This window comes from Schistocerca gregaria, chromosome 7 (assembly GCF_023897955.1).
Source record: "Schistocerca gregaria isolate iqSchGreg1 chromosome 7, iqSchGreg1.2, whole genome shotgun sequence".
Taxonomy (NCBI): domain Eukaryota; kingdom Metazoa; phylum Arthropoda; class Insecta; order Orthoptera; family Acrididae; genus Schistocerca; species Schistocerca gregaria.
The window spans coordinates 457,842,276-458,130,633 of record NC_064926.1 but is presented as its reverse complement, the minus strand read 5'-3'; positions in this window follow the sequence as shown (position 1 = coordinate 458,130,633).

Genomic DNA, 288,358 nt, shown 5'->3' with positions numbered 1-288,358 from the left:
ATGACATGCTGCGTTCTGTTATCTAAGAACTCTTCAATCCAGTCACAATCACATTTCCTCTTTTCGTAAATTCTGACTGGATATTTGTGCATCTTTTCCAGCAAGTACTTCCTCATAGATAACTACATTACTAATAGATAACTACATTAGACAATTTAATAATCTTAGAAAAGTCTAACGTTACTAATACGAGGGAACTGTGACAAGTAAGTTACACATTATTATGGCAGGCTAATCAACTTTATTTTTCATTTGGTTAAAGCTAGCACACAGGGAATAAAAATAACAGTATGTGTGACTGCAGTACGTCATTAAAGTACCAAGTTTCGCGCCATCGGGCGTAAGGAAGTACTGGTTCTCGCGGGACGGCCGCTGCTGGACCTTGGCGGTGCGGCAGGAGCCGGTCCGCCGACCCGCCTCCCTTCCCCGCTGCCCTCCCTATTCCCCCTTCCCTCACTACCCGGCAGAACACGTCCGGACAACATTTCTGTATAAACAGCTCATCTGCCGCGGCCGCTTTTTGTGGCGGTGCCGGGCTAAGTGTCCACGACCTCTGGTCACAACGCGTTACACGTATCGCGTGTTGGGCGCGCCTGGTGGCAGGCAGCCCCGCAATACACGCGCTCCGTGGGAGGTGGCGGGCAGTCGGCTGCACTCTGCTACACCTGCCGACTCGCGCAGGCATTGTTTCAGTCCACCACGTAACCACAGCCAGCGGCGTAAGGCGAGCAAGCGACATGCTGTTTACTTTCCGTTAGCCTCTTCGACGTTACAGGTATACCTGAATCTCATGAAGACGAGGATGGGAGACGGAAATGACCACGTCCTTCTTGAAGGACGTATGCTTCAGCAAATCATCATCCAGTCTGTTAGTTGAAAGACCGCAGCACGATATCTAGCATAGAGAGTCATCAACTGATATACTACACTACTCACTATTAAAATTGCTACACCAGGAAGATGAAGTGCTACAGACACGAAATCTAACCGACAGGAAGAAGATGTTGTGATATGCAAATGATGAGCTTTTCAGAGCATACACACAAGTTTGGCACGTGTGGCGACACCTAATACGTGCTGACATGAGGAAAGTATCCAACCGATTTCTCATACACAGACAGCAGTTGACCGGCGTTGCCTGGTGAAACGTTGTTGTGATGCCTCGTGTAAGGAGGAGAAATGCGTACCATCACGTTTACGACTTTGATAAAGGTCGTATTGTAGCGTATCGCGATTGCGGTTTATCGTATCGCGACATTGCTGCTCGCGTTGGTCGAGATCCAATGATCTTGTTAGCAGAATATGGAATCGGTGGGTTCAGGAGGGTAATACGGAACGCCGTGCTGGATCCCAACGATCTCGTATCACTAGCAGTCGAGATAACAGGCATCGTATCCGCATGGCTGTAACGGATCGTGCAGCCACGTCTCGATCCCTGAAGCAACAGATGGGGACGTTTGTAAAACAACCATCTGTACGAACAGTTCGACGACGTTTGCAGCAGCATGGACTATCAGCTCGGAGACCATGGTTGCGGTTGCCCTTAACGCAGCATGACAGACAGGAGCGCCTGCGATGGTGTACTCAACGTGAAACCTAGGTGCACGAATGGCAAAACGTCATTTTTTCGGATGAATCCAGGTTCTGTTTACAGCATCATGATGGTCGCATGCGTGTTTGGCTACATCGCGGTGAACGCACATTGGAAACGTATGTTCGTCATCGCCATACTGGCGTATCACCCGGCGTGATGTTATGGGGTGGCATTGGTTACACGTCTCGGTCACCTCTTGTTCGCATTGACGGTACTTTGAACAATGGACGTTACATTTCAGATGTGTTACGACCCGTGGCTTTACCCTTCATTCGATCCCTGCGAAGCCCTACATTTCACCATGATAATGCACGGCCGCATGTTGCAGGTGCTACACGGGCCTTTCTGGATACAGAAAATGTTCGACTGCTGTCCTGGCCAGCACATTCTCCAGATCTCTCACCAATTGAAAACAACTGGCCAATGGTGGCCGAACAACTGGCTCGTCACAATACGCCAGCCACTACTCTTGATGAACTGTGGTATCGTGTTGAAACTGCATGGGCAGCTGTACCTGTACACTCCATCCAAGCTCTCTTTTACTCAATGCCCAGGCGTATCAAAGCCGTTATTAAGGCCATAGATGGTTTTTCTGGGTCCTGATTTCTCAGGATCTATGCACCCAACTTGCGTGAAAAGTAATCACATGACAGATCTAGTATAATATATGCCGTTTATTATACCCGTTTATCATCCGGATTTCTTCATGGTGCAGCAATTTTAATGGCCAGTAGTGTACTAACTTCAGGTGTTCCCCAGAAAAGTGTATTGGGACTCTTGTAGTTCACGTTGTATATTAATTATCTGTCAATAATAGTGTAGGAATTGTGACGCTACATTCCGCGTCTGGTTTTTTGCGAGTGGGAGAAGTGCCCGCAGAATTGAGAGATCTTAGAAGAACATTTATGAACACACTAACACACTTAATGAAACGCAGGTAAAGGTATGAAGTTGAATAGCATAGTTAAAGGTTTGCCAGTGAAAGTAATGTAACTAAACTGTTCACGCTAGTTCATTTTAAAAGAAACATTTCACCGCTTATCAAAACATGTAACTAGTTTGCCAAGATTAATAACATTTCAAAATATCAAGACCTGAGATTCAAGAACTTCGGCAGGGAGGACAAGTAAACATTCACTACCATTAAGACCTGGGAATTAATAACAGTAATACTAAAGTAGTAAATCAGAATACCAAAAGTCTCCAGAGCGCAACTTCGCTAAGCTCGCCAACTGAATTTCACCAAATCATGTTTAAAATAAATGTTTGATCCACAGCACCTGTCGCCACTAGTGTGAACTCAGGACAGTTAACAAGTCGAACGGCTCCAAATTCCTGGCTCTTTCCTCCTAGAACACACATAAGAGACACATGCTACTATGCAGGTACGTAATACATCGACGCTAAAAAAATCACAACTGCAAAAAACAATTAATGTAGAGTAATAAAATTTCGGGGATGTATTTGTTTAAGTAACATATTTAACTGATTAACATTGAAAGATCACAAGTTAACGTAAGCGCGAGATAAGCCATTGGAAATGTGAAATTCCGTTACATTAATAACCGGTGTTACCGCTAAAATGTTGAATGCAAGCAGGCAAACGTGCATCTATTCAGTTGTACAGGTTCCCCGAGTCAGTTTTGGGGGCAGAATTCCTTGTCTGTATCACTTGGTCGATCAATACGGGGAGGGTTAATGATGTCCCATATGTGGCCGATTGGAGAGAGATCTAATGATCGAATAGGCCAAAGCAACATATCGACACTCTTCAGAACATGTTACGCTACAACAGAGGTACGTGGGCGAACGTTTATCCGGTTTAAAACTCCCCCTGGAATGCAGCTCATGAATGCCAGCATCATCAGATTGTCAGTCAGGGTGCGTGGGACAACCACGAGAGTGCTCCAACTGCCATACGAAGTCGCATTTCAGTGTGTCACAACTGGCCCCCTACCAACACAAGGCCATCACTGGTATCGAGGCAGAACCAGCTTTCATCAGACAACACAACCGACCTCCAACCTGCCCTCCAGCGAGCTGTCGCTTGGCAGCACTGAAGTCGCAAATGGTCGTAGTTTGGGATGAGTGGAATGCTCATTACAGGCCGTTTGGCTCGGAGCTGTCAAAGTAAGAAATTTGTAATAGTTCGTTGTCTCACTGTGGTGCCAACTCATGCTCCTGTAGACGCAGCAGGAGGCGCCAGAGCCGTAGGCCGAACACGATGGTCTTCCCTCTCGGCAGAGCCACGTGGCCGTCCGGAGCACGGTCTTGTCGCGGTCATGTTGCCAGCAATAATCACTTATAGGTGGCTACAATCCTGCCAAGTCTTTCTGCCGTGTCGCAGAAGGAACGTCCAATTTACCATTGCCCTATTACGCGACCTCGTTGAAACTCAGTGAGGTGTTGATAACGGCGACTTTGTCGCTTTGAAGGCATTCTTGACCAACGTAGTAAGTCGTCATTACGTCTAACCTCAAAGGTAATTAAAGCTCATGACGGTTACACAGTGTATGAAAAGCAAACCTGATTTGTACCCTTATAGCCACTGGCCCGAAATGTGAATAGAAATCGTCTTTCAGATGTAGGAACACGCCTACCAATTTTCGTTTATGTCGCACCTCTCTTTCCTGGTCTTGCGATTTTTTTCTTCCGTCGGTGTATAATAACAATTAGACCACTTGAAATCAGAGGATGGAGATAGAGGAGGCTGCGTCAGGCACCACTGCAAAGGCCAAGGCAATTACATCTGAAGACTGACACGAAAAATTGCAAAATTTGCGTACCAAGTACAGAACAAGACACTAAACAGACTGCAATGCACCCAGAGCAATTTCTAATAAGAAAACCTCTCAGACGGAGGTAACAAATTTAGCAGGTTGAGAAGGTCTCCGGTCACTAAGTCCCTGTAGATCGTAATAAGCTCAAACGCCAACCATTAATCAAACCGAAATATTACGCCCTTAGCGTGGAAGCGAAAGAAATCCACGTGTCAGCACGTGGGCCAGAATTCAGCTCGCGTCGTTCAATACTACCAAAGGATGGCTATACAGCTTCCTCTGGGCTGTGCAAGAAAGCTTTCAGAATGAAATTTTCACTCTGCATCGGAGTGTGTTTCTGATATGTAACTTCCTGGCAGATTAAAAGTGTCCTGGAACCGAACTCGAACTCGGGACCTATGTCTTTCGCGGGAGTGCTAGCTCTGCAAGTTTCGCAGGAGAGCTTCTGTGAAGTGCGGAAGTTAGGAGACGAAGTACTGGCGGAAGTACAGGTATCAAGACCTTTCGTGAGTTGTGCATGGGTAGAGCGGTCGACAGCGCATTTGCCCGTAAAAGTCAAACGTTCCGAGTACGAGTCTCGCACCGCTACAGTTTTAACTTCCCTCGAAGTTTCAGAAAGCTTTTATTGGCGAGCGATAGTAATTAATGGTTCACGAAAATTACTATAGAGTCCAGTGAGACTTAAATTTCAAGATAAATGTCAGCCCCCTCCGGAAATCAGCACAACAGTTCAATAGCAATAATACATGTAGTAGTAGTATGGTATTCTGCCTTACGGCAGGTCTTGTCATGGGTTAAGCCTCTTCCACTTTTATCTGACGAGAGCCAGTCTTTTCATTTCTGAATATCTGCCTCCCTTGATATTGTGCAGCATTTGATATCCCCTTTTTGCCTCCACCATTCTTTCTATTCCCTCCTTCAATAAACAGTCCCTCCTCAAACAATGTCCAATCCAGTTCCGTTTTCTCTTTCTTATGACTTTCGGCATGTTTCTTTCTTTTCCAACTCTTCTTAATACTTCTTCATTCCTTACTCGGTCTTCCCATTTCACTTTTTGCATTCTTCTCCATATCCACATCTCTAGAGCCTCCAATCTTCTTTCATCTTCCTTCCTCAATGTCCAGGTCTCCGCACCATATAGTGCAACGCTCCCGATGTAACATTTGGCAAGTCTTTTCCTCAGATCTTTGTTTAGTGGTCCACAAAGTAATTTCTGTTTCCTCTTGAATCCTTCTTTTGCCATTGCAATTACTTTCCTATTTTCTGTTGAGCAATACAGATCATCCATTACTACACTTCCCAAGTAACTGAAATTATTCACTTGCTCTATTTCATCTCCTTCTATTTTCAAACGGAATTTTCTCCCCTTTCCTCCAATTACCCTGCTTTTCGTTTTCTTCTTGTTAATCTTCATTCCATATTCTTCTAAGTTTGTGTTTAGATTATCTAACATTTGTTCCATCTCTGTTACACTCTCTGCCATCACAAGACATAAGACGTGAGTAAACAATAAAGAATAAAGTTTTAGAAACTTCACCACAGGAACATAACAAACTTAAAGACAAAAGTAGCACTAGTGTGACCCACCGGTAAGCGGTTATAAGCAGTACTTACGATAACGCAGACCTCTATATTCTAATCTGGAGACAGTACGTGGTCGATAGCCACAAAATCCTAAATAAGGAGGCTGAACTGAAGCACGAACTAGGAGGCAACGCACCCTATTAAGAGCCACAGAGTAATGACCAAAACAGAGGCTGGTATTGCAAAAGGGGGGGACACTAAGAACGTCAAATACTGAAGAGCGGCCACCGCTCAAAAGCAACCCTTGCTCTGTTAATGTTAGCTCCAAGAAATCTCAGAGTTCCCAGGTATGCTCGCCGGGAAGTTCTTGTGAGTTCCCCAGCCGAAGAACACCCCCCCCCCCCCCCCCCCCCCGTGTTGTCCGAACCTCTGGCGATGCGGCGAACGGCTTCCTCCCGATTGTTCCCCTCAGAGCTTGCCTACCTCTCGCCCTCCTCGGAAATACGCCCAGCGTGTTTGGTAGACAAATCGGCAACGAACCGCAAGAAACTCAAGACAGGGTCTCACTTCTAACACCCACGCCGAGCTCAAAGCTGATACTTCCCGCGCGCCTCACCGCGACCACAATCCTCGCCACAGGCCACGTAGGCAGCCCGGTACCAAGTTACCACCTCGTCACTTCTCAAGCCGTGCGGCCCGCGTTCCAAAGACAAGCCTGTACATATCTTCGCATGACATACCGGTGTTCTAAACGAACGTTATTATAAGTTCATCCGAAACAACTATGGTAGCAGAAAATTACACTTGCTTGACAAGGCGGTACTAGAACAGAAATGTGGTAACACGATAAGAAATAGCCAATAACATTTATCAACAGTTGCGATGCAAAATTTTACTTTTCTTTGGTAACAATTGGCTGCTTGGCACTTAAAACCTATTGCAATGAAATCCCAGTAACTTTGCTCTCTTTTGCTAATCTATAATATTGTCACTTCGACTCAAAATATTGTGCAGACACTTGTTGTTGGCTCTGCTTGTAGGTCCGTAAGTAAGGACAGCTAAGGTCGAGATATTGCCTTCTAAAACGGAATTCTAGAACTTCGCTCTATAGCGAAAGTGCAGGATACACTGGCACTATAGGAACAGCTGTACTGCAGGTATTCAATAAGCATCACTAGCGCTTCGACTCTTGCCTGTTGGCGGAAGAATCTGCATCGACGCCAATACTAGGTGGAAGCAAAGTACTCCACTATTCACAGCGCACTCTCTGGCGGGTAGTAACATTATTTGCTGACGGATACGACATGCTCATCGGCGTGGCACGGAGTCAGGCCGTGGTCCCAATTACCAAGCGCCATCTGGAGGTGGCTACTCGTAGCTGAGACGGCGCCAGGCGAATGGTTGTGCCTATGTGCTGGCCGCCTCTCAAGATATTGCTATACACCTGTTCCCATGTACAAAGCACTTTTTTTAACTGGCTTTCGTCCCTTGCCCATAAAGCCATCTAAACAGTGGAAGATACGACAGTGTGTTTCGACAATTCAGAACATTAACTGGGGTCAAGACGTACACTGGTATGAAGCTACTTAGGCTTATATTTGTCATATTATGCCATGAAGGCAATTCTAGTGTTAGTTACGACGATAAAGACATAAGAACAAAACACAAAATCCAGACCCTGAGAGGAGAAAATCTACGACCCTGCCGGGAATTGAACGCGAGCCGCTTCTGCTGTAAATTACTTAATCGTAATGCCATACTTTTCGCAGATGATGCAATGAACCGTAATGTCTGAAAAAAGCTGCAGAAATATTCAGTGATGTCTCCATAAGATTTAGAGTGCTCCAAAGATCGGAAACTTTCTTTAAATCCACAGAAATGTAATATTGTGTTTTGTGTTAGCAGAAGAGCCAACACCGTGTTACGAGTGGAGTTCAAAATGCACGCGTTTTGGCTCACGCAGGCTGGCGTGAGGAAGGAAGGACTATACTGACGTGACGTCTGGAACATGGCAAGGAATGAGAATTTAGAAAGTGGACGTAATTAGTTTGATACTTAACTTTAATTCATTAATGATGAACGTCGCTCTTGCCGGTACATGATTCACAATATTATCTGTTCAGAATACATTCTTGAAGATAGTAATTATGGTAACTAAATATGGCGCCTTGCTAGGTCGTAGTAAATGACGTAACTGAAAGCTATGATAAACTGTCGTCTCTGCAAATGAGAGCGTATGTAGGCAGTGAACCATCGCTAGAAAAGTCGGCTGTTCAACTGGGGCAAGTGCTACGGAGTCTCTCTAGACCTGCCGTGTGGCAGCTCCTGGTCTGCAATCACTGATAGTGGCGACACGCGGGTCCGACGTATACTAACGGACCGCGGCCGATTTAAAGACTACCGCCTAGCAAGTGTGGTGTCTGGCGGTGACACCACATTATGCATACCATGAAAAGAAAAAAAACGTCATTTCCTATGACTACGACTTAGGTACAACAATGGGACGAAATTGGAATCAACTGAATTGTACAAATACCTGGGTTTAACAATTTGCATATATATGAAGAGATGGATTGACCACATATTCTCAGTCATAGGTAAGGATGGATTGTCCACATACTCACACAGGTAAGGCGAGCGGCACACTTTGGTTCATTGACAGAATACTGAGAAAATGCCGACAGTCTACCACCGAAACCGCTACTAATTCATATTTCTGTGGCCAGGAAATTAAAAATGACAAACACTTTACAAAAGCAAAACATGCCCACGATGCCGACATATTCAGGGAGATACATTTGTTATGAATTTTACGGATACCAATGCAGAGGATGTTTAGAAATTACTCTTAAAATACTAACGACGTGTAATAAGCACTGGGGAGTGGGTAGTTTGAATAGGAGAGGCCCGTACGTCTTTGTAAACCAGTTGCAAACCACCTATTCTTTCCGCTCGTATTGTGTAAGAGGCCAGTCAGCTATACCATGTATTCAAACACAGAGGATACCAAATCTCACGCCTTTCTTAGGTCAATGACCTACTTCGCCCTTTCTACATCTACATCCATACTCCGCAAGCCACCTGACAGTGTGTGGCGGAGGGTACCCTGAGTACCTCTATCGGTTCTCCCTTCTATTCCAGTCTCGTATTGTTCATGGAAAGAAGGATTGTCGGTATGCTTTTGTGTGGGCTCTAATCTCTCTGATTTTATCCTCATGGTCTCTTCGCGAGATATACGTAGGATGGAGCAATATACTGCTTGACTCTTCGGTGAAGGTATGTTCTCGAAACTTTAACAAGAGCCCGTACCGAGCCACTGAGCGTCTCTCCTGCAGAGTCTTCCACTGGAGTTTATCTATCTTCTCGCGATTGCTATATGATCCTGTAAAGAAGCGCGCTGCTCTCCGTTGGATCTTCTCTATCTCTTCTATCAACCCTATCTGGTACGGATCCCACACTGTTGAGCAGTATTCAAGCAGTGGGTGAACAAGCATACTCTAACCTACTTCCTTTGTTTTCAGATTGCATTTCCTTAGGATTCTTCCAATGAATCTCAGTCTGGCATCTGCTTTACCGACTTTATATGATCAATCCATTTTAAATCACTCCTAATGCGTACTCCCAGATAATTTATGGAATTAACTGCTTCCGGTTGCTGACCTGCTATTTTGTAGCTAAATGATAAGGGAACTATCTTTATATGTATTCGCAGCACATTACACTTGAAATTCAATTGCCATTCCCTGTACCATGCGTCAATTTGCTGCAGATCCTCCTGGATTTCAGTACAATTTTCCATTGTTACAACTTCTCGATACACCACAGCATCATCTCCAAAAAGCCTCAGTGAACTTCCGATGTCATCCACCAGGTCATTTATGTATATTGTGAATAACAACGGTTCTATGACAGTCCCCTGCGGCACACCTGAAATCACTCTTACTTCGGAAGACTTCTCTCCATTGAGAATGACATGCTGCGTTCTGTTATCTAGGAACTCCTCAATCCAATCACACAATTGGTCTGATAGTCCGTATGCACTTACTTTGTTCATTAAACGACTGTGGGGAACTGTATCGAACGCCTTGAGAAAGTCAGTAAACACGACATCTACCTGGGAACCCATGTCTATGGCCCTCTGAGTCTCGTCGACGAATAGCGCGAGCTGGGTTTCACACGATCGTCTTTTTCGAAACCCATGCTGATTCCTACAGAGCAGGTTTCAAGTTTCCAGTAAAGTCATTATACTCGAATATAATACGTGTTCCAAAATTCTACAACTGATCGATGTTAGAGATATAGGTCTATAGTTCTGCACATCTGTTCGACGTCCCTTCTTGAAAACGGGGATGACCTGTGCCCTTTTCCAATCCTTTGGAACGCTTTGCTCTTCTAGAGACCTACTGTACACCGTTGCAAGAAGGGGGGTAAGTTCCTTCACGTACTCTGTATAAAATCGAACTGGTATCCCATCAGGGCCAGCTGCCTTTCCTCTTTTGAGCGAGTTTAATTGTTTCTCTGTCCCTCTGTCGTCTATTTCGATATCTACCATTTTGTCATCTGTACGACAATCTAGAGAAGGAACTACAGTGCAGTCTTCCTCTGTGAAACAGCTTTGGAAGAAGACATTTAGTATTTCGGCCTTTAGTCTGTCATCCTCTGTTTCAGTACCATTTTGGTCACAGAGTGTCTGGACATTTTGTTTTGACCCACCTACCGCTTTGACATAGGACCAAAATGTCTTAGGATTTTCTGCCAAGTGAGTACATAGAACTTTACTTTCGAATTCATTGAACGCCTCTCGCATAGCCCTCCTCACACTACATTTTGCTTCACGTAATTTTTGTTTGTCTGCAAGGCTTTGTCTATGTTTATGTCTGCTGTGAAGTTCCCTTCGCTTCCGCAGCAGTTTTCTAACTCGGTTGTTGTACCACGGTGGCTCTTTCCCATCTCTTACGATCTTGCTTGGCACATACTCATCTAACGCATATTGTACGATGGTTTTGAACTTTGTCCACTGATCCTCAACACTATCTGTACTTGAGACAAAACTTCTGTGTTGAGCCTTCAGGTATTCTGTAATCTGCTTTTTGTCACTTTTGCTAAACAGAAAAATCTTCCTACCTTTTTAATATTTCTGTTTACGGCTGAAATCATCGATGCAGTAACCGCTTTATGATCGCTGATTCCCTGTTCTGCATTAACTGTTTCAAATAGTTCGGGTCTGTTTGTCACCAGAAGGTCTAATATGTTATCGCCACGAGCCGGTTCTCTGTTTAACTGCTCAAGGTAGTTTTCAGATAAAGCATTTAAAAAATTTCACTGGGTTCTTTGTCCCTGCCACCCGTTATGAACGTTAGTCTCTCCCAGTCTACATCCGGCAAATTAAAATCTCCACCCATAACTTAACATGGTGGGGAAATGAACTAGAAATATTTTCCAAATTATCCTTCAGGTGCTCAGCCACAACAGCTACTGAGCCTGGGGGCCTTTAGAGACATCCAATTACCATGTCTGAACCTGCTTTAACCGTGACCTTCACCCAAATCATTTCACATTTCGGATCTCCGTCAATTTCCTTCGATACTATTGGACTTCTTATCGCTATAAACACGCTTCCCCCTTCACTATCCAGCCTGTCTCTGCGGTATACATTCCAATCTGAGTTTAGGATTTCATTACTGTTCACGTCTGGTTTGAGCCAACTTTCTCTCCCTAGTACTATATGGGCGTTGTGACCGTTTATTAACGAGAGCAGTTCTGGGACCTTTCTATAGACGCTTCTGCAGTTTACTATTAGCACATTAATATTGTTATTCCCTACTGCGTTTTGCCTACTCCTACCTTGCCGCGTCTCAGGAGGCGTCTTGTCGGGCCTAGGGAGGTAATTCTCTAACCTAAAAAACCCCCATGTGCACTCCACACGTACTCCGCTACCCTCGTAGCCGCTTCCGGCGTGTAGTGCACGCCTGACCTATTCAGGGGGACCCTACATTTCTCCACCCGATAGCGGAGGTCGAGAAATTTGCATCCCAGATCTCCGCAGAATCGTCTGAGCCTCTCGTTTAAGCCATCCACTCGGCTCCAAACCAGAGGACCGCGATCGGTTCTGGGAACGATACTACAAATAGTTAGCTCTGATTCCACCCCGCGAGCGAGGCTTTCCGCCTTCACCAATTCCGCTAAGCGCCTGTACGAACTGAGGATGACCTCTGAACCCAGACGGCAGGAGTCATTGGTGCCGACATGAGCAACAATTTGCAGTCGGGTGCACCCAGTGTTCTCTATCGCCGCCGGTAGGGCCTCCTCCACATCTCGGATGAGACCCCCCGGCAAGCAGACAGAGTGAACACTGGCCTTCTTCCCCGACCTTTCCGCTATTTCCCTAAGGGGCTCCATCACCCGCCTAACGTTGGAGCTCCCAATAACTAATAAACCCCTCCCCCCGTGTGCCTGCTCGGACCTTGCTGAAGGAGCAGCCACATGTCCACTCACAGGCAGAGCGGGCGACGCCACACGGCCAGCCTCCACATTGACCCTCCGCCTCGTGCGCCGCGAACGCCGCTGAACCCGCCACTCCCCTCGGGGAGAGGGTGGCCCAACCGCGCCCGGTTCCCGCGAAGATGTTTCGACAGCAGGAACAGTGGGTGAAACATGTAACACCTGGGGTGTACGTTGCGACGCACCAGACTCCCCACTGCCGCTACACTCCGAGGCAGCAGCCTGATGACGGCTGACCGCGGCCATCAAAACGCTCACCTGTTCGCGAAAAGTGACCAGCTCCTCCTGCGTCCGTACACAGCAGTACACATCCTATCCATCCTAAGGAATCAATTTACTGAAGAGACTTAATCAACTTTTAACTAGACTGTTAATTCACTAAAGGCGGCTGATTATTGACTAAACTGTGATTGCTAGCCACTTCTTGTAGAAAACAATGAAAAGTAGCACTACCTGTCTCTGGACTGTATTGAAAACAAACACTAGCACTACTGGCACTATGGCTGTCTAAAGGGACTCTCTCTGACTGTATTCAAAACAAACACGAAATCTATGGAACACTATTACTAGCACTCGACCATTAAAGCTTCCTAAAAGCAAAAACACACGGAAGAAGAAGTAAGAAAAATACAGTTAATACTGTAAATAAAGCACAGCAGACGTGAAGCAGACGGCGGTTAAGACTTCAGGGTAGCACCCCTGCAGTCCATTCGTTCCATACCCTAAGCAGTCAATGATAAAAAGAAAATCTGTATTGCGACGCATAAGTTTGAAATTTGTCTCAAAGGTGCCTGAAAGCTTCCCCTGCAATGATGCGAAAGCATGGCGCCCTGCGGCAATACCTTTCGAGTTACCAACGCTTCGAACAGCAAGATGTCGACGCGTATGGATAAAAGGCGTGAGCTCAGAAGATCATGTGAGATGTAAGGCGTGTTAACGATGTCACATTGGCGCCAAATTTGACATTCCTGCCCAACACCACTGTGGACGTGTTACACGATGAGAAGGTCGTCACAGCCCGCCTTACCCACATTTCACCTTTTTTTCCTTTTTTTTTATGGAGGTCAGAACCACGATACCCACAGTTGAAATTATGCGTTTTTGTTGTGTGTGGCCGAGGAAGAAATTTCAGACACATCAATGCTCGGCATGAATACGAAATGGCCTCGAGGGATTGCACAAATGGAGAAAATGGGAACACCCCTTCCCTTGTGATTCCCACACATTTCGCAGTCGAAAACGGCAGTCCGCAATGCGATGGTCAACGGGACGACACTCTACACAACATTTCGACCATATTTAAGTTTGTAAGTAGGTTGTTTAGGTTTTTTTATTGGTAACGCCGACGCCACGTAGCGCTCTGTATAAAAATCACTGGCTGTGCCATGTGCAGTCTGTGGCTCGTTTGCATTGTTGTCTGCAATTGTAGTGTTGGGCAGCGGCAGCTGGATGCTTACAGCGCGTAGCGTTGCACAGTTGGAGGTGAGCCGCCAGCAGTGGTGGACGTGGGGAGAGAGATGGCGGAGTTTTGAAATTTGTAAGAATTGGTGTCATGAACTGATATATATATTATGACTATAAAGGTAAATACATTGTTTGTTCTCTATCAAAATCTTTCTTTTGCTAACTGTGCCTATCAGTAGTTAGTGACTTCCGTAGTTTGAATCTTTTATTTAGCTGGCAGTAGTGGTGCTCGCTGTATTGCAGTAGTTCGAGTAACGAAGATTTTTGTGAGGTAAGTGATTTGTGAAAGGTATAGGTTAATGTTAGTCAGGGCCATTCTTTTGTAGGGATTTTTGAAAGTCAGATTGCGTTGCGCTAAAAAATATTGTGTGTCAGTTTAAGCACAGTCTTGTACAATTTTTCTAAGGTGACGTTTCATATGGCGACCCTGCCAGGATAACTCACTGGAATCTTCTGATTTTTTTCTTGTAGTTTGTGTAATTAGTGTAGGTTTTGTTTATTGCTAGCGCATAATTGTAGAGAGAATTTCCTTTGTAGTTGTAGTTTTTCATTGTTGTACAGTAAAATAGTTGTGGCATGCATGTAGTTTTGCACGAAGTATTTCGCAGCTGAGCTTGCAATTAACTAGATATTAATTTCAGTGCTATGTTCATGTGTTCTCTTATTTTTGTTCTTCAAATTGTGTTTTCTGTGTTGTCATGTGAAAAATTGTGACAATAATGGCCTGTGAAAAACGTAACACTAGGCTCCAAAGTAAACTGATAAATGACAGTGAAGACGAAAGCAGTGTGTTAGCGTCACCATGTAATGAATTCACTAACGTTCAAAGTAGTAATTTGGTAATAGCGCATAGGGAAATGGAGCGGGCTGCAAATAATGGTGTAGGCAGTGAAACAATTAGTGAACAGGGAAGCATTATCGATCGATAGGTCGGCAACAACTCGCCTCAGGATTCCGAAATGACAGGACACAATCTTGCAAATACTGTAGATTCAGATTTTGCGTCCTCACCGTTTTCTCAAATAAATCAAGACACATTTTCTGCTTTTCAAACTGCGAATATTGCCGGTTCAAATGCATTGCCGAATAGCACTAAGGAACATGTTTCAGACACCAGTGCACTGTTATTACAATTAATGCAACAAATGGGACAAAAGCTTCAAAAGTTAGACACAATGGAACAAAATCAGAGACAAACACAGCAACAGTTGGACACAATGGAACATAATCTTCAAAAGTTAGACACAATGGAACAAAATCAGAGACAAACACAGCAACAGTTGGACACAATGGAACATAATCTTCAAAAGTTAGACACAATGGAACAAAATCAGAGACAAACACAGCAACAGTTGGACACAATGGAAGATAATCTTCGGAAGTTAGACACCACACTTGAACAAACACGTGAAGATTTAATTACTGAGTTACATAACATTGAATCGAAATGTCAAAAAATCTATAATGACGTAAAAACACAAATTTGTGAGCATTTTCAACCTATTTTTTCGCAGCATGAAAACGCATTACAGAATCACGAAGCAACCATAAAAGAATTGCAAACTGTTGTTCGTGAAAATCATGACACCTTGCAAGCTAAAATGGACTCAGTTGCATCCACCGATTCGGTTACGCAACTTGCAAGAACTCAGGAAAACTTAAAGGACACAGTAAATTCGATTTCAACACAAATGGACACTCTGAAACTTGGTTCAGAAAAACACACTGAGGAAATGTGTTCACTATCGGAGAAAGTAGCCGAACTTTCGGATCAGTTCACTAATTTATCTACGAAGGTAGATGATAATCTGAATGACACGAAACCGGTAGTCTTTAATGACACAGAAGAGTGCGAACAAATTAGGAAATTCAAACAAAGTCTGAATCAAATTAGTACGCAACACCAAAGAGAAATCCGGGAAGTACAAGATCAGCTGACACAGGTAATACAACAAATACGTATTTCAGAGGACACTCGCGCTCCAATACGGGAAGAGGGCCATAGAAATACGGAACAGCCACAAAATAATAACACAGGGTACTTCAGAAATTATGAAAGAAATTGGCAAGGTACACCGAATTTTTAGATGGAACCGCCGAAACGACGTAACAATGACCGACATGCGACTCGCCGACACGACGATTTTGACTATAAGCTGTTCATTACTACACGTAAATTCAAAACATTTAAGAATTCTGGCAACGACATTCATCCACAAGCGTGGCTCCATCAATTCTCTCATTGTTTTCCTCCCAACTGGTCATTAGAGCACAGATTAGAATTTATGTGTGGATACTTGGAGAATGAACCAGCGATAAGAATGCGATCGGTCATTCACGATTGTCACAGTGAAGGAGAATTTTACCATGCCTTCCTCTCAGCATATTGGCCTCAAGCTACACAAGACCGAGTAAAACATAGCATCATAATGATGAAACATTTCGAACAATCTGAATTTTCCAGTCTTGTCAAATATTTTGAAGACATGTTGCATAAGAATCAATATCTTTCAAACCCATACAGCCCTTCAGAACTCATCCGCATTTGCTTAATGAAATTGCCGGAACATTTAAGGAATATTATTTTGGCAGGACGTTGCAAAGACGACATTGAAGCTTTTCAGGGACTGTTACAAGAACTGGAAATTGACGCAGACAGCCGCGGGATGCGAAAACAGGAAAACAATTACTACAGGTCACATCCGTCGCAATTCCGTGACGACAGAAACAATAACTGGGGACGACAAGTCTATTCTTACAACGTAAATCGTGACCAAAACAGACACCACCCGTATGACAACCGTTGGCAGAATAGTAATAGTTACAGAGAAAGATCGCATTTCCGTAGTAATGAATATCACAGAGACAATCAGAGAAACAGACAATACGGGAACCAAAATAATTATTATCAAGGGAGACGGAATAACTTCAGACGTAACGGTCCAGCCCGCAGTTACGTTTCAGGGAGAAATTCTCCACCACTTGACCGACAAGATATTAATTACAGAAATTACCGACATGACGACAGACGATATGATCGTAACGACAGACCTGAATTGCATCAGAACTGGCGGGATTCAAACAGAGCAGGGCCCTCTCGGCAAGGTGAATTTGTAGAAGTTAGGTCTCCTAATCCCAATAACGACGCGCGCCAACAAAGAGACAGACAATGACTCGCACCGCAGGCAGCCGAGTGCGCCGGCTGGCTCAGAGAAAAATAACATAAGCTAACCTTGAGCAAAATTCCAGTGTTCCTTACTGACGTAACCACACGATAATTGCGTTGAAACTGAAACTCTGCGTACTAGGAAGAGTAAAAGCTTGCACCACATTTCACATGTAAAACCATTTATTGAAAGATAATCTGCTTTTTAACTTTGTCTTTGCCATAAAGCTGTTCACTTCACATTACCAGTATGCTTTGTCAGACTTATAAACTGTTAATATGCAACAATGTTTGAAGTTTACTATCCAGTCTAGAACCTGCGGTACATATTTAGATAGTGTTTACGAGTGCATTGTTACAGTGAACAGACGTCACAGTGTTATTGTGTGTGTACATTCTTGCTTGTTAGTTGCACGATTACGTAACGACTATAAGGCTTACATACTTAGAACATTTACCAGTACTGCTAATGAGATTTTAATGCAACATTTTGGTTTACTTGAAAATACATTCTTTATTTGAAGTACATTCTGTGAGATTAAAGATGACTTAGCATTTGGTTTCTTTGATAGCTGCACGATTATATCACGACGCTACTAATGTGTGACACAATTTACAATGTGCTTTTGCGGTGTATCTGTTTTATATCTGCACCGTTTTTCTGAATTATTCGGGAAAGGAAAACATGTTTTAGTAGTAACTTTTGTGGTATAGCTACAGTGAGACAGCCTTTTCTGTAGCACAACAATACGTTACAGTACAGTACTTACTTCACCACAGCAATAAGCGAAGTAACTATGATATCTATACGCAAAGCATTTCACTTTTGTTTATCATGAGGTAAGTACATTGACTTCTGCAGAACTTAGCTTTCGGAGGACGATAACTACGACACTTCCACAGAGATTATCTTAAAACACGATGCACAGTTTAGCGCTACAGTACACGTAGTTGAGTGATTAATTTTGTACTTAAAACATTTATTTTTAAAGATATTTGAAGTACAATGATACAAAGGTTTCCCATGATACATTTCATTCCATTGCTGTAATATGTAACACCTGAGGATATAATTACATTAATCCTCAGGGGGGTACACACTTACTTTGTGTACTATGTGTCTGGCAAGCACAAGGAGCCCTAGCTAATATGGTATTTGCTTATACAACTTTACGCTTCGGTACCATATTTCTCTAACACATAAATTACACAACTATCTGATCATTTAACTGGGAGAGACAAACATTCATTTTGCTACGTCAGTGACAGATGTTTACGCAATTACACAGGTGGATAACTTCACACTTATGAAATTGGATTTTGTCTGTACTGTGTGAACCCTTCATATTTTTCGGAACCATTGTGATACTATGAGAGCTTTGAATGACATATTTGGTATGCGATCATGATTTTTAAAGTACGTTTGAGGCAGATGACACTTTTGACATGAGTAGAGAATTTTTTTTAGGTTTTGAAATTGTTGCAGAAAGCTACGACGTTTTTGAGATTTGACTGGGGTGTTATGATGTTATTATTACGACGACGATGTGAATTATGCTGCTGAGGTATGTTTAAGCTGATGCTGTCTGAGTTATTTGATTATGCTACATATCTGTTATGATGAAATATTGAAGAAATGTCGACGAATAAGGTAAGGAATAAAGAGTAGTGGTTAGGGACTCTGGTTTGTGAAAAAGGTTGTTGGAAACCAAGAATCGTACTTTAAGAGCTATGAAATGTATGTAATTGCGTGAATGTATTACAATGCCGACGAAAATTTTTTGGACACTGTCATATTTACAGGATTTTGTTTCTACATATTTGTAACGCAAATTCTTGACCTGTAAAATTTTTTATATGAGACAGTCACTGTAGCGGAAACTGGTGTCGTAAATATTTCGGTAAGAAAGTTAAGTGACCACCTGCACGTAATGCGTCGTGGGCACCCAGCTGCGCGACAGCCACCAGGAAACAAGCCATAAGTGTGTGCCTTTCAGAGGCACAAGAAAAAAAAGGGAGGCCATTATCCTCGCTATTGACATTCCTTTGTAGAAAGCGTCGCAAAACCGACACGCTCATTACTTGGAAAACATACTTATTTACTTCTGCACACCTGATAATAACAAGCGTCTTTCTACGAGAGTTGAGAGAATTTGTACTAACTAATGAAATGTCACATGACTATTGAATGATTTTTTTTATGATTTGCCTTTCATAGTTGCTTATTTCATTTGATATCTGGTTTCCAGCTGCGTTGCAGCATTGGTTTTATAAAATAAAATAAAATGCATTTGCTAATGTGAACACTTTCTATCAACAGATCTATTAAATAATTATTTTATGATCCACATTCTTCGAAAAAGGAGCTCTTGGAACGGAAAGAGCAATAAGAAGCGACTAATAACAGTAACTGTATATATAATTTTCTTTTCAAGTACTTGGGTAATTTGTTGTAGCATTAGTTTTTGTGGTGCACCACTTTAACTGCATAGACATTAAGATGTGAATAGACATTGTCCTTATCTGCATTGTTGTCTTTAGTGTAACATTTTTTCTGCTTGAGCTTTGTTATGTTTAGGTATAAGTTATAGCATTTGCTGCGGCTGTTTGCCATTCATAGTGCTACTGAATGTCACTTTGTATTACTAGGTTAAGCCAATTTTATTACTGATTTATTTTTCTTGTTTGCTGCGCATTGCCTTATATTAGTTGTAGTATTGCTGCCTTTTTTTGCCAATTTCCATTTTTTTATCATTGCTGTTTGTGTAAATTGTTTTGTGCTGCTGCATTGCCTCGTCCCTTAGTTAAGCATCTGAGTTCAGTAGATTTAAGTTAGCTTAAGAGGGGGTAACCTATATAAGGGAATGAGTTGCAATGAATTTGAAGAAATGCACTGAGAGGTTATATGAGAAAAGTACAGAAAGCAGGTATAGATAGGACTTTTTGGAAATAATGAAGAACGAAGGGAGATCTCCGAGAAGTAAAGAAAATTTGGTTGCAAAATACTGCAGTAAAACAAACCCTGCCCTTTCCTTGTCTTATCCCACTATTTGTTTGTGTACCCTTGTGTATTTATGTTCTTCATGTCTTTATATGTTCATCTGATAAGACTTATGTTGTAGAATTTTCTAATATTCAGCTACATTCACTATGATGAGGAATACTGTTATCCTCAAATATAATTTGCATTAATAATATGTCATTTTCTTTGTAAATATGTTTAGAAATTATTTATTCTGTTCTGTTTTAATGCTCATGTGTGAAGTTGATGTTTCGAAATTTATTCTGATTGTTTATGTATGTGCTCCTGTCACAATTCCTGTAACACTGATGTATATGTTATTTCGATTATTTTGTAAGGCCTGTATTACTGCAAATGTTATCTGTACTATTATGTTCTTCAATGATGTTTTTTGTACCTTTGTTATTGTATTCTCATGTTATAAAATTGTAATTGACACCTGTTCATCAAATTAAGTAACTTGTAAGTTGCATTTCACTGCACACATTTCTGTTGGTCATAGTATATGGAAAATATATGAGAAGTAGGGACTGATAGTGTTTGCACGTGTGTTAATAATTCAGTAAGGGACTGGATAACAGCATTACTGGTTGTAAGGACATTTCAAAAACAATTTTTGTGAGTGCACAAGTGGTGGTTATGGACTTGCTATATTATCCGCAAGACTCTTCAATGGTGATTGTGCGCCTGCACAGTCAAACAGATGGCTGCTGGCCATCTCTACAAGGACTACAGTGGGTCTACACCTTTGATGACCCACCAATACCATTATTTCTACAAGGACTGCAGTGGGTCTGCACCTCTGGTGGCCCAACAATACCGTAATCTCTACCAGGACTACAATGGGTCTACTCTGTGACGACCTATCTGCCAATATTCTTCAAAACTTCGACTGACTCTGCTGTGGGTTTGCTCTGTTGTGGCCCATTGCCTGTCTGCATGTCAAGAGTCAGCACTGTCTTTCCGTTAGAAGCGCTCTGTATAAAAATCACTGGCTGTGCCATGTGCAGTCTGTGACTCGTTTGCATTTTTGTCTGCCATTGTAGTGTTGGGCAGCGGCAGCTGGATGCCTACAGCGCGTAGCGTTGCGCAGTTGGAGGTGAGCCGCCAGCAGTGGTGGACGTGGGGAGAGAGATGGCGGAGTTTTGAAATTTGTAAGAATTGGTGTCATGAACTGATATATATATTATGACTATAAAGGTAAATACATTGTTTGTTCTCTATCAAAATCTTTCTTTTGCTAACTGTGCCTATCAGTAGTTAGTGACTTCCGTAGTTTGAATCTTTTATTTAGCTGGCAGTAGTGTCGCTCGCTGTATTGCAGTAGTTCGAGTAACGAAGATTTTTGTGAGGTAAGTGATTTGTGAAAGGTATAGGTTAATGTTAGTCAGGGCCATTCTTTGGTAGGGATTTTTGAAAGTCAGTTTGCGTTGCGCTAAAAAATATTGTGTGTCAGTTTAAGCACAGTCTTGTACAATTTTTCTAAGGGGACGTTTCAAGTTAACGATTACAATATTTGATACTGAACTCAGTAACAGCTCGTAACCATAGATTTGCAATACTCACAAACAGCTCTCGTTGGCGGACCAGTGTTTACTGGAAAGAGTTGACTTCTGTTATTGTATAAATTCATCTGTGTCAGTTTCTGCGACTAATTGTAATACACCATGTATGCAAATTTTGCGCTTGGGCCCTCTGGCGACCCACTCTGCTTGGTGCCCCAATCGGCCGGTTGATTCACTTGGACCATAAACCGGGCATGGTACGGACAGTACGTAATTTTTTCCTTACTGGGATGTTTAAGCTTGACGAGATCGGCCACAACGAATACACAGTAAGACACATGAAATAATAAGACATTACCTACTTGGAAATGATAACAACATGAACGAAAGGATGATACAACACCCAGTCCTCGAGTGGAGAAAATCTTTGACCTGGTAGGGAATCGAGCATGTGCCGCTCTGCTTGGCACTTGGCCGTACGGACGGTGCAGCTACGAGGCGGACGAATACACCTCATTTCAATATCTTGCTGATAGTTCCCTTGCGAATTCCAAAAGCATTAACACAGTATTTGCCACATAATGAAAGTTACGTTTCACACAGATCCTTAAAAAGTTAATCATTACTGGAGTCATATTTCTTTGTATGACTGTTCCAGCACCATGAAAACGGTACGACAGTGGCCCCTACTTAAACCTTGGACTATTCTCTGCCCTTAAGACACCTTAGCAATCTATAATGGATTTTTAGAACCACTCTATACCATTATGAACATTAAACTCAGGAAAGCAGGAGGAATTCCAACATTGGCAGACACTTTAACAACTTAGTTAGACATAACGATACAATTTAACTTAACACAGTTCTGTCGCTGCCGAAATCATTGACCTTGCACAACAGAAAGAAATTCTGATACGGGTGAACATTATAACGGTCTGAAAATATCTACATATGATGCAGTTGGTAAAACTGTCACTTTTCTGCACCACCTTGCCATAAACAGTCCTAAAGGCAGATGCGACATCAAGTAGCAAGTGCTCATGCTCTCAAAGCACTGTGCTCTCAAAAAATTATCTACAAGAATGTGGAGTGTAAAGGTTGCGATAGATCATACAGCGTGTAAGGTGGCGTGGTCTCCTGACCTTCATTTCTTACATATTCCGTCCTCACAATCGTATTCTGCACCTCAAGATGCTGCATTCGAAACCAAACTCGATAGAGCCAGTTTTGTAAGTAAATCGCAACTGGACACTGAGGTTGAAAAAGTTGAGACTGGCACATGAGAGCCACAGGAATTTTCGTTCTAAAGAGTCAACCAGCCCTCTGGGAGGCCCGTCCCTTCAGAGGGGTGAGTCAACACACCTACTTCGGCCAGAGCGCCCGCCCAGAGACAGGACAACTCTTGCCACAGAGAAGGGATAACGATCCCTGTGTTCGACTTAAAAGCAAATTCCGCTACATTGTATGGGAGCGCCCAGAAGACGCATTTTTTCTTGGGCTGACTGCGTAGTTGCGAAGTTCTCTCAGGAGGACAGTATATGCCTAACGGAGATTCTACATATTTCCGCATTGGCCGACTAAAATGAAACGTCATTCTCCTGTTTAAAAGAGCAACACTGATTGGCGTAATATTTCCGACACAAAGAGCCAGAGGAGTGAAGGATGACAGCGAATCATATACCCTTCCAATTTTTCCAGAAAAAGGGCCCGTTCTGTTGTCAGTCTTGGAGTGGGAATACGTAACGAGAGCGAGTGCACTCGTACGTGTACGCAAAGAGCGAGGAACAAAGTCTCTCCTCAGTACTTCACTGGGAAAGCTCCTCTGTCGGTAGTACATCGGAGTGATAATCTATACTGAGTCGTTCGCGATGAAGTGTTGTTCACTGTGTTGGCCGCCACACTTATTGTGCAGTGTGAACATGGACAGAGTACGAGTTAAACGCCTGCAAGCGAATATTGAGTGGCATTGCGGTGGACTGGTTATCTGACCGGTGTAGCACGCCAATAGTTAGACTAGGGGCGGATAGGAGTCCTTGACTTCATCAAGGCGTAGGGAGAGTTTGATAGGCGAAGGTCAATCCAGATAGAAAGAGATAGTGCTGTTATTTGTAAGCAGCAGGCGACACAGGCAGCAGTCATCACAGCTCACAGTATTGTGCGCTACAGCGTATGCGAGTCCCATCTGTCCTCCATTATATTTCTCACACGACAGCCTTAACCATACGTAGAAAAGTTAGTCAAGTTGTGTAGGTGCGGCTCTCAGCCATTCTGCAGAATAAATAACATTCTTAAAGAAAAGGGAGAAAAGAACCTTTCCATACTTTGTAAAATAATAGTATTCCTATCCATAAGAGGCAATTTACTGTTCTGAAAGGAACCCAGAAATTTATTAATTTATAATAAAAAGTTTCACTTGATTTTTCAGAATTTTTTGCAATAAATAATATTTTTCGTTCGTTTAATGTTTTCCTTACTCTAACTAGCAACACTCCAGTACCCAGCTATTCCTCTAGTTACGTAAGAATATAGAATATTTTTGTGTCTTTTCCTTACAGTTGACGACTCCAGAAGATATTTGTTGCCGAATTTTTTCAAGCAGTTCTTGATGGTACATTAGGAGCGTCTGTCTGACTTCTGTAGTAGTGTGAGGTGGAAATTGTTTCTTGAACGAGGCAAAGGATAGTTGTTGGATCAATCCATTGCGCAACTTGACAAAAATAAAACCCACACACTCTCAGAAGGGATGCCAGGATTTTTTACCGGCAGTTTTTGGAAGCTACCGTTGTTGCTGGGAACTTGTGAAGCCTACTGGGTCGACCCCAACACTATCGTTCCTCTAATATACCAAAGTCGTCTTCAGAGAGAGAGAGTTCAATTTTACTATTTTTTCTCAAGGTCCGATCGGTCGCAGAATGGAAACTACAGTGAAAATCAAAAATGTTTTATTTCCAAGAAGGACACAGTGCCTGATAACAGCATTCCTATTTACTTTTTTTGAACTGCCCTTGACAGACGGTTTTCTGGAATCACCTAATGCACTCGCTGCAGATCGACTGACCCAAACTGACTTCCCTAACAGCATGCATCTTGACTGTCTGTACATCCTGTTTTAAAGATCCTCCACCATTGCCACACCATTTCTGTCACTCATGATACTTATGTTATTTGGGGTGCATAGAAGTCAGGAGCATTCCATCAGCATAAAGAAATCGAACGACAGGACGCACGTGACAACTGGCGGAAAACTCTATTGATCTTGGCATCTTTACGTACTCACTGTACGCTCATAACTGGAAAGCATAACATGACGCGACCGAAGGGCATACTAGAGACAATGCGCAATGCTCTGAGCCAAACATTCATCGGATTTTCATTGTGAACGATCTAACTTTGAGAAAAAAGGAAAAAAGCAACTCGTATTATAAAAATGGTGCTTGGATTTTGCCAGCAATTTGAGGGTTGCCAGCTTCCCTGCTGCACGAATTCGGAATAACAAGTCAGCTTTATTGACGTCATGAGGCTCACCTGGATCATGTCGTCTGTGATACGAGTTTTCAGCTTGAGAGAGGAAGTTACGGTCATCTAAGAAAGAGAGTTTTTTACGGTTGTATTCTTCTTACAGTTATGATCCTAATATTCTAGACTCAAAATGATGGACATGCGAGTGTGCAGAGTTATTTTATTGCCATGTGAGGAAGTTCTTGGTAGCAGATTTCATCTAATATCGCTACGCATCTGTGCCATAGTGCATTACACGCGAGGTTTAGACCCTTATCTGTATGACCTACAGGCGATGTGCATGTGTTGGATCTGCATATCTCCAGACTAGTACTGCACACGTACCATCAGTGGTCAAATGACACACAAGTACATGGACCTCAGCACTCTCCTATTTACTGAACTTACGGTTTTAAGCATCTAGTAGAATTGCCTGAGCCTGGCGTGTGCTCGGTTGGCGAGATGTGCTCATTTCAAGTCAGTTTCCAGTTCAACCAGTCCGGGATATGTAATTTTTCCCACTAAAACGTATTGGGCGTGCGTGTAGTATTAGAATGATTTGTCAACAGCGCTAATGTTTTCGTTATTGCTTCGGTAGAGAGTGAGCAGAATATTCTCACACTAGTCAATGATTACTCTAACACTCCATTTCTCCAGCAAGATTCTGAATACAGTCTGTAGTTGTGAGATTCTACAATCCGTCATAAGTCATATTTCATCACGAGCAGAAGATCACCTGCATAAGCCACTGATCGTATCACATTTCCGCTATCATTTGCCTCCCTACCCAGTTGAAACCACAACGTTCTTTTTATACTTTCCTCGACTTTATGTTATACGTAAATAACTGTTTAATACTGTTTTTATAACTCATACATGCTGTGTTTCAAATTTGTGAAATATGTATAAACATTCACTGCTCTTCATATTAATGTGACCACTTGTCAGAATCCTCAATAACCACCTTTTGTAGCGCGGTCCTCTGCGAGACGTGCAGGAAGAGCGTCAGTGAATTTCTGGAAGGTACTGACAGGGATGTGGAGACACGCCGACTCCAGTTCCGCGGACAGCGGCGACAGGTTTCTCGGTTGAGGATTCATGACACGGACACCCCTATCGACATTGTTCCAAACATTCTCGACTGGGTTTTAAATCCGGGGAGTTTGGTGACCAGGGGAGTACAGCAAACTAATCCTGATGCTCTTCGAACGATGTGTGAGATGTGTGACATGTTGCCTTGTCCTGCTGGTAGGAGCCATCTTGCCGAGGAAAAGTATGTAGGAGTGGACATAGTCCACATGAATAGATGTCATTCTGGAAGGCACAAGTATTCGAGATCACCCACAGAATGCCATGAAAACATTCCCTAGACCGTAACACTCCCTCCTCCGGCAGGCGATGCAACGGGCATCTGTCAATTGGAGCATAAAACGAGATTCATCGCCACTCACTGGACGTCCAGTTGCGTTAATGGTAAAGCAGATAGCACCTGTGCGTGAACCAGCAGTCAGCTGTGGACACCTATTTGTTCTGTGAAACGTCGTTGAGAAAGCACTGTCAGTGGCCTCTTGGTTCCATCTGGGAAGTCATTTGCTCGATAGCTGCTCGTGTGTTTGCTAATACACGTCTCCGCAATCATCGTTCACACCTGTCATTTGTGGCTGATGGTGCACCACAGTTGACTCGGCGCTGATTTTGGATAACGCAATTTTGCCATGCACGGTGTATTTTAACCATGGCGGCACGCGAACAGTGTACAAATTTAGCCGTTTTATAAATGCTTCCACCATTGGCCCAAGAGCCAATGATCATGTCCTTTTGGACAGCAGATAAACCGCTCCATTTCCGCAGTACGACAACAGTTTCATTATTTTGCGCGTCACCCGACGCTTTGTATGTCCCCCACTGCCAATGTTGCCAACTGTGGCCTATAAGTGGTTATTGTACGGTGATGTCGAAAACAGGCAGCGATCACATTAATGTGAGTGGACCATATATAGTGTGGTATTTGTCAGGCCATAGAAATTTTAAATTGAAGCTCTTAAGGACAGATGATCTTCCAGAGTTCCTTGGTAAAAGGGTACCAGGCTCCGTGAGACTTGCTCCGGCTCTCATTGTTGTTGAGTTAGTCTATAAGAAGTAGCTTGGAGACCCGTAGCGCTTACCACTACGTGCGAAGAGCGCTTGAATAATTGCTCATCGGACAGTACTTCCTTTAAAAGTCATCTCAGTGTGCAGCAGTGATTCAATCTCTGTCTGTTTTCCAGGTGGAATTATCGTGCGCGCAGAGCCGGAGAGGTGTTACGGGGTCGCGGTTGACTAATGAAGACCCTAATCAACACATCGAAAATTTTTAATAAACGTATTTAAGAATTCATAGTAAGTAAAAGGCTGTCCCAGTGAATACATTGATAGTGTTAATATCAATACAATTGTGATTTTGTAGTTAGTATTATCTGATATAATACCCCAATTACAGCACAGTGTCAATGTGTTAATGGAATAATTCGCATAATACGAGAGAGTGCCGCTTGTCCCCCCTCACCCTGATAGCCAGGCACGTTAGCGCGCACCTTACGGTATTCGGGAAGCTGCGGCGGTCCCACATCGAATCCATCCGTCGGATTAACGACGAGGGTAGGCGTGCCGGCCGACCTGGATGTGGTTTTAGACGGTTTCCCTAATCCGAATAGGTGAATACCAGGTTGGACTCAGTTAAAGCACTTCGCAAACATTTCAACAACGTTCGCACAATTTCGCATGAGATGACACTAGATGCAGACGGATGGATCACACAAATTCCATCGTGGGCGGAGAGGAGTGGCGTTAGGCGGGGTGTGCGGGCGTTCTGTACCACTAACACTGCCTAATCCAATAACTAACGTGCCTACCTCATGAAGGTACGTGAAAAAAGCCAGGAAAAACAAGAAGAAAGAACGAATGTATGAGCGGCTAAGATTATCTGCAATGATAAATTAGCCGGCCGCGGTGGCCGATCGGTTCTAGGCGCTTCAGTCCAGGACCACGCGACCTCTACGGTCGCAGGTTCGAATCCTGCCTCGAGCATGGATGTGTGTGATGTCCTTAGGTTAGTTAGGTTAAAGTAGTTCTAAGTTGTAGGGGACTGATGACCTCAGCAGTTAAGTCCCATAGTGCTCAGAGCCATTTTTATGGACTTAACAGCTAAGGTCATCAGTCCCTAAGCTTACACACTACTTAACCTAAATCACCCTAAGGACAAATACACACCCCCTTGCCCGAGGGATGACTCGAACCTCCGCCGGCATTAGCCGCACAGTCCATGACTGCAGCGCCTCAGACCGCTCGCCTAATCCCGCGCGGCAGACCGCAAGTCTTAAATTTGGAAAGTAATCAGAGCAATGCAAGAAACTGTGGAACGTCCCCTTAGAAAAATTTATACAAGACTGTGCTTAAACTGACACACAATATTTTTAGCGCAACGCAGTCTGACTTTCAACATTCCCTACAAAAGAATGACCCTGACTAACATTAACCTATACGTTTCACAAATCACTTACCTCACAAAAATTTACTCAAGCTACTGCAATACAGCGAGCGCCACTAGTGCCAGCTAAATAAAAGATTCAAACTACGGAAGTCACTAACTACTGAGGCACAGTTAGCAAATGAAAGTTTTTAATAGAGAACAAACAATGTATTTACCTTAGTAGTCATAATATATATATATATCAGTTCATGACACCAATTCTTACAAATTTCAAAACTCCGCCATCTCTCTCCCCACGTCCACCACTGCTGGCGGCTCACCTCCAACTGCGCAACGCTACCCGCTGTTAACATCCAGCTGCCGCTGCCCAAAACTACAATGGCAGACAACAATGCAAACTAGCCACAGACTGCGCACAGCACAGCCAGTGATTTTTCATACAGAGCGCTATGTGGCGTTACCAATAAGAAAACCTAAACAGCCTACTTACAACTGATTTAATTTCTTTGCTAACAAGTAATATAGTACGCACATTTTTCGTATTTTCTAACTTATGAATTGCATTCGACTGAATTCACGCGTTTGTGCTTGGCATCCAGTATTTCGGCGTTGAATAATCATTTTGAGTGCAATATTATTTCACTCGTTATTCATAAGAGGTATATGAATAGTTTCGAACAGATTACAGCATGAAAAGTTGTGCTAGTAACCGTTGTTGTGTCGTAATGCGTTTTTCATCTCGTGTACGTTTCATTTGAGTCCCACTGTTGCCGAAAAAGCTTTATTTCTACCTTTCCTTGAAGAATTGGCAGGAAATTATTCTTTAAGTCAGATTAATTAAATTTTTAATCGCATAGGAAAATTTTCGCATTGTATTCGCAGGAAATTAACTTTACAGTAAACGCTCGTGTACATTCAAATTAGGAGAATCATTCTGGGCTAACAAATTATTTACGCATTGGATTACCATAGTGAATTGTTGACCGTATTTTTTTGTAATAACTAATTTTTCTGGTTAGTGAGTTATGCTACTGATTTGTAACTCATTTATCACAATTACCATATACTTCTATTAGATGTCGAATTGGAGACACGTCTGTAATTTTCGATAGAAGTTGTACATTTCCCCGACTCGTTTCGGTTGTGCTTCGGAGCCGGCTGTCGTACCTCCGAATTCTTAGACTTACGAGGACATAAATATTGTGATTTAATCGGTCGAAGTGTTACAAACACTTTGGCGAATTCCTACCAGCAATAATTAACATGACGATAATCCTATCGTGGTAAAACACTATTTATTCAAAAGAACAAATAATAGTTAATTACAATTCGTTATCGTAAACTGTAAAGAATATTCTTCGAAGTTTAGAGATAGCACAAAACAGTGTGTGCCTGGAAGTTTATTCGCTTTCACAGGTTGCGACAGTGGAAGGCTGAGTGCCTTCAGTGTCCTCGTAGAAAAACACGTAGATAGCGTCTTCTTGACAGCTGCTATCCCTGATCCTCAGCTGCAGTAACGGCTAGCTTAGGTATGACAGTGGATATCATGACGGAAAACTCATTTGTGTCAACAAAGAATATTCTTTCATGGCGTGCCACTATGGTCACTGTAGTGGCTTAAATGGCTCTGAGCACTATACGACTTAACTTCTGAGGTCATCAGTCGCCTAGAACTTAGAACTAATTAAACCTAACTAACCTAAGGACATCAAACACATCCATGCCCGAGGCAGGATTCGAACCTGCGACAGTAGCGGTCGTTCGGCTCCAGGCTGCAGCGCCTAAAACTGCACGGCCGGTCACTGTAGTGGTTGGAGCGATTTTAAAATGGCATTATGTCGTAGAAAAGCGTATTTAAAGAACTCTGAGTCATATAAAATAAAAGATCACTGCATAGAACGTTCTTTGGAAACAGCCGGACGGAGCTTGCTGCGTGCGCAGATGCTGTGCAGGCGTGAGGCTTCAGTGGTATTGTGTGAGGCGCCAGTAAAGAAATCTCCAGGCAGTCGAAGTGTTTATCCGCGCTCTTCTCTGAAAGCCGTTCAGACATCTAGTAGGACGGTATGGAGGCTACCAGTCCTATGCTCTGTAGTATGGCGTCTTCGTGAGGTCTTAAATCATCGGTGGCGCCGTTCCACGAGATAATTAGCGGTATGGTAGTAGGCACAGATTTGAGTTCGTTTCATGTCGAGCAGTGTCGAAAGTGCTTCAAAGACATATGATTCGAACTGTTGGTCTTGATCAGTAGTAATTCGATCGCTCCTGAGCATGGTTCGGAAACTCGACATCATTAAATTTCGTGTGAAAATGCAGTTTACTCAACACAGCCCATAATACAATGCGTTCGGTTCAAATGTCTCTGAGCACTGTGGGACTTAACATCTATGGTCATCAGTCCCCTAGAACTTAGAACTAATTAAACCTAACTAACCTAAGGACACCAAACACATCCATGCCCAAGGCAGGATTCGAACCTGCGACCGTAGCGATGCGTTCGGAAATTAGGAAAGTAGCTGTGCACTGGACTGCGGACTACAGATATAGATTATGTTAGACGTTCGAAATAAATTTGACAGAACAAAGTTGAGAGTATCTTTTTTTCATAGGTGCGCAATTGTTTTTTAATTCGTTTTGCTTAGTGTTTAGATATATGGTTTGCTTTAAATTGTGGTGCTTTCAACCAAGGAACGTATTTTTCTTGTTGAAAGTGTGTCCCGTGAGGGCGATAAATACACAGATTTAGTGCAGGAAGCATTTGCTGAAAAATTCGCACATTAATATTTTTCTGATTTTGGTGGAAAAATGATTTCTTTTAGAAAAATATTCTGAGCGGATATGCTGAGACCGAATGCCTCATTTTAAAATTATATTCAAAATAATGTTTAACCTTCACAAAATCTGATATTGAACATTTTATATGAACTTCAAAATCAGTGCACTTCTCAACTGGTCTACAATTCTCACTTACTGTCATAATTCAAAACACTTGGATTGTTACATGAGAAAAAGTATGACATCGTTTGACAAAATAGATTCCAAAATTTAACTTCTCTGTATCAGGATTACAAAACACACAAAAAATTACAAATCGAATATACCTAATAAATCTATACATTAAATCTGATGGAAAATACCTGGTTCCTACATTCTAATAGAGCGAAATCCACACATCGCATTGCTGCATACTTAAAATAAATATACAGATTTTCATTACCTTACAAATTTGTTCCAGTTGCTTTTCCTTTGAGTTACAGTATGAACTCATTACTCTTCTCTAATTGTCATGGACAATAGTCAATATTTGCTAACGATCAGTATCACTTCAATTCTTTATAATTTATAGCCTTACAAATTACGAAGGTTGAATGAAAAGTAATGTCTTCACCTTCGTAGCTCTTCGACAGTTGGCAACATTGGTATGCGGCAGGTACTGGCTTGTTCCATAGCCTCTTCTCTACAACTACAGTTGACGGGAAGCCTTAGCGTAGAACGGTTGTTACAGTGTAAAGTATGGAACCGTGCCCAGACGATCTACTTGACAGCAGAAGGTGTCACCCCAAAGAAGATTCATCAGAGAATGAAAGCAGTTTATGGTGATTGTGTTGATATGAGTACTGTATGACGTTGAGTAAGTTTAAAGATGTTGAGGTGGTAACATCTGACCTGCGTGACAAACAAAGAGTTTCACAAGCAAAATGTTGATACATTGATTCAGGAAGATCGTCGTATCACTCAGAGAGAAATTACAAGCACAATCGGCATTTTGCAGGAACGTGTAGGCCACATTACTGCTTGGCTATCGGGAGATCTGTGAACGAACTTCAGACACTGAATCTCACCACTGTACGTTATCCTCCATACAGTCCACATTTATCACCGTCTGACTTCCATCCATGTAAGACGATCTGTGGGGACGTCGTTATGTTTGTGATGAAGACGTAGAGAGAACTGAGGGACTGTGGTTGCGGTAACAGATGGTCGACTTCTTCCGTGACGGCTTCAGAAAACTTGTTAATCGTTGGCAGAAATGTATCCAATTGGCTGGTTATTATATGGAAAAGTAATATTGGTATTTAAAGATAACTTTCTAAATATTATTTCTGCGTTAAATTTATTAAAATATTCCCTCCAAATCCAATTAATGAAGGTGGAGACATTACTTTTCATGCAACCCTCGTAATAATACACACTTGACACTTTTATAGAAATAACTACGACCTAACATTTAGTGTCTCTGTGTGAGCACAGACAATAACATCCATCACTTCATTTTATAAAAACTGTATTATGCTGCAACCATAGACAAACAACTAAATTTTCACAATGTTACTTATAATCCGTCTTGAATGCAAATTGTTTATTTATATGACCGGTTTCGGTTCCTCTAGAACCATCTTCAGATCTGATATTTCGGTTACAGGACTAACCAAGAATAGCTCCAATGCTGATGATTTAGCTAAATACAAGGAATAGTGTAAAATATTAAAAAAAGTAATTCAAACATCTAAACAAATACACTACGAGAAGAAGATATCAATGTCAGGGAACAAAATAAAAACAATATGGGATATAGTGAAAGAGGAGACTGGTAGAACCAGAAAGGAACAGGAGCAAATAGCACTAAGGGTAGATGACACATTAGTAACCGATGGGCATAATGTGGCAAATCTATTTAACAAGTACTTTATATCCGTTACTGATAGAATGGGATTGTCAGGATCAGTAAATAATGCCCTTGAATATCTGAAACTAGCCTTTACAAATAGCTTCAGGTACATGAATATGTCACTCACATCACCAAAAGAAATAACTTCCATTTCTGAAGGGTTCTGATATCGAAAAGGCTATTTACACTTACAGTGAAAATGTACTTAATTCATTAAATAACAAGTTACAAGCTGCAGGTATTTTCTGTGATTTGTCAAAGGCAATCGATTGTGTAAACCACAACATCCTTTTAAATAAATTAGAATTCTATGGTGTCATGGGCAGTGCTGCAAAATGGTTCAAGTCATACCTCGCTAACAGGAAACAAAGGGTGTCAGTGCAAGGGACTAGTGAATTAAGTCATCAGTCATCATCAGAATGGAAAGAAATTACATGTGGTGTCCCACAAGGATCCATCTTAGGGCCATTGCTTTTTCTTATGTACATTAATGATCTGTCATCAGTTACACTGCCAGAAGCAGAGTTCGTTTTGTTTGCAGATGACACAAGTATTGCAATAAATAGTATGTCGAGTGTAGTTCTAGAAAGATCTGCTAATGATATTTTCATGGATATTAATAAATGGTTTAAAGCAACTCACTGACATTAAACTTCGAAAAGACTCACTATATGCAATTCAGAACCTGTAAGAGGTTTCCACCCAGCATATGCATAAAGTACGAAGAAGAGCAGATAGAATAGGTTGACAGTCTTAAATTCCTGTGATTACAACTTGATAATAAATTCAGTTGGGAGGAGCACACCACAGAACTGCAGAAACTCCTTAACAAATCTGTATTTGCAATTTGAGTGTTAGCAGACATAGGCGACTTAAAAGTGAAAAAGCTTGCATACTTTGCCTACTTTCATTCCATAAAGTCATATGGTATAATATTTTGGGGTAACTCTTCAAGTCAAACAAACGTTTTCAGAGTCCAAAAGCGTGTAATACGTATTATTTGTGGAGTAAACTCACGGACGTCTTGTAGAAACCTCTTCAATGAACTGGGTATACTAATTACTGCCTCTCAGTATATTTACTCCTTAATGAAATTTGTCCTAAATAATATATCTCTTTTTCCAACAAACAGCTCAGTTCATACATACAATACCAGGAACAAAAATTATCTGCACAAGGACTTAAAAGCACTTGCTTTAGTTCAAAAAGGGGTCCACTACTCAGGAACACTCATCTAAAATAATTTGCCAGCATACTTAAAAAATTTATTTACAAATAGAGATCAGTTTAAAAGGAGCCTGAAAGACTTACCTATGGCTAACTCCTTCTACTCCATTGACGAATTTTTTAATAGAAACAAATGATGTGTTGTATATATTTATAACCTTAGTATTGTTATTTCCGCTTAAAAAAATAATAAAATAAAAAGGTGACATGTTCAACATCCACGAGGATCTCCTCAACACCGATCTATGGAACGAAAAACTAATCTAATCTAACCCGTCCAAATACAGCAACTTTCACATGCTGCATCACATCAGTATGTGAAAGTTGCTGTATTTTGACGGGTTACTCCTGTAACCGAACTATCACATCTGAAGATGGTTCTAGAGGAACCGAAACCGGGTGTATGAATAAACAATTTGCAATCAAGACGGATTATAAGTAGTATTGAAAAATCACTGATTGCGGCTATCCTATCAGACATTATGTCTGTTTTTGCTAAATTCTCACAGGTAGTCACTAGCTTTAATTCTTACATCCGGCCTATAACAGAGTGCAACAACTGCCACTGCGCTCCTTCGCGCTCCTACTAAAATCGATTCTGCCAGTCAGGCAACATCTTTGGTTCAGTGGTGTCAAAGATACAATCTATTCTACGTATGACAACCGTTTTTGGTCATTTCTCATGAATTATATTACGAAGTCGGGCTCCATGTACAAGTGGAACCCTCACAACAGTTAGCAACTGAACTTCCATTTTCTGGAAAAATCGTGGACAGTAGACGTTATTGTTTAATTATCCTCTATTTCAGTGACCAGCTAAAGGAAGACGAAATCAAATATACATGATTTCGACAAGGTGGCGTTACTGCGCAGCAAAGCTACCGACACCGAGCCATTTCTGGAAGAGTTTGTTGGAACGCGTGTGACCTAGGCTGACGCACAGCGGCCTGAACAGTCCAGCTCACTCGGACGTTTGCGGGAAGACCCAGCAGCACACGTGCCGGGATGCCCCTGGCATTGGTATTCAGAGGTGAGTTCCGGGGACACCAAAATCCAGCAGCCGGATGGAGGCGGGTGCAGTAGAACAGGCGGCGGCGGCCAGCCCGGTCACATATATAATTCATGAGCGGTAATTAAGTTTTCAGGCGGCCGTGTTTCGCAGCGAGCTGTTGCCCACACGTACCGCCGCGGCGGCTCCTGAATTCACTTAACAAGTGGCGTGCGCCGCGCCCCCCCCCCCCTCCCCCCCCCCCCCCCCCCTCTCCCACGGCATTCGGCATTCGCTCCCGTTTTTCTTGCGCAGCCGTCACCACCGAAGCGTTCGCACCTCTGTCCACTTTGCTAATAGCCCAATCCGGAATTTTGCTCTTAATGAACAGCAACGGTGAACATTGTAACGACAATACTGATCTACTGCGATGCAACGTTCACGTCTATACTACCTGAGAGACAGCACGTAGTGACACTGTTGTAGGTTTTACAGATTGTTCCGCCAATTAACGTGGAAGATCCCCCCAGTGGTACGAAACCTCAATAAATGCTTCTCACTCCATCCCCAAGTCCGTAGAAAGTAGTAGGCCTGGATCGCAGCTGTTATCATAGCTCCATTTTGTTCACGATCCCAATTTAGTATCGTTGGGTGGTATATGAATGACTGTCTTCCATTTATATTGACATACTGTGCTTTTTGAACAGCAAAATTGACCTATTTCTGTTTATTTTATATGTCGCACTCCTTTTCCTTCCAACCATTTCCTTTCTGTGTGTTTGAATTCCTAAAAGTGAAAATGAAGTGAAAATAAGTAAGTTTATGTCTAACCGTAGATAGTGGGAGTGAAACGAGCTTGTACCAGCTTAACTCATGCGAAAAAATTCAGCAAAGAGAAGTTAACAACAAAGATAAATGGCGTTACCAGGTTAATAGATGTCAGGCTTATCACGCCCAAGGAGAAATCTACCCCTTCCATCAAATTTGAATAAGGAACCGTTGTCCTTTCGGTTCCGTCATGTCATTTGTTTAGCTGGCTGTACAGGTGTGCGAACCTTCCCGTCAGGGCTCCTAGCGCAAATATAAAAAAGAAGTTAGTGGCCGGCCGGGGTGGCAAAGCGGTTCTAGGCACTACAGTCTGGAACGGCGCGATCGCTACGGTCGCAGGTTCGAATCCTGCCTCGGGCATGGATGTGTGTGACGTCCTTAGGTTAGTTAGGTTTAAGTAGTTCTAAGTCCTAGAGGACTGATGACCTCAGAAGTTAAGTCTCATGGTGCTCAGCGCCATTTGAAGTTGGTGGAATACGCTGATTTGTTGTAGAAAACGCTAATAATATGACTTTAAGCAACGACGTAGGCAGAGAAACCTAGAGAGATGTATTAATTATAATTATTATTTTGGTGGCTTAAATGGTACAAAGGGAAGTCAGTCATGACCATCCATATCGAGTGTGAACCATCAGTTTACGTGCTAATTACATTTTTATCGCAATTTGCGAAGTGTTGGAACAGGCATAAAATCACGTGTTGTTGTTCGGATAGCGTCATTTTGTATGACTTTTGTCAAAATTAAGGGTATTTCTTTGTTTGGTCGACATGGCCACACGTTCTCGTCGTTACATTTTTTGGTGGTTTTTCTTACATTGCAAGTTTAATTAAGTGAATATAGTGCATATACACCAGTTTTATGATGAAATTTTGCTGAATTTATAGCGGTTTCTTTGTAAGTAGTGTTCAGCCACATGTTGCTGGCATTCGCTGTGTACAGTCTCAACTAAGGAACAGTTCTGTACCGCAGTTTTATTGAATTTGTTGCAGTTTCTCTGTAGGCATTCAACCGAATGTGCATGTCATTAATTGTGTATTAGATAAACCCTGTCCAAATTACATTTTCGTGTAATCTTTCTTACACTGTCAGGCTGGTTAAGTGAATATGAGGAAGGCTGTAACAAATTTTGAGAGAGAATTTCACCTATTTTTCTGTGTATTTCCACTCACTAGAACGCTCCATTTGCTATGTGGTAGGTTTGCATAGTCAAAATCAGTTGCTTAAGTGACGTTGAGAGAGGACAAGTTACTCTCTCACTTACTTTTCATAAAGATTTTGTTACAACGTTACGCAACTTGAATGAGACTCTAGAAAGTTTATGGCTTGAGCAGGCATTGATGGAGCCTAGTAGGGCGCTAAAAGCATGAGGTATTTTTATGGCTCTTAGTTCGTAGAAACGGCGTGTTGGAAGTTCAAAGCGAGATCATCCCTCAGTAAATCTTGCCAGACAGGCCTACAGCCACACAGAGCAGACAGAGCACCTGCTAGTCGAGACAGGCCTCCAGCAGGACAATGCCACTGTACCTACATTGGCACCAGCCGAAGGCTGTGCTGGGGGCGACGGGCTGAAGGGACATGTCTGCACATTAGAGTTATAAAGCGGGCATTGTGTGCAGCGCCGAGCCTAATAAAAATTCACAAGTTTTTGTGTTCGCCGATACTGCAAATAGGCTTGTGACCCACTTTAATCGGCCGCCTCGGTCGTATAAGAAACTCTGGCGTCTGAGAAACGTTTAGAGATACAATCTCTATGACACCTCATAGCTAGGACTAACATGCTCCAAGGCACAGGCGATTTAGATAAAGATATTTAAAATTGTATCTGTTCGCTTGTTGCCACGGGAAGCAACCTGACTTCAGTGAAAAACATCTTTTCCCTCCCCAAAAACTTAAAAAAGCCAGTAATTGGCGGGTTCTTTTTTTTTTTTTTTTACAGAGACAGAGATTTTTTAACTCTTGCGCTGGTTTGACATGAGTTTGTGCTGTCGTGTAGGACTGGAGATTTAATGCCTCTAAAGCACTGTGATTGGCTCAAGATTGGATGAAGGCGGTGTCGTTTGTGCACTTTGCGGGAAAAAGAATTTTTTTTAACTGGAGTATCGTGAAGCACTCGGGTTCTGGTCTTTGGTCTGGAAGCAACTTCTGGTCAAAGCTCTGCCATGTGTGGTTGGTACTTGGAACCTGTCCTAAGACTGACTTCACTTGCGAATAGTTAGGCTGGGAAGCTTGTGGTGAAGTTCTTACTGTACCGACAGTGTGACTTCAAACGTCTCGGACTACTCTTTTGCTGAGGGCACACTTATTCGTTTTTGGTTTACCAGTCTTGACGTTTGGTATCCTTGTGTGCTCTGTCATATAAATGAGCCGAGTTGGTCCTTGGTATGGCCAGTGAAACGGGTGTGTCATACACTGAAATCTACCGTGATTTCAGGGCTCTGGTAGAGAGTAAATTGCGATCCATCCACCTGATCGCTAGACCGTGAAATTTTGCATTTCTTTTATGGTCACGATAGATTCACAGCTACCGCCTGACGCCTCGCCTCCACCACACACTTCTCGCCACCTGCAAGTTACATCGCTGCTCAAAGCAAACAAGGTAACGGACTGCTGCTCTGGCCTTGTCAGGGCGTACAAATCACAATCACCACTTGTTCTCAGCTGCACCTTTATAGACGTCTGTAGATTATCGATCAAAGTCTGCTCAGCATCAGATCAATTAAGATTGCGCTATTCCACATTTTTAGGGCCAGAGTACTTGACTCACTTTTGCCACCCACGATCCTTGTCCATTGCGGTCTTAAACCACCTGTAAAATGTTCACGATATTCTATAATAACATGTTTTGCATTAATTATGTCAGTCTTTATTTTTTGAAAAATAAATGTTGTCAGTAAATTACATTTTGCATATATTCTCAATCAATCATTTTTTTATATTGCCCCAAACAAGTTAACTCTCACTGTGAATCATTTTTTTATATTGCCCCAAACAAGTTAACTCTCACTGTGGCATCCCACTCCATGATAACTTCGAGTGTCTAGTATCATGCCAGGATAACTTTCAACTTCTTTCGTGGTTAGAGTTCGAGTTCACTTCTATCAATACTATTGAAACTGCCCCTGTCTGATTAAAAATTTTATCAATTTTAGCGTCTTTCTTATATAAACGATCTGGGACCTTGTGTTCTCGCCATTTGTGTTCAATTGTCTATTTGATATTAATAGTGTCATTACTGTGGAACCTCTTGCATGAAATTCCTGTTTGTAAAGATTTGAAGTTTAATTAATACAATCTCAAATAAAAATTTCATACAGGTTTTTCATCATTCAATCCACCACCCCGGGTATGTAGTAACATATACTCGCCCATCTGACCAAGCAACAGCTGTTCACCTCCCTTGTATGGTGCTGCTAGTAATCGGAAGGCTATTCTGTATGATTTAATGTCCATAGGAACCTTAAATTCATTCGTTTCAATGTTGCCGCTGTGTATATTGTTTATCATGTCTGTGACCAGTGGAACAGTCAGTCCATGTCTGTTGTGTTACTTGCCTACGGCCGTTTAGAGGTCATAACTTTGCTAAACCTGCTCACTTCGTAGTTCTGAGTGCACGCTTAAGGTGGCGCTAATCGGATACGAGTGTCTGTGATATGACATGCTTGTGGTATTAATGTATGTAATAACCAGATCCCCTTGCTAAGCCATGTGTAACACTACACTTACAAAATGTAACTTCATAGAATCCATTATTACTAATTCTGTAGGTTTGAACGTTCAACCCATTTGTCAGTTAAATACAAATCTGTTTCACCTATTAATTTCAACATATATGTGAATTTTGTAACGGAAGTCTTCTTTCACTGGCCCTCTCTCAACAACCGTTAATTCTAAGAGAATGATTGAACCCCTTAATGATTACTGTTTTAACGATCAACTCATAAGGCGTAGGAAGGCAAAAGAATTAATTTACGATTGTAAAGGGAAGAGATACATGCTTCATTTGCTGCACGTGGTGTTCCCTATCGGCTTGTCTGTCTTGCGTTATCCATTGCGTTATTCATTAATTTCAATATCAGCTTGCATTAAATTTATATTGAATCATGTATCAGATAATTTGACGAGCCTTTGCATAAGAGTAAATTCAAGTTGAGATTAACCACGGAACGTAACGATCAGTATGGTATTGAGCATGTCTGTCATTGAACAACAGACAAGCATGTGCATACAAAGAATATACGGTACGCTTTCAGGTCTACAGGGGTAGTACAGTACAAGTGGTTGTTTCTTCTCACTCGAGACTACAAAACTTAAGTTACTCCTTTCACGGAAAAACTTAGTGAACTGACCCTTAGAGCTTCTCCCTGGCTGTTCTGTACCGTTCTCTCACTGATTTAATCGCTTTGAGTAGTTACCGTAGCGCTATTGGATTCTTTCGGAGACATAAATAGTCTATTCTCGTGGCAATAAGCAGAAATGTGGGTAGTCAATCTACTTTAAATAAATTCTGCCATTACGTTGCATATATGGTAAACATCGTAAGACAGTTAACAACAACACCTTTACACACAGATAACTTCAAAATTACTGAAAACTGAAAGCACAGAGATCATGTCTGGATTGCATCCTAAGAGATGAGCTTAGCACGCTACATAAATCTTTAGTACACTTAATAATTCTCCGGAACTATTCCGATCAATAAATTTCAAATTTTTCCTGATATAAATACACTTTCCAGTGACATTAATGTGACCACCTGTCAAAAGCCTGAATAATTACATTTCGCTGCGCGGACCGCTGCAAGACGTGCAAGAAGAGAGTTACCGATGTTCTGGAAGATGCCAACAGGGACGTGAAGCCATGCCGACTGCAGTGCCGTTGCCGGGTACGTTAGGTTTCTCAGTTGGGGATCGATGGTGCGTATAGCCTGATCGAGGCAGTACAACAGAGTCTCAAATGAATTTAAATCCTAGCAGTTTTATGGCCATGAGAGTACAATAAACTCGTCTTGCTGCCCTTCGAACCACGCGAGTTGTGTGACGCGTTGCATTGTCCTGCTGAAGATGCTATCGTGCCGAGGAAAAGCAGACTGCTTATAGGAATGGACATGGTCCCCAAGGATAGAGGTACACTTATGCCCGTTGTGCCTTACAGATAGTTGAGATGACACAGGGAATGCCGCGAAGATATTTCCCAGACCATAACACTACCTTCTCCAGCCTGGACCTTTCCGACGATTTTTACAGGATGTTTCATGCCGTACACGACAAAATCCTTCCGATGGGGCATAAAAGGCAATTCGTCTGGAAAGGCCACCCGTCGCCGCTCTTTGGAAGTCCAGTTGGCGGTGTTGGTAACCTCTTTGTACATCTGGGCGTGATTTACTCAACAGTTGCACGTCTATTCAGCCGCATACATCCCCATAGCCGTCCTTCACACGTGTCGTGAGTGGCCACACAGTGCACCAAGTTGCCTCGGCGCCGGTTTTACATCGTGCCATTTTGTTATTGTAGCGTGTATGGTTTGATTGCGTGTTGCACGATTTCAGCAAGATTACAATAAAACTAGTTACTTATTATTAATGTAACGTGAGGTTTTATTTAATCAATGTTTTTCCCTGCTAATAATCGCTATGTTTTAAAGAAATCCCCCCCTTGGAACATGTAGCAATGTTATATCTCAAGTAGTGTCAATGGCACTAAGTTCACGCACAAAAGTAACCATATATAACCAGCAAACAAGCTAAATGTATGATAAGTAATCTGAACTAAACAACAGTGATGATTTTTAGTAATTTTCAGTGCTGTTATGTAATAGTCTCATTACTAGGTGCAAATCGTGTAACGACTTTAACGCTACTGTTATTCTATGTGGCAACACTTTCCTTTAAGCAAAATGAACATTTTTGTCACACAATACAACACGTACACAACACTAATGTAATTTTTGCTGTCAAAAATTCGTAACAAGGATTCATGCTTCAGCGGATAAGAATTCATATCACGTAAGATGCTGTTTGCATTCGTAGAAGTTCACTGTGTTCGCAGTCTAACTGGAATTTATTACCTCAGTGTGAGTTCGGGGCCACCAATACACAATTGCAATTATGAGTAACAACATTTAGTCTGTATGGAAAATCAATTAAAAACAGCCGCTGCAATATCTTACTAAGATGGTGGCTAACATAAACCAATCACTTATCCATTCTGCTTCAGGCCCTGTTTTACAACTAACAGATAATATATATTAAATTATGTTGTACCTTCTCTATACGCATTAACATTTGAAAATATTTCTCAATGTTAATCGCTTATTATTCAGAATTTACCAATAAACTGCGGTGTAGATAAATAGCGCTAATGGCTGCGCTCTTCTGTAGCTGAGCAGAAAACTTAATATTTATTCAGGACGAGAATTACAATGAAATAAATACTCCAAACAAACAAGATTCATTTCACTGACACATAGACTCTATTTTTCAACTATTAAATTAGCAACATAATACACTTTTCTGCAGACTCTGTGTTACGAGACATCAGTCACATCCTATCAGTACAACAGTTCGAACAAGAAGAAGGATTTTTCTAGAATAATCATAGACAACAAAAGATTCAGATTTTTATTGTCTTTTCCCATGGGCACTAGCTGAAACAAAATTTTTTGCAAAATCATAAATTATGTTATTGACAATACTTTTTTTACTATATTATTAACGATGAAGTCCTTTTTATTAATGTCACGATAATACGATTAATGTTCATTCAGATTCCACACAATGCTGTCGTGAATATTATTCTGAATCAAATATAGGCGTGGATATTACACTATGCACAGTATACTTTAACTGCGGCGGCACGCGAAAAGTTTACAAACTTAGCCGTTGTGGAAGTGCTTCTACCCTTTAACCGAAAGCGAATGATCATTCCGTTTTGGACGTCAGGTAAATTACTCCGTTTCCGCATCAAGGCAACGACCGCATCGTTTTCGTTTCTCCCGAAAAACTTTATATACCCTCCACTGATAATGCTGCCATAGGCCATATGTGAGCGATTGGCGTCGAACATAGCTGGTGGTGATATTAACGTGACTGGACAGTACAGGTTACCGCATATTGGCACGTAAGTATCAACAACGCTGTAATGACATTTTTACGGGGCCCCTGTAATTTAATATCCTCAAGACAGTTTTGAGTAACTAATATTTAATGACGAAAATGTCTTAGCTTCGCGCCTGAAGGTTGATGATTCCTGGCATTCTGAACCTTCGAGGCTGATTCATTCTCCTGGCCTACGATCTCTCACACCGCTAACATACGTCAGTGCCACATAGCGTGTCCGTTATCGCTGTCTGTCTCCAGATGGTGGAAACCGGTCTTTAGTCGTCGCTATAGCATTCTGAACTGTTGCTCAGTACAGACAGTTATCTTTAAAACTGTTAAAATTACCGCATAAAATGTGTTCCAATGTAAGAGGAAAGTCAGAAAGAAATAGTTTCTTTTCTTTGGCGCGAGAGGGGCCGGGGGGGGGGGGGGGGGTGAATGGAGGGAAATCGTTGCCGCAGAAAAAAAAAAGCTGAAGTGACAGAATCAAACGTTACCTGGATACTATACTAAAGATGAATAATATCGCTCTTATGGATAACAGTGAAGATAATTAAAACAGCGTGCACTGATGAGCTAAAACGTTAACACCACCTGCTTAATAGCTTCTTCGTATGACGTCGGAACGAAATACATCACTGATTCTCGGTATCAGGGCTGTGACAGTCTGTTGGTAGGTTTATGGAGGTATGTGGCAATAGATGTCTATGCATAGGTCATGTAATACGCATAAACAAGGGGCCACTGATATGCGTACTCCATGATGGCACGCGATAACGACCCAGATTCCATAGAATTCACCTAAGCCGAATTTGGTGGTCGATACATCTAGATGAGTTCATTATAAAGCTCCTCAAACCACTGTAGCACGGTTCTGGCTCCGAGACACAGTTACAATGCTGAAAGATGACATCGCCGTCAGGGAAGACATGAAGCACGAAGGGATGCAGTTGTCAGTTGGTTCGCAGCTGTCAGTCTGTCTTCGACCACAGGGTCCAAGCAAGGAGGATGTCTCCCATAGCATAGTACTACCCCCAGCATCCATGGCGTTCTTCACGTTTCGAGCCGACGTTCACATCGATGACAATGTTTGTGTACACGACCATCGCCCTAGTGTAGCAAAAATGTGAAACACCCGAAAAATCGACATAGCTCTATCGATCGACGGTCGAATCCCGCTGGTCCCGTGCCACTGCAGTCGTAATTAATAATGTCGTTGGTTCAACATGTGAGCATATAGGGGTAGTCTGCCACGGAGCTCCATGTCCAATAACGTACGATGAGCGGTGTGCTCTGAAACACTTGTACGTGCATCAGTATTGTGCTCTTTCGACATAGACGCCACAGATCACCAACTATCTTACTTTACAGAGCCTAGAAGTCTCCGAACAGAACGTTCTGTGAAGAGTGGTGGTCGTTCAACCATTTAGCGGCTTTCTGTACATGCCCACGACAGTAGCACCGAACGTTCGACCCGCTTCACCGTTTTCGAGACACTCGTTGATAGGCTCTGGACAATAATTATCTACCTTTTGTCAGAGTCGCTTATCTCAATGGAACTTCGCTAGGGTGCTTCCCCTTCCCTGTCCGCTCCGCTTACACACTATTGTTACCGCATCAGGTACGCGCAACGGTACCAGGTGGCATCCAACCTCGTGGTGGGCAATGGTCATAATATCTTGGCTGATCAGTGTAAGTGCTACAAGAATTATAGTCAGAAAAAAGTATCCACTTGTTCCTTTATGATAACTTGAAATTATTTCCAGGTGTGGTATTGAGACCACATGTTTTGTTAATTGTGAGGAGTCGCCTTAACGAAATAGGCCATTCGAGATATAATTCGATGGAAATAACAGTGATACAGTGGATTTTAGTTGCATAAAGTCAGATATTTCTGTCGGTGACTGAGGAAAGTATACATATCAACGGAAAATCAGTATTTACTTCGATTGCGGACTTATCGCTATTAGGAGTAGTATTGTTGGACAGCAGAACAATTCAGTTTGGTAAGAGTGAAAATTTCTATGTTCCCTGGACAAGTACTTCGTCGGCAGAGGTTCCAGTATGTCAACAGCCGCGGATTAACAGTAAAGAGGATGTAATAGGGAAGTCGGTGGGCAGAAAGAGAAGTAATGAGCGTCGGACACGAAGTCGTCACGTATTAACATCATAACAAGTTACAGATTGGAAGAAAAAAAGGGATAATTGTGGCACAATACTATAACCCAGGTGAGAGAGTAATTTGTGCTGAATGAGTTCGTAGGCTTAAAGGAGTGAGACAAGGTAAGATGGAAACATTGGTCACCACTGATCTGCGATTATTCATCGCAGGGAACACGCAATTACAACATGAACTTCGTGTCATAGCAAGAGGTTCAGTTATTCCTCATGACAGTTTAATTGGACGAGACTTTATGAAGAGGCAAATTGCTGTTATCAGTTATGGCGACAAAGTGTTCTGAATGCTTCGCCGACCTCGTGATGACTGGGTGTTGTGTGATGTCCTTAGGTTAGTTAGGTTTAAGTAGTTCTACGTTCTAGGGGACTGATGACCATAGATGTTAAGTCCCATAGTGCTCAGAGCCATTTTTTGCATCGCCGAAATATACCGCTGCTAACACTGCTACTAAGAGTGACACAAGTAGCCAAAGTAAAACTTAAGTTTCCAAGAAACATATAGGCCAGGTGAAATAAGTATTAAACACAAACGAAGTGATATTAGACGGCCCTCAAGTCAGATAGAAACAAAAAGTGATGTGGTAGTCGGCAATTGAGAATACGTGTAGAAAAAAAAACCCTTCCCACTGGTGGAAAGGAGGTGATTATTCCCAAGCAGGAAGTAATGAAAAATACATATCCACTATTCGATCAAACGCATTTGGTCATCCCTAGGTAAATTAGAATTATTGACCACTGGATGTCACAACAGGTGGACCCAGCAGTGCAAAAACAGGTGCGCTGTACTGTATTGTCAGCAGAGAAGCATTATCAGCAGAATAAGAGGGTCAAGAGACTGAATTACTCCGATTGTAAAGTAGTCATTGAATGTCACTTGTATAACGACCCCATCAGGGACATTTCAACCCTTCTAAATTTGCTGAAGCCAACGGCCTTGTCGCAGTCGTAACACCAGTTCCCATCCGATCACCGAAGTTGAGCGGTGTCAGGCTGGGTTATTACGTGCATCGGTGACCATCCGCTCTGCAGAGGGCTGTTGGCAAGCAGGGTGCACTCAGCCTTTGTGAGGCAAACTGAGGAGCTACTTGATTGTGGAGTAGCGACTATGTACCCTTGGCGAGCAGGCCGACGGAACAGCAAGCGTCAGCGTGTGACCAAGAGAGACTCAGCAGGAAAAGAGCGACGGACTCTGCTAGGCGAGCTCGAAGTACCTTCCTGAAGTTATGCGAGACCTAATATGTGCGTCATATCTTGACTTGCTGTGAGTTGGCAAGAGGGTTAACGTATGAAAACAAGTGTTAAACAGCCGGCTTGTGTGGACGAGCGGTTCTAGGCGCTTCAGTCTGGAACCGCGCTACCGCTACGGTTGCAGATTCGAATCCTGCCTCGGGCGTGGATGTGTGTGATGTCCTTAGGTTAGTTACGTTTAAGTAGTTCTAAGTTCTACGGGACTGATGACCTCAGATGTTAAGTCCCACAGTGCTCAGAGTCAGCCAAGTGTTAAACAAATGTAGCAGTGGGTGAGGCTGCTGATGGCTATGAATAAAGGGGGATGGTACGGTCATTACGTATAATGCCTAAAGCGAAACCCGTTTCCCAGTCGTAATAAATATACCAATCGACGAGCCAGTGGGACTCAATCAGAAAGATCAATGGCGTTCACCTCGTTCACGCTCGATTCTCTGTTAGCTGTTAGGTAATAGCCTGTGCAAGATTACAGAAGTTCTCTGGCACATCTCCAGCGCATTGTTACGCGAGAATGGCTGCATCTTTGATAGCTGCCAAGAGCCATCTTTGGGACTTGAACGACAAATGCCGCTGATGAGCCACTCGGGAGACATTCACCACGACATCGAGCTGGGCGCGAGCTGTTACCATCGCAGCCTCCGATCTACCGAGGAGTTGCTGAAAGGTTGGTCAGCTTCCGCGAGCAATAGGGCGGGCATCACGGCATTCGACACAAACTGGTGTGGGGAGAGGGACGACGGGAGGGACCGAGCACTTCTCGCATCTACTCAGAGGCCCAGTCAGAGGACCACAGCAGCAGCGGACGTGACAGTCCGTCCCCAGAACCTAGCAGAGAAAGAAATACAATCGTTGGATTGTAAAATTACTAAATACCTTTGTCTTACAATTGATTGTTCTGTCACTGTGTCCGCTGACACGTCCAGGAACCTACCATAACCATACTGAACACAGTAGGGCCTTCATCCGGGCGTGCTGGTCTCTACAGTGTGTTTTCAGGTTGGCTAACACCTCCAAGTACACTCTAAGGCAGAAAAACACCGACCCACCACGAAGTAATTATCTAAATGAGAAGAACATTGGTAGATGTGAGGTACATGTACAGACAAACAAATGTTTACACTTTCTGAAAAACTGGATAATTTATTCGAGAGAAAGAGCTTATGAGCAAGTCAATAACGCGTCGGTCCACCTCTGGTGCTTAAGTGAGCAGTTATTCGACGTAGCATTAACTGACGAAGTTGTTGGATTTCCTCCTGAGATATATAATGCCAAATTCTATCCGAATGGCGCGCTACATCGTCAAAATACCGAACTGATTGGGGAGTCCTGACCATAACACTCCAAATGTTCTCAACTGGGGAGAGCTCCGACGACATTTCTGGCAAAGGCAGGGTTTGGCAAGCACGAACACAAGCAATGGAAACACTCGCCGAGTGCGAACGGGCATTATCTTGCTGATATGTAAGCTCAAGATATCTTGCCAAGAAGGGCAACAAAACGGGGCGTACGACAAGGTCGACGAGCCGCTTTGCTATAAGGTTACCGTGGATCACAACCAAATGGGTCCTGCTATTAAAAGGAGCGGCATCCCAGCCATCATTCCTGGTTGTCGGGCCGTATGGCGGGCAACAGTCAGGTTCTACGCCACGTTTTGTTGCGCTTCAGGGCAAGCCATCGTGTGTTCACATTTCAGCAATATAATGCCCGCTTGTACACGGCGAGAGCTTTCACTGCTTGTCTAACCCTACCTCGACAAGCAAGGTCGCCTGATCTCTCCACAATTGAGTACATTTGGAGCTTTGTGGGGAGGGCCTTCCACCATCTAGGGACGTTGAGGACGTAACTCGCCATTTGGATAGAATTTGCCACTATATGCCTTACGAGGAAGTCCTACAACTTTATCAATCAATGCCAAGCCGAATAACTGCTTGCATAAGGGCATGAGGTGGACCAATTTGCTGAATTTGTGAGGCTCTTTCTGTTGAATAAACCACCCAGTTTGAAATTGTAATAATTTGTTAGTCTGTATACGTGCATCACATCTACCGATTTCCATTCGCTTCGGATAATTCCTTGACGGTGCGTCGTTGTATTATTTTCCGTAGGTTGTACACGTGGTAAGAGGAAGCTGGAAATGCTTCAGCTGCTAACGGGCGTCGATATATATCAACGGGGCCTAGTGATAATGTGTGCCCCGACCGATATTCGAACAAGGTATCTCCTGCTTACATGGCAGACGATCCATCTGAGGCACCGAGGGCAAAGCTGATAGTGCGACTGCAGGGACTATCTTGCGCAAACCTCCCTCAAGACCACATTCTCACCTTGTACGTCCACACACTATATTCCCACCCCAACACACCCATTATTCGTGGAAGATATTCTTACAGAGCCCGAAAGAACAGACACCATCTACATATAAGAAATGATTATTTTCCCGTGGGCTGCAGATGAGGTGTTGAAGTGTGGACACATGGAGGACGCAAAACAGTTAGTCTATACTCACAAGCGTAGTCCACTTAGTGGTGCAGAGAGCATCAAGTAGTAAATTATGTGCCAAGATTGTGGGAAGACTGTTAGGGGCAGAGAAGAAACAATTAACACACTAAGTGGGTACACATTAAGGTAACGGTCACACACACACACACACACACACACACACACACACACACACACACACACATACAAACCTAACAAAGATAAAGGAAGCAACTATGTCATTTCCCAAGGTGAGACTGAATGATGCCTTGTGGCATTACTAACACATGAGGCAATAAGAAAAGTAGATAAGCAGAACACAGACGAATGGCGGCGACTATAGAGGAGTTCCCGAGACCAATGAAACCAAAGATGCAATTTCGCAGGAATTAGTGGAATGCCAAAACGAGACTATTGCTGAAAAAGAGCAACCGTTTCCACATGGAACGAAAAAAAAAAAACGCCGGCCTTAAAAACTGCACAACATAGGAGTTCCAGGAAAGGAGACAGAACATTGAGACACAAATTAAATTTGAAAATACGATGAAGAAGAAACAGAACAAACGACTCAAACCCATAATAAATTTTCAAATTGCAATATTACTCCACTAGTAGTAGTCTATGATGTACACTGGACACGCATTTGAGAGACTGAATATCCAAATGCGCGTCCGACCACCCTCATTTGGGTTTCCCCTTTATTTCCCAAATTACTCTAGGCAGATGCCGGGATCGTTCGTTTGAAAGGGTACGGCTGATTTTCTTCCCCATCCTTGGAACATTCCGAGCATGAACTCCGCCTCTAATGCTCTCGAAGTCGACGGCACGCTAAACTTTAACATTCCTTCGTTCCATTACAGATGACTAGGAAGCTGACAGTCTTGGGGCGATCTACTAAGGCGCCTACGTTAAATATCACCCTGTGCAAAAAGTTTAATGTGTTCACCTGCCAAAAGCCTGAATCACAACGTTTGCAGAACGAACCCTGCGAGCCGAGGAAAACAAACTGACACCCAAGGACTGATGCATGCTGGTGCTGATCCATTGCGCGTTCCAGAATGATGGATCCATCCAGAAAATGTCACGGAAACAATCCCCAGGCGCTATTACTCCCTGCTCTGTACTCAACACTTCCGAAAATTGTTGCAGGATGTTTGCTTTCAGATGTTTCACGCCAATGGAGCATAAAACGTGATTCATCCGTTGCTAATCTGTAGACGAACAGCTGCAGTATTGGTGTGCCGACGAACAGCAGTTAGCTGAACGTCGTTGAGGAAACACTGTTGCTGACAAAAGTTGCACGTTATAACTGCCCACCTCGTGTTGTGCCGACTCCACTGTAGCTTGAATGGATTTTTGTGTTTGTTTTATATGCCCGACTTCTAATTTCACCACACAAGTCTCCAGGGTTGAGCATTTGTTGCCCGATGGCGACACGCAATATAGTTTGTTAAAGCGGAGTTCGCCGTTATTAATTATGTTTTTAGATTTAATTCTATTACTCGTACAGAGACTCAACGTTCCTTTGTGCTGTGGTTGGCAGGAGAGCCAACCGTGTTCCTAAAGGAGGCCGAAATGCACGCGTTTTAGCTCACGCAGGCTGGCATGAGGTCTGGAACATGACAAGGGAATTAGAATTGAGAAAAACGGACGTAGCTGGTGGAATACTTAACTTTAATCCATTAGTGGAGAACGTCGCTCTTTCTGGTACATGATTCACAATATCAATAGTACGGATACTGGCGCCTTGCTAGGTCGTAGCAAATAACGTAGCTGAAGGCTATGCTAAACTATCGTCTCGGCAAATGAGAGCGTAGAAGTCAGTGAACCATCGCTAGCAAAGTCGGCTGTACAACTGGAGCGAGTGCTAGGAAGTCTGTTTAGACCTGCCGTGTGGCGGCGCTCGGTCTGCAATCACTGATAGTGGCGACAAGCGGGTCCGATGTATACTACCGGACCGCGGCCGATTTAAAGGCTACCACGTAGCAAGTGTGGTGTCTGGCGGTGACACCACACTTTGTTTAACAGCGCATCGTCAAAATAAGTATGAATTACTAATGTCTTTGCAATACATAACGTCGACTATTGAGTTCAAGTTCGTACCTATTTTGCCATTTTAGAGAAGAGAAACCTTAAGCGGTTCTGCTTCCATAGTCTCAGTATCAAATGTTCACTAATTTCAATTTGGTTTCTATCTCAGTTCAGTAGTTAACACAAACTATATATCGATGTCATTTCAGAGATACTACGTCCGTTCCACACTAACGGAATAACGCGGAATTGTCATTTAACATCACTTTTATTGATAATCCTTTTTCTTATGACGTAAATGTTAATGAATGATCACTATCTAGGAGGAAAGGGGGATTTATTCTAATCATGAGATAATAGCTTTTAATGAGCCCGCAATCGTTAATTAAATAAAAAGTCACGTTCAAGGATGATACGTTTTCACGTATGGTTCAAAACCAATCTTGTCACCAACAATTCAAATTAACACTGATGTTAACCCCTTTTGTCGGAACATCGAATCGTGAAAGTTTATTCTAATCCCCAAATTAATTCCTTTCCCATACGCGCACGACCGAACAGCAAAACGGAACACAAACGACTTGTTTTAACAACCGAACAACGCAATGACGTTACATTACGACAATGTACCCTCAATGAACATCTCTTTGACTTTATCTTTCCTGCTCTGCTTAATTAAATTATTCCTAATTACAATTTATTCAAATATTTAACGAAAACATATAACAAGAAATAAAATAATTTTTTCTCAACGTGAAACATCCGTTATAATGTCTATCGGCCCCTGCACGGCTGAGCAGCCGTCGTTCACCCCTGGCATCTAAGACACGTGCTGCACCACAGCTGTCGCAACGTCAATTTTGGCTAGCGCCATTTCGCTATGCACGGTGCACTTTAATCACAGCTTAGCCGTTTCGGAAAAGTTTGCACGTATGGCTCAAAAGCCGCCAATGATTAGGCCCTTTTCGACGTGTCGACGTGAGATAAATCGCTTCGATTCCGCATTACGACAACGACTGCACTGTTTCCGTATCCCTGTTTCACTCCCCCTCCCAAGAAACTTTTTATACACTCCATTCCTAATGCTGCCATCTGCCGTCTGTCAGTGGTTACTCTACTTGTAGTCTAGCATAGACAGTGCTGACATCAACTTGAGTGGACTGTGTGGATATACATGTCAACGTAGATACAGAAATCCTCCATAATTTCGTAAGTCTCTCTCTTTTTTTTATTTTTATTTTTTTTGTTGCTCAGTAATACAATTTTAATACTTTTCGTGGAGTTACAACGAAATAGTGTGTTCCAGTTCTTTTGTTGAAAAATTAAACCTCCATATTTAAATGATAGTTCAGAGAAGGAAACAAAGTAAAAGTTTAAATTTCTATCGACCATTAAAAATAGCAAAAATAGCAGCAAGCATGGTCTAGCGAAACTCCTGCCGTCAAAATGAAGAAAGCAAGTAATCCTTCGCTTTTAGTAAATTTGTTAAAACACAGCAAGCGTAAATGTGATACTCCTCCGATACTGCAACCAAGGATTGACTCATCTCGAGCTATTATTACAGACTATTATTACAGACGATCCCGGAACGAAATTTTCACTCTAAAGCGGAGTGTGCGCTCTTATGAAACTTCGTGGCATACTGAAATTGTGAGCCGGACCGAGACTCGAAGTCGGGACTTTGCCTATAGCGGGCAATTACTCTACCGACTGTGCTAGCCAATCACGACTCACGACCCGTCCTCACAACTCGCCTCCTACCTTCCAAACTTCATAGACGCTCTCCTGCGAAACTTTCAAGATTAACACTGCTGGAAGAAAGGATATTGCGGAGACATGGCCTAGCCACAGCCTGGTGAATGTTTTGACGATAATATTTTCACTCTGCGTACGTTGATATGAAACAATATGGCAGATTAAAAGGCCCCGAGTTCGATTCTCGATCCGGAAAACAGTTTTATTCACGAGTTGTGCTTCGCTAGCTCAGTTGGTAGAGCTTAAAGACAAAGGTCCCGAATTCTATTCTAGGTCTGACACACAGTTTTAATCTGCCAGGAAGTTTCATTACAGTAGATCTTTACTTCCTATAATACGGAATAACTCCTCCTGGTATTTACATTGTAATTATATTAAAACGGAATTCTTGACGAAATTAAAAAAAAAAAAAAAACACACACACACACACACACAGTAGATCTGTGTGTAGGCAAGACCTGTGGGGAGTTTTCACCTGACGTCTGCGAATTTCGTCATTTTCTCTAAGGATGATCATGTTGTTTTCGAGTTACGGCCTAATCTTCCTTCTCTTCCTTTGTACGGTGGAAGTGCATCTATTTCTTTCATACCTACTAAATAAGAACATGTTCAGAATTGAAATTCAGATCATTATTCTTCCCTTTTCTGGCCAACCTAATAGTAGAAACCCAGTCAACCCTCATGGATCGTCTGGAAGTTGTAAACACCGTTTATCATAATTAATAGAGAAAATGCCGAGATGTGCAAGTATACGATAAGAGAAAAAAGGGGTTGAGTAGACATGCTGGTCTTGCGCTTTAATTGCGAATGTGTGGCTCTGAGTCACGCCTGAGATCAGTGTGAAAGATTACCCGAGTTAATATAAATCTGTTTGACATGTAAACGTTTTGTTTAAGTCCTCAGCTGAGTTCAGATTTCACCCAAGTCTATGGATAGGGAATGCGGTACGTGAATGGCGGCGCACCGGCACATTTTCTTCTGATGAACGCGCCAGTATTGTCCGAGACGAACAATTGGGAATAATCTGTAGCTTGACTTCCGAGCCGTGTATCTATCTGCTCCTATCCATAGACGCTTTCCCTCTATAGTATCTTTGACTTCGTCGCCTAGCAACGGATGCTACGATTAGCGGGCGAAACTTGCCCGGGCGGCCTGCTTTCAGTCCGCTGTCCGGAAGAGCTCTCTCTCAGTCTATTTTGCAGTTTTCGTGTCGCAGGTGGCGAGTGTGGAGGAGGCACCCGGCGGGCCGCAGGGATCCGCCTGATGTTCACACTGGCGTGGCTGGAGGCGACATATTCGCTGGACTGCATTTGGAAGAGACGAGTTGTAGTCCGAAGCCCGGTCAACTAATGAACTAGCTGTTAGCGGCCTCATCCCAGGCACCGCCAGCTGATCATCGAAGGCAATTAATTTGGCCAGCAGACTCTCAGAATATCACATCCAGCGTTTGATGTTCCCCGCCAGTGACTGATGGCTTCAAATGGCTCTGAGCACTATGGGAATTAACTTCTGAGGTCATCAGTCCCTTAGAACTTAGAACTACTTAAACCTAACAAACCTAAGGACATCACACACACCCATGTCCACACCCATGTCCGAGGCAGGATTCGAACCTGCGACCGTAGCGGTCGCGCGGATCCAGACTGTAGCAGTGACTGATGTTTTTGAACATGGCGAGAGACAGCTAGTTTTGTTGCCAGAATTCGTCTGCTTCTGCACTTTTAGGGCAGGGAGGTCTAGTTCTACTGGTGTTTAATGTTGTTTGTAAAATTCAAGACCACTTCTACTAGATTTGTTTTGTGTTTTGCAAGGAATCTTGGTTTTCATTATGGTATACTTCATGCCTTTAAATGAATAAGGCTGAATAGTTCTTGTATTTATAAGTTTGTAGGAGTCGCAATAGTAAAAGGCTTTCTGTGTGCTACCTTTCGAGGTGTCCAGATCTGTGGTTACAGTGCAGCGTAAGTTTCGTACACGATTTAGGAAAGACGTACCACACAATAGTAGCACAGGTAGGTAGTACAGACAGTTCGTGGAAACCAGATACCTTTGTAAGGGAAGAGTCCTGGTCATCTCATGTGTCTGATGCAAACATCGAAAGATTTTGCAAGGCGCTTCGCCGAAGTCCTAGCCACCCCTCAGTAAAGAAGGGAGGAAGTTATACATGCCAAAGATTACGGTGTGGAAGGTATTGTGTATGCGGCTGTGTTTTAAACTGTGCAAAGTGAGATTAATGCAGGACCTTATACCAGCAAGCAAAGTGAAAAGGCTGACTTTTGTGAAAAGCTGCTGTTAAAAATGGGGGACGCTGGTTTTGTAGAAAGACTCATCTTCTGCTGCGAAGCCTCTTTGCACGTAAGAGGCACAATGTCCGTAAGTCAGGAAGCGAGAAACCGCACAAACTGATGGAGGATCAGCGTGACCCCACAAAAGTTAACGTTTTCTGTGCGGCGTCCCACGAGGAAGTGCACGGTCCATATTTTTACGAACAACAAATGTAACTCATTTCTAGACGTGCCGGCCGCGGTGGTCTCGCGGTTCTAGGCGCGCAGTCCGGAACCGTGCGATTGCTACGGTCGCAGGTTCGAATCCTGCCTCGGGCATGGATGTGTGTGATGTCCTTAGGTTAGTTAGGTTTAAGTAGTTCTAAGTTCTAGGGGACTAATAACCACAGCAGTTGAGTCCCATAGTGCTCAGAGCCATTTGAACCATCTAGACGTGTCGGAAACCAGGTTGTTAGTCCAGCTGAACACCAGTTATGATGATTATATATTGCAACACGATGGAGCTCCGACCCAGTTGCATAAGAATGTACGAGAACTTCTCAGTCGTCTTCTTTACCAACGCAAGAGTGGACGTTCCGCAGTACAGACTAGAACCTTCTCCACTGGCCATTCCGTTCGCTGGATTTAACACCTTGCGATTTCTTTCTGTGAAAGACCAAGTTTATATTCTGCCAATGCCTGTGCACTTTGAGGAAATGTGTGATTGGATAAATCATGCACTGCATGCCATTGCAGAGGACATGCTAGACAGATGACGGGAAGAACTTGATAATCATGTATGGTGTATCGTGTGGCAAAGGGTGCACATACCGAAGGATTTTGATTAATGCATCAAAAACTAGAGCAGCTGCTGTTGCTTACACCTTAATGTTTACCCACATATATTTCTAAAACAATTTATTCATAATTTTTAAATCTGCAGGGCATTCATTTATAACACCTTGTATATACGTATGAGCTCTGAAATATTACAGGCTTAAAGGTTTATGAAGTTGTTAGATACCTTTCTACTGAGGCATTTTGTTTATTTCAGTGCTTTAATAAGACTGTTTTTGAATGTTGTTACAGCCATTTTACTGTGCCGTGTTCTTGAGTTTTTCATACACATACTGCGTGCAGTTTTACTCGTGGTGGCCGAATCCTGACAGTGCTTTGCTTGAGGCAACTCACGATGTATAAATTTTCTGGTGTCATTTTGACACGTGTGTCATTGATAGTGTTATTGTTAAATATCGCAGCCATAAAAATGTATAAATTGTTCTTCTTTTGCTTGATTTTTAAAAGGAGTTCTTTTGCTACAAAGATTTCATGAGAAAGCCCTTTCACTCTCAGCTCCCAGCTTTCCCCACCTTTCGATTTTCAAGATCACCGATCTCAATCCACTGAATTTTTCTGTCTGAAGTCATCTCAAAAGTGAAGTGTAGAGCACTCCCGCTCAAAGGATGAAGAACAGTCATCTCAAGATTTACCAGAGATTATTCAGGGTTCTTTCGAAGAACCCGTAATTCATTGTAGAGACGAATGCATTTTAGCGTGTGTCGTCCTTTACGATTCAAAGTATTGGCCATCGTTGGCCACTGCTTTCTCCTAGCTTTAGGGCATCATAGGAATCCCGTAGTGTATAAACTGGGCATCTTTTGAGGGCAACCATGAATCGATCCAATTTATGTGACGGCAAATGCTAGTCAGCCAGGTCGTGTGTCATAGATCGAGAAAGGTGGCAGTCAGAGGGAGGAATATCTGGAGTACTGAAAGGTGGCTGCACTGAGTCACAGCGCCAGAGATTGCGCCAAAGAGTATTATTCAGCCGCCTCCACTGGCAGTTGCCGCTGAGAAGTTGGAGACAGTAGTGGTAGTTCTGAGGTAGGCGTGATCTGTGCTTGTTGAGACGTCGATAGAGTACTGGTTGTTCTGTTGTGCAAGACACCATACGTTATTCGATTGGGGATGTTGTAATGATTAAAGTGTATTTTTCGTCAATATATATGAAGGTAAAGAAAATTTTTTATTTTGAATGTTCTATATAACAATACCTCTTGGTCACAGGTTCACTCAACAAAGCATCTGGCTCGTGTTCTTGTGTTAGACTGTAATCCTGGTTTCTATATGCAATTATAGTTTTTTTTTTTAATTACTTCAGTGTAAATGGTGCTTAAAATATCTTGTCTTATCGTGGAAGAACCGTGCCAGATGTGTACGTTGAGTCACACTTCCACACACAGAACAGTTAGATTTGTACTTTGTTGTTTCGTAGCTTTTATAGTTACTGCGGACTTAATTGTGTTAACGCAAATTACCTTTCATTCTTTGTTGTAATTCTATGCAATCAGATTGCGTACTAATATTATTCAGGGCCAACCGGTTACGAGACTGCGTAATCGGACAAACAGCGACAAAAATTAAAATTATTTGCATTACATTTATTAAGCCCCCATGCACGTGGCAACCACTGCTTCGGATCGTCCCTTGGAATTCTTTTGATAGTAAAAATAGTAAACAGTAGTATTGTTGTGGTAATTTGTAGTCTAGTAATTGTAGTCTATATTGCATGTGTAGATGTGGTAATGAACATTTGTAGTTGTCTGTCTTTCTTCTAATGGTATTTTTGCATAATTTAATATTTGATGTCTTGTATACGGGTTTGACAATTTTGTGTAATTATGAACATTTCAATTGTTCCTTAATCGTGTTTGTCGGGAAGCATTTCGTGTGAATGGTATTGTTGGAGTGTCATTGTGTGTAATTTTCGTATAGTGACGAGTTTTGTAAGTTTTGTAAATGATTACGCGATCGATGAAAAAGGCAAAAATGATGGATAGTCAGAATGACGAAATTGTTGACATGGCGAACTCGCCAACACAGGAGAACAGTATGATGAATAATGAAGAAGAAAACAATTTAATAAGCCGAGAAAATAGTCCGGAACCAGTACAAAATTTTTCACAATCAAAAAATTTTCAGAATACGAGATTAATGACAGAAGATTCTGGAATAGTATCGAACACAGATAGCTTTACTGCCATGACGAAGGAAGTAAGTTTTACGGGAAATGTTAGGGGCGAAAAGAATTTCGAACCAGTTAATATGGAGTAGCTGATGAGTGCAATATTAAATTTGGGATCACATCTAGGATCTGAATTAAAAACAGAGATGGGAACATTGGCAACACGGCTAGAAACTGATATGGGAACAATGGAAACACGGTTAGACTCACGAATAGGGATATGTTTTAAAAACATGAAAGATGAATTAAAGAAAGAAATTAGAGAAGAAGTACAACCGATTTTGAATGCTCAGAATAATAGATTCATTTCAATAGAAATCAGACAAAAGGAACGGGATAGAGAACAGGAAGAAAGAGATCGCGTGATAGTACAAAAATTTTCAGAGTTAAATTTACAACGCGCACACGATAAAGAAGAAATAATCGAAAGAATTGAGGAATCTGTACCAAATAAAAGAATAAATAACCTAACACAACAATGTGAACAGTTAACTACTAAAAGTGTCAATACTGAAACCCGAGTCGTGATACTTACGGAAGACGTAAATAAACAGAAAGAACAAATAGGTGACTTACCGGAAAGAGTTGAGGAGATTTCAGATAAATTGACAAGTCTTAGTTTAAATGGGGACAGAGATTCTGACGAAACAGCTCCATTGCCATTTGCAGAAACTGAAGAGTACCAGATCATAAATAAACATGTTGAAAATCAGGGAAAATTTAAAAGGGAATTTGAGGCGTTGCGCAAGCAAGTCAAACAAATTGAAAGCGAAATCGTAGGGAAAGATAGCAGAAGAAATTTAGAATCAGAGATAGGACAAGGCTTTGAAGAAAATAATTTATTTCATTTACGAGAAGCAACAAGAGAGCGCCAGGCGCGCGAACTTGACAATATTCGACGTTGGGAATGGGACAGACGCGGTAGGTCTTTGTCGCCACGAGGCGAAAACTTTGACTACAAACACTTCTTAACTGTTCGGAAATTTAAGATCTTTCGCAATTTTAAGAATGACACACATCCATGTTAATGGTTAGATCAATTTATGTACGCACTTCCACCAAATTGGTCACAAACTGGAATTTATGTGCGGCTATTTATGTCCTCAGGGGATTCGCTATACTAAGTGAATATGTGTCGTAGCGTGCACAGGACCCCGAGCTGTAGTGGTGCTATTTCCCTTTTAGTTTTCTGCACCGCTGCCTACTCTTTTACTATTCTTTGTATCTATTAAAACAACTCTTCAATTGTTAATCTATATAGAGAGTCGGTAAAGAATAACCGGATATGACTATTTTACCCAAAAGTGATTTCGTAAATTACCATTTGGACTTACTGTATCTTCAGCAGCATTCGTTCGTAGTTTAAACGAAATTTTACCTGTTTATATTCGTGACAATATTACTTTATACGTTGAAGATATTCTTATTGCTAAACGTTCTTGGAGTGAGCATAACAAAATTTTGGATTCATTATTACGTATTTTTGCAAGAATTGGCACTACAGTGAACTTGGAAAAATCTGAATTTGGTCGCTCTCAGGTGAAATGTTTTGGTCATATTATTTCAACAGAAGGTATTCTTCCTGATCCAGAGAAACTAGACGCTATTCGTAATTATATTGTTCCCACTACAAAACCTGATGTTCGTAGTTTCCTTGGTGTCTGTAATTTTCTTAGACGTTTTGTTTGATTGGACAATTTGGCCACACCTCGTTTATGTGAACTATCTGGAAAGAATTCTAATTGGTGTTGGGATGAGGAAGCTCAATCAGAATTTTAACATCTTCCTGATGCTTTAGTTGCTACTCCACTTCTTTCACATCCGGATTTATCTAAAGATTTTTGTTTGGCGACGGACTCATCATACAAAGACCTAGGTGCACTCTTATTTCAAGAGATAGAAGAAAACGGTGTTGTAGTACAGAAAACTATTGCATTTGGAAGTCGTGTTCTCTCTAAATCAGAAAAGAATTATTCGATTACGGAACTTGAAGCTTTGGCTGTTGTTTGGGCCTTCACAAAATTTCGCATCTTTTTGTATGGCAGACATACTAAGGTTTACACCGATCATCGAGCTCGGGAATTTCTTATGTCAACAAAATTAACACATGGAAGATTGTCACGATGGGCGCTGTATCTACAGGAATTTGATTTTAGTAGTATTTACATACAGGGTTCTTCAAATATTATTGCTGATGCTTTATCACGTGCACATATGGGTTTGAAACAAAGTGCTGAGGAGGAATGCAAAGAAAACAAATATTGTTTGATGTATATTCAAGATGTTGCGTTTGAAAATTTTATTTCATCTTCGCTCCAGGACATCGCTAAGGAGCAAAACAAGGATCAAATCTGGAAGGACATTAAGGAGAAGTGGAGGAGAAAGGAAAGCGTAGCGATTAAGGTCGCAATGATATTCTTGTTAAACGAAAATCGGTCGACGACTCTGTTTGGTTAGTTTGCATTCCTGATGAGTGGGTTAATAAATTGATTTGGTATACACATTTCAGTTATGCACACTTTGGTCCCAGAAAATGCTTTCATAAATTACAAGAAAATTGCTACTTCAGTAATATGGAAAAACGTGTTCGATCTGTTCTTGCCAAATGCAAATTATGTCAAAAGGCTAAGCCGCGAACTATTTCTCACAGAGCACCGTTGTTTCCTATCATTCCAGCGAAATTAAAGGAGATGGCTGCAGTCGATTTGTTCGGTCCAGTGGTTCGTTCTACTAATGGTTTTGCGTATATTTTGGTAGCAGTGGAATTGACATCAAAATATGTGTTTTACACCTTTAAGCAAAGCAACAGCTCGTTCAGTATCTAATGCTTTCATCAAACATTTTCTTAAAGAAGTGGGTCATGTTGATAAGGTTATATCAGATAACGGATCACAGTTTCGCTCCAAAATTTGGCTTCGTACTCTACGGCGTCGTAAGATTAAACCAATTTTCATTTCACTTTTTCACCCTCAATTCAACGCTTCAGAGAGATGGATGAAGGAAATCAATAAATTGTGTCGACTTTATTGTCATCAGAATCATAGAACGTGGGATCAAAAAAATGGCTCTGAGCACTATGCGACTTAACATCTGTGGTCATCAGTCGCCTAGAACTTAGAACTAATTAAACCTAACTAACCTAAGGACATCACACACACATCCATGCCCGAGGCAGGATTCGAACCTGCGACCGCAGCAGTCGCGCGGTTCCGGACTGAGCGCCTAGAACCGCGAGACCACCGCGGCCGGCGAACGTGGGATCAGTATCTTCATATTTTTCAAAACATTCTGAATGAACTCCCTAATGATTCAACTTCTTTACCACCTATATTGATATTAAAAAATAAAGCACCGACAAATCGCATTTCTGAACTCGTTCCTTTTCCGTCTTCACGGAAACTGGGGCATTCTGAAGTTGTCAATCTGGTTCTACAAAATATTGCATCTGCGGCTGCTAGAAGAGAGAAATCAGCTAAACGTCCTGGTCGTTTAAAAACCTTGCCTGTTGGTCGAAAGGTGTTAATTAAGTCTCATCGTTTGTCTCACAAAGGAAAAGGCTTGTGCCGCAAATTTTTTCTGCTTTATAACGGTCCATATAGGGTTCTCAAAATTATTCATGATAACACTGTCGAAATAGAAACTCTTAAATCTCGGCGCTCTAAGGGAATACATCATATATCGAACGTTAAAATTTTTGTGAAATGACATACTTTTGAGAAACTAACAGTTATACGTAAACACACGGAGAGTACAAGGATACTGCGCCGTGTTCTGGCGGCGGCACATACTCAAAGCAACAGTAAAGTCTGCGCGCCGCACAAGGCAGTCGTTGACCGCAAACAATTACTTCTTACGTCACGCATACCTACAGCTGATCGAGCGCTCAGTGCGAATGCACTGATAGCCGTAAACAAATACACAGTCTAATTTCTCCGAATAAATTCAGTATAAAGCTATATTGACTTGATGAATTATGTTATTAACGTTCAGTATTTTTCAGGATACGGTTGTATAAAATATTTAAGAACTTCAGGTAAATTCTGTGTGTGTCCGACGTTAAGAGGACTTGCTATCGAGAAAATTTCAGGAAGAATGTAATTTCGAAGAAGAAAGTAATAAACTAAAAAGGTAACTAACTATCAATTGAGTTTATTTTTCAGGAAATATATTTCCACTTAGGTACTTACTTTAGACGTAATTTGCTGCTCGCGATTACGTGATTTATACTTTGTGTTAACTGATTTTGACAATGATTGATTAATGAACGGGGTTGTTAATTATGTATATTATGCATCGCTTGGCTGCACTGCTTTTTCACTGATGTCAATTTTTTTTATTATGTGCCTGCTGTACTTACTAATTTAAATTATAATTGTCACCTGATTAATAGTGCGGATATGGTTATGTATGTAGGTTATACTTTGTGATTTATCTGCTTGCGCCTTCATGTTTACTTATTAAGATTACATATGAACATTTATTTGCTTATGCTGATATGATGCTAATGACCTGTCTATTATGTAAGATATATGTTTGCTGCATTGCGTATGGATTGCATATTTACACATTTCTGGTTTGTTGTCATAACTATTCTTTATTTTGGTATATAGAAATGCTGATGTACGGTGTACGAACATGGAGTTTAGGTCGCACGATGGTATTAATTATAGATTGTTCGCTTGGCAGAGCCTCATTATAGGGATTGTGCTACATCCACTTGTTAACATTCTGTTCTCTACTGGTACATTTACTCGCTATTGCATCTTTTGCTTATGCTCAGTGCCTTATTTTAAGATAAGGAAATGAACTGCTATAATTCTACCAACGACATTGGTACAAGAAACTTCACTGAAGTCACATGAGCTGGAGGTTTTATGGAAGATGTATAAATTTATGCTAATAGGAAGGAAGCTAACGATTGACATACCAACACTAGGTTTAGACCATTGACAGTTATTACAATGCATTCTTCGTGAGCAATTGAAGTAGCATGTGACACTTCACACAATAAATACTCCACATGTTTGCTTCTGTTGTGCCACAATTCTTGAAGTGGTGTACACACTGTAAAATATTACGATCATTCACACTCCGTACTCGTACATACTTACTGAAAGTTATTCAAACTAAAAGCTGTTAGAGGTCATGTATGCATTTCTTTTATTTAATGATGGGCAAGGTAACCAAAATGTATTTTATAATTCATAATGAGTAGAAGATTCGGGTCTGATGGATTACACAGAGGTGGTGTGTGGACATTATGTCTTCGGATTGTATGTGATGATGAATTGAAGTTAGCGCTAGGATTTTATCTGTACTTGTTCGAGGAGACTGACTAGAGGAAAGAGTTGTTATGGAAGTGAAATGATATTGACGATAAGGTTTATATGTATCGACGTATTGAAGAGGTAATATTGAGGTATTGAGATTGTGTGAAGTTATTGATTATTGGAGTTTTGGTGGGCAAGTGGTAAGATACATGATACTGATAATAAGGTTTATATGTATTGACGTATTGAAGAGGTATTATTGAAGTATTAAGATTATGTGATGCTAATGATTATTGGAGTTTTGGTGGATAAGAGGTAAAGTAAGTGAGGATCATTTTTTTTTGTTGGTTTATATGGAACAAGGAGGATGAAGATGGCAGACTAGAACATGCAAGTGGAAGGAAGATTGTCTACACATACACTTTGTTAAATCAATAAGCAGTATATACTTTTTTTGGAGAGATGAAGTAATTGCATATCTTGGTACACTGACAGATGTTCAGCAACCATACATTTTGATTTGGCTTAGCAAACATTGGTCTTCACATGATGACTATGACGTTGACTAAATATTATTGACTGTTATACACTGTACCATTACTACTTGATACAAATATTAAGCATCAAATTTTGACAGAATTGCATTTACACAGTTAACACCACTCAATTACACAGTAGTACTTAAATGTGGATGAAATATGAGTGAGTGTGTTTTGAGTGTTTTCCTTTCCTAATCCCAAATAATTGGTACCGACCTATCTTCTAAATATTATTTTACTTGTTTGTTGTAGCTCGCACTGACATCCATAAATATTATAGGTTTACTGACATTTGTGTTTTTGTAATAGTTAATATGATAATTATCTGATATCATTTGTGTGTTTTCTATAATTTGTATGTTTAGTGTAAGAGCATTGATAATGATTTTGTAAAAGCAATTGTGTGTGCATTCAAACTGTTGTTCGTGCTTACACGTATTAACATTGGTTGGTGCGACCTGGAAATGTTTAATTTCTGCTGATAAACTCTGATGAACTGTTTAATTAGTGATAGTGAATATTATGAACTGTTACCTGCACCTGCTCAAGATTAATGGATGTCACTGTTGGGACTACTTTTACTGAGATGATGTCAGTTGCTGGTGTCTGGACCTGCTCAACATTCCTGGGTGCCACTGATGGACTGCTTTTACTGGAATGATGTCACTTGTTAGTGTCTGCACCTGTTCAACATTGTTGGGTGCCACTGCTGGACTGTTTCTACTGGAAGTCACTTGTTAGTGTCTGCACCTATCAGCATTGCTGGGTGCCACTGATGAAACTGCTTCTACTGGAATGATGTCACTTGTTGCTGTCTGCACCTGTTCAACATGGCTGGGTGCCACTGATGGAACTGCTTCTACTGAGATAATGTCACTTGTTGGTGTCTGCGCCTGCTCGCCATTTCTGGGTGCCACTGTTGGAGCTGTTTAAATACTGTCGATGAAATGTTATGAGACTGCTATTTGCACCTGTTGACAATTGCTGGGTGCTACAGCTGGAACTGTTAAGTACTCTGAGGGGTCCTACTTGTTTATTGAACTATAAAAAGGATTTTATGTGAATATTTGTATAAACTGATTTTTTGTGTAGTTACTGTGTATGAAATGTTATGAAACTCTTACCTACACCTATTCGTCATTGCTGGTGCCATTGATTGAATTATACTTGTGTAAACTATCGTGTAAAATCATATGTATGAAAGCATTTGTATTCCTTACTGAGTTTTATATATTAGGTTCTTGAAGGGTCAGTGCAAAGCCAAAATTTATTTAGTTATATGGTATTTACTTATTTAATATTATCTTTTATTTTTGTCTGTATTTTTTTGGACGAATTTGGTGGTATTTTCACCACCAATGCTGGCAAAAACACCATCAAATTCTAGCCCGTGGAGGAGGGGCATATGAAAGGTGGCTGCACTGAGTCACAGCGCCAGAGATTGCGCCAAAGAGTATTATTCAGCCGCCTCCACTGGCAGTTGCCGCTGAGAAGTTGGAGACAGTAGTGGTAGTTCTGAGGTAGGCGTGATCTGTGCTTGTTGAGACGTCGATAGAGTACTGGTTGTTCTGTTGTGCAAGACACCATACGTTATTCGATTGGGGATGTTGTAATGATTAAAGTGTATTTTTCGTCAATATATATGAAGGTAAAGAAAATTTTTTATTTTGAATGTTCTATATAACAATACCTCTTGGTCACAGGTTCACTCAACAAAGCATCTGGCTCGTGTTCTTGTGTTAGACTGTAATCCTGGTTTCTATATGCAATTATAGTTTTTTTTAATTACTTCAGTGTAAATGGTGCTTAAAATATCTTGTCTTATCGTGGAAGAACCGTGCCAGATGTGTACGTTGAGTCACACTTCCACACACAGAACAGTTAGATTTGTACTTTGTTGTTTCGTAGCTTTTATAGTTACTGCGGACTTAATTGTGTTAACGCAAATTACCTTTCATTCTTTGTTGTAATTCTATGCAATCAGATTGCGTACTAATATTATTCAGGGCCAACCGGTTACGAGACTGCGTAATCGGACAAACAGCGACAAAAATTAAAATTATTTGCATTACATTTATTAAGCCCCCATGCACGTGGCAACCACTGCTTCGGATCGTCCCTTGGAATTCTTTTGATAGTAAAAATAGTAAACAGTAGTATTGTTGTGGTAATTTGTAGTTTAGTAATTGTAGTCTATATTGCATGTGTAGATGTGGTAACGAACATTTGTAGTTGTCTGTCTTTCTTCTAATGGTATTTTTGCATAATTTAATATTTGATGTCTTGTATACGGGTTTGACAATTTTGTGTAATTATGAACATTTCAATTGTTCCTTAATCGTGTTTGTCGGGAAGCATTTCGTGTGAATGGTATTGTTGGAGTGTCATTGTGTGTAATTTTCGTATAGTGACGAGTTTTGTAAGTTTTGTAAATGATTACGCGATCGATGAAAAAGGCAAAAATGATGGATAGTCAGAATGACGAAATTGTTGACATGGCGAACTCGCCAACACAGGAGAACAGTATGATGAATAATGAAGAAGAAAACAATTTAATAAGCCGAGAAAATAGTCCGGAACCAGTACAAAATTTTTCACAATCAAAAAATTTTCAGAATACGAGATTAATGACAGAAGATTCTGGAATAGTATCGAACACAGATAGCTTTACTGCCATGACGAAGGAAGTAAGTTTTACGGGAAATGTTAGGGGCGAAAAGAATTTCGAACCAGTTAATATGGAATAGCTGATGAGTGCAACATTAAATTTGGGATCACAGTTAGGATCTGAATTAAAAACAGAGATGGGAACATTGGCAACACGGCTAGAAACTGATATGGGAACAATGGAAACACGGTTAGACTCACGAATAGGGATATGTTTTAAAAACATGAAAGATGAATTAAAGAAAGAAATTAGAGAAGAAGTACAACCGATTTTGAATGCTCAGAATAATAGATTCATTTCAATAGAAATCAGACAAAAGGAACGGGATAGAGAACAGGAAGAAAGAGATCGCGTGATAGTACAAAAATTTTCAGAGTTAAATTTACAACGCGCACACGATAAAGAAGAAATAATCGAAAGAATTGAGGAATCTGTACCAAATAAAAGAATAAATAACCTAACACAACAATGTGAACAGTTAACTACTAAAAGTGTCAATACTGAAACCCGAGTCGCGACACTTACGGAAGACGTAAATAAACAGAAAGAACAAATAGGTGACTTACCGGAAAGAGTTGAGGAGATTTCAGATAAATTGACAAGTCTTAGTTTAAATGGGGACAGAGACTCAGACGATACAGCTCTATTGCCATTTGCAGAAACTGAAGAGTACCAGATCATAAATAAACATGTTGAAAATCAGGGAAAATTTAATGAACGCGTTAAAAGGGAATTTGAGGCGTTACGAAAGCAAGTCAAACAAATTGAAAGCGAAATCGTAGGGAAAGATAGCAGAAGAAATTTAGAATCACAGATAGCACAAATGGCTCTGAGCACTACCGAAGGACATCACACACATCCATGCCAGAGGCAGGATTCGAACCTGCGACTGTAGCGGTCGCGCGGTTGCAGACTGAAGCGCCTAGAACCGCTCCGCCACACCGGCCGGCCTATCGCTATTGTGTGGCAGCTTGTCTTTCAGTGCTCGGCTAAAACACATCAATTGCTTTCGATAACAATCTCCTGTGATTGTTTCCGCTGGTTGCAGTAGCATCGAAAGCTTCCTCTCTTTCACAACCAGGCCGGTCTCCAAAGTCAAAATTACCATTCTTGATGCATGGAAACCATTTTCTGAAAAGTTCTGTCACTAACAGGCGTCTCATTATAGGACATAATAGGTATTACCCAGCTTTTTATAAGCCTCGGCCGCAGATTTCTTCATATCAAAGAAGAAAATTGAAACCTCCCACAGATGACGGTAATTGGTTCAAATGGCTCTAAGCACTATGGGACTTAATATCTGAGGCCATCAGTTCCCTAGACCTAGAACTACTTAAACCTAACTAACCTAAGGACACCACACACATCCATGTTCGAGGCAGGATTCGTACGTGCGACCGTAGTAGCAGTGGGGTTCCGGACTGAAGAGCCTACAACAGCTCAGTCACAGCGGCCGGCGCGAGAATTTGCCTCATACGTTGACGTATTCAGTCGAGAATAACTTTATGATGCAATCAAAAATCTACTGATATTTTGATGCCGTTGTGTTCTCAAATGCCTAACCTTACTGTATGACACTTACGACGAACGGTTTGCGGCACTACTTTCCACTACTGCCGTCTATTGCAAAACGGCGGATGCAAAGTTGTAGGCCTTATAGTATTTGATGCATTGAAATAAAGTACAGAAGAATGATTGTATGTCTTGTTAAAGTAGGTCACAGGCGAAATCTAAGTCCAATTAAATAAGGGATTCAATCGAGAAGTTAATATTTTGAATTTACGTGCCCTAAGTAGGACAGTATTTCATATTGGAGTCGGTGGCGGCTCGTAAACCCACATTCGGAACTATCTTATAAATATTTAATTTGCAGGCCCATTTTTACTGGCCAGGTTTTGCTTTCAGCCATGACAATTTTTTGCTATTTCTGATGATCCCCCTGCACATATTCCCTTTCTCTCTCTTTCCGATACTTCTTACAGTCTCTTTCATAACACTTCGGATTTGCTGATCATGAATATTAATGGTTTTGAGGCTCGGCTACAACCCAGGTATTGGTTCTGGAATGTAAATTTCAGCTAGAAACGTAATGTACACTAAGACGTTCCGTTCATTGCAGCTGACATGGAAAAGCAGACCACAAGGACCCAGATTCTAGTCGTAGATTATTAAATACTTTTAATTTGTCATGAGGTTCTGTTCAGCCCAAGTTTCGCTTTCTCAGTCAGAAATGGTAATTCTGCTTTATGATGATACCCATCAGTCATCTACGACCTAAGGTATCAGCATTTCGTGGAACATACTGATGGAAGTATCGAGGTGTTGGAGAAATTTCTTTTCCAGACAAATAAATCTTGAGGCTTAAACGTAGTAAACGTGAAAAATGTGAAAGAGGATACCATCTTACGGGCGAGCGATTATAAACATCCTGGAAGTTCTGTTACAGTGCACAGAGGTCGTAAGAACAGCAAAGAACTGAAGAAACTTCCACAACAGGCAAACGATTACAGGGATGCTACTGGCATGAGAATGAGCAGCGCTGACTGCTAGTGGAATTACACCCTCTATAATTACATGGATACCTGCCCTAGAAGGAAAGCGCGAAAATCCTCAGCTGTACGCTATGATTAGGACGAAACTACAGCAACAGGAATAACATGAAAATATCTGTGCCACATGTGTAGTAAAGCGGTCAATGACTCTCTCAAATAAGAAAGCCACAGCCAACAGACTTTATGGGCTGGCGTGAAAGCAACAATTGAAAGAAAAAAAATCGACGCCCTGTTTCGTGAGCGGAAATCCTTAAACAGTTTCCTTTCTTTGGAGAAGAAAAAGAAAAAAACCTTGATAGCACACGACATACAAATTAATGCGTAGATGTTATAGAAATGGAGAGTTCTATGTTTTTGAAAATCTTTTTATATTATTTAGGATACTTGCTTTCATATCCACATCAGCGTCATCGTTGCTCACAAGTATAACATATTCAAAAATGCCACAACCACAACGCAAGAAAAATACCGTTCTTTTAGTAGTTATTAGTAGGTTACATGTCTTACAAAATTTTTGCATTGGTAATGAGTCTGAATTGCTGTGACCTTAAAATTGACTATTTCTGAACTTAAAATTCGTGATAGTCTAAACGTCATGGCTCCTCTGTTTTTAAGGGGCAAAGCATGCACACCGGACAAAGAGTTAGTCACCTGCCGCATAACGACACACTAATATTTTGTAATTCCGCATCTATCGTTGATAATTCTCTTAAGTCGACGAAGAAGATGGTTCACAAATTTCTTCAGGTTTGAAATATGTCACTGGAGCCACTCGTTAACGAAACATCCCGTACACGTCTTGTCATCTTACAAGATAGGTGAATCCGCAGAATACTCGTCATGTATGGCGGAGAGCACATTGTTATACTCAGAGCTATGCTCAAATCGACATCTAATCGAGCAAGATATTTAACACAATATACTCGTATTCTGGAGGACAACGGTTCAAATCCCTGTCCGGCACCAAGATTCAGGTTTTCCGTGATTTCACTAAAATCGCTGCAGGAAATGTAGGGATGGTCTCTTTGAAAGGGCAAAAAAAAAAAAAATTAAAAAAAATAATCCGACACTTAGGCCACCACTAACAAAACACAGGTATTGTAAATAACCTATTCCCACAAAAGATTTCCACAAAAGGTGTACTCGCTGTGGACAGCTCTTCTGCAGCATTTGACAGATTTAACAGCGGTCAGTTTATAGCAGAAAAGGCATATTCCGACTGCACCCACGTTGTCAACGAAACAGTCACCAGTCACTTATTAACTTGACAGAAAAATTGTCCCACAATACTGACAAGGGAACCTCCCCCCCCCCCCCCCCCGCAGATTTAGTTATAAATTGACACAGTAGATAAGCCTTGAAAAACTGAACACAGATCAATCGAGAAAACAGGAAGAAGCTATGTGGAACTATGAAAAAAAAGCAAAATATACAAACTGAGTGTTCCATGCGCAAGATAGGCAACATCAAGAATAATGGGAGCTCAGGACCACCGTGGTCCCGTAGTTAGCGTCACCAGCTGCGGAACAAGAGGTCCTGGGTTCAAGTGTTCCCTAGAGTGAAACGGTTTACTTTCTTTATTTTCGCAAAGTTATGATCTGTCCATTCGTTCATTGACGTCTCTGTTCACTGTAATAAGTTTAGTGTCTGTATTTGCGACCGCACCCCAAAACCGTGCGATTGGTAGACGAAAAGGACGTGCCTCTCCAGTGGGGACCGAAAACATTTGATAGCAAGGTCATAGGTCAACCGATTCCTCCACAGGAAAACACGTCTGATATATTCTATATGACACTAGCGACGGCATGTGCGCCACATGAAAGGAATATGTTGTCGACCCACCTAACTTGTACACTTGGCGAATGGGTAAAAAGATTCTTCCACCTTGCCCGGTGTAGGTTTTCTTGTGGATGTGATAATCACTCCCAAAAACGTTTTGAAATCATAAGAGTTTGTCACACAAACTGCAACAAATGAATACAACAGTTTCACAGTCGCACAGTTTTCCCTGTACTTTGTCAAAACATATGTTTTTAACGTTTTCAAATTTTTCCGTGTGTAGACCTTCAAATCCTGCATATGTCCAAGCAAATCTGAACAGGTCCTGGAATTTTGGAGAGCGAAGTTGATTATGTGTGAGTGCTTGAACTTTGATAATTGACACACGATCACGTAAATAATACTGCTCTGTGTACTTGTGCAGCTTCGCAAAATCATAGAATCTTTTCACAAAGTATTTCACTTGCCGAAAACCAAACACACAGCTAACGGTTGCACAAGAGGTGTACAACCTGGAGGAATGGTAATCACGTCTACTCCCACACTAACATTGTACAATGCCTGATCCTCCTGTCCTGTATAGCTGTCAAGGAGTAAGGCAAAATCTTTGTCCGCGTAAGGAGCAATCACACGTTTATTAAAGTCTTTCATTAACCTTTTCTTCTTTTTTCCTGACGCACTACAATTCGCAATGACAGTCGGCGTTTGCGCAAGTAGCCTATTCACCTGTTGCTGAACTTGCGGTCCAAAGACACCATTTTTTCCTGCAAACACAAATAAAATGTAGGTAAAAGAAATCTTGCTTTGTTCAGAGCATATTGTATGCTATACCTATGTGAAGTGAAATGCAGCTGGTCTACAGTACATTCCGTGTCGCCTTCTCCAACTAACGATAACGTGCGGGTCGATTTCATTTCAAGGTTAAAACCGGACTGATCTGTGTTGATAACATATACGTCTTCATAATGTTGGAATCTGACGTTAGTTTCTGTAACAAGCGTCTTCTTCCAGTTTATTCGCATAGTGCTTGCTTACATATTTCGTAATCTTCCTGCTCGTAATTTTGTATTTTCTTTTGAACTAGACAAGCCAATGAGATGAAGCCTTGAAGTCCAGGCTGATTTGTTCAACGTAATGCAATCCCCAAATCTGTAGGTCTGTATCATGCACTGCACTTAATTCATTTCTGGCTTTAATAAATTGTCAGCATACATTGTTTTCTAGTTCACTGAACTTCTGTCTTCGGGTTCCACCTCGTTCCACGACTTCTTTGCATATTTAATTGTGCTTTTTTCCTCCATCCCTTTAAATTTCTTAAATTTCTTTGTTACTTCACTCCATAATCTATATTTGCGTCATTTAATTGGTTTGGACAGTAACCTGTATTGGAGCATTTCCTGCATGTAACCCAAAGAAATACCATCAGATTGAAGTCGCAGTATTTCCTCTTCGTGTTCTTCGTACGGATCGTCAACGTTCTCATCATCTGGTACATACAGCCCCGCAGCAATCAACAAGGTTTCGTCATCACCACACGTACTGCTTATCAACTAATGTAGGAAATAATCATACAATTGTTCCACAATCGTTCGATCCCTTAAGGAACTTTCCGGTTTCTTACAGTTCGGAAAATATTCATTGACCTTGTTATTCAAGTCGCCAGCAATATTTGCTGGATACATATTGCCCACGGAATACATCTGACGTATTTAATGCACTCTCGTCCAAAGTAGCGAACAGTCAACTGCCAGCCAGGGAGCCTCGTTAGCAGGAATGCTCTCTCTTCCGTGCGCTGTAGTCGACTGACGCCGTGTGTTTCGATGTTTCTTTAGGTGTAGCGTCCCCATACTACGGCGCAGTTACCTCTCATCGGACGGACGGACGGACAGATAATAATTGCCTGAAAATAAAAAATTAAACTTTTCTCTCTTAGGAAAACTTGAACCAAGCACCTCTCGTTCGGTAGCTGCTCACGCTAACTACAGGACCACGGCGCTCCTGAGCTCACACTCTCCATGATGTTGCGTACCTTGCACATGGACTACTCAGTTTGTATATTTTGCTTATTTTTTTCGTAGTTCCACACGACTTCTTCCTGTTTTCTCGATTGATCTGTGTTCAGTTTTTCAAGGCCTATCCACTGTGCCAACTTATATACTAAATCTGAGGGGGTGGGATGGGGAGGTTCCCTTGTGAGCAGACATCGAAACAATGTGAGTAAGGTACACATTGCAGTAATGTAGATAGTAATAACCCAGTTATTCAACGAACACCTTGCCTGAAAGGCCCCACATGATGTGCAAACAGAAAACACACGAACTTATGTCAATATAGCCCACCTGACTAGGCGCGCGGTCTAACGCGCTGCTTCTCGAGCGGGAAGGCGTGAGCGTCCCCGGCACGAATCCGCCCGGCGGATTAGTGTCGATGTCCGGTGTGCCGGCCAGCCTGTGGGTGGTTTTTAAGGCGGTTTTCCTTCTGCCTCGGCGAATGCGGGCTGGTTCCCCTTATTCCGTCTCAGTTACACTGTGTTGGCGATTACTGCACAAACACTGCCTCCACGTACGCATGCACCATAGTTACTGGTTCAATGGTTCAAATGGCTCTGAGCACTATGGGACTCAACTGCTGTGGTCATCAGTCCCCTAGAACTTAGAACTACTTAAACCTAACTAACCTAAGGACATCACACACATCCATGCCCGAGGCAGGATTCGAACCTGCGACCGTAGCAGTCGCACGGTTCCGGACTGCGCGCCTAGAACCGCGAGACCACCGCGGCCGGCACCATAGTTACTCTACCACACAAAAATTTACCGGGGGGGTGGGGGGCTGGGGGCCGAACCGCACAATAACCCAGGGTTTGGTGGTGGTGTGGGTGGACTGCTGAGGCCTATTGTGGGGTTGTGAACCACTGAGGACTACGGCAGCACGAAACCTCTCCGTCGTTTCTAGGTCCCCAATTCAATACACATACACAATATGTCAGTATTTAAATAAGAGTGATATTAAATACAAATCTAACGCCGTTTCCCATCCATGTAACATTTTACAGTATCGTCAGAGGACATCAACGCTTTCTTCAAGATTCTTGCACAATGCATATACTCTATCTGATCAAAAATATCTGGTCACCCCCGTTTTATCCGGATTTGACCACTAAATGTCACGAGAGGAGGATTCGGTAGTATAACTGGAGACGGGGTAGATTCTGTTCTCAGAACTGGTCGGTGAGGATACCTCACTGACCGTTAGATAGTAATTGGATGTCACCTAAACAACAGATCCATCAGGGACATTTCAACCTTTCTAAAGCAGTCCAATTCGACTGCTGGTACTGTGATTGTGATGCGGAAACGCGAAGAAATAATAATAACCAAACCAAAACGATGCGGACCTCATTTACTAACAAACAGCAACCGTCGAGCATCGCACAGGGTAGTTGTAAAAAGTTGCACGAAATCGGAAGAAGGAATCACTTGTGAATGCGAACGTATTACCGGCAGTCCATCTAGGGCAAAGATTGTGCTTATTGAGTTATGAAGAATGGGTTACAATGGTGGCGCAGCTCTTCATTAGCCACACGTTTCTGCTCTCAACGCTAAGTGACACTTGAGACACCATTGGGAAGTGGATGACTGGAGTGATCTGGGCTGGTCAATCAGGCTATATGATGTTTCAATCCGATGGAAGGGTTTTTGGTTGACGAATGCCTGTAGAACATTACCTGCCATTATATATAGTACCAACAATTAAATGTGGAGGAGATGGAGTAAAGATACGTCGATGATTTCCGTGCTTATGAAAACACTAAACGTAGAAGGGTGGGAACCCATTCTACAGCATTGTGTACTGTTTACAGTAGAGTAGCAGTTCAGAGGCGGCGATTGTATCAGCATGACAATCCACTCTGTAGTAAAGCAGCATATGTGATGAAATGGTTTGTGGGCAGTAACTTTCGCGAAATTGAGTGGCCTGCCCAGAATCCCAACTTGAACCCAATGTACGTCGACATCGCTCCATACCCCAGCGTACAACATCTCTTTCTTTCCTTCTTTCGGCTCTTGAGGAATAATGGGCTGCCATTCCTCCACATGCATTCAGACACCACACTGAAGGTGTCCCAAGCAGAGAGCAAGCCGTCATTTCTGACAAGGCCATTGGCGGAAGAATTGTCACTTCTTATACTGAAAGTTGTCAGCTGCCATTTCTGATGATTATTCAGTTATTAAGCAATGGCTGGCTTCCAATCCCGGAGTCAGTTTTGTTTAATACTCAAAGACTGTTCCACTAGAGCATGTGGAACGTACATACATTTACACATTTTTGTATTATGTATTGTTATCTTTCAATTCGTGATGCTATTTTGGTGAAATAAAGCCTGTGCGATGCCCCAAGCTATCCTCAAGTTATCTGCAAAATTCCTCTGAAAATTCCTGTAATAATTTTGGAGATTAGTGTGTTCAAAACCAACGGCTTTTCGGCAGTGGTAACTCCGCTTCCCGTCAGATCACCGCAGTTAAGCGCTGTCGGGCTGGGCTAGCACTTGGGTGGGTGACAATCCGGTCTGCCGAGCGCTGTTGGCAAACGGGGTGCACTCAGCTCTTTTGACGCAAACTGATGAGCTACTTGATTGAAGAGTAGCGACTCTGGTCTCGTAAACTGATATACGGCCGTGAGAGCGGTGTGCTGACCACATGCCCCTCCACATCCGTATCCAGTGACGTCTGTGGAATTAGGATGACTCGGCGGCCCGTCGGTACCGTTGGGCCTTCCAAGGTCCGTTAGGACGGAATTTAATTTTTTTAGTTTTTTAGTGTGTTTAGAGACAAACAGGGAGATACGACGGCTTTACGGATTTTTCTTATAAATACAGATTAATCATATTTGATTGTCTTAACACAATTGCATTTATTTTACTAAGTTAGTAATATGGCAGGGATTTGTTCATTATAGTAAGCAGAAGTAGTGACTACATAAGAATTTGATGCAGTGTAGAAATCTTTCCTGTCGGTTTGTAGGAGTTATTTGGAGAACACTGTTGACTGTGCTAGTGTCGAATATTTGGGGTGAGGCGACAGAGGCTACTGAATTTTCCGTGGCGTACTATAGACGGAGATAGAGAGTTTGCTGTTAGTAATCTGGAGAAGATAAATATGAGGGAATGTTTTCTGCATGTTGGCAAAATACAGAAAAATTGGAGACAGGACGGAGTCCCGTGGTATGTGTGCCTATGCACGTGGGACACTGTTAATAGCAATAACGAGATAACGATGGTGAACATAAACGTGCAGTGAAGGTGATATAATTTCGTGCGTTTCACAAGAAAGATTGTAATTGACTTAACGTCAGTGTCGTAAGTACATGTATGAATGTACAGCGTACTCATTACTTTCTAGGCTACCCAGCAAAAGGAGCAGGACGCTCTTCGAAAGCAGTCTGCACCTTGCAGACCAACCTTGCGCGGTCCTCCCTGTTCTTGTTACCTGCTCCCAACAGGTAGTACACTCACAGATGAGATCACTTTCCCCGATCTCTTTCAACCCTGAGATGTGTGGGCAATTGCAAATTCAGACAGCTATCAGCCCTATAATGGAATGACGACAGTGTAAATATGTTCCCGGCCTGGACTCGAACCTGGATTTCCCGCTTATCGCAAGCGGTCGCCTCACCATTTGGCTATCCGAGCACTACTCACGGCCGACGCAAACTTCCATATATCGTCAACCATGTGTCTATGACTTGTGCTCGTACATCTATTATGTATATTCGTATACAGGGGGACACTGTACTTGAAAGTCGCCTGCCCAGTGTCGGCGCATAAATAAGACACTTCAGTGTCTCTATTGTTAAGAACTACGATTCAATGTTCAATGTTCCTTCGGTCGTGCATGTGTGTCCAAAGAAACGTTACATCGTAATTCGGAATAACACAGGCAGTGGAAATATCGTGTCTTTCAACCATGGCTTTCTAAATACGGTGTTGTCTGTCCTCGGTGGCACCTGTCGAAGGTAAGGGAATTTACACCTTGCATTATTTATTGCCTTTCCCGAATGATGGCTTAATATTTGTGTGCTTGTATTCAATCGAAAATCGTCCATCGACTTTTCTACACTGCTACCTGCGTGCACCTAGGGTGATTACACTGAAGTAAACATCAGAACTGCCGGACGTGTCGCATTAATTTTAGTTTATGGCATTGAAGCAAAAAGGAAAGAACGATGATAAACTGTCTGCTGGGTGCTGCACAAAATGTGTGATAGTTTTGGGGTAAATAGCTACTTGAAAGACTTTGAGTTGTGAGAAATGATTGAGACAGTTTGCGTTGGAAAATAAAACAATATGACGGAGTTTTGCCAAATTTGTGAGAGTTATGGAAAACTCTTGGGTGACAGAAGTGAGTAAGGAGCAATGGTGATTTAATATCAAAAACGTTATAGCATAAGGTTTGAAGAACTGACAGCTTTTTAGAGTAATGTAAATGGTGTACGTAAGGGTAAGCTGTTCTACGTTATGCGACCATGAAAGACTCATCTAGTGCAAAATACAGCAACATCCCCGCTCTGAGACCAGCTGCGGGCAGTACGCCAAACCGGACAATGCTGTGGCCCTTAGCTTATACTCTCGGCCCCAGCATACCTTCTGGTACGTGGCCTTTAAGCCACAAACGCCTGTAAGTGCAGAAAAGGACTCGCTCCGCAGAGGAAAACAAGACTCTCAGAAGGTGCTGCGGCCTGGGATTCTCCACGAAACTTAAAGGAAGATTTTTACGCTACTATCAATGTACAGGGAGATTCTTACTAAGGTTTAAAAACCTCCGAAGCGACGTAGGTGGCACTGTGACAAGTAATTTAACATCAGGAATTTGGGGCAACAAAGATCAGGAAACACTCCAAAAATGGATGACAATTGCTGCTGACATGTAACCGGGTCTGCTGGGGCCGAGAAAATAATCCGGCAGCGGCAGCATTGTCCAGGTTTTGCGAAGTGGTGTCTGCAGTGGGTGCCGGAGCAGTCGCCGTGCTGTATTTCGCTTTACATGCGGTCTGGTGGCTTCCCAGTAAACCAGATGACACAGCGACAGGACGCTTCAGTTTGGATGACTCGCTGATTCTAACGGGCCGACGCAGCAATATGTAAGTGTTTCACAAAACGAATTTGTTTTCCAGTTGGAAAGTCATTTCCAGAAGCAAGTGGTGTGAAGTGGGAATCACCTTATGGAATCTCGAGAAACCACAAGGCCCAACAAGTCTTCACACAAGACAGCTCTGGCAAAGCGATCCCGTAGTGGTTTACACTAATAATTTAGTGGAGCGACGGAGCCGAGAACTGGTATTCAGAATGTTGCGTCGCTGGGTTGGCTACATCTACACCTACATGACTACTCTGCAATTCACATTTAAGTGCTTGGCAGAGGGTTCATCGAACCACAATCATACTATCTCTCTACTATTCCACTCCCGAACACAGTGCGGGAAAAACGAACACCTAAACCTTTCTGTTCGAGCTCTGATTTCTCTTATTTTATTTTGATGATCATTCCTACCTATGTAGGTTGGGCTCAACAAAATATTTTCGCATTCGGAAGAGAAAGTTGGTGACTGAAATTTCGTAAAAAGGTCTCGCCGCGACGAAAAACGTCTGTGCTGTAATGACTTCCATCCCAACTCGTGTATCATATCTGCCACACTCTCTCCCCTATAACGTGATAATACAAAACGAGCTGCCCTTTATTGCACCCTTTCGATGTCCTCCGTCAATCCCACCTGGTAAGGATCCCACACCGCGCAGCAATATTCTAACAGAGGACGAACGAGTGTAGTGTAAGCTGTCTCTTTAGTGGACTTGTTGCATCTTCTAAGTGTCCTGCCAATGAAACGCAACCTTTGGCTCGCCTTCCCGACAATATTATCTATGTGGTCCTTCCAACTGAGGTTGTTCGTAATTTTAACACCCAGGTACTTAGTTGAATTGACAGCCTTGAGAATTGTACTATTTATCGAGTAATCGAATTCCAACGGATTTCTTTTGGAACTCATGTGGTTCATCTCACACTTTTCGTTATTTAGCGTCAACTGCCACCTGACACACCATACAGAAATCTTTTCTAAATCGCTTTGCAACTGATACTGGTCTTCGGATGACCTTACTAGAGAGAGAACTCGTTAGAAGAGTGAGAACGTTAGGAAGACTTATTCAGGACTATTTTCACAGTTTAACACTGCAAACACAGAGACTGTTGATTTATTTACCGCTGTGCCTTTGCAATTGGGCAGAGTTTTGTTACACAAGGGAGAGTTTGTCTGCAGAACGAAGTGAACACTACTACTCTTCCAGCTGCTGAGAAGACTTCTCCAGTCCGCGAACAGATCACTTCGCCGCCGACAACCGAGCAGAACACTTCTTCATCACTAGCCGATGAAGGCCGACTTCCTCTACGCCAACAACACTTGGCAGCAGATCATTACTTCTGCTCTACTACTTGCAGAGGTTGGTAGGATGACGAGGGCTTAGGTAAACAAGTGAGGAGACTTAGAAGTTGACGAAATAAATCTCTGGTGAACAGCCTGGTATGAGTGTGCATAGGACACAATATTCCGGCAATCGACCACGTTGCCATCATCAAGTGCGCTGATGTACTGACCGGCTGTGGGCCGGCGCCAGGTATATATAGGACAATCTCCCTCGCTCCTCCCTCAGGCGCTTCCTATGAGTCGGTGCGGCCCGCGCCTCACGCGCTGACCAATTACAGCGTCCGTTCTCCCGCCATCTGGGCGCTGCATCCTAGGTCTTCTCGTTCTGGGGGGGGGGGGGGGGGGGGGGGGGTCTACCGGCACCGCTCTCGTTATTCTGATACGTCCCCTTAGAAAAATTTATGAATGATTGTGCTTATAAATCTCGTATGTTATTTGATTTTCAAGCAGCTGAGCAGAACTGAACGTACTCAGACATTTCTCTCTTTACCTATCTTGATCAACACTAAACTGACACACAATATTTTTAGCGCAACGCAATCTGACTTTCAATAATCCCTACAAAAGAATGGCCCTGACTGACAATAACCTATACGTTTGATGAATCACTTACCTCACAAAAATCTTCGTTACTCGAACTACTGCAATACAGCGAGCGCCAATACTGCCAACTAAACAAAGAATTCTAACTGCCGAAGGCACTAACTACTGATAGGCATAAGTAGCAAATGAAATTTTTTTATAGAGAACAAACAATGTATTTACCTTAATAGTGTTCAAAAGTCATAATATATACATCAGTTCATGACATCCAGTCTTACAAATGTACTGTCTCTGATGGACACACATCCAGATCATCCGCTCTCAAAACTCCGCCATCTCACTCCCTACATCTACCACTGCTGGCGGCTCACCTCCAACTGCGCAGCGCTGCGCGCTGTTCACATCCAACTGCCCACCACTACAACAGCGAATATTTCAACAATGCCATCCAGCCACGGACTGCACACAGCACAGTCAGTTATTTTCATACAGAGCGCTACGTGGCGTTACCAACATAAAAACCTAAACAGGCTACTTACAATATTCTTCCCTCCTCCCCCAGACGCCGGGAGAACGGACGCTGTACCTGGACAAGGCGCGGGGCGCGCGACCGCACCGACTCATAGGAAGCGCCTGAGGGATGAGCGTGAGGGGGATTGTCCTATATATACCTGGCGCCGGCCCACCGCCGGTCAGTATATCAGAGCACCTGTTGATGGCAAAGTGGTCGATTGCCGGAATATTGTGTCCTATGCACACTCTTACCAGGCTGTTCACCCGAGATTTATTTCGTCATGAAATACGCCTGGAGAAATTGAAGAATCACGACTTAGAAGTTGTTGGTAGGAGTGATGTTAGGATTGAGCTATAGTTTCGCTTCTTGTTTATTCGAGGAGAGTTTGTTTGGACATTCAGTTTATTTCTGGCATGCGTGCACTAGATAACCAGCCTCTAGACATAATCGCACAATCACTGGACAACTACGCGAGTTCGTACTTATCAGACGACGGCTTCATTCATCCCCATTTTATCCCGATCTTTTCCAACGCTTTAGTACATACTATGCTGTCGTAAGCACAACATGCAGCACGAGGTAGCACCACAGGCATCGAGAGGTCGACAACCCACTCCAGAGACGGCGGGTAGCTCAGCAATTGCAGCAGCAATAAGTCGCAGCGGTGGCACCGCCATTGAAGTGACATGCACCGGAGTCACAGCTGAGAGAGCAGTTCCAAGTCAGCGCGACTACCGGGAAGACCACCTTCTACTTGCGAACTTCGCTCCGCATCGTCTGCCTCTAGCAAGTCCACACCAGCACGTGTTCAGTGACCATTCTAGTGGGACGGGAACTGTTTACTAACCAGCCATAGCTTCTGGAATAGTAATTGAACTTCAGGATATGCTGCCTGAGTCGATTTGTGCAAAATTGAGTATTCGTCAGTAAATGTGTGTGTTCGTATCACCAATCATCATTAGTGTTTCAGTGTCATCCTCTCAGTGTTTCTCTCAGCTCACTACACATAGACAAGGATGGCGACGAGTAAAATCCCCCTCTGTAGTCGTATCAAAAGTGCTACACACACGTCACGTTCAACTATCATTTAATCTGTGTACTTGCGATTTCTGGTCCTCAGTTGTATCGCGTGATTAAACTCATTTCAATAAATTAATTTTATTTGGAATGCTGTTTCATTTCGAAATTACGTATCTTCCTTGGCACTAATTTAACATATCGTAACATTGTCAACTCAAGTCTAATGTCTCTTTAGTGCGATTTTTATTAAACAAATTTATCTGTTGCACACAATTCATTTAATTCACATGATCCTATGGAAGTTAGGTCTTACCTCAAATAGGTACCCAGTGACGCATCACACTTTGGCATAATTAGTTTGTTGTTATCCACTTCTCTCTGGTAGCATGGCCTTTAATCCGACCAATGATACAAATTGCGATTATTGATTTTCTCATGGTTTGTAGGCGATGCTTTATCTGTGAAGATAATTCTGCGTATATCCCTTCATCACTTTCTAATTTTCGTAGGTACTATGGGAGACTTGTATACAATTTTTAAGGTCGTTGTCATTAACCTTTTGATGAAACGAATTGTGGAAAGGGTGAAAAGCATTGGTATGTTGAATTCGCAGAACACTTTTTTTCGCTGATCCCACGAGCACATCCAGGAAGCCTCATTGAGATATGTGGATGTATGTTTCAGTTGCTCATGTTTTATGAATGAAAAGTTTACGTTGCTGGTCAGTGCATTGTTCTGCGTCAGACTGAGACTACAATGTAAAATTCATAATATTTTTGTGATTCACTTATGTATTAGGACATGCATTATGTAGCCTATGCTACATCAGAGCCCAAATACGTTTTTTTCACTCTAGTAATATTTTCAAGAATATTTTTCATGAATTTTATTTACAAACTGACAACTTAAATACATAAAGAATACACACACACACACACACACACACACACACACACACACACACTATTTCGTGGTTGCTTCTCAATCAAAAATTGATATAATCCAAGAGTAATGATGCTGGAAGGTGATCAATTTGTGACCTTCCGCTCTTACCTTTGCACGCCAGTCTCCTTCACCTTCGCCATCTTTGCTAGAGTCACTGATACAGATTTCTGCCACAGCCTCAACTTCATACTTTTTAGATCTCCCACTTCCTCATCTTTATCAATTTTTTTCAATCTGTGATACATGTCTACGTTTATTATTGGAAATAATAGCAGTAAAAAAACCGAAAATTGGTTATTCCGGAAACCAGTTATATTCAGCGGTTTTAATATTCAGGTTAAACTGGACAAGAAAAAACCGGTATAACGGGAAACCGGTCGTTACAGCAATAACCACTATCCCAACAGCGGAACCGTGTCCCACAAATCAACCAACCAACGCATTCTTTTCTGACAATGAGCTATTATTGTCGCGGAACGGTCTTAGCGTGGGATAACATATGTAACTTACTTTTCGAAGTCCCTTCATATAAATATTCTCCGTCAGATTATTCCACGTTCAGCAATGCTCACGACTTTCTCCAATTACGGGAGCAACTGAATCGTCCATCGTTGGTATGGCAGTTATCACAGAAACAACAGGTTTTCGACTGTATAGTTCTTTTCCACGTCTTTTTAAAGAAAGTACTAAAACTGCTCGAAATAACCAGTTTCTGAAATTGCCGATATTAGTTTTTTATCCCTATTATTTCCTGCAATAAACGCAGAAATGTCATAAAGATTGAAAAATTTTGACTCTCTCGATTTCAAGATGCATAGAATCAAAATATCAGATTAAATAGGCAAATAAATCAAAACCTAGTCCTTCTGCCATTCCATGCTTTCTTCTAACACCGATAAATGGTTGAATAATACAAAAAGACACCTGTATATCCTAAGTCGAAACAAGGCCCCGGGAGTAAACAACATTCCATTACAACTACCGACAGCCTTGGGAGAACCAGACCTAACAAAAGTCTACCATCTGGTGAGCAAGATGTATGAGACAGGCGAAATACCCTCAGATTTCAAAAAGAATATAATAATTCCAATCCCAAAGAATGCAGCTGTTGACAGATGTGAAAATTACCGAACTATCAGTTTAATAAGTCAAGGCTGCAAAATACTTACACGAATTCTTTACAAAATAATGGAAACACTGGTAGAAGCCGACCTCTGGGAAGATCAGTTTGGATTCCGTAGAAATGTTGGAAAACGTGAGGCAATACTGACCTTACGACTTATCTTAGAAATTCGATTGCGGAAAGGCAAACCTACGTTTCTAGAATTTGTAGACTTAGTGAAAGCTTTTGACAATTTTGACTGGAAGACTCTCTTTCAAATTCTGAAGGTGGCAGGGGTAAAACAAAGGGAGCGAAAGGTTCTTTGCAATTTGTACAAGAATAAAATGGCAGTTATAAGAGTCAATGGGCCTGAAAGGGAAGCAGTGACTCGGAAGGGAGTGAGAGAGGGTTGTAGTCTCTCCCCGATGTTATTTAATCTGTATATTGAGCAAGCAGTGACGGAAACAAAAGAAAAGTCCGGAGTAGGTATTAAAATCCATGGAGAAGAAATAAAACTTTGCGGTTCGCCGATGACATCGTAATTCTGTCAGAGACAGAAAAGGACTTGGAAGAGCAGTTGAACAGAATGGATACTGTCTTGAAAGGAGGGTACAAGATGAACACCAACAAAAGAAAAACGAGGATAATGGAATGTAGTCGAATTAAGTCGGGCGATGCTGAGGGAATTAGATTAGGAAACGAGACACTTAAAGTAGTAAAGGAGTTTTGCTATTTGGGGAGCAAAATAACTGATGATGGTCGAAGTAGAGAGGATATAAAATGTAGACTGGCAATGGTAAGGAAAGTGTTTCTGAAGAAGAGAAATTTGTTAACATCGAGTAAAAATTTAAGTGTCAGGAAGTCATTTCTGAAAGTATTTGTACGGAGTGAAGCCATGTATGGAAGTGAAACATGGACGATAAATAGTTTGGACAAGAAGAGAATAGAAGCTTTCGAAATGTGGTGTTACAGAAGAATGCTGAAGATTCGATGGGTAGATCACATAACTAACGAGGAAGTATTGAATAGGATTGGGGAGAAGAGAAGTTTGTGGCACAACTTGACCAGAAGAAGGGATCGGTTGGTAGGACACGTTCTGAGGCACCAAGGGATCACAAATTTAGTGTTGGAGGGTAGCGTGGATGGTAAAAATCGTAGAGGGAGACCAAGAGATGAGTACACTAAACAGATTCAGAAGGCTGTAGGTTACAGTAAGTACTGGGAGATGAAGAAGCATGCACAGGATAGAGCAGCATGGAAATCTGCACCAAACCAGTCTCTGGCTGAAGACCACAGCAACAAAATTTTCCTTTTGATTCTAATTTCATGAAACTATGTTCAAATATCGTGTTGTTATCAGCGACTGTACCACTACTTGGGAATTACAAGGAGTCAGTGCTAAAGATGTTGGAGAACTCCGTTGTTCGTGTTAATTTGTACGTTTTCAAGGGCTATAAGCAGATGAAGATATACACTCCTGGAAATGGAAAAACACATTGACACCGGTGTGTCAGACCCACCATACTTGCTCCGGACACTGCGAGAGGGCTGTACAAGCAATGATCACACGCACGGCACAGCGGACACACCAGGAACCGCGGTGTTGGCCGTCGAATGGCGCTAGCTGCGCAGCATTTGTGCACCGCCGCCGTCAGTGTCAGCCAGTTTGCCGTGGCATACGGAGCTCCATCGCAGTCTTTAACATTGGTAGCATGCCGCGACAGCGTGGACGTGAACCGTATGTGCAGTTGACGGACTTTGAGCGAGGGCGTCTAGTGGGCATGCGGGAGGCCGGGTGGACGTACCGCCCTATTGCTCAACACGTGGGGCGTGAGGTCTCCACAGTACATCGATGTTGTCGCCAGTGGTCGGCGGAAGGTGCACGTGCCCGTCGACCTGGGACCGGACCGCAGCGACGCACGGATGCACGCCAAGACCGTAGGATCCTACGCAGTGCTGTAGGGGACCGCACCGCCACTTCCCAGCAAATTAGGGACACTGTTGCTCCTGGGGTATCGGCGTGGGCCATTCGCAACCGTCTCCATGAAGCTGGGCTACGGTCCCGCACACCGTTAGGCCGTGTTCAGCTCACGCGCCAACATCGTGCAGTCCGCCTCCAGTGGTGTCGCGACAGGCGTGAATGGAGGGACGAATGGAGACGTGTCGTCTTCAGCGATGAGAGTCGCTTCTGCCTTGTTGCCAATGATGGTCGTATGCGTGTTTGGCGCCGTGCAGGTGAGCGCCACAATCAGGACTGCATACGACCGAGGCACTCAGGGCCAACACCCGGCATCATGGTGTGGGCAGCGATCTCCTACACTGGCCGTACACCTCTGGTGATCGTCGAAGGGACACTGAATAGTGCACGGTACAACCAAACCGTCATCGAACCCATCGTTCTACCATTCCTAGACCGGCAAGGGAACTTGCTGTTCCAACAGGACAATGCACGTCCGCATGTAACCCGTGCCACCCAACGTGCCCTAGAAGGATTAAGTCAACTACCCTGGCCAGCAAGATCTCCGGATCTGTCCCCCATTAAGCATGTTTGGGACTGGATGAAGCGTCGTCTCACGCGGTCTGCACGTCCAGCACGAACGCTGGTCCAACTGAGGCGCCAGGTGGAAATGGCATGGCAAGCTGTTCCACAGGACTACATCCAGCATCTCTACGATCGTCTCCATGGGAGAATAGCAGCCTGCATTGCTGCGAAAGGTGGATATACACTGTACTAGTGCCGACATTGTGCATGCTCTGTTGCCTTTGTCTATGTGCCTGTGGTTCTGTCAGTGTGATCATGTATCTGACCCCAGGAATGTGTCAATAAAGTTTCCCCTTCCTGGGACAATGAATTCACGGTGTTCTTATTTCAATTTCCAGGAGTGTATTAAGTTGACACAGGCAGCAGATTAGCTACTTTCTGTTTCCATTGCATAATGTAAATGATTTTTTAAAAGTTTTTAGTATATTACTGTTACCATAATTTCTTTTCTTTTTGCCGGCCGTAGTGGCCGAGCGGTTCTAGGTGCTACAGTCTGGAACCACGCGACCGCTACGATCGCAAGTTCTAATCCTGCCTCGGGCATGGACGTGTGTGCTGTCCTTAGGTTGGTTAGGTTTAACTAGTTCTAAGTTCTAGGGGACTGATGACCTCATCAGTTAAGTCCCATAGTGCTCAGCGCCATTTGAACCATTTGAACCTTTCATTTCTTATTATTTCATAGGAGCGAGAGGCAAATCATTAAGCTTTAAAGCAAATGAAGCATTTCACTTCATTGCTATGAAACTTCATAAATGTGTTTCCATACTAGGGTTGGTGCCATTCTGCAATACATCAGATGTCCGGGGACGACACTGCCTTACAGACCACGTGGGGGCAGGTCTCGCACGCTGCACGCACACGCCTAGCTTAAGCCACAGCACCTGGCGGCAGGGTCGTTATTGTCTCAGCAAGACTGTACCAGTTCTTTTGTCATGTGTCTGCTGCCCGTTTCTGTTGGCGTGCTTATTAAAATAGTATTGTTCGCTTTTCCCATTTCCATATTTCATATCAACGCAAATTTTACGAGAAAAAAGTTTTATTTAAAAACCAACAAGTTTAGCTCTGCTGCCGTGGCTAACTGATATTTCAGTTTATTTATTTGTAAAAAATAAAGAACATGTGGTATAATAGAGACCAAACGAATATCAAAAAGTACCGGTTATTCAAAAGTAACAGGTGTGTTTTTTAAGTAAGGTCCGTTTGAACATAAGTACACAAGGAAAGGTTATTTCAAAAAAGTAATTTTATTTTCAGAAAGTACATACTTCACTCTATTTTTCGACATAGTTGCCAAGTTTGTTGAAACATGTATCATACCTCTGAACCAATTTTAAAATACCCACTTCATAAAAATTTGCCACCTGCTCCGATAACCAAGAGTTGACTGTCGTTTTCACGTCGTCGTCATCATTGTAACGGTCGTCACTGAGATGTTGTTTGTGGTGGAGGAACAAAAGGCAATCGCTCGGGGCAAGATCCGGACTCTAGGGTGGCTGGTCGAAAACTTTCCAGCCAAAACTGTCCAATAAATCTTGTGTCTGACCTGCAGTGTGAGGTCTTGCATTGTCATGCAGAAGGACAACTTTTCTCATCATACCGCGTCTTTTGTTTTGAATCGCTCTGTTTAGCTTTCTCAGGGTTTGGCAGTATGCTTCTTCGTTGACAGTGGTTCATCGTTGCATTAAGTCGACCAACAAAACTCAATCCCTATCCCAAAACACCGACGCCATGATTTTGCGCTGGGACAGAGTCTGTTTGGCCTTCACCTTTATAGGCGAGCGTGTGTGCCTCCATTCCATGCTGTGTTGCTTCGATTCGGGCGTGATATGCGAAACCCACGTTTCGTCTCCAGTTACGATCTGACTCAAGAAGCCGTCACCTTCTTTGTGATAACGAGTCAAGAACTTCATCGCACACTCAAATCTTTGGTTTTTGTGGTGCTCTGTTAGGAGTTTCGGGACCCAACGAGAGCACAGTCTCCTAAACTTTAGGTGTTCAGAAACAGTGCTGTAAAGCACTGATCTCGACACGTCAGGAAATTCGTTTGAGAGACCTGTTATTGTGAAGCGCCTGTTCTCACTAATCCTCACTTCAGTTGAAGCCACCAACTCGTCTGTAATCGAAGAAGGGCGACCGGAGCGGTCCTTACCATGAACGTTGACACGGCCATCTTTGAATTCTCGTACACACTTACGCACTTTGCTTTCACTCACAACAGTATCACCGTACACTTCGCAAATCTATCGATGAATTTATGCAGCAGACAGATTCCTTGGTGATAAAAACCGTCTCACTGAGTGAACCTCACACGTGGCTGGCGAGTTGATAGTCTTAAACATTTTGAAAGCACAGAACAGAACCGTACAGGTTAACTACAGAGCTGAAACTGAGCACAGTTGTTTCCGAGGCATGCCGATACACGACGCACGCGCTCGTTCTGGTATGCGCTCGAACGACTAGTGTCTACAAAAAAAAACGGACCTTACTTAATAAAACACGCCTCGTAAAATACCGCTATCGGTTTTAACCGGACGGTTTTTCCCATCCGTAGTCCATTCAACTGTAAGCCTCATCAAATTTGCCAACGTTAGCTGCCGTTTCCACAGATGGAGCGCATGTGCCGGTCGCAGACCCTACCGCCGCCGCCCCCCCTTCCCCCTTCCAGTCCAACCCCCATACCTCCCCTTCCCCCCACTCTCCCCCCTCCCCTCCGCCGGCCTCCCACACAGTTAATGCTGCCCGTTGCGTCTCTCCCGTTGCGAGACCAGGTGATCCATCTCGCGCAGCGAATCCAGCTAATGAGACCTGTTGTTGGTGCGCGCAGCACGATCCCGCTGGGCCATATACAAATTGCTGACACACGTGCTCACGTCCCTGCCCGCTTGTTTGGCACGCAACGCCAGTCCGCGGATGACCTCTGCAACTGACCTCTGCAAGAAGATGAAGCAAAAAAAAGCAAAGAAAAGAAAAAATCTAACAAAATGACTCACGAAATTACGTTTCATTTGCACCAGAGGAAACATTACTATCGGAAAAGAAGTCATACATCTAAGACTTACAGAGGAACTTATGCAAGTCAGCTTTGCTTCTTACTCTCCCAAATATCTCTTTCCTTCTCGCCCTGTCTCGTTCCATTTAACACACACACACACACACACACACACACACGCATGCACACACGCGGCCGAAAGCAACCAACCTCTCACTTCTGCTGTTATTACTGTTACCTGCTGACTTACAGGCATAACAGATCGGTAGCGTGTAAAAGGTCGCTAACTTGCTGACTCTGTATTATAAACCACACTTACATGATGTTTCAGTTCACTTCGATTGCACACTACACAAAGTTCTGACAAAACCTTCTTTTTGCTTTTAATTATCGGTATTGTGTGCTTCGTGACACGCGAAATACGTTTTATCGAATGGATATCTTCTAGTTCATCCAATATACATGCTCCGTTTTCATTTTCGGGTGTACACCAAATAACATTAACCTTGACTGGAGTAAACGTAGTTCACCTTGGTGTAACAAGCTTTGCACAGCACTGCTTCATGCTTATAACTGATGTCTGGTGAATTCCATATTTCTTACAGTATCACTTTGATTACAACCCATATGTAACTTATTATGCTAGAGATGATTTTTTTTTTTTGTAAACCTTATGGGACTTTACTGCTAAGGTCATCAGTCCCTAAACTTACACACTACTTAACCTAAATTATCCTAAGGACAAACACGCACACCCTTGCCCGAGGGAGGACTTGAACTTCCACCGGGACCTAGTGAAGAATACGTGTGGTTGCAAGCTAACACAGCACTATTCTCTGTCTGTAAGCAAATGGCTTTGTGAATTATTTAATACATCCAAATAAAATGAATTAATTTACTTAGGAATTTTCGTCAGAGGAAAATTATGTCAAAAACTATTTCACCTTACAAATGAATGGAAATCCAGTTCAATCAAATAGACTACGATTCGTGATTCTATACTCAAGGCACTGACATTCTGCTAAGATGATATTTAAAATTATAATATGCCTTTGTAATTAAAAGACTGCCACCTATGCCTAGAGGTAGTATTGGTCAATCTTGGAAGAAGAGATTCTATAATTTTATATCCAGAAATCAATATTTCTTGAAAAATGTGCCATTTCGATTGTGACGAGTAATGTGTAGTATTCAGTGGTGTAAGGACGTCTTACTGCAGCAGTTCATTGCACGTTTCATTACCAGCACTATTGGAGGACATTACCCTTGCAGACAGACAAGGACTGTCATTTAGTAATGACGGCGCACCACCCCATTTTCTTGGGATCATTTGACAGAACCTCACTGAAACATTTCATGGCTGACGAATTGGTCAAGAAGATTTGGTAAAAAGGCCTCCACGTTCATCGGACCTGAATCTGCTGGTTTTCTGCCTAAGGGATATTTAAAGGCATTGGTGTATGTTTGCACTTTTTTTTCTTTATTGTGATTTCATTCCCCTGCCCCAAATGGGCAGGGGAGGGCTGTCAGCGGCACAATCCGCCGCTCTTCAGCCGAGTGACACGACAACTAAAACAAGAATAAAATGATACATACATAAGGAGATAAAAAAGGGGAACATAAAACAGAGTAAGGGGAGAAAATGGAGGTAAAAATACAATGACATGGAGACGTTCATGGGGACAGTTAAAAAAGTAACTAGAAAGTTAAAAAACACAGTTGGCGATTCTTAAAACACAGAGAAGACACTGAATGCGCATGCACAGGTTAAAAGTTGGCCACAGTATTAAAAACACTCCGAAACAACACACTTAAAACCCACTTGGAGCACACACGATGAAGAATAAAACTACCAGGTGGGACCTGCCGAGGGAAAGGTCAGAGATGATGGTAAAGGAGGGGAGAGCATGGGGCAGCTGGGGAAGCGACGGGATGAAGAGAGGAGGGACAACCGTGGGTTCATGAAAAGGCAGGAGACATGTGGGGTGGGAGAGGAAAAGGGAAGACAGGGCAGGAGGGAGCGCAGAGACACTGAAGGAGGCACAAGAGATGGAGGGGCAGTAGGAGGGGGAAGCCGCTCAGGAGGAGGGAGGGGGAGGAGAGGGAGCCCTGCGGAGGAGGCAGGAAGAGGGGGTTAGATTTGGTAGGAAGGCTAGATGTCAGGGTGAAGCTCATCATCTGGAAGGGGTAGAGGGTCGAAGTTGTGTTGGGAAAGGAGATGCAGGGTGTGGAGATGGAGAGAGGGAGGGACACAACAGTAAAGGCGCTGCAACTAGTTGGGGGTGGAGAGGAAGAGAGACACCAGGGGGTGAGGGGGATCTAGGCGGCGGACAATATATAGTGTGTGGATGTGTTCAAGGAAAAGGAGAAGGTGGGGGAAGGTGATGAGGTCGTAGAGGATGCGGGTGGGGGACGGAAGGCAGATGCGGAAGGCGAGGCGGAGCGCATGGCGTTCAAGGATTTGGAGGGCTTTATAGAACCGGGGAGGGGCGAAAATCCAAGCGACACTGCCATAACAAAGGATGGGGCGGATCGTGGATTTGTAGGTGTGAAGGATGGTGGAAGGATGCAGACCCCACATCCAGCCAGACAAGAGTTTCAGCAGGCGGAGGCGGTTGTGAGCTTTGTTTTGGGTGGTAAGGTGGTAAGGAGATGGGGAGTATAGGTGAAGTGGCGGTCGAATGTGAGGACATGGTATTTGAGGATAGGAGTGAGGTGGATAGGACGGCCAAAAATGGTCAGGTAGAAATCATGGAGGCTGAAGGAGTGGGTGGTGCAGCCTATGATGATCACCTGGGTCTTGGAGGGATTAACACAGAGGAACCACTGGTTGCACGAAGTGGTGAATTGGTCAAGGTGGGTTTGGAGGGTACGTTGGGACAGTTGAAGAGTACGATAAAGGGCTAGGAAGGCGGTGTCATCAGCGAACTGGAGAAGATGAACAGGAGGGGGAGGTTTGGGCATATCAGCAGTGTACAGGAGATAGAGGAGAGGGGAAAGGACAGAACCTTGGGGCATAGTGATTTTGCACTGGTCCATTTATCGTGACTGGGCCATATATCTCACGAAATAAGCGTCAAGCGAAAAAACTGCGTTTTTTAAAATAGGAACCCCCCCTTTTTATTACATATTCGTGTAGTACGTAAAGAAATATGAATGTTTTAGTTGGACCACTTTTTTCACTTTGTAATAGATGGCGCTGTTATAGTCACAAACATATGGCTCACAATTTTAGACGAACAGTTGGTGACAGGTAGGTTTTTTAAATTAAAATACAGAACGTAGGTACGTTTGAACATTTTATTTCGGTTGTTCCAATGTGAACTTATCATTTCTGAGAACGCATGCTGTTACCTGCAAATATTACATAAATACAGCACATGCTGAAAATGATGTCCGTCAACCTAAATGCATTTCGCAATATGTGTAATGACATTCCTCACAACAGCGAGAAGTTCGCCTTCCGTAATGTTCGCACATGCATTGACAATGCGATGACGCATGTTGTCAGGCGTTGTCGGTGGATCACGATAGCAAATATCCTTCAACTTTCCCCACAGAAAGAAATCCGGGGACGTCAGATCGGCTGAACCTGTCATGAAATATGCTATTCAATCCGCTTCCACAGCACACGAGCTATGTGCCGGACATCCAACATGTTGGAAGTACATCACCATCCTGTCGTTCAGTGGAACATCTTTCGTAACATCGGTAGAACATTAGATAGGAAATCAGCATACATTGCACCATTTACATTGCCATCAATAAAATGGGGGCCAATTATCCTTCCTCCCATAATGCCGCACCATACATAAACCCGCCAACGTCACTGATATACCACTTGTCGTAGCCATCGTGGATTTTCCGTTGCCCAATAGTGCATATTATGCCGGTTTACGTTACCGTTGTGGGTGAATGACGCTTCGTCGCTAAATAGAACGTGTGCAAAAAATCTGTCATCGTCCCGTATTTTCTCTTGTGCACAGTGGCAGTACTGTACAGGACGTTCAAAGTCGTCGCCATGCAATTCATGGTGCAAAGAAATATGGTACGAGTGCAATCGATGTTGATGTAGCATTCTCAACACTGACGTTTTTGAGATTCCCGATTCTCTCGCAATTTGTCTGCTACTGATGTGCGGATTAGTCGCGACAATAGCTCAAACACCTACTTGGGCAGCATGATTTGTTGCAGGTCGTGGTTTACGTTTCACATATGGCTGAACACTTCCTGTTTCCTTAAATAACGTAACTATCCGGCGAACGGTCCGTACACTTGGATGATGTCGTACAGGATACCGAGCACCATACATAGCTCAAGCCCATTGGGCATTTTGATCACAATAGCCATACATCAACACGATATCGACCTTTTCCGCAATTGGTAAACGGTCCATTTTAACACGAGTAATGTACCACGTAGCAAATACCGTCCGCATTGGCGGAATGTTACGTGACACCACGTACTTATACATTTGTGACTATTACAACGTCATCTATCACAAAGCGAAAAAAGTGGTCCAAAATATGTAATAAAAAATTGGGGTTCCTATTTAAAAAAACGTAGTTGATATCCGTTTGACCTATGGCAGCGCCATTTAGCGGGACAACAATAGCGCCACCTGGTTTCCCCCTTCAAGCTAGACGAGCTTCGTTCTTTGTAGTTTTTTCGTTTGACGCTTATTTAGTGAGATATTTGGCCCGGTCACTATCAATGGACCACCCTGTATGAGAAAGACTATATATGATAGACTATATATTGAAAGATTACCGTAAACAGTGATAGAGAATATGATACTGATGACTGCATATGATGACTGTATATGAAAAACTATATGTTGAAAGACTCTTGTAAACATTGAAAGAGAATATTTTACTGATGACTATATATATTACAGAGACTTCAATAATCAGTAACATATTCTCCTTCCCTATCTACAATAGTCTTTCAACATATAGTCTTTCATATTCAGTCATCATATGCAGTCATCAGGAACATATTCTCCTTCACTGTTTACAATAGTCTTTCAACGCTGTGGTAACATTTGATTCCACCGTTTGATGGAGAGCGGAAAAGGTGAAAATCTGAGGGCGCAAGATCAGATTAATACAGCTGGTGCAGAAAGATTTTCTGACCCAACTCTGGTATAGTGTCTTTTGTCAGTCTAACAGAATGCGGCCGAGCATTACCGTGGAGTAGCATCGAATCGCTCGATCTTCCTGATCGTTGCCCTGAGACTGCGTTTGCGACGTCTCAGCTGTTGGCACTAAATGTGAGCAGTGATGATAACACCTCGGGCAAGCAAATCTCAGTACACTACACACTTGCTTTTCCACCAGATGCGTAACATTATCTTTTGTGGGTGCGCTCATGTCTTTGTACGTAAGGTTGCTGCTTTGTTTGGACTCAGTGATTCCTTTCTTTTCCTTATGTTGGCATTAAAACACCATTTTTCGTTACCAGTAACGTTACAGGTTAGTAGTGGTCGGTGTTGCTGATTGGCGAGCAAGCAGAGATGTGCCTATGGCTACCTGCTGATTTTTGTGATTTTGGCTTAGAGCATGCGGTGCCCACACACCAGGTTTGTGAACCTTCCCCGCTGCACGCAGATGTTGTGCGATGGTGGGAATGATCATAGTTCATCACATCTGCCAGCTCTCGAGTACACTGACGAAGATCACTGCGGAGCATTGCGTTTAAACTATATTCACCAAATCCCATATAGTCTTCCTGAACTTGGAGAGTCACTAAAGTTAGAAAGATCCTGCTTAAAATTAAAAAAAACTGTTTTCTTGCTTCGCCCTGTCCAATGGCATTATCCCCATACATGGAGAAAATATTTCTAGGTGTATTCGCTGCTCTATCAAACTCAAACAGCAGAAAATGTAGGAAGTGTTCCGATTTTTCCACTTTGCACTCCATTTTCTAGCGCTCACTATCACCAAACGACAGAATGACAACACGTGAATTCAATTAGCAACAGTGAACTACAGATAAAAAAACAATCAATAAATAAATAGATAGCAACAAGAATCCCAACATGTAAAACAGAAATGTTATAAACGTATGCGGGCGTTACCAATGACTGTGACGCAGTCCGAATAGAGCCAGATGGATTTGACCTAGTCCAAGACTCACTGCGAAGAATGACTAAAGGTTGTTCCAGTATACATGGTAAACACATGACTCAAAAGACAGATGAAAATGCGAGGGCAGATTAGCCCATATCTCAGCATGTGTTGGTTTCTGGATGAATCACTATCAGAATTTTTCTTCTAGTTTTGAACAATAATTCATCCTCTCGGAATATATGAAACTTTTTTAAAAACATGCATTTATTTGTGTTTGAATTTTGTCTACCATGTTTGACGTCGCTTCTTTATTTACAAAATAAACACGCAGTAAGACGACAGTGTCTCAGTTATTCCTCTCCACGTCCATTTTTGCAGTCGGTCCATGATGTTTTGTTTCAGTAGCAGTTTAAGGTATGGACAAAAGAAGATTTAACTGATAATACAAAATGTATTGGCACTGTTTCTTCTCCAAAAATAATTTAAACCTGTACTTTGATTTCGTGAAGTCCTATATGCCTCAACGATTTTCTGCACACTGAAACGTGAGGTATAATTCACCCGCGGCGCAAATAATAAAACGAATATAATCTCGAGATAGTTGCAGTTTCGTCCCGGTTTTATCGAAACCCACATGCCTAAGCATGTGTGTGTCTCAAGAACACAACCGACCAACTGGGGAACATTTAAATGCTATGCCCAGCGCGTGCGCAGAATAGCAACAATAACTCGTAAACCATGTCAGCAGACTACCACTATTTGTATTGCTGCATACCGAATATACAGTTTGAAAATACAAAGTAATGATAAATATTATTACGTGTGAGGATACAGGATCTTAACATGTGGTTTTTTATATTAATGAGTTGACATCATCCAACTCCGCAGACAAAAAATCACTGTGCCTGGAGAGATGACGTCGATTTTGATCCGGTGATTTCATATGCCAACTTGGTTATAGTAGATGTGCCGGTAATGGTTTCAGCGTCGCCCGCCAACAGATAGCGTAGTGGCAGGGGCGTAGTGGCAAGAGCACCATCTGTATCTGTGCCTACCTTTAATAGGAAATTCTCACAGCTAGAAGGCTCAGTGCGGTCCAAACGTGTGAATCAAGCAGGCAACCATGCCACGGAGTCGCACACGTGCGACCTACAACCAAATGATCGGGTCTGAAAGGGGTCACATTGTTGCCTTCCGAGTGGCGTCGTGGTCCTTTTGGAGAATTACCACACAACTTGAACGTGCTGTCAGATGCGCAACGATGCTGGCACCAGTGGTCACGTGGACATTTCCACACCCATGGACGAGGTTCTGGACATCCACGCAACACAGACGCCCGCCAGGGTCGTCGTATTTCGAGGGCAGTAGTGACTGATTTTACAACTTGTGAGCTCAGACTTGTCGATGTGAACTGTTGCAAACCCATTGTTAGCCATGGGACTACAGTACGCACAACTCTATCACCGTCTTCCACTCACGGGACAGCATCGACTTCCCGGGTTCGATTCACGGCGGGGTCAGGGATTTTCTCTGCCTCGTGATGACTGGGTGTTGTGTGCTGTCCTTAGGTTAGTTAGGTTTAAGTAGTTCTAAGTTCTAGGGGACTGATGACCATAGTTGTTATGTTCCATAGCGCGCAGAGCCATATTTTGAACCGCATTGACGTGCGCGGCACCAATTGTGCCCCCAGAGGATCACTTTGAAGATGGAATGGAGCGCCGTGATCTTTAGCGATGGCAGCAGATACTGCTTGCACGCACTTAATGGTGCGTTTGGTGTAGATCTGGTGAGCGCCGTCTCGTAGAGTGCATTCGTCCAAGACATACTGGCCCCATCCCAGGGTTGCTATAAGCTACAACTCTCGTTCACCTTTAGTGTATCTGGAGCGGACGCTAACCAACGCTCGGTACGTGCGTAATGTTGTTATTCCCGTCTTTTTGCCGTTCTTGCAACAGCAAGATGATGTGCTGTTCCAACAGGGCAATGCTCTTTCTCTCTCATTCATACACACACACACACACACACACACACACACACACACACACACACACACTGCACTTGAAACTAAACGTGCTCTGCAAGACGTGCAGCAGTTTCCCTGGCCATCGCGATCCCAATGTGGGTACGATGAAACGATAAGTGACTCGAGCTATTCATCAACCGACAACCCTTACAGAACTAAGTGAACAGGTCGAGCAGGTGTGGAATAATGTATTCCAGGACAGCATTCGCCATCTGTACTATCGAATGCATATCAGAGTCAGCGCTGCAGTGCCGCCTTTGGAGGCTACGTCACACACTAATATGAGTGGTTCAGCAAGGCTCCATACTTGCTACCTGAGAACTGCTTCTGCTATTGATCTATAAATATAATAATTTCATGTTCTCCATGTGCACCTTTGCAACAGCAAATCTTGAGTGCACTGGAAATCTTCAACAGAGTATGTTATGTTATGTTAACCGGGGACCTAGAAACGAAGGAGAGGCTCCGTCCCCGCCGCAGCCGCAGTGGTTTGCAACCTCACGACGACTATCGCAGTCCACTTCACCCCTCCACCGGCCCACACCGAACCCACGGTTATTGTGCGGTTCGGTGGACCCCCCCAGGAAGCGTCTCACACCAGACGAGTGTAACCCCTATAACCCCTACGTTTGCGTGGTAGAGTGTTGGTGGTGTATGCGTACGTGGAGAACTTGTTTGCGCAGCAATCTCCGACATAGTGTAGCTGAGGCGGAATAAGGGGAACCAGCCCGCGTTCACTGAGGCAAATGGAAAAGCGCCTAAAAACCATCCACAGACTGGCCGGCTCATCGGACGTCGACACAAATCCGCCGGGCGGATTCGTGCCGGGAACCGGCGCTCCTTCCCACCCGGAATTCAATATAGTACACTAATTTTTTCCGGTAGTGTAGAGGTTTTTATTCAGTGTATCTGTGGACTTATCACAACGGATTATGCAGTCGAACAGGAAGATAAATATTTCCGCTATTGTGTAAGAGAAGTTGCTTTCACTTTGTGCTTACCAAATGTATTTAAACACATACCAAATCGCTTGTAGAATCCAATTAAGAATAGTTTTAAAATTCTATGTTCAGTAGCTGAAAGTTGATTCTTCCGTATAGACCATTCTCCCTGGCCATATTAGTGAGCATAGGATCCACGGTATAAGAGTATCAGATATGAGTCCTGGGACTTCATTGTAGAATGGTAAGACCACTGAAGATATTCCGTCAAGCTTCATAGTTCCACAAGTGCTTTTCAAATTCCCTACGGGCAAATAATTTTGTATTATTTGCTGTGTATCCCTGTGTTGGTGATAATCAATTCTATTACCAGACTCTAGCTATGCAGATACATAGCACAGCTGTCGCTGATGGACTAATTGGCGTATATTCATTCACTGCTTTTTATCTTGCTGTTCATAACTATCATAATTGTCATTACTCTCATTGCTAACGTGGCTCGAGGTGTTTTTTTCAAATTACCTTTTTTACGTTCAGTTCATTATTTTTTATTCTTCCTGACTGCTTATTTTTTCATCATGTCACTATGTAATTCCTCTCTTTCTTCCTGTTCATTCAATTTTGAAGTGCCTTGATTTCACCAATGTTCTTTCACCAATGTGGTATGCCCTTGATCGGTGGATCGAATATTCCATCATTTTTCGGGCATGCATCCGAAATATTTTTAATTTATGTTCCGATATTTCGAGAGACAACCTTTCAGCCATTGTCAAGGTGAGTCTCTTGCACGTTTTTAAATCACTTTACGCACTACGGAATAACTCGCATGTATCGGACCTAACATTATTGGTAAGAAGGGCGTCACTCACAGATTTAGTTTGATGCACATAGGACAAACAACACGCACTGTAAAAGAACGTTGTATTGAACATCAGCGATACACCCGTCTTCTACAGCCCAGCAAATCAGCAGTGGCTGAACACTGTATTGCCTCTGGCCGTTCCATGGATTACGGCAAAGTTAAGACACAGATTAATGCTACTGGCATTCAATGGTCAAGAAAGCTGTGGAAATACAAACAGCAGAACTGCTCAACCGACACGAAGGTTTCCAGATCGACGGATCATGGAAACGCATCGTTTCGCGTCTGCAGTCTGCACTCTCAAAAGAAATATTCTAAGTCTTCATGCCACCCATAATTAGGCGTTGTGAATTTTATGATTCTGTGTTTCATTTGTCTCACTCTTAGAAGCATCAGATTTTGTCTTCGACGGATAACGATCGTTTTATGTGACGTCATTTTGACGTCTCACTTACACAGTATCGACGACCGCACGATCGGCTAACGACTTTCGTTAGCATTCGATACGGGCCTCTTGCAAGATTTCATGCACCCGTACCAGAGATTTACAAAAACGCGTTATTCTTGGAATGATTTGTAATAATTATTGCTGTCACTTAATAACGCATCAACGGTACTAACCTTCACGATTGAATATGATAACCAGGACCCGAGTTAAACATCACATGTTACGTACTCCCGTAATGAATAACGTTATGGTATCTGGAGTCGAAAGTTGTTGGCTCGCATCCGGTTACATGCAATTTGTTTTCGTGTTCTCGTTGTTAACGCGTTCTGTTACTTTTTTAAGAATGTAATACACGTATGTTTTGTAATATTGGATGTTATTTACATTCAGTCTGATCTGAGAACGAAGGATGAAATAAATATTTAGCGATTTCCGAATAGAGGTTAGGCAGAAACCTAAGAGGACAGCTTAATAAATTGCTACGACTGAAACGAGCAACAATAAAATTCATATTCTTCTTTTGTTACAAATCTTTGGCTCTTTATTTCCGAATATGTCCGCCTTCTGTGTGTGTGATTAGGCGAGAACCTAAGAGAACAGTTTAAATTGCTGCGAATGAAACGATGAGCGTTAACATTCATATTCTTCCTTGTCACAAATATTTCGCTATTTATTTACGAATGTGAGGCGTTTCCCGACGATGTGGTTAGGCAGAAGCCCGAGAATACAGCTTTAATTGTTGCCTCTGAAACGAGCAGTAATAAAATTCAATTTCTGCATTTTCACTAATATTTGGCCCTTTGTTTCCGAATATGTGGTGATTTCCGAGTCTGTGGTTAGGCTGGAACCTAAGAAGACAGCGTTAAATGCGATGACTAAAAGAGGTGCAATAAAATTTGTATTTTTCCTTTGCACATATCTTTGTCTCTTAATTTTGGAATATTTTGCGACTTCCGAGTATGTGGTTAGGCAGGAATAGCAGAGGATAGCTTAAATTACTGTGAGTGAATCGAGGGGCAATAATTCATATTCTTCCTTGTCACGAAGTCGATAGCTGACCATGCCGTCGTCGATACTACGTGTGACATCAATATGACGTTACGTTTGCAGGAATTGTTGTGAAATGAGCTTTACCCATCTTCGACCTGACGCTCTTGTTACCAAACGTGTTATCTCTGACATGTGCGTGTTTTGCTCCACTGTATGTAAAGCTATATAAAAACTTACAGGCGACTTACCTCGAGAATTGCTGAATGGTTGTCAGCCGAAATATCTGAACATGAGTTAAGAATATCCCTAATGCACTCTCGAAAAATGATGGAATAGTGTGACCTCTTGTTTACTACTTCCTTCCTCTTCTGCCATTTTCTTTGGTATTTTGTTATATTCTCTAAGATGTACTGTTGTACTTATATGTACTGTTTGGTACCGTTCTTTTAACGTGGCCTCAGAACCACAATCCACTTACGTAAAACATGTGATCTTTTTTGAAGTTTTGTAGTATAGTCAATTTAGTATCTTGTGTCTCGGTTTCAGATCGTGAGATGTGTCTATGAGCACAGAGTTCTAATGAACATTAGAAAACGGTGAGAAAACATGGGTATGTAAATAAGCAAATACTTCTATATTTACCCGTACTCTTACAGCAAGTAAGTCATTGCACCCTGTTGTTGGCGAAACATTGGGTGTTGATTGCCTACCAAGACGAAGAAACAAGCGATATGGTTCGAAAACTAATGGATGAATGCACAAAATAGGGCTACTAGTGAATGTCCTAAAGAAGGAATATTTAAAATTCGTGGAAAATTAAAGCGGACAGGAAATTTTATTGTCTGGTCCAGTAAAAGAAAATTCAGTACTAAGTTATCTACAGGGAAGTTTCACAGGCGATTACGAATTACATAGCACGCGGTAGCAACAGAACAACATTAACAAAACATGTAAAATACGCGCAGTATTAGACGGGTATGTGAGGTGTTTAGATTGCAAAGAATAAGGCATACACACATAGGCGATCGTAGGAACACGAAATAAACTATAACAGAAAGATTACGAAATAGGAAATTTAATAAGAATCGGAGAATATAGTTGGCCAAAATTAACTCTAACGCATGTTCCAACATTTATTTTTTAAGCGTCAGTAGATTCCTGGCTACAAATGTTCAAATGTGTGTGAAATCTTATAGGACTTAACTGCGAAGGTCATCAGTTCCTAAGCTTACACACTACTTAACCTAAATTATCCTAAGGACAAACACACACACCCATGCCCGAGGGAGGACTCCATCCTCTGCCGGAACCAGCCGCACAGTCCATGACTGCAGCGCCTAAGACCGCTCGGCAAATCCCGCGCGGCTTCCTGACTACAACTTCACCTTCTACTCCAACCCTTTGTGTGGGAGCACCACCTGTAAAGTCCTCGATTAATTGTTTGTTCCGTTCCAACAACTTACTTCCTAACTGACTTCCCCTACGATTTTTGCCCTCTACGCCTCCCTTAATATCTTACTTCACTGACGGCAGAATTGTTTAGCCCAAAATTTTTATTTTAAATTTATCTGCAATCTCATTGCTGGTACTACTCGTTACTTTCGTCTTTCTTCGATTTACTCTCAGCTCATATGCTGTCCTCATCATGCCGTTCGTTCCATACAACAGCCTCTGTCATTCTCCCTCAAGTTCACTGAGGATAGCAATACCATCGCAAATTTTATTGATATCTTTTCATCCTGAGCTTTAATCCCTCTCGTGAACCTTTCGTTTATTTCTTTCATTGCTTCTTCATTGCACAGGTTGGACAGTAGGGGAGAGAGTCTGCATTTTTGCCTTGCGTCCTTGTTGATCCGAGAAATTCTCTCCTGGCCTTTCATTATTATCAGTCCATCCATTGCCTATTATAGGTCTGTTCAGAGATAGAAGAGAAAAGAGAGCATTCTCGACGCATTGGAATACAGAAGCAGATCTTTCCTTGAGGATAGGTCTGAACTATTGTGACCATAAGGATAAAAAGTGGTGGAGACAGTTGCTTGTGGCTGAGTTTCGCATTGACTGAGAACGGTCTTGTGTTATAAATATTTCGGTGCAGTTCGTAGACTGTTTCCTTGCTTCTTGTAGTTTCCTGTACTGCTGCTACCAGGGGCCGTGTTCATCCGTTCTCATAGGTATTAATATTGACACATCAGAGTAATTGTAGCCAATTATAGCCTGAGTCTGAAGTAATGTTTTCTGCTTTTTCCTTAAATGCAGTGGTCGAAACCATTAGTAGGCAGTTAAAGCGTTCTGATGTGTAGTAGAAACTGTATTGTTGATGCTATTGCCTTGTAGAAATATGGCAGCAGTAATTTTCTCAGAACAAAATAGACAGGGTGAGGAATTAATCTGCCCACGAGCAAAGAATGATTGGTAATGGGCTGATCGGTTGCTGGTATAATAAACAAAGACTTTCACAAAATCGAAATGATTCTATCAACATAATCACTTCTTTTTTAAAATTATATTCCTAATGCCTGATGGCTAAATACTTTTCAGACCGTACCATTATCACCCATAAATGAAAATTTCAGCAGTGTGTTACAACTTGCCCATCCAGAACCAATGTTTACAAGTCTAAATTCCCTTAATATGTTTCTTTATTATTTACTGATTTACTTAAATTCACCAGAACAGCGTCTATCAATTCTCACTCATATCGAACCGGAGAAACAATAATTTACTAACTACTCATCACCTAACTACCTTTTATTTTAGTTACTTCGAAAAGCATCTGTGTGCTTTTCTGGTTTAGGAATAAATGTGGGAAGTACGCTACATTAAACATCTGCCTACATCCACTTCACGAAAGTCTGTGTGACATATCTGTTGTCCAGATTATGTGATAAGAGTTCTTTTATTAATTGTGAATTTTTGGCTCAGGTCACACGAATGGTATCAAACTCGGTTTCGACATCTTAGCAGGTCACCATCAGATGAGTGGATACGTTACATAGTAACTCGTTAAAACGGGGCAACACTTTATCTGATAATTACTCTGAAGTAAATCAAATTTCAGTTCATAATTTTATATCTTGAGTGAATGTTTGTAAATTGCAATTATATTGTCTATTTTGCACTTTCCTGGAAACAGGGCTGGCTCAGAACTACATAGTCAACCAGACAGTGTTCTATACACTTACAAACTACTGTATAACTACAACTGTTTGTACACACATATCCTGTGATCTGTTAAGTGCATAATCAAACACCTTCATACATGTTGAGCCTTTATTCAGCACTTGGACATATGTTAATCACCTACACTTCAGACCTTCTAGGGTCCCAATCAGTCATATGTTGTCTTCCTACAATGATAAAAATTGTGCGAATAAAGAAAAGGTAGAAAATAAGATAGAGAACACCTTTCCACATGTCAAAGTTGAGTTGATAAGACGAAGAACAATAAGAGATTGAATAGTCGGGGAGGACATTGATTCAAGGAGTGATTAAATGTAAAAGACAAGTGTGTGTGTGTGTGTCTGTGTGTGTGTGTGTGTGTGTGTGTGTGTGTGTGTGTGTGTGTGTATGTGTGTTTCATAGTCAGGCAAAAAAAAAGTTTTAAAAGGTATAGGAAATAAGAAGTTTCCTAAAATATCTGTGAAGGAGAATAGTGAATTCTGTGGGAAAAGCTCTCAGGAGAAACTCCTTGTAACAACATTGTAATAATTGCAAGAAGAATAGAAATAAAAAGAAAAAGATGTAACTGGAGATATGAGATACCAGCTAATACAGCGGAGGAATATTGTCCTAAGAACTAAAGGAAACAGCAACGAAAGATAAAATAAAGCTGATGCAAGTCTTTTGACAAGTTGATTTATAACGGAGATACGGAGCGAAAAGTGTAATAAGTTAATTAGTTATACTTTTCAGTCATGATCTGCACAATTTTTATCGTAATAATGTGGACCGCATCACTTCGTTACTTATGTAGATATGATATGTTTATTAGTATTGTTCAACCAACCTGGTCATTTACAGATAACCAGCTAGCACATGATATAAATTTGATACGAGTGAAGATTTTATTCTTTATACAAATTTAGTTTATTTTCGATACACAAGTTAACCGTTTACAACAAATATTCAACTATGTAACAGAAGTCGTACGAAAGAAAATTTAGATTAAATTTAAAAGATATTTTCCTACGTGTCACACATATTGCGTTATTTGGCAAATGGTTATAGATTTCTGTGGTTGCTTATGTAGCTCTTCTCTGGACCACTGACCGCTGTACTAACGACTAATGCCGGTCTTTTTTTTCTTTTATTCTTAATATCCTTCTTAAACTGTGACGAATTACTTATGATGAAATTCACTTTCAATAGTATATAACGTGAAACAGCGGTTAAAAACTTCCCCTTCATGGGTGACAAAATAATGTAGGTTATTAATTTGATTGTTCCCAAAACTAGCAATAATGCAATAATGTTACTAGCAAAACCTGTTGAACTTAGCTGTTTTAGCAGCTCAGTAATATATTTCTTCTAGTCAAATCTTCATCAAAACATTCACTAAAAATGTGAAAAGCTGTATATAACGCCACGTGGAAGTAGTCGTGCGGTCTATGGCGCCTTGCCACGGTTCGCGAGGCTCCCACCGTCGGAGGTTCGAGTCCTCCCTCGGGCATGGGTGTGTGTGTGTTGCCCTTATCGTAAGTTAGTTTAAGTGAGATTAAGTCGTGCATAAGCCTAGGGACGGATGACCGCAGAAGTCTGGTCCTATAGTCCCTACCACAAATTTCCAATTTCCTGTATATAATCTCCTTTATTTTCAAAGTTACAGAGAGAACCATTTGAGCTGTAGCACCATATCTTCCCTGCTTTTGAGTAAAATCATTCCTTCTAACCATATGACATTTATTACGTATATTTTTCTGTTGTATTTCTTAATTTATTCAGCCGATTAAGAATCTAATTGAAGTAGTACTCCCGTCGCCAAACTCACTTGAAATTGTCATACTAACAGGTAGGTGAGGAAAGTAGAATGACAGTAATACTCTTTTGTTTCCAGGGGGACCGCATTGAGATACACTTTACATAACTGAACGCTGTATTTCCAAAAGCGAATGTCACATATAGAAGGGATAGCGAAAATGTTAACGTGTCACAAATATGCTCGATGAAGTGAAACGATATCTGAAATCTGTTACAATTGGGCACTGAACTGAGTTCAATGGTGACAAATGAAAATTTGTGCAGGACCAAGTCTCGAACCTAGTTTTCCCAGTTCGGACTAACCGTCATCTTAACCGCTTTGTCTCTTCGAGCATGTTTTTCGTTCGATTCCAATTCCCATTTTACTGCATAGCACTTACGTAGTGCCCCCTTTCCACTATAGTCATTGCTTACTGCATCGCGCTCTATTGCCGCAAGAGTTCAGGACGGAGTGTGCATCTGCACTGAAATGACCTGAATGGGCAATAAGCCATTGATCCTGCGGCTGTAAATATACATGATGACATGAAATTAGTTCTGTCATCGGTTGAGCACTGAAATGATTTCAATGGCGACAAGTGAAAATTTGTGCCAGAGCAGGACTCGAATCCAGATTTCCCGCTTTTCGAAGACGCTCGCCTTAACCGCTTCAGCTGACCGAGCACGCTTTCCATCCAACTCAAATTTAGACACTGTTGCACACTACTTAAGTAGCGCCCCCTGTCCTCATTTCATCACATGTAGGTATGGCTTGGGAACAAGATGGGAATCTATTCTTCCAACCATGTCTGAAAGGACAGGCGCCACACGTATACGAGGGTCAGTCAAAAAGTAATGCCTCCTATTTTTTTTTCTACGTTTAATTGTCAGGAAATTTAAATGCAATTACATAGGTTGAAAACCACAACATTGAGGATCATTTTGTCATTTTTCAATGTAATCTCCGCCCATCTCTACAGTTTTGGTCCATCTTTGAACAAGGGCATGTATCCCAGCACAGTAAAAATCACAGCTCTGCTTCCTAAGCCATTGACGCACGGATGTTTTGACGGCCTCCTCATCTTCAAAATGAATACCACGATGAGCTTCTTTTAGTGGCCCGAACAGATGGAAGTCTGATGGTGCCAGGTCAGGGCTGTATGGGGGATGAAGCAAAACTTCCCATCCAATTTTGACAATCTCGTCAGAGGTGTGACGACTGGTGTGTGGTCTTGCATTGTCATGCAAAAGAAGAACATCTGCCATTGATTTTGTTGGGCGAACTCGCTGAAGACGTGCTTTAAGTTTTTTGAGGGTTGTGACGTATTGAACAGAATTTATTGTGCATCCCTGCTCCAAAAAATCAACCAGAATCACACCCTCTGTATCCCAGAAAACTGTTGCCATAACTTTCCCTGCCGATCGCACAGTTTTGAATTTTTTCTTCCTCGGCGAGCTTGTGTGACGCCACTCCATTGACTGCCTCTTTGATTCGGGTTCAAAAAAATGCACCCATGTTTCGTCTCCGGTCACAATTTTTTTCAGAAACTCATCTCCCTCCAAACGGAAGCGCTGCAAGTGTTGGGAGGCTATTGTTTTCCTGGCCTCTTTATTCTGATCGGTTAACATTCTTGGAACCCACCGTGCACAAACTTTTGAGTACCCCAATTGTTTAATAATCGTGATCACACTGCCTTTACTAAGAGAAATAATGCGACACACTTCATCTGCAGTCACCCGACGTTCACCACGAATGATGTCATCAACTTGCTGAATGTTGTGTGGAGTCACTGCACTCACCGGCCTGCCGCTCCGCTTTTCGTCAGTCAACGGTGTTTGCCCTTCAGCTTCCTTACAACGACGAACCCATCGTCTAACAGTGCTGACATCCACTGTCACAACGCCATACACCTTCTTCAGTCTTTCATGAATGCGTATGGGCGTTTCACCTTCTGCATTCAAGAATTCAATCACACAACGCTGTCTCAAACGAACATCGATGTCGGCCATCTTACAAACTTCTGCTGTGCTGCCACCTGTTGACACAGAAAGTTACTACTGCAGTGGATTGCAGAAGAAGGTTTGAGGAATGGCACCAAATTCTAATTTTTGACTTAACTTAATTTTTTTAAGTAGAAAAAAAATGGGAGGCATTACTTTTTGACCGACCCTCGTACAAATATTTATGGCTAGATCGCCATTAACGTTATTTCAGTGCGGATGCATTATCTCTCCTGAACTCTCGCAGGAATCCAACATGATGCGGCGAGCAGTGAGTATGGTGGACAGGGGCACTAGTTGAGCAGTGTGCGACAAGGTGGGAATGTGGGTCGGATGGAAAGGGTGCTTCGGCAGTGGAAGCGGTTAAACTGACTGCTATCATAAGGCACGAAATCCAGGTTAGATTCCCAGTCCGGCACAAATTTTCACTTGTCCCCATTGAAATCATTTCACTCTCCAATGGCGGTGGAGAATATTCATTTTGCTGTGGGTTACGACATTTATGTCAGATACGAGGGTCGTTCAATAAGTAAAGCCCCACATTTTTTTGTAAAGCCATTAATAAATATAGACAAACATCCTCAGTTGGTACTTCACATTTGATGTATGTTCTGTGCGCCGGTGAAGTTTCGAACCGTTCTGGCAGATGGCAGAGCCATAGTACAGCGTGAAAATGGCGTCTACATACGACATTTACAAGCAGTGTGCTGTTATTGAATTCTTGTTCGCAGAAAAATAAATCGTGGTGAGAATCCATAAACGGCTTTGTACAGTGTATGGCGATGCTGCAGTTGATACGAGAACAGTTGCGCGATGGTTAAAGAAAGTTACACCCTCAGGATATGCAATGAAGGAGCTCCATTATCAGCAACGCTTGGGACATCCTGTCACAACCCGACAAGTGGCTCTACACTTGTCGGACAGCATTGGAAGTGCGTCTGCAATGATCGTGACTCTCGGATAATCAGAGGGGTGTTCACGGTGGGTTCCACGAATGCTCACATCAGATCACAAGATTCAAAGAATTCCGTTTCATCTGACGGAGAGGCATTTCTGTCACGGATCGTTACGGGGGGCGAAAACTGAGAGCAACACATTGCCCCGGAAAGAAAAAGGCAGTCTATGGAGTGGCATCATCCTCATTCAACCCAAAAGAAGAAATTCTAGACAACCCCCTCTGCCAGAAAATTCATGGTGTCAGTCTTCTGGGATTGTGATGGCGTCATTGTCGGTGATTTGATACCAAGAGGGTCAATCATCAATTCAGAGGCGTAGATGAAGACTCAATAAACTGAAGAGCCGGTTCCGACGTGTTCAATCGGACAAGAATCCAGCAGAAATCTTGCTCAAACACAATAACCCGGGAACATATCGCTAAATTGGGTTGGACTTCTTTGCGTCATCCACCCTACAGTCCCGATCTGGCACCCTCAGACTTCTATCTCTTTGGGCTGCTTAAAGATTCTCTACGGGGAACACACTTTGAAGATGACGAGAGTATCAGTCATGCAGTGAAAACTTATCTACGCCTACAGGACAAGAGCTTTTACCAGAAGGGAATATATGATCTTCAACAACGTTGACGTACGGCCATAGAACGTGATGGAGACTACGTAGATAAATAGGACATGGACAAGACATGTTGATGTATACTGTCACCAAATTCTGGCTCTTAACAATATATATGTTGTCATAAATAAATTTAGTGCCTTGAATGGTGCTGGAAATGATCCAGGAATGTTGTTACTCACAATATTTTTGCTTTCAATGCACAGGTCTACTGACCAACAACAAGTCCACGACGTCACGTTCCTCTAAAAGTTCGATGAAGCATCAGAGCTAGACATTATGTTTTCCCTCGTTAAATAGTGATAATTGTCTAAATTAGATTGTTATAACCCTTATAAAAGCTGTTCACCGTCACCTGTACAAAATATAATGGACCGGTACGGACTACAGGATCACTGATGAACATCTTGAGCATGAACACCATATAAGTATTTAGCGCTAGTTCTAGGAAGTGGTATGAAATGGGACGATCACCTAGAATCACTATTAGGATAGCCTAGAGGAAGGCTCGCATTTGTTTGATAGGTTTTTGGGGAAGTACAAATGCAACTATAGGGTAAATCGCAAGCAAGATACTAGTGCTACCAATTCTAACGTATCACTCCCATTCATGGAGCTTATCAAACAGATTTGACGACGGAGGAACAAATACAAGAATCGTAAGAGGTCGAAAAGCCCATATAAAAGTGTAATTGGAGTGTTCGGTGGACTTACACAGTAATCCTTGAGATTTATCTCCCAAGTTTGGTTCTTGAAATTTTTAAGCAGGTTTTCTCGAGATAGTTTGCGTCTATCTCCAAACGTCTGCCAGTTCGGCTTCTTTAGCACCTCTGTGACACCCTCTCATGGGTCAAGCAAATCAGTGACCATTCATATGTCGTACTTCACCCGTTACCTCCAAGATACATCAAGTGTATGTATCATTAAGGCTAGTACAGAGGCATACAAACGCTTATCCCTCATTCTGTATGAATGAGGAAGTAAAATGTAGTAATCTAGTTCAAAGTACCCTGACGCTTGTGGAGAACTTATATAGATGTAGACGTAGAAATAGATAAATATTTAAAAAGTGCTTCAGGCGTGAGCATGGGTTGTGTGATGGAATCCTTGGTGTCCTCCTTATACAGACGGTAACAGGTGTAAGCACTGACATTTTTGCATGTGATGGCCTAACATGCACATGTATCAGTGTATAGGTTGTTTTTTCTCTGTGACGAACTGTCTTTCCACAAATACCCCACGTAAGTTATTAACTGATTTTTTTCTGCGTGTTCCTACCTGCACCATTAAAAAATGGTTCAAATAGCTCTTAGCACTACAGCACTTAACTTCTGAGGTCATCAGTCCCCTATAACTTAGAACTACTTGAACCTAACTAACCTAAGGACATCACACGTATCCATGGCCGGGGCAGGAGTCGAACCTGCGTCGGTAGCGGTCGCGCGGTTCCAGACTGTAGCCCCTAGAACCGCTCGGCCATTTCGGCCGGCCATTAAGCGGACTACACTACCAGTATTGGCAAAGCGTTTTGCGTCCATGCACCCACGCTTCAACACCTGACCTGCTACCTAAGAGAAAATAAACAATAATGACTTGCTCTTGCGACGTGTACTTGGAGCCACTGAAACGTCCCCTTAGAAAAATTGTATATGACTGCGCTTAAACTGAGACACAATATTTTTTTAGACTTTCAATAATCCCTACAAAAGAATGGCCCTGACTAACATTAACGTATATCTTTCACAAATCACTTACCTCACAAAAACCTTCGTTACTCGAACTACTGCAATACAGCGAGCGCCACTACTGCCAGCTAAATAAAAGACTGAAACTACGCAAGGGAGTAACTACTGTTAGGCATAGTTAGCAAATGAAAGATTTTAATAGAGAACAAACAATGTATTTCTCTTAATAGTCATAATATATATAGCAGTTCATGACATCCGTTATTGCAAATGTACTGTTTCTGATGGACACACCTCCAGATTATCCATTCTCAAAAATTCGACATCTCACTTCTCCACATCCACCACTGCTGGCGGCTCACCTCTCACTGCGCAACGCTACGCGCTGTTAACATCCAGCTACCCAACACTACAGTAGCCAACAACAATGCAAACCAGCCGCAGACTGCACACAGCACAGCCAGTAATTTTCATACAGAGCGCTAAGTGAAGTTATCAATATAAAAACCTAAACAGCCTACTTACATAGCCCCCATGCTCTCCAAAAAAAATTTTACAAATTGTTTTGGGCAGTGGACACTAATGATTTCATAAAATTTTTCATAATTACAATAACAAAGATATCAAATGCACACACTTATTGATACAATGTTGGTCAAAAGCTAAAATTTTCTCACAGTCCATAAAGACAGTCCTGATCGTTCATCACAGTAAAATTGCAGTGTTTTTCTCAAAGTCTGAGCAGTAAAAGAAAACGCACACGGAAGTAGTGGATTTCCATGCAGTCTTGAAGAAGTAGTGTTGTCCTTCCAACGGAAAGACAGTGCTGACTCTTGACATGCTGGCAGGTAATGGGCCACAACAGAGCAAACCCACAGCAGAATCAGTCGAACTTTTGAAGAATATCGGGAGGTAGGTCATCACAGAGCAGACCCACTGTAGTCCTGGTAGAGAGTATGGTGTCGGTGGGCCATCAAAGATGCAGACCCACTGCAGTCCTTGTAGAAATAATGGTATTGATGGGTCATCAAAGGTGCAGACCCACTGAAGTCCTTGTAGAGATGGCCAGCAGCCATCTGCTGTAACTGTGCAGGTGCACAATCACCGTCGAAGAGTCTTGCGGACAATATAGCAAGTCCATAAACCACCACTTGTGCACTCACAAAATTTTTTTTAAAAATATCCTTAGAACCAGCAATGTTGTTATCCAGTCCCTTGCTGAATTATTAACACAAGTCCAAACACTATCAGTCCCTACTTCTCACATATTATCCATATACTATGACCAACAGAAACGTGTGCAGTGAAATGTAACTTACAAGTTACTTAATTTGATGAACTGGTGTCAATTACAATTTTATAACATAAGTATACAATAACAAGGGTACAAAATACATCATTAAAAACATGACAATACAGATAACATTTGTAGTAATACAGGCTTTACAAAACAATAGTCGCCATATTGTCTGTTTCTATGGTTGTCTCTGTTACATTCATTACTACGGAAATGCGATCTTCCTCTGTAATTATTATTTTGCCAATGGTTGTCATACGGGTGGTGTCTGTTTTGGTCACGATTTGTGTTGTGAGAATAGCCTTGTCGTGTCCAGTTATTATTTCTATCTTCGCGGAATTGCGACGGATGTGACCTGTAATTGTTGTGTTCCTGTTTTTGCTTTCCGCCAGTGTCAATGTCGATTTCCAATTCTTGTAAGAGCCCATGAAAAGCTTCAGTGTCGTCTTTGCAACGTCCTGCCAAAATAATATGTCGTAAATGTTCAGGCAATTTGATTAAGCAAATGCGCATGTGTTCTGAGGGGCTGTAAGGGTTTGATAGGTACTGATTCTTGTGCAACATGTCTTCGAAATATTTCACAAGACTGGAAAATTCAGGTTGTTCGAAATGGTTCATCATTATGATGCTATGTTTTACTCGGTCTTGTGTGGCTTGAGACCAATATGTTGAGAGGAAGGCATGATAAAATTCTCCTTCACTGTGGCAATCGTGAATGACCGATCGCATTCTTACAGGTGGCTCATTCTCTAAATAGCCACACATAAATTCTAATATTTGCTCTAATGACCAGTTGGGAGGAAAACAATGAGAGAACTGAAGAAGCCACGCATGTGGATGAATGTCGTTGCCGGAATTCTTAAATGTTTTGAATTACGTGAAGTAATAAACAGCTTATAGTCAAAATCATAATGTCGGCGAGTCGCATGTCGGTCATTGTTACGTCGTTTCGGCGGTTCCATCTCAAAATTCGGTGTACCTTGCCAATTTCTTTCATACTTTCTGAAGTGCCCTCTGTTATTATTTAGTGGCTGTTCCGTATTTCTATGTCCCTCTTCCCGTATTGGAGAGCGAGTGTCCTCTGAAATACGTAATTCGTGTATTACCTGTGTCAGCTGATCTTGTACTTCCCGGATTTCTCTTTGGTGTTGCGCATTAATTTGATTCTGATTTTGTTTGAAGTTCCTAATTTGTTCGCACTCTTCTGTCATTTAAGACTACCGGTTTTGTGTCATTCAGATTATCATCTGCCTTCGTAGATAAATTATTTAGCTGATCCGAAAGTTCAACTACTTTCTCTGATAACGAACTTATTTCCTCCATGTGTCTCTCTGAACCAATTTTCAGAGTATCTACTGCGTCCTTTAAGTTTTCCTGAGTTTTTGCAAGTTGTGTAACCGAATCGTTAGATGCAACTGAGTCAATTGCAGCTTGCAAAGTCTCATGATTTTCATGAACAATAGTTTGCATTTCTTTTATGGCTGCTTCGTGATTCTGTAATGCATTTTCATGCCGCAAAAAAATAGGTTGAAAATGCTCACAAATTTGTGTTTTTACGTCATTACAGACTTTTTGACATTTCGATTCAATGTTATGTAATTCAGTAGTTAAATCCTCACGTGTTTGTTCAAGCATGGCGTCTAACTTCTGAAGCTTTTGCTGTGTTTGTCTTTGATTTTGTTCCATTGTGTCTAACTTTTGAAGCTTTTGCTGTGTTGGTCTCGGATTTTGCTCCATTTGTTGCATTAATTGGAATAATAATGTATTAGTGTCTGGAAGCTGTTTCTCTATGCTTTTTGGCAGTGCATTTTCACCGGCAACATTCACATTTTGACAAGCAGAAAATGTGTCTTGACTCATTTGAGAAAACGGTGAGGACCCAAAACCTAAGTCTACACTGTTTGCAATATTGTGGTCTGTCATTTCGGATTCCTGAGGCGAGCTGTTGCCCACCGATCGACCGATAATTCTTCCCTGTTCACTACTGTCTACACCATTATTTGCCGCCCTCTCCATTTCCCTATGAACAATTACCAAATTACTACGAAGGGCATGGTGGTCTCATGGTTCTAGGTGCGCAGTCTGAAACCACGCGACTGCTATGGTCGCAGGTTCGAATCCTGCCTTGGGCATGGATGTGTGTGATGGCCTTAGGTTAGTTAGGTTTAAGTAGTTCTAAGTTCTAGGGGACTGATGGCCACAGCTGTTAAGTCCCAGAGTGCTCAGAGCCATTTGAACCATTTGAACCAAATTACTACTTTGAATGTCTGTTAATTCATTATACATCACTATTATTTCTTAGTTTACTTTGGAGCCTAGTGTTACGTTTTTCACACACCATTATTGTCACAATATTTCACACGATAACACAGAAAACCACAATTTGAAGAGCAAAAATAAGAGAACACATTAACAAAGCACTGAAAGTAATATCTAGTTAATTGCAAGTGCAGCTGTGAAATACTTGGTGCAAATCTACATGCATGCCACAACTGTTTTACTGTACAACAATGAAAGACTGCAACTACAAAGGAGGTTCTCTCTACAATTGCATGCTAGCAATAAACAAAAGCTACACTAATTACACAAACTACAAGTAAAAATCAGAAGATTTCAGTGTGGTATCCTGGCAGGGTCGCCATATGAAACGTCCTCTTAGAAAAATTACATATTACTGTGCTTAAACCGACACACAATATTTTTTTTAACACAACACTATCTGACTTTAAATAATCCCTACAAAAGAATGGCCCTATACCTTTCACAAATCACTTACCTCACAACAATCATCGTTACTCAAACTACTGCAATACAGGGAGCGCCACTACTGCCAGCTAAATAAAAGATTGAAACTACAGAAGGCACTAATTACTGTTAGGCATAGTTAGCAAATGAAAGATTTTAATAGAGAACAAACAATGTATTTACCTTAATAGTCATAATATATATAGCAGTTCATGACATCCGTTATTACAAATGTACGGTTTCTGATGGACGCGCCTCCAGATTATCCATTCTCAAAAATTCGCCATATCACTTCCCCACATCCACCACTGCTGGCGGCTCACCTCTCACTGCGCAACGCTACATGCTGTTAACGTCCAGCTGCCGAACACTACAATAGCCAACAACAATGCAAACCAGCCACAGACTGCACACAGCACATCCAGTGATTTTCATACAGAGCGCTACGTGGCGTTACCAATATAAAAACCTAAACAGCCTGCTTACAGCACTAACCAACCTAAAAACATCTACTCCTAACAGCTGTAATTCTTAGTCTGCAATTGCAATAGATACTGATGTAACGACGTTCAGTACAATTTTCTCAGTCACCAATAAAAATGTCTATACTTATACCCCGTATATTAATGACCCTGAGGTCAGATCAATAGGAACCTCAGACTTCGCAGATGGTATGGGTATAATGAAGTACCTTCACAGTTGGATCTGATAAGATTTCAAAGAGCTGCAAAGACTCACAACTTGCTTTAAATGTTCAGATATGTAAAACTGAACACTTTACAAAACGGAAACTTGTAGTATTCTATGACTGCAGTATCACAATAGTAATCACTCAACTCACATAAATACCTGCGGGTAATGATTTGTAGGGGTATGAAATGGAACGATCACTAGGGCACAGTCGTAGGTAAAGCAGGCAGCAGTCTTCGTTCATTTGCTGAATATTATCGCATTATAATCAGTCTGCAAATGAAATTAGATTCAAAACACTCTTGTGACCCATCCTAGAATACTTCTCAAGTCTGTTTTACCTGTACCAAAAATGGACTAACAGGGGATATCGGACGTATACACAGAAGAGCAGCACAACTGGTCACAGATTTGTTTGACAGATGAGAGAGTGTCGCGGAGATGCTGAAGAAACCGAACTGGCAGATGTTTGAAGATAGACTCAAACTGTCTCAAAAAAACTTATTTACAACGTTTCAAGAACCAGCCTTAAGTGATAAATCTCCAACTCCATATGCTACAAGAGAGGTGTTGTACGTTTCGAGCGAAATTGAAATTTTGAGAGAGTACTTTCAAGGAAGAGTCGGGCAACGTATTACTTCCTCCAACTTACATCTCACAAAATAATCATGAACAGAAAATTCGAGAAAGTGGCGCTAATTCGGAGGTTTACCGACAATCATTCTTTCCGCGCTCCTGTCGCGTGTGAAGCAGGGAACGAAGCATCAGTTAGTATACCAGAAGTAGGCTACTCCACACATCGTTTGTTGGTTTGTGGAATATTGATGCGGATGTAGATGTAGGAATGCATTGTCCGTGCAAAAAGTTCCGATACTGATTTTATTCCTGGCATATAAGCGACATCAGTGCAGCGGCTGCTGTGGCAGCTTCAACCAACAACTGCAAGCAACAGATGTGCATTCGACAAGCCAGTTTCGAGCAGGTAATGTTAGGTATCGATGGACCACGATTTTATGTCACCTGGGAGTTAAGTCTCTTTGGTCGGCTTTTCGTGAGTCAGTACGTAATCGGGGTTGATGAAATATGCTCAACTGACCTGAAAGCACTGACTGTGCGATGTGTTTTCTTCAGTCACTACAGTATTTCTTTACTGTAACGTCACGGATTGCATCTGACAACGCCAAGTGCAATAACATTGTGGTTGAATAGTAAATGCTGTGCGGCCGTAGTGTGACAACGTTGTCGTGTCACAAATTATGGTGGAGCAACGTTTCTAAATTAAGTGTTCAAGACGATCTCCAGGATATTTTTAAGAAGAGCAAAGTGCATGCAAGATTTGTCCAGCAAACCGTGGCTCAGGGGCAGAAATCCCTGACACGTGAACGCCTACTGTACCTTGTTTGAAACGTAAAATGCGCACAGTTCTGTTCTGGAAAAATTCATCACGATTATCGAGACTTTGCATTATCAATACGTACCTACGAAAAACGGCAAAGTGTGGATAATTCACATGGAAGTCCAACTCACTGACGACATTTAAACAGTGTGATGCATGGGTTGAACAACATTCCAAACAAAGGCTCTTCTGACGGGTCCACTTGGTTGTACGAACGTTAAGTGAGTGGGAAGAAAGGGTAGAGGGTGGGAGAGAGAGGGAAGGGGAGAACGAGTAAGGCATTTGAAGCATCAAAACCAGCATCTCAATTTTTACCTTTTTTGTGTATAAAGTCTCGAAACTTTTTGGGCTGACGAAGTAGATACGTAAACCTACACATCGCTTCCTCTTGGATCCTGAGGACGTTATCATATTAATTACAGATCCAAACGTGAATGAAAGGGGTGTAGCCCTAATTAATGGTGCAATGGGAAGTGCACTCTGCCATGCATCTCACAGTGGTTAACAATTCAGCTGCGTTCTCTCTATTGAGATGAGCTACGTGAGTCTTGGAACGTCTGCAAGGATTAGAAGAGAAGTAAAGAATGAATAATAGTTACCGCTGTCGGAATGTACACTACTGGCCATTAAAATTGCTACACCAAGAAGAAATGCAGATGATAAATGGGTATTCATTGGACAAATATATTTTACTAGAACTGACATATGATTACATTTTCACGCAGTTTGGGTGCATAGATCCTGAGAAATCAGTACCCAGAACAACCACCTCTGGCCGTAATAACGGCTTGATATACCTGGGCATTGAGTCAAACAGAGCTTGGATGGCGTGTACAGGTACAGCTGCCCATCAACTTCAACACGATTCCACAGTCCATCAAGAGTAATGACTGGAGTATTGTGACGAGCCAGTTGCTTGGCCACCATTGACCAGATGTTTTCAATTGGTGAGAGACCTGGAGAATGTGTTGGCCAGGGCAGCAGACGAACATTTTCTGTATCCATAAAGGCCCGTATAGAACCTGCAATATGCGATCGTGCATTATCCTGCTGAAATGTAGGGTTTCGCATAGATCGAATGAAGGGTAGAGCCACGGATCCTAACATATCTGAAATGTAACGTCCACTGTTCAAAGTGCATAGAATGCGAACAAGAGGTGACCGAGACATGTAACCAATGGTGGCCCATACCATCACGCCAGGTAATACGCCAGTTGTAAGTAGGCTGTTTAGGTTTTTTTATTGGTAACGCCGGGATTCAAACAGAGCAGGGCCCTCTCGACAAGATGAATTTGTAGAAGTTAGGTCTCCTAATCCCAATAACGACGCGCACCAACAAAGAGACAGACAATGATTCGCACCGCAGGCAGCCGCGTGCGCCGGCTGGCTCAGAGAAAAATAACATAGACGCTAACCTTCAGAAAAATTCCAGTATTCTTTACCGACGTATACCGCATGATAATTGCGTTCAAGTTAACTCTGAGCTCTAGGAACAGTAAAGGACTGTACTACATTTCACATGTAAAACCGTTTATTGAAATATAATCTGCTTTTTAACTTTGTCTTTGCCATAAAAGATTTCACTTCACATTTCTAGTACGCTTTGTCACACTGAGAAACTGTTAACATGCAACAATGTTTTGAAGTTAACTATCCAGTCTAGAGCCTAGGGAACATTTTTAAACAGGAATTACGAATGCATTGTCATAGTGAACAGACGACACAGTGTTGTTATTTGTACATTCTTGCTTGTTAGTTGCACGATTACGTAACGACTATAAGGCTTACATACTTAGAACATATACTGTTAATGAGATTTTAATACAACATTTTGATTTAGTTGAAAAGACATTATTTATTTGAAGTACTTTCTGTGAGATTAAAGATGATTTAGCATTTGGTTTCTTTGGTAGCTACACGATTATATCACAACGCTACTAATGTGTGACACAATTTACATTGTGCTTTTGCGGTGTATCTGTTTTATATCTGTACAGTTTTTCTGAATTCTTCTGTAAAGGAAAACATGTTTTAGTAGTAACTTTGTGGTATAGCTACAATGAGACAGCCTTTTCTGTAGCACAACAATACGTTACAGTACAGTACTTACTTCATCACGGCAATAAGCGTAGTAACTACGATATCTATACGCAAAGCATTTCACTTTTTTTTATCATTAGGTAAGTACATTGACTTCTGCAGAACTTAGCTTTCGGAGGACGATAACCACGACACTTCCACAGAGATTATCTTACAAGAAGACGCACAGTTTAGCGCTACAGTACACGTATTTGAGTGATTAATTTTGTACTTAAAACATTTATTTTTAAAGATATTTGAAGTACAATGATACAAAGGTTTCCCGTGATACATTTCATTCCATTGCTGTAATCTGTAACATCTGAGGATACAATTACATTAAGCCTCAGGGGAGAACACGCTTACTTTGTGTACCATGTGTCTGGCAAACACAAGAAGCCCTAGCTAATATGATATTTGCTTATACAACTTTACACATCGGTACCATATTTCTATAACACATTAATTACACAGCTATCTGATCATTTAACTCACAGAGACAATTTTTTTTTACTATGTCAGTGACAGATGTTTACGCAATTACACAGCTTGATAACTTCAGACTTATGAAACTGTATTTTGTCTGTACTTTGTGAATTGTTCATATTTTTTCGGAACCATTGTGATACTATGAGATCTTTGAATGACGTATTTGGTATGGGATCATGATTTTTGAAGAACATTTGAGGTAGATGAGACTTTTGACTTGACCAGAGAATTGTTTTTTATGTTTTGGCATTATTGCAGGAAACTACTGTGTTTTAAAGATTTGACTGAGGTGTTATGATGTTATTTTTACGACGGTGATGTGTATTATGCTGTTGAGGTATGTTTATGATCAATAAGATAATGCTACCATATATATGAGGAATTTGATTATGTATATGTGTAATAAGGTAAGGAATAATGAGTAGTGGTTAGGGACTCTGGTTTGTGAAAAAGGTTGTTGGAAACCAAGAATCGTACTTTAAGAGTTATGAAATATGTGTATATGCGTGAATGTATCAACTATGATGGCGAAAATGTTTTGGACACTATTATATTTAAAGCATTTTGTTTCTACAGATTTGTAACGCAAATTCTTGACCTGTGAAATATTTTTATATGAGACTGTCACTTTAGTGGAAACTGCTGTCGTAAATATTTTGGTAAGAAAGTTAAGTGACCACCTGCACGTAATGCGTCGTGGGCACCCAGCTGCGCGACAACCACCTGGAAACAAGCCATTAGTGTGCGCCTTTCAGAGGCACAGAAAAAAAATAGGCCATTATCCTCGCTATTGACATTCTTTTGTAGAAAGCATCGCAAATACGACACGCTCAAACTTGAAAACATATAATTACACTGTGGAGCTCTTAATTTATGATATTTACTGAAATGAAATGATGAGAAATATTTCGTGTCTATTGTCTTGATAGTTGATACATTGTTTACTGCATTATGAAATGCCATATGCCTAGTGAATGACGTTTCACGCCTTGCTTTGACTATTTTGTTTAATATCTAGTTTCTAGCTGCACCGCAGCATTGGTTAAAATAAAATTTTGTAGATGTACTAATATAAATATTTTATGCCTACAGATCCAGTACATAATAACTTTATAATATACTTCAAAAAAACCAGAGAGCACAAAAAGACATTTCCCTTCACAAGGCCGGCCGCGGTGGTCTCGCGGTTCTAGGCGCGCAGTCCGGAACCGTGCGACTGCTACGGTCGCAGGTTCGAATCCTGCCTCGGGCATGGATGTGTGTGATGTCCTTAGGTTAGTTAGGTTTAAGTAGTTCTAAGTTCTAGGGGACTGATGACCACAGCAGTTGAGTCCCATAGTGCTCAGAGCCATTTGAACCATTTGAACCCTTCACAAGAATTGTATACATAATTTACTTTTCAAGTACTTGGTAATTTCTTTTGTAGCATAAGTTGTGGTGCACCACTTTAATTACATAGACATTAAGATGTGAATATACATTTCCCTTATCTGCATTGTTGTCTTTACTGTAATACTTTTTCTGCTTGAGCTTCGTCATGTTTAGATGTAATTTATTCCATTTGCTCCTGCTGTTTGCCAGGCATAGTGCTACTAAATTTCACTTTGCATTACTCTGTTAAGCCAGTTTTACTACTGATTTATTTTTCTTGTTGCTGTTCATTGCTTCATATTAGTTGTAATGTTGCATTTGCTTTGCAAAGTCCTATATTGCTGCCTTTTTTTTGCCAATTTGCATTTTTTTAAATCATTGCTGTTTGTGTTAATTATTTTGTGCTGGTCAATTGCGTCGTCCCTTAGTTTAGCATTTGAGCCCAGTAGGTTTAAGTTAGCTTAAGAAGGGGTAGACTATATAAGAAACTATGATGAATTGGAAGAAAATCATTGAGAAGCTATAAGAAAATGGTTTGGCCAAAAAAGTAGTGTACAGTGGAGAAAAACTATTTTTAAAAGAGGATGTGAACAGAATACAGAAAGCATGCTTGGAAAGAATTTTTTTTTTTTTGGCTGGAGCGAATGTTGAAATAAGAGGGACAATCTATGGAATGAAGTTTTGGGTTGGACTGCAGTACCAAATGTTACCCTGAAAACAAACCCTGTCCTTTCCTTTTGTGTTATCCCACTATGTGTTTGTGTACCCTTGTGTATTTGTTTTCTTCCTGTCTCTGTGTACTGTTTCATAGAATTTTTTTTTCTTCTAATACCAAGCTACATTCACTATGATGAGGAATACTGATATCCTCAAATATAATTTGCATTAATAACATGTTATTTACTTCGTAAAGATGTTTACACATTATTTATTCTGTTTTGTTCTAATGCTCATGTGTGAAGTTGAGGTTTCAAAAGTAATTCTGATCTTTTATGTATGCATTTATGTCATAATTTTTGCAACACTGATGTATTTGTTATTTCGATTCTTTTGTGAAGCCTGTATTACTGCAAATGTTATATGTACTATTATGTTCTTTAATGATATATTTTGTACCTTTGTTATTGTATTCTTATGTTATAAAATTGTAATTGACACCAGTTCATCACATTAAGTAACTTGTAAATTACATTTCACTGCACACGTTTCTGTTGGTCATAGTATATGGACAATATGTGAAAAGAAGAACTGATAGTGTTTGCATGTGTGTTAATAATTCAGCAAGGGACTGGACAACAGCATTGCTGGTTCTAAGGACAATTCCAAAAACTTTGTGCATGCACAAGTGGTGGTTGATGGACTTGCTATATTCTCCACAAGACTCTTCGATGGTGACTGCGCATCTGCACAGTCGCAACAGATGGCTGCTGGCTATCTCTACAAGGACTACAATGGATCTACACCTTTGATGACTCACCAATACCATTATTTCTACAAGGACTGCAGTGGATCTGCACCTCTGGTGGCCCACCAATACCATAATCTCTTCCAGGACTACAATGGGTCTAGTCTGTGTTGACCTACCTACCAATATTCTTCAAAACTTCGACTGACTCTGCTGTGAGTTTCCTCTGTTGTGGCCCATTACCTGTCAGCATGTCAAGAGTCAGCACTCATTCCGTTGGAAGGACAACACTACCTCTTCAAGACTGCATGGAAATCCATTACTTCCATGTGAATTTTCTTTTATTGCTCAGTCTTTGAGAAAAACACTGCTATTTTACTGTGATGAATGATCAGGACTGTCTTTATGGACTGTGAGAAAATTTTAGCTTTTGACCAACATTGTATCAATAAATGTGTGCATTTGATATCTTTGTTATTGTGATTATGAAAAATTTTACCAAATCATTAGTGGCCACTGCCCAAAACAATTTGTAAATTTTTTTTTGGGGAGCATGGGGGCTATGTAAGTAGGCTGTTTAGGTTTTTCTATTGGCAACGCCGCCGCCACGTAGCGCTCTGTATCAAAATCACTGGCTGTGCCGTGTGCAGTCTGTGGCTGGTTTGCATTGTTGTCTGTCATTGTAGTGTTGGACAGCGGCAGCTGGATGCTAACAGCGCGTAGCGTTGCGCAGTTGGAGGTGAGCCGCCAGCAGTGGTGGACGTGGGGTGAGAGATGGCGGAGTTTTGAAATTTGTAAGAATTGATGTCATGAACTGAAATATATATTATGACTATAAAGGTAAATACATTGTTTGTTCTCTATTAAAATCTTTCATTTGCTAACTGTGCCTATCAGTAGTTAGTGACTTCCATAGTTTGAATCTTTTAGTTAGCTGGCAGTAGTGGCGCTCGCTGTATTGCAGTAGTTCGAGTAACGAAGATTTTGGGTGAAGTAAGTGATTTGTGAAAGGTATAGGTTAATGTTAGTCAGGGCCATTCTTTTGTAGGGATTATTGAAAGTCAGATTGCGTTGCGCTAAAAATATTGTGTGTCAGTTTAAGCACAGTCGTGTATAATTGTTTTAAGGGGACGTTTCATAGTATTGCGATGACAAATACATGCTTCCAATGAACGTTCACGGCGATGTCACCAAACATGGATTTGACCATCATGATGCTGAAAACAGAACCTGGATTCATCCGAAAAAAATACGTTTTGCCATTCGTACAGCCAGGTTCGTCGTTGTGTACACCATCGCAGGCGCTCCTGTCTGTGATGCAGCGTCAAGGGTAGCTGCAGCCATGGTCTACGAGCTGATAGTCCATGCTGCTGCAAACGTCGTCGAACTGTTCGTGCAGATGGTTGTTGTTTTGCAAACGTCCCCATCTGTTGACTCAGGGATCGAGACGTGGCGGCACGATTCGTTGAAGCCATGCAGATAAGATGCCTGAACCCACCGATTCCATATTCTGCTAACAGTCATTGGCATTCGACCAACGAAAGCAACAATGGCTCGATACCGTAAACCTCAATTGCGATAGGCTACTATCCGACCTTTATCAAAGTCGGAAACGTGATGGTACGCATTTCTCCTCCCTACACGAGGCATCACAAGAACGTTTCACCAGGCAAAGCCGGTCGACTGCTGTTTGTATATGAGAAATCGGTTGGAAACTTTCCTCATGTCAGCACGTTGTAGGTGTCGCCACAGGCGCCAAGCTTGTGTGAATGCTCTGAAAAGCTAATCATTTGCATATCACAGCATCTTCTTCCTGTCGGTTAAATTTCGCGTCAGTAGCACGTCATCTTCTTGGTGTAACAATTTTAATGGTCAGTAGTGTATATTATCGATAGAGAAGCTATTGATACAGGTACCGCCAGAATTTGTCGGACATGCAGAGTGGTGTCGGCGGCTGTTACAGCACGAGCTGACGGCCTCCTGCTGCTATCGGACAGGACGGCAAGCAGGGTACGCCCACGCGCAGGTTGCAGCCGCTTCCGACAGGTCCCTGGCCACGGGCAGCGCGCCGGCCACGAAGATTCGTTTTCCTCCTTTTCTTCTTTATCTTCCCGCTGGCGACGCGACAGGGCCCACTGCCGCTGTTACAATCGAAGCGCGCTCCATCTTGCGTGACACCTCGATACGTTACAAAAGCTGGCCACGCCCCCGCCGCCACCGCTGCCGCCGCGACAACAACAGGTTGCTACACGGCCGCCTGCTCGCGGCTAATTAGCGATTTATTACAGTCGCGGGCGATTCCCACGGCCGGGCGCCATTAGCGCGGCTAGGGCGCCGCCGGATTAATTCGAGACGCGCGCGCGACGAGAAACAAAACCCGGCGAGGTGTCTGCCGCGGGGCTTGTCGCACCCGCGCTGGCAGCTTCTCAGAAACACACTCGCGCCGATAAAAAGGCCCGTAATGACGCACCCGGGACTTGACAAGCGCTCTTTGAGAGCGCGGCGTTACGAATTCGCGCGCGGCTGGCTGGGGTTTTCAGGGCCCTCTCTCTCTCGGTCGTTAACCGAAAACGCGAAACAGGTCTGCAGGTCCGCTCCTCGCAACTTCGGACTGGCGACCTGCGAAACAAATCATGTGCGCGAAATTATAAATAGCGCTGCGAAACTTTCCGCGGACTGCTGGTGAATGACTTCTGTAGCGGTGAAACCACCTGTTATTTACAACATTGCGGCGACAGAACGTCGACCCGAAAACGTCCGTCGAGTTGCAGCTCACTCGTGTAAAGGAATGTGTTCGCCACCACATCAACCTGTGTCAGCCCACAGTCCTTTTTTTACCTCGAAAAGCGTATATCTAGGTCTGGCGCGATAGTTTGATTGCCAAACTTTGTCACCAAACGTTTCTCTGATACTGCCACATTAAGATGGTGGACAGCTTTATATGAGGAAGAACTTCCCATGTCACTGTTTATGGCAAGAGACCTCCATTGAAAACCGCATTCCACAACGTTCCGTTATATTGTCCCTGCTATTCAACGTCTACATCAATGAACTCTCGACTAATTCTCATATAGTCTGCAGCCTATATATAGATGAGACTGAGTCATTTGCGTCGGGATGAAATACTGACGTATTGCTCACCAGGGCGCAAAGAGAAATTGATGTCATGAAGGCATGGCACTTGCCAATAAAATTATCATCAACCCCACCAAGACGGCAGCAGTGTTCTTTACAGGGAACAGACGACGACTGCTGCGCTTCTCACTGTACGTGTTCGGACAATCCATTCCTTGAAACTTCCTGACAGAGTGACACTGTGTGCCGGAACTAGACTCTAACTCGGGAGCTTTGCCTTTCGCGGGAAAGTGCTCCACCAACTGAGCGACCCAAGCACGACTCACGGCCCGTCATCACAGCTTCACAGCGAGAGCACACATCTTTAATCTGTCAGGAAGTTTCACATCAGCGCACACTCCGCTGCACAGTGAAAATCTCATTCTGGAAACATCCCCTAGCCTGTGGCTAAGCCATGTCTCCGCAATATCCTTTCCTCCAGGAGTGCTAGTTCAGCAAGGTTCGCAGAAGAGCTTCTGTGAAGTTTGGAAGGTAGGAGTCGAGGTACTGGCAGAATTAAAGCTGTGATGACGGGTCGTGAGTCGTGCTTGGGAAGCTCAGTTGGTAGAGCACGTGCCCGCGAAAGGCAAAGGTCCCGAGTTCGAGTCTCGGTCCGGCACACAGTTTTAATCTGCCAGTAAGTTTCATATCACCGCACACTCCACTGCAGAGTCAAAATCTCATTCTGAATCAATTCCTTGGTCACCGTCAACGAAATAGTTAGGATTTGTCTTGGACAAGATACTAACGCTTAATCTTCACACAAACGAAAGGAAGACAACCACGAATAAGATATTTCACACCTCAATCGCCTTTTTGTCAGTAAGGACTTTAACGCCAAGACGAATTTACAACTCTTACAACTCCACGGTGCAGCCAAAACGTATGCACAAACGCGCAGCGTGGGATATCGGTTATGGCTGCAACATTTTATCCTTACAGACAATACAAAACCGGTGCCGGAAGTGGAGGCTCAGAGTTCAACGCTGGACCAGGAAACGAGAAATTCACGAAGCACCTCGTGGGTGTCCGTCCCTGGTAGCTGAGTGGATGCCAGCACGGTAGCTCAGCGTGCTCGGTCAGAGAGTTACGTGCTCTCTGCAATGAAAAAACTGAGTTAATCGATCAACAACGAACATAAACAGATGTCTTACGACGTCCGCCCCGAGCAGATGCAACGAACAAAAACGATCAAAACAAAAACAACAAGTGGTCAGCGTGACAGACTGTCAATCCAAAGTGCTCGGGTTTGATTCCCGGCTGGGTCGGAGATTTTTCTCCTCTCAGGGCCTGGGTGTTGTGTTGTCCTAATCATCATAATTTCATCCCCATCGACACGCAAGTCACCGAAGTGGTGTCAAATCGGAAGACTTGCACCAGGCGAACGGTGTGCCCGACGGGAGTCCCTAGTCACATGACTTTTTTTTAAATTTTTATTTCGTGAACGAACTGTAAATGATAACATAACAGACTACCTCACCAACGTATTCAGCAATGCCGACATGTCACGAGATGTAGTACTCGAACTACCCCTGGTAGGAAGGATTCACCCACGACGCTGGCCTAACTACAAAGTGCCACGCGCCTTGGTCCGCTGTGAGCCACCTTGACTCCGCTCGCATACTGGAAGAAGGATAACGGGAGTATAGTCTACTCTTGAATCAACATCCCATTGATTAACCGCTCGATGTTTCACACCTTAATGGAAACAATGAGAACATCCCAGACGTACTAAGAACCAATTTCGTGTGTCGTAGTTTCATCTCAAAACGAAATGAATAAATTAAGAGAATAAGTTATATATGTATCCTTCACGAAACAAGAAAAAACTCTCAAAGACAGTGCACACCGACCGCAAGCAGAAGTCACGTCGACCCGAAAGTGAATGGCGCCCTTTTCCAGTGTAAGATACTCATGCTTCCCTCCTCATCCATCGCTTTTCTTTCGTTTTTCGTTCCTTCTCTTGACTTTGAACTGCCCGCATCCTAGCTATCTGCAACCACAATCCCATGATTTCCTATCGACCGTCCTCCTACATTATACTTGCTGCCTTAACCACTCTCCCACCCCCACATCACCTGAACCAACTGTTCAACAACGATTTATAATATCCCAAAGGATCAATCCTTCCTCTTTCCATTAGTCTTCATAAATGTCCCTCCCATCAAGTGATAGTGAAGTTTAGTACTGTGTAGTGTTTGCTGAAACTTGCCTGCAAATCATGGTTTTTAAATGTCAGACAATGTTTTCCATTGTGTTATTTTAAATATCATGAACGAAAAAAGTTTTCTTAGTATTCTAAAACATCTGTATATACTTCAGCCTTTTAAAATTTTTAATGCATCTACCGATCTTTTAAACTCTTTTGGCTGAATAGTGGAGTACCAATCCACTGTTATACCACCCTCGCCCCTCTTAGAAGAGGGACTGAAATAACAAGAAAGGAAAGAAAACCCTCAAGACTTTCTGGAGAAAAAGGTGCTTAGAGTTTCTTGTTGCGATATTCGGGACAACTCTAATATAGACACGTTCGCCAACACTGGTTGGTGTTTGAGAGAAAATTCGGGGCAATGACGTTCAATAAAAACAGTACTCATTATTTTTATTGACATTGCAGTTACAAATTATTGAAATATGAGACCGTGAAACAAACATTTTGAAATCAGATCCGCAACCAGTTAATACGAGGGACGTTCAACAAGTAAACAACACATTTTTCGGACAGCATTCATCAAAAAGTACGGAATTTGTAGTGGGACTTCGTGGATTATTCCCGCTACAGCTCCTGTAGTTTCGTGTAGTTCCGATAAGTGGCTGTGCTATTCGTGGCCTTCAAAACGGCGTCTTTAACGGCGTTGCGTTGCAAGAAGAGAGCTGTCGCTGAGTTACTTTTGGCGCAAAACCGAAGCACCGTAGATATTCGTAGGTAATTCTACGGTGAGATGACAGTGAACAAAAGCACAGTGACTCTTCGATCGAGACGTCTGTCATCATCGCATTAAGCTCGCGCAGACTGTTCTTCCTGATCCATCCTGCGGCCCGGATCTCGCACCTTCCGACATCCACATGCACTCCACGGGAAGCAGTAAGTAAATGACGGGGAGGTTAATGGTGCAGTAAGACGTCTGCTCCAACGTCGAACTCGATTTTTTTTTTTTTTTTTTTTTTTTGTGGACATACAGGCACTCCCAGAAAGGTGCCGTAAGGCTGTTGCACTGAACGGAGATCATGCTGAAAAGTAGTATTTTTTAACCCAAAGCGTGAGTAATATTATGGTGTACTGCCAAAATGAATAAGGGCAATCTACTTTCAGAAAAGAATGTGGTGCATTGCTTACTGAACGCCCCTCATATAATACAATAAATAGACGGCATCTAAAAACATACAAGACAGAGACATTACAAAGCAATCGTTAAACTACATTCTTGCAACACTTCACTTATATTAGAAAGATAGATACTGCCAACAGGAAAATTAAAGAGACCTTTGGAGAAAAGAGAACCACTTGTATGAATATCAAGAGCTCAGATGGAAAACCAGTTCCAAGCAAAGAAAGGAAAGTAGAAAGATGGAAGGAGTGTATAAAGGCTCTCTAGAAGGGCGATGTACTTGAGGAAAATATTATGGAAATGGAAGAGAATGTAGATGAAGATGAAATAGCACATATGATACTGCGTGAATTTGACAGAGCACTGAAAGACCTAGGTCGAACCAAAGACCCGGGAGTGGACAACATTCCATCAGAACTACTGACAGCCTTGGGAGAGCCAGTCCTGACAAAACTCTACCATCTGGTGAGTAAAATGTATGAGACAGGCGAAATAACCTCAGACTTCAAGAAGAATATAAGAATTCCAATCCCAAAGAAAGCAGGTGTTGACAGATGTGAAAATTACCGAAATATCTGTTTAATAAGTCACAGCTGCAAAATACTAACACGAATTCTTTACAGGCGAATGGAAAAACTGGTAGAAGCCGACCTCGGCGAAGATTAGTTTGGATTCCGCAGAAATGTTGGAACACGTGAGGCAATACTGAGCCTACGACTTACCTTACAAAATAGATTAAGGAAAGGCAAACTCACATTTCTAGCATTTGTAGACTTAGAGAAAGCTTTTGACAATGTTGACAGGAATACTCTCTTTCAAATTCTGAAGTTGGCAGGGGTAAAATACAGGGAGCGAAAGGCTATTTACAATTTGTACAGAAACCAGATGGTAGTTATATGAGTCGAGGGACATGAAAGGGAAGCAGTGGTTGGGAAAGGAGTGAGACAGGGTTGTAACCTATCCCTGATGTTATTCAATCAGTATATTGAGCAAGCAGAAAGGAAAAAAAAGAAAAATTCGGAGTAGGTATCAAAATTCACGGAGAAGAAATAAAAACTTTAAGTTTCATCGATGACATTGTAATTCTGTCAGAGACAGCAAAGGAACTGGAAGAGCAGTTGAACGAAATGGACAGTGTCTTGAAAGGAGTATATAAGATGAACATCAACAAAAGCAAACTGAGGATAATGGAATGTAATCGAATGAAGTCGGGTGATGCTGAAGGAATTAGATTAAGAAATGTGACACTTAAAGTAGTAAATGAGATTTACTATTTAGGGAGCAAAAAAACTGAAGATGCTCGAAGTTGAGAGGATATAAAGTGTAGACTGTCAATAGCAAGGAAAGCGTTTCTGAAGAAGAGAAATTTGTTAACATCGAATATGGATTTATGTGTCAGGAATCCGTTTCTGAAAGTATTTGTATGGAGTGTAGCCATGTAATGGAAGTGAAACATGGACGATAAATAGTTTGGACAAGAAGAGAATAGAAGCTTTCGAAATTTGGTGCTACAGAAGAATGCTGAAGATTAGATGGGTAGATCACATAACTAATGAGGAGGTATTGAATGGAATTGGGGAGAAGAGGAGTCTGTGGAACAATTTGACTAGAAGAACGGACCGCTTGGTAGGACATGTTCTGAGGCATCAAGGGATCACCAATTTAGTATTGGAGGGCAGCGTGGAGGGTAAATATCGTAGAGGGAGACCAAGAGATGAATACTCTAAGCAGATTCAGAAGGACGTATGCTGCAGTAGGTAGTGCGAGATGAAGCAGCTTGCACAGGTCAGAGTAGCATGAGTAGCATGGAGAGCTGCATCAAACCAGTCTCAGTACTGAAGACCACAACAACAACATATTATAAGCAAGTGCCCTAGTGAGTATTTTTACTAAACCGACAGTGAACGTGAGAACTGTGTTTGGATACGTGCAGGTCAGTCACATCCCGCCCGGATTATCTACAGAGGTCTCTTATCTGGCGTATTTTACAAATGATGTTCGTTTCGCAGCAGTTGATTGCATCTGGTCGTGGGATCGTCGAGCTGTCGAGATTTGCAGTACTGTTAAGTGAAGATTGTTGGATAGAACAAACAACACTTCAAATACTTTTAGGGATGCCTGTTTTAACTAACGTCTGCGGGCCTTGCTGCAGAACAGAATTGGATCACTTTGTGCTCATTGATAATACGCAGCTCATTAATCTAAGGACCCCAGACACGACGGTCACAATGCTCGCGACCGTTAATGTTGCCGTTTAGCAACTGTTTTAACTTCGGTTGACCACAATTAAACTGTTAGGCAATACTTTGTACGACCCGTGATCGATGCGCGACAGTGTGTTTCGGCCGACGCCGCGAAAACTCCTACAGCCGTGACACTGACGTTCCTATTCTCAACACTGTTCTGTCAATCCAGAGCCTGGATTTTACTTACGCCGGTATGTGCTGCAGTGCTGTCAGCCAACAGCTAGCCATCACGCTGTTCCCAGTTGGGTGACGTTGTGCTACGTCAGCAGCTGCCACACTGGACCATTCCGTAACACCACGCTGGTGGCTCCACGCCACCAAAACAATATACGTTGTGCTTCTGCCAAGACGGAAGGTCTGTAACAGTAATATGTCATCTTACGATCCATTTACCATAAATTTTACAGTGTCTTTATGGGTCCTTAACACTCATTTTAAACAGAAAAAGAAACTTTTGCAGAAATCAAAAGAAGAGAAGGAAAACTAACAAGAAACTTTTAGGTCGAAATTAAACTGCCGAGCGAACTTACAGACTAACAGAAAATAATGTAATTGAGAAGCATATGAACATTTATACGGATAGGAAAGAACTCAGGCTAAAATTCTATAGGCATAGATTGTCTAGTCAGATTAATGTGACCACCTGTCAAAAACTCGAATAACCACCTTTTGACGCATGGACCTCTGCGTGACGTGCACGAAGAGTGTCAAGAGTCAGTGAGATTCCGGAAGGCACCGACAGGAATGTGGAGCCGTGCCAACTCAGCTGTGGTGGGCAGTTGTGCTAGGTCTCTCAATTTAGAATCCATGGCGGGGACAGCACAGTGAAAGTGGTTCCACAGATTCTGACAGTTTTGTGGCCAGCGGCCTACAATAAACTCATCCTGGTGCTGTTCGAACCACACGCGTACACTGCGAGGTCTGTGGCACGTTGCATTGTCCACCGTGCTGAGGAAGAACATCCTACATATAGCGCTGGACACGATCCCAAAGGATAGGTGCATACGTGTGTAGATCCATTGTGGGTCCCAGAAATATCCACGTCACATATTAGCGGCCAGAGAAGGCTCTAGTCTTGGCGTTAGCCTGTGAGGTATGAGCAAATACTCGTTTCGCCCCCAACCACCCTGAACGGTTTTCTATAGCATCTTAACTCTACCCACAATTTTGGTAGACACCTTTGGCATTGGCACATTTTTCGGGGATGTAACTTGCTACTTAATGGCCAGGCTGTCAGCCTTTGATTGGCGCCAGTATGTCGCCTGATATCATAAACCGGTATTGGTCTTCGAGTAGCCATTTCTGGTCTGAGCCATCGAGTCTGTAGGAGGCGTGCTCCGCCGTTAATCAGTGAAAAGTCCACCTTGTGGTTACCAGCGAGAACGTACCATGACAAAATCCTATCGGATCTGTAAAGCAACCGTCCTGGGCTGCATCTCTTCCGAATGCGTTACGCGATGGTGCTGCATTGCCTGAGAAACATACAGAGGGCCGCCTTGCCCTAAGAGGCACACGACTTGCTTGTGAAACTCGGCCATCCGAACAATACCCCGCAAACATAAATTTATTTCAGTAAGATCTGACATGCTTGCTCCTTAACACGTTAAGAAGACTTTCATCTGTCTATCTAAATTCTGTTAAACCTATCTAATTCCAAGAGTGTCTGCAATTGTTTCCGCTCTGTTCACACTGAAATTACTGGTGGAAATCAACTTGGAATCACAGCCGGCTGACATCTCAGGCAGAGTACAAGCCGTGAGACACACAGCATATTCCCATGTCGTCTATTGTCAGAATGGACTCCACAATAGTTGGATCAGAAAGTAAGTGAGGGGAGCATATATCGATCGTCATTTAACAAACCGAAATATAACAACGGCAAACTTCTTTCCACTGTCTAGTGAAGTCATCAGGAGATGAAAACGATTTGAAAAATGATTTGCAGGAGATTTCTGAATTATGTGAAAACTGGCAGTTGACCCTGAACAATAAAATATGAAGTCCTGCACACGGGTAGCCTACACAAAAATGCGTTAAGTTTCGGTTACACAATAAGCCACACAAGGTTTTCGATTCAGTTAAATTGCATTACTTACTTACTCATCCGTGTCTCGGGCCTTATTGACCGTATGCCTGCTCCAAACTCCTCCTCCATCGTCCCCGGTTGCGAGCCTCCTGCCAGCACTCGCCCGCTCCTAGTTCCATGTCCTCGGTGGCCTTGTCAGTATTGCCCTCCCATCTTGTCCGCGATCGTCTTCCAGCTACAGCTTCCAGAAACACATCATGGGCCCTCCTCCCTTCATTCATCCATGCTACAAGTCAACCTTCTTATTCTTTTTATAATGTCAGGCTGTGCGTAAAGACCTTTTAATTCTCGGATTTCTTCGGATTCTCCATTCCCCTGTTTGTGAATCTATCACAGGACCATATATTTTTCGGATGAGTTTTCGTTCGAAAACAAGTAGTTTCTCTTCATCTGTTCTCCTAAATGTGAGGCTTTCACAACTGTACATAACCACTGACATAATCATACTTTGGTACAGCCTGATCTTTAAACCTCTTGTCAGGAATCTTTTCTTCAGCACATCCTGAAGGCTAAAGTATGCTCTGTTGCCTCCGACAATTCCTGCGTTTATTTCAATTTCACAGGTGGGTCTGATCACTGCACAGACTACCAAGGTATTTGAGAGTATTTGACCTTTTGAGTCGGAGACTGTCCACCGTGAGCGGCTTTCAATCTCTCGCCGACTTACTCAGAAACATGTATTCTGTCTTATCTTCACTGACTTGCAGGCCTGCCCTACTGGCAATCTTGCAGTATGAGCCTGTCATTCTTCTGAGCTTTTCCCTACTACCGCTGATTAGGATTATTAAATTGCATTACAAGGATTATAATTTAAACGACTTAAACTGGAACTATTATATACGAATAGAAAATGTGGGGAAAACAAAAACTACCTTGTATGGAAGAATGCTTAGAAGGAGCAAAAATATACTAAACTACGTACACTAAGCGTTTCAGTCATCTGCTGATGTGTTGCTGTCCGGTATGGGATGCTCACCAGTAAAATGATTATATCACATGTTCAAGTTAGGGTTATCTTATGTTCTGAATTACTTATCTGTGATAAGAATTTTGTCAAAGTTCTCAATATATTTTTAATTCTCTTTTTCTTCATTTAAAATGTTATTCGTATATTTTGTCAAATGAGTATTGATTTCCATTTGTTTTAAAATGTTCATATAGCTTCCTTAATTACCTCTGTGAAGAATGTCGAGTGACTGATTTGTATGTAAAGAGGGTGTTTTTATTAGTTCGTAACTGTGACCGTTTTGTTTTATGGCACTTGTTCAAAGAAAGTTACCTTGCTATTTTTGTCTGTGAGAGTGTTTTATTCATATGTTTTATTGTACAGAAAATTGTATTGAGATATGTGCATTCGTAGTCCGGTATATAGGTGAAAGCACCATGTTAGCGATGGGAGCCGTCACGTGCTATGTGGGTGATCTTAATTAAGCTTGATAGTTTTCTTAGTGTCCTATGGTTAATTATAGGGGCTATAAAGGTTATTATGCTTTCTTGTCTCTGGCCAAGAGCAATATGTTGTAATAATTTTTTCCTTTTTTTGTGGTTGCCTGATTTAGTTTGTGGGGGCAAAGTTGATTTTAATTCTGTTCCACTGTATTCTGTTTCACTGTGCTAAAGGCATTCTAACTGTTATGCTCTTGTTTGGGCTCTGCTTTGCACAACTATTTTGGGCTGTAAATTAATTTCTGTTTAAATATTATTGGTCGGTTTTCAAGAAGATTTTATGCTTAATAAATTACCTGTTGTATTGAATTCATGCCTCCACAACCCCAAGCCCAAACGCTACTCCGACCAAATCCTACGATACAATGGACACCATTACCTAGAAACAAACAAAACTTATCCAAATGTACGGAAATAATTTATATTTGGGTCAACATTTGTAAAACTCTAATTCCTCTCTCTCAAACCTCGCCCTATAGGGAGACAGGGAGAGTTTCAGTTTTAGTGAATCAAAATTTACGAAGTAATTAAGTATTTGTTATCTATCCGTAACCATTGTCCACGCAAAAATGACAACATGGATTTTCTTGAATTAGAGCGCCAACTACCAAGAATCAAAACAAATGTTTAAGGCAACATGTACGTAGTTTTTTATGCAGAATCTATTATGCATTAAAAAATGGGGGTTTCCATTTGAAATTTTAATGTTTCCTCCCGCCCCACCCCCAGGGGGCTGGGGTGGCAGGATAATTTTAGCAACAGCAGATGTCCCTCTCGAAAATAATCAACTGTGGATTTTACACGTTTTTTCGTGTGAAGCTTATTTTGCGATTTGTTCTGGTTTGTCAACTTAAAACTTACACCCTCTGTTGTAGCCCTAGTGTTGTCATGCATACTGCTATGCAGTGGTACATCTTTCCCTGTACGAGGAGGTCTCGATAACGTTAAAACGTCACGGTACACCTGACGCCTCTCTAGGTGTATTCTTTTCAAAGAAGAAAGGATCGAGAATAAAGGTTCTGCAAATCCACGCCACAGTCACATACGGCGAGAGCAATGACTCTTCGTGCACAATACGCTGTTTAACGGTACTCCAAATTCGGCAGTGCCAAATATTAATTCCATCCTATAGTTTAAAATGCTCCTCATCCCTCCACAGAATATTTCCCGGTTACATGCCATTGGCTTAGCTCCATGCCAGAAACCGAAGCGCAAATTCAGAACGTTGTTCCGGATCATTAGGTTTCAGTTGCTGAACTGTCTGGATCTGTACAGATGCTAGTGTAATACAGACGACACAACTTTCCGTACTGTTTAAATGGGAAGGACAACAGTCTCATGATACTGCACGAACACCAACTCTACCCGGGGCACGTACTGCATGATCAGTTACAGCAACAGCAACCTCATTAATAACTCCACCAAGACTAGACGCCTCCGTCTTCCAGATACCACACCAAGCTCATCCGTGTTTTCGAATTTCATTATCTTATTCTTTAAATCATTTAATGACATTGGGCCTTTCCTCAGACCTTTAACTGCTGTCCCCTCACGTTATGGCTTGTCAAATGACAGCGTGAATATCATACCGTTATACAAACAGCGCACAGAGCCAGATTTTCTCCTGGTGGCCACAATTTCCAGCGTAAATCAGATCCGCGTTAACTCATTAGCATATCTACCAAGTTTCGCAGACGTACGATAATTATAGCCCACACTGAACCTGTATGCGTAGCTGCCATCCATTACTTATATTAGAAGCGGGAAAACAGGCGTATGAACGGTCGACACAGATGGATGGTTACACCATCAGTTACTACGAACTCTGACCTCTCTGACAGGAAATCATGAATGCGGTCGCACAGCTGAGACGATACTCCTTAGGCACGCTACTTGATCAGAATACGCTTGTGACCAACGGTAATCACCATGAATTTCCATGAAAGACAAAGGTTAGTCAATCCATAGCTACTCATAAAAGGCACCGTTTTCCTGAGGGCAGTTACTAGTTTAAATGGTAGCTTAGCCAGACAATATCGGTACAATTTACATGTAACCTAAGTTGCAGTTGAGTGTGAATTTCACGAGGGTTGCAGCCTTAGAAACAAGCTGGGTGATTCGGGGGCCCGAAGAATGGAAAGGAAGGAAGAGATGTAAAGGCGAATGTAGGAATGTAATGCCAACGAAGCACAGAACGGTATGCCGAGGGAGTATGTTTATACTAACTGATTGCGGCAGTAGTTTCACGTTGTGAACAGTGGAATTAGCGAGGAATGTACTGGAGATAGGTAGGGAGATATTCACTGACTGAGATTAACTATTTATTCACTGAGAAGAAGGTTATTTGTTAGTACGTAAAGACCTGGTTATTGGAGTGTCTGACAGAAAGTTCATAGAACTACTTTCAAACTATTCCTCGATCGTGGTTGGACAGCAAATCGCCGTTCTTTTAGTTGGAATCAGCGAAGTTCCATGTACAGTTCCAGTAGTATTTATGTCTCTAAGAGTAGCCTGAAGCTATATCGTAGATTTTAGTAATCCTTGCTTAAAGAAGATAGCTGCAGTGGGTCATATAATGTGGCAGCGGCCATGTCTCACATCATCCCACGCCTTGTTCACCTCGTCCGCGACTGCCCACACAAAGTCAATACAAAATCTGACACTACCGCCATATACATCGCCTTTATACTTGACTCACTGAGGCAGCAAGGCATTTACCACTATATTAGTTGCTCAGTAGTGTAAATTTTTCGAGTTCTTTACTAATAAATACGTTAAGCCGGTGTAATCACTGTTTTGTTTACTCTAGTCAAGCTGCATAACGATTTATACACATCGCACCACCAACAGAGAGATGCTCGGGATGGGTTTTTCACATGTCTTCTGAGGTAGTGTTTCCCGCTGACCCTGCTTATAAGATGCAGAACATGTCAGAAAAACAAGAAAACGCAATAAATATTTACTAAAAACAGATATGCTAATATACCCTCTACAGACCTCAAGTGGAATCGTCCTCATAAATGTGGAACAAGTAGGAAAAGCCTGAAACAATTTTAATTAGAAGGTACTAAATAACTTGTCACAATGTATGTAAACGCCCAATATGATAATGATAATTCTTAGAGTTTTGTAGCCGGGCATCATGAAATATATCATTTCACAGCAGTTATTTACAATGGTCACAGTACTGTACTGAAATTGTACAAAATTCGGACTGTACTAACACTCGTATTATTTCATATTATTACGAGGGAGTGCTGAAAAGTAACGCCTCCGAATTTTTATTTGAAAACTGTTACAGCATTTTAAGTAAAACAAATGCTAATATCGTTATACATCTTTAATTTTCATGTCTACACAATTGCCACTCTATATCGTTAGAGGGTTCCGAATTGTAGCTCGTTGTATGACTGTGTGTAACGTAACTAGGTCGATGCATGAGAACAGCCTGCTGTAATCGAGTTTCGAATTCGGAGAGTTCTTCCACACATGGAGCGCCCTTTCCTTCAGCATGACACTGTCAGACCACACACGAGCGCTGCGACGTCCGCAACAATCCGACACCTTGGGTTCACTGTCATTGTTCATCCTCTATGCAGTCCCGACTTGGCCCCATTCGATTTTCAAATGTTTCTAAAACTTAAAGAACAGCTCCGAGGGCTTTGCTTTAGTAATAATAAATCGGGCAGCACATACGAGATTGTTGCTCCGTTAACAAAGTCAGACGTTCTGCAGTGACAGTATCAACAAACAGGTCTCTCGTTCGGCGAAATGTGTTCATCATCAAGGTGACTGTGCGGTGAAATAAATATGTGTACATGAAAAATAAAGATGTATATTGTTAATAACATTTGCTTTATTCGAAAAACTTTCAGAGTTTCACATGAAAAATTCGGGGGCATTACTTTTCAGCATGTTCTTGTAGTAACGTTTATACTTCAGTTGGCTCCGTTAAGAAATTCGTCAATGGAATAGACAAAAGTAGCCACCAATAAATCCTTTAGACTCCTTTTAAAGCGAACGCTATCGGCAGTTTAACTTTTTATAGCTGCTGGAAAGTTATTACAAATGTGTCTTCCTGAAAAATGGACGCCTTTCTGAACTCGGTAAATGACTTTATATCTTTATGAAGATTTTCTTATTTCTAGTCTTGATTCTATGTGCTGAGCTGTCGCTTTGAAAAAGAGACATATTTTTAATGACAAATTTCAATAATGAACAAATACACTCCTGGAAATGGAAAAAAGAACACATCGACACCGGTGTGTCAGACCCACCATACTTGCTCCGGACACTGCGAGAGGGCTGTACAAGCAATGATCACACGCACGGCACAGCGGACACACCAGGAACCGCGGTGTTGGCCGTCGAATGTCGCTAGCTGCGCAGCATTTGTGCACCGCCGCCGTCAGTGTCAGCCAGTTTGCCATGGCATACGGAGCTCCATCGCAGTCTTTAACACTGGTAGCATGCCGCGACAGCGTGGACGTGAACCGTGTGTGCAGTTGACGGACTTTGAGCGAGGGCGTATAGTGGGAATGTGGGAGGCCGGGTGGACGTACCGCCGAATTGCTCAACACGTGGGGCGTGAGGTCTCCACAGTACATCGATGTTGTCGCCAGTGGTCGGCGGAAGGTGCACATGCCCGTCGACCTGGGACCGGACCGCAGCGACGCACGGATGCACGCCAAGACCGTAGGATCCTACGCAGTGCCGTAGGGGACCGCACCGCCACTTCCCAGCGAATTAGGGACACACTGTTGCTCCTGGAGTATCGGCGAGGATCATTCGCAACCGTCTCCATGAAGCTGGGCTACGGTCCCGCACACCGTTAGGCTGTCTTCCGCTCACGCCGCAACATCGTGCAGCCCGCCTCCAGTGGTGTCGCGACAGGCGTGAATGGAGGGACGAATGGAGACGTGTCGTCTTCAGCGATGAGAGTGGCTTCTGCCTTGGTGCCAATGATGGTCGTATGCGTGTTTGGCGCCGTGCAGGTGAGCGCCACAATCAGGACTGCATACGGCCGAGGCACACAGGGCCAACATCCGGCATCATGGTGTGGGAAGCGATCTCCTACACTGGCCGTACACCTCTGGTGATCGTCGAGGGGACACTGAATAGTGCACGGTACATCCAAACCGTCATCGAACCCATCGTTCTACCATTCCTAGACCGGCAAGGGAACTTGCTGTTCCAACAGGACAATGCACGTCCGCATGTATCCCGTGCCACCAAACGTGCTCTAGAAGGTGTAAGTCAACTACCCTGGCCAGCAAGATCTCCGGATCTGTCCCCCATTGAGCATGTTTGGGACTGGATGAAGCGTCGTCTCACGCGGTCTGCACGTCCAGCACGAACGCTGGTCCAACAGAGCCGCCAGGTGGAAATGGTATGACAAGCCGTTCCACAGGACTACATCCAGCATCTCTACGATCGTCTCCATGGGAGAATAGCAGCCTGCATTGCTGCGAAAGGTGGATATACACTGTACTAGTGCCGACATTGTGCATGCTCTGTTGCCTGTGTGTATGTGCCTGTGGTTCTGTCAGTGTGATCATGTGATGTATCTGACCCCAGGAATGTGTCAATAAAGTTTCCCCTTCCTGGGACAATGAATTCACGGTGTTCTTATTTCAATTTCCAGGAGTGTATATTTTAAACAGTAATTAACAAAAGGTTTGCAAACAGGGCTCTGCTTGACGTTCTTGAGTACTCATCATAAATAATTCTTACTACACGTTTTTGGACCTGAAACTTAAATTGCCTTGATGAGTTACATAAAAAAAATAAAAAATTATCCCCTACCACATTATGGAATGAAATTAAGCTAGTATGCCAGCGTTTTTCTTTTTATATTAGCTATGGCTGACAACATTCGCACTGCATATAGAGACTTGTTTAGGCACTTCAACAGTTCTGTGGAATGCCCCTCGAAACTGAATTTATTATCAAGCTTTAATCCCAATTTTTTAAACTGTCAACTGTTTTTATCTGTTTGTCGTAAAATTGTAGGCGTACGAGTATACTGATGGGTAATGTCCCTCAGGGTCTAAGCTACATGTAGAGCGTTAAAAGTTTGGTGACAGAGAATTGCTCAAGAACTATTTTTTTGTGTCTATGAAAACTCCTTGGGTAACAGAAGAAATATTGAATTTAATTCATGGAAGGAGACAATATAAAAATGCAGTAAATGAAGCAGGCAAAAAGGAATACAAACGTCTCAAAAATGAGATCGACAGGATGTGCAAAATGGCTAAGCAGGGATGGCTAGAGGACAAATGTAAGGATGTAGAGGCTTATCTCACTAAGGGTAAGATAGATACTGCCTACAGGAAAATTAAAGAGACCATTGTGAGAAAAGAGAACCACTTGTATGAATGTCAACAGCTCAGATGGAAGCCCAGTTATAAGCAAAGAAGGGAAAGCAGAAAGGTCGAAGGAGTATATAGAGGGTCTATACAAGGGCGATGTACTTGAGGAAAATATTATGGAAATGGAAGAGGATGTAGATGAAGATGAAATGGGAGATACGATACTGCGTGAAGAATTTGACAGAGCACTGAAAGACCTGAGTCGAAACAAGGGCCCCGAGAGTAGGCAATATTCCATTAGAACTACTGACGGCCTTGGGAGAGCCAGTCCTGCAAACCTCTACCATCTGGTGAGCAAGATGTGTGAGACAGGCGAAATACCCTCAGACTTCAAGAAGAATATAATAATTCCAATCCCAAAGAAAGCAGGTGTTGACAGATGTGAAAATTACCGAACTATCAGTTTAATAAGTTACAGCAGCAAAATACTAACGCGAATTCTTTACAGACGAATGGAAAAACTGGTGGAAGCCGACCTCGGGGAAGATCAGTTTGGATTCCGTAGAAATGTTGGAACACGTGAGGCAATACTGACCTTACAGCTCATCTTAGAAGAAAGATTAAGGTAAACCTACGTTTCTAGCATTTGTAGACTTAGAGAAAGCTTTTTACAATGTTGACTGGAATACTCTCTTTCAAATTGTAATTGTGGCAGGGGTAAAACACAGGGAGCGAAAGGCTATTTACAATTTGTAAAGAAAGCAGATGGCAGTTATAAGAGTCGAGGCGCATGAAAGGGAGGCAGTGGTTGGGAAGGGAGTGAGACAGGGTTGTAGCCTCTCCCCGATGTTATTCAATCTGTATATTGAGCAAGCAGTAAAGGAAACAAAAGAAAAATTCGGAGTAGGTATTAAAATGCATAGAGAAGAAATAAAAACTTTGAGGTTCGCCGATGACATTGTAATTGTATCAGAAACAGCAAAGGACTTGGAAGAGCAGTTGAACGGAATGGACAGTGTCGTGAAAGGGGGATATAAGATGAACATCAACAACAGCAAAACGAGGATAATGGAATGTGGTCGAATGAAGTCGGGTGATGCTGAGGGAATTAGATTAGGAAATGGGACACTTAAAGTAGTAAAGGAGTTTTGCTATTTGGGGATCAAAATAACTGATGATGGTCGAAGTAGATAGGATATAAAATGTAGACTGGCAATGGAAAGTAAAGCGTTTCTGAATAAGAGAAATTTGTTAACATCGAGTATAGATTTAAGTGTCAGGAGGTCGTTTCTGAAAGTATTTGTATGGAGTGTAGCCATGTATGGAAGTGAAACATGGACGATAAATAGTTTGGACAAGAAGAGGATAGAAGCTTTCGAAATGTGGTGCTACAGAAGATTGCTGATGTTTAGATAGGTAGAACACATAACTAATGAGGAGGTATTGAATAGAATTGGGGAGAAGAGGAGTTTGTGGCACAACTTGACAAAAAGAAGGGCCCGGTTAGTAGGACATGTTCTGAGGCATCAAGGGATCACAAATTTTGCATTGGAGGGCAGCGTGGAGGGTAAAAACCGTAGAGGGAGACCAAGAGATGAATACACTAAGCAGATTCAGAAGGATGTGGCTTGCAGTAAGTACTGGGAGATGATGAAGCATGCACAGGATAGGGTAGCATGGAGAGCTGCATCAAACCAGTCTCAGGACTGAAGATCAGAACAACAACGAAAACTTTATTAACCGTTTTTTCTAAGACTGTACTTGATTTGCAACATTTATATCATCTGCAAACAAAACAAATTTAGCAGCTGGTAACTACAAGGTAAATGTCATTGATAAAAAATTTGGAGGCCCTAAAATGAATCATTGTGGAACGACACATGTAATTAGCTCCCAGTTTGATGTTGCCTGTTAGCTTAACAGAGGTCTACTCCCTAATGATACCCTCTGTTACCTGTCAGAGACTTCCTAAATGGACATCATGATTGATACAGTCAATTTCCTTTGATGTATCAAAATATATCAGTAGCCTACAATTTATTGTCTAATGTATTAAGATCATTTTCGTTTCTTGTCTAGATAGTCTTCTCAACATAGGAACTCTTTAGAAATCAGAACTGTAACTCTGACAATATATTATTTCTGTCTGATAGTTAAGAACCCGATCGTATACTAAGAATGTACAAACTGGAGAATTTTGGGAAAAGTGAAACTGCACTGAATTCTTACGTTATTTCTTTATTCCCTTTCTTAAACAAAGACTTCACTTCAGCATACTTTAACTATTCAGGAAATGTTTCACTGATAACTAAATACGTTACTTAAGTCAGAAGCACATTCTTTCATTAACTATGGGGAAATTTTATCGTAACTTCTAGATGTTTTAGATTTTAAAGATTTTATTATGGACATTACTTCTACTGGTGTAGAAATTATTTGTAATGAAATTATTTGTTGGAAAGTTTTCGCAACACTGCTTACAGCTTTTACCAATGTATCATTTACTCTTAATGCTATCTACTACTTTTTGTGTCTGGTTCTACCGTTCAGCTTCTTTATTACATTCCTATATTATCTTTATTTTGTTATCTCATGTGATTATGTTTTCCACATTATAGATAAAAACTGATGTCGTTATTACTACCTTTAATGTTTTGCAGTATGTCTTGTGATGAGCTACAACAACAACATCAGAAATGTTTCTGACTGAAATCTACTGTTCTGCTCTTATTTTATAATATACATTTATTCTTTGATTAGCTTATGGCTTATTTCTAGTCTGTGTTCTAATCTGGGTTAGTTTAGGAGGAAACCAATATTCAAATAAGATAAGAAATTTAATAATAAACCTATTTATGTTTCATTCATGCCATGAACACTGTGTATATAACTCTAGTTAACGTCGTTGAGGAGTGCCCTAAAAAATCAATTTTTGGTTTACTGGCTGTTCTCTTGAATTCATATTTAGCAGATTCATATCCCGTGCAGTATTAACATTTATAAAAAGGAACTGCATATCATGGTCTCAGAGGTCATTGGCTAATATAATTTGGTCATTAGGCCTTCCCATATATACACTCCTGGAAATTGAAATAAGAACACCGTGAATTCATTGTCCCAGGAAGGGGAAACTTTATTGACATTCCTGGGGTCAGATACATCACATGATCCCACTGACAGAACCACAGGCACATACACACAGGCAACAGAGCATGCACAATGTCGGCACTAGTACAGTGTATATCCACCTTTCGCAGCAATGCAGGCTGCTATTCTCCCATGGAGACGATCGTAGAGATGCTGGATGTAGTCCTGTGGAACGGCTTGCCATGCCATTTCCACCTGGCGCCTCAGTTGGACCAGCGTTCGTGCTGGACGTGCAGACCGCGTGAGACGACGCTTCATCCAGTCCCAAATATGCTCAATGGGGGACAGATCCGGAGATCTTGCTGGCCAGGGTAGTTGACTTACACCTTCTAGAGCACGTTGGGTGGCACGGGATACATGCGGACGTGCATTGTCCTTTTGGAACAGCAAGTTCCCTTGCCGGTCTAGGAATGGTAGAACGATGGGTTCGATGACGGTTTGGATGTACCGTGCACTATTCAGTGTCCCCTCGACGATCACCAGAGGTGAGTGTAGGAGATCGCTCCCCACACCATGATGCCGGGAGTTGGCCCTGTGTGCCTCGGTCGTATGCAGTCCTGATTGTGGCGCTCACCTGCACGGCGCCAAACACGCATACGACCATCATTGGCACCAAGGCAGAAGCCACTCTCATCGCTGAAGACGACACGTCTCCATTCGTCCCTCCATTCACGCCTGTCGCGACACCACTGGAGGCGGGCTGCACGATGTTGGGGCGTGAGCGGAAGACGGCCTAACGGTGTGCGGGACCGTAGCCCAGCTTCATGGAGACGGTTGCGAATGGTCCTCGCCGATACCCCAGGAGCAACAGTGTCCCTAATTTGCTGGGAAGTGGCGGTGCGGTCCCCTACGGCACTGCGTAGGATCCTACGGTCTTGGCGTGCATCCGTGCGTCGCTGCGGTCCGGTCCCAGGTCGACGGGCACGTGCACCTTCCGCCGACCACTGGCGACAACATCGATATACTGTGGAGACCTCACGCCCCACGTGTTGAGCAATTCGGCGGTACGTCCACCCGGCCTCCCGCATTCCCACTATACGCCCTCGCTCAAAGTCCGTCAACTGCACATACGGTTCACGTCCACGCTGTCGCGGCATGCTACCAGTGTTAAAGACTGCGATGGAGCTCCGTATGCCATGGCAAACTGGCTGACACTGACGGCGGCGGTGCACAAATGCTGCGCAGCTAGCGACATTCGACGGCCAACACCGCGGTTCCTGGTGTGTCCGCTGTGCCGTGCGTGTGATCATTGCTTGTACAGCCCTCTCGCAGTGTCCGGAGCAAGTATGGTGGGTCTGACACACCGGTGTCAATGTGTTTTTTATTCCATTTCCAGGAGTGTATATTATCTATGTTTGTTTGTGACTGCCCTACTTGGGAAGTTTATGGTAAGAATTAATCTGAATGACACTGTCACTGACAGTAATAAATTCTTCGTGGAAGAGTATTTAATAAAATCTACATTAAAATCATTAGCAACTACAATTTTTTTATTTGTGTTAAATAAGTCACTAGAGCTTCAAGATGATTTGTGAAAAAATAAAAGTAGCATGCATGTGCTCAGCATACGCTTACTATAATGAAGGATTTATTTTCAAAGTCTAATTTTATCACACATCCTTCCATATGCTACTGTATGCAAAATTTATGAATGTGAATGTTTTTAAGTTTATGACATCAGACGAATGTGACAGTTCTCACTTCCTCCATTCATCATCTACAAAAGTGCGGCCCTAACCTAAATCCTGTAGCACTTGACATACCTACACCATTTTAAAAGTAAAATTAAAACAGTGCTGATCAATAGCGACCCTCTTCGTGCCATATGCACTGAAATGTAAGTACAAAGATTTAGAGGGAAATGTAATAATAACAGTTAATATAATATAATGTAATATACACAAAATATGACCAAAATTACAATAAGTTATACCCATGGGGTAGCTGGTGGCGGTGAACAGAGCAGCTATCGTGGATGTACAAACGTCAAATGCAGCTTTGGTTAGAGGAGTATGGCTTAAGTACTGCATGCTCTGAGCACCGCTTATCACACTACGTCAGTACCAGCCAATCAGGCTTACTGTACGTAAAAATCTATATTACAATTAATGTGTAGATAAAATAATTATACAGAGATTAATAAAAGGTTACATAGTATCACATTACTATCTGCTTTACAAAGCAGTTTGTCAAATTACATTTAAATATATACAGGGAAACACACAGTAGAGTAACCAATTGAAATCGGTTGTCAACACACAGACTGCATTTAAGGGCCTTAGAAGAAAACTCGTGGAGCGTAATCATTCCAAAGATTGAACAAAGTGACGACAGTGATTTTGATGGATATGGCGTGGAGGTATCGCTATACGCTAGCCAGCACTGATTGTGGACAATGTCAATGATGCGAAGGCGACTGTCGACACAGTGCACCAGAATGCAGGGAGAAAAGCAGTTTCATCTCCGTGATGCAATATGCAGAATTACGTTGTCTGGTTTCTTTCTGAAACTGTAGATTTGTTTCAGTCCTAACCTCACTTATAACTTGGTTTCTGTCTGTCCTCCATACCTAAATAAGGTCCTGTTCTGGTATTTTACCTGGTATTTTACTTCCTCACCTTGAAGTTTTTGTTATTAACCCGGCAGCGTTCCATTCCCTTTCCTGATGAGATGAAGACCATGCCTAATATAACCCTATCTACTGACAAAATCAACAGGAACCACGCCAATATCTGACCCTGCACCTGTTATAATCACGTATTCCAGCTCCAAATTAACTCTCCCGACAGAAGAGCTTAAATGTGGTCAGTCATGATGGCCCAGAAGAAAATTAACATCAACACTAATGTGTGTCGATGCTGACGCAATCTTTACAAGGTCACACTCTATACTGTACCCAGGATGTCTGTCCAACTCCTTACATCCGCAGTGTCTTCCCTGGTGAAGTCTTTTCAGGGTTCCTAAATCCTTTCTTATCTGCTCCAGATCGCCACTAGGTTTTAAAAAATCTGTGAACTGATACTCTAATCGTAGTAATCCGGCAAAAGTAGTCAGGACCTCTAGCATGATAGTTACCTAACAACAATAGTTTCTTTCTCTTTACTGTCTTTCCTATATTCTCACTTTTAACGTTATGGATGAAATTTTGTTGTGCCCTTCTACACCTACACCTACCTGACGCTCATCAGTTTCTAACCGAAGCAACAGGTAAAACTTGTTTTTCACATTCACCACAAAGCTGTCAGATGAAACTGTGAGCCTGTTACTTCTGTCTAGTGATATTTAGGTCAATCTGATTGATACTTTTGTCTTGTTCACGTTCCACCGTAAATCTGACTTTGGAATACAGATTACTGAAGCAATTTAGAATGTACAATGTGCCTTTAGCACCCCATTTTACAAGCAGTGGTAAGTCATTTAGTTATATCCTACTAAATACAGTTCTCCTTAGGCAGCGCTCTTGTCGATTAAACAGTTTTTGTTCTGAGTCAAAACCGTTTTACTTCTGAGTCAACAGATATTGTATTTGTGTAAGATTCCATTGCTAGGCCATTTGGCTGCTTGTAAATGTTGCCATTTACTGTAAAATAGTTGTCTCTTAGGATCTGTTGGAGGAGTTCTATGAATTCAATAATCTCTGTGTATGTAAGTTCCTTACGTTTCTTTAGGTTCTTTTGAGGTATTGGTACAGTTTCTTGTATAAGCCTTACACAGTTATCTTCCGAGCAAGGTTTCGATGTGCAGGAAATACCCACCGTAGTTTGACAACCGTGTGAGAACGCTGCTACGGAAATTTAAACAGAGTCAACTGGACGAAGAGAAAACGAGTATAAGGAGGGCCATAAGAGAACCACAAAATTAATTTGAAACTAAAGTTTTGCCAATCTAACTGTCTAGAAACTCTAAGAAGTTTAGGTCGTATGTAAAATCAGTAAGGAGATCGAAATCAACTTTTCAGTCACTCTTGACCAAACTGATACAGAAACAGAAGGTGACAGAGGATAGACCGGATTAACTTAATTTGGTCTTCCGGAACTATTTCATCCCAGGAGATTGTGGTACGCTCCCTCCTTTCAATCATCACAGGGACGCCGAAACGACAGATATTGAGATAAGTGATAACAGAATAGAAAAGCAACTACGGACCCGTACTAGTGGAAAGGCATCTGAACCAGATGAGAAACCAAAAAAAAGGAAGATTATTATTTAACATCCCGTCGACAGCGAGGTCATTAGAGCCGGAGCACAGGCTCGGAATGGTTCAAGGATGGGAAAGGAAACTGGCCGCCCCCTTTCAAACGCATCATCCAGGCATTTGCCTGAAGCGATTTAGGGAAATCACGGAGAGCCTAAGTCTGTATGAGCGAAACAGGATTTGAGCCGTCGTCCTTCCAAATGCGACTTCGCCACCTCGTATGCGAAACAATTTGCTCCCTTTCTATGGTAGCAACGAAGGCTACCAAGGGATTGGAAGAAATGGCATATCATTTTCTTTTTCAAGAAGGGTCATAGGACAGATCCACGTAATTGTAGGCCTATATCGTTGACGTCATTCTGTTGTAGAATTATGGAATACGTTTCATGCTCACTTATTATGACGTCTCAAGTGTTGTAAGGTGGCTATAATTTCGCACCTTACAGGGACTCATTTATATACTTTGCAACTTTGCAATGATTTACAATCGGAATTAGGTATTTGATGGGTTGTACAATGTTAATATGAATATTTAAAGAAGACTGACATTGTCACATACACCTTGTAAATAGTTGATAACACTTATTGCATGCAAGATGGTGGATTGTCTTTATTAACGAAATAGCGTTATGAACGATTTCTTATACTAGCAGAGGTTGGAACGCTAGTGGAAACGAAAAGGCAAGCGTAGCTCGGGTCCTGGGTGGGAAAGCCAGCACAGGTGTGTTGGTCCAGCTTGACACAGGATGAGTGATAGGAAATGGACGGTGTGAGATCCTGGCTGCTTAACACAGGAAGTAAGCCTAAATGGATGGTCGGGGCACCTGAGCGCTGAAGCACAATATAACGGCAGTTTTCCGCGCTGAACGACAAAAGACTAAAGTATGGTTGGTCATCCATTGAGAAGAATCTGTAGAGACGGAGAATATTCCGCGGTTTCAAGAATATGATTCGCATTCTGCAGTTATGAGGGAGGGGAGCCGAGCTTTTCTGGGAAGCCAGCAGTGGAGAGAAAGAGGTCTTCCAATTTGGAGTGCCCACTCAGTATTAGTTTTTGTTGGTGCAGGTGGACTTGGTGTCTTCGCTCTCAGGAGATTTATAGTTAGTGAACGGTTAGGCATTGTACTGTTGCGAACTTAAACGATTCTGGACGCGTCCGGGTAGGGAGTCGTCGTTAAGTACGACGCTGTGTTCAGTGATTGAGAGCACTTGTTCTGTCTACACTCACGTTGAGACGTTATCCGAATTCCGTCTTTGTGGCTAGGAGTTCGCGTTTCTCGTCTTTAGAACACAGGGAGGAGAAGACAGTTTAGATTATACTAGTCAGACGACCGCCTTCTACCGTCCTGGTGTTTGAATGAGTTTTTTGTAATATTTTGTGGCTGAAGTTCTTCCGTCGTCACAGAAGTGTACGAGAACCATCGCTCCGCCGCACCGGATGCAATACATACGGTGATGTGGCTAATCGCTAGGGCTTATTAGGGCAATAAAGATAAATTGCTGTGGTCACATAACTTTATTTCCACTGGGGTTACACACCACTGTAGATCATCTTTGAAAGTAGTGTGATCTAGTACTTGGTACCTAGATGATGTCAGTCATCTCACGTTATTTATATTAGATCGCGTATCCATAAAAAGGGCAGATTTGGGCAACTGATCAGTAATATTAGTTAGCAAATTCATTTTTATGTCCATTGAACATTGATATATAAACATTTGTGATGTACAAAGAGGTTTTAGTCTCTAGTAAATGTATAAGCGGAAACAATATTGAAACTTTCTGCCGGCATCTGGTGGCCGAGCGGTTGTAGGCGCTTCAGTCTGGAACCGCGCGACCGCTACAGTCGCAGGTTCGAATCCTGCCTCGGGCATGGATGTGTGTGATGTCCTTAGGTTAGTTAGGTTTACGTAGTTCTACGTTCTAGGGGACTGATGACCTGAGATGTTAATGTCCATAGTGCTCAGAGCCATTTGAACCATTTTTTGAAACTTGGCAGCGAATGGCAAAGGTCCCGAGTTCGAGTCTCGGTCCGGCAAACAGTTTTAATCTGCCAGGAAGTTTCATATTAGCGCACATTCTGCTGCAGAGTGCAAATCTCATTCTGGAAACATCCCACAAGCAGTGGTTAAGCCAGTTCTGCAGGTTCGCAGGAGAGCTTATGTAAAGTTTGGAAGGTAGGAGACGAGGTATTGGCAGAAGTAAAGCTGTGAGGACGGGGCGTGAGACGTGCTTGGGTAGCTCAGATGGTCGCAGGCACGGTAACTTAGCGTGTTTGTTCAGAGGGTTAGCTGCCCTCTGTAATAAATAAGTTAGTGGATCAACGACGAACTGAAACGGGTGTCTTTTGACGTCCACCCCGAGTAGATACAACGAACAAAAACTAAGAAAATGAGATTAGTAATAAAAAAAGAAAAATGGTAAAGCACTTGCCCACGAAAGGCAAAGGTCCCGAGTTCGAGTCTCGGTTCGGCTCACAGTTTTAATCTGTCAGGAAGTTTCATATCAGCGCACACTCCTCTACAGAGTGAAAATATCATTCCAGAAACAATATTTATCATTTTCTAGTTACTAGAGCCCCTAATCATCCATTTATGTTTTATGTTGTAATTTATACGTTGAAGTGTAAGAAGGAGGAAATAATATCACTCTACCACTCTTAAGGGATCCTAAGATCTGCTTCAGGGGGTAGTCGGACAAGGCCAAGTCTTCATTTTCGCGTTCAGTATTTCCATTGCGCACATTCATTTTTACACCCGCCTGGAGTAGCATCTTGGAGTGTGTCTCGTAACATATGTGGTTACATCGTCGACACTAATGTAAAAATCGCTTGCCATGCATACGTCTTCATTTTGTAATATTTCTTACGAAAAACACTTATAATTAACTCAACGAGCTGTCACATGTGCAACATACTTGGGTTCCACTTGTCCAGTGGAAGAGCTGTCTTTTACGATAGCGAATATGAACAAGTCCCCATAGCTCTTATGGTATGCATCTTAGAGCCCTTGTTTATTTGACATTTTTTTCCTTGGTATGGTCCATACTACCACGTTTCAAAATATAATAATCAAAGCGCTTGCATAAGAAGGGATTTGTTTCACAATATCGGAAATGAAGAAGTACTCATAGCTCTTAAGTATGCATTTTAGAGCCAAGGTTTACTAGACGTTTATACTTAGAATGATGGTTCCTGTCATATCTCTGAATATTGACCTTCTCTCTTGGGGCACACTGTGTATGAATGACCTACTGGATAGCGTCGGAACCATCATGAAGCTATTCACAGTCGTCTATAAGAAGGTATCTACGCAAGAAGTGTGCCGATCTGCAGGAAAGCATGCAGAGGATTGATGACTGGTGCCGGATTGTTTCCACTTTCAGCACTGTGTCATGGCAGAGCTGCTTGAAAGTCAAGGAGCTGTCAAGTGTCACACGTAAGCAGTTTGGATAACATCTAATTGGTTAGCATCCAGTTGTGGCCTTTGCCATGAGGGACGGATAAAGCACAGTTAAATAACACAGTGCACTTAAAACACAGTGTATTCGTGTTTAATGGAAGACATGAACTCAGAAACGATCTCTTCACGTACATTAATGCGGCGATTGTTATCGGCTGCGAGAATAACAAAGAGACTGTCCGCTTGCTGACGGGGGTGTGTCCCAATTGCAGGTTGGGGGCGGTAGCTAACTGCGCGTGGCAAACAGCGATGCTCTCTGTCTGCTAAGGTGCAAAGATTGGCCTGCTTAGCCATAACGGGCGGAATTAGCAGCACACCAAGCGCTGGAATGGAAACCATGCTGCCACTTCACCTTTGGATTAAGATGGAGGCAGCAGCTGGAGCACACAGACTCGCAACTGGCCAAAACTGGGTCTCATTCGGATATCCAGAATCACACACTACCAGTGAGTGAGATAAATATAGGTGTGGCTGGGAAAATGCCTGCCGACTATATAATAACTCCCAACTGCTTCGACAAGCCTTACAACATAATAATTGGAAGTAGGGAGCTGTGGGAGAAAACGTTCGACACTGTACGAGGGACAGCGTTTGCTTCACCGACGGGTCGAAAACAGACCAAGGCGTTGGGGCAGGGTTATACGGGGTTCAGCCAAGACTGGAGAGCATCATCTCTCTAGGGAAACTGGCCTCTGTATTTCAAGCTGAAATTACTGCAATCAGCGGATGTGTGGAGGAGAATATGCATACGTGCTGCAACGACCGTAGCATCTACATCTTTTCAGACAGCCAGGCAGCCCTGAAATCATTGGCAGCTCCTGTAACAAGATCTAAGATTGTTGCAGATTGCCACAGAACTCTGGTGGAGCTAGGGGGAAGCAATAGGGTGAACCTAGTGTGGGTCCCTGGCCACTCAGGGATATGTGGCAATGAACAATCCGATAGATTGGCTAGGATGGGAGCAAAAACTCCATTTATTGCACCGGAACCTGTCCTGACAATCACCAAGGCTATGATCAAATTAGAACCACGGGACAGGCTTAGGAAACAGCAGGCAGGGTATTGGACCAAGGTCCATAAACAAAAACATGGCAAGCTAATGATACCCAAGCCATGTTTTAAAAGAAGCTCTGCAATCCTGGGATTGAACAGGAAAGAGATCAAACTCATGACTGGATTAATGACCATGGCTATGGGAATTTCAAAAAACAGCTACACACAATGGGTATAACGGAAGATGACCCTAAATGTAGGATCTGTGATAAGAGTGAAGAAACTGCATCACACCTAATCTTCAAATGCATGGCACTGGAAAGTAAAAGATACAGAATCTTCGGGACAACTAGACCTGAAGAAACTGTGCCTAACAAAACACTGGTAGAGGGGCTCCTTGCACTATTTAAGGGCACTGGTTGGCTGTACTAGATATTCAGGGATGGATACCGCACAATAAACCTAGTTTCGGTGTGGACAGTGGCGGGTCAGACCTAATCTGTTTTAGCTCCCCTGTTAAAATCAATCAATCAATCACCACTGTGTTATGGCAGTGCTGCTTGAAAGTCAAGGAGCTATCAGGTGTGGCACGTAAGCATTTTGGATAACATCCAGTTGACTAGCATCCAGTTGTGGTCATTGCCATGAGGGACGGATAAGGCACAGTTAAATAATACAGTGCACTCAAAGCACAGTGTATTCGTGTTTAATGGGAGACATGAACTCAGAAACGATCTCTTCACGTACATTAATGAGGCGATAGTTATCGGCTGCGAGAATAACACAGAGACTGCCCGCTTGCCGACGGGGGTGTGTCCCAATTGCAGGCTGTGGGCGGTAGCTAGCTGCGCGTGGCAAGCAGCGGAGCTCCCTGCCTGCGAAGGCTCCTTAAGAATGCAAACGATGTCCGAGCAACGCAAGTAAAAGCTTCCGTGGACAAAAGGGCCACTGTTGTGCGGCGGGCGCGCAACAAAAGCGAGGGTGAAGGCCAGCAAGCCGCGGCGCCCAGCTGAAAGAACGGCCCAAGAGGCTCCCTCCGAGGCGAGGCGAGGGCGAGGGCGAGGGCGAACACCGCATTCTGAGGGCACAGCCGCCCTCACAATGAGGGCAGCATTCTGCCCCGGGGACGACCTCATCTGACAACACGTCGATACGCAGATGAACTTCCGTCCTACTGGGGCACTGTAACTCGCCGAGTTCCTCAGGGCTCCGTGCACAGACGGTTTATTTCCACAATATCCCTCAGTCGTAACGTAACACATAATCTCTGGACGCGTCCTTGAGCTCGGCTACTGTGGACTTCAGAGCCTGTTTCCGGTATCTGAAGGATGGAGACTTTAATCCGGTTGGCAGATGAAGGGCCTATCTTTTTGTAGTCTTTTATGGGAACACTTCGTGTCTGTTCTTTCTGACATATCCAAAAGAAGAAACACCGGTTCGCCTCGATGGGCAATGAATCCAAACGTTAGAGCTCCACCAGGAGGCTAAAATCAGCAATCTTCGAGGACATGGAAAGTAACTGCAGATAGGCGGCTCTATTTCGGAGTGTTTGCCTGCCGCTATAGTCCGCGCATTTGCGATAAACACTGTGTCCGGGGAGAACACAGCGGTTAACGCAACTACCTAGTAAGCAGGAGATCCCAGGTTCGAATCCTGGTCTGGCATAAATTTTCACTCGTCACGCTGATTTCTCATAAAGTACCGATTCAGCTGATAACATTAGTTCCTGGCCATTTCCTTTCCTGCCCCCCCCCCCTTCTCTACCTTCTATTTACATTTCTGTAATATTACTAAATGGGTTTTGGTCTGCGCTTATTAGAACGGCGCATAGACTTGTGACTTTCCACAGTGGTACCTGTTCATCAAAACGTTTTGAAAAAAAATTGGGATATTGCTTCGAAATAAATTCGCTGAATGTCAATAACTTGATCTCATCTCTGCTTATAGATCTACTACTTATTGGTGACATATGAAAATTGGTGCCAGACCGGGACTCGAACCCTGTTTTCTAGCTTATCGCGGTCGCCTTAACCAATGCACGGCTCCAGATGTACCCTAGTTTCCATATGTCACACTGTCTACAACCCCACGCCACAGTCTCCTATATTGGTGACTCGAACCCTGTTTTCTAGCTTATCGCGGTCGCCTTAACCAGTGCACGGCTCCAGATGGACCCTAGTTTCCATATGTCGCACTGTCTACAACCCCACGCCACAGTCTCCTATATTCATCACTCAACGCTCGCAGCTATATGCTCTGTATTACTGGAGCAGTGAGAATAAGACTATGACGAATCGAGATCCATGAAGTTCTTTTTCTCGCCTCGGTATGTAATACTTAGATATTTGGATAAACAGGCACTGTGGATGATATACAGCCATCTGGGACAAATTTTCATGTGCCACCAGTAGCTATTAGGTCTATACCTAACACAGCTGAAGCCAAATTATTCGCATTCAGTGAATTTATGTCGACGTAATTGCGTACGCCTGTCACTCGTGAACAATGCCTGTTCATCCAGAGATGCACGTTAAAATTTAAGTCTATCCAGGAAGCAGCACTTTCCGGAGGTATGTTAGTAGTGTGAGCAGGAAGTGACCAATGAAAGTGCCAGTCTTCTGCTCTTGAAGTTGGCTGACCAAAATCTGCGAATGAAGAAATCGTTTCATGCAGCATTTTTGGAGATTGCAGAAATCAGTAGTTGCGGGAAACTCTGGGTCTTGTAAGTGGAAAGCTGAGAGGCCTTTGGATCAGAAGTTGTTGGCTGATTTGTTGGCTGATTTGGGGGAGGGGACCAAACAGCGAGTTCGTCGGTCCCATCATCAGAAGTGGCGTTTTAAATGATGTGTATAAGAGTTCCGTCATTAATAACCCTCAGTGATGAATGAAGTTGTCTTGTCAGCAGCGGCATGTCTTGAAACAGTTTGCAAATGCGTTCACGGGTGCGGGTGTCGCTTTCTGCCTGAGTTATTTCTATTCATCTGTGTGAGGGTTGCGGATGTGAGCGTGCACGTGTTTTGTAGGCAGATGCATCATAAACATATGGGGCAAGACTTTATGATCATCTGCCTAATACAGTGTTGGTTAACCTGTGGAAAGCAATACAACAACGATTCCGCTTCGAGTGGATTCGACTGGTTTCTGTAGGGATATGCTAGCAGACGTCTAGGTCACTCAACTCCCATAAATTATGGGCCAGTGGCTTTTGCACACGTAATTGACGCCCGATATCATTTTAGATGTGTTCCATGGGGTTCAGGTCACGTGGATTTAGTTTCCAAGACATCAACATGCTACCTGGAAGATGCCACCACACTCAGGGAAGACATCAGGCATGGATGGATGGTGGTGGACATCAATAACGTTCACATAGGCCACTGTAGTCGTTGTACATTCTTACTGTCACAGGTCGCATAGAAGCCTAGGTGAAAATTAACCCATAGCATAATACTGCCCCCCCCCCCCCCACCCTCCAATCAGCATGCATCCGAAAAGCAATGCTTGTTTAAGCAGCTGTTCTCTTGGATGATGGTACATCTGAACACGACCATAGACCTAGTGTAGTAACAAAAATATTATTCACTGGACGAGGCAACACGTTTCAATTGATCCATGATCCAAACTCAACGATCGTGCGCCCACTGCAGTCGTAAATGGCAATCATGTTTCGTCTATGTGAGAACACGTAGAGGTCTGTGGGCTATAGCGTATCCATCTATTTTGCACTTAGATGCAGTACCGAACCTTGCGATACCACTGACACATTGGTGGTCACAATCCAGGGCGCCAAACACTTGCCACTTACACATGGTCTTGTACTGTTGAGTAGCACTGATGTCACTCCCCCCTTATCAGGGAGGTCGTAATCATGTCACAGCCCATGCTCCTCTTCCTGTGATACCGCACTGGCGAGAAATTAAGAAAGAAAAACTGGGCTGTCACTATGTGTATATATCACTGGTATAACTTAAAGAAATAAATACATAAGATTCAGCTGAAGTGTGCAAAACGGCACCATGTTAAAAAAAATTGCCAATACTGTAAGTTTCCCTTCTCGAATAAATACATACAGAAGACAGTCTTACAGAGCAATATACACCCTCTTGAAGGAACACCTTTGAAGTTGGAAACTTATAAAAGGAGACTCTACTTTTGCAGACCAACTGCTTAAAGAAGGCAACGGTTAATGAACATATGTCCACCAGCCCAAGCTTAATACTGAATGACCAGACACAATTCCCTTACTTGCCACTTCTAACTGATGAAACTATTCAAAATCCTATCTAGACCATATTGTAAATTACCCCTCTTACTCATATGCCCAACTTTCCTTTATCTCAATTTTTATAATTTTTCTTATTGTGTTAAAAAATTGCTTTGTATGATCATAGATGCTTCACTTATTTGCTTAATCTCACTAGTGTACCTTATCTGCTTGTAATTTAGGTCCTATTAAAGATATTCGTTAATGTGTCACATATTTTATCACAGTTAAATAATCTTACGTCGCATTTAAACTGAAGTAATCCTTCTTGTTTTATTTCTAAACCTATCATTAACATTTTTCATCTCAAAAATGGAGATATTCTGTAGGTGCACTAGTTAAAAATCTTTGATCCAACAAAATTTCACTGCACAGTATACTTATCTTTGTACCTCGTGTTGGCGTAGCAGCCGAAAACCAGTCTGTGAAATAAATAATAAATATTATACAATATAACACCAGTGCTGCGTGTGTTTTCATTCAAAATGTATAAAATATTCTACCAAGAACCAACGAAAGAGTTAAACAATGCACAAACATAAGCCTCACCTTAATTATGTAGAAACAGCACTATCTCCAAAGATATTCTAATGTTACAATATTTCAGTATTGAAAAATATGTAATATTCACTTGAATAGGCGTCTTGTTCCAAAGAAATCACCCAGGTTTCTTCACCTGAGACGTGTAAACTCTTTGGAGTTGCGCTCAGATTGTTTACGAGTGTATAGCCATTTTATCTGACAATATTGGCTTAGCCACTATGTTATCATAGAGCCCCTCTAATGATGGCAAAATGGAATTCCGAAACAGGTTGCATCTGGAATAACTTGGAGTCGAAAAGTCACCTTCTGCTTTGTTTGTGGTTTATTTGTTGCTGGTCGTCCTATCGTCTCTCTTAACTCCTATCAAGGATGGATGAAGTGGAACTTTACCCCTAGTGGACAATGATATTCATGTTATTACGACAATCATTACCCCCAATGTGGCCAATTTACAAGGTGACCATCATTACCCCTCGCAAAGAGGGTCAGTTTGAGGGCTGACTGCCGTTTCTCTGGGGCAATAGTGGACAGTATACAAGATGACTACCATTACTATTTAGAATAATTGTGGTTAATTTATAGGGTGACCACCAGCACACATAAGATTACCAGGTGACCACCAGCACACCTGAGGGCCATGAATGTGAATTTACAGGGTAACGTCCATTATCCCTCTCACAGTGATGGTCAGTTTAAAGTATTTCCCTCCTGGAGATGTAAATCACGTCAGTTTACTATCTGAACACCTCACCCCCTAGGGTAAAGATGGTCCGTGTACAGGGTGACCATCATTGACTGTTGGGGTCAATGATTCTCGGTTTTCAGGGTGACCACAATTTTCACACTGGGTGACAGAAATTCCCCTGACTCAATGTCAGTCAGTTTAAAGGATGGCTGCCAATACGCCGTGGCGGAATGATGGTCAGGTAACTGCCATCATCCATGGGAGTAACAATGGCCAGTTTATAGGGTGATCACCATTAAGCCAACGAGTGACCATTATTACCCTTGGGAAATGATGCTCAAATTATTGGCCTACTGCCCCACCTCTGGCGGCAGTGATGGGCAATATACAAGATGTTACAATGATGATCATTTTCAGGGTTGCCTTCATTATCCCTGAGGGTCGTCTCTAGAGTGACCACATTTATTTCTGGTGCAATGAGGGAAAAAAACTGAATGGTGTGGAACAGATCGTAATTTCAGTCACACATGCCGTCAAACAACGGCGTGGAGCGGACCGGAATTTTATTGAGACAGACCTTTAAAAAGAGCGGAACACGATAAACAGCAATTTCTCTAACACAGACGGTAAGAAAAGCAATGGAACCGACTAGAATTTCATTCGCATAGACCATCAGAGAACTGTATGTATCGTAATGGCAAAACTGTCCACAATGCATGCTTTTCCACATACTGTCAAAAAATTGAATGGATTGGAAGCTAAAAAGTTCCAAAACGCATTTCATTCCCACAGACTATCGAAAGAACATCATAGTTCCTCTGGAAGAAATTTTATGTTCACGTTGACATATTATTGCTGCACTCACTCTAGTTATAGTAAAGGTTTTTCCGTTTGTGTGACGTGTTTGCTGTTGGTCTGTTTTGTATGTAATACACTTCCTCTACAAAATAAATGTCAAGGTTTTGTTATGTTTCGACGTCTGTTTCTGTTCATCCTGCATTGTTCTAACCAGTGTGATCCAGTTCTAAGTAATTAACCATTCTCTTCGTCTAAAGCCATCCATCAAGATTTTACGAAAACAATGGAATTCATTCTTTCTGAAAATACCCGCCTTTAAATGTTTGACAGGTTTACTTGCATTAGTTTTCAAATTTTGCAAACGACTTTAACGATTTAATTTGAAGTTACAAGCATCTTTCAACATGAAATGTGGTACATATCGTGCCAGGGCTAATTGACAACAACAAAAAATTGCTACTTCTGTGGAGAGCAGGCAGTTGGGTCCAGTGACCGGTGAACAGCCTGAGATACGACCCCGTTGTCTGAGATTACGAGACCCGCTGACTATTACGCGTTCACGTGTTAGACAGTGACAGTTAATTTCAGTAAGAAATTAAAGCTAACGCTACAGGATCAACTAATGTAAGCATGCAGCGTAGAGGTAAAGAGGCAACATACGCATTTGAGACTGTGTTAGCAGTTCCTTGAAAATGCTGATCTTAAGAACACACCTGCCTTCGAGATTGTATCTCTTGTTCCTTGAGATGTGTAAATGTATCTGTATTCGAGATTATGTTTCCCGGTGAAGTCGACACGACAAGACTTGTCATTACTTGCTGACTAAATGCTTTTACCTGTTTGCACCCCTCTGAACATGTCAGAAGAAATTGAAACTGGTTGGAACTCTTTGGAAGCTCCCAGAACTATTTAGAATCAGTCACCTGATTCAGCAGAGAGGCGGGCTATAGAAGGGGAGCTGTCACTTAAAATAGGTAATGATGACATACCATCATAGGTGCCACTGTTGCTCAAAAATTTTCTTTTAGGACACATGTGGAACTCTCCAAAAAAGTATGTGACATATTTTTCTATTAACAGTCTTATTTCTATCTTATTTCCACCACCTATTTGTTACTTCTTATAACTTACCCAAGAGGGTATTTTTTGCGTTCAGTGTAGCAGAGTCTACAAACACATAAATAGATAAATAGATAGATAGAGAGAAAGAGAGAAAGAGAGAGAGAGGGGGGGGGGGGAGGGAGGGAGGGAGAGAGAGAGAGAGAGCAATGACTCTCATCTAATAGCAAAATACACATTATCGTTACGTAATTCTAAAACTTCGGATGCGTTTGCAGCTCTCCACAAAAATGTAACCCTGATATCTTTCGCCTACTGATTCTTCTTCTTCTTTTTCCTAAAACGTCCAGATATTTGTTAAACATCTTTCTCCACTCCTTTTGACATTTCCAGTCTAATCATATTTCTTCGTTCCTAGCATCAATTCAAGCCTTTCGAATATCTACTATTGGAACTATGATATTTTTCCCAAATGATTGATTACTTTCAGCAACTCAGAAATAATTTTCATTCAGTGTTGCAGAATTTGCAGGCAGCAGGTGTTGTCTAGGACCTGATCGAGCATTGTGTAATAGTCCGACTGGAGCAGCGACCGAAGATCGACAGAGACCATCAAAAGACAAGTCTCCCAGTAGGCAGCTGACTCTGAGGGTAACCCAGTAATATTATTGTGATAGTGGAGTGTCGAGTTCACAGAAATATGTGACCTGTATCTAAAATTGATTAAGTTAAATCCAACCAATGATCTGAATAGACTGCTGCTGAAAGTGCATTTAAAGCTCAAGTATGTAAAAAGTACGATAGACAATGTGGTTCGTTCAGGGAGGCTAGATAGTTCTTGGATTCCTGTTTCTGTGTTTCGGAGAAGAGAGTGTGTCAAATTAATTAACCTCTTAAAATCTATTTTGCACTAGTTTGTAGCTACCTCTTGCCCAAATCAAGCAAATTAAAACACATATACTTCAATAAACAGAATGAAAGTTTAATACCAATTGTAATTAATGAAGAGTGATAATTAACTGTAGTTACTGATCAGTACTTAAAAAGACTTAAGACGTTCCAAGAGAATGATTCTCGATGGATGTTGAAAGAAATAGTTAAACTGTGTGTGAATGAAAATAAAGGGTTTTATCCAAGAATATCTATGAAAAGGCCCAAAGTGGCAGCAGATAAAACTGCAGTAATAAATGTTCAGTGAAATGACATTACCTGTTTCAAGCAGTCAAATCTATCTTGATTGTATCACTTAAATAAGGATGCATAATCTGTGCCTTACTGTCTTCAATAAATTTGTTTTGGTAACGTACTGTTTCCCACAGGCATGAAGCATGTTCACATTTTTGAAAGAAAATAATGAAGGCACCTCTGTTAATGTCTATGGAATCCAACATGATACGTTGTACTTACTGGAATAAAGGAAAACGTGGAAGGGAGGACCAACCAATATAACTTTCTTTTCACACAACCTGTTTATTTAACAATATACATAAACTGTGTTTTACAGATAATGGAAGCATTTAACCATAAAATTTTCTTTAACAAAATGAACAAATTTGCTATTTTTTTTACCTCTAGCCTGAAGTTGAATAAACTTTAAATCTTTGGAAAAGAAATCTGAATTTCTGTATTGCAAAACAGCAAACAAGATGACAATGATTACAAGACGGCCGGACCTGCAGGTGAAACAGCGGTGTTTACTACCACGCTGGGCAGTCTGTGTTATAAAATGCCCTTCTGCAACACATGAAAACCATATAAGCACCATTGATGAGAAGAGTGATACAGTTACTCAAAACAGATGACTTAACTTTAAATCTGAAAGCTGTATGCCGAAAATTTCGGGGTTAAGATGCGCACCTGTGCTTAAGGGTTAAACAGATTAGCAAACAATATGACAATGATAAGCCTTACTTCAAAGCAACCAACCTCTTAATTTCTATCGGCAACCAAGGTGCGACAGGATCCCAACCCATCCCTTCTGACAATTTTATTTTGTCTAAAGCCCTGGTGACAGTTGGCTGTTAATATTTTCAAAGTTAAATCGACTGTCAATTATTAATACCGTCCCGAAGGAACGTCTTAATACATTACTTCTGAACACTTACTGCAAGAGAACTCACTCGGCAGAACCACAAGATCCAGCTAAAATACAGCAACAATGCCCCGGTCTTTCAAACACAGCAACGCACACCTTAGTACAACAGGTTGTTCAGATTATAACTAATGACTGAGAAATGCAATTACAATCAAAGAATTGAACCGGTTAACAGCTAAATCCAACCACAAGGTTCCTCTTTTGTTTAACGGCAAGTTGTGCTTTAGTACAATTGTTCTGGCTGTATTTATGACCAAGAACTGATTAATTAGAACATTAATGATCGGGTACAAACCAGAAAGGAAAGTCAATATAACAGCGGAACAAATTTTCAAACGACAACCAGTGTCTTAGTACAATACTATTGCCTATATTTACGACCAAAGAGACGACCAAGTAAAACTCTGAGGGTCGGGTACAAACCAAAAAGAACAAGGAGGGCAGGTACATAATGAAACAAATTACCACGAGGATTACAGAATGTTACTCCCCTTTATCAGCAAGCAGTTTCATGGATCAACGGTGCGTCGCAGCGGTTACTAAGTGGTGCCGATGAAAGCCAGGTAGAAGAGGGCAGCCAGGCCACGAGCGGTCGCCGACACGAACGTTGCCAACCATCCGACGGGATGTCGGCCTGCTGTTTGTAGTCGACGCTGACCCCGGTGAAGTCCTCCGGTATCTTCGCTCTGCGCAGCCCTCCTTGCGCACCTCGTGGCTTCGGCCGCTCGGACCTCGTGACCACCTCTTGTCGCGACGCTCCGCCAATCCGCAAACTTCGTGCCCTCTTGCTCGGAGCAATCAACCCGTACATATATCGGCATCAAAGACCTAAGGACACAACCCACTGATACCAACTCTTCCTCATAGATATTGGTAATGGGGCCGCAAGAGGGATATTCGATGCTACAACTGAGCCGTGGCGCCAGACAGAACAGTCTACTAACTCAATGGCACCACGGCTCAAACATTCTGATTACGAACGGATGTTCAGAAAGATAAATGTCTTTATGTTAGAACATATGAACTCGATCCTGTTCATTAAATTACGTGACGTGGCTTGATAATGGAGTGCTCTGTTGAAAATTGCTGCTTATTACTGATGCTGAAGAAGTTCACTTTATTGAAACAGGAATTAGAAGTATTATTAATAGTTCATGTAAACATACTTTTACAAACCACAGATCCACAGAAAGTTATGACGTTAAATCTGACGAATCTTGCATTATGTATCTTGATGTGTATTCATATCTCACTGTAAAATGATCATCATCTTTAAAGCTGGGTCATGTTTTAGTACCCTCTAATGTCCAGTTTACTATTGCTTTCTGATGTCGTTGGCAGGAGAGCCAACACTGTTTTACTAAAGGAGGCTGAAATGCACGCGTTTTAGCTCACGCAGGCTGGCGTGAGGTCTGGAACATGACAAGGAAATTAGAATTTAGAAAAACGGACGTAGCTGGTGGAATACTTAACTTAATGATGAACGTCGGTCTTGACGGTACATGATTCACAATATCAATAGTAACTGATAATGGCGCCTTGCTAGGTCGTAGCAAATGACGTAGCAGAAGGCTATGCTAAACTATCGTCTCGGCAAATGAGAACGTAAATAGGCAGTGAACCATCGCTAGCAAAGTCGGCTGTACAACTGGGGCGAGCGCTAGGAAGTCTCTCTAGACCTGCCTTGTGGCGGCGCTCGGTCTGCAGTCACTGATAGTGGCGACACGCGGGTCTGACATATACAACCGGACCGCGGCCGATTTAAAGGCTACCACCTAGCAAGTGTGGTGTCTGGCGGTGACACCACACTTTCTACAGAGAATGTTGAAATTTTCGATGTGGAAAACATACCATATAGTTCCAACATTGGGTATGTTTTGGAAGTGGACCTCAAATCTCACTAGTCACTATTTTCATTCAGATTTGCCGTGACGTCCTGAAAATATGCCATCCGTATCTGATAGTAATAAACCCAAAAAATAATAATGACCTAATATAATAAAAAAATCTTGGGATAAGACACTCTCGGTTGCAAATTGTTTTATATATTTACTGGCAATGACGTGTTTCTCCTTCGTGGTATCTTCCGAGTAACGTAAGGGTATAAAATAACATTGTGAGGCAAAGATACGTTAAAACCGGAGGGATTGGGGGCCGTATGAGGCAAAGTTTCAGGCTGTGTCTCTACAACTAACAATAACTGTGAACTTATCGTAGAAGTAATGTGGTGAGCTAACATCCGTCCTTTAATGTCAGTATACGACAGTAAGATAAAAATTATAAGGAAACATCGTGCAGTCGTCATTAGGAAAATTAAAGCATAAGGACCTGAAACCGGGAACAAAAGTCGAAGTATAACTACAGTAGCCACTGGAAAGAAGAGCATTGGCAAACCAAGAAAAGTATTTAAAAGGGCTTACGTAGAGCCAACCGCGTTCAGACACACACTGCGTGGAGCGTTGCGTGAAGCCGATGATATGTAAATATAATGCATTCGAGAATACAAGATACGTCAGACCTCACTGCTGGCCACACAAACATAAAGGTGTAAAGACAAGATTATACAACCGTAGTAACAGACATTAAGGGTAGATTGCGTTCGTTAACCAACGTTACTTAAGAAAAGAGGCTGTACAGCTAAATAGACATACGGAAAACAATAAATTAGGTAAACAGTAAAATTGTTAAAATTAAATTACTCCAAGTATAGTGCATGGGGGCTTAATTAAATAAAATGCTAATAACTTTAATTTTTGTCGCTGTTTGTCCGATTACTCAGTCTCGTAACCGGTTGGCCCTGAATAATATTAGTACGCAATCTGTCTGCATAGAATTACAACAACGAATGAAAGGAAATTTGCGTTAACACAATTAATTAATTAAGTCCCCAGCAACTATAAAAGCTACGAAACAACAAAGCACAAGTGTAACTGTTATGTGTGTGGAAATGTGGTTCAACGTACACATCTGGCACGGTTCTTCCTCAATACGACAAGATGCTTTAAACGCCATTTACAATGAAGTAATTAAAAAAACTAGAAATACAATGATTGCACATAGAAACCAGAATTACACTCTAATACATGAACACAAGCCAGATGCTTTGTTGACTGAACCTGTGACCAAGAGGCATAAGACATTTGAAATAAAAATTTTTTTTTCCTTCATATATATTGACGAAAAATACACTCTGATTGTTACAACATCCCCAATCCAACAATATCTGGTGTCTTGCCCAACAGAACAACTGCACACGACATGGTACTCTAACTACGGCTACCTCAGAACTACTACTGCCCTCAGCAACTTATCAGCTGCAACTGCCAGTGGAGGCGGCTGAATAATACTCTTTGGCGCAATCTCTGGCGCTGTGACTCAGTGTAGCCACCTTTCAATAGTCATGAAATAAATGCAAACACACAAGCCGTGTAGTGGTAAAATGAAGTCTATGAAGCATGAAATTGTTAGACTTGCCTAAAAGCAAAACTTAAAATGGGACTAAAACATAAAATGTCAGAATACAGAAAAACAATCGCAAAATAAACGGCTGAATATGGTAGCGTTAGAGTCATGGTAAAGAGCTATGGATGGATTACTGTAGTGGGTATTGTGATATCACAAAAAAACTGGTTTCTGCTAACCCACTATCTACGTTTCTACGCACGGAGTGCTTAAAAATTTCCTTTTAATCGCAAATATTTAGCTTTTACCCTTTGCAGACGGTACGGAGTACTTAAAAAATTCTTCTACGTCGAGTTTGGTGGCCACTATACTATAGGTGTTCAGCAAATGTAAATTCTTCTAGGTCGGAGTTGATGGCCACTAGATTTTAGGTGCTTGGTAAAAGTCGAATGATATTTAACCTGTCCTTTCTTGTTAAGTAAATGTTCACTAAATCTTATTCACTAAATCCCGGCGGGGTCAGGAATTTTCTCTGCCTCGTGATGACTGGATGTTGTGTGATGTTCTTAATTTAGTTAGGTTAAAGTAGTTCTAAGTTCTAGCGGACTGATGACCATAGATGTTAAGTCCCATAGTGCTCAGAGCCAAGGATCGAATGAAGGGTAGAACCACGGGTCGTAACACATCTGAAATGTAACGTCCACTGTTCAGAGTGCCGTCAATGCGAACAAGAGGTGAAAGAGACGTGTAACCAATGGCACCACATTCCATCACGCCGGGTGATACGCCAGTATGGCGATGACGAATACACGCTTCCAATATGCGTTCAACGTGATGTCGCCAAACACGGATGCGACCATCATGATGCTGTAAACAGAACATGGATTCATCCGAAAAAATGACGTTTTGCCATTCGTGCACCCAGTTCGCCGTTGAGTACACCATCGCAGGTACTCCAGTCTGCGATGCAGCGTCAAGGGTGTGCGAGCTGATAGCCCATGCTGCTGCAAACGTCGTCGAACTGTTCGTGCAGATGGTTGTTGTCTTGCAAACGTCCCCATCTGTTGACTTAGGGATCGAGACGTGGCTGCACGATCCGTTACAGCCATGCGGATAACATGACTGTCATCTCGACTGCTAGTGATACGAGGCCGTTGGGATCCAGCACGGCGTTCCTTATTACCCTACCGATTCCATATTCTTCTAATAGTCATTGGATCTCGACCAACGCGAGCAGCAATGTCGCGGTACGATAAACCGCAATCGCGATAGGCTACAATCCGACCTTTATCAAAGTCGGAAACGTGATGGAACGCGTTTATCCTCCATACACGAGGCAGCACAACAACCTTTCACCAGGCAACGCTCACCCGCTGTTTATGTATGAGAAATCGGTTGGAAACTTTCGTCATGTCAACACGTTGTATTTGTCACCACCGGCGCCAACTTTATGTAAATGCTTTGAAAAGCTAATCATTTGCATATCACAGCATTTCTTCCTGTCAGTTAAATTTCGCGTCTGTAGCACGTCATATTCGCGGTGTAGCAATTTTAATGTCCAGTAGTATAAAATGGTATTGAAAAACTTTCATAGAAATTTATCATTTAGATTAATGCACAAAAATCTGTGAGTGCAAGCAGTGCATCTGAGGGAAACCTATGAATAAAATGGTATTTGGTAAAAGAATGCAAAGTGAGCAAAGATATAGGATATGACACTAACTACATCCTGGAAAGGTCGATATTGACCAACTGAATTGATTGCCAAACCATATTTTCGGAGGTGTGTTACTTTTAACGAAAATTCATTTGGCACTGAACTAAACAGGCTTAAAGTAGTATTCGATAAACACAGTGCAGTGTTAATGGGGATTTTGGATATTTCAAACATATTTCTTGTAGACTTTCATATTGGCTACTTATAAACAAATTTCTGGCGAAGCATGTAAAAATGTTTTACATGGACATCAACAGCGTAATCTGCCATGTTAAAATTACAGTTATTTGTAACGATATTAGTGGTGCAGTCCATATATAGTTTCGTATTATAGCTTTCCCTGTAAGTAACAATGTTCTGTTTGTGAGTAAAACCGAGGTTGGATTAAATTATGTGGTGAGGCTATGAGTAAGATTTCATTTGACCCTATTGGAACTCCGAGAACAGACAAAAGGAACTATTCAACACGTTACTGAGTTCACGAAATAACTTAAATGCTGTTTTGGTTGCAAATTTATGAGTGCGTAAGTGTCACAGACTCAGACTGAGAACTGAATACTAAAGTATGTAACGTACTGGAACGAATCAGGTGCTCATTCACAACTAATGAACTTAAGCTTCCTTCAATCAAATGTAATATTTTTAATGCTGTTTATCTTGTAGATAAGTATAACGGTTGCGCTTCTTCTACAACTGAATTTTTATTCCGCGTATGAAGAACCACGTTTCTCCTGAAATTATTAGTAACTGCAGTGGTTTTTATGCCTCCTATTCTTTTTGTGTCCATAACGTAGCAGAAAATCAGATGCAGTTAACATCAATGAGTGTCATGTCGTTTATTGAAAACGTATCAGCGGAATTTCCTGCAAGAAATGGTTACAGAAGGACAATTGGACACACATGTGCTTTAAGAGACAAAAAAAGTCTCTGAAGATGCGTAATACACATAGGCGAAACATTTCGGTTAAAACAATAAAAATCCATTTGCAAATAATGAATAATGATTAATGTACAACATAAAAAGCATTGACGTAACAACAGAGGAAGATTGGTTTTAAATATTAACGATATATAAAATATATAAAATATTGATCACTCCATAAAATGGCATACTCGTCACTTTTTAACGCTGCAGATGCCGTAGATTTGACACCAGGCGGTCACGAGACCATCCACAACTAACTATGTCAGGGCAGTGAAATGTTGTGTATGTGCCAGCGGCTATATGAAATGGTTCAAATGGCTCTGAGCACTATGGGACTGAACATCTGTGGTCGTCAGTCCCCTAGAACTTAGAACTACTTAAACCTAACTAACCTAAGGACATCACACACATCCATTCCCAAGGCAGGATTCGAACCTGCGACCGTAGCGGTCGCGCGGTTCCAGACTGTAGCGGCTATAACCGCTCGGCCACCCTGGCTGGCGGCTATATGAAATCAGCACTATAAAATGTATCGTCCTGGAGATAAGACAGCAAGATACTCTGCAAAAAAATTATTTCCAATTTTGGCCACCAGTTGCAAATTTGGCGCTGTACAGTATCTCCTCGAAGTCTCTGGAACTCATATTGAACAAACTGTGTAGGTGGAGGTTAATAATACAATCGAAATTATGCAGCTCTCACTTGTTTGACTTTTTCTGCCCCCATCCTGTGCTTAATTCATTACATATGGGAATATTTCTTAAAGTCTTTCTTTCATCCATAGCAACAGATTTTCACCTGGTGGTCAAAATAGGAACCAAATTTTTCCCCTGTAAGTGGGTTCCGCATTAACGCATTCGAATATTTACCACGTTTTGCTGTCATACAATAATGACACCCCACACTGAAACTCTGTGAGTAGCTTCATTTTAATTACTTTAATTATAACCACCTGTTATCAACGCGGACAGTCCATCATGTCTGCATGCCTACAAGGAATATTGCCCTGGCCAGAGCGTTCTCCACATCTCCCTCATACATTGCTAACATCTCGTCATGAGATGCCATCATTCTCCAACCAACACAATTACTGAACTGTTTCACACAGTAGAAACAGCGTTGAATGACATTACTGTTTGACACCCTAGCTCAATTGGACTAGGTATCCAGCCAAATTAGAGCCGTTGTTGATGCCAGATGTAACAGCTGTATGATCAAAATTTCACAGCCTATATACCTCCAAATGACCTAGAGACACGCACAATTAATATAATCTCGTAATTTGCTATCCTTTCTGGAGTTCCAGACTTAATAGCGAGCAATGGCTTTTCTACCATGTAATCGCGATTAAACACTGTTCCAGCTGCGATATTCGATCAAGATAAGATACGACAACCATAACTGAACGCTTGAGCTGCGGGATTCATTACACAGAACAGTGCATTACGTAGGTACCTGTCCTGAACACTAATCGAAATAGGCGACTCCCCATTCGACTAATATCTTCTCGAGACAGCTAGCGAAGGCTGCGGCGTTATTTGCCGTCGGGGGCAGTCGTCGTAAATAGCGGCTGTGGTAACGAATAGGGTGACGTGGAGAAGGGTGTCGGGGGGCGGGGGAGGGGGGGGGGGGGGGGGGAGAGGAGGGGAGACCTCGCGTGCCGACCGCACCGTCACGCCTGCTGCCGCCGCAGCGATCTGGATCACAACCATAGATCACGCCGCACTTTCTCACCTACTGTGCATTATCCTACACCTTCTCGTGCACCACGAACTTCGCGGCGAATGTATCACTGTCGCCGAGTATCGCTCCTACATATAGCAGTTGTTGTAGTTCATGTTGTTCTTATAGTCTTCAGTCCAAAGAATGGTTTCATGTAGCCAGGGCAGGTTCGAGAAAATTTTTCCGCACGAGCGAATTACCATTTAGCGCTCACTCCCCTCTTTCCCAATCCCAGTTTTCTCTCGTAAACTTTTGTATTAGTTTTCGCTATTATTTGAATAATACAAGTGCTAGCGGAAGAAAACTGAGGAAATGACTATCTAGGTAAACTGGCTTTTTATAAATTGTGTGAGCTACTTTAAAAACATCAGATGTTTTATATTAATATTCAGTTAGTGTGTTTTAGTTGTGGGTACTGTTATAGATTGTAGTGCTCCTGCATTATTTTATACAATATACCGCATTAAAAATACTTACACTTCTTGCATCTTAAAGCTTTTTAGAGTGAAATAGATACAAGAGCAAAAATTTTTGTTTACTGAGCTGTATTTTGAAGATTTTTTGGTAGACCACAAGTAGTTTACGTGCTACAATACTTTTTCATTAGAAAACGAGGATATGTGCGTAATTAAAGTGAAATTAATGTGCCGAAAAAATGCATAGATAACAAACCAAATAAAATATCAAGACGAAAATATATTAGCGCGGTTCCAACACATACGAGAGATTAATCACAGTCACTTTCTATAATCTCTGTACAATCACAATAATTTCCTTCTGTAGTTTCTCTTCAGGAATATCTTTTCCGGGCAACACAGGTGCTACATTTCAGTCTTCCATCTACCCTTCTCTCAACACATCCTTTTCCATATCCACTCCCTTTTCTTACACCCACGGCAACTGCTACTCGTGAATGGTATATATTATTACAGGACTTATGATAAAGTGGGGGGGGGGGGAGATGTAGGTTTTCACTTCCTGGAGATTTTCCCATTTCTCAAATTTTTCCAGCTCATCTAGAAATAAAGGCTTCAGAAGAGGTACTGAAGGGGGGGGGGGGGGACTCAAGATCACTTTTCACTGATCATTGAATTGTATTGTTAGATGATTTTATCTACTGATTCCGATCCAGCTGGTATTCCTCTGTTGTATGTTGTTTCCATCTGTGTCTTTAACAGCTTTATCCTTTGCTACGGAATCCACCCCTTTAATTGAAAGAAAGTTTTCTGGTTTCATTTCCACTACTGAAAACTTGCTGCTTGCCCACTTCACTGCTGCTGTCTTGTCTTGGTGACGAAATACATGTTTGAAGTGTCTCTTTGCCTCTTCAGGCAAATCAAAATCTTTAACATGTAGGGTATACACTACTGGCCATTACAATTGCTACACCAAGAAGAAATGCAGATGATATACGGGTATTCATTGGACAAATATATTATACTAGAACTAACATGTGATTACATTTTCACGCAATTTGAGTGCATAGCCGGCCAGGGTGGCCGATCGGTTCTACGCGTTACAGTGTGGAACCGTGAGACCACTACGGTCGCAGGTTCGAATCCTGCCTCGGGCATGGTTGTGTGTGATGTCCTTAGGTCAGTTAGGTATAAGTAGTTCTAAGTTCTAGTGGACTCATGACCTCAGAAGTTAAGTCCCATAATGCTCAGAGCCATTTGAACTATTTTTGGGTGCATAGATACTGATAAACCAGTACGCAGAACAACCACTTCTGGACGTAATAACGGCCCTGATACGCCTAGGCATTGAATCAAACAGAGCTTGGATGGCATGTACAGACACAGGTGCCCATGCAGCGTCAACACGATACCACAGTTAATCAAGAGTGGTGACTGGCGTATTGTGACGAGCCAGTTGCTCGGCCACCATCGACCGGATGTTTTCAGTTGGTGAGAGATCTGGAGAATGTGCTGGTCAGGGCAGCAGTCGAACATTTTCTGTATCCAGAATGGTCCGTACAGGGCCTGCAACATGCGAACGTGCATTATCCTGCTGAAATTTAGGGTTTCGCAAGGATCGAACGAAGGGTAGAGCTACGGGTCGTAACACGTCTGAAATGTAACGTCGACTATTCAAAGTGCCGTCAATGCGAACAAGAAGTGACCGAGACGGGTAACCAATGGCACCCCATACCATCACGCCGGGTGATACCCCAGTATGGCGATGATGGATGCACGCTTCCAATGTGCGTTCACCGCGATGTCGCCAAACACGGATGCGACCATCATGATGCTGTAAACAGAACATGGATTCATCCGAAAAAATGACGTTTCGCCATTCGTGCACCCAGGTTCGTCGTTGAGTTCACTATCGCAGGCGCTCCTGTTTGTGATGCAGCGTCAAGGGTAACCGCAGCCACGGTCTCCGAGTTGATAGTCCATGCTGCTGCAAAAGTCGTCAAACTGTTCGTGCAGATGGTTGTTGTCTTGCAAACGTCCCCATCTGTTGACTCAGGGATCGAGACGTTGCTGTACGATCCGTTACAGCCATGCGGATAAGATGCCTGTCATCTCGACTGCTAGTGATACGAGGCCGTTGGGATCCAGCACGGTGTTCCGTATTACACTCCTGAACCCACCGATTCTATATTTTGTTAACAGTCATTGGATCTCGACCAACGCGAGCAGCAATGTCGCGATGCGATAAACCGCAATCGCGATAGGTTACAATCCGACCTTTATCAAAGTCAGAAGCGTGATGGTACGTAAATCTCCTCCCTACACGAGGCATCACAACAACGTTTCACCTGGCAACGCCGATCAACTGCTGTTTGTGTATGAGAAATCGGTTGGAAACTTTCCTCATGTCAACACGTTATAGGTGTTGCCACTGGCGTCTGTAGCACGTCATCTTCGTGGTGTAGCAATGTTAATGGGCAGTAGTGTATGTATTACCAGTTCATGGAAATTACGCTCTATTGTGTCAAAATGTTGATTTTGTCCCACGTTGAACGAGCAGTATTTCAAAATGTGGCCTGTTTAAACAGTCATTAAATATTACTGTAAGTACTGTGAAGAGCATTCACATTTGGCAACCTTGGCGCCCGTCTCTGCCCAGCGTCCCAAGTAGCGGCTTATGTAAGTTGGATCTTAAACTGGCCTGGATGCAGCCCTTCAGGGTAGCTGATCCTGTTTATGTCTTTTCATCTTTGCATAACTGCTGTAAACTACATCCGCTGGAATGTAATCTCACTAGCCAAAGTAGCAGTTACCCCATTAAAAAAGCTCACTCGTCCCTTAAAACCCTGGTAATGAGAATAACTGGCACTAGACGCCGATGGAAGTCATGGCAGTGAAGCAGTGTGTATGTCCCAGTCGTTTATTAGGAATCGGCGCAGTAAGCTGCAGCGAAATGAAGGCGTGACAAAATAGCGACAGTCAGAAAGGAGCTATCTCGTTTGGGCGTGCCCAAGACCGCAGCGTGAATGAACTTTCTCGATTAGTTGTTGGATCAACTCGGCCTGTCGAATTTTTCTGCAGTGTAGTTACTTACGAGCGTACAAAATTTAACAGGACGTAGAGGATGCTCCTCTGAACAATTTGGGGTAGGAAACCTGTGCTCAAAGAAGACAGTTTAAGGAGACAATAGGAATCAAATCACATTGCTGTGTACTTTTTTATTTACATTAATTAACTACAAATACCATCACTGATACAATGAACACAACATTTGTAATGTATCATATAAAATGTGCCGAAATTGACGGCCATCAACCTCAATGCAAGCACGACTCCGGCGAACGAGATTCTGATGCACGCTGACAAATATCTCTCGTGCGTTTCCAATCACATCACAGGCAACTACAATTCTGGCAACTAATTCCATCTCCGTATCCACTGGAATCTCGTACAGAAGTGTATTTAGATATCGTTATAGGAAATAATCAAGTGGGTTCAGGTCAGGAGACCTCCACTTCGAATCCAGCGTCCAGGAAATACACTCCTGGAAATTGAAATAATAACACCGTGAATTCATTGTCCCAGGAAGGGGAAACCTTATTGACACATTCCTGGGGTCAGATACATCACATGATCACAATGACAGAACCACAGGCACATAGACACAGGCAACAGAGCATGCACAATGTCGGAACTAATACAGTGTATATCCACCTTTCGCAGCAATGCAGGCTGCTATTCTCCCATGGAGACGATTGTAGAGATGCTGGATGTAGTCCTGTGGAACGGCTTGCCATGCCATTTCCACCTGGCGCCTCAGTTGGACCAGAGTTCGTGCTGGACGTGCAGACCGCGTGAGACGACGCTTCATCCAGTCCCAAACATGCTCAATGGGGGACAGATCCGGAGATCTTGCAGGCCAGGGTAGTTGACTTACACCTTCTAGAGCACGTTGGGTGGCACGGGATACATGCGGGCGTGCATTGTCCTGTTGGAACAGCAAGTTCCGTTGCCGGTCTTGGAATGGTAGAACGATGGGTTCGATGACGGTTTGGATGTACCTTACACTATTCAGTGTCCCCTCGACGATCACCAGAGGTGTACGGCCAGTGTAGGAGATCGCTCCCCACACCATGATGCCGGGTGTTGGCCCTGTGTGCCTCGGTCCTATGCCGTCCTGATTGTGGCGCTCACCTGCACGGCGCCAAACACGCATACGACCATCATTGGCACCAAGGCAGAAGCGACACTCATCGCTGAAGACGACACGTCTCCATTCGTCCCTCCACTCACGCCTGTCGCAACACCACTGGAGGCGGGCTGCACGATGTTTGGGCGTGAGCGGAAGACGGCCTAACGGTGTGCGGGACCGTAGCCCAGCTTCATGGAGACGGTTGCGAATGGTCCTGGCCGATACCCCAGGAGCAACAGTGTCCCTAATTTGCTGGGAAGTGGCGGTGCGGTCCCCTACGGCACTGCGTAGGATCCTACGGTCTTGGCGTGCATCCGTGCGTCGCTGCGGTCCGGTCCCAGGTCGACGGGCACGTGCACCTTCCGCCGACCACTGGCGACAACATCGATGTACTGTGGAGACCCCACGCCAATTCGGCGGTACGTCCACCCGGCCTCCCGCATGCCCACTATACGCCCTCGCTCAAAGTCCGTCAACTGCACATACGGTTCACGTCCACGCTGTCGCGGCATGCTACCAGTGTTAAAGACTGCGATGGAGCTCCGTATGCCATGGCAAACTGGCTGACACTGACGGCGGCGGTGCACAAATGCTGCGCTGCTAGCGCCATTCGACGGCCAACACCGCGGTTCCTGGTGTGTCCGCTGTGCCGTGCGTGTGATAATTGCTTGTACAGCCCTCTCGCAGTGTCCGGAGCAAGTATGGTGGGTCAGACACACCGGTGTCAATGTGTTCTTTTTTCCATTTCCAGGAGTGTACAACGCCGATACTGCTCCATCGTATTGTAGTGTACGTCTCTGAATAACACTGAATAATGAAGCGGTATGCCGTTGATTTGTAGGTTCCAGCGTAAATGTGAAGCGCCGGCACACCGGTCGGGAACGCTACACCAGAGAGGTCTTTGACGAAGACGTCAGCCAATTGCACGCGGACCGACCCCTCTCTACAACGACAACCCGTCGGTAGCGCCCTCGACACGAAGAGAACACAAGCTCCGCGCCGTCTGGCTGCGGCCCAGTTGAAGACCAGCCGTTATACGAGCTCTACACCAGTGAGTTAGGAACTGTATTCCTTCACTTGTATTGGAGTTGTATATACTGAAGAAATTCCTTATTTGTCTGTCGCCATTTGCTTGCAACACGTCGTTGTAAATTCTGAAATTTAAATATTATAATCATTTCTTTTTGTAATAAACTTCATTAATCCATTTGCTTGAATTGTTGTCAGGGAATCCAAGAAAGCAGATTTCCTAGGCGCCCCATACTTGACGAGTAGGCAGGACACAACAAACAGCACGTTCTGTCATGGGTCAACGTAAATACGATACAGAAGAGCCACCTTCCAGACAAGTAAAGTAAACAAAACCTCCATCATTACTTCCTGGTAATCAGGCTCGTCCTCGTCGTTTCCTTGCAGGAAGTAAGGAATGTACATGTAAATAAACAGAACGGTACGTGTAAACTTGTAAGCATGTTAGTTGTAAATAAGATGAAAAACAGTAATGCTACACAAAGCGGTAGACAAATTTATTTATATATCTCCTTTAGCTGGTTTCTCCGACCCTATGTTCCCTATCCCAAATTGTTCAGCGGAGCATTCTCTATTTAATTTTTGCACGCTCTTATGGAAACACCCATATGTAGAACAGAGTACCACTCTCAGCAATTTTACACCGTGTGAGAACAGTGGTCGTAATAAGAAATACCCTTCTCATTACCACCAAAAAGCACACACGCTTAGCCTACTTTCCTGCCCTATTCGAGTTTGAACTCAACGAAAGACGCAGCTATATACAGCCCTTACCAATATAGTCATAAAACATCTCACAGAAGAAGTAGCTGAAGTGCCTATTCTATTCTATCGCTTGAGCCTTGTCCCGCAGTTACGCAGGGTCAGCCATCATTAATCGGATTTGGCATGTTAATGGTTAAGGGGTGGCCGGATGCCCTTCCTGCCGCCACCCCGTACCCCCCGGGACGGAATTAGTGTACCCCAAATGTCTGCGTCGAGTGGAATCCATGGAATAGTGCGAATGTGTTCAGATGTCTGCGAGCCGTGTAAACAAGGGGACCAGCCCGGTATTCACCTAGCGGAATGTGGAAAACCGCCTAAAAACCACATCCAAGCTGGCCGGCGCATCGGCCCTCGTCGTTAATCCGCCGGGCGGATTCGATCCGTGGCCGGGGCGCCTAACCGAGTCCAGGAAGCAGCGTGTAAGCGCCCTTGGCTACCCTGGCGGGTCAAATATCTGAAGTGCCTATATTGACACAATTTATAGCTTTTCATGTCCGAAAGAACAGACACCACTCAAAATCCGCAGCTGTTATACATTATGTGTAAATTGACGGTGGAGAGTGGAAGAAAGGAAAGGAAAGGAAAGGAAAGGAAAGGAAAGGAAAGGAAAGGGAGGGACCACTGCTGTCAGCTGCATCGGGACATTACGCGGAATCAGCGGCGAGGACTGACAGTGTGTACCTGATCGGGATTCGAAACGGGGATCTCCTGCTTACGAGGCAGGTGCCTTAACCACTGCACCATCTGGGACACAGCATTATCGCAATTGCATGGACTATCTCGGCACATCCGATTCACATTTCCACAGCCGCTGTCCGTTTCCTCCATATTCGCTCTCTGAGAGACCCACAGGAGGTCGGACGTATTTGCGCATCCGCACTGAAGAAGATGGATTCATTGGCCAGCTAGGCCAATCAAATCATATGCGAATATGGAGGAAATGGACAGGCAGTTCGGACAGGTTGCTCTCGATGGGAATGTGGATCGGCCGTGAACCATGACTAGACAGTCCGCGCAGTTGCGATAACGCTGTGTCTTGGATGGTGCAGCGGTTAACGCACGTGCCTATTGAGTAGGAGATACCAGGTTCGAATCCCGGTCCAGTACACATTTTCACTCGTCGCCGCTGATTCAGCGTGATGCCCCGATGCAGCTGACAGCAGTGATCCCATCCAATCCCTTTCCTTTCTTTCTTCTCCTCTTCACCTTCAGCTCACACACAAAAATGAATTCATGCGAGATGTAAGAGAGTAAATTAGGTTTCTGTGTGGAGCTCTTGCAGAAAACTGCCCCGGAAAAAATTATACCGCAATCCTTTAACACATCTGATCTGGGAACAATTGCCAGGTTTGACGATTACGAAAGTAAGAAAATGACCTCTCTCCTTCAGAATTGACGTTCTAAACTGACACATTATAGAGAGAGATAGCAGCACACAAGAGAACAGACGATGGTACGAAATCTCTGAGAGCCACTTTTAACGATTTAACTATGTTGTATTCCATCGAATCTCTGTTATGGCAAGTACGAACAGTAAGGTGTTCGAAAATTCCGCTTTCGCAAAGAGAAATGAGTACAGCAATCTTCGAAAACAGATTCTAACGCAAAGAATTGTAGTCGCCAACAAATGTTTACTAGGCGCTCCTAGAGTAGCCAATAAATATTTAACTTTTCTCACGGTAGCTCATTATGGACAATAAATACATGTTTAAACGGAACTGAGTAGAGAGCAGGCGGCTAAAAAAGAAATTTACATCGATTCCTGTTCTGAGTTCTACAGTTTTATAGGACTGTGCCAGCTGAGACTACGTGCTTAAGCATCCCACATAAATTACATTTATGCTACTACAAGAATAAAGAACAGTGTTCCCTAAAAGAACAACGTGTAGCAGCGTTTCACATTATGGCCCACTACTAATCCATATTGATTCTATGAGTGATAGTTCAATCCCTTCACGAATTGTGAAATTGGTTTTTGTATCTTTTCAGTCCTATCATTTTAGTCTCGCAATATGAGATACACTGTAGCGGTTTTAGAAAATGGGTCATGAGTGCGACTCTTATTGCACTATCTTTGGCCTGCAAAGCCACATATGAAGAAATAAATGCCGTCGCCTAGAGATGCTGGTACGGACTGTCATGTGTTTTACGTTGTCCTAGCACCATTTTTACCAACACAAGCTGTCATCTCTCTACTGTTCACAACGGACACACACAACATTCTGCATAAACCGTAGCAGATGCATAACATCAGCAGGGGTTGCTAAAACGCCGCGGTCGCCTCCACATAACGGGTTGGAAATGAATACATGGAAGTCATGTTAAGGAGATATTTATAGATATAAACGTGCCCCACTTACAACTACTTTACGTAATCATACGTACAATCCTATTCAAATCATATAAGATCCATATTTTATTTACTAAGCCTAATCTCTTAACACATCTACGAGTAAACCACAAAATGGCTACAAACGGTCGTAAACTCCATCCTATTCTAATCCCTTTCTTTGTAATTAATTGAAGTTGAGGGGGACGCACAACGCATCACTCAAACTTGACGGCACCTCTCTGTATGCCTGCTCCCGTTGAGGTGCAAGCAATTAGTAGTATTCGAAACTTCGTCTTCTGAGATGCTCACCCAACCAGTGATTTCTCTTATCCAGCCGGCAGCTAGCACATCCCACACTTTTTTCTAGTGTTTGTTATTAGTTTTAAAATGAAATAGCAGTTGAAGATGGAAAACTTCTCCACAAATGGGATGTTGGAATAAAGCCTCTCGATGCCTGTTTACAGTGAACTTAACTGCTGCTTTTACAGTAAACTGTAAGGTGGCTATAATTTCGCTCTTTACAAGGACTCATCCACATACTTTCCCGTGAACTACGACCACAATTAGATACCATTTTGTACATCGTATATATGAATATTTAAAGGAGACTGACATTGTCACGTACGCCTTGTGAATAATTGTGAAACCTCTCCTTAGAAAAATTTATGAATTACTGTGCTGGTAAACCCCTTACGTTATTTGATTTTCAAACAGCTGAGCAAAACTGAACGTACTCAGACATTTCTTTCTTTACTTATTCTGATCATCACTAAACTGACACACAATATTTTTAGCGTAACGCAATCTGACTTTCAATAATCCCTGCAAAAGAATGGCCCTATCTAACAATAACCTATACCTTACATTAATCACTAACCCTCCCAAAAATCTTCGTTACTCGAACTACTGCAGTACAGCGAGCGCCAATACTGCCAGCTAAACAAAGGATTCTAACTGCCGAAGGCACTAAATACTGACAGGCATAGTTAGCAAATGAGAGATTTTGATAGAGAACAAACAATGTATTTAACTTAATAGTGTTCAAAAGTCATAATAACCAGTCTCACAAATTTCAGAGAATATTCCAACAATGCCAGCACAGCCAGTGATTTTCATACAGAACGCTACGTGACGTTACCAGCATAAAAACCTAAACAGCCTACTGACAATTGTTAACGCTTATTGCATGAAAGGTGACGGAGTGTCTTTATTATAATACTAGTAGAGGTTGAAACGACAGTGGAAATGAAACGGCAGGCAGAACTCAAACCCTGGGTGGAAGGCCTGCACAGGTGTGTTGGTCGTGCTTATACACAGGAATAGCAAGACGGTCGTTGGAACAGCTGAGTGCTGGGGCACAACAGAGTCGCAACCGGCCAGTATAGTAGCCGCACAGGAGGGATCATACTTCGAAAACTACGAAACTCTTGGCCGCAGCTGATAGGAACGAGGAACCGTCACCTCGGAAACCACGCAGGTTGGGTTATTTCCAAGGATTTTTACTCAGAAGCATACCATTGTACGAGTATAGCATTTCCCTCGCAAAATTTCCGCGCTGGACAATGAACGACTAAAATATGGTTGGTCGGCGTTCAAAAGAATCCGTAAAGAGGGAGAATATTTTGTGGTTTCGGTAATATGATTCGTTTTCGGAATTACGAGGGTAGGGAGACAGGCCTTGCTGCTGAAGAGACAAGGGCTTCCGATGTGAGCGCCGGTGTGTGACGATCGCTTGACATCAGCTTTGTAGATACAGACGGACTTGCTGTCCTTGCTCTCAGTAAAGTTTATAATTAGAACAGTTAGGCAGTGTACTGTTGCGAACCTATACGATTCTAGACTTCACCTCCGGCTTGGAAGTCGTCGTTGAGTACGCAGCGTTCAGTAATTGAGAGCACTTCCTCTGCCTATACTTACGTTGAGACGTTATCCTAACTCCTTCCTTGTAGCTGGGAGTTCACGTTTCTCGTCTGTAGAACACAGAGAGGAGTAAACAGTATTAGAGTATATTAGTCAGAGGACCACCTTCTGCCGTCCTAGTGTTTGAAAGAGTTGTGGCTGGAGTTCTTTCATCGGCGCAGACGAGTACGAGAACCATCACTTCGACGCACCGGACGCAGTACATACGGTGATATCGCACACTGCTTCGGCTTATTAGGGCTATAAAAGATAAACAGCTGCGATAACGTTAGTGTACTTCCACTGAGCTTCCATACTACCGTAGATCAGTTTTGAAAGTAGTGTCTCCTAGTGTATGGTACGTAGATGATCTCAGTCATTTCGCGTTATTGATATTAGATCGCGCAGTCATAAGTGGCAGAGTTGGGCAGTTGATTAGTAATTTTACTTAGCAAATGTAAACTTTGTAATATAAAGTTTTTTTTTTAAATCTACATTATATATATAAGCAGGAACAACGTTTATCATTTAGTAGTATTAGTTGCTTTAATCATTCATTTATGTTTAGGTTGTAATTTATATGTTGAAGCCCATTAAGGGATCCTAAGGTCTGCTTCAGGGGGTACTCAGACAGGGCCAAAACATCATTTTAGCGTTCATTATTTTCCATTGTGCAGATTCATTTTATACTCACTGGACTAGCATCTTGGAAAAGAAAACATCCACGATTTAAGTTCCGCCCTGTGATTTGTCCATTTGTATTTAGGCGGCTAGCAGCGTAGTTTCGGCGGTAAGTTAGAGCAGTCTGCATCTTCAGACGTTGCGTCTGCCTCCGCGTGGATTTAGGGACTCGACGGCGGGGGCGTTTACTCTAGGTGGCCACATAACCGGTCGTAGCGAAATTTCCCTCCCACGACATGAATTGGATGTGTCTCTTCACAGAAGTGCTCTTAACATCGCAACACAGACAAATGAAAAAGTGTGATCCGAATGTGTTAGATCGGTATCTAAGTTCGTAGCGCATTTGTTGTGTAAGTTGGTATTCCTACCTACGGGGTTTGAAGAAGATCTTTTAAGGGCATTAATCCATAATGATTCAAGTCAGTGTAATAGAGAAATGGCAAATGTGGTGAACTGCGATCATTTCACCGTCGAATGACATTCGTATGAAATGGCAAAGATTCAGATATCGGGTGTATGAATGCCGAATGCTCTAAGTCAGTATCACAAAAATCGGCAGGAGGAAATATCTGCCTGCTCGTCACCAATTTTTCTTGTGAGGAACAAATGGTTCAAATGGCTCTGAGCACTATGGTGCTTAACTTCTGAGGTCATCAGTCCCGTAGAACTCAGAACTACTTAAACCTAACTAACCTAAGGATATCACACACATCCATGCCCGAGGCAGGATTCTAACCTGCGACCGTAGCGGTTGCTCGCTTCCAGACTGCAGCGCCTAGAACCGATCGGCCACACCGGGCGGCTGTGAGGAACACCGACCGCTCCTATCTTCGTGCCAACATAAGGAAAAGAAAGGAATCGTTGAATCTAAACAGAGCAGTAACTCCTCGTCCAAAGAGCTGCGCTCATCCACAAAAGGTAACGTTATTCATCGTGTGATGTGCTGCGAATGGCTTTCCCGAAGTGTAACCATCACTGCTGACATTTGTTGCCAACAAATGAGACGCCTTGCAGACTCAGTCTAAGAACAACGACTAGGTGGACTGCGTGATGTGGTGCTACTCCACGAAAACGCCCACCCACATTCTGACAGACTGACTAAAAACACAGTACAGGAGTTGTGTTTCATCTGATCTGATGTTCTCAGATTTTTAGCTTGCTCGCTCGCTCTCGAACAACCTTCAAAGAACTTCCTTTCCGAATGAAAATGGGCTCCGAACTTGGCTCGACGAGTTCATCGCCTAAATCCATGTGATTTCTACAGTAGCGGACTCGAAAAGTAATCCCGCCGTTGGCAGACTTTTGTCAACAGTCAAGGGGAACATTTTATTGATGACTGACATCTCTGTCGTGTGTATCTGTTGCGTTTATTAAACTTAAGAACAACGCTACGAACTTATGCACCAACCCAATATATTTCGCCGGCCGTGGTGGCCGAGCGGTTCTAGGCGCTACAGTCTGGAACCACTTGACCGATCCGGTCGCAGGTTCGAATCCTGCCTCGGGCATGGGTGTGTGTGATGTCCTTAGGTTAGTTAGATTTAAGTAGTTCTAAGTTCTAGGGGAGTGATGACCTTAGAAGTTAAGTCCCATAGTGGTCAGAGCCATTTGAACCATTTGAACCAATATATTTCGTAAATATAATTTCGTACGAAAATAAGTTCTTCGACAGCTTTCCTCTGAATCATTGAAAGCCATCTCAACAAACGTACCTGAAAAGATCATTTTGACGCTTCGAAATGAAACCGTAGGAATTTGGCTTGTTTAATTCATTTCTGTGTTTGCAAGTGATGCACAGAAACGATCCTACGTTTGCCACCTGAAAGGTAAAGGACCATTATTTTCGAGCCCCATTCAGGCACACAGTTTTAATCTTCCAGGAAACAGGGAAAGGGAGAAGGAGGAGAGAAAGAGAGAGAGAGAGTGAGGAGTGTGTGTATGTGTGTGTGTGTGTGAGAGAGAGAGAGAGAGAGAGAGAGGGGGGGGGGGGGAGAGAGAGAGAGAGAGAGATAGAGAGAGAGAGAGAGAGAGAGAGAGAGAGAGAGAAGTAGGAGAGGGCATACATTGGGTACCAAGAAGTGCAGCGAGGATGGAAGGAAGGAAGATTGGGTTTAACGTCTCGTTGACATCGAGGTATTAGAGACGGAGCACAAGCTCCAGTTGTCTCATGGGTGGGGAACGAAATCGGCTGCACCATTTCAAAAGAACAATCCCGGGATTTGCCTGGATCGATTCAGGGAAATCACAGAAAATCTAAATCTGGATGGCCGGAGGCGGGTTTAAACAGTCTTCCTCCCGAACGCGAATCCGACGTGCTAACCACTGCTCCACCTCGCTCGGTATAATGAGAAGTATATGAGGACAGAGAGAAAGAAGGTCATAATAGAGAAAGTGCAATTTTATGCGCAGATGATTTGTTCTTCAAGTCCGAAGATTCAGTAAGTAGCCTTTTTTATTTTTCTAATAAAAAGTCTGGAAAAGGAAGATGCAACCAACATAAGAAGGTGTAAGGACTTGCGAATCGAGATGAAATATTTTGTGCTATACATTGGAATGGATCTAACAGAAAAAGAACCTGGACATTCAAAAATTCTGAAATAAAGATGTGGTAGTGACATGACAGTGACTTGATATGAAATTTAAAATGCCCAGAAGAGCACAAACAAAAGCAAACGATCAGCCATAAGTGAAATAAGAGGAAACATAATCAAATTTGCTGTAAATCGTGAGTTACATTAATTTTAGTGTCTACTAAATACCGTTCGGAATGAATGGAAATTTCCATAGACTGGAAGAAACATATCGTAATACCCACTTTTTTAAAAAATGAAAAACATTAAAAGAACAGGTACAAATGTGGCAGGTATGGAGGAATCGCTCTCCTAGTCCACGTACTCAAGAGATGTAGAAATTCAAACTCCGTCTAAGAACCATCATTGAATAACAGCTTTAGGAAAGACAACGTGGGTTTAGAAGTATCAGAACAAAAAATACCTCATTTTCGCTGTGTTTTCACTGTTAACATTCATTAAAGAAATGCAGTGAGAGAAAGGAAGATATTCCACTTTTGTCTTCCTACATTTAGAAAAATCTATGGCAGCATGCCTAGAGACAACTCAAGAGAATGTGTGGTAAGTGGTCCAGAGTCTCTTGTCAGCAAAGCAAGAATATTGTATAATCACTGCCAGAGCTACGCCAAGATATGAGATGGTAAATCTGACTGATTTACCACAAGCAAAGCAGTGCAACAGGATAGCGCATTGTGGCCGCACTTCTCACCACTGTGATGGATGAATTAATGAATAAATTGAAACAAAAAGCTGGTAAGGAATTCAATACTTTTGCCTGTGCAGATGATGTGGTGATGTGGGGAGCTGCAGAAGAAGTGCAACACGAAATATACATTTAAAACATACAATACAAATACTTTGGTTTGAAATTCAGTTGCACAAAAACAGTTATGATGTCAGATAGCGGACAAAGATTACACGTGTACTTCGACCTAGTTGGAGCAACAGCTAGAAGGTCGTTCACCGCTTTCAGCTCTTTGACAGAACCGAAAGTCGAGACATCGTATCTTCCACTGAAATTACTAATAGAATTCAAATAGGAGCTCATTTTTAACAGCAAGTTAGGTGTAGGACGATGATCATTTCCAAAAAGCACGTGTTTCTATGAACAACCTGTCTAACGCTGATGTATGCACGTGGCCAGCAAAATCCCCAGACCGGTCCTCTATAGAACACGCTCAGATGTCAACACTGTCTGAGAGCCAGTATCCAGAAGGTCAAGGACCATTTACAAACAGTTGTGGACCAGCAAGCCTAGGGAGAGGATACAACTGATTGAATGCTTCAAGGCCAGACGGGATGCAGCATCATACTAACAAGTGAGCTCACTCTGCAAAGTTGTTTGCAAATTTGACTCGATGCTGTAGTAGCCAAAATGACATCAGGTACCCTGTCAACCAGGGAAATTTAGTTTCGTTTCTTCGTCCCCTTCTGCGAGCTTCACTTTTTCTTTGTCAGGCATTGTAACAATGGATACATTCTTTTGCTGAGCGTGGGCCTTGCAAACATTCCAAGAATTGCCGCAAAATACAAATCTTCAGCACTTTTAGAATGGATGGGCGTGTTCGTTATTTGCAGTATCACAATTTGATGCAAATCGTATAACAATACGGATACTATTCCTTAACGTTTAGCCACAACGCTACAACTACTGCGGATATCCGACCGCCGAGAGGACGCCTGTCTATGACAACGTACGATCGCTCAGTAATTAGGTAATATGGATACGGTGAGAGGTCTACGTGGGTAAGCAAAATGTTATCCGCATCGAATCCGCGAGTTCCTTATCCGGATTCGTAATCCTGTAATCCTGTAGTAAACGACTTGCACCCGTGCAGTCTTCTGGAATTCTTATGGTAATCTTCCATCTAGCCTTAATTTTCGTCTGCGAAACTCAGACCTCGTAATTCACATTCCTCAGACAGTAGAGGCACATCAATACAACTTTTTTATGGAACATAGTCTGTCATACTAGTTTATAAATTTCTGTCGTAACTACTGAAACAAATCTGGTGAAATTTTCTGGAGAATACAAGGCTTGTCCAGAAATTAAGTTCCGACCAGTCGGGAAATGGAAACTTCATCGAAAATCTAAATTTTTGTTTTGTTTTTGCGACAGTTGGCTCCACCTTCCACAGACTTCTATACATAGTCTCCTCTCCAGATAGGACATCTGTCGCTCCTTTATAACAACTTTCCAATACCCTCGTCATAGAAGGCAGCCGCCTGTGCTTCCTGCCAATTCTCTACGCTCGTCTGCAGCTCGTTGTCTGTGCAAAAATGTTGTCTTCATAGCCAGTAGTTAATGTGAGCAGAGATGAAATATAGAGGGAGCCAATTACCGGCTGTACTGCGGGTCACCAAACACTTCCCATCGAAAACCCTACAGGAGCATTTTCATTGCTCCTGCACATTGCGACCGAGACTTGTCACGAAATAGGAACCGTATGACAATTCTGTAATGTGGGCTGCATAACATCAGGCGAAATCTCTTACCGGGACCTCATACTTGGCGGGAGACACTATTTTGTACGCTTATTTATGTGCTCACCATGCTCTCAGAACTGAAAAGAGCGAAGTGATGCAACCGACATGGATACCAGAGACACTGTTGAACACATATGTGCAAAGCTTTATTAAATTTTCACAGTGGTTTCCATTCCTTTACCGATCGGAGCTTACTTTCCGAATATCCCTCGTATTTCCTCGACGTTGATACAAACGAAAGTGACCCGGAGAACTGAGTTCCACTGTACAACGTAACACAGCGCAGGAAAGGAAATACAGTACTAATCTTTCTACGAAAGATGTTGAAAGTGAGCATCATTTGCTGAAGGTGGATCGAAGCTAGACTGCTGGAATTGCTGCAGTGTCATAATCCCATAAATATAACAGTATCCAAAAATTTCCGCCGGCATTGTGATACATTCAGGCATGTACGCACATTCTGCTGCAGTTCTTGAAGAGTGTGAGGGTTTCGGGATACACCTTAGACTTGAGGGTTCCCCACACAGAGTAGTCGCACACTGACAGATCAGATAACGTGGGTGGCCAGCTAGAGTCGCGACCAATGACCCCTGCTAACAACTCCGTCAGGCTTGAAGACAGTGTAAATATGCTCCATCATTAGGCCGGCTGTACGGGCAGTTGCTTCATCTTGTTGGAAGCAACTGCAGGTCTTTTTCCCCTCTGTTAATGTTAATACTGCCACAAATGGCTTCAAAATGTTGGCGATATAACGCGCCGAAGACAACGTCTGATGGAAGATGATCAACATGATACGCCAGTCTCTTGTAACAGGTGTCAGGTTGATTAACTAGGACTCTGAAACACTTTCTGATGTATGGGCATGTTTCAGAATATTTATTGAGTTCAAAACAGATTCCGTCTAACGCCGTTTTCGTACTAAGCGTTGCGTGGCGTTCTGTGCTGGCTCTTTGACACCATTAAACTTCTCAGCAAACAAGTGACTACACTGTTTCCACGACTTTGTTGTCACGTAACATTCAGAAAAGTACACCCGCTGCTCCACTGGACGCACCATCGTCCCTTTCCGCTGCTCCACTCACACTGACACAGGCCGCGCTACTCTCTGAACCGGCGTCCTCGTGGCGTGCGAGTCACAGGGTGTGGTCATATGAATACATGCACGTCCAATCGTTTCCATTTATCCGGGCCCGCTTTATTTGCCCCACACTGTAGTTCGTTTATCAAAAATCTCCTAGCGAGTACCCGGCATACGTTGCAATCCCATTTAAAGAAGAAAAGTGTGTTTAAATTCTGTTTACTGATTTGCGCTTTGTGCGTCACATCGGAAGCTGCAAATTTTTGCGAACTCGAACGGTTCCAAGTCTTGCTTGCTGTTCACCATCTGTTTCTGCAGCTCGTGATGCCTTTGTCTTTCGTGCTTGAAAAGTAGATCGAGCAGTTGCTTGTCGTTTTGTTGGATAACTGACTTTACAGCGGAAGTAATACTTTGTGACGACTATTACAGATTCACCTCGAAAAAAAAATAGGAAATACATATCAGAGCTCTTATCTAATGCCGATAGGCAATTGAAATTTCACTATCAGCCCCATTTCTTATATCATACATAGCTGGAATGTCACTGTTCGTATTTGATTCAGTTCAGTTGTTTTCTAGATGCGCTCTCATACAGAGAAACACACTAACTGCAGCTAAACTAGTGAAATACACGTATGTGCTGAAACGACTCGCGCACCGCCCATTGTAAAATGGATGTACTGATTCAGAAATCTTCGTGGCGTGCGCACAGCTCACCAGTTTCTTTGTTGAAGCGACTCGAGCGCGACCTACTGTAAAACGGCTCAACTAATTCAGAAATCCTCACAATCGTATGCACAGAAACTCACCAAAGTTTCATTGCAGTTTGATGAATGGGAAAGGAACATTTAAGGATCAAACCAATAAATATTCATTTACATAAATATTTTTTTTTCTCCGATAGGTGAGGGCGTTCTAAGTAGCCTTCAAACTGGCTTCTGTAACAGAGGTGCGTTGCAAGCAAAGAGCATCGCAGATATGCGTAGGTGGCTGTAGAACGTCTACGGAGACCTGCCAGTGAACAAAATCACGGTGAGTCGTTGGACTGTGCGTCTGTAATCATCGCAATAAGGTAGCGCAAATCTATTCGATATGCGACGTGCCAGCCGGCCACACATAGCTGTGACCAGTGCAATGTGTTCGTCACCACAAAAATGCAAACGAACTTCTTCCCCATGACAATGGGAGGCCTCACACAAGTCTGCGCATCCGAGAGGAGCTCGCAAAACTTCACTGGAATTTTATTCCTCGTCCACCCTAAAGCCCGGATCTCGCACCACCCGACTTCCCTCTGTATGTCCCAATGAAGGACGCACTGCGCGGGAAGCGGTTTATGGATAATGGGTAGGTTACTGATACAGCAAGACGATGGCTCGGACGTCTATCAGTGAGTGGTACCATGCTGGCACATAGGCCATGCTAGTAAGGTGGCGTAAGGCTGTCGCATTGAATGGAGATTATCTTGGAAAAGACGGATTTGTTGTCAGAAGAATGGGGGATAACGTGGTGTATTGGTACCGTGAATAAAACCAACCTGCCTTCAGAAAGAAGTGTTGCATTACTCACTGAACGCCTCTCCTTTGATGTATGTGACACACAAACAGCAGTCAGAACTTGAAGACCTGAATCCAACGGATAGAATATCCTAGAACAGCCTCCCAGTCGCTTTGTGGCAACATTCGGTAATAACGTAAGCGACCTCTGTTACTATGAAGGAAACGGGAAAGACGCACACGAAAGGCAAGTGCCGGTACAGCGCAAGACACGTGTAATTGAACAGAAAATCTCGAATCGCCATCTGCAGCCATTGCAGTTGTCAACAACGCATCTACCATCTCCAGGATATTCCGCAATCAAGCCAATATAGTTTCACTCCTCCCAAAGTTAATAATAATTAAAATTACAATTATTATTATTATCTGTCCCGTGTAATGCAAATAGCCGAGAATCGAAATACTGACGCTATTATTCACCTTTTATGCATAAACTAATTGTTAATGTGGATATCTGCAGGTACTCGTAATCTACACTACTGGCCATTAAAATTGCTACACCACGAAGATGACGCGCTACAGACGCGAAATTTAACCGACAGGAAGAAGACGCTGTGATGTGCAAATGATTAGCTTTTCAGAGCATTCACACAAGGTTGGCGCTGGTGACGACACCTACAACGTGCAAAGTTTCTGACCGATTTCTCATACACAAACAGCAGTTGATCGGCGTTGCCTGGTGAAACGTTGTTGTGATGCCTCGTGTAAGGAGAAGAAATCCGGACCATCACGTTTCCGACTTTGACAAAGGTCTGATTGTAGCCTATCACGATTGCGGTTTATCTTATCGCGACATTGCTGCTCGCGTTGGTAGAGAACCAATGACTGTTAGCAGAATATGGAGTCGATGGGTTCAGGAGGGTAATACGGAACGCCGTGCCGGATCCCAACGGCCTCGTATCACTAGCAGTCGAGATGACAGGCAGCTTATCCGCATTGCTCTAATAGATCGTGCAGCCACGCCGCGATCCCTGAGTCAACAGATGGGGACGTTTGCAAGACAACAACCATCTGCACGTACAGTTATACGACATTTACAGCAGCATGGACTATCAGCTCGGAGACCATGGCTTCGGTTACCCTTGCCGCTGCATCACAGACTGGAGCACCTGCAATGGTGTACTCAACGACGAACCTGGGTGCACGAATGGCAAAACATCATTTTTTCATATAAATCCAGGTTCTGTTTACAGCGTGATGATGGTCGCATCCATGTTTGGCGACATCGCGGTGAACGCACATTGGAAACGTGTATTCGTCATCGCCATACTGGCGTATCACCCGGCGTGATGGTAAGGGGTGCCATTGGTTACACGTCTCTGTCACCTCTTGTTTGCATTGACGACACTTTGAACAGTGGACGTTACATTCCAGATGTGTTACGACCCGTGGCTCTACCCTTCATTCGATCCCTGCGAAACCCTACATTTAAGCAGGATAATGCAGGACTGCATGTTGCAGGTCCTGTACGGGCCTTTCTGGATATAGAAAATGTTCGACTGCTGCCCTGGCCAGCACATTCTCCGGATGTCTCACCAATTGAAAACGTCTGGTCAATGATGGCCGATCAACTGGCTCGTCACAATACGCCAGTCACTACTCTTGATAACTGTGGTATCGTGTTGAAGCTGCATGGGCAGCTGTACCTGTACACGCCATCCAAGCTCTGTTTGACTCGATGCCCAGGCGTATCAAGGCCGTAATTATGGCCAGAGGTGGTTGTTCTGGATACTGATTTCTTAGGATCTATGCATCCAAACTGCGCGAAAATGTAATCACATGTCAGTTCTAGTGTAACGTATTTGTCCAATAAATACCCGTTGATAATCCGCATTTCTTCTTGGTGTAGCAATTTTAATTTCCAGTAGTGTATATAGAGTTTTATCTGCAAAGTCAATAGCACTACAGAACTTTGCGTATATTACTGAGAGTATCAGCATCCGTCTAGACCAAATCTGCGGGTTGAGACAGGCGACCGCTCTTCTGCCGGAGATAACAGGCATTTGTCGCCCCTCACAATAGCCGCGGGCGCGGAGGACGTGTCTGGCATCAGCGACGGGGCAGGCTGCGGAGCACCTGCAGCCATTGCGCATGCGCGGCGCAGTGCCTCGCTGGACCGCCGCCGCCCCGCAGTAAGAGCTCCGGAGGACGCGCCGCAAGAACGCCGGGGTGAAAAAGATTCGGACTAATACAATAAATGGTCGCCACAATAGGCAGCCTCGGGCGCAGACAATGGCTTCTTTTCAGGATCCGGCCCACAATGCACATACAAATGTGCGAGAACGCGGCCTACAAAGGAACCCAATCCCGGGCGCTGAGAGTGTTTTCATTTGTAGGCCGCCGGCGGAGGAGCTGTCCGGACCCCAGGCTGTGGCCCCAAGGTGGACACCGCGCCCCGCTCTACACCCTGCGCAGCTGACAATGGCGCGGCGCCATTTACTGTGGAAGTGGGTTTCCCGCGCGCTCTCCACTGCCAAGCTGTCTTCGCGCTCTCTGGAGCAACCATGCTTCTTTCACGGAAATGAAAATACGCCTGGGCGTCCGGAATGAGAACGCCCGTTGACTCATCTCGCTCATCTTATAGGCTCCCTCTCTCCTTCTTCATAACAACTAGGCCTAACACTCAAAATGATTTTATTGAAATTGACTCTGACCTAGAAATCCTAAGAACTTGTATCCGGAGCAAATACCTGGGACTATTTGGAACAGCGAGTGAAAAGCAGCAGTCACTACCCTGCAATTTTTTAGCTATACTGGGTCTGCTCATCAACAAGTGGCTTCAGATGGATGAGGCATGCGTGAAGAAACTTGTGAACTCCCTTCTCGGCGTCCGCCTCCATAGCTCGTTGCCGTTCGGGGGAAACGGGTTCGATTCCTGGTACTTCCAGGGAGTTTTCCTTGTTGGTGCGAGTGGAATGGTGTACGCTCAGTCTGGTGATGCCAGAGGAGAAGCTACATTAATTACAAGTAACGCCTCCAAGGCTTAGAAAATCGACAACGGCAGGGAGAGCGTAGTGTTGACCCCATGCCCCTTCACATCGCTCCGAATGATGTTACTGTCACAAGATGACACGGCGGTAGGTCGTTCACAATTAACCCATTTGGGACAGAACGCAGAGATTTCGGTTGACGTCTCGTGTACTGTGACTCATTTTCTTTCTCCATTCTTCTTATTTAGACGTTGCCAACGGCTTTGCCGCAGTGGATCACCGAAGTTAAGCGTTGTCGGGTTTGGCTAGCACTTGGAAGGGTGACCGTCTGGCTCTGCCGAGACTGTCGGCAAGCGAGTGCACTCACCCCCTGTGAGGCCCGTTGAGGAGGTACTTGACAGAGAATTGGCGGCTCCGGTCACGAAAACTGAGAGCAGTGTGCTGACCACACATCAGTCCATATCTGCATCCAGTGACGTCTACCGGTCTAAGGTGACAAGACGGTCGTTCGGTACCGTTGGGCCTTCCGAGGTCTGTTCGGACGGAGGTATGTAGATGCTGAGCACTTCAAACAGCAGAGATGCCAGCCGAGGGGTAGGAACACTAACGAATGATCAATAAGGAAGAGCAGCTAGCACCCACAACGCACCCCCTCTACATAATCCGAATTTGCTCTGCAGTTCCTGGCGCCACCACGAAACATGATGTTCCACAGCCAGTAGAAAGGGTAGTACGAATGCGCACCAGGGAAGTACCCATCTGATAGTGGAGGTTCTGTACCTACTACTAGTTTTTAACAGAAATAGACTTATCTCATATGCTGGACCCTTTAGTCTACGTTTTGATATTCGAGCAAACGTTACTGTATTATTAACAATTTGCTGACTGTGTTGTAATAGATGTGGCAAGTATTTATGTCTGTATACAGATATACTTAGAGACGACTGAATGGATTTCATTTCTGAAGACCAGATCAAAATTAAAGAAAAAAGAAATGGTTTGACATGATGTCAGAGCAACATAACAGCCACACTGTCCCAGACGATCTGGCGAGATACCCTATGTAATCAAAAGTATCCAGACACCTGGCTGGAAATGACTTACAAGTTCGTGGCGCTATCCATCGGTAATGCTGGAATTCAATATGGTTTTGGCCCACCCTTAGCCTTGATGACAGCTTCCATTTTCACAGGCATACGTTCAAGCAGGTGCTTGAACGTTTCTTGGAGAATGGCAGTCCATTCTTCATGGAGCGCCACACTGAGGAGAGGTATCGATGTCGGTCAGTGAGCCCTGGCACGAAGTTGGCATTCCAAAACATCGGCAGGACGGAGTGGCCGTGCGGTTCTAGGCGCTACAGTCTGGAACCGAGCGACCGCTACGGTCGCAGGTTCGAATCCTGCCTCGGGCATGGATGTTTGTGATGTCCTCAGGTTAGTTAGGTTTAATTATCTCTATGTTCCAGGCTACTGATGAACTCAGAAGTTAAGTCGCATAGTGCTCAGAGCCATTTTTGAACCAAAACATCAGAAAGGTGTTCTATAGGATTCAGGTCAGGACTCTGTGCAGGTCAGTCCATTACAGGGATGTTATTGTCATGTAATCACTCCGCCACAGACCATGCATTATGAACAGCTGTTCGACCGTGTTGAAGGTTGCAGTCGCCACCCCAGGATTTCCCTTCAGCAGTGGGAAGCAAAAAGGTGCTTAAATGACCAATGTAAGCCTGTGCTGTGATAGTGTCTTGAAAAACACGACCCCCGCCCCCGAATTTAACTGTGAGTATTACATACGCTGGCAGATGACGTTCACCGGGCATTCACCATACCCACACCCTGCCATCGAATCGCTACATTGTGTACCGAGATTCGTCACTCCACACCAAGCGAGGTGTCTTTCAGCATGTACCGGCGTGATATGTGGCTAATAAGCAGCCGCTCAACCATGAAATCCAAGTTTTCTCACCTCCCGCCTAACTGTGATAGTACTTGCAGTGGATCCTGATGCAGTTTGGAATTCCTGTGGGATAGTCTGGAAAGATGTCTACCTACTACACATTACGACTCTCTTCAACTGTTGGCGGTCTCTGTCACTCAACAGAAAAGGTCAGCCTGTACGCTTTTGTGCTATTTGTGTCCCTTCATTTTTCACTTCACTGTTACACTGGGAACAGTGGACCTAGGTATTGAAACGTCCCCTTAGAAAAATTGTACAAGACTTTGCTTAAACTGACACACAATATTTTTTAGCGCAATGCAATCTGACTTCCAAAAATCCCTACGAAAGAATGGTCCTGACTAACACTAACCTATATGTTTCACAAATCACTTACCTCACAAAAATCTTCGTTACTCAAGCTAGTGCAATACAGCGAGCGCCACTACTGCCAGCTAAATAAAAGATTCAAACTATGGAAGTCACTAAGTACTGGGCACAGTTAGCAAATGAAAGATTTTAATAGAGAACGAACAATGTATTTACCTTTATAGTCATAATATATATATATATCAGTTCATGACACCAATTCTTACACATTTCAAAACTCCGCCATCTCTCTCCCCACGTCCACCACTGCTGGCGGCTCACCTCCAACTGCGCAACGCTACGCGCTGTTAGCATCCAGCTGCCGCTGCCCAACACTACAATGGCGAGTATTACAACAATGCCAACCAGCCACAGACTGCACACGGCAAAGCCAGTGATTTTCATACAGAGCGCTACGTGGCGGCGGCGTTACCAATTAAAAAAAAAACCTAAACATCCTACTAACATAGCCCCCATGCTCCCCACAAAAAAATTTACAAATTGTTTTGGGCAGTGGCCAATACGGATTTGAAAAATTTTTTCATAATTACAATAACAAAGAAATGAAATGCACACACACTTATCGATACAATGTTGGTCAAAAGCTAAAATTTTCTCACAGTCCATAAAGACAGTCCTGATCATTCATCAAAGTAAAGTTGCAGTGTTTTTCTCAAAGTCTGAGTAGTAAAAGAAAATGCACTTGGAAGTAGTGGATTTCTAAGCAGTCTCGAAGAAGTAGTGTTGTCCTTCCAACGAAAGACAGTGCTGACTCTTGACATGCAGACAGGTAATGGGCCACAACAGAGTCAGTCGACGTTGAAGACTATCGGTAGGTAGGTCAACACAGAGTAGACCCATTGTAGTCCTGGTAGAGATTACGGTATTGGTGGGCCACCAGAGATGCAGACCCACTGCAGTCCTTGTAGAAATAATGGTATTGGTGGGTCATCAAAGGTGTAGACCCACTGTAGTCCTTGTAGAGATGGCCAGCAGCCATCTGTTTGACTGTGCAGGTGCACAATCACCATTGAAGAGTCTTGCGGACAATTAGCAAGTCCATAACCACCACTTGTGCACTCAGAAAAATTGTTTTTGAAATGTCCATAGAACCAGCAATGCTGTTATCCAGTCCCTTACTGAGTTATTAACACACGTGCAAACACTATCAGTCCCTACTTCTCACATATTGTCCATATACTATGACCAACAGAAACGTGTGCAGTGAAATGTAATTTACAAGTTACTTAATTTGATGAACTGGTGTCAATTACAATTTTATAACATGAGAATACAATAACAAAGGTACAAAATACATCTTTAAAGAACATAACAATGCAGATAACATTTGCAGTAGTATAGGCTTTACAAAAGAATCGAAATAGCAAATACATCAGTGTTACAAAAATTACGACATAAGTACATACATAAAAGATCAGAATAACTTTTGAAACATCAACTTCATACATGAGCATTAAAACAAAACACAATAAATAATGTCTGAACATATTTACAAAGAAAATAACATAGTATTTGAAAAATTCTACAACATAAATCTTATTAGCTAAACACATAAAGACAGGAAAAAGACAAATACACAAGGGTACATAAACACAAAGAGGGATAATACGTAAGGAAAGGACAGGGTTTGTTTTACTGCAGTATTTTGCATAGAGATCTCCCATTGTTCATCATTATTCCCAAAAAGTCCTATCTAAACCTGCTTTCTGTATTCTGTTCACATCCTCTTTCAAAAATAGTTTTTCTCCACTGTACACTACTTTTTTTGGCCAAACCATTTCCTTATAGCTTCTCAATGCTTTTCTTCCAATTCATCATAGTTAGTTTCTTATATAATATACCCCCTCTTAAGCTAACTTAAACCTACTGAGCTCAGATGCTAAACTAAGGGATGAGGCAATGCAGCAGCACAAAACAATTTACACAAACAGCAATGTTAAAAAAATGGAAATTGGCAAAAAAAGGCAGCAATATTACAACTAATATAAGGCAATGCGCAGCAAACAAGAAAAATAAATTAGTAATAAAATTGGCTTAACCTAGTAATACAAAGTGACATTCAGTAGCACTATCCATGGCAAACAGCCGCAGCAAATGCTATTACTTATACCTAAACATGACAAACCCACAAGCAGAAAAAATAGTACACTAAAAACAACAATGCAGATAAGGGAAATGTATATTCACATCTTAATGTCTATATAATTAAAGTGGTGCACCACAACTAATTCTATGAAATAAATTACCAAGTACTTGAAAAGAAAATTATGTATGCAGTTCCTGTTACTAGTCCCTTCTTATTGTTCTTTCCTTTGCAAGTGCTTCTTCTTTTTTTTTTTTTTTTTTTGAAGAATGTGGATCATAAAATTATTATTTAACAGATCTGTTGACAGAAAGTTTTCACATTAGAAAATGCATTTACTTTTATTTTATAAAACCAATGTTGTAACACAGCTGGAAACCAGATATCAAATGAAATAAGCAATTATGCAAAGTAAAGAATAAAAACATCATTAACTAGCTATGTGGCATTTCATAAGGCAGAAGAAGTTCTCTCAACTCTCGTAGAAAGACACTTGTCCTAATCAGTGAGCAGATGTAAGAATGTTTCCAAGAAATGAGCGTGTCGTATTTGCGGTGCTTTCTACAAAGGAATGTCAATAGCTAGGATAATGGCCTCCCTATTTTTTTTCACCTGTGCCTCTGAAAGGCACACACTAATGGCTTGTTTCCTGGTGGCTGTCGCCCAGCTGGGCGCCCACGACGCATTACGTGCAGTTGGTCACTTACCTTTCTTACTGAAAAATTTACGTCAGTTTCCGCTACAGTGACAGTCAAATATAAAAATATTTTCACAGATCAAGAATTTGCTTTACAAATATGTAGAAACAAAATTCTTTAAATAGAATAATGTCCAAAAAATTTTCGCCAGCATAGTGATACATTCACGCATATACACACATTTCATAACTCTTAAAGTACGCTTCTCGGTTACCAACATTCTTTTCCACAAATCAGAGTCCCTAACCACTACTCATTATTCCTTACCTTATTACACGTATACATATTCGTCGACACTTCTTCAATATTTCATCATAACAAATAAGTAGCATAATCAAATTCCTCATATAGCATCAGCTTATTGATAATAAACATACCGCAACAGCGTAATACACATCGTCATCATAACATCATAAAACCTCAGCCAAATCTCAAAAACGTCGTAGCTTCTTCCAATAATTTCAAAACCTAAAAAAAATTTTCTGCTCATGTCAAAAGTGTCATCTACCTCAAACGTACTTTAAAAATCATGATCCGATACCAAATATGTCATTTAAAGCTCTCATAGTATCACAATGGTTCCGAAAAAATATGAACAGTTCACAAAGTACAGACAATATACAATTTCATAAGTGTGAAGTTATCCACCTGCGTAATTGCGTAAACATGTGTCACTAACGTAGTAAAAATATGTTGGTTTCTCTGTCAAATGATCAGATACCTGTGTAATTAATGTGTTAGAAAAATATGGTACCGATGTGTAAAGTTGTATAAGCAAATACCATATTAGCTAGGGTTCCTTGTGGTTGCCATACACATGGTACACAAAGTAAGCGTGTACCCCCCTGAGGAATAATGTAATTATATCCTCAGGTGTTACAGATTACAGCAATGGAATGAAATGTATCACGGAAAACTTTCTTTGTAATTCAAATATGTTGAAAAATAAATAGTTTAATGCGTGTCCTGTAGCGCTAAATGTGCGTCTTGTTGTAAGACAATCTCTGTGGAAGTGTCGTAGTTATTGTCCTCCGAAAGCTAAGTTCTGCAGAAGCCAATGTACTTACCTCATGATAAACGAAATTGAAATGCTTTGCGTATAGATATCTTAGTTATTACGCTTATTGCCGTGATGAAGTAAGTACTGTACTGTACGTATTGTTGTGCTACAGAAAAGGCTGTCTCATTGTAGCTATACCACAAACATTACTACTAAAATATGTTTTCCTTTCCAGAAGAATTCAGAAAAGCTGTGCAGATATAAAAAAGATACACCGCAAAAGCACAATGTAAATTGTGTCACACATTAGTAGCATTGTGATATAATCGTGTAGCTATCAAAGAAACGAAATGCTAAGTCATCTTTAATCTCACAGAAAGTACTTCAAATAAAGAATGTCTTTTCAACCAAACCAAAATGTTGCATTAAAATCTCATTAGCAATACTGGTAAATGTTCTAAGTATGCGAGCCTTATAGTCGTTACGTAATCGTGCAACTAACAAGCAAGAATGTACACACGAAATAACACAGTGATGTCTGTTCACTATAACAATGCACTCGTAAATACTGTCTAAATATGTTCCGTAGGTTCTAGACTGGATAGTGAACTTCAAAACATTGTTGCATGTTAACAGTTTCTAAGTGTGACAAAGCATACTAGAAATGTGAAGTGAAATGTTTTATGGCAAAGACAAAGTTAAAAAACAGATTATCTTTCAATAAACGGTTTTACATGTGAAATGTGGTGTAATCTTTTACTCTTCCTAGTGCGCAGAGTTTCAGTCTCAACGCAATTATCATTTGGTTACGTCGGTAAGGAACACTGGAATTTTGCTCAAGGTTAGCTTATGTTTTTTTTTTTTGTTTTTTTTTTGTTTTTTTTTTTTTTTTTTTTCCTGAGCCAGCGGGCGCACGCGGCTGCCTGCGGTGCGAGTCATTGTCTGTTTCTTTGTTGACACGCGTCGTTATTGGGATTAGGAGACCTAACTTCTACAAATACACCTTGCCGAGAGGGCCCTGCTCTGTTTGAATCCCGCGAGTTCTGATGCAATTCAGGTCTGTCGTTACGATCATATCGTCTGTCGTCATGTCGGTAATTTCTGTAATTAATTTCTTGTCGGTCACGTGGTGGAGAATTTCTCCCTGAATCGTAACTGCGCGCTGGACCGTTGCGTCTGAAGTTATTCCGTCTCCCTTGATAATAATTATTTTGGTTCCCATATTGTCTGTTTCCCTGATTGTCTCTGTGATAGTCACTACTGCGGAGAGGTGATCTTTCCCTGTAATTTTTACTACTCTGCCAACGGTTGTCATACGGGTGGTGTCTGTTTTGGTCACGATTTGTGTTGTGAGAATAGCCTTGTCGTGTCCAGTTATTATTTCTTTCATCGCGGAATTGCGACGGATGTGACCTGTAATTGTTGTGTTCCTGTTTTCGCGTTCTGCGATTGTCAGTGTCAATTTCCAGTTCTTGTAACAGTCCCTGAAAAGCTTCAATGTCGTCTTTGCATCGTCCTGCTAAAATAATCTGTCGTAAATGTTCAGGTAATTAGATTAAGCAAATGCGGATGAGTTCTGAGGGGCTGTATGGGTTTGAAAGATACTGATTCTTATGTAACATGTCTTCAAAATATTTGACAAGACTGGAAAATTCAGATTGTTCGAAATGTTTCATCATTATGATGCTATGTTTTACTCGGTCTTGTGTGGCTTGGGACCAATATGCTGAGAGGAAGGCATGGTAAAATTCTCCTTCACTGTGGCAATCGTGAATGACCGATCGCATTCTTACAGCTGGTTCATTCTCTAAGTAGCCACACATAAATTCTAATCTGTGTTCTAATGACCAGTTGGGAGGAAAACAATGAGAGAATTTATGGAGCCACGCTTGTGGATGAATGTCGTTGCCAGATTTCTTAAATGTTTTGAATTTACGTGTAGTCATAAACAGCTTATAGTCAAAATCATCGTGTCGGCGGGTAGTATATCGGTCATTGTTACGTCGTATCGGCGGTTCCATCTCAAAATTCGGTGCACCTTGCCAATTACTTTCCGAAATGCCCTGTGTTATTATTTTGTGGTTGTTCTATATTGCTATGTCCCTCTTCCCATACTGGGGCGCGAGTGTCCTCTGAAATATGTAATTCTTGTATTACTTGAGCCAACTGATCTTGTACTTCCCGCATTTCTTTTTTGTACTGTGTGTTGATTTGATTTTGATTCTGCTTGAATTTACTAATTTGTTCATACTCTTCAGTGTCAGTGAAGGCTACAGGTTTTGTGTCATTCAGATCATCATCTACCTTTGTAGATAAGTTAGTGAACTGATCTGAAAGTTCGGCTACTTTATCCGACAGTGAAATTATTTCCTCTGTGTGTCTTTCTGAACCAATTTTCAGAGTATCTACTGTGTCCTTTAAGTTCGCTTGAGTTTTTGCAAGTTGCGTAACCGAATCGGTAGATGCAACTGAGTCAATTTTAGCTTGCAAGGTCTCATGATTTTCATGAACAATAGTTTGCAGTTCTTTTATGGCTGCTTCGTGATTCTGTAATGCATTTTCATGCTGCGAAAAAATAGGTTGGAAATGCTCACAAATTTGTGTTTTTACGTCATTACAGACTTTTTGACATTTCGATTCGATGCTACGTAACTCATTAGTTAAATCTTCACGCGTTTGTTCAAGTGTGGTGTCTAACTTTTGAAGCTTTTGCAGTGTTTGTCGCTGATTTTGTTCCATTGTATCTAACTTTTGAAGATTTTGTTCCATTGTGTCTAACTTTTGAAGATTTTGTCCCATTTGTTTCTGATTTTGTTCAAGCGTTGTGTCTAACTTTTGTAGCCTTTGTCCCATTTATTGCACTAACTGTAATAACAGTGCACTGGTGTCTGAAACATGTTCCTCAGTGCTTTTCGGCAATGCATTTGAACCGGCAATATTCGCATTTTGAAAAGCAGAAAATGTGTCTTGATTTATTTGAGAAAACGGTGAGGACGCAAAATCTGAATCTACAGTATTTGCAAGATTGTGTCCTGTCATTTCGGAATCCTGAGGCGAGCTGTTGCCGACCGATCGATCGTTAATGCTTCCCTGTTCACTAATTGTTTCACTGCCTACACCATTATTTGCAGCCCGCTCCATTTCCCTATGCGCTATTACCAAATTACTACTTTGAATGTCAGTGAATTCATTACATGATGACGCTAACACACTGCTTTTGTCTTCACTGTCATTTCTCAGTTTACTTTGGAGCCTAGTGTTACGTTTTTCACACGCCATTATTGTCACAATTTATCACACGACAACACAGAAAACACAATTTGAAGAACAAAAATAAGAGAACACATTAACATAGCACTGAAAATAATAACTAGTTAATTGCAAGCGCAGCTGCGGAATACTTCGTGCAAAAACTACATGCATGCCACAACTATTTTACTGTACAACAATGCAAGACTGCAACTACAGAGGAAATTCTCTCTACAATTATGCGCTAGTAATAAACAAAAGCTACACTAATTACACAAACTACAAGGAAAAAAATCAGAAGATTCCAGTGAGGTATCCTTGGCTAAGGGTCGACATATGAAACGTCCCCTTGGAAAAATTATTACAAGACTTTGCTTAAACCGACACACAATATTTTTTAGCGCAACGCAATCTGACTTCCAAAAATCCCTACGAAAGAATGGTCCTGACTAACATTAACCTATACCTTTCACAAATCACTTACCTCACAAAAATCTTCGTTACTCAAGCTACTGCAATACAGCGAGCGCCACTACTGCCAGATAAATAAAAGATTCAATCTACGGAAGTCACTAACTACTGATAGGCACAGTTAGCAAATGAAAGATTTTAATAGAGAACAAACAATGTATTTACCTTTATAGTCATAATATATATATATCAGTTCATGACACCAATTCTTACACATTTCAAAACTCCGCCATCTCTCTCCCCACATCCACCACTGCTGGCGGCTCACCTCCAACTGCGCAACGCTACGCGCTGTTAGCATCCAGCTGCCGCTGCCCAACACTACAATGGCAAGTATTACAACAATGCCAACCAGCCACAGACTGCACACGGCACATCCAGTGATTTTCATACAGAGCGCTACGTGGCGGCGGCGTTACCAATTAAAAAAAAAAACCTAAACATCCTACTTACAGTATGTTTAGGAGCGTGGAAATGTCGCGTACAGACGTATGACAGAAGTGACACTCAGTCACCTGGCCACGTTCGAAGTCCGTGAGTTACGCTGAGCGCCCCATCCTGCTCTCTCACGATGTCTAATGACTACTGAGGTCTTTGATATGGAGTACCTGGCATTTGGTCACAGCACGATGCACCTAATATGAAAAACGTATGGCTAAATGGTTCAAATGGCTATGGGACTTAACAGCTATGGTCATCAGTCCCCTAGAACGTAGAACTACTTAAACCTAACTAATCTAAGGACATCACACAACACCCAGTCATCACGAGGATGAGAAATCCCTGACCCCGCCGGGAATCAAACCCGGGAACCCGGGCGCGGGAAGCGAGAACGCTACCGCACAACCACGAGCTGCTGACAAAAACGTATGTTTTTGGAGTGTCCGGATACTTTTATCACGTTGTGTATTATATAACGGGCAGTCAAATGGAAACGAGACACACAGGAGAAAAGTAAATAACCTGAATATTATTTCTAAAGTAATCGCCATACTGTTAATACGTTTACCCCACTGTGAGACAAGATGGTCAACGCCTTCATGGAAAGATGTTTCCAATGTCCACGGAACAGTGACTGTATTCATGCGTGCGTCTGTTCGTCCGAAGCAAATCGCCGGACACGTATCGTCTTTCCTTAGGGCTCCAAAAATATGAAAATCGGATGTGGAGAGATCGGGACTAGACGTTTGGACTTGAGGGCATGCTTCAGTTCTTGCAAAATGTCCACGTACGTTGTGCGTTAATTGGGACCCCGTAATCCAGCAAGTTAATAAGCAGCGAACTCTTGCACTCAGTATGACTTCCGGAGCTGCCGTGCCTGTTGTTTCGACTAAGCGTCAGCTCATTAGCTCGGAAGCACTCACACATCCGCCGTACTGTCCTAATCTCTTTTCACGCGGTTTCCATATCTCTGGAGCCCTGAAGAAAGACCACCGTGTCCGTCAATTTGCTTCGAACGAAGAGGAGCACGCCTGGTTACAATCATGGTCCCGTAGGCAACGCAAACATTTTTACGTAAAGGCACTGACGGTCATGCCTCACAGTTAGGTAAGTGTAGTAAGAGTTAAGGCGATTGCCTTCGAAATAATAACCAGTTCGCTTATCATTTTTCCATATGTCTCGTTTTTAGTTGAATGACACTTACAGTGAGCTGACAAAAGTCATGAAATATTGATATGCACATATACAGATGGATGTAGTATCGCGTCCACATAGTATAAAAGGACAATGCATTAGCTGAGTTGTCATTTGTAGTCAGGTGATTCCTGTGAGAAGGTTTCCGACGTGATCATGGCCGCACGGCGGAAATTAATAGACTTTGAACGTAGAATGATAGTTGGAGTTAGACACATGGGGCATTCCATTTTGAAAATCGTTAGGGAATTCAATATTCCGAGATCTACAGTGTCAAGATTGTGCCAAGAATATTAAATTTCAGGCATTAGTTCTCACCACGGACAACGCAGTACCCGATGGCTTCACTTAACGACAAGGAGCATCGATATTTGCTTAGAGTTACCAGCGCTAACAGAGATACAGCTGCGTGAAATAACCGCAGAAGTCAATGTAGGACGTACGACGAACGTGTCCGTTAGGACAGTGCGGGGAAATTTGGCGTCAGTGGGCTATGGAAGCAGAGGACAGACGCTAGTGCCTTTGCTAACAGCACGACATTGCCTGCAGTGCCTCTCCTGGGCTCGTGACCGTATCATTTGGACCCTAGACATCTGGAAAACTGCGCCCTGGTCAGACGAGTGCCGATTTGAAGTGGTAAGAGCTGATGGTAGGGTTCCAGTGTGGCGCAGAACCCAAGACGCCATGGACCCAATTTGTCAACAAGGCACTTCGCAAGGTATGTGGCTCCATAATGGTGTGGGCAGTATTTGCAGGGAATGGACTGGACCTGTGGAAGGTGGTGGTGGTTCTATAATGGTGTGGGCTATGTGTACAGGGAATGGACTGGATTCTCTGGAAATGGTTTTGTTCGGTTATTTCGAGACCATTTGTAGCCATTCGTGGACCTCATGTTGCCAAACAACGATGGAATTTTTATGGATGACAGTGCGTAATGTCACCGGGACACAATTGTTCGCAGCTGGTCTGAAGAACATTCTGGACAGTTCAAGCGAGTAATTTGGCCAACCAGATCACCTGACATGCTTCCCATTGAAAATCTATGGGACATAATCCAGAGATCAGTTCGTGCACAAAATCCTGCAAAGGCAACACTTCCGCAATTATGGATGGCAATAGAGACAGCATGGCTCAGTATTTTTAGGGGACTTCCATCGACGTGTTGAGTCCGTGCCACGTGGAGTTGCTGCACTACATCGAACAAAAGGAGTTAAGACACGTTTTTGAAAGACATCCCATGGATTCTGTCACCTCAGTGTAGAATATAAATTGAAATCAAAAGGCAGAGAAAAAACTGTTGCAATGTTTTATATTAACGAGCTCACATTATTTTGTCCCAACATTGGAGCAACACCGCCATTTCGCGGTTGAAAATCAACTTGAAAGTGCTGATATACCAAACTCCACCGACTGAATTTCGAAGTTCATTCAGGGATACTTTCTGAGTTTTTTAGTTTAAAGGGCCTATGGTCTTCGATGGCTCCTTACATGGTAACTACATTTCATTTAATTTCTTAGCCCCACCCCCTCCCACCTCCATTAACTTTGTCTACAAGACCCATGCTCCTTGCTACAGACAACAGTAACGTTCACTTTACTCTTCGCTCTCAAATTTGATTTCGATTCTGCTCAGTTGTGTATCGTGTTTGCTTTTCAGGCAGCGTTAGTTGTACTTGAACAGCTATACACAGCAGTACGGACAGTTTTAACGATGACGATAACCTTAATCACGTTGTACACCACAGACAACCGCTTTCGTTTCTTACGAACTGACAACCAGACCATTGATATCACAATATTGCCACAATTCGGCAACCTAACGATGATCTATAGACTGGAACCGATCGTGGCTCAGCAAATGTTTATTAATACAGTTATGTCATTAATATGTCATATTAACGCTGAAGGACTGGCCGATACACACGTCGAGTATAGGTACACTGAATGCCATGAAAGAGCGACACAACAGCGATATGCTGTGTGTTCTTGCATTTCTCTGTGTGTTGTGTTAGACCTCTTGATGATAATATATTACACAGTTTCTCACTACTGTGATGCTACTGTCACAGAAACAAAGGCAACTGAGATAACACACAGAATAAATCTCAATTACTTCATTAGTCTGTATCGAGCCACTGAAGATCACGGGTGTCTTACACAGTAATGATAGAGTTCCCGCAACAGGCACAATGATTATGCTGCCCTCTTTTCTCTGACCTGCCTTCCCCAATGTATTTAACTTTATGTTTTAATTTGTGTTTAAAGATACAATGAATTTTGTTGAAATTGTGTTAATTTTTGGCTTTACGTAAGTACATGCTGCGTGACAACGTGCAGCTGGTGATAACGAGCCACACACTATTGCATTAGTGTGTCGAACTTTCTGGAAATTGGAGATGACTTACGCCTTATAATTTGCATATTAAGAGTGGAAGGACTGTAATGAAGTATGACTAATGCGGTCTGAGCCTTCTTGGAGGTACGTGAATGCAATCGCTGGAAAATACTATTGTCGGCGGACATATTGATAAATTTGTAAATGACTGATTTAGCCCGACTGTGGACAGATTTTGAACTGTTATTATGACTAAAAAAGTTAGGGACTGCTTCGACTGATTTTAAGAATATAGGTTTCAGTTACGCGTCCAGCGTTTTTCTGGCGATTTTCTGAACCTCAGTTTCCACGTTTAAAGATTTATATCTATACAAGTTGTGGGGACGTGTAAAGAATGATGGGTTCAATAGAACCTGCACCACGGTTTTTGGTTTTGCAGCCAATCATTTGTCCACAAAATTTCAGTTTATAAGTGCAACTAATCCTCCATGCAGGCTGCCGCATTGACGCAGGTGCGGACTCGCTTATGCTTAGAATCACGACGCAGAGTTGAAACGAGAACGCTTTTACCACATTTCAGCTCTCATGCAACACAGTTGGATTTGAATTGTCAGAACGAGGTTAAATTGCTGTTTCGTCCCAGTTGGTGAACAATATAACCGCATACATATAGGGTGTTCGGAAATTCCTGTTACAAACTTAAAGTAATCCTAAAGAGGATTGAGTACATAATAAATTGAACAGAAACCCTTGTCCGGAAACGTACGGTTTCTGTTCTACGATGGTTTCAATTCAGTTGTGTAACTCATCCACTTCTGCTTAAGGAACTGAATTAGGTGTGACGCAGTACAGTTATTAGATAACAGTTCGAAAGGAAAGATAACGAAACATCCAATTATCAGTCAAGCACAGTTGTTTGTATTAACACCCTAGCATTATGTGTTTACATTATTCCAGAAGAAAAAGGAACCAAGCATACTGCACGTACGGAACAGCATCGATGTATTACAGAGCGGCTGGATGTGGCGACCACCAAAGTTGTTACAGACATTGTACCTACGAAGCATGTTCTGGTACACACTTCCATCCCACCGGGTGTCTCTTCAGTTTCTAGTGCAGCGGCCAGAACTCGTGCAAGCAGATCTTCCTCTGTCTCCATAGGACTCTCGTAAATGAAACTCGCAGCAAGGCACACTTTAAGTGACTGTTTGACGTAGAACATGTCACCCTCTCCACGCTATTGCATATCAGGACAGCAACTCTGAGACTTTTCTCTGTCCCTCAACAGATGTGGGCGCGTTACGCATCTGAACTGGAACCGTCTTAGAACGGACACGGTACGTTTCCGGACGTGGGTTCCTGTTCAAAATATTATGTTCTCACTCCCCTGGTCATATTATACAGGGTGAAAAGTATTTAAACCGACAAACTCTGGGAGGTTGTAGGGGACATTAAAACAAATATTTTTCCCTAAAATCATTTTTTCTTATGAGGAGTATTTAAACGGGTAGAGGAAGATTTCTCTGGCGGCAAATAGGTTAAACCAACAAACAGTTTTCCATTTTTTATGAGCAAGAGACAACAACTAGGTAGCAGATACGGCCCAATTAAACAGTCCCCAACAACACCGACTCACACATTAACGTAGAACCGCACTTGATGAGCGCTAGTAACTGTGGCATGTGGGTTATCCTCACTCCAAACACGCGAATTATGCATGTTGAAGACTCCATCACCCCCCAACGTTGCTTCATCGGTAAACAACACAGAGGATGGAAATGTAGGATGCATTTCACACTGTTCCAGGTACCACTGCGAAAACTGTGCTCTGAGTGGATAATCAAATGGTTCCAGGTTGTGGACACGCTGTAAGTGAAATGAACGTAACAATTGCTCTAGAAGGACTGTTCTTACATTCGTCTGATTCGTCCCCTTTTTACGTGCAATTACACGAGTGCTAATTGAAGGATCCCGCTCCACATGCTGCAAGACAGCTTCCTCAACCTGCAGTGTTCTTACCGTGCGACGGCGTCCCTGTCCAGGTAATCTGCTAAATGAGCCGGTCTCACGCAGACGTTCGTACATGGCAGCAAAGGTCGTATGGAGCGGGATACGGCGATTAGGATATTATTGTTGATAAACCCGCTGTGCTGCTCGTCCGTTGTCGTCCGCTACGTAGTACGCACCAACCATATCAGTGTACTCGCTGCAGGTGTATCGCTACATTAGCAAACAGAGACAACGCACTACTGCACTGGTGGACAGCAGTTGCCTACAACTGAAGAGCGTAATACGCCCTCTAACAAATGAAGATCGTAATACGGCCTCTAACAACTGAAGAGCGTAATACGGCCTCCATCGGTTTAAATAATCCTCATAGGAAAAAATTACATTAGGGAAAAATATTTCTTTTGATGTCCCCTGAAACCTCCCAGAGTTTGTCGGTTTAAATACTTTTCACCCTGTATATATTATTATTGTAGAAATGCAGTATCACTAGTATAAGGATCCGCAACTGACTGGATGAATAAAAATGATTAATTGTGTAACCGCGTGGGACGACTGGTTCTCTCGGCGACAGAGATCAAGTTCCTCGAGACGACTCCGAAGAGCACCGCCTGTCTTGCTTTCGGAGACCAGTAGCGAAATTTTCCGGCACATTAGGGTCACTTCCTCAATTTCGCAAGACCCACTTGCCGAAGCACCAGCGCGACAGGGCTGTCCCTGCAGACGAGTGGGGAGCGACATGCGGCGCGGAGGAACGAATCGCGGGGTGGTTGCACTCGGACAGACCGCACCGGTTCTGCTGCTGAAGTAATCGAGTCTGGGTGTGGCTGGGCCCAGGGTGGACGACCGGATGGGACCGCCATCTGCCAGCCGTCGCCAACTGGTTCCGCCCAAACGCCGCCGCCGCCACAAATAAGGATGAGCACGCTGTCAGCCGACCGGCCCGGCGGGCCGCGTAGAATAGTTTGCACTGGCACCCAGCAGCGGCAATCGCCGCCAACTACCGCCTCCTGCTAGCACTGCTACTTCGTTTACCTCAACGGTGACTCGTGAACACTGTGTCGTTGCATTCAGTGAGAACTGTTCGAAATGATATGTAAAAGTAAAAAAGAGTGAAGTCCGTAACCGCCTGTTACTTTAATGCTGAACTAGAAGCGAATTGGGCTCCCGATAGGGCGACTTTTTTTTATCTATAGTTTTCGTTGTTTCTTCCGTGAGTGTATTACTTTCCTAAAATAGACAACAAACGCTGTCACTGACAATTGTGATTTTATTTCAATTCACGACGAATTTCGAGCCCTGGGGGCTTATTTTCGGGTGCTTTAACAGTTGCAATGGGACACTTTTTTCTAGTATTACCTTTTTTATAGAAGTGGCCGATACCAAGATTCATCTCGTATAGCTGAACTTTAACTCAGCTGCTTAACTAAAATAATTTCTTATGATTTTCTACGAGATTTATTATATTTGAGAGCCGGCCGCTGTGGCCGAGCGGTTCTAAGGGCTTCAGTCCGGAACCTCGCTGCTGCTACGGTCGCAGGTTCGAATCCTGCTTGGGGCATGGATGTGTGTTATGTCCTTAGGTTAGTTAGGTTTAAGTAGTTCTAAGCCTAGGGGACTGAAGACCTCAGATGTTTATTCCCATAGTGCTGAGATCCATTTGAACCATTTGAGGCCAAATTTATAAAAAGAAATTAAGTTGCGGCAAGTGGCACAGCTAAAATTAGTCTTCTTGTAGAAATATTTGAAATTACGAAATATCTGGCATACTTAAAAATCATGTTATTAATTGTTCAAGCTGTTGCAAATTCTTAAATTTATTTCTGGATTTATTTACAAAATAATGTTATAACTCGATGATGATTCTTCTTTTGCCAAAAAAGTATGTAAACTCTTTCTCTTTCTAACTTTTTGGAATATTTTGAGTAGCGCAAAATTCGAGTAGTAGTGAGCATGCCTATGATGGAAATGCACGTGTTTTTCAATTTTGTCTACAACAATGTAATTGAGGGTTGTGTGATAATGGAGACTGTGAAGTCAATGTGATATAGAAGAAAGAGATAAAACAAAAGGAAACCATAGCAACAGATAGTGCTTCATCAGTTATTTAGGCATCTGGAATCCAGTAAATCGAAATTTCAGTGCCGGCCTGAGTGGCCGTGCGGTTCTAGGCGCTACAGTCTGGAACCGAGCGACCGCTACGGTCGCAGGTTGGAATCCTGCCTCGGGCATGGATGTATGTGATTACCTTAGATTAGTTAGGTTTAATTAGTTCTAAGTTCTAGGCGACTGATGACCTCAGACGTTAAGTCGCATAGTGCTCAGAGCCAATTGAACCATTTCTGACATTTCAGTCGCAAGAACGTACCCGTAGACGCAAGAACTAGAGCCAACAAGAGAAAATGAATATAAGTAAAAAGTTTTTCTTTTGTATATCTTACACCTCTCAAGCTTTCTAAACTTGTGCAGAGACAGAGAATTTTAATAGTCATGAGTGGGAAGGTAAGATTACAAGACTACATCAATTTTCTTTTCTTTTCTCAGATTTGCGTTAATTCTGGGCCTGGTGAGATTACAATGGTGTATTGCAAAGTGGCACCTTGTGAATATCAATTTAATAAGTAAGACAGATGAAAAATTGTGGCATCGATAGCTACGATGCCACGGCATAGGTACAATTTCTTAGGTTGGCACTACGACACCGACACCGACGACAGAGCCGTCTAGCCGGCGCTGTGCAGCTCTACGAGCGCCGCTCCAGATTCAGTCAATTTGTTCGCAACCAACATTGTTTCATCTTCATAGTGGGCGAACCACTACAGATTTTTCCGGTGTTAGCTGTGATACATCCGGCTTCGCACGTACGTGCTCATCTTTACCAAAAGTTACGCATATATCATTGACTAAAATTCTCTATTAAATTTAGTGTTACGTTAAAAACTGTACCGAGATTTTTACCTCACCCGCTTCCTACATTCGGCCTACCCTTCAGTTTACAGGAGCAGACCCACGTGCTGCCTTCCAGGCGGCATAAAGTAAATAAACTTATATTCACAAAGTCCCGCGTGGTCATATACCACTGTAATCTTACCAGGATCAGAATTTAACCTAAATCTGAGAAAACAAAAAGAAATTGATGTAGAATGTTATAGCACCTGGAGACAGGTACCCAGAGCTCGAAATGCATTGTGCACTGAAATAAAATCACGACCGTGATTGAAAGTGGTAATTTTTATTTAATCACTATGCTGACATACCTATTCTGTGCTCTTTAGATACACGACTGTTTTGCTGTTGCCAAAACCACATGAGTACACTATCTGAACAAAAGTATTCAGTCACCCGCAAGTAATGCGGAACTGGCCACTAGATGCGACGAGAAGCCGATCCACCACTATGAAAGGAAGCAGGGAGTACTGTGTTGTCACCGGCCGCTGTGGCCGAGCGGTTCTAGACGCTTCAGTCTGGAACCGTGCGATTGCTACGGTCGCAGGTTCGAATCCTGCCTCGGGCATGGATGGGTGTGATGTCGTTAGGTTAGTTAGGTTTAAGTAGTTCTGAGTTCTAGGGGACTGATGACCTCAGATGTGAAGTCCCATAGTGCTCAGAGTCATTTGAACCATTTGATACAGTGTTTAAACCAATAAGGAAAGTGCGTAAATATCTGAACAATGACAAGGACCTACACTCGCCACGTGCACAGCACGAGTATATAAAAACCCCTTGCACTTAAGTTCAAGTGTATCTAGAATCTGCAAAGAATGAAACAACACTCGCCTTAAGGAACACAAGTTTCTTAGAGGTCATGAGTTCTGAGGATCGGTCACGACTCGTCTTCGCTTGGAGGCCGGCCGCCTTTGTTCAAGTCAATGATTTGGTACCCTCTATATGTGCTGATGATCAGCGTTAATGGAGTGAGGGTGAGCCACCTGTTTCAGCTTATTATATCAAATATCTTTGAGCGAGGATTCCTAGTCCGTTGCAGTTTTGCGTCTGTTCTATAAGGACCAAATGTGTACCATTTGGCCTAGTCACTGGAGTTGCCGTGCTTTCACGGATTTTAGATCATGTTTTGGGGCACTTAAAGTCCAATTGTGTTTATAATTAACCTGACAGTGTTGTTGTGTATAGTCGCTCCTTTGCTGAACATTTTTGCATCTTCAGCAAATCTTATTGAGGCTTCGTTCTGCTGATTTTATGCTCAGCCCTTATAACGTCATCTCGCCAAGCAGCAAGTTTGGTTTTTGAGACATCTTTTTTCTAAAGATGGAATCGATCTAGAACGTACTTCTGATCTCAAGAAGTTTCCTACTCCTAAGTACAAAAAAAGGAGTCCCCCGATTTATCAGTATGGCCAACTACTTTCGGAAGTTTTTCCCTAATTTCGCTCAGTTAGCTGCCCCTCTTAACTATATTCCTAAGAAGGAACGCGAATTTGTTTGGGGAGAGAGCCAGCAGGTAGAATTTGAGGCTATTATGACAGCTCTAAGTAACCCACCAGTATTAACCATTCCTAATTTCGAGGAGAGATGCATTCTTCAAACCGACGGATGTAATGCCAGGGAGGCATTCCTTTTACAGGAAAACGCAAGTCGGAGACGACCTGTCGCGAAAATTGGTGGGGCTTGAGCTTAAGTATTCGGTGTATGGATGTGAAGCTCTTGCTGTTTGTACGTTGTTGAAAAGTTACAATTTTATCTTGAATACAGAGAATTTGACCTAGAGAGGAACAACCAGACCTTGAATTGGGTTCCGGCCCGCCCAAGAAAGATTGGTAGGATTGCGATGTGGGCGATCCGTGTATACCTTTCGTTTTAAAGTGCCCCATATCAGGGACTCAGACAACCAGGTGTCCGATGCTCTCAGCTGCATCTTTGAAGAGAGCACCCACTATTCGGGGGAGTGTTCAGACATCAGGTCTTCCGTTTTTAATGTGTTGATTGAGGTACCACTATTATTTTCTGATCTCAGGAATAAACAGGACCAAGATCCTTAGTTAGGGCCCATAAGAAGGTAGTTGTTGGCAGGTGAGGAACTACCCGGCTATTCCTTGAGAAAAGGGGTACTTTGTCGTGACGTTGGGAAATTGGCTGAGCCCAAAATTTGTTTACCTGGTGGAATCGTGCCATCTCAATTTTGTTATTTTCACAGTTCCTTACAGAAAAGGCCGATTGGTTCAGGAGTGTGAATCTTGCAAAATAACCAAGCCCAGTTCCAACTCACGTGAAAGTTTATTGTATTCCGAACGGGAGCGAAGCCCTGTGGATGAAGTATTCATTGATGATGTGGGTGCTCTGTCTCGAACAAGATTTGGGAAACGTTATGTATTAGTTGTTGTTGATCTCGTTTTCTGTGACTTTTTCCAAGCAGAGGGATTGCCGCCTCGCTAATTGTCGCCATTTAACTCAAATATTTTCCTGGTGCGGTCCGCTGAAGGCGCTTGTCAGTTTCAATGCCTCTGCCGTTGTGTCATGAAAATTTAAGCACTTTTGTTTCGTTAGTACCATTAAGCACATTGCGACCACCTCCTGTTACCCTCAGCCTTCCTTTTCTGAGAGGGCTAACCTTAAGCTTATGGGGGTTAGGACAACAAACTGGCCGACTTGGAGCAGGAGAGGCACAACAGGACATTTTAATTTTCACTGTCTACACCTTTACAAGAAAACTCATAAAACTTTGTCAGCATGACCAGGAAGAATTCAGTATTCACAATTAAAGCAGTGAAAGTTCAAAAACGTAACAAAATAAATTTTTACACGTGAAATTTCATCATTTTTTCACTTACTATGGGCTGCATTTGATGCTATAGGTACCCTTTTCTTCATAAGTAAGATATTCTTCGATGAACTTTTGCGCAGTGTACAAACCATACTTACAGGTGTATGAAAGACTAGAATTTCCCAAGTATATTAAGAACTGGAGTAAAAATTGAGATAATTAAGTATAAAATTAGAATTTTTTGCTAAACATGAGGCTTAAAATATAACAGCTCCTTCATTTTTTCGTAAATTAAATAAATTCTAGAGTGTCATACACATGTGAGTATGGTTTGTATGCTGTGCAAAATTCATCGAAATATCTCTCTTACTCATGAAGATAAGTGTACCTATAGCACCAAATACAGCCAACAGTAAGTGGAAAAACTGATGAAATGTCAAGTGTGAAAAATATTTATTTTGTTATGTATTTGAACTTCCACTGCTATGAGTGTGAATCCTGAATCCGTCCTGGTCAGGCTGACAAAGTTTTATGAATTTATTTGTAAAAGTATAGACAGTGGAAATTAAAACGTCCTGTGGTGCCTATCATGCTCCGAATCGGCCCAGTTGACGTCCTACCACACTTAGGGCCACTTTAATAATTTATCATGCTAAGAATCAAGTCAAATGGGTCACTTCCATCTCTTGGATTAAGGCTGCTTCAATTCAGCACAGCATGAGGCTGCTTTGACTTTTTCTTCGTCCTTAATTCTCCCCTGGCTAATTTGTAAGGCACAAACAATCTGTTGCCTGAGAAGATTACCCTTCTCTGACTAATTAAAACTGGGATGGAGAGAGGAAAAACATCGACCTAGCCCGTCTCTGTCAAGAGAGATAGTATAATCAGAGAAGGGGACCTTTTGGCGGCCGAGTTGGGGATAAGGTTTTTGTGCGGATTCTTATGATGGGTGGTAATCAGAGCAATGGTATTAACAGGAAGCTTGCTCCTAGGTTTGTGGGACCCTGTGCAGTTGTCAGGATCTTAAGTCTCATTAATCTGCTAGTGTGCAACCTTGTGACTGGAAAAGCTTCAAAGTTTGTGTGACCCAAGTAAAAAACTAGCTAAGTGATCCTCTCCTTCTAGTCTCATTTTAAAAAGGGGGGGGGGGCGAGGTTTTAGACTATATTGGGGAGGTCGAGCCCTGGCGGGTCGTTCCACCTTTCCCTATCGATAGTTTCTAACTGGCGTCTCACCAGGTGACGCAGATTATGCTCTTGTGCAGTTGTCGCTGCCCAGACTAGGTTTCAAAAGCGGCCGCTTGGGCGGCGTCCGGGCGAGTTGCGCATTTCAGCTCAAATCAATTCAACTTATTGCACGTAACACGTAATTTTTCATGCACGTGCGTTTTCAACTTAGTATAAAGTTTTTACAATTGCAATTTTTTTTAGTTACAGTATGTCTTATTACATTGTAATTCATGATAAATTCAAGTTACAATGGCATTTTTGGATAAGCCACTACTTGACTCGCTTTTTAAAAGTATCCCCTGTCAATATCTTAACTTAATTTAGTAACAAGTTATTAAAAACAGCTCCTGTGACATAGGGGCTTTTCGCTGCTGCAGTTGATCTTCTGTTAACCATATGAAAATCTTTTTAAGCCTTGTTTCATAGTTGTGAATATCCATGATTCTTTTTGTGGTCTAAGTGTCTTCTTTCACTAGCATTATAGTTTCTAGTATATAAATGGCATAAACTGTGAGAACATTGTGTCTCATGAATAGGGATTTGCAAGAAGTTCCTGGTTTTACTTTTGCTTTGATCCTCAAGGCTAACTTCTCAAGTATGAAAACTCTATTCGTATAGGTTTGGCATGTCCAACCCCACAGTACTATTCTGTAAGAGAGGAAAGAATACACTAATCCGTAATATACAATCCTTAGGGTTTCAGAATTAAGACATGGTGATAATCTTCTTAATACATATAGACAGGAAGTTATTTTTTTGCAAACATAATCAGCTTGCTGCTTCCATGAAAGTCGATCATCTATGCATAAACCCAAGAATTTATAATCTGCACAGGTTTTTGGTAGAATTTCATCAATCTTAGTATTTTGTCTGTTTGGACCACTTGGTTTAAAATGAATAGTGTTAGTTTTGTCTATGTTTACATTTAGGCTCCCTCTTTCAAAGTGACCCTTTGCCTTTTCAGTAATGTTATGTATCTCTACAACTAGACTGGGCTCATTGTCTGCATAGCAGACACCAGATGTATCGTCTGCACTCATAGTGATCAATTACTTATTGTCAAGAGAACTTGGGAAATCATTTACGTAGCATATGAATAGCACTGGACCTAAAATTGAGCCCTGAGGAACACCTAAATGTACACTTCTTCGACTTGACCTTCTCCTCTTCAATATTTCTCCATTAGCGTACAGAATCTCCGTGCACTGTTATCTACCCTTTAAACATGTTGCATGAGTTTTCTAGTGACACCACTCTTGAGAATTTTTGATGAGAGCACGTTATGATGTACTCTATCAAGAGGTCCACGAATACTCATTCTGCTCGGGATTTTTCATTTGTTTTTTCAAGTACATTATGGACAAACTGTACTGCAACTGACGTGGTACTTCGACCTCTTCTGAAACCATGCTGGAAATCACTTAATATGTCGGCATTATTGTAATGTTCCAAGATTTTCTAAATACTAGTTTAGACTAGTGCAATGGGTCTGTAGTTCTGTACATGCTTTATTTCTCCCTTTTTGTGTGTTGGTTTCACTACAGACAGTTTCAATTTGTCAGGGAACACACAGTCATCAAAACACAGTTTATTACATGAACTAGTGGTTTTATTAGTTCATGTTTGCATTTCTTCAATAGGTATGGAGAAATTCCATCAAATCCCGATGATTTTTTGTTTTTGAGATTATCAAAAAGCTACAGAATCTCATATTTTCTTACTGTGGGTAATGTACTGGAGTTCTGTTTGTTACAAGACTCGAATGAGTGCTGTAAATTGTGTTTCATAGAGACATCATTTTCGACAGTAACTATGAAGTAATTATTCAATATATTACTAACTAAAAGAGTACCAGATATATCTTCATTATTTCAAATTAATTGTACAATATTAATTTTAGTTTCTGTTTCATTGTTTCAGATTTTATTTACAACTGAGCAGCACGTCTTTGAGCCTCGTATCTGATGGCTGATTCCTTTTGATTTTAACATCCTGCCTTTTTTACGGTACTTACGTAACTCTGTGTAGTTCGCGTGGAGTCTTCGCGCAGTGTGGAACTGGGGCCGGCAGTAGTTCTTGGAGCAACAGACACGCAGTGCGGATCAGCATGACATCCTTTCTGGCTCGTCGTTCACTCTTCTTCGCCAGGAATGGGTGGAAGGCAAGGGGTGTTTGTTCACCTGTGCCACACGAATCTGGTTGTTCAGCTCTGTGCACCGATTTACCGCTCTGCAAATTGTTTGAGCAGATATTCGTCATGCACGCCTTCGTTATTTTGCTCTATGTGACTCTATTACTGCCGGCCGCGGTGGTCTAGCGGTTCTAGGCGCTCAGTCCGGAACCGCGAGGCTGCTGCGGTCGCAGGTTCGAATCATGCCTCGGGCATGGATGTGTATGATATCCTTAGGTTAGTTAGGTTTGAGTAGTTCTAAGATGTAGGGGACTGATGACGACAGATGTTAAGTCCCATAGTGCTCAGAGCCAATTTGAACTCTATTACTAATTTATTGCCCTGTCTGCTCTGTGTGTTTTTCTAGTGACGTTTGTTAACCTGGTGACCAGCGTTCTCTCTAAAGACTTGCCATGTTAATGTTGTTAGGCCCATGTAATGAGCCCAGCTTCCATGCATAACTATATCAGGGCCCTATGAATTATCTAGTTTTCTTTAAAAATTTGGAGTCTGTGTTTAAATTGTTTTATGTGAGAGAACAAACGGTTTCTGAATTTTAGTACCTGTTTTCAATATGTTTTAGAAGTTGGTGTGGTCTCTGGTATTACTATTATCCAGCCCTTCTGTATTGTGCATTATGAGTTCCAGCTAAAGGTAAGACCTTGGCGAGTTGTTATTTATATTCCTTTCTGAATGATTTACAGCTCCCTTTGAATAGTTCTTTTTACACCTTTCATTTTTAGCGAATCTAATTTTTCGCTTGTAGCTTATTTCAGTGAGATATTTACTTTCGGCGTTTGTTGACAGCACCTACTAAGTTGCCGTGAGAGCATTCCTTGTTGGCGGCCTCTTGCCCCCGGCGCGTGGGTCTGGCTTGCATGCGGCCGTGTGGCCAGCTATCGGGCATTTCCTAGCACGGTTTGCTATTTTTTTGCAATAGCCTATCCTGACTGTCTGTTCTCAAACTGAGTATCGTATGTTGTCTGGCTTTCACTGTAATGAAATTTTGCTGTCGGCCAACGGGCATCTGATTAACTGGCTTTGCACAGGAAATTTTCCCTTTAATGTTATCGTTTTGTTTAACACATATTCTACTCGTTTCCTAAATTTTATTGTGAATTATTTAATGTAAAACTTTTTGGTGAGCCTAAAGGCTAACTGTTATGTCTTATTAATTAATTAATATTTATCTGCCGGCTGGAGTAGCCGAGCGGTTCTAACGCTACAGTCCGGAACCGCGCGGCCGCTACGGTCGCAGGTTCGAATCCTGCCTCGGGCATGGATGTGTGTGATGTCCTTAGGTTAGTTAGGTTTAAGTAGTTCTAAGTTCTATGGGACTTATGACCTCAGCAGTTGAGTTCCATAGTGCTCAGAGCCATTTGAACCAATATTGATCTTTTGGTGGATGTGCATAATGTCTTGAAACTGAGACCGCTTGACGGAATTTATCTATAACTCAGTGTTAATTATTTTATTGGGTGCCTTTCATTTTTTAATTTAAATTTTTTTAAAAGTTATTTTCTTACATCTAGTCAGAGCTCATTATTGTTGTAACTGAGTTACTGCATCATCCACTATTTTGAACACCTTAATGTCTCTAAATTGAACATGGGAAATTGACTATGAATTTTCCTACTTGTTTTTCTTAAAAGAGGCCTGTTGTTATTCAGAAAACAAACAATGAATGTTCGTTGTTAATAGGATGAAATGAAATGGTCGTATGGCATTGTTGGCCGGGAGTCCCTTTTAATTGACGCTACTTCGGCACTTGCGTGTCAACTATGATAAAATGATGATGGACACACACCACCAAGTCATCTCGAAGCGGAGAAAATTTCTGACCCCGCCGGGAATCGAACGCGGGACCCCCTGCGTGGGAAGCGAGAATGCTGAAACAAGACCACGAGCTGCGGACGTTTATAGTCTAAATTATGTTAGGAAAAGGTTTCTAGTCCTTCCATGTCGTTCCCCTGATCTTTAGGAGTCACGATATCACTTAGATCCAAAATTTTAACACGGTACACTCACCAATCAAGGTTGTTGTCACACTGCTCTCTGTCTTCCTTCCCACCCACCCCCTCCGTGCGTAATGTTTTTATGGGTGTGGGTATTCAGCCCAGATTGCATTTTCACGAATGACAACCGTCAATAACATCGATCAGCGCAGGTGGATGTTATTCAGAGAATGGACTGGCCTCCCCGTCCCCCCGACTTAAATCCTATCGAAAACGCATTGCAGCACGTCCACACACACAACGACCTTTGTCTTCAAATAAATGTCGTTTCTGTTCGTCTTATTGTGTATTTCTTTCAACGGTCTTGTATCAAGCAGCAGTTCTATCTATGTATGGTCCAAGTTGCACTGAGCTGTGTTACTTGGTAGTGATACTTCTTGCGAATGTTACTTTCACCCTCAACATTGGCACTCCAGGGTGTATGTTGGAGTTTTGTAAAAACAGTGTCTTAGTGCCTTCCCTTCAAACAACTTTGAGACAGTTGAAATGCCGCATAGTAACGGAACTGACTGTTGTAACTAAAATTTCCTACGTTCTATTAGGTCGTCTGGTACAAGAACCTTATCTTGAATATTTGAGTAAAAAACAGTTTTGGTTGTAACTTGGATTTCCAGAAGGCTTTTGAGACCATAGCTCACAATCGGCTTGTAATAAAATTGCGTGCTTCTCGGATATCGTCTCTGTTATGCGGCTGGATTCACGATTTCCTGCCAGACAGGTCACAATTTGTCGTAACTGACAGAAAGGCATCGAGTAAAACAGAAGTGATTTATGGCGTTCCCTAAGGTAGTGTTATAGGTCCCCTGCTATTTTTTATCTGTATAAACGACTTAGAAGACAATCTGAGCCGCCGTTTTAGCTTATTTGCGGATGATGTTGTGGTTTATCATCTAGTGAGGTCATACAAAGATCAAAACAATTTAGATAAGGTTTTTTTATTGTGTGAAAATATCCAATTCACCCTAAATAATAAAAAGTGTGAGATCATCTACATGAGTGCTGAAAGGAATCCGTTGAACTTCGGTTACAGATAAATCAATCAAATTTAAAGGCCTTAAACTCATCTAAATATCTAAATACCTAAGAAGTACTATTTCGATCACCGTAAATTGGAAAGAGCCCATAGAAAATGTTTGGGGAGGGCGAACTAAAGAGTACGTTTTATTGGAAGAACACTTAGAAGATGCAACAGTCTACTAAAGACATTGCCTACACTGCGCTTGTCCATCGTCTTCTGGAATTCTGCTACATGATGTGGGGTCCTTAACAAACAGGGTTAATGGAGTACATCAAGAAGTCCAAAGAAGGACAGCTCATTTTATGAGTGTATTATCGAGAAATAAGGAAGAGAACAAAGGCGTTTCTCGTTGCGCCGGGATGTTCTCATGAAATTTCAATCACCATCTTTCTCCTCCGAATGCGAAAATATTTTGTTGACGCCGACCTGCGCAGGAAGAAACGATCATTATAATAAAATAAGAGAAATCAATGGTCGCACGGAAAGATATAGGTGTTCGTATCATCCACGGACTTTTCGAGAGTGAAATAGCAGAGAAATGTTGTGAAGGTGGTTCGATCAATCCTCTGCCAGGTACTTAAGTGTGATTTGTGATTTGCAGGTTAGCCATGTAGATGTGGACTAGTAGATGTTGAACATATTCTTTCATTAAAAATGCCTTTCACCTTCGTGGGGTATCTTCAGATTATGTGTAGGGATAACAAAATAAGCAAAACCAAGGGTATTGTCCTAGCTTGCTCGACTATAAAAGCGAATACGTTGTTGTTACGGACCTTAAAATTTTCCTTTCACAACATTTTAAGAACCATAAATATTATGATTCAGTGACGTCAGTTCTTAAAATCTATACATAAATTTCGTTTTGCTGTTGTAACTGATTCCGTTTCAGTTTTATTAATTTATCCCCCTCCCCTCCCCCCCCCCCTCAAAAAAAAGAAAATGATTCATTACTAGACATTATACTTTCTGAGTCGAGCCGGGACTTGCTGTTTTAAGAACTGATTTTATCCCCAGTTATCGGGATAACACCCGTCTTTTATGGGTATCTTACGGTTTTATTTAGTTACGCTGATGTTAGTATTTTATCTGCTTGATGTAATTTAAAGTTTCTGTTACAGCGGCAGCACTGTACATTAAGTTCAAACATGTACACTTCCACGTGAATGTGCTCCTACTATGGCACCACAATGGTCTGCCGGTACGACTTTATTAAGGCATGGCTTGTTAAGTTTGATTTTTTACTTAGCATTCCATTTCAGGGTTACACGATACTATATTAGAAATTTTTGATTAGGTCCCTGAGGGTTCATCTGATTTGACTCGTGTTTCAATCTATCACAGAGCCGTTTTTGGTTTTTAATATGTTGTATAATAAGGTCTCTGCGGATTAATCTGATTCAAAGCGTGCTTCATTCTCGCACAGAGCCTTTTGGTGGTTTTCAAAATGCTGTAAAAGAAAAATTTTAAAATCAATGACAATTTGTTATCCACATTTATAATCCTGCAAGCTAGGAGCTACCCTAATTTTTGCTTATTTTCTCATCCCTATGGATAAACTAAAGGTGCCCGACGAAGGCGAAACGGATCGTTAATAGAAAGAATGGGTAAAAGCCAATACTATTTTTAGTTCAAGAAAGAATGTTGTTAGTCGACATGTTTGCAAAAATATGGGACGTGTTTGATTATCGTTTGAGTGGTTCTCTTGCTTCCTGTTGAGCACAGAATGAAAATTTGTGACAGGAAAACGGGAAAATCAACTTCAAATTTTAATGTAGAAAGTAGTCCTGGGTAAATACCCGTGTAAATTTAGATAATTATTCGAAAGTAATAGCGCTGCAGTAAAAGTGTAAGTTAAAATTTTAGTCCTCGTTTCTATCTTCATGCATGTAGAAAATATTTTTCAGAACTCGCATGAATCTATTTGAAACAGCGTGCATTTGTTCACTGAGCCATCAGTATGAAATGCATCACAAGCCTCACGCACATTTATGGCATCTTGTACGAGTTGCAAGCGACTAAACCTCGAAGCGTTTCTTTTGGAATCGTTATTGAACTTACACAGTAGGTGACTTCATAACCATATTTTGATAAAGATCTTTCCAGACAAATTTTACGGATATTTAGGGTGAAACACCTTCCACGCAATGACATTAGCTGGCTCTTGCAGTTATACCTCTCACACCTTCTATAATTTCTTCATTCGCATTGTAAGATTAACTGTGTTTATTTGGGTATGATAAACCTGAAGGTACGAATTTATTACGTCATTAAGACTTTTGTTCCCGAATAGTCATACTTCTGTCCCAATTTTACTAACAAATCTCTGACGTATTGCTGATGTGAAAAGCTAAAACACAGTGACCGTTCTCGGCATGTTTATAATTACAGCTGACATTCTACAGATAAGCAAACAGCGAAAAATTGGCACATCATACGAGTAAAGGTTCAGATTTTCTTCTGAGAACGGTATGTTCTTGAGATGCTGCGCAAATAACAGCGCATTCTGCCTGCTCGTACTGTGGGCATACACAAGAGACTGCTTTACGGCAGAGTGAACACAAACGAACGAACATCAGCGAACACCGCATCTTTTCATGTGTAAACGGTAGGAATGTGAGAGACAATAGCACTTCTTAGTGTTCGGTTCACATTCATAGGTGCTCGCTTGAGCTCCGCTGGTTGCCGGTCTCTGCGAAACATCAAAATATGCTCGTCTCCGAGTGAACAGCACAAAATTTTCTCGTAACAGTTCCAATTCAGCCGATATCATTACTTCTTTCCTTAACTCCTCCCACCTTCACTTCAATTTACATAACAAGAAAACTGAGTCTTGGCTGTAAATTTCGAAAGCACTCTACGTTTCAGTTGGGAACTGAGGAAGAAGATAAATATATTACTTATTCCAATCATGTGATAACTGAGCAAAAAAAGGGCACAAGCTCGGGAATAGGTCAAATGCAAAGATGGGGCAAATCTCTCCAGTTGTTGGGAATCAGAACATAAACGATGTTCATGCTTCAGCTGGTAACAATCGTCGGTAGTTAAGTGATCTACATTGTATAACACCCCCCAGCTACAGTGGGCAGCAAGAGAAACTCGTCTACCACCATGCGTGCAAAATTTTGGAGCTAATACACGGTGTGTCAGAAGTTACGATAAAACTCTAATGTATCGTAGCATACTTACACCATGTTTGGCTTATGTGACACACTATCTCGTGGAGTTTGTATGCTGTTCACTCACATTCAACTTGTGCGTCCTTAGTGGTAGCACGCACAGTATCCAGTCTGTACTGATGCTCTATCGACAGTCGGCGCGACATATTCGATGGCAGCAACGATTCGGTTTCTCCAAATCATTCATGTGGTTGACAGTCGGTTGGTACGCTCTGCGCTTGATATAACCCCACACAAAGAAGTCCACTGGTGTAATATCAGGCGACCAGGAATGCCAGGGAATTGGTCCACCACGCCTGTACAACGAGGTGCAGACACATGGTGTAGAACGACTCTCACAGCCTGAGCTCACTATGGAGGTACACCATCTTGTTGGAAAACGACTGTCTCAGCAGTCAGCCAGTGATAACGCAAACAGTTCCAGCGTGTTTGTTAGAACTAACTGTATTTTTCTGAGAAACAGTAGCGCTCTTCCAAGCTCTTTGTTGTTTCTGACATACTTACGATGTCATCGTCAAATCTCAAAGCTTTTAGTTCTTCTTCCTGAATTTTAATTGCTTCTCCAAGTTGTTCTTTGGTTTCCTTTGCTGCTTGCTCAATGTACAGATTGCATAACTTCAAGGATACACTGCAACTCTGTCTCACTCCCTTCTCAACTACTGCTTCCATTTCAGGTCCTCGACTCTTACAACTGCCGTTTGGAGTCTGTATGAGTTATGACCCTGTATTTTACTTCTGGTGCCTTCAGAATTTCAAAGCCTATATTTCAGCTCAAATTGTCTAAAGTTCTTTCCATACCTACAGAAGCTATGAACGTAGCGTTACCATTTCTTAGAGTATCTTCTCGGGTTAGTCTTAGGTTCACTATTGCTTGGCGTATTTCATTTCTCTGGAACCCAAGCAGAACTTAGGGGGGGGGGGGGCTTCTCAGTTTTTCCATTCTTCTGTAAATAATTTGTGTCAGTATTTTGCAACCATGGCTTACTGAGCTGATAGTTCTGTAATATTCTTCTTGAAGTATAAGGGTAAATAGCCTATCTCGTACATCTTATATACCAGTTAGAGTACTTTTGTTATGGTTAGATCTTCCAAGGGTAGCAGTACTGAGGGTATGTTGTCTACTTCAGCTGCCTGGTCTCAACTTAGGTCTTTCTGTGTTCTGTAGAATTCTTCTCGTAGTATCCCCCATTTCATCTTCATATACTTCCTCTTCCCTTCCTACATATTGCATGCAAGTCTATTTTTCCCTGCATAGCACATCTATATATTTTTTACATGTTTCAGCTTTCCCTTCTTTGTGCAGCACTGGTTTTCCATCTGGGTTCTTCACATTCATACAGTTGCTTCCCTTTTTCTCCAAAGACCTCCTTAATTTTTCTGTAGGCAGTAGCTATATTTCCTCTAGCTATACATACTTCTACAGATTTCCGTTTGTCGTCTGGCAATTCCGGCTTGGCCATTTTGCATTTCTTGCCTACCTCATTTTTTAGGCCTTTGTATTTCCTTTCGCCTTCTTCATTTACTGCATTTTTATATTTGCTCCTTTCACAGTTAACTTTAGTACCTGGTAGGATTTCTACCATGTGCTGTCTTTTTACCTATTTGCTCCTCTGCTACCTTCATTATTTAATCTCTCAAAGCTATGTAGTCGTCTTCTTCTGCATTCATATCCCCTGTGTCAGACAATATTTCTGATATAGTTGTATTCAGACATCTCTACAATCCACCATCTTACAAGACACTGTTCCAGAAATATTAATATATTCTGTTATTGAAATCTCCTACAGAAAGGAAAATTAAAGCTATCTGTGTGATAAAAGGCAAAGACTACTCCTATAAGTAGTGTGATAAGCATGCCCTGCAACTTTCAAGCTACGCAAAATGTTAAATTCTCACACAAGAAAGAAGCTATCTAACCTGTGAAGTTGACATAAGTAGTTGCACACACACGTCCTTTCATATTTAAGTGCAATGGGAAATGAATGGGGCCTTCATAGATTATTCTTGAAAATAAACAGCACGACATTTCGTTTAGCATAGCAATGTGGCATCACTCCCTGAGTTCGGCAGAATCGTGGTCACCGCTGTTTACCTTTCGTTGTTTGTTCAGGTCCATTGACTGTTTGCACAAAAAGACAGTCTAGCGATTTATCGTTAAAATCCTGTAAAATATAATGGGAATGACAGAAGAGAGGGACGAGAATTCTCAATTCAAATAAGCGACCGATACTGTATGTTTACTACGAAACGACTTTACGACACCATACAAAAGAATTTAAAGATTCAGCTGAAAATGAAAGAGCACAAAATTACTGTAGTGATTGACAGACGGGATTTATTGTTCTGTACATCAAGAAGCACTGTGTGCTAAATTTGCGGGTATGGAGCACCTGAACAAATTGGTGGTACGAGCTGTAAAATGTCTGAAGTAGCGCGCATTATTCCTTTGTCAGTTGCAACGATCGTGGATACTTTATACACTAAAGCTAAGTAAGTTGGTTAATTCCAACGGCATTTCTGGAATGGTTTTTCGATTTAAAAATCGCTAGTGTTGAATTCATAAAGGAAAAAAAGAGTGTAGAAATGAAAATATAACGTCCGGAATGTATAGCAGACTTCTCATTTTAAGTTCACTTGACTGCACACTCCCCACAGTAAGGAACTGCAAGGTAACTTCTGAGTTGCTGGAGGTGCATTTAAAAAAGGGCCACATTCTGACGAGGAGTGTCCAGTTCCCTAAGCTCACTGGCCTTAAAGAAATCACAATGTTTGAAGAATTCATTGTGGCATTGAAAGACTTACAACGATATTTTTATAAGAGTTTTGAGGACACTGTCACTTGTACATCTGTTTTCGAGCTGCTTTAGCGTCCGTTTGTCGTTTCAGTTCAAAGTGCCCCTGTTCATGTGCAGACTTAACTGATTGAACTGCTAGGTAATTCCAATTTTGATCGCAAACTTAAGAGTCATCTACTCCCAGTAGAATAGCCTACAGAAAAATGTCATGCTTACAGCCGAATACGGAAAGGATAATAAAATAAATTTCCTAGATATTGAAATAACAAGAGTCACAAGAAACAGATCAATAGACAAATTCCGCAATCACCGAAAACAGGTAACCACAGACTGTATAACACATAATAGATCACCAGAAAGTGCACAAATTTGACCTTTTTATGTTAAAACTGTCATGGACGTCTACATTGCTTTCCACAGATAGTTTACAAGTCCTCATAATGAGATTGCAAAAGTGCTACAATATTCCAATCGAAATATTTGTGTAAAAGAACTTTTTCCGAGTATGACGCTAAATAAGTCGCGATTACTGGGATCTTGAGTGTGAAACTTAAATTTTCTACATCTATCCGTATCACGACAGATTGTGCTTACAAAAACTATATTATGTCTTCGTTTCACTCATAGCAACATTATCTTTGGTTTTTAGTGAGACCGAAATCACAAAATAGAAAAAACTCATTCCTGAGGGCGTACGCTCTTATATGTAAATAACATCGAATACTGCAGAACTTACTTTCATTACATGCACCGGAAACATCCACAGTCTGTTACACACGCAAAGATGAAAAAAATGGCATGTAACTGGATACGAAACTCATTCTCTTTACTCCATAACTTCTTTGTTCATTACACTATAGTGAACTCGTGTAACTCAACACATTACCTTTCATCTTACGATGTTCTGAAGGCTTTCACCAGTGATATGTCACTAACTGACATTTAATTAGGCCTATTACCAAATGTGACGTGTCTCTGATAAATCTTCAATACTTCGTTGCCTTGAAAAAACATACTGTCATAACATGCAACTTATACTACGAACAAATGACATATGACGAAATCCAATATTTACAATATGTCATGTTAATTGTTAATAATTCGACGTAAACTGCCAGTTGGTTGTAGTTTATGAGAGAGGACTAGTTTCGGAAGTTGCCCATCATCGGTGGTACCTGTACTACAAAAGACCCGTATTGTTTTTAGTACGTTACTTACAGTCTGTATATTAGTGTTTTATGAATAAATGATTTTGCATATCACTATAATGTAAGTTCCCTTATACATGATGCTTTTTTTCCGCCTGCCAATGACAAATATCGTACTAATTACACTATGTGATCAAAAGTGTCCGGACATCCACAAAAACATACGTTTTTCATATTAAGAGGATTGTGCTGCCACATAATGCCAGGCACTCCGTATCAGCGACCGCAGTAGTCCTTAGACAATGTGAGAGAGCAAGATGGGGCGCTAAACGTGTAAGGTGTCAGGTAAATCCAACACCTTCCATGAAAACCCTGACATAATAAGCAAATCTACTAGTATGTCACATAGCTCCGAATAAATCGTGACATTAAATTAACCAAAGTAATACAAGTAACGGGTGAGCAAATGGAATGCCACAGACTAACACAAGAATGCCTAAATGCATGTCGTACCTTCCCACCGTGCGGCAGACGCAGTTCCGAGGGGAGAAACGAGGACAGAAGCCGAGAGCAGAACCGTCTTAAGCTAGAAGGCCCTACGATAACGGACAGACTGGACACCCACGTCGGCAGCCTACCGCTAAGTCTACCACCCGCACGTTTTAGCATGAGGCTTTTTCGCGTCTCTGTTACGTCAAGGACCACCCCCCAGCCCATGTTTAAAGCTAGAGCCCTCCAGAAAAACAGTATAGATCTAACGATAACACAAAAAGAGCCACTACCACCCGTAAGTTTTAGCGTGAGACTTTTTCGTGTTTCGGTACGTCAAGGACCACCCCCCAGCCCATGTTAAAAGATAGAGCCCTCCAGAAGAACATTATAGATCTTACGATAACGCTAAAAGGACCACCCCAGCTGCAGGTTTTAGCGTGAGACTTTTTAGAGTCTCTGTTACGTTGCAAACTTTAAAAACATTCCCCCAACACGAAAAGTATAACGTTTCTCATTGGATAGACAGAATTTTTGTAGGCGGAGCTTAAGGTTAACATTGAGACCCTGATTGGTCAGATTAAAACACAGCCAGATAGTTTTTTTTTTTTTTTTTTTTTTTTTTTTTTTTTTTTTTTAACCAACTTCGGTGAATTGTAGTAAGGAGAAGTTAGAGTTAGTTCCGAGACGGCGAGCTGGATGGCTGGTGCGCCGGCCGCTGTCGCCCTGACGCTGCCTAAACACCGACCAGGTAATGAACGCACGCGATGCCGCATTTTTGAGCGCATAAGGCTTCACTCAGAACTGCAGAAGACTCATCTGTTACACCCCTTTTTGCGTAATACTAGTGTCGATCGTTAGTTAAAACTCATGGTGTTCACATTTGCCACTTGAAGAACAGATCTGAAACGTGACGATTTTTCTTTTATATAGTTATTGAGAAGCCACATCAGCCACTGTAATTTACGACAAGTTATATAAGTTATTAAAGATAATTGAGGGTCACTGTAGACCATTTTGATGGTGTTTTCTTTTGTGAAACTTAAATTTAACCTAAATTATAGATGTGATATGGCATAGGTCATCTTTCGATCCATTGTAGAACTTGGAAATCCATTCAGGGAATATTCGTTCACATTTTTGTTGAACGCAGTTGGTTTTTACCATCCTGTATTAAAACATTTCCTTTTATCAATGGTGCAACTTATAACGATGTTTTGTGAGTAGAATAAAACTATCAATGGTAAACTTGACTGCTTTTTCTTCGTTATTTTACCAGCTAACTAAAAATAGGAAAGCCTTGAACCCTTTCCACTATATTTAGTTAGTATTAAGATTCTTTTACAGGGAGTGCACTGGAGCTGACGCTGAGATCATTTAGTATTTGGTTATATCATCGCTAGTCTCACTGAACTCTTCTGAATTCTACATGTCATGTGTGGTCTGGCGTCTCCTTACCAGCAACAGGTCTCAGGTTCAAACTAGTTAATTCCCTAAAAAACACGCTCAGAGCGTCGTTGCGCGAAAGTGGTAGGGAGACACGATATAGAACAAACAGACACCACCATGAATGTTTAGAAACGGAAATCCTGGATTTCGAACGTGGTTAGGTGATTGGGTGTCACTTGTATCACACGTCTGTACGTGATATTTCCACACCCCTTCACATCCCTATGTCCACTGTTTCCGATGTGATAGTGAAGTGGACACGTGAAGGGACACGTAGAGCACAAAAGCGTACAAGCCGAATTCGCCTGTTTACTGACAGAGACGCCGACAGTTGAAGAGGGTCGTAATGTGTAGTAAGCAGACATCTATCCAGACCATCACACAATAATTCCAAGCTACATCAGTATCCACTGCACGTACTGTCACAGTTAGGTACGAAGTGAGAGAACTTGGATTTCATGGTCGTGCTGCTGCTCATGAGCCACACGTCACGCTGGTAAATGCCAAACGACGCCTCGCTTGGTGTAAGGAGCCTAAACATTGGACAACTGAACAGTGGAAAAACGTTGTGTGGCGTGACGAATCACGGCACACAGTGTGGCGATCCGATGGCAGGATGTGGGTATGGCGAATGCTCGGTGAACGTCATCTACCAGCGTGTGTAGTTACCAACAGTAAAATTCTGAGGCGGTGGTGTTATGGTATCGTCATGTTTTTCATGGAGGGGGCTTGCACACCCCTAGTAGTTTTGCGTGGCACTATAACAGCACAGGCCTACGTTGATGTTTTAAACACCTACTTTCACACTGTTGAAGAGCAATTCGGGGATGGCGATTGCATCTTTCAACACGATCGAGCACCGGCTCATAATGCACGGCCTGTGGCGGAGTGGCTACACGGTAGTAACATCCCTGTAATGGACTGACCTGCACAGAGTCCTGGCCTGAATCCTGTAGAAAACCTTTGGGAGGTTTTGGAACACCGAATTCGTGGCAAGCCTCACCGACCGACATCGATACCACTCCTCAGTGCAGCACTCCGTGAAGAATGGGCTGCCATTCCCCAAGAAACCTCCCAGAACCTGATTGAACGTACGCGTGCGTGAGTGGAAGCTGTCATCCAGGCTAAGGATGGGCCAACTCCATACTGAATTCCAGCGTTACCGATGGAGGGCGCCACGAACTTGTAAGCCATTTCTAGCCAAGTGTCCCGATACTTTTGATCACATAGTGTATGTATTAATACGACTATATGCTTAAATGCAATCAGTATGAAGATTTTTTTCGATAATATACGCAGTTGCCAGTGTTAGTTGCTGTACATGCAATGATTATTTTTTGTTGTATATATCGCTTAATATAATAACGCTACTTGTAACTAGTATTATCTCTGTTAGCAGAACTAAGAAATGCGTTGTCATTAAAAAATGCTAGTGAAATTTTCAACGATTTTTGTTTTGTTTTTTACATTGGTATGTTCTTTTCAGATGTCAGGCTGATTTGTTACATACGTGAAAATTCGTCTTTGTTCCAGTATAGCCGCGCGGGTTCGAATCCTCGCTCTGGCATGGGTGTGTGTGTGTGTGTGTGTGTGTGTGTGTGTGTGTGTGTGTGTGTGTGTGTGTGTGTGTTTTGTCCTTAGCGTAAGTTAGTTTCAGTTAGATTAAGTAGTGTGTAAGCCTAGGGACTGATTATCTCAACAGTTTGGTCGCATAGGATCTTAGCACAAATTTCCTAAATTTCCGGTATGTTTAGCAAGCTGCGTTTTTCGTGAATGTATAGAACTGATAGGCATTATGTCATGTCCCTGGGCGTGTGTTCTTTTCTTTTAGGTGTGTACTAAATAAAAACAGGTTTGTGCCATATATTACCTAATCTGTTCTGCAGTCCAGTCCAGTTTGTCTTATATCGATTTTCTCACCGTTATCAGTTTTAACTTATAAACACCAGAACGCGCAGTTTTACAGCATTGTTCTATATAACGACAAATTTCATATCGCAGAGTGTATGTGTGCTGAAACCCTCACTTAGGCAGCTTTTCTGAAGCGCTAGTTTGTTTTTATCTCAGATTTTTCGCAAGTACGGTGTGGCAGTGAACCATGTGTTGTTGCTATAATTTGTTCTTGTCAAGGGGTAACGTTGCCTTTATTTTATTTACATTTGTCTGTAGTTTTCTAGCATAAATTTTGTCGACTATAGTGAGTTTTTAAATATTATCTTTAGCTATTTTCTTAGTCACTTTAATTCGTATGTTGTTTCCTTTTCTCAGAGTATACTTCGTTAGTCCGTGTGTACAGGTTCTAAAATACGTTTCTTTGTGCACTTACTGGTGACAACAGCTGTCATGTATTGTACAGCCTGTGGTTACCTGTTTTCGGTAGTTGTGGACTTCGTGTATTGTCAATTTCTTGTGATTCTTGTGATTTCATGGTCTAGACAATTTATTTTATAATCCTTTTCGTGTTCGATTGTAAACATGATATTTTTCTGTAGGCCATTCTATTGTGAGTAGGTTTATATTAAATTTTCTGTTTCTTCAAATAAAATTAAAGTGTCATATGCATATCTGCGGTAGTACTGAAAATTAGCAGTCCATTTTAGAAGATTTTTAAAAACGTTAAAGATATTATTATGACATACCGTAATAACTAAAATGCAACTATTCACGGAGGTCCAGTGTGGGCTGTAATTGTCGTATGAGCGCGAAACTTCGTAGATATGATAATGTGTTAATGCGAAACCGATTTACAGTGGACAAAATTTAATTCACATTTCGGCGACAAGGAGCAAATATGACGCTGAATATTGTTTGTATGGTGGTATGATATCCACGCCGTCTTTTGACAAGCCATAACAGGACTGATCAGTACATCTATCGAGAAGAGAGACAGTGCGCTGTTAGTGAAACTGTATTATGTGAAGGGCGGCAATTTCTGTATTGGATTGACAGAGTGTCATTGACTGAAAGATTTGAGTGGAGACCCGATAGCACTACATGGTTTAAAGAAGATGCTAATGGAATTGGCAAACACGGGTGATATTTGTCTGACATCTGGAAAAAGAAGGTGTTCTATTCCGTTGGAAGTTATTGACGAGGTTGCTGCTGCTCTTAACAGACCAAGCAGGACGTGCCCAAGGTAGTGCTAGAAGTTATGTAGTGTGACGAGAATTGTGCATCTCTGGGTCAACAGTACGGAAAGTTTTGCACTGTATTTTACACTGGTACCTGTACACGATGCAGACGGTGCAGCAAATGAACCCTCAGTTCGCAAACTTGCTCTTCGGTTTCTGGTACGAATCAAAGTCGGTGATATATTGCCAGGCAATATTCTGGGTGTAGTGAATACACAGAAATGCCGAATTTGATGTTCTGTCAAACCGCGTGTTGTCCATGAAGAGCTATGACACTCGCCGTTGTGACTGTGTAGTGTGGTTTCATACCTTTATTGTTGGTCTATTCATTTCTGAAGGACTTTTCAGGTGCTCAGAAACCTTTGCACGTTATCGAGAACTCATTGCACAGGATGCAATTCCTGTCTTGTAAGAACGTATCTGTGTGAAAACTGTTTTCTTGCACGATGGGGCAACACCTCACGCCGCTCGCTCAGAGAACCATTGGCTTAATTTAATCTTCCACGAAAGTGTTACCTCCAGAGGTTTTCCAGATGCATGGGCTACGAATCACCCGATCTGTATCCATGTGACTTTTAGTTCTGGCTATAACTAAACGCATACACTAACCAATGACACTTTCGGCCTCTACCTGATCCGAAGGCCAATATACATCTACATCTACGTCTACATAGATACTCTGCAAGCCACCGTAACGTGTGTGGCGGACGGTACCCTGCACCACTATTCGTCATTTCCCCTCCTGTTCCACTAGCTCCTAGTTACTCGTATCTTATCTCCTTAGTCCTTACGCGCGATAAATGTTGGCGGCAGCAGAATCGTTCGGCAGTCAGCTTCAAAAGCCGGTCTCTAAATTTTCTCAATAGCGTTTCCGGAAAAGAACGCCGCCTTCCTTCGAGGGATACCCATTTGGGTTCCCGAAGCATCTCCGTAACACGTTTTGTTCGAATCTACCGGTAACAAATCTAGCAGCCCTCCTCTGAATTGATTCGATGTCCTCCTCCAAGACGGGCGAATTGGCCGAGCGGTCCTGAGCACTTCAGTCCGGAACCGCGCTGCTGTTACGGTCGCAGGCTCGAATCCTGCCTCGGGCATGGATGTGTATGACGTCCTTAGGTTAGTTGGGTTTAAGTAGTTCTAAGTCTAGGGTATTGATGACTTCAGATGTTAAGTCCAAGAGTGCTTAGAGCCATTTGAACCATTTTTTTTTTCTTCCTTCAATCCGACCAGGCAAAGAACTCAAACACTCGAGCAGTACTCCAGTATAGGTCGCACCAGCGTCCTATATGAGGTCTCCTTTACAGATGAACCACTCTTTCCTGAAATTCTCCCAGTAAACCGAAGTCAAGTAACTGCCTTCCCTATCAAAGTTGTCATATGCTCGTACCAGCTCATACACCCAGATATTTAAACGATTTGACTGTGCCAAGCTGGACACTAGTAGCTGGACACTAGTAATACTGCATACGAACATTAAGCCTCTTTCTTCCTACTCAAACACATTAACTTACTTTTTCCACATTTAGGACTAGCTACCATACAGAAACACGTTGCTCTTATTCCAAGAGAACCGTTGCGAGCAGCTGTTGATCACGTCGCTTTACGGAAGCAACATCTCGCCGACGTCTACGATGCTCATATTGAACAAATTGTGTAAGCGGCAATTAATAATAAAAGCAACACTACAACCTTCTCACTTGTTTGACGTTTTCTGCCATGTCCTGTGCCTAATCCATTACGTATGGAAACATTTCTAAACGTCTTTCTTGCATCCACAGCGCCATATTTGCACCTGGTGGCCAAATTTGAAACTATTCTCTAGCGTAAATCGGTTCAGTCCTACCGCATTAGAATATCTACCAAGTTCCACAACTATACGATAATTACAGTCCACATTGGAGTTCTGTAAGTAGCTGAACTTCAATTATAGCTATCCAGGTTTTATAATTTATAGACCTGCAAGACATCCAATTTGATGTCCTACTGCTAACTACACCACGGGCCATTAAAATTGCTATACCATGAACATGACGTGCTACAGACGCGAAATTTAACCGACAGGAAGAAGATGCTGTGATATGCAAATAATTAGCTTTTCAGAGCATTCACACAAGGTTGGCGCCGGTGGTGACACCTACAACGTGCTAACATGAGGAAAATTTCCAACCGATTTCTCATAAACAAACAGCAGTTGACCGGCGTTGCCTGTTGAAACGTTGTTGTGATGCCTCATGCAAGGGGGAGAAATGGGTACCATCACGTTTCCGACTTTAATAAAGGTCGGACTGTAGCCTGTCGCGATTGCGGTTTATCGAATCGCGACATTGCTGCTCCCGTTGGTCGAGATCCAACGACTCTTAGCAGAATATAGAATTGGTGGGTGGGTGGTAATACGGAACTCCGTGCTGGATCCCAACGGCCTCGTATCACTAGCTGTCGAGCTGACAGGCATCTTATCCGCATGGCTGTAACGGATCGAGCAGCCACGTCTCGATCCCTGAGTCAACAGATGGGGACGTTTGCAGGACAACAACCACCTGTACGAACAGTTCGACGACGTTTGCAGCAACATGGACTATCAGCTCGGAGACCATGGCTGCGGTTACCCTTGACGCTGCATCACAGACAGAAGCGCCTGATATGGTGTACTCAACGACGAACCTGAGTGCGCAAATGGCAAAAGTCATCTTATCGGATGCATCCAGGTTCTGTTTACACCATTGTGATGGTGGCATCCGTGTTTGGCGACATCGCGGTGAACGCACATTGGAAGCGTGCATTCGTCATCGCCATACTGTCGTATCACCCGGCTTGACGTATGGGGTGCCATTTGTTACAAGTCTCTTTCACCTCTTGTTCGCATTTACGACACTTTGAACAGTGGACGATACATTTCAGATGTGTTACGACCCGCGGCTCTACCCATCATTCGATCCCTGCGAAACCCTACATTTCAGCAGAATAATGCACGACCACATGTTGCAGGTCCTGTACGGGCCTTTCTGGATACAAAAAATGTTCGACTGCTGCCCTGGCCAGCACATTCTCCTGATTTCTCACCAATTGAAAACATCCGGTCGATGGTGGCCGAGCAACTGGCTCGTCACAGTACGCCAGTCACTACTCTTGGCAAACTGTGGTATCGTGTTGACGCTGCATGGGCAGCTGTGTCTGTACATGCCATCCAAGCTCTGTTTGACTCAATGCCCAGGCTTATCAAGGCCGTTATTACGGCCAGAGGTGGCTGTTCTGGGTACTGATTTCTCAGGATCTATGCACCCAAACTGTGTGAAAATGTAATCACATGTCAGTTCTAGTATAATATATTTGTCCAATGAATACCCGTTTATCATTTGCATTTCTTCATGGTGTAGCAATTTTAATGGCCACTAGTGTAGCTATCCAGTATTTATAATTTATACAACTGCAAGGCATCCAATATGGTGTCCGACTGCTGTTTAGTTGCTCTACGACGTCACGAACGTTAGCCAATCAGCAAACCCAATTCCTTAGCATCCTCGATGTGCAGCACAGTGTTCCCGCCCAGAACTGAAGGCAGCACGGCGAGTAGTAACGGTGGTCGCGCCCTGTGGCGGACGCGCTGTCTTGTGGCCTTTGAGGACAACACCGTCGCGGAGGCGCTGTCGGCGCTAAGCGGCTTCGGCCCTCATCCTGCGACCTGTCCGGCGTGCGGCCCCAGGAGGCCTGCAGCCGCCGCCCCACACCACCGGACAATGCCTGCCAGCAGACGCTAATGCCCGCGTCAGCCCGCGCCGTGCTCCTGCGACGGGATTATCGGCCCACTAAGCAGATTACCTGCGTCCGTCCCGGGGCCGCGGAAACACGCGCCACCACTCTGCGGCGGCGGGCATTAACCGGCCTCTTAGGCGCCGTGTTGTATCTGGGAAGCAGTCGGCTTACACGTCCTGTCCCACTCCGTCGTCTTCGCCTTTGTCGGCGTGCGGTGCAGCAACGGACGATCACTGCAACGTGCACGCTACTGAGCCCTCAAAATGTAACACGGACTTAATGGTTACATGACTAAAGCTGCATTCACAAACGTGACTTAAGTGATGCCACTGGTCATGCCAAAGTGAGCTGCCATTCACGCATGATGCCACAAATTATGCGTACTCTGAAATCACTACGATGAGATTCAACCACAAATAGAGTTGTGAAAGCACCATAGGCTACTGTAGACTTTTATAAGTAGCCATTGACTACGGTAGTTTTCCAAGCAACCTTGGGCAGTTTAAATCGTTACCGCATTACCTCCACGTTAAGTATGTTGCATACCTATCGGTCGTTACCTCATTTCGATCGTTTAGTTTGCGTATGCCACCAGTATCTTAATCAAAATCGTTCAAATGGCCCTAAGCACTATGGGACTTACCAGTAACATCGGAGTTCATCGGTCCCCTAGACTCAGAACTACTTGAACCTATCTAACCTAAGGACTTCACACACACATCCATGCCCGAGGCAGGATTCGAACCTGCGACCGTAGCAGCAGCGAAGTTCCGGACTGAAGCGCCTAGAACGACAGCGGTCGGCCCAGTATTTTACTAGGTACCCCAGAAACTGGAAGCATTGAACCGTCTAAAAACATTTTTGTTCCACGTAACTATTCTCCTCTCTGTTACTTAAAAATAAACAGTATTTGTAACAAACTTGAAACTGTCTATGTTTAATTCAGGTTTTATTCGAAATTGTTGATTTGTAAAGTGAAACAGACGGATGCTGTAGTAAAAATAAAAAACTACATAAAAGCAATACAGATTGATCGTCTACCGTAATTTCCTGAAAAAAGGTATAATTAAAAAAAACGCAAAACTATAAGATACCAAAAAATCACTTTAATACATGTATTTTGTCGAGCTTACTTTAAAATTCTTTCATTCATAAAGAACTTCCCCAGTCTTGTCAAGGACAAGCACCTTGCATCTTGACCAACACAGTGTCTCAGAATCTGCTACGAGATGAAGTGAGGCCACTGCGAAAAGTTTTGAAACTGGCTCCTAAATAGGCTCAGGCTTTCAATTACAAAACTTTTGTTTTCTCTTTAAAATTAAATGTATTTCCAATTGAAGAACTGTAATTTCTCGATCGAAGATAATGTTGTCACTGCAACAGTAACAACATATATTTTCTCCACGTTCTTCCCTAATTTTTTTATTAATTTTTAAAATGGTAGTGACATGTGGTCGCATTTACTCTGTTCAGCTGCCATGTTATACATATTTCGATTCCTCACATGATAAATACATAACTTTCTGAAGCGAGTAGATTTGAAAACCGCGTGGACGCAAACCTATTGCAAATTTGCTTTCTACTAATTTGCAGGTAACAGCAGCCCTCGTGGTATTCGAATTTGGCAGGTGGTGTGTACGTGTTCAGGGCCGGTTTGTTTACAATATTACGCGAGTCATATGGTTTGGGCATGTAAGTGTTCAAGATGGTTCAAATGCCTCTGATCACTATGGGATTTAACATCTTAGAACTAGTTAAACCTAACTTGAGGACATCACACACATCCATGGCCGAGGCAGGATTCGAACCTGTAAGTGTAATGCGAATAACTTGGTTTGTCTCAAAATACTTGTATACATATTGTTCAGAGACACTGGTATTACAGAAATTGGAAATTTGTGGTAAGGTCTTACGGGATCAAACTGCTGAGGTCGTCGGTCCGTAAGCCTACTCACTACTTAATCTAACTTAAACGAACTTACGCTAAGGACAACGCACACACGTATGCCCGAGGAAGGACTCGAACCTCGGACGCGGGGATTGCGCGAACCATAACACGGCGCCCAAGACCGTACGGCTAACCCGAGCGGCTATTACAGACTGGCAACAATTGCATTTAATACCAGAGAATGATGCTCATTTAATTTTCTTGTTGTCTGTTTTTGCAAATTTGAGTAAAGGTACGTCTCTATTGCTTTTGGGTTGCACTTTAATTTCATTCAATCATTATTGATTTTTCCATTTTGATTTATAACAGATGAGGTAGATGGCCATGAAAACAGACATTTTAATGTCATTCTTCTCACCTCAGAATCTCACGTGTGAAATTAATCACTTTTAAATAAAAACTTTATTTCGCTCAGTGTAACATAATGACATTAGGTCATCACTTGATTACACAGTCATTTACATACAGTGTAGTGCCGCTAACGGAGAGACCATAGCAGCCAGATACAAGCCACAGACAGTTCAGAAACTCAAGGAATATGAAGCTTGCACGTTTATGTCTATACCACGGTATGGTGAGTGGTGGAAGGTACCCTGTACCACTACTAGTTCCACTTGCAAGTAGAGCGAGGGAAAAACTGTTGTCTCTTCAGTTAAAACTTCCGGGCTGAGAGGCCGTGGTCGATGTATAAAATTTCCACCTGACGTTTCGTCTCCAGCTGCGGGAGACATCTTCCGAGGTCGTCCGGCTACTGCCACTGAGGCTCCAGGTACTCTCGCATTTATAGAGCGCATAGAGGGCACCACCATTCGTCACGTGATGCCGACAGAATGCCTATCTTTGGAGGCGTCATTACTCTCGATTAAGAGTAATCGATTTTCATTCTTCTTGCGCAACGTCGACATCCATATTTTGTCCAATTTTAAAACTTCCTCTTTTCTATTAAAATTGTTGTGGTGTTTGTGGATCTCTATTGCTTCCCTATACATGCGTGCATGATAGTGGGATGTTCGTGCTAGAACGCTAGTCTCATTAAATTTGATTTCGTGGTTCCCATCTCGAAAAACATGCTCAGCTACGGCCGATTTTTCGATGTGTCCTAAGCGACAGTTTCTCTTATGTTCGGCTAAGCGGGTGCTTACACTTCTTTTTGTTGTTCCAATGTATACTTGTCCACAACTGCATGGAGTTTTGTATACCCCAGGTGTTGCTAGGGGGTGTCGAGCGTCTTTTGCAGTTCTTAAATATTCCTTAATCTTCTTGGTGGGTCTGAAGATAGTTTCGATCCCATGTTTAGCCAAAACTTTGCCGATGCGGTCCGTGACTTTATTAATGAACGGTAAGAAAACTATTCCAATAGGTGACCGTTGTTGCTCTGGAATTCTGGCTTCTTTTCTTCTTTGATGGAGGGCTCGATCAATTTCCTTGCTGGTATATCCGTTTTTCATGAAGGCCGAACGTAAGTGATATAATTCGTCTTGCAAGTAAGCCGGCTCGCAGATTTTGTTGGCTCTGTCCACCAAGGTTTTCATGACACCTCTCTTTTGCCTAGGATGATGGTTTGATTCCTTGTGGAGGTATCGATCCGTGTGAGTGTTCTTTCTATATACCTTGTGGCTCAGCGTCCCATCCACCCGTTTAATTACCGACACATCCAGGAAATTGAGTTGACCGTTGCTCTCTTTCTCCATCGTAAACTGTATCTTCGGGTTAATACTGTTCAGGTGCACCAAGAAGACATCCAGCTCTTCTTCACCATGAGTCCACACTACAAATGTGTCATCAACATAGCGGTACCATTTAGCTGGCTTCTTACTGGCAGTCTGCAGCGCTCGCTGTTCGAAGATCTCCATAAATAAATTGGCAACTGCTGGGCTGAGAGGGCTTCCCATTGCCACCCCGTCGATCTGTTCGTAAAACTCGTTGTTGTACTGGAAATAAGTTGTCGTCAGGCAGTGTCTAAATAAAGCCACTAAGTCAGTCGGGAAAATATCTGCTATATATGAAATAGCTTCGTTTACAGGCACCATGGTGAACAATGACACTACATCGAAGCTCACAAGAATATCACTTGAGCTAACGTTAATCTCCCTCAATTTTTCAATAAAATGTGCCGAGTTTTTAATATAACTGTCTGTTCTGCCAATGTATGGTTGCAGCAAGCAGGCGAGATATCTGGCCACCTCTTGTGTTGGAGATCCTATAGCACTCACAATCGGTCTTAACGGTACCTGTGCTTTATGTACCTTCGGGAGTCCATATAGCCTGGGCGGATAAGCTTCCGTTTTGCAGAGTTGTTTTTTATCATCCGAAGAAAGAGAAGATTGTTTTACCAGTTGATTGGTAGTTCTCAAAATTTTGTTTGTAGGATCCTTCTGAAGCTTTTTATACGTAGTGGGATCCAAAAGGTCACTAATCTTCTTGTGATAATCTTCGGTGTTCAACAAAACCGTAGCATTTCCTTTATCAGCTGCAAGTACTATAATGCTCTTGTCCGCATTGATCTCCCTCAATGCCCTCCTTTCCGGTTGGGACAAATTGCTGGTAGGTGGTTTCGCTTGGCGTAATATTCTGGCTGTTTCAGTCCTGATTTCATCCGCGGAATGCGATGATAACAAACGGATTCCCGCCTCCACATTTGCTATAATGTCCTCCGTCGGAACCTTTAGTGGCGTGACTGCAAAGTTGCCTCCTTTCGATTTTATACATCGACCACGGCCTCTCAGCCCGGAAGTTTTAACTGAAGACTATTCCGGCCGTGAAAGCCTGCACTGTATGATTAAACTGTTGTCTTCATGCCTCCGCACGAACCATAATTTCTTGTATCTTATCTTCGTGGTCGTGTGACTCCTTTGCACATGCGTCACACTTTCTTTTTAATTCTCACAATAAACCACAGCCGACCATCCGCTTACCCTACTACAGCCCTTACACGCTCATTCCAGTCCATATCGCTTTGCAACATTATGCCTAGATATTTAATCGACTCGACTGTGCAGCACTCTACTAACGCTGTACTCGAACATCATGCTTTTTTCCCCTACTCATCCACATTGACCTACATTTTTTCTACATTTAAAGCTAGCTGCTGTTCGTCACACAAACTAGAATGTTTCTGGTGTCAGTATTTCGATGTGTATGTTAGAATCCATCTGCCAAAACAAATTCTGATCGCAGTGGAGGTTTAGAGGGGGGATGGGGGCCTTATGCAGTTATCAACACTGTTCCACCCTAAGAAAACCTATTAGTAAACGCTTTATATTTCCTCATTAGTCATTTTCCAAGTTTCTCAGCTAAATTTCGAAAAATGACTTGTAAAGTATCGGTGTCTAAAATGGCAAGGAATTCTCGAAAGTTACGTTTAGGCTTCGTTTAACACACTATACGTTTACTTTTACTTTTCACTTTTTTGCTGACATGGATGAGATCGCGCCCCAGCGGCATATGGAGAACATTTCAGCCAGGTAAAGACGAACATTCACAGGTTGACCAAACTTGCTGATGACAAAAAAATCCGACGCGGTTTGAGACTCCACAAGTAGGAGTGACAAACCAAAGGAAGTTTAGCAAGCAAAGACAGAAATGGAGAAGACTTCCAATAAGTAAAAAATAAACAGAAAGACTGGTTTTCCAAAAATAGACAGAAACGAGTGAAAGAAACATTTTTGTCATTTACACGCTCATGTAGCCATCGACTGTAGACGTAATGAGATACTGATAATGGTAAATGCACACCTCTGTTTTGTATTGTGTAAATTTTGATGTTATGAAAGTTGTGAATTTGTTGTTGTTATACTTGTTAAATCAGTTAGATAACAAATTTTCGGCCCTATCGTTTCCATGTGCTGTATTTATCTTAATTACAGTTTGTTGAAACTTAAACTGTTGTGCTAAGCGCTAATGCAGACATACAAAAACATCCGAAGACCAAAAAACAGTTGATGTAGAGTAATGAAATTTCGTGAGTACATTTGGTAGGTAAGATATTTACGGAATTAACATTGCAAATTGACAGATTAATCTAAGCGCGATATAAGCCATTCCCAACGTGAATTGCTGGTACATGAATAACCAGTGTAACCACCGGAATGTTGAATGCAAGCACACAAACTTGCTTGCCTTATGTTGCGCAGGTGCCGGACGTCAGTTTGTGGGCTGGAGTTCCATGCCCGTAGCACTTAGTTGGTCGATACAGAGAGGGTAAATGCTGTTTGCGGATGACGCTGGAGTTGTCGTCCGATGATGTTCCGACTGGAGATAGATCTGGCGATCAAGCAGGTCAAGACAACATTTCAGCACTCTAGTCCGTGATGGGCTACAACAGCGGTATTTGGACGAGCATTATCCTACAGGAAAACACTTGCTGGAATGCTGTTCATGAATGGCAGCATAACAGGTCGAACCACCAGATTGACGTACCCAGTCCGGTCTTCTTGCAAGAATTCATTCTCGTGACCACCCTACCAGCAATAATGTACAGTGGCTACATTCCTACCAAGTCTTTCTGCAGTATGACAGAAGGAATATCCAGCTTCTCACAGCCCTATACCACGACCTCGTTCAAACTTAGTGAGATGTTGGTAACGGCGTCTTTGTCGCTTTAAAGGCATTCTTGGCTAACGTCAACTCATCAAGTCCAATCTCAAAGGTAACTAACGCTCAAGACTGTAACAGCTCGCATTTAAAGCAAATCTGATTTTTATCCTCATAGTGGCCCTACTAGCGCCAGTTTTATGCAACTGGCATGAAATTTGGATAGACATCATCTTTCAGTTGTAGAACAAGTCTACCAACTTTCGTTACGTAGCGCAACTCCTTCTTGGTGTTGCGATTTTTTACGTCACTGTATTATTATTATTATTATTATTATTATTATTATTATTATTATTGTCCTAGTTTTTTCCCGAGCTTCACCTGTGTATGCGTTGGACATATTAATTGCACATGTCGCCCCTGCCCCCTCTCTGTGTACAACCTCTTCCACTACGTGTCTCTCTGTCCACTTGATCGACTCACCTCTCTCTGTTCATTTCCTCCATCCCACTCTTTGTGTGTCTTCATGTCGTTCTTCCCATCTCCTTGTCCACCTTCTTCGCCCCCTCTCTTTAGTAATATCCACTTTCCCCCTCCCTCTGTCAATATCCTCATCCCCTACACACTGTCCATCGCGACAGAGCGAGATGGCACAGTGGTTACCACACTGGGCTCTCTTTCGGAACGATGACAGTTCAAATCCGCGTGCGGCCATTGAGATTCAGGACTTCATGATTTCCCTAAATCGCTCCCGGTAAAAGAGGGATGGTTCCTGTGAAAGGGCACTGCCGATTTTCTCCCCTTTTCTTGACTCAGTCCGAGCTTGGCTCCATCTCTAATGACCTCTACATCGAGGGATCATTAAACACAATCTTCCCTCCTTGCTGTCCATCGCCTCCTCTTGTTTCTTCCTTTCCAAGCCGGCAGTTACCTCTCTAAACCTACCATCTGGCTTCTGCATTTCCCCTTCCTTCTACCTTCCCACTCACTGTGTCTATTCATTTCCTCCTCATCACTCTTTCTGTCCATCCCCTCCTTGCCCCACTCTCTATCCATCTCCCCCTTATCCACGCTCTCTCAGTCCATCTTCTCCTTCTCTATCTGTCCATACAAACCTTCACACTCACTCTTTGCAACCCCTACATCCCTGCTCTTTCTGTCTATAACCTCAACCTCCTCTGTCTAACACTTCTTCCCCCCTCACTGTCTCTGTCTCTTGCTCACCATTTCTCTGTCCACCTTATCCTCCTCCATCTCTTACTATCCACCTCCTCACCCCCCCCCCCTTTCCCACTTAGCTATAGCCATCTGAAGGTCTAGCCTCTGTCAGATGTATCAATATTGCTCATTCAACACACCTCCTCGCCTCTCTATCTGCCCATCTTCTCTTTCCTCCTCTCTTTCTGTCCACTTCATCCTTCCCCTCTCTCTTTGTCCATCTCCTCACACACCTCTCTGTTCCTTCTCCTCTCCCTGTCTATGTCCACCTATTCATTAACACTCTATCAGTTCAACCACTACTCTCTCCAGTCCTGACCATTCCTATTCCCTCTCTCTGACAAGCTCCTTTTTTCCCTTCTTTCTTTGCCTCTGATGCGTAGCACACCCTACAAAGTAAGTCGATAAGGTGGGCAGATACCACTTCAAACCCAACAACATGTCATGGGGGGTAGCCTGCATGTCAGGGGCTGGAAACGCATTTCTTGCCCCGATGTGCAGGCTGTCATGCAGAGCAGGTCAGTAAGACAGGCTGATACCACTCGCAAACAAGATACCTGTTGTGCAGGGGCTGAAAAAAGTACATTTTTGTCCATGTGTTCATACATATGGAAGCTAGAAGGTTGGAACTCCCATAGAGCTGATGCATGTCAAACTTTCTGTTTGTGTGCCAGATTTTCCTGACATCGATCCATGAGTTTGGTAGGCTAGCTTGGGCATACATACATACATACACACATGCTCTTTATATAATGTAGCGACCTGTAGGAGATCAAGGAGCCAAGTGGTGGTGCAGGAGTGGTCAGATGCATACCCTGTACCACTACTAGTCCCTTCCTTTCGTGTTCCAATTGCAAATAGGGTGAGTGAAAAACGACTATCTATATGCCTCCACACAATCCCTAATTTCTCGTCTCTTACCTTCGTGGTGGCAGTACAATCGTTCTACAGTCAGCCACAAATGCCGGTTCTCTACATTTTCTCAATGTGTCATAGCGGCCATTCATCACACAAACTACAGGTACTATCTAAGTATCTTGTATCCTCCTACAGTCACTCAACTTCGACGTTTAACCATACACCACAGCATCATCAGCAAACAGTAGCCGACTGCTCCTCACCCTGTCCGCCAGATCATTGATGTAGGATACACAGAAAATAACACTGACACTGTCACAGTTCTCTGGAGCACTCCTAATTGCAACCTTGTCTCTGATGAACACTCGCCATCGAGAACAACGCATTCTGTTTTTCACTTCAGAAGTTTTCGGACCACTCAAATAACTGGGAACCTATTCCGTATGCTTCTACCTTTACTAACAGTCGGCAGTGTGGCGCCATATCAAATGCTTCACGGAAATCCAGGAATGTGGAATCCGCCAGTTGCCCTTCATCCGTAGTTTGTAGGATATCATGTGAGGAAAGTACAAACTGAGCTTCGTACAAGCGATGCATTCTAAAACCGTGCTGATCTGTGTACAGAAACTTTTAATAGAAAATAAGAGATCCACTTGTTTTCTATGATGTATGACTCAGAAAAAGATGCATCGTATTCGTGCCAAATGAAGCGTCAGTCACAACCTAGTCACTACATCACAGCGTCTTGTATCGTGGAACATGGACTTTTTTGTTATTATTTCACTGGTTTTGATATTTTACAATCATATAGCCATCTACAATCTAAGGAAAATTATTTTGGTTATCACACAATCATAATACTACAAATTCAAGTCATGAAGTACATGAACAACACTCTTGTTTGGACTGTCACTGTGTGGGTGGGACTGAAAACTAAAAGTTTCCTGAGACCATGGTCTTACGACAGAACTAGACTGGAAGCCATCCTATCGGTGACTGGCGACTATGGTACACAGTCTGTACCTCGTACTTCCACTCTTGATATTTCGTAGCTGTTCGTACATTTTCGTCAGTGAAAACATTATTCATTTATTTATAAGATGACCGATTTCTGGCGTTATAATACTGTTGTAAGTAAATACTTATGACCTTTAGACTTCTCCTAATATCTGTATTGGAAAAAGCGACATTTATTACCAAACAATTACTAAGCAAGATTACTTGCTTCGCACCAGAATAACCGTTGTTTCCCTACGTACTTAATCGCTGACGTGAGGGGAGTTCTCATGTCCGGCCACAGCGCCTCACACCTCCGTCCACTGCCAATGCCTTATAGTCGGCAGGTTGCTTCAGCCATCGTGGGAACTGAAAACTTACTCACTCTGTATGCGTCCTGCAGTACCAATTTACTCACTGAAAGCCACATGATATCTGCAGACACAACACAAAATTGTATTGACACGTAATCAGCATGGCTTCAGAAAACATCGCTCTTGTGCAACGCAGCTAGCTCTTTATTCGCACGAAGTAATGGCCGCTATCGACAGGGGATCTCAAGTTGATTCTGTATTTCTAGATTTCCGGAAAGCTTTTGACACCGTTCCTCATAAGCGACTTCTAATCAAGCTGCGGAGCTATGGGGTATCGTCTCAGTTGTGCGACTGGATTCGTGATTTCCTGTCAGGAAGGTCGCAGTTCGTAGTAATAGACGGCAAATCATCGAGTAAAACTGAAGTGATATCAGGTGTTACCCAGGGAAGCGTCCTGGGACCTCTACTGTTCCTGATCTATATAAATGACCTGGGTGACAATCTGAGCAGTTCTCTTAGACTGTTCGCAGATGATGCTGTAATTTACCGTCTAGTAAGGTCATCCGAAGACCAGTATCAGTTGCAAAGCGATTTAGAAAAGATTGCTGTATGGTGCGTCAGGTGGCAGTTGACGCTAAATAACGAAAAGTTTGAGATGATCCACATGAGTTCCAAAAGAAATCCGTTGGAATTCGATTAGTCGATAAATAGTATAATTCTCCAGGCTGTCAATTCAACTAAGTACCTGGCTGTTAAAATTACGAACAACTTCAGTTGGAAGGACCACATAGATAATATTGCCGGGAAGGCGAGCCAAAGGTTGCGTTTCATTGGCAGGACACTTAGAAGATGCAACAAGTCCACTAAAGAGACAGCTTACACTACACTCTTTCGTCCTCTGTTAGAATATTGCTGCGCGGTGTGGGATCCTTACCAGGTGGGATTGACGGAGGACATCGAAAGGGTGCAATAAAGGGCAGCTCGTTTTGTATTATCACGTTATAGGGGAGAGAGTATGGCAGATATGATACACGAGTTGGGATGGAAGTCATTACAGCATAGACGTTTTTCGTCGCGGCGAGACCTTTTTACGAAATTTCAGTCACCAACTTTCTCTTCCGAATGCGAAAATATTTTGTTGATCCCAACCTACATAGGTAGGAATGATCATCAAAATAAAATAAGAGAAATCAGAGCTCGAATAGAAAGGTTTAGGTGTTCGTTTTTCCCGCTCGCTGTTCTGGAGTGGAATAGTAGAGAGATAGTATGATTGTGGTTCGATGAACCCTCTGCCAAGCACTTAAATGTGAATTGCAGAGTAGTCATGTAGATGTAGATGTAGATGTAAAACGCTAAAGTAAGGAAATAAAATTTGACTTGAACAAGAGGAGTATCTCATAAAGCTTCATTACTTCAGAAAGATGTGGAAGAAGGAGACAAAAATTTATTTTAGGTAATATTGGTGAACAGCTTCTCAGGGCACTGACACACAGTTTCCAGGTGACACAGTCTCTATTTTACTTTGGCAGTATCGAAGTAAGTGACATTGTCCTCTACACAGTATTTTAACCCCTTTTTTGTTAAATGTGATTTCCTTCTGCCAGCGTGTGGCCGATCTTGCTTTGTTTCAGTAGACCTTTTGTTTATGTGTCAGTTTCTTTTTTGATACGCTGCTCTGGTGAAAATCTGCTGACTTGATCGTCTGTATTTGTCGAATTATCGGTCTTGCTGACATATCCTGTTATATGATCGTTTGCAGACTCAGTAGTTGCAGCTTACAAATTATGCAAGATTGACAGTTGTGTGTAAACTTCAGCTGTCGAACTGCACGTCCCCCACTGTGCAGTGGCCTTCACAACGGAGCCCCCACCACCACCAGTGTCCCCTCCCCTACTGTGCCGCCTCTGAAGCTACGTGCCAAGTTATTTTGCGTCCACACTTCAGACTGTGTAGGATGATTGGTGCAGCGGATCGCTATTAGCCTTCGAACAGCCCAGCCGCTTGTGAGTAAACAGCTTGAGATTGGCGAGCAGTGTTATACTGGTCATTAGCGACACATGGGGCTGTCAGAGGCCCACCCAAGGCATTATCCTACCGGAATTACGAGAGAGCAACCTCAACTGATGAAGCAATCAGCGAGGTCCTCTAAGCTTATGTGAATGGTCGCCTTGGCCTCCACATCAAATTACTCAAGACACACCCATTCCTTTGCTGGAATGGAAGATTAATTTTACAGCACTTGATGACTGAAGTAGGGAACTATGATGTCATCTTTTTTACTACAAGGTTGAGCTACGAGTTTGACGAAGAAAAATAATAGGATGAACGAGATGAACAGCCCAACTTAGCCATGTGTTAGGAATATTATAGGTCTGGTCCAATACAGAGGCTTTCAATACCATGGCTGTATGATCTCCACCTTCCTTCTGTGACACCGCTGCTCATTTCACGGCTGTTGCTGTAATGCTTGTGTTTCTCCACCAGTCACAAATTTTCTATATGTTTCTTTCGCATTCCAGTCTTTTCTCAGTGCTGACTTCCCACCTGAGCTCTTAATGTGCATCCAGCTGCATCTTTCTTCTCAGAAAATCACTCTAATTTTCCTATAAGTGTCATTTATCTTTCCTGTATGCACGCATAGTTCTATAGCTTTTCATTTATCCTCTAGCTGTTCCTGCTTTGCAATTTCGCACTCCCCCCCCCCCCCCTTTTTTTTGACATCTGCATTTCCTTATGTTACTTAATTTTCTGTTTTTTTTTTAATTTGGACCTTTTTTCAATTACATTAAATATGTGGTGTGTTACAGAAAGATTTTTGCTGGTGCTTGTCCTTCTGTTTAGTTTTTCATCTGCTGCCTTCCCTACTTCAGCTCTTTCAGCTACATCTTCATGTCCTGCTGTGTTCCTTTCACCGGTTTCCGTTAGTCATTGCACAGTGCCCACTTTGAAACTCCCAATACTCTTTGTTTATTTTAAGTAATCCAGCTCCAATCTTCTTAATCTGGTTTCTTATGGGAATTCCTTCAGCTCTAGACTGCATTTCATAGCTAGTAAATACAGTGAACATCCATATCTTCCCGTGAAGATGTTTTTCAATTTAAAACCTCGTTTCTACGTATTTGTCTTGCAGGTATCGAATCTGTCGGAAAGCTTCCGAGATCTCTCTCTTTCATGTGTAGAGCTCTCTTTTACAGTTCCCCAGTATTTTCAATAATGAAATTGCGCTCTATGCAAAATGCTACCAGGCGACTGTGTCTGTCATTTTTTCTTCCGCATGACCTATTATTTTAATCATCTTTCTTCTCCCGTCGTCGAATTCAAGTCCTGCATCACAATAAAATTTTTATATCCCTTAACACATTCAGTTATTTCTTTCATTACAGCATCCATTCTTTTCAGCATCTTCAGAACCAGGAGGGATGCACACTTGTATCGGGGTGTGGTGTGTTGTGATATTGCGTCTTCCTAGACTACAATAAGGTGTTCGTTATGGTATCCATCACCATTAAACGTAACTGCTGTTTTCCTGTCCATTATTACCTACTACTACATTGTCCCTCTGCATCAGTGAGTCACAGAAGCCTACACATCGTAGCAAAACCGATATTCGTGAGATAGTTTCAGTTGGAAAGTAGTATATCGAGCCGAATCTTTCAGCAAGAATTTCAAAATAAAGCTACAGACAACTATCTGCCAAAGTCGATGTTCGTGAGAGGCCTTCTGTTGCAAAGTAAAATACTGAGTCGCATCTGTCAGCCAGAAAACTGCAAATAGCTACCTCCCTTCTTGCTATCTATAAGAAAGCAAGAAGACGAAGATCCAAGCTGCGAGAAATCGATGTCAAACAACATTACGTATCAACTTTTGCTTGGTACGTACTTTTAAATCAAATTCGCTTCTGCCGAAGGGGGGATGCCGAAATATTAACTTGAAGGACAATAATTTCAGAGATGCAAGAGGCACCACCGCTATATGCTTGGCTCCCCCTTTGGACAGAAATTCAGATCAGTGGCAACAATGACCTGTTCTTACTACCAACTTGTGCAGCCTCAGTTTACAAGACAGGCAGATGAAGCACATGAGGAGAAGATCCACCTGGTCATCATTGGCTGGATGGGTACGCTGACCAAAGTGTGCGGGCATTTTAAGCAAATACCCACAGTCGCTTGCTGAAGTGCAATTTGGTCTCTCACTTCCACCCTACAAACAAAATGCGGTAACAACCGCGAAGAAGCACAGAACAGTCATGTTAAGACGGCAGGCTGATGACAGACACAATGTACGAGATTCTTCTACTTAGAATAAAGCGATGGTGTGGCCTCAGGAAGGACTTCTGGCAACAGATATTATGGCGGCAGATCCACATTGGGCAACAGTTTAATACAAGAGAGCTTTGCAAAGTTGGAAATAATCACGGACTTCTAACAAAGTTTATGACTGTGAACATTAAGCTACTTTATCGCAAGTTGGGTCTTCTAAGAGCCACAGAAAAGATGACAAGGCAGTTAAGATACAGCGAGCTTCTAATACCCATACCGCTAACATCCTTTATGTTGATTTAACGAAACCATGAGTTTAATAATTCGCGGCGGGCAAGTACAGAGATGAATTTTGTTACAGAAGACTGTAAAACCTAGTAGAAGCCGACTTCGAAGAAGATAAGTTTTGTTTTAGGGAAATCTGCAAGCACTTGAGGCAATACTGACGCTACAACGTATCCCAGAAGAGAGATTAAAGGAACGCAAACCTACGTTTACAATATTTCTTGATTTACAGAAAACTTTTGAGAGTCCTAGTGGTATTCACTCATTTAAATTGTGAAGGAAACAGGGACTATAAACAGTTAGTGTAAGATTATTCAGAACTTCTGCGGAACCCAGACAGCAGTTATAATTTTTTAAGGACATAAAAGACAAACAGTGGCTGAAAGTGGATTGACACCGCGTAGAAGACTATTCCCGATGTTATTCAATACGTAAACTGAGCAGTAAAGGGAAGGCACCAGAAAATTGGAAAGAGAATTAAAGTTCAGTGAGATGAAATATCATTGTAATTTTTTTCAAAGGAAGCAAATGAATTCAATGAGCATTTGAGTGGAAGGGACAGTATCTTGAGAAGAGGTTGTAAGACGGACATCAGCAAAAGTGAAACAAGAGTAATGGAATGTACTCTAATTAGACTAGGAAATTAGATGGTTCAAATGGCTCTGAGCACTATGGGACTTAACATCCGTGGTCATCAGTCCCCTAGAACTTAGAACTATTTAAATCTAACTAACCTAAGGACATCACAAACATCCATGCCCGAGGGAGGATTCGAACCTGCGACCGTAGCAGTCACGCAGCTCCGGACTGAGCGCCTATAGGAAATTACACACCAAAAGTAGTAGATGAGTTTTGCTACTTGGGCTGCAAAATGACAGATGGCGGCCGAAGAAGAGAGGATATAAAATGCAGACTGCCAATTGCAAGAAAAGCATTTCTGAAAAAAGGAAATTTTCAGACGTAGAATATAAATTTGAGTGTCAGGAAGACTCTTGTGAAAGTATTTGCCTGGAGTGCAACGTTGCATGGAAGTGAAACGTGGACGATAAGCAGCTCAGACAAGAAGAGAATAGAAGCTTTTGAAATCTGGTGCTACAGAAGAGAATAGTTAAGAATAGTGTATAGGTAGAATAACTAATCAGGAGTTACCGAATGGAAATGGAGAGAAGAGAAGTATATGACACAACTTGACTAAAAGGCGGTGTTGGTTAACAGGACAATTCTATGACATCAAGGAATCGTCAGTTTGGCAATGGAAGGAAGTTAGAGGGAAAAATGAGAGAGGGATTACCGAGGCTTGGCTCAAATGGACGCCAATTGAAGTAATTATACACAAAAGAAAAGGCAAGCTCAAGTTAGACTATGGTGCAGAGTTGCATCAAACCAGTCTGCAGACTCAAGACCACAGCAACAATGGTTCTCGAAAGTCACTGTATGCTAGTTCGAGTATATTCGTTGACAGTTCCACGGTCGACATTCTTCACTGTCTTTGTCTAAATAAACAAACTAGACCGTCTCTAATGATCTTGATGTCGCACAGTGGTCCTGAATCCTGTAAACCTGATAAAAATTTCTAAATATTTTCTAATATGGTCAAAAACGAGTATTATTAGCTTTACGATCCGCCTGAAACGATTCTTATATGAAGACTGAAAAATTCCGTTTGACACATCCAATATGACGACAAGAATCTGGAAAAAATTAATGACGCGCATTAAAAAACATTTATCATTTTCATGGTAAACGTTGGTACAATAATTGAAATTTTTAGTCTCCTTGATCTTCTTCTTCTCTTGTTTATTTCCTTCATCTTTATTTTCTTCTTCATCTTCTTGCTCACCGACATTTGTATGCTCTTCCTCATTCTCAGTGGGGTGTCGCCACTATCAGTGATTGCAGACCGAGCGCCGCCACACGGCACGTCTAGTCTAGAGAGACTCCCTAGCACTCGCCCCAGTTGTACAGCCGACTTTGTTAGCGATGGTTCACTGTCGAGATACGCTCTCACTTGCAGAGACGTCAGTTTCAGCTACGTCATTTGCTACGACCTAGCAAGGCGCCATATTCAGTTACTATGAATGTATTCTGAACAGATAATATTGTGAATCATGTACCGTCAAGAGCGACGTTCATCATTAATGGATTAAAGTTAATTATCAAACTAATTATGTCCGATTTCTGAATTCTCATTCCTTGTCATGTTCCAGACCTCACGTCAGTATAGTTCTTCCCTCCTCACGCGTGAGCTAAAACGCGTGCATTTCGGCCTCCACTCGTAACACGGTGTTGGCTCTTCTGCCAACACAAAACTCCTCTGGAGCCGCTACCATGTGGCCAACAGCTTCCGACGACAGTTTTCACTTTCCTCGTAGATTCTTTCCGCAAAGAAGAAATATAAAGATCGGTTGTTGCCCGAAGTCTTCGTAACACACAGATTTTTTTACGTGATTAGTCTTGCGGGCAAAACTAAAGCTCGTAGATTTTTTCTGCAAAGAAGAAATATAAAGATCGGTTGTTGCCCGAAGTTTCCGTAACACACAGTTTTTTTACGTGATTAGACTTACGGGCAAAACTTAAGATTTGCTGCCTTATTAACTTGTCTGCTGATGCCTGCGTACCTTCTGACAGCTGACCGATTAGTAAAATTGTAGAAAAAATTATGTCCGGTCCACGAATAAACAGTCTACGGACGCTTCTTCGCATATTGTACCATGAATACTTTTTGACGTAGTGGCTGGCTGTTGCAATGGCGTAAAATTTTCAATGCCGTTTTCCGTGTGTAAATAACAGCATTCCGCAACTGAGCTTAAAAATAGCTCCAAGCCGAAGTTGCAGTTAGCAGCTGGAATTTAAGGCTGATTCACGAAGATAATAGTGGACGGAATGAGAAAAAAGGCGGTATGTTGTGTAATCTAAAATTTTTCTCTTTCTTTCACCCGCATTTCTCAATTTTTTTGCTTGTATTCCAGCAAGACGTTAATAATCGAATATTAAACGTTTCTTAATAATTAAATAATGACATAACTGTTCGTAACTAAGTACTTACCTTCTGGTATAGACTTCCTTTTAAAAATTTGGGTCTGATTTCGCTGAACAAAAGCACTTAATCCGAACGAAGCAGTTCTTTTCCAGCCGTCCTACCTTGACGCGCGGCTCACGAGTGAATGCCGCGTTGGTGCTGAAATTCAACCTTCGGAAGAAACAGCTGCCGCTTCTGACAAGAGAAACTACATCGCACCCCCTCCGATTTAGTGGTAAAGTGGCTCAGTGGATAGCCGCTAAAAACTGTACACAGATTAAGCATGAAACCAAGAAGAAGGTGGTGTGAACTGCGAAAAAAAGCAAAATAGAAACAGTGAACGGGCCAAGAACAAGGAATACAGTAAAGAGCAACTCTAATTTGCAACCGCGTCGCGAACCTTGTTCAAAACTCCCTCGAGCCATTTTTTTTACAGCATTATGAACTATCCGTCCGGTCATTGAAATGTTTGTTCTCTTTCTGTAGTCAAGGCAGTTGTCACACTTCCCATTGGTTATAGAATGTGAGTCAGATTGTAAGAATACGTTACCGTCACAAGTAAATGAGATGAATAGTGAGAGCAGGCGAGATCCCAAATAGACGACTCGCGGAAATGACAACAAGATATAAACGAGTGTCAAGGAATTCATGAGTCAAGACTTCCAAAACGGAACAGAACTTCAAAAACGTTAAAAATATGTGTTTTGACAGAGAGTCGAAAAATTGTGTGATGGCGAAATTGTTGCGTTCATATTTTGCAGCTTATGTCACATCTACATCTACATCTAAATGGATACTATGCAAATCACATTTAAGTCCCTGGCAGAGGGTTCATCGAACCACCTTCACAATCTCGTATAGCGCGCGGAAAGAATGAACACCTGTATCTTTCCGTACGAGCTCTGATTTTCCTTATTTTATCGAGGTGATCGTTCCTCCCTATACAGGTCGGTGTGAACAAAATATTTTCGCATTCGGAGGAGAAAGTTGGTGATTGGAATTTCGTGAGAAGATTCCGTCGCAACGAAAGACGCCTTTCTTTTAATGATGTCTAGCCCAAATCCTGTATCATTTCTGCGACACTCTCTCCCATACTTCCCCACAATACAAAACGTGCTGCCTTTCTTTTAACTTTTTCGATGTACTCCATCATTCCTATCTGGTAAGGATCCCACACCGCGCAGCAGTATTCTAAAAGAGGACGGACAAGAGTAGTAGTCTAGGCAGTCTCCTTAGTAGAATCTACTCTGTAGGAATCAACACGGATTCCGGAAACAGCGATAGTGTGAGACCCAACTCGCTTTATTTGTTCATGAGACCCAGAAAATATTAGATACAGGCTCCCAGGCAGATGCTACTTTCCTTGACTTCCGGAAGGCTTTCGATACAGTTCCGCACTGTCGCCTGATAAACAAAGTAAGAGCCTACGGAATATCAGACCAGCTTTGGGGCTGGATTGAAGAGTTTTTAGCAAACAGAACACAGCATGTTGTTATCAATGGAGAGACGTCTACAGACGATAAAGTAACATCTGGCGTGCCACAGTAGAGTGTTATGGGACCATTGCTTTTCACAATATATATAAATGACCTAGTAGTGTCGGAAGTTCCATGCGGCTTTTCGCGGGTGATGCTGTAGTTTACAGAGATGTTGCAGCATTAGAAAATTGTAGCGAAATGCAGGAAGATCTGCAGCGGATAGGCACTTGGTGCAGGGAGTGGCAACTGACCCTTAACATAGACAAATGTAATGTATTGCGAATACATAGCAAAGAGGGATACTTTACTGTATGATTATATGATAGCGGAACAAACACTGGTAGCAGTTACTTCTGTAAATATCTGGTAGTATGCGTGCGGAACGATTTGAAATGGAATGATCATATAAAATTAATTGTTGGTAAGGCGGGTACCATGTTGAGATTCATTGGGAGAGTCCTTAGAAAATGTAGTCGATCAACAAAGGAGTTGGCTTACAAAACACTAGTTCGACCTATACTTGAGTATTGCTCATCAGTGAGGGACCCGTACCAGATCGGGTTGACGGAGGAGATAGAGAAGATCGAAAGAAGAGCGGCGCGTTTCGTCACAGGGTTATTTGGTAACCATGATAGCGTTACGGAGATGTTTAGCAAACTCAAGTGGCAGACTCTGAAAGAGAGGCGCTCTGCATCGCGGTGTAGCTTGCTCGCCAGGTTCCGAGAGGGTGCGTTTCTGGATGAGGTATCGAATATATTGCTTCCCCCTACTTATACCTCCCGAGAAGATCACGAATGTAAAATTAGAGATTGGAGCGCCCCCGGAGGCTTTCAGACAGTCGTTCTTCCCGCGAACCATACGCGACTTCAATAGAAAAGGGAGGTAATGACAGTGGCACGTAAAGTGCCCTCCGCCACACACCGTTGGGTGGATTGCGGAGTATAAATGTAGATGTAGATGCAGATGTAGGTCTGTTACATTTTCTAAGTGTCCTGGCAATAAAACGTAGTCTTTGGTTAACCTTCCCCACAATGTTTTCTGTGTGTTCCTTCCAATTAAAATTGTTCTTAATTTTAATACCTAGGTATTTAGTTGAATTTACGACTTTTAGATTAGACTGAATTATCGTGTAACCGAAGTTTAATGAGTTCCTTTTAGCACTCATGTGGATGACGTCACACTTTTCGCTATTTAGGGTCAACTGCCTATTTTCGCACCATTCAGATATCTTTTCTAAATCGTTTTGCAGTTTGTTTTGATCTTCTGATGACTTTATTAGTCGATAAACTACAGTGTCAACTGCAAACAACCGGAGACGGCTGCTCAAATTGTCTCCAAAATCGTTAACATAGATAAGGAACAGCAGAGGGCCTATAACACTACCTTGGGGAACGCCAGAAATCACTTCTGTTTTACTCGATGACTCTTCGTCAATTACTACGAACTGTGACCTCTCTGACAGGAAATCACAATTCCAGTCACATAACTGAGACGATATTCCATAAGCACGCGATTACACTACGAGCCGCTTGTGTGATTCAGTGTCAAAAGCCTTCCGGAAATGCAGAAATACGGAATCGATCTGAAATCCCTATTACGTTTCCATCATTTTCTCGGGAGTGATGACATTCATGCGAACACCAATATCTGGCAAGAGGCATATCTCACTCACTTACTAGCCGTACAAATCAGGTGCGTCGGTAAGAGATTCCTATCATACGACACCTGTACTGTTACTAATGCCGTGTATTACACACCAGACGTGTTTTCTGATGGAAGATCCGGTTGACTTGTCATCAAACGTTTGCGGTTCCCATTCGAAAGCCACTTCGTTTCGGCTCCTAATACAGTAGTTGCGCAGAATCAGTCATCGTTACAGCACCTAACTTACACGTCGCTGTTGCCAACGGACGTTACACCACGACACAGGCACAAATTTGAATAAAGCGAACAGTGACAAAACAAAACAAAAAAACAAAAAATGGCAAGAGAGAGGTTTGAACATGGCCCGCCGACTTCACAGCCCAACACCGTAACGACCTGTTTTTTCGTATCATTTGCTCAGGTTGGAAGTCCCACGACTCCCGTCGAAGTTCATTGTTCATCCATTCACTCAGCTTTTCTTTTCTTCTCTTTCTTTTTCCCAGAGGTCAGCTAACCCTCTGGCCTATTACTCTGAGATAACATGCCGGCGTTCGCCACGACGCCATTTCTCTCTATCTTCTTGCTCTATGTTGCACTTCTTCTTAGACAGTTTACTGTTTTTATTTTGATTTTTTTCACAGTCCAGTACAACTTTTCCCTGGTTTGACGCTTGATGTGTGTTCAATTTTTAACGGGCTGTCCATTGAGCCGTCTTACGATTAAATCTGAGTAGGGTGCGATGGGAAGTTCCCCTTGTAAGACCGGGACTGAATAATACCAACATTACTCTAGCCAGCCTTTTAAAGGAAACTTCTTAACTCTCAAACTTTTTCGTTTGATTTATCGCTACTTTTTCGGGGATCTGACCCAGCGTGGGTTCAAATGGTTCAGATGCCTGTGTGCACTATTGGACTTAAATTCTGAGGTCATCAGTCCCCTAGAACTTAGTATTACTTGAACCTAACTAACCTAAGGACATCACACACACATCCATTCCCGAGGCAGGATTCGAGCCTGCGACCGTAGCGGTTCCAGACTGAAGCGCCTAGAACCGCACGGCCACACTGGCCGGCCAGCATACGCCGACGGGAATTTAAACTTCATTTCATCCTTCTTGTGGTGTTTCTGAATCACTGCTAAAACAAAGAACTTTTTTCCCAAATAGTCACGACAGATGTATATAATTCTGTTTTCGATAAATGTTTCTCATAACATGATCCATTTCCAATATGGCTGTCCCTCAGACGTCCAATTCAGAGGCTTGTACGATACGCGTCTACTGTGGGAGGCCGCACGGTAAGTGATGATGTTGTCCCTAACGTTTAATTTTAAACCAGGGTTTGTAAATAATATAGACATTATCGAGCTAACCACTGATTAGTAGGTATTTAAGGAACACCAATAGGACACAATATATACTTACGGCGAACTAGACGGCAACTGTTGAGATGGCTTTATTACCGGCCTCAAAACGAAACAGTGGAGCTAACGATCGTGGAAGTATTTCAGGAGCCGTGCGGCCGCGGTCGGACCTCGTATAACAGTCGCCGCGGTCTGGTGTCCCGTAATTAAGACATCCTCTGATGGACAGACTAATCGGGACGCGGAGACCCGGTGCTGCGTCGTGTCCGCGCGAGTGTTTATGTCGCGCGCCGCGGGCGTATTGGTTTCTCGTCTGAAATACTGCCGCTAACGACAGGGTGAACCGAGGCCGTAATGGGCCTCGCGGGGCGTGGCGCTCGGTCGCGTCCGGGGACAGCGGGAACACGCCTCTGCCTCCGTGGCTGCGACCAGTTCCGGCGCTGAGGCGGCGGCGGCGGCGGGCGAATAAATCATGTGCGGCCGCCGCCTGGCCAGAGCTGCCGAGGGCCGGCCACCTGCTGCACCAGCGATGTGCGTGCCAGCTCGCTAGACGTAACCTCCTTGTAGGTCACTATACTTTGTGCAGCGTTTTTAGACGGTTCAGATGGCTCTGAGCACTATGGGACGTAACTACTGAGGTCAAGAGTCCACTAGAATTTAGAACTACTCAAACCTAACTATCATAAGGACAGCACACACATACATGCCCGAGGCAGGATTCGAGCCTGCGACCGTAGCGGTCGCGCGGCTCCAGACTGTAGCGCCTAGAACCGCTCGGCCACTCTGGCCGGCCAGCGTTTTTATAATAACTTGTTTGTTGTTGTGGTCTTCAGTCCTGAGACTGGTTTGATGCAGCTCTCCATGCTACTCTATCCTGTGCAAGCTTCTTCATCTCCCAAGACGTACTGCAGCCTACATCCTTCTGAATCTGTTTAGTGTATTCATCTCTTGGTCTCCCTCTACGATTTTTACCCTCCACGCTGCCCTCCAATACTAAATTGGTGATCTCTCGATGCGTCAGAACATGTCCTACCAACCGATCCCTTCTTCTTGTCAAGTTGTGCCACAAACTCCTCTTCTCCGAAATCCTATTCAATACTTCCTCATTAGTTACGTGATCTACCCATCTAATCTTGAGCATTCTTCTGCAGCACCACATTTCGAAAGCTTCTATTCTCTTCTTGTCCAAACTATTTATCGTCCATGTTTCACTTCCATACAAATACTTTCAGAAACGACTTCCTGACATTTAAATCTATACTAAATGTTAACAAATTTCTCTTCTTCAGAAACGCTTTCCTTGCTATTGCCAGTCTACATTTTATATCCTTTCTACCTCGACCATCATCAGTTACTTTGCTCCCCAAATAGCAAAATTCCTTTACTACTTTAAGTGTCTCATTTCCTTATCTAATTCCCTCAGCATCGCCCGACTTAATTCGACTACATTCCATTATCCTCGTTTTGCTTTTGTTGATGTTCATCTTATATCCTCCCTTCAAGACACTGTCCATGCCACTATAACAAGAAGGCTCCCTCAATCTAATGCATTTCTAGAAAATATGTGGCTGCCAAGCTCACAACGTTACCAAGCCTCGTGTCTCTTTAATTATCAAATGATGATGATGAAGTCCCATACCCCATGATGGAGCCCGCATCTCGTGGTCGTGCGGTAGCGTTCTCGCTTTCCACGCCCGGGTTCGATTCCCGGCGGGGTCAGGGATTTTCTCTGCCTCGTGATGGCTGGGTGTTGTGTGATGTCCTTAGGTTAGTTAGGTTTAAGTAGTTCTAAGTTCTAGGGGACTGACGACCTAAGATGTTAAGTCCCATAGTGCTCAGAGCCATTTGAACCATTTTTTGAATCCATGACGGAGCGTAGGGGAACGATGTGGGAGACCCGCACCGCTTTACTAGGCAAGGTCCCAGTGGAGGTGGTTTGCCGTTGCCTTCCTCCGACCGTAATGGGCATGAATGATGATGATGAAGATGACACAACAACGCCCAGTCATCGAGAGGCAGGAAAAAACACTGACCCCGCCGGGAATCGAACGCGGGACCCCGTGCTCGGGAAGCAAGAACGCTACCGCGAGACCTCGAGCGGCAGACAATTGTTAAATAGGTTATGTTATTCAATGTGTATATTGAGCAAGCAGTAAAGGAAACAAAAGAAAAATCCATGGAGAAGAAATAAAAACTTTGAGGTTCGCCTATGACATTGTAATGCTGTCAGACACAGCAAAGGGACCGGAAGAGCAGTTGAATGGAATGGACACTGTCTTGAAAGGAGAATATAAGATGAACATCAACAAAAGCAAAACGAGGATACCGGAATGTAGTCGAACTAAGTCGGGTAATGCTGAGGGAATTAGATGACACTTAATGTAGTAGAGAGAAAATTAACTGATGATGGTCCAAGTAGAGAGGATTTAAAATGTAGACTGGCAATGGCAAGGAAACGTTTCTGAAGAAGAGAAATTTGTTATTATCGAGTATAGATTTAAGTGTCAGGAAGTCATTTCTGAAAGTATTTGTACGTAGTGTAGCCGTGCATGGAAGTAAAACATGGACGATAAATAGTTTGGACAAGAAGAGAATAGAAGCTTTTGAAATGTGGTGCTACAGAAGAATATCAACATTCTCTGACATCGTGACACCAGAGACATACATGGAGGAAGAAAGCGACACAATATGTCGCAAATGGGTCAGATCGTCGACACATTATGACATTGTCTGCCACGGAAGGATACACATTCAACAGAAAGAAGACTGTGACAGAAAATCAAAGGAAGCAAGACAAGCATATTCGTTAGCTCGTGAGACATACTGCAAAAAACTCTCTTTCACAAGAGCACATACTGAGGAACTGAAGCACCAGTTAACATTCTTAAGTGAATGCAGCAGAATAAGGAGGACACGTACAGTCATTATGAAACGTCCCCTTTGAACAATTCTACAAGACTGTGCTTAAACTGACACACAATATTTTTTTAGCGCAACGCAATGTGACTTTCAGTAATCCCTACAAGAGAATGGCCCTGACTAACATTAACCTATATGTTTCACAAATCACTTACCTCACAAAAATCTTCGTTACTCGAACTACTGCAATACAGCGAGCGCCACTACTGCCAACTAAATAAAGGATTCAAACTACTGAAGCCACTAACTACTGATAGGGATAGTTACCAAATGAAAGATTTTGATAGAGAACAAACAATGTATTTACCTTGATAGTCATAATATATACAGCAGTTCATGACATCCAGTCGCACAAATTTCAAAACTCCGCCATCTCTCTCACCACGTCCACCACTGCTGGCGGCTCACCTCCAACTGCGCAACGCTACGCGCTGTTAACATCCAGCTGCCGCTGCCCAACACTACAATGGCAGACAACAATGCAAACCAGCCATAGACTGTACACCGCACAGCCAGTGATTTTTCATACAGAACGCTATGTGGCGTTACCAATAAAAAAACCTAAACAGCCTACTTACAATTACAAACCGAGCCTTGCGTAAAAGCCTCACCCTAGCTTCCTTTAAATACCCCAGTTCTTCGGATCTCGTCATGAGCTGATCATTGCGATCGACGGCATTCACAATAATAGCACTCGATTCCATGATTACGATACTGTAGTGAATCTACGTCCTAGATGCTCCAGCACAGTGTGTTAACTAGCCAAAGACGTGCTCGAGAGGGTGATCTTTGTATTTCATACCACTCACTGCCTTCCATCCACTGATGGAGAAACTAAGTGTGTTCCAGCAACACCAGATCACAGGGTGCATCCAGCACTGAACTTCAATGTAGAAGCCAGCAAGAGGACCTCTTGGAGTCCACGTTCCTGTTCAACCCTCTTGTGCCTCCAGAGGCTGAAACCTACCAGGGCTCGTCACGGTATTTGGAGTGGGACCTAGGACACTCCAGCAGTCAGCTCGAGATCACTTCATGCTGGACAACGACCACCCCTGCTCGCCGGCAACCTGCCATAGCGCCAGGGTCGCTAAAATCTCCTCCTTTGCTTGCAACTGCTGAGATGACGGACATCGGCTAGAATCCAACATGCAGTTGAATGAGTAGCAGCCGAGATTGTTGCAGAAGACCGAAGACTTGAACACATTGAGAGAAAAAGATTGATCTTTGATAACATTTTATATCGTCGTTGACGTTTAACAGGTTCCCAACAGATATCCTGACATCATGTGTAGCTTTCTCCACTCGGCTCTCTGTACAATATACGTTAGAAACTCGCCATAACTGGAATTACAGTTTGTCTCACAACGTCTCATTTGTTGGTTTTACCACGTCTCAATCAAACTGTTTAGTTAAAAATTGGACAAATGATTTGAACTACTTTCCTCTCATGTCACCGTAAATTGCCCAGAGGTATTCCATAGAGCAGATTCCCTTAATAAAGTGCATGCATGGAAAATTTGTGGCTGCTGAAAGCTCATCATTGAACTCATGAGTTTACAAGCTACAGATCGCTTTAACTATATAGTACAGGCCAAGCACATCAAGGCATGTAAAACATTTAAATAGAAAACAGCAATCCAGGCACTAAACCGTCTGTCATATTCTTCTAAGATGAGATGGAAAGTAAAGAATACGTTCTTATGAAACACTGCACAGGCTATAGCCATGTATGGGTGCGAGAGCAAGGAGCTTACAGGGAAAAAAAATGAAACAAATTGAGAGCTATGGAAATGGACTATCTCATATGATGCAGAATGTCACGGCGAGACCACACAAGGAATAGAGCTATTAGGAATCTGACCCAGACTCAAGAAAATATTTCAGAATAGAACGGCAGCTCGTTTGGTGTGGATATACAATGGGAATGACAGATGACACATCGCTAAAGAAGGTCTGGTGTACCACCCTTACTGGAGAAGGAAAGGAGGAAGACTGAATGTTGCCTGGTGAAATGGGATAAAGGAGGCTGTGAGGAAAAGATCAATAGACGAAGATGAGGAAGCATAGGAAGATGTCGCCCGGGATTAGCCGAGAAGTCTAGGGCGCAGCAGTCGTGGACTGTGCGGCTGGTCCCGGCGGAGGTTCGAGTCCTCCCTCGGGCATGGGTGTGTGTGTTTGTCCTTAGGATAATTTAGGTTAAGTAGTGTGTAAGCTTAGGGACTGATGACCTTAACAGTTAAGTCCCATAAGATTTAACACACATTTGAACATAGGAAGATGGGAAGAGGTATGTACAAAGCGGCGACAGCTGTATGAACACCACAGGAGAGAAATTGGAGGATGCCGTAGGGAAGACAGAAACCACTCATCGAAATCCATTATGACTGAAATACGCGCTAGAACCATTGGTACTCCAGAGAGCAAATTTCCTCATGACGTACGTGACTGGAAAATATGTGGCTGTCAAAAGCACATCAGTGAACTACAGCATTTTGAAGCCACAGATTGCTTTAACAGTGCAACAATGTGGATATTGGACGATACCAAATTTAGGAAATGTTGGAACTGGTGAATCCAGCCATCTTCAAAATGGTGGACAGAAACCACACATCGAAATGCAATATTTGTGAAAAAGAACTACAGTTATTCTCGTAGCTTCACAGTCTTTATCTTCGCCAACTCACAAACAACTGTTGCCTTCTAACCCAACATAGACTACAACGGTACAGATAAGTTTGCCACTACGACAAAAAAAAGCATGTTAAAGCCTTCTTTTACCCGAAGGTTTGTTTGACCAGCGGCTAGATTCTGTATGCCCGGTCCTAAGGGAAGTTGTACGCCCTTGTATTTCTGCTTTACCTTACCCATTATTAGAGTGACCTAATATCTCACGTAAACTCCGAGCCAAGGTGGAAGTGGGAATACACACTTAACGGGCCCTACGCCTCTCTGTATTTATTGCTCAATACTATTGACAGTCTGGGAGCGATTACGTCAGTTTGCACAAGATAGTGAAGGAAACTATAGATCTTTAAAAATATAGAAACTCAGTCAATATATTGCGCGATGTATTGTACTCCGTTAGGTAGAATAATAAACCGCAGTTCCAGTTGAAACCGAGAGCGATTCACTTCGCTCTGAACGAATTTCCGCAAAGAACAGAAAAAATTTAAATGGCACGAAATTAGGGAGTGTGCTGTCACTTGGGGAAATAAATTCCTGGATGTACAGGAAACACCAAATACCTCGTCGACCACAATAGCAGAGGAAACTGAAGATCATGATGTCCTCAGAGTAAGCGGAAATTTTTATTTCACTTGTAGCAGTTTTCAGAATTGGCGAATGATACCAGGCCAGCTTTCCGGCCGGCATACGTGTGTTTTTCTTCTTGCAAAAGTTGTAATACCACGGACGTAAGATCATGTAACCTTTCAATCAGTAATCAGTAAATAATTGTTTTATTTTGTTTGTCGTAGTAGTTGCAGTAGAGAAATGCACAGAAAACAGTAATTGTACACAATAAATTACACATTTCACTTGCTTGATTTCTAATTGGTCGTTGTTGTGGTTTAAGAGAGCAGGGTACAGCAAATGAGCCCCTAGTCCATTTAAATGTTTACCGGAAGCTTGTCAGACTTGCTTTGTCCGTTCTGCATAGTTTCTGCTTGTGTTTTGGAAGACAAGCAACTTATTCGTAACACATGGGAGTTCCACATCATCGAGCGGCGGCATGTTCGTTACAGAGGCAAAACTCCAACAGATACTCTCCTGGGCGTAAATACTGCGCAATAATGTTGTTCCGTTCTTGGCCTCGCACTTTTGCGCAATATATTTACGCAGTATTATTGCGCAGTAGTTATTGAGGGTTTTAGGTCCCCTTGACAAACCATGAGTAGCTGCTTTCGGTGAGTGAGACATGTGGAGAATATGCTAGCCAGGGTAACATTCGATCACCCTCTACATCGAGACAGCTCAGGGCAGCCTGGTCAACATGTGGTCTGCCATTATCTTGTTGAGAGATAACGCCACAGAGGCCTCAAGGACAGGCCACAGAGAAAGGCGTTAACAGATCATAAATGCAGCGGCTATTATCCAAACCACTGCCTATATAAACCATAGGTGATCATGTTATATGCCCAGTAGCCACCCTTGTCACCCATCTTAAGTTTGTAACTGCTTTTTTTTCTTTCAGCAAAGTAAGTATACCCACGCACAGGACAACATTTTCTGCAGTACTATGGACTGAGTGCTACTTAGAAAGACCACATTAGGTACAAGAGTCCTGGTTTTGAGCACAGTGTTATAGTGAACATATCCATGCGTGGACGCTTCAGCGAGAATGGACATCGGCAGACAACAATCGTCATCTGTTTATGGCCCCAGCACCTGGATGATGGTACTGGAGCCTATTGGGCACAAAACACGATCACCTCTGGTTCTCACACGCGCTGATTTCAACATTAACCGTTGTGCTTCTGATATGTGGCCTATCCTGCTTGGCCTACTGAATAGTATGTATATCCTCTCGAGTGCTAGTCGCGTGTCGCGTGAGCCCATTGAGATCCTTGATTGATGTTAAGTATGGTTCTCTTGAACGCACTGATTCCATATCATCATGACAGGTGTGGTATCCTGACCAATGTGAGCGCCAATAGCGCGAAACGATAAATCACTAACTTGACAGGCCATGACTCTGCCTCTGTCGAATTCCAACAGGCACTGGTAAACACTTCCTCCTTATCATACAGCACGTAACATGAACCTCTCACAAACAGACAACGCTCAAATCCAATGTCTGAATGAGAAAACCACTGCGTAATCTTTCCCAACATGCAGAATGTAGAAAGTACTATCCCTATCTGCGTTGTACAGTTGCTATGAAATGCTGATCATTTGCCTAGTCAAGCACGTGGTACTATTTTGCATTATAACTTCATAGTGTAGCAGTGGTCATGGCTAGCTGGCTAGCGGTTTAGTACTGAAGTAGCTGTCAACACAAGGAAGTGCACAATTAAGCAAAACGTTGTAAGTCTGGGATGGAAGGCTAACACAGATACGTAAAAACAAAAGAATACAAATGGGAAAACTGAAAATGGCGAACGCCTTCGTTCAAAAATAACACCAAACGCATCAGTATTCAAGCGTCTCAGTTACAACAGCTACAAGTGATGCACATCCGGTGTGAAACAGGCGTTATTTCCAAGGATCTTGACTGAATCAACCTTAACTAATGTGGCGGAAATACACACATCAAAAAAACGTTTGCATCAGCTCGGTGCCCAGAACTCATGAAGATGGTAGGTGGCTGTGGATATTGTATCACAGACACAGTCCCTTTGACTGTTCAGAGATGCCATTAAACCCGCCATGCATGAGTAGCGCCTATTAGACGGAAGGGATCCGACAACTGATCAGTTCCAGGCATTCCACCAGAAAGGAGGTACACGGCTCATGTTGTCTGTAATTCAACCACGCCTAGACGGTGAGCACCGCGGTTCGATCGCGTCCGCATTGTTACTTTGTGCCAGGAACGGCTCTCAACAAGGGAAGTGCCCAGGCGTCTCGGAGTGAACCACAGCATTGTTGTTCTGACGTGGAGGAGATACAGAGAGACGGGAACTGTCGATGACATGCGTCGCTCAGGCCACCCAAGGGCTGTTGCTGCAGTGGATAACCGCTACCTACGGATTATGGCTCGGAGGAACCCTGACAACAAAGCCACCACGTTGAAGAATGCTTTCCGTGCAGCCACAGGGCTTCGTGTTACGACTCAAACTGTGCACAATAGGCTGCATTATGCGCAACTTCACTCCCGATGTCCACGGCGAGGTCCATGTGTGCAACCACGACACCATGCAGCGGGATACAGATGGGCCCAACAACATGTCGAATGGACCGCTCAGGATTGGCATCACGTTCCCTTCATTGATGAGCGTCGCATATGACTTTAACCAGACAATTGTCGGAGACGTGTTTGGAGGCAACTCGGTCAGGCTGAACGCCTTAGACACACTGTCCAACGAGTACAGCAAAGTAGAGGCTCCTTGCTGTTTTAGGATGGCATTATGTGGGGCTGACGTACGCCGCTGGTCGTCATGGAAGGCACAAAAATGGCTCTGAGCACTATAGGACTTAACTTCTGAGGTCATCAGTTCCCTAGAACATAGAACTACTTAAACCTAACTAAACTAAGGACATCACACACATCCATGCCCGAGACCGGATTCGCACCTGCGACCGTAGCCGTCGCGCAGTTCCAGACTGAAGCGCCTAGAACCGCTTGGCCACACTGGCCGGCGTCATGGAAGGCGCCGTAACGGCTGGAATGTCATCCTCCGATCTATAGTGCAACCTTATCGGCAGTATATTGATGACGCATTGAACTTAATGGACGACAATTCACGGCCCCATAGTGCACATCTTGTGAATGACTTCCTTCAGGATAACGACATCTCTCTACTAGAGTGACCAGCATGTTCCCCAGACATGAACCCTATTGAACATGCCTGGGATAGATTGAAAAGCGCTGTTTATAGGCGACGTGACCCACCAACCACTCTGAGGGATCTACGCAGAATCGCCGTTGAGAAGTGGGACAATTTGGATCAACAGTGCATTGACGAACTTGTGGATAGTATACCCTAACGAATACATGCATTCATCAGTGCAAGAGGACGTGCTGCTGGGTATTGAAGGTACCGGTGTGTACAGCAATCTGGACCACCTGTGAAGGTCTTGCTTATGATGGTACAACATGCAATATATGGTTTTCATGAGCAATAAAAAGGGCCGTAATGATGTTTATGTTGATCTCTATTCCAATTTTCTGTACAGGTTCCGTAACTCTCGGAACCGAGGTGAGGCAAAACTTTTTTGATGTGTATAATTGTGTTAATCATGGTTCTGAGGATATGTTAGACACACACTGGAGTTGATATGTGCACCAGGCAAATTAACAAGCAAGTCGTGCTGACCCAAGATTCACTATAACAAAATTTGCATCGCAAATGACGAGAGAACTGAAATTTAAAAAAAATTAAGAATCGTGAGTGCGTCTGTGAAGCACCTCTAACTTGGTCGCAAGGTCTAAACTTCACACAATGCCCATTTGCATTAAATCCTAATACTGCAGTAAGTATACTCAGGATTCGGCTGCTGCCTTGCATCTCGAATGAACTGTCCCCTTCGATCTCAGAACCAGGAAGCGGCTGTTCTCCACTGGTTTCTGGAACATAATCTGCTCTCTACACTCTCCAAAACAGAAAGTCCTCTGTACTTTTTCGTTTCTCTAGCTATGGCGCCTCAGAAAAAATAATTCCGCCAGAAAACAGTGCCTGCCAACCAGAAATAATGCGTATTTCTTTCACCTGTCAGAAGATAGAAATATTCCACACGAGTCCCCCTCTTTCATCTTGTGAGCCTTAGAAGGATCTAAACCACATTTTAACAGTCAATGAGAGCTCTAGTTTTGGCGTTAGCATACGAGACATGAGCAAATGCTCGTTTTCCTCTTACCACCACGATTTTTTTTTTTTTGAAAGTGTCTTAACTATTACCACGGTTTTGGCTCTGAGGACTATGGAACTTAACTTCTGAGGTCATCAGTCCCCTGAACTTAGACTTAGTTAAACGTAACTAATCTAAGGACATCACACACATCCCACGGTTTTGGTAAAGTGTCAGTACATCTACCTGGTATGTAACATCCTACTTAATAAGAAGGCTGTCAACGTTCAACTGAGGTAGTATCTGGCTTAGGGACATAAACAATCATTAGTTTCTGAGCAGTGTTTTTTTTTGTGGGCTGAACCCATTGTAACTGCAAGAGGTATGTCTCCACCATTAATCAGTGATGTGTCCCTCCTGCTACATACCACCGAGAACAGACTATGACAAATTCCTTCCAGGCTTGTAGGGCGACCGTCCTAAGAAGTGACTTTGCTGTATACATTACCTGAGCTCTCTACTGTACACAAGTCACACGGGACCACTTTGCCGGAAGAGGCACGTGACACTTGTGTGAAACTCGGCTATCTGAACATTACCTCATATGAAGGAAAAATATTATTTCAATAATGTCTGATTTGACTGTTTCTCGGGCTGTTAAGAAGAGTGTCATACTGTCTATCTAGGTCCTATTATAAAGGGCTAATTACGAGGGTAGCTGAAACTGTTTCCGCTCTGTTTAGGCTCACACTGAAATTGCTGGTGGAAACCAATCTTAAATGACTTTTAAAAATATCAGGCGGATGTTTCGGTCAAAGTGCAAGTAGTGAGACACACGCCAGCTCTCGCCATGTTCCTTTCATTAATCTACTTGTTTGTCATCTGATGTCAGACAGGATTTTCACATTAGTTGGATTAAGAAGGAAGAGAGGAGTGCAGATCCAGATTATCATTTATCAAACATGCAAACTGAAAGAAAATAATGGCATACTGTTAGGTGTCAGACAAATAACGAGCCTTACATTGAATTCCTGAAACAATTCCAGTTAAACAGACATGTCACATGACATAGTTACGTGAAAATGTAACATTGCATGAATATAAACGACTAACACTCACACTAGTAATCGTACGCAAGTAATTTCCCAAAACTGAACTACGAGATGCAGTTCTGAAGAAAGGAGAATTTTATAATGGTGACGCCTGTCCCGTGTTTGGCCGAAACCTTCACAGCAGGATAGCCAGCAAATGCAGTGCGATGCCAGAGCCACTGCTAAGGCCGGCAGCAAAAGCCCTGCTTTTAACGACGACACTGTGGAAAGCCTTTCTGCAGGAACACGGCTGGAGATGGCAGATAAACGCCCAGAGAAACCCAGCTCAAAACACTGTGACTCACTGTTGCCATCTGTGTTAAATCCCGTGCGGAAATACGCTGTTTATCTCAGTAATACATAGGAGAAGTTAAACTCTGCCTAAGCCAGAAACAATGCCTTTGATAGGCTACAGAAACTGTAGTGGGTGGAATTATAAAATGTATGAACGCTCTGAGTAGCCAGAAAGAAACAGCGTGGCCACGAGCTCTGACATAGTCAAATAAAGACTGAAAAATTAGCTCTTCCCTTGCAGAAAATCGTCAAATGTTTGAGCAAGGCGACTCGAGCCACAATGAGACGATTTCGAGAATGATTATGTGAACACTTGTTCACAGGCTCGTCTTAACACTTAATAAGTTAAACTGCAAAGCCTCCTAGTTCAGATAACTGCACTGAGCATTAACAGTTAACGCCAGCGAGCGATTTTAGGGCAATGACGTATGCTCTATTCCAGCGTGTTCCAAGCCAATTAATTAGCTAGGGAACAACTAGGAGTCTGGGCTTCACCGAAGACGTAGAAAATGTATCAGACTGGTGTTTAATGGTCGAGAGAGATTTGGAATAGATTCTCACGTTCACAGCTCGTGCCAACAGCGGACACTGCCGCCGTCGATGAAAGGTAAACACGCGCACTCGCCTTACCACAGCAAGTGATATTTAATTGGCTCTCAGAACTCTCCTATTTATTTCGTACATCCATACGACCTGTAATTAAATATATTCACGATTGTCGAGATTACCTAAAAGGAAAACATGCGATATATCCGATATAACGAAAAGGCTTGATCAGCAACTAGAGAGTACTTTATACTCTGAAGATATTGAATTGTCTTAATTGTGCAATTATATTTGCAGTGATATTTACGTACCCTATATATACTCCATTCATTTTTGGGTATTTTCATTGTGCATTTTAGCTTAAGTGATATCTCTGGCCCCAATGTACTTAGTTGGTTTATATTTTATCAAAATGGTTCAAATGGCTCTGAGCATTATGGGAGTTAACATCTATGGCCATCAGTCTCCTAGAACTTAGAACTACTTAAACCTAACTAACCTAAGGACAGCACACAACACCCAGTCATCATGAGGCAGAGAAAATCCCTGACCCTGCCGGGAACCTAACCCGGGCGTGGGAAGCGAGAAGGCTACCGCGTGACCACGAGCTGCGGACTATATTTTATCGATCCCCAGACATGTTCACCAACCATCTCACTATTAAAGAACCTTAGAACAGTTAGGAACCTCGCTTCACAGTTGTGAACACACAATGTCAATAATTTAGCATCCTATATGTAATTTCACTTACACTGCTATGTCATGAAGCCATACTTAGCGAAAAATATACATTAATAATGAAAACCTAAAATTCTCATTTTTTGCTATCGTATAGCTACGTCTGAACCCATACACTAATTTCTGTCACTGATAATATTTTCTTTACAGGGAGTGTAGTGGAACCGAAATTGAGATTATTGTCTGATTACATCGCTGTCCATGCTACTGAACTCTCCTGAACGCTGCATGGTGAGCTGGTGTCTTCCTAACTTGCAGGCCGTAGGTTCAACACAACTTCTTAAAACACTCACAGAGCCTCATTGCACAACTGTGGTAGAAAGATAGATCAGAACCAGTCTCACACATGTGAGAGCATTTCTTTGTGAGGGGTTGGTTTCCTTCGCAAACATTCAGAAAATGGCAAAAGTCGGTGAAAAGTTTAGGAAAGCAAAAAAATATGACAGGAATCTGACAAATAACTCCCAAATTTATTATCGAATGCCAACTTGACGTTTCTTGCACCTTTGATGTTGCAGTTGTAATGGTCAGAAGTGTACAGTACATACTTTTATACCATTACTATCTGAGAAACCCGTTGCTGACCGGGTATTCATTTATTCCAGTCTTCTGTTAGTCCATCTGCTCCTCGTTCCTCTCTCTCTGTCCACCCTATTCACCACCACTCTTTCTCCATCTTCTCCTGCCCCTCTCTCGGTTTCTTCCTCCACCTCTCTGAACTTCGGTCTCACTGTGGCGGTGTTTCCAATGTACTACAAATGCCATGGCAAGAAACATATTCGTTTCCTTTAACCTAGAAAATTAACTGAGTCGTTTTTAATTATATGAACTCAAATTTTATTTTGTGGTTAACGAAACTTCAGCGGCTTAAGCATTTAGCAGTATGAATAAGTATCAGTTTAACAAAAAAAATGGCTCTGAGCACTATGGGACTTAACATCTCAGGTCATCAGTCCCCCAGAACTTAGAACTACTTAAACCTAACTAAGCTAAGAACATCACACACGTCCAAGCCCGAGACAGGATTCGAACCTGCGACCGTAGCAGTCGCGCGGCTCCAGACTGAAGCGCCTAGAACTGCTCGGCCATATCAATTTAACAGTTATATGATTTTGTTGGATTCTACTTCATCATAGAAGCGCTTGTTTCGTCATTTGTGTGCTGGGTTCACAACTGTGACGGGCAGCTTGCACAAACAACGTGCTGAAACCTAGTCGATCGTACATAGTACAACAAGAGACGTCAAATTAAAAAAAACCTAAACAAAGTGACCACCTAGAGTAATCATGTATTAACTTTCAGAATGCTTCCACTATCAGCATTCACAAAATTCCTTTCCATTGTTACTTAAAAGATGTAAACGCGTTTTCCATCGCAAAATAACTAAACTGTTTGTAGAACCAGTACCGAAAAGCAAGCATCAGTAACTTTGGCTAAGACTCCTGCAACATACGTATAGCTTCGTCTTACTCCTAGCCCATGGCGTCAGCAGAGGTTCAACCAATTATGGAGCGTTTTTGTCATCTAATCCAATCTCTAAATTCAATGACTTTTTAAGCTTATATTACATAAAAATAACTCACCAGTAATAGTCCTCTTGCAGACAATATCGGTAATCTTGCTGTTGTCACTAACCTAGTTGCTATGTACTGTCATAGCCTGTGATGTGAACATACTGACAGACGCCAAACTCGGTAAGTGAATCTTGAAGCCTTCCAGTCAGCAGCGGCGGCCTAGACACTTGCTGTCGAGAGGGCGTTGGCGGCGTGTTGCTTGTTGGTGTGTCTCTGGCCTCTCTAGTGATAGTGGACTTAGTCCTGCCCCTGGTATCGATCTTCGCGCTTCAGTTTACGCCAGCACAGTACAGTCACCAGTACGGGTTTCTAACCATAGTGACCCGGATTCGACCACAGGCCATGTCGGAGATTTTTTTCCACATGGTTGGCCGAGCAGTTCTAGGCGCTACAGTCTGGAACTGCGCGACCGCTACAGTCGCAGGTTCGAATCCTGCCTCGGGCATGGCTGTGTGTGATGTCCTTAGGTTAGTTAGGTTTAAGTAGTTCAAAGTTCTACGGGACTGATGACCTCAGAAGTTAAGTCCCGTAGTGCTCAGGGCCATTTTCTCCACATGGGCCGGGAGTTGTGTTGTCCTTAAGTTCGTATGATCATAGCTGACATTCCACTATTGAGTTGGCTGAATGGGCGCATCCAGGAAGCGAGTAATACAAAAAAGGCCTGTGTCACCCATGAGTGAACTACTGACACTTTGCTTGGGATACCATATCCGTACGGGCACATTCCTGAGCCCTGGACAAAAACCTCCGACATCAAAAAACCAGTAAAACACTGACAGGTGAGTGAGTTGGAGCAGTAGACAGCACACTGGACTCACATCTGGGAAGACAAACCCCCGTCTGGCTATCCTGGTATAGGTTTCCCGCGATTTCCCTGAATCTCTTCCTCAAACGCCGGGATGTTTCCTTCGAAAGGGCATGGCTGATTTATTCCCCCATCATTCCCTAATTCGATGGCACCAGTGACTTCACTGTTGCCGGCCGCGGTGGCCGAGCGGTTTTAGGCGCTACAGTCTGGAACCGCGTGACCGCTACGGTCTTAGGTTTGAGTCCTGCCATGGGCATGGATGTGTGTGATGTCCTTAGGTTAGTTAGGTTTAAGTAGTTGAAAGTTCTAGGGGACTGATGACCTCAGAAGTTAGGTCCCATATTGCTCAGAGCCATTTGAACTTCACTGTTTGGTCCGCTTCCCCAAATCAACCAACCAACCGGAGAGACAAAACTGTGTGAACATGTAGGATGGAAGAACATCGCGTGAGAACATCGGATCGAACAAGCAGGCCTAAGCCGCAGTAGCTGACGGGGCGGTGCGGCGACAAGCGTCCTTTGTGTTGCGGGGCAGGCCGGTGTAACGAGCGAGTACGGCGGGCCGCATTCGGTGTAGCCAAGCGCGACGCGCGCCGGCAGACGGACAGACAGGACAAGGCGGCGGCGGCCGGCGGCAGAGGCGGCGGCGCGGGCGACGCTAAATCATACCGGCTATTACACTCGCTAATGCCGGGCCGGTTCTCGCGGGCCGCGCGATAAACAAGACGTAGCCCTGCACCGCGCCGCGCCGGGACGTGGCGCAAAACCTATCCCGCATCCCCCCCCCCCCCCCCTCGACCACCCGCCACCTGCACGTCAGCCCTTTTAATGTGCCATTCAAGAAATTCATAGCCCTCGGGGCAGGCCGCATTCCCGCCGCCTGCCGCTTTCAATAGCTGCCCGCGATCGGACGCGCTCGCGGCCGGTGCGTGCACGCAGCCAGCCGGCCAGCCGCGACGCACAATGGGAAGCGCGGCTCGGTGGCGCCGAGCCGTGCGTCACCCGCCGCGGCAGCGGTCATTATTACGTGTTTTACAGCTAGCACAGTAGCGGCAGGGCGGCACCTCCCCATTTGAATACAATGGACGAGCTAATTCAGACCAGCTTGTAAGCTTTCTACTCCACTTACGGCGTTCCTGGAAGCGGCTACCGGCGTGCTTTTTGACTTTCCCCGTCTGCGACCGGATGAAGGATGATTTTGGCAATAGAAACGTTTACAGGAAGATTTTCAATGGCCGTGACTGATTTCCCTGTCTTCTATAGGCTCTGTGCAACAAGTGATGTACGCCTACTAAAGAGAAAGCGGCTGCGCAATGCAGGGAGAGACGGAGAATAAAGGGATTAGAATTATATTAATACCTTCTGCTGCTAACGGCTGTTGATATATATCAACGGGGACAGGTGAAAATGTGCCCGCCGACCGGGACTCGAACCCGGGATCTCCTGCTTACATGGCAGACGCTCCATCCAACGGAACCACCGAGGACACAGAGGATAGTGCGACTGCAGGGACTATCTCGCGCACGCCTCACGCGAGACCCACATTCTCACCATGTATGTCCACACACTACATTCGTAGTGTCCCACCCCAACACACTCATTACTCGTGGAAGACATTCTTACCGAGTCCCGTAAGAGTTAGGGGAATACGTGTGCATCCGCACAGGAGAAGAAGGCCATGGCCGGTATTGCCAGAACTGTATACTTATCTGGTTATAGTGTCTGTTCTTTCGGACATGTCCGAAAGAAATGACACCATAACCATATACGTATACGGAGAGCAAAGGTTGTTCACGAAGTCCCACAATTATTTCGAAAAACCTTAACTTGGAAGCTATCAGAGATAGAGCACCATCGTTTCAGAGTTGCACATTACATGACGAAGGTTTTCTCCGGAAATATAATTTCAAAGTGGTGTGACCAACGAAATTACTATAGTACAGCCACAAATTTAGGTCCTTTGATTGCCGGGTGACGCGCCACAACAAGCTAGACCACATGAATATTTGTTCACGTTAATACATAAATGAATAAAAGCTTTACTTAATTTTGATACAGATCTTTGCAATAGAATTTTTTGATAACTTAACAGTGTTATTGACTATTTAAGGGTCACTTGTGCTTGTCGGAACAAGACGCTGCCAGGGCAAAAGCACCACAAGCGCAAAGATGCGAGCTGTTGACAAGACGACAAGAAGAGAGAAGGCTAATTGGAAGATAGAAGGGCAGCTCTCGACCACTCGGTTATACAGGGTGTTACGAAAAGGTACGGCCAAACTTTCAGGAAACATTCCTCACACACAAATAAAGAAAAGATGTAATGTCAACTTGTGTCCGGAAACGCTTAATTTCCATGTTAGAGCTCATTTTAGTTTCGTCAGTATGTACTGTACTTCCTCGATTCACCGCCAGTTGGACCAATTGAAGCAAGGTAATGTTGAATAAGGTGCTTGTGTTGACATGCGACTCATTGCTCTACAGTACTAGCATCAAGCACATCAGTACGTAGCATCAGCAGGTTAGTGTAAAAGTAGACCGTTTAGGTTTTTTTATTGGTAACGCCGCCGCCACGTAGCGCTCTGTATGAAAATCACTGGCTGTGCCGTGTGCAGTCTGTGGCTGGTTTGCATTGTTGTCTGCCATTGTAGTATTGGGCAGCGGCAGCTGGATGCTAACAGCGCGTAGCGTTGCGCAGTTGAAGGTGAGCCGCCAGCAGCGGTGGACGTGGGGAGAGAGATGGCAGAGTTTTGAAATTTGTAAGACTGGATGTCATGAACGGCTATTTATGTTATGACTATTAAGGTAAATACATTGTTTGTTCTCTATTAAAATCTTTCATTTGATAACTATACCTATTAGTAGTTAGTGCCTTCCGTAGTTTGAATCTTTTATTTAGCTGGCAGTAGTGGTGCTCGCTGTATTGCAGTAATTCGAGTAACCAAGACTTTTGCGCGGTAAGTGATATGTGAAACGTATAGGTTAATGTTAGTCAGGGCCATTCTTTTGTAGGGATTTTTGAAAGTCAGATTGCGTTGCGCTAAAAAATATTGTGTGTCAGTTTAAGCACAGTCTTGTATAATTTTTCTAAGGGGACGTTTCATATGTCGACCCTTAGCCAAGGATACCTCACTGGAACCTTCTGATTTTTTCTTGTAGTTTGTGTAGTTAGTGTAGCCCTTGTTTAGTGCTAGCGCGCAATTGTAGAGAGAATTCCTCTGTAGTTGTAGTTTTTCATTGTACAGTAAATCAGCTGTGGCATGCATGTAGATTTGCACCAAGTATTTTGCAGCTACACTTGCAATTAAGTAGATATTATTTTCAGTGCTACGTTAATGTGTTCTCTTATTTTGCTCTTCAAATTTTTGGTTTTCTGTATTGTCGTGTGAAATATTGTGGCAATAATGCCGTGTGAAAAACGTAACACTAGGCTCCAAAGTAAATTGATAAATAATAGTGACGAGGAGCGTAGCTTACCAGCACCACTGTGTAATGAATTAACAGACATTCTAAGTAGTAATTTGGTAACTATGCATAGGGAAGTGGAGCGGGCGTCAAATAATGGTGTAGGCAGTGAAACAATTAGTGAACAGGGAAGCATTATCGATCGATCGGTCGGCAACAGCTCGCCTCAGGATTCCGAAATGACAGGACACCATCTTGCAAATACTGTAGATTCAGGTTTTGCGTCCTCTCCGTTTTCTCAAATACGTCAAGACACATTTTCTGTTTTTCAAACTGCGAATATTGCCGGTTCAAATGCAATGCCGAATAGCACTGAGGAACATGTTTCAGACACCAGTGCATTGTTATTACAATTAATGCAACAAGTGGGGCAAAAGCTTCAAAAGTTAGACACAATGGAACAAAATCAGAGACAAACACAGCAAAAGCTTCAAAAGTTAGACACAATGGAACAAAATCTTCAAAAGTTAGACACAATGTAACAAAAGCTTCAAAAGTTAGACACAATGGAACAAAGGCTTCAAAAGTTAGACACCACGCTTGAACAAACACGTGAAGATTTCACTAATAAGTTACATAACATTGAATCGAAATGTCAAAAAGTATGTAATGATGTAAAAACACAAATTTGTGAGCATTTTCAACCTATTTTTTCGTGGCATGAAAATGCATTACAGAATCACGAAGCAGCCGTAAGAGAACTGCAAACTATTGTTCATGAAAAACATGAGACCTTGCAAGCTAAAATTGACTCAGTTGCAACTACCAATAGGTTACACAACTTGCAAAAACTCAGGAAAACTTAAAGGACACAGTAGATACGATTTCAACACTAATGGACACTCTGAAACTTGGTTCAGAAAAACACACAGAGGAAATAATTTCACTATCGGATAAAGTAGCCGAACTTTCAGATCAGTTCACTAACTTATCTACAAAGGTAGATGATGATCTGAATGACACAAAACCTGTAGCCTTCACTGACACTGAAGAGTATGAACAAACTAGAAAATTCAAACAGAATCAAAATCAAATCAACACACAGTACAAAAGAGAAATGCGGGAAGTACAAGATCAGTTGACTCAAGTAATACAAGAATTACATATTTCAGAGGACACTCGCGCCCCAGTACGGGAAGAGGGATATAAAAACACAGAACAACCACAAAATAATAACACAGGACACTTAGGATGTTATGAAAGAAATTGGCAGGGTACACCGAATTTTGAGATGGAACCCCCGAAACGACGTAACAATCACCGACATGCGACTCGCCGACATGATGATTTTGACTATAAGCTGTTCATGACTACACGTAAATTCAAAACATTTAAGAATTCTGACAACGACATTCATCCACTAGCAAGGCTCCATCAATTCTTTCATTGTTTCCCCCCTAACTGGTCATTAGAGCACAGATTAGAATTTATGTGTGGCTACTTAGAGAATGAACCAGCTGTAAGAATGCGATCGGTCATTCACGATTGTCACAGTGCAGGAGAATTTTATCATGCCTTCCTCTCAGCATATAGGTCTCAAGCTACACAAGAGCGAGTAAAACATAGCATCATTATGATGAAACATTTCGAACAATCTGAATTTTCCAGTATTGTGAAATATTTTGAAGACATGTTACGTAAGAATAAGTATCTTCCAAACCCATACAGCCCCTCAGAACTCATCCGCATTTGCTTAATCAAATTACCTGAACATTTACGACATATTATTTTGGCAGGACGTTGCAAAGACGACATTGAAGCTTTTCAGGTACTGTTACATGAACTGGAAATTTGACACTGACAATCGCGGAATGCGAAAACAGGAGCACAACAATTACAGGTCACATCCGTCACAATTCCGCGATGAAAGAAATAATAACTGGACACAACAAGGCTATTCTTACAATACAAATCGTGACCAAAACAGACACCACCCGTATGACAACCGTTGGCAGAGTATAATAATACGTCTCCGTGGTAATGACTATCACACAGACAATCAGAGAAACAGACAATATGGAAACCAAAATAATTATTATCAAGGGAGACAGAATAACTTCAGACGCAACGGTCCAGCGCGCAGTTACGATTGAGGGAGAAATTCTCCACCACGTGGCCGGACAAGAAAGAAATTATGGAATCTACTGACAGACGATATGATCGTAACGACAGACCTGAATTGCATCAGAACTGGCGAGCTTCAAACAGGGCAGGGCCTCCTCGTAAAGGTGAATTTGTAGAAGTTAGGTCTCGTAATCCCAATAACGACGCGCGCCAACAAAGAGACAGACAATGACTCGCAACGCAGGCAGCCACGTGCGCCGGCTGGCTCCGCGAAAAATAACATAGACGCTAACGTTGAGAAAAATTTTAGCATTCTTTACCGACATATACCGCATGATAATTGCGTTCAAGTTGAAACTCTGTGTACTAGGAAGAGTAAAGATTTACACCACATTTCACATGTAAAACCGTTTATTGAAAGATAATATGCTTTTTAACTTTGTCTTTGCCATAAAACATTTCACTTCACATTTCTAGTATGCTTTGTCAGACTTAGAATCTGTTAACATGCAACCATGTTTGAAGTTAAATATCCAGACAAGAACCAAGATAACTTATTTAAACAGAAATTACGAATGCATTGTTATAGTGAACAGACGACACAGTGTTATTGTGTGTGTACATTCTCGCTTGTTAGTTGCACGATTACTTAACGACTATAAGGCTCACAAACGTAGAACATTTACCAGTATTGTTAATAAGATTTTAATGCAACATTTTGGGTTTACTTGAAAATACATTCTGGATTTAACGTACTTTCTGTGAAATACCAGATGACACAGTGGTTAGTTTATGTGACTGCTACACGATTTTATCACGACACCACTAATAAGTGACAATTTACAATGTTGCTTTTGTGGTTTATCTGTTTTATATCTGCATAGTTTTTCTGAATTCTTCTGGAAAAGAAAACATGTTTTATTATTAACTTTTGGGGTATAGCTACAATGAGACAGCCTTTTCTGTAGCACAACAATACGTTACAGTACAGTACTTACTTCATCACGGCAATAAGCGTAGTAACTACGATATTTCCGGAAAGCTTTTGACACCGTTCCTCACAAGCGACTTCTAATCAAGCTGCGGAGCTATGGGGTATCGTCTCAGTTGTGCGACTGGATTCGTGATTTCCTGTCAGGAAGGTCGCAGTTCGTAGTAATAGACGGAAAATCATCGAGTAAAACTGAAGTGATATCAGGTGTTCCCCAGGGAAGCGTCCTGGGACCTCTACTGTTCCTGATCTATATAAATGACCTGAGTGACAATCTGAGCAGTTCTCTTAGGTTGTTCGCAGATGATGCTGTAATTTACCGTCTAGTAAGGTCATCCGAAGACCAGTATCAGCTGCAAAGCGATTTAGAAAAGATTGCTGTATGGTGTGTCAGGTGGCAGTTGACGCTAAATAACGAAAAGTGTGAGATGATCCACATGAGTTCGAAAAGAAATCCGTTGGAATTCGATTACTCGATAAATAGTACAATTCTCAAGGCTGTCAATTCAACTAAGTACCTGGGTGTTAAAATTACGAACAACTTCAGTTGGAAGGACCACATAGATAATATTGTCGGGAAGGCGAGCCAAAGGTTGCGTTTCATTGGCAGGACACTTAGAAGATGCAACAAGTCCACTAAAGAGACAGCTTACACTACACTCGTTCGTCCTCTGTTAGAATATTGCTGCGCAGTGTGGGATCCTTACCAGGTGGGATTGACGGAGGACATCGAGAGGGTGCAAAGAAGGGCAGCTCGTTTAGTATTATCGCGTTATAGGGGAGAGAGTGTGGCAGATATGATACACGAGTTGGGATGGAAGTCATTACAGCATAGACGTTTTTCGTCGCGGCGAGAGCTTTTTACGAAATTTCAGTCACCAACTTTCTCTTCCGAATGCGAAAATATTTTGTTGAGCCCAACCTACATAGGTAGGAATGATCATCAAAATAAAATAAGAGAAATCAGAGCTCGAACAGAAAGGTTTAGGTGTTCGTTTTTCCCGCTCGCTGTTCGGGAGTGGAATAGTAGAGAGATAGTATGATTGTGGTTCGATGAACCCTCTGCCAAGCACTTAAATGTGAATTGCAGAGTAGTCATGTAGATGTAGATCTATACGAAAGCATTTCACTTTTGTTTGTCATGAGGTAAGTACATTGACTTCTGCAGAACTTAGCTTTCGGAGGACGATAACTACGACACTTCCATGGAGATTATCTCACAACAAGACGCACAGTTTAGCGCTACAGCACACGTATTTGAGTGATTAATTTTGTACTTAAAACATTTATTTTTAAAGATATATGAAGTGCAATGATACAAAGGTTTTCTGTGATACATTTCATTCCATTGCTGTAATCTGTAACACCTGAGGATATAATTACATTAATCCTCAGGGGGGTACACGCTTACTTTGTGTACCATGTGTATGGCAAGCACAAGAAGCCCTCGCTAATATGGTATTTGCTTATACAACTTTACACATCGGTGCCATATTTCTCTAACACAGAACTACACAGCTATCTGATTATTTAACAGAGAAACAATTTTTTTTTTTTTTGCTACGTCTGTGACAGATGTTTACGCAATTACACAGTTGGATAACTTCACAGTTACGAAATTGTATTTTGTCTGTACTTTGTGAAATGTTCATACTTTTTCGGAACCATCGTGATACTATGAGAGCTTTGAATGACGTATTTTGTATGAGATCATGATTTTTAAATTACGTTTGAGGTAAATGACACTTTTGACATGAGCAGAGAATTTTTTTTAGGTTTTGAAATTATTGGAGGAAGCTACGACGATTTTGAGATTAGGCTAAGGTTTTATGATGTTATGATGACGATGTGTATTACGCTGTTGCGGTATGTTTATGATCAATAAGCTGATGCTATATGAGGAATTTGATTATGCTACTTATTTGTTATGATGAAATATTGAAGAAGTGTCGACGAATATGTATATGTGTAATAAGGTAAGGAATAATGAGTAGTAGTTAGGGACTCTGGTTTGTGAAAAAGGTGGTTGGAAACCAAGAATCGTACTTTAAGAGATGAAATGTATGTAAATGCGTGAATGTATTACAATGGCGACTGAACTTTTTTGGACACTATTATATTTAAAGGATTTTGTTTCTACAGATTTGTAACGCAAATTCTTGACCTGTGAACTTTTTTAATATGAGACTACCACTGTAGCGGAAACTGGTGTCGTAAATATTTCGATAAGACAGTTAAGTGACCATCTGCACATAATGCGTCGTGGGCACCCAGCTGCGCGACAACCACCTGACAAAAGAAAGCCATTAGTGTGTGCCTGTCAGAGGCACAGGTGGAGAGAAAAAAAAAGAGGCCATTATCCTCGCTATTGGCATTCCTTTATAAAAAGCATCGTAAATACGACCCCTTCAAACTTGAAAACATGATTACACTGTAGAGTTCTTAATTTATGATATTTACTGAAATGAAATGATGAGAAACGTTTCATGTCTATTGTTTTGCTAGTTGAAAGATTGTTTATTGCACTATGAAACGCCATATGGCTAGCGAATGACGTTTCGCACCTTGCTTTGCCTATTTTGTTTAATATGTAGTTTGTAGCTGCACTGCAGCATTGGTTACTATAAAATTTAATGGACGTACTAATGTAAATATTTTATACCTACAGATCCAGTAAATAATAACTTTATGATGTACTTAAAAAAAAAACGAAGGAGCTCCAAAAGCATTTTCCTTGGCAGGAATTCAATACAGAATTTTCTTTTCAAGTACATGGTAATATTTTTTTTGCAATAAGTTTTTGTGGTGCACCACTTTAATCATATAGACATTAAGATGTGAATGTACATTTCCCTTATCTGCATTGTTGTCTTTAGTGTAATATTTTTTCTGCTTGAGCTTTGTCATGTTTAGATATAAGTTATTGTATTTGCTGCTGCTGTTTGCCAGGCATAGTGCTACTAAATTTCACTTTGTATTACTCTGTTAAGCTAGTTTTACTACTGATTTATTTTTCTTGTTGCTGCACATTGGTTCATATCAATTGTAATGTTGCATTGCTTGGTAATTTAGATTTACTGTAGCTTGCTTTGCCCATTGCCATTTTTTTTGTCATTGCTGTTTGTGTTAATGGTTTTGTGCTGCTGCATTGCGTCGTCCTTTAGTTTAGCACCTGAGCTAAGTACGTCTAAGTTATCTTAAGAGGGGGTAGACTATATAAGAAACTAACTATGATGAATTGGAAGAAAAGCCTTGAGAAGCTATAAGCAAATGGTTTGGCCAAAAAAGTAGTGTACAGTGGAGAAAAACTATTTTTGAAAAAAGATGAGAACAGAATACAGAAAGCATGCTTGGATGGGATATTTTTTGGCTGGAGCAAATGTTGAAATAAGAGGGACGATCTATGGTATGCGCTAGCCGCGGTGGTCTCGCGGTTCTAGGCGCGCAGTCCGGAACCGTGTGACTGCTACGGTCGCATCCTGCCTCGGGCATGGATGTGTGTGATGTTCTTAGGCGAGTTAGGTTTAAGCAGTTCAAAGTTCTAGGGGACTGATGACCACAGCAGTTGAGACCCATAGTGCTCAGAGCCATTTGAACCATTTTGATCTATGGTATGAAGTTTTGGGTTGGACTGCAGTACCAAATGTTACCCTGAAAACAAACCCTGTCCTTTCCTTTTGTGTTATCCCACTATGTGTTTGTGTACCCTTGTGTATTTATTTTCTTCCTGTCTCTGTGTACTGTTTCATAGAATTTTTTCTCTTCTAATACTAAGCTACATTCACTATGATGAGGAATACTGTTTTGCATTAATAATATGTTATTTACTTCGTAAAGATGTTTAGCCATTATATGTTCTGTTTTGTTCTAATGCTCATGTGTGAAGTTGATGTTTCAAAACTTATTCTGATCTTTTATGTATGTACTTATGACGTAATTTTTGTAACACTGATGTATTTGTTATTTCGATTCTTTTGTAAAGCCTGTTTTACTGCAAATGTTATCTGTACTATTATGTTCTTTTATGATATATTTTGTACCTTTGTTATTGTATTCTCATGTTATAAAATTGTAATTGACACCAGTTCATCAAATTAAGTAACTTCTAAGTTACATTGCACTGCACACATTTCTGTTGGTCATAGTATATGGACAATATGTGAGAAGTAGGGACTGATAGTGTTTGCAAGTGTGTTGATAATTCAGCAAGGGACTGGTTAACAGCATTGCTGATTCTAAGGACAAATCCAAAAACTTTGTGAGTGGACAAGTGGTGGGTTATGGACTTGCTATATTATCCGCAACACTCTTCAATGGTGATTGTGCGCCTGCACAGTCAAACAGATGGCTGCTGCCCATCTCTACAAGGACTACAGTGGGTCTACACCTTTGATGACTCACCAATACCACTATTTCTACAAGGACTGCAGTGGGTCTGCATCTCTGGTGGCCCACCAATACCGTAATCTCTACCAGGACTACAATTGGTCTACTCTGTGTTGACCTACCTACCAATATTCTTCAAACCTTCGCCTGACTCTGCTGTGGGTTTGCTCTGTTGTGGCCCATTACCTGTCTGCATGTCAAGAGTCAGCACTGTCTTTCCATTGTAAGGACAACACTACTTCTTCCAGACTGCATGGATATCCACTACTTCTATGTGCATTTTCTTTTACTGCTCAGACTTTGGGAAAAACACTGCTATTTTACTGTGATGAATGATCAGGACTGTTTATGGACTGTGAGAAAATTTTAGCTTTTGACCAACATTGTATCGATAAGTGTGTGCATTTCATTTCTTTGTTATTCTAATTATGAAAAAAAATTTCAAATCTTTATTGGCCACTGCCCAAAACAATTTGTAAATTTTTTTGTAGGGAGCATGGGAGCTATGTAAGTAGACCGTTTAGGTTTTTTTATTGGTAACGCCGCCGCCACGTAGCGCTCTGTATGAAAATCACTGGCTGTGCCGTGTGCAGTCTGTGGCTGGTTTGCATTGTAGTCTGCCATTGTAGTGTTGGGCAGCGGCAGCTGGATGCTAAAAGCGCGTAGCGTTGCGCAGTTGGAGGTGAGCCGCCAGCAGTGGTGGACGTGGGGAGAGAGATGGCGTAGTTTTGAAATTTGTAAGACTGGATGTCATGAACAGCTATTTATATTATGACTATTAAGGTAAATACATTGTTTGTTCTCTATTAAAATCTTTCATTTGATAACTATACCTATTAGTAGTTAGTGCCTTCCGTAGTTTGAATCTTTTATTTAGCTGGCAGTAGTGGTGATCGCTGTATTGCAGTAGTTTGAGTAACCAAGATTTTTGTGAGGTAAGTCATATGTGAAACGTATAAGGTAATGTTAGTCATGGCCATTCTTTTGTAGGGATTTTTTAAAGTCAGATTGCGTTGCGCTAAAAAATATTCTGTGTCAGTTTAAGCACATTCGTGTAGAATTGTTCAAAGGGGACGTTTCAAGTGTTCATCACGAACGTGGTTTTGCAGTCAGTGCAATGTTTACAAATGCGGATTTGGCAGATGCCCATTTGATGTATGGATTAGCACGGGGCAATAGCTGTGGCGGCGCGGTACGTTTGTATCGAGAGAGATTTCCAGAACGAAGGTATCCGAACAGGAAGACGTTCGAAGCAATTGATCGGCGTCTTAGGGAGCACGGAACATTCCAGCCTATGACTCGCGACTGGGGGAGACCTAGAATGACGAGGACATCTGCAATGGATGAGGCAATTCTTCGTGCAGTTGACGACAACCCTAACGTCAGCATCAGAGAAGTTGCTGCTGTACAAGGTAACGTTGACCACGTCACTGTATGGAGGGTGCTATGGGAGAACTAGTTATTTCCGTACCATGTACAGTGTGTGCAGCCACTATCAGCAGCTGTTTGGTCTCGACGGGTACACTTCTGTGAATGGTTCATCCAAAAATGTGTCAATCCTCATTTCAGTGCAAATGTTCTCTTTACGGATGAGGCTTCATTCCAACGTGATCAAATTGTAAATTTTCACAATCAGCATGTGTGGGCTGACAAGAATCCGCACGCAATTGTGCAATCACGTCATCAACACAGATTTTCGGTGAACGTTTGGGCAGGCATTGTTGGTGATGTCTTGATTGAGCCCCATGTTCTTCTACCTACGCTCAATGGAGCACGTTATCATGATTACATACGGGATACTCTACATGTGCTGCTAGAACATGTGCCTTTACAAGTACGACACAACATGTGGTTCATGCACGATGGAGCTCCTGCACATTTCAGTCGAAGTGTTGGTACGATTCTCAACAACAAATTCGGTGACCGATGGATTGGTAGAGACGGACCAGTTCCATGGCCTCCACGCTCTTCTGACCTCAACCATCTTCAATTTCATTTATGGGGTCATTTGAAAGCTCTTGTCTATGCAACCCCACTACCAAATTCTTCGTGCTCGTATTGTGGACGGCTGAGAGACAATACGCCATTCTCCAGGGCTGCATCAGAGCATCAGGGATTCCATGCGACGGAGGGTTGATGCATGTATCCTCACTAACGGAGAACATTTTGAACATTGCCTGTAACAAAGTGAAGTCACGCTGGTACGTTCTGTTGCTGTGTGTTTCCATGCCATGATTAATGTAACTTGAAGAGAAGTAATAAAATGAGCTCTAACATGGAAAGTAAGCGTTTCCGGACACATGTCCACATAACATATTTTCTTTCCTTGTGTGTGAGAAATGTTTCCTGAAAGTTTGGCCGTACCTTTTTGTAACACCCTGTAGATCATCGCCCAGGGCTGACTTAGACAGGAAACGTCGTTTAGTGAACTCTTACAAGTGAACGGACAGTTGTTCTAAATTGCATTTGCTATGTACTGTGAAGTTTTCCTACGATTATTTGCATTTAGCCGTTGAGGGCCATTTTTGTGTTATATTACAAGCAGTGTTGCAGACTTCATTGTTCGATAAGTCATAAACATAAGTGAACCATTAAACTCATATGTGTTATTTTGTTACTATTTTGTTGGAGTGTTGTAGAATCTTCGTTCTCCTGTCCTCTTACCTGACCTGGGGCATAGCCATATAATAGTGGCACAGAGAAATTGTCTTAGTGGTGTACTGCATCTGAAGCCGTTTCACGAACTCCCGAACTTGGACTCCCGTAAGAACAGTGGCAAGCCGCCCGCGGTGGACTAGCAGTTCTAGGTGTTTCTGTCCAAAACCGCATGACTGCTACGGTCGCAGGTTCGAATCCTGCCTCAGGCACGGATGTGTGTGATGTCCTTGGGTTAGTTAGGTTTAAGTAGTTCTAAGTTCTAGGAGATTGATGACCTCAGATGTTAAGTCACATAGTGCTCAGAGCCATTTGAACAGAGGCTCCACAGCAGTAGCGACAGTTCCTTTACAAATCTGGCGATGAGGCCTTACAAAAACTTGATGCACAGATTAACAAACTGTTCTCTTCCAGTATAATGTTCCACATGTAAATGAACGAGCACATCAGAAATTATCACGTTGGTCGTATAGTAGGCCTATGATGATGTCTCCTTCGGATAACGTCATGAAGTGTGGCAGAGCCCTTGCTAGCTCGAGACTGTATTGACCTCAGTGCGAGGGCGTTGCTGCGCTGTGAGGGAGGTGTGGTCTTCAGGAGCTCCTCGTATCGTCGTCCTGGATCACAGCAAGCCCTTGCTAAAGTCTATGGTATCAATTCGGACTGCCAACCTTGGTGTGGGAACGCAGTCCCTGTACGATACCACACAGTCAGAACGAAGGTCTCAGCAGGGTAATATAACATCTCTCCAGAGAAAGCTCCGTGACGAGATGGAACACGAAAAGCAACCTGTTACTAACAAAGCCGAGTCTCCAGAATGTGACCTGAGGACTTTTTCACAGATAACATCTTTCCTACATTTCATGAAAGCGAGAAGTACCCAAGGCTAGATGTTTTTCTGCTTGTAGGTGTGGAAAGCGTCACCTGGTCGCAGAGTCTACGAACATATTTGGATACGGCTTCACTATTTGTGCGAATGTTTCTGATCGTCATTTCCTTACAGATTAAATAGGTGAGAGTTGATACGTTATTGTAAAATCCTTTCATTGGTATTAACTTTTGAGAAGGCGCTCGGAATGGCTCCGGGTGTTGTAGGGAAACGCAGTGGAGAGCTTAGAAGCAGAGAAGTGAGCAAGTCTGCGGTGCTCTTCAGTCATCAGGGGAGCTGAAGAGACGTTAGTAAGTTCGGCAGCAAGCAATCTTGGTCTTGGCCTGCACAGTGAATTTGGTGCTTTTCGCACGGGTGACTCAGGCAGATGGAGGGAAGCAGCTGAGGGTATACATCTAGCCGTCTTGCGTTTGATGCTGGCGCGTCTTCAGCGATTCTGATGCTTCCTTTGCTGCTGTAGCCATCAGTTCAGCGATGGGAAGATAAATCTGTGGTGCCGTACGAGTCAGTAATGAAGTTTAGAAGAGGTCATTTTTGGCTTTGATTAACGTGAGGTTCTTAAATGCTGGATAAATGTGTTTGCGATACTCAGCAGACCTTACTAGAGGAGAACGTTGGGCATATGTTTCTAAGTTCACTAGGGATCAAACAATTACTTATGGAGGTAGTCAATCGAAGGGAACTTGCGACTTACTTTTATGCGCGATATGATAAATTTCTTCTCTCATTCCTTGCCAGTTTGGTCTAGCCTCCCAGTATTTCAACTAAATATTAACATCGTTATTTTTTCTGTTTATGACATTTTATTGTGTATAGTCAATGTTTTTTTACTTGTATTTCCACAAACGTGTGTACAGTCGACGAACGTATTTCGAAACATCCGAACTGTAAACCATGAACACTGAAATTATTTTCGTAGTTGAATTTTGCGCCTTCCATTTACTGAATGTGGGGATT